The sequence below is a fragment of the Accipiter gentilis genome, chromosome 32, assembly GCF_929443795.1.
Source record: "Accipiter gentilis chromosome 32, bAccGen1.1, whole genome shotgun sequence".
NCBI lineage: Eukaryota > Metazoa > Chordata > Aves > Accipitriformes > Accipitridae > Astur > Astur gentilis.
In genome coordinates, this window is record NC_064911.1 from 3,408,119 (window position 1) to 3,653,618 (window position 245,500).

Below are 245,500 nucleotides of genomic sequence, written 5' to 3' on the forward strand. Positions count from 1 at the left end.
TCTCGTTATGTCTCGTGACAGTGGAATAAAACTGTTGAAGTAAGTAGTAGCAGATAAGTGTATAAACGTGACAAAAACCACAGAAAATTGCTTTTCACTGCTTATTTCAGGCCAGAGAACACTTAAAAAATATTCTTGCTTTAAACGAGTGCTGGGCAAGACCAGCAGAGGTGATGACTGGACATGCAGTGCTCTCAGATAAGTTTAACAACATGCTATCCTTTACTGTCCTCCACCACCGTATTTAAATATTTTATCTCTTTCCTGCACTCAGGATTATGTATTAGGAAAAGGAAGGAAGGATCTGGAAGATTGTTTTCCTGTGTTCTTGTTAAGCTTCTCTCTCTCAAGCCTGATGCCCATATGGCCTGTTAATAATGCAGCACATAATTTAACACAGTTTGCCTTCAAATAAATCCCAAAGTAAGCATGGTCCTGGATAATGCTCACTTAATATGAAGTGCATGTCTCAAAGGGAACTGACAAGCAAACCAAACTATAAACATCAAAAGATGGAGGAAAAATACAAGCCATCCCAAGTACTTCAGAAGTTCGTATTATTATTATTATTATAATTATTATTATTCTGTTGAGGTTTCATCCTGTCAGCTTAAACAAAAAAAGGATTAGATCTTAATATTCTTCTGCAGTTCCAGTGACTTCCAGTAAGGTGAAAAGTTTTAATCAGAATGATAAAGGGGTTTTTTTAGAAAAAGCTTGTAATTTCATTCTAATACAAACCGGGAGGGTGCTCCAAGGCAACTGGTGAAACATTTAATGACTTGTTAGCATTAAAAAAAAAAAAAAAAAAAAAGGAAAGAAAGAAAAAAGCAAAATGAAAGAGCTAAGGAGTTGGACCAGAATTTTACCTTTGCGTTAGCAAAGCCAGGAGTGAACTAACAAGGTTTTGTAGCAGCGAGTATCACTTTGATATCGATGCAGGGCTTATGGGTTTCAGGTCAGCCGCCGGGGACAGGTACACCTACTTGGTTGATACAGGGGCCACCCAGCAGTGCGATGGCTGCTCTTTGAGTGACGCAGATGGGAGGGAGGCAAGAGGAGCAATTTGGGCAATGCTCATGTTGGACACCGTCCCATATTTACCATGCCTTTGGGCTTTGAGACACAGACATTATTTCTTCTTCTGAAAGCATAAGGAAAGATGATAAGCCAAAGAGTAAACAAGCCATTTAGACTTGAGATAGGCTGTGTCATCTCCACTGTGGCATGACTGTGACTAAGTTGTGCCTTTTCATTAGCAACCACAGCACTTATCCACACAGGCCCTGCTTAAAGAGAACAAAGAGAAAGCAAAGAAAAACGTGAGATTATGGTTTGGCCAGTTCATTTAATTTTACTGCACCTCCCTAAACTGTGTCCTGCAAGGTCAGAAGAGAGGCCTGGGCCAGCAGCTGGTAGAAGCCTGTTAAGACAAATGGAACAATTGGTAGTGTTCATACGGTTATTTTTACTGCAAAGAGCTGGCCTGACCTGGACTGACTGGCAGGACAAGGGCAGCTCTTGTGCAAGGGCGATGTTTCCTCCAGCAGCCTTACATTGCCTGTGCTGCCCGCTCTCACTGCCGGGCACAGCCACCCTTGGGGGACAGCCCTGGCTGAAGTCCACAGGGTTTAGCACACCAAGGCTCTCAAAAGGCTTCTGTTTTTTCAAGGGAGAAAGCAAAAAGTTTTACTAAATGTGAAACACAATTCACCTAATGTGTTTCCAGGGATTATTCACCAACAGTAACACTTTTTATTTGATTTCTGCCCACAGTACCCCAGCTAACATAATGTGTAAGTATGCAGAGGAGACAAAAACAATTATGCAACTTTGTGATATCTAAGCAATAATAATGATAGAGCTCTATTTCTATTACAGTTAGAGAAAAACAAGACCTATTACTCACATAACGTTTAACTTGCTTTCAGTATGGCAGTACAGTTCTTCTGCCTCAAAGCATTAATAAAATGTAACTGCACATGCTGTTGAGAAAGCAGATTTCCATAGCTTTACTAAAATATGTGAAGCTTTCTGTTTATGCAGGAACAGCTAACTGAGAAGTTATTGCAACAATGAAACTAAAAACTCTTCCTAAAGTGCACGTGGTCTGAAAAATAGATAAATAAATATGAGATTGAGAAACACATTATCAGTTTCAGTTACCATTCTAGAGACATCAGGTCTTCCCCCCTCCCCCCCTCAGCCCCAAATTACAGGTGTGAGGAAATTTGCCAGTTTGTTGTTTGGGTTTTTTTTTTTTCCCCTTGAATTGCTCTCTTTATAAAGGGAGTTTGAAAATCACGGAAGCAAAAGAAAGCACATTCCTTCATATGCCTCATCAGAATCTGTCAAGTCTCATTCTGCACTAGTTTGCGTGCCTGAAACCCATAGTGTTGGCATGTGCATGAATTGGAAAGGAGAGGTGAAATGCCCATTAAAAAATGGGGAGTAGCTGGCTACGCGGAAAGCACTGCCGGAAAAGACGACAAACTATTCACTAGTCAATAATTTGATGCTGGTTTTGAAAGAGGAAATCTTCTCCAAGCATGCATTTATAGGATTATTGTCCATAAGATTCGAGAAGAAAATTATCATTTCATGATCTTTGCTATACAGAAGTACATACTTTTGGGAACTGCGCTCCGGGAGTGCCATAGGAGAGATGGAGAGAGCACAGAAGCAATCCTCATAATAGGTCATTTGGTCTACAGGTCTTCATGAGAAAACAGTAAAGGAACTGACTTCTGAAAATCTTCTTAAAAAATTTATATGCAGATACACACACACACATATGTACACCACATCTGTTTACTAAGAAGGTACCTTAAAAGTCAATGGCAGTACTATACAGAACAACTTTGATGTCTTATGAATCCCACAGAAAGGCTTACATCCTAACAAAACAGTCCAGCACAACACCTAACTGCAGATTTCTTGATGAACCATTTGCTGTATTGATTACATGACAAGCTACAAAAACCTACATTAGCTTTCCATAGAAAAGCTTAGATTTTGGCTGGGGATTACTTTGAGAGTTTTTATGTGATGCAGGCAAATCTACTTTAGCTTTGCAAGACTCTAACATTTCCAGGTTCAAGAGAATTTACTGTACAAAAATCCGCTTTTCCCCATACTTTAAGTGTGTGCAATAATATTATAAAGCATAATTCTTCATGATCTACTCAATGCTATCATGCCCCAGTTATAGCAGCTTTTGTAGATTTTAACTTCGTAGTTCTATCGTTGCCAGTGGATATATTTATTTCTGTTTCAAACTTACCTAAAAATAATTCTCTAAGTTTTTATCTTTCAAAGTTTCTTCTAAAAGAAGAAATAGCAACACAGCATCTAGACAGATGACTACAGAAGGAAGTTGCCTATGAGCTCATACGAGGGATTTGCACCCTTAGCGTTTTCATGACTGCTGACTTTTTAAATCTTACTTTGTGACTTTCACAGTTTAGATTTTAATGCAATGAACTGGAAGAACTTTGGGACATGATGCTTTTATACAGAGGCTGAATTTTTTTGCTGGGCACTATCTGCATAGAAGAACAAAAAGATATATTAAAAGTACCTACAAAATCTGTATGTAGTTTTCAAATAGGACTGTATATCACAAAGATTTCCTGAACTGCACCTACACTGGAAAGCAGTTACATCAAGTTTGGATATACACAATGAAACACTTTTGAATTACAAACGACATTTCACACAAGGCAACTACCAGATGCATATTTCTGTTAACTACATATCTATCTAGTAATGACTTACAGTTCAAAATATTTATTTGTTTGTTTGCATCAACATCTGATGGCTGTGAACGGCCCGGCTAGAATAAGTGTCTTTCCTGGAATACATCCACACCTACTCTGAGAGGTTTGGTAGCCCCTCGCCTACCCAGGCAGCTCTACGTGACCATCCCTCGCACTCTGCAGGTGGGCTACAGCTCCATCAGCACGAATCTCTCTAGCGCCGGTTCACTGCATCCCTTGTCCACCCCTCCTCCACCAGCCCCTCTGCTTTCCCCAAAGGCAATAAACATCCTGTCTGTGCAGCCAGCCCATGGCTTGATCCAGAGCCTTTAATACCCGGTTAGGGCTAGGATAGGAATAAGCTGCTCTCACCTGTTTGTCCAGTGCTAAGAGCCCAGGGGAAAGCAAGGAGCTCATCCTCCTTATTACTTTTACATTTCTTGTTTGTATCTTATTTGTGAAATTTCTGCATCATTCAGCATCACTAGGGCATTTGAATGGCTGCCATTTTAGGAAGCGTGTATGAGAGACGTTTTGTCAGTTACCTTTAATTTTCTAAGCCAGATCCCCAAGATTGGTCGGTTGTCAACGATCCTCCTTTCAAATCGTGGGTGTCCTCATGTGCAAACCCTGCGCTTCACTCAGGAAAGCAATGAGAGCGATGCTAGATTTTTTTTTCAGTGCACATGATCTCAGTTTGTAGCAGAGCAGGTTAAATCCTAACACAAGTTCAGCAAAATGGATCCCACCTCTTGCTCTCCTTTTATCTGTTCCAAGCCATCAATTTGTGTGTGAATTATGGGTGGCTTTTGGTTGCCTCCTGTGCATACAGTGTTCTCCTCAAAACACATGTTTCTGCTAGATCTTACGGAGGCTTTGTTAGTGGGCATAAAGATGCTTGTATTACACAGTTTAAAGTGTGTGGGTGTTGCATTGGTAATGGATCGGTTCATTTATGCTTATGGTACATTTAGTTTATGCCTCTAGTGTAGTGTTTCTGAAAGTACCCTTCTCTTCTCACTGCGTGCATTCAAAACAGTGCATTGTTATTTGCAAGTTTTCTGAAGCCCTGTTACATTGATCGTTATGTATTCAAAATAAATAGCACTGTATTTTAATTGGATTGAAGGAGGTTTGGGGGTTTTTTTTGCTTGTCAAGAAGCAAATTTAATATAGATGTTCATTAAAGGCATGAAGCTAGAGCATATTGAGGATGGTGCCAACTGCTTGTTGCAGGTTAAATTGAGGCAAAGGACATGGCAAAAATACAAAAGATTCCCTGACATATGTACACACAGCAAAGATCTGCTGTTTCTCTCAAGCCCTGGCTGGCACACAGTACTGATATGCAGGACTGAGTGATTTTACCACTCCTCACAACTCCAGCCTAAAATTTCCTATTGTTCAGGGCATGCCTCAGTTGCATCACTTATGGTTTTGAACCAGCTAAGAAAAAATTATGGTTGTGGGTTTCTGAAGTTGCTTTCGCCCTGAGACACTAATGATGGGTTATTTGCTCCGCCCTTTTATTTTATTGAGAGGTACATGTGGATTCTCATGCACATTCTTTCTTCATGCTGCACAGCTCTACAAAAATACAAAACCCTAACTCAAAGGAGATTAAATTAAATTTTGGAGATGAGAACTCCCCAAAAAGAAAAGAAAACAAAATCCCTAATCAGCATATTGTGATCATGGAAGACAGTCTAAAGAAATTTAATGCCACGTAATACATATTTAAAAGGCAGCTTTTTACAGCCGTACATTTTTTTCTGTTTGCTTATGCATGGTAACAAGTAGCACTGAGACACAAAATGCATTAGAAGCCACCACACAGCACAGCCACCCGCAGAAGCAGCAAGTTAATTTAGCATCAGCTTCTTGTGGTTATAGACAGAGACACAAATGGCAGATTCTAGTAGTACCAGGCTGATGCAGCTGGTCGTCCTATGTCCTTTCTCTCATCCCATTGAGAAACCACCCTTGTAGCTGCTCTGCTTGGTTGTTGCTCTGAGACATTCCTTAGTCATCTGCACTTTTCCTTCTTTATGCTGAGAAAATAATGGTTATAGGATTTGTCTTCTGCAACAAGCCAACCATTGGAATGTAAACGTAGTTTCTTCCATGACTCAGGGAACTCTTTCAGTTCAAGAGGACCAACCAAGGACTAGGTCGACCAAAGGACATTGGTGAAACAATTCTCCAGTGGCCGACCCAGTCTCACAGCTGCCTGCTTCAGTCAATGAACTCGCAACCTGGGGTTAGTCACACGAGCATCCTGTTCAACTTCAGGAGGGGAGTACGTAAATTGCAGTTGGATCTGTGGACGTGCTTCCTAACAAAGGGTCAGACTAAGCGCAATGATGCTTTCCAGGATTGCACCTAATGTACTTGGCTGCTAACGGTATTCAGTTCATGGGACTGGGCTCACATTAATCTGATGTAACCCTTCCAAAATGCACGCAGTGTGGATATCAACAGCAGCAAATATTTTCAACTGTACATCTGTTCCCACTGGACCACAATACTTGCTGATGTAGACAAAAGCATCAGCATGATAACCCAATCTGTTCAGCCACATTATCCTCCCTCTGAGATTTAGAAACCCTGAACTTCTTCCTACATGGTCGCTTTACTCATGAATCACTAGCACAGACAGAGATGTGAAACAGCCACAGATGTTATGCCACCTTTTTCCTGAAGACCCCAGTGACCACTGGGAAAGCACAGGTACATAGAAACTTTAGCTCCCTCCCAAAAAAGTGAGCAAAGATTTTGAAAACTTGTTTTCATTGATTCGTGGATCTGTTTCCAACACAGAAGTCTCTTGTCTCCACACTGAGCTTTCCTTTCTGTTGCTTGATACACTGTTATGTGTTAAATTCTGGGAGATGTTATAAACATATAGACATATAAAGATGTTAAAAGACAAGAGCATTCCGCTCACAGTAAACAATATTTCCAAAGGAAGTTCAAGCTGTTTCCGAAACGGGGTTTAACAGGGTTGAAGTTCACGCAGTGAACTGTATTGTACTCTGCCTGTGCAGAGCTTTGCCTGCTAGACCATGCTAGAAATTAATTTCAGTCCGTACATTCACTGTTAGTGAGAGCCATAAAAGTCATACTTTTCAAATTTTGAGGACTTCCATCAAATCACTTACTGCTGCCAAATGCACAGAACAACTTAATTAAGGTTAAAAAAAAAAACCATCATAAGCAATCAGGAGCCTATTATTATAAGAAAAAAAACATTATTCCAGTGACCTTACACCCTTCAAGAGAAGATACAAAACTGTTTCTGCAGACAGTTGGAAAAATACCCTTTAATGAGTCACCTTTTGACAGTAAAGAAAGAAACCTGTCTGGATTTCAAGAATTCAGCAAGTTTTTTTAAAAAATGGTTTAGTTTAAGAGAGTTTAAGACTTAGACATGTTACACATACTAGCTTTTAAAGCAACAGAGTGAAACTGAACGAGTAGGCTAGTGGTAAATAAGGTTCTGCAGTACCTCTCCAAGTTCATTTCAAGAAGCCTTGACTTTTCTTGTTACAGATGAATTGCAGCCAGAATACACTGTTAGGGAAAAGGTTGCACCCTGAAAATGTAAAAGGACAATAAAACGAAGCATGCATCATCAGATATTAAATCAGACCTCATCAGGCAAATTTTAGCCTTAGCTCCTAAACCCTTTAAGAACCCCTCAATAAATGTGTTGATGTAAGAGCACAGAAAACATGCATCTTATCAACTATTAGGATCTGAGATAAATCTTTATATTTATCCTTAACTAAAGCAGGAACTGCTTCAGTGTGTGTTGGCTATTCCTCTGTTCTGTAACTCTGTGTTGCAAGAGCGAAATGGTGCAGTGAACTGAGCTCCTAACAGTGCTCTTGTTCCCTGTTTGAGCTCTAATTTTCTTTTCCTTGGGGACTGGATGTATGGATAGCAATAAGGAAAAATCAGTGATTCCTGACAAATCTTCACATTTCAGCTCAAGCCCGATACAATTTTCTGGAGAAGCATGCCAATAGGGGTTGACTGGCTCAAGAACCTGGGAGCCCTCTGGCCTTGAATGGCCCTTCCCATGCTGTAGAGATCAGCGGAGGCTGTGACATCACCCTCATGACCTCAGCATGAAGCAGCAATTCACAGTTTCTGGAGGGCAAATGTCCACATGAGGAAGCCCCTCCTTGATCAGCACTGGGCATTCTCTGAGATGGTATGAAGAGCAGATAACTTACAGAGTCCCACCATTGTGGGATTTCCCCCCTTTTTTTTTTTAAACTTTGTTACATAATTTGCTTTGTCAAATGCCATTTCTCACTATTATCCTTTACAGATAGGTCAAAAAGCAGTAACATTTACTTTTCCACCTTTTGCAGCTGATATGGTTTCCTGGACAAAAAGCAATGGAAATCTTGGTAAAACATGTGAATCAGAGATGAAAATTGTCTTCCTCTTAAAAAAAGAGAGTTGAAGGGGCAACTGAGGCTCCTGCATGGTTCCAGCATAGTGGAAACTCTCTTTATTTCTGCTGATCCAGAGATAACTAGCTAAAGGAGGCCGACTGCATAAATTTCCCCTTTCATGGGGTGTCTCCTCAGAACAGAGTGTCTGCTCCGAAATCTGATGAGATTTGGGAATTTTTCCCTTTGATTCAGTCGGTGTTTTCAAGAAGTCTCTTTCTATTGTTACCCTTCGGGGTTTGGAAGGGACATTGTGTTGATTCTACAAAGTTTATAGAAAATAATGGAAGCTTTGAGTGATCCTTTGTGACTTTCCTCAGTGCAGAGCTTCAGAAAATATTTTGGGAAAACATTCAAAAACAGTAACACTTGTAAATATTTTCCAGTTCACCTCCCTGCTACCTATAGCTGAGGAATCAGGAAAGTTCATTGGATCAAATAAGCTAGGTTGGACTCTTCCTGTACTCAACATCTCAGCAAGGTTAATCAGTTCTCCAGGATGTAATTGAGAGCAGAGTTTAGGATAGTTGAGGCACTATTTAACACTCTGCTATGCAGTCAGTGTTACAGATTTCTTTTGCTCATCCCTGAGTAAAGAACTTACTGTAACAAATCATATTCCTGTTAATTCAATTCCTGAGCATTTGTCCTACAATATTCTTGCTCCTTGTGTACAGAGAAAAAGTTGAAGGATTCCACCATATGGGTATAAAAATATTATCTCAGATGGCTTATTATTTTATAGCATCCTATTTCCCACCGCAATATGAATTGTTACTTGCACACTACCCAAACATTAGCAGCAACTACTTAATATTGACACCTGTCCATTATTGCTGTTCTCTTTTCCCTAAGGAAACGAGGTTCTGCAGTTGCACTGAATATCCATCCATTTGCCTGCCTGACAGTTTCCCCAGACCTCCCAAAACTAGTGCTGGGTCTTGGCCAGTTGCCATGACATTTGACAGAAACATTTAAAACCGAAAACTAACAAGCTTCATGAAAATGAAAGTCAGGCAAAGACAGACCCAAATTACTGTTCCTACTGTGGGAAAGGCAGGCAGAGCTGAGTTGTCCTCCACCCAGCAGCAGCTACCTGGCCAACATGTCCTCATCTGCCCGTTGGCACAGCGGGGTCCCTGCCTAACCTCTGCCTGCACTGTTCCTTGCCCTTTGTGGTGGCATAAGAGTATATGCAGGGAAAAGAGGTTGTTATCACAAGGAAAAGGCCTTAAGGACACAAACCTACAAGAAACTTAGCTACTGGAGCTAGAGGTTTCATCAGTTCTGCAGCTCATGGGACAACCTCTCTCTTATTTCTGTGGTCGCCATGCCTAAAAGCCCCTTTCCTCTGTGAGACCCCAATTTTCTCAGTGCTGTACCAATACAAAGACAGTCTCTCCTTCTTCCTGCCAAAGCTTTAGTCATTCTTATAGCAGTTTGTCTGTCCTGATTGTGTGTCAAAAGAACCAATAGAGACAACTAGTTGCGGAATAAAGATAATATAGAGTGACAGGGGCAATGCATATAAAAAATATGTAATGAAGCCAAACTGTTGGAAGTGTAAAGTCTCGAGTACAATTAGCAACTTTGGATATGTCACTAGATTTATTTTGTATCCTCACTGGATATGTTGCTGATGATACCTTTGGAAGGCCTGATTTCTCAGATATAGTTTCTCAGTGCTGTGAAATAAAATTAAATCTGTGTATGGGGTTCATGCAGCTGCTGAGTGAACTGACCATATGCATGCTCTAAATCTGTTGTAATGTGAAATAGAATAGGTAGCTTTTATCACACTTGGTCTATTTCTGGCTCCAGTAAATGAAAATTAATCTGTCCTGTCACCTTAGCAGGCATGATTTTCCCTTCCTCTCACGGGCACTGAGAGCTTTTGACAACAAAAGTATCTTTTATTTGAGGAAAAGGGGAAGAAGCAAAAGTAAACATAATGCAACGTCTCAAAAATTCAGTTGACCACACAGTTCCAAATTAACCAGGGAGCAGCAAAGCCCTTTGCCCCTGGCCAACCCAAAATCCTCCCCAGAGCCCTGTGAGACACAGGGGAACCAGAAGGACACCCACCCCATGAGTTAGCCTCCACCCAGGTTACATCAGCCCAGCTGGCCCACTCAGGCTCAGCTATAGTGTCAATTTTTCACCTCCCTGAATATAACCACGTTTCCCCTCAAAGTCAGCCTGACGGTGTTTCTGACTCTGGCCCTGCCTGGTCAGGGTTAGCCGGTCCCAAGAGGGACTCCCAGTGCCAGCAAACATCCCTTGCTGGGCTGTGTCGGGCAGGTTTCCCTTGCCAAGGCAACCCACAAGATCAGGGTGACCTGCGTAAGGCAAGTCCCCTCCTGCGTGACTTCTGTGCAGCTGAAGCTGCACAAAATGAGAAGTCAAATAGGCATTAAAAGCCACGCAGGCTCTGGGGAAAGTGCTGGAAACCATGCTTGAAGGACTACAGCAGCTCACTAGTACCTACTGGGTCACTTCATCTGTTCATCATAATAAACACAACCAATTCCAAAGCACAAAGAAAACACAAAACCAAAACAAGCATTGGGTAAGGAAGGTTATGCTTTACATAAATAAAATAAATAAAGGTCGTGAAAGTTGGGTCCCCCACTTTTTTCCATATAGAAGCATGGAAAATAATCTCCAAATCCAATGGTTACAGGGTTTTCAGTTAAACAAGCTAATCTTGTCTCGGTCAAGACAATGACTTCCCTCCAAATTGTTTTGTCATGTTTTGTTTTAATTTTACTACCTCCTTTTTCTGCCCTCTGGGCAGTTCAAGAAATCACATGGGCTGCTGAGAAGGGACTTTCAGTGCTCTGTGCCACTCCATGTCAGCATAAATTTTAGAGGAAAATACGTGCAGGAACAGAACATTCTTCTTTTTTTAACCTAAGGAAGTGTTAAGCCCCTTTTTCCTAACCACAAATCAGGAAAAATAAGAACAACTTTGAGATATCTTTGACCTAATCTCTGCTGAGGAAGAGTGTTGTCTCCATCAAGTCACCATACGGCCACATACCAAAGGACTCTCTTTTTAAGCAAAAAGAAAATTCCGTATTCCTGTTTTTATTTGCAGTTTCTGCCAAAACTATTTGCAGGCTCTTTTCGTGAGTGAAGAGGAAGAACTCTTTCATCTACATGCGGTTAGTTTGACTTAATTGCCTTCAATTCACGCTATCAGCTGCTGCAATTATTTCTCTTCACAGAAACCCTTCGCCGCCTGTCATCAAATTCCCGGCACTGTGTGGCCAAGTACCCACAGCAATATTTACCACCAGTGTCAGTGCCAGAGCCGAGTGTGTTTTCTTCTGAAGGACAGATTAGTATATGGGCTCTGTTTACTTCTGTCACTTTCCTTCCACAGGGCGATACCGCAAGTGAGTCCGACTGGAAAAGAAAGGAAACACCATTCACGGATGTATGGTTTATTTTGAAAGAAATTTGCAGGAAAAAAGACAGCCAGTAAGGAGAGAAAGAAACAGGAGTTCCCACTGCTCAATTTTGGCTGCAAAACGTGTTTTCCTGTTGCAGTTATCCAGTGTGCTATTCTGTGGTATGTTTTCAAATTAACAAGGCGATGTGTTGTGGCAACGTAAATTGAACAGCAAAGATAAGAGCATCCCAGCAAACATTTGGGTAACACAGGTCAGGCAGTAATCGGCCTCGTCCATCTATCTGGCAGTTGACCTGACTGCTGTAGGATTTGAGCACCGCTGCTGTAGTCAGAGACAGAAACCCAGTCCTTCTCCAGAAAGGAAGACCTCTCCATTTCACATCATTTCTGGAGCTCCCATCTTTCTGTGCATCCAAAACTGCATGCTCCTTTTGACTGTTGTTATTTCCCTGTCACCCATCTGCACAGACTTTTTCTTTTCTAGCTCCCTCATGCCTTCGCTACATGTCCCAGATTCATTGCTTACTCCTTACCTCTTTTGGGCAGCCAGTGACTTTGTTTCTGGTTTGAATGTGCTGTTCCTGAGATAATACACCTACCGAACAGAGTTTGTTTGCTTTGAGGCGACACGGTCTCCAGCGCTGATACCATTCCTCAACGCCCGGTCTGAACTAGCGCAGGAATTGCTGGCAGCAGGTCAACCGGCCTCATATGCGTGTCCTCAGCTGCACCTACTGATTTTGTATGTACATGAGGGCCTTGGGGGCTACCAGAAAACTATTCTGCACTAGCTAGTCTCCTTTGAAGGAAGATGAGCTCTAACAAGCATAAAGAAAAATAGGAAACCCAATTTCTTAACTTTTCAAGACATTAACTTACATTTGGACAAAGAAATCACATGATAACGGCCTTTTGCTTTCTTACCTTTTCATCTTTTTTCTTAATCTTTTTTTCTTCTTTTTCTTTCTCTCATCTTTACCTCTCTCTTTTTCTAATCTTTCCACCTCTTTTGTGTTCTTCCCTTGTCTTTGTCTTCCTTGGTCCTGCACATCACCAATGCTCCCTCCAGCCTGGTTCCACTCAGAGCCTGGGGCTGACAGAAGGGCAGAACTGGGGCAGGAGAGTTCAGTGCAGGGCAAGGTTGGCGTGGACAGGTTGTGCCCTACATTGCTTAGCACATAAATGCAACTCATCCTCTTCTTGGACACAAGTGCAAAAGTTTGACGGTTCTTCCTAAACATGGTTCAGTCTGGGGAACGCTGTCTGAAAGGCTACAGCCCGTCTGACCATAAGCAGGTTTCGTATCCTGACTCCATAGAAATCCTCTGCCTTGCAAACACTGCGGTTCTCAGCTGGATTTTGCAGGTTATTCACCACCACCAGTGTTCACTGTTCTGTGCCCCAGCTCCTTGCTTTGCTCCCAGGGACGTGCAGAAGGCTGGCCCGCCTCAGCGGTGAGCAGGCAGGGCTGGTGCTGGCCCAGGCTGAGCGCTTTCCCTGCTCACAAATCCTGGCTGCAGGCAGGGCTGGCAGGTTTCTGGGAAGAGGGCTTTCACCTTTGCAAGCAGGGGTTTGCGGGAGCATACGGTCTGTATCCATAGCACCTTGCTCATCGCAAAAAAGCTACAGGAACTGTAAAATTAATGTATTCTTTCTGTACTCATTATGAGCACTAATGCCTCTGGGCTATTGACTCTTTGTTTTCCTTCATGTTCTCTTTTACACTAGTGGCATTTTATCAGATTGATAATTCAGCTATATAAGAATTCCCTGATATCTGCATTAGTTTTGTCAAATCCCTTATCCACTGCATGAAAACAGACAGGCATTTTGTTGAAACAATAAATCCATTATGTCAGCACAATTAATGCTGTTCACTGACTAAAACATTCTGTTGAGGAACAAAAGTTATTAACCTAATATCCTTATCTAGTTGACAAAAGACCAAATTAGTTCAGAGTCTTTGATGTCATTGTGGTTTACGCCAAGGAAAATCCTTCTTGTCAACATACTATTTTATCATGATTTTGTGGGGGGAGTCAGGACACACGGGCTTTACCAGGGCTCTGCTGAGTGACCCAAGGAAAGTTATTGCAGCTGCTTGTGCCTGTATTTCCCTCTGTCTGTCTGGACCAGGGCTTCTGCAGAGAACCGTTTGTAGTTATGTGCTTGTACCATGATGGTCTGTTCCCTGAGTCAGGGACCATCATTTGTCTGTGTGTTTATTTTTATAACATAAAAGGAATGGAATGGGTTCCCTCTGTGCTCTTGCAGCACCAACAATAAGCTCTTGATTTCTCTTGGCACTTCTTAATGCTATTACAGACCAAATCGCTTTCAAAGTCACTGGTGAACACAAAGGGTTTCGGGGCTCCAAGTTTCTAAATGAGATCAGCTATCCATGCATGCCTCCATATGCCTTAAGGAAATTCCCTCTTTTCTCACATGCATGGTTTTTCCTACAGCCATTGAAAATTGGAGGTTCAAATTTCACATTACTTCTTTGGGGAATTATTTCATTACCTCAGGTTTCACTGAAGCCCTTAACAGTGGGCTACATATTCACAGAGATAGAAAGTTTTACACTGGGGTAGTGTTTTTTTTCCCCCCCTTCTCCTCAGAAGAGGTGAAATACATTATGAGATGAGTTTTTAAATCAGTGAAGTAGTCAGCCCTGCCTCCCTGGAGGCTAAGGTACAGCAGTGGTTTCCCTCAGCAATTCCTGGCACTGGGATGGCTCCTCTGCAGCAGGCCTGGGACTGGAAAGTATAAGAGCAGATGATGCAGATGCAGCCTGTTGTAGAGGACAGCCTCCGTGAGCTCAGGTGGGGCTGGGATACGGATACAGGGCAGGACCACCGCTAACAGCACTGCAGCAATTCCTTTACTACCCATGGATGCGTATAGATCAGGACAGTAGCCCTTCTGGCCACTGCAGCAACCCACATGCAGAAGTTCAATTTTTTTTTCCCACGGGCACAGGGTTTGTGCAACACCTCCAGCACCCCATTTGGCCATGTCGCATAAAGTCAGGGGCTCCTCTGTTCATCCGCTGAGGAAGGTCCTCCTTTAAAGATGCCTATTTTACTTTGTGCCAACAGCACTATACATAAGCATGCAGATTGGCATTGTCCTTTTGCTGAACGGAAAGGCTGTTATAGAAAGGATTCTGGCTGAGATTTATCAAATAAAAGCTCAATCTCTGATTTGCCAGAGAAAACCTTTGCATGTTCCACATTTCCTTTTCTTCAGTGTCCATCTGGAAAGGGCCATGGCAGCACTTCTTTTCCTCACAGTGAGAATAAAGATAACTCTGGAGGGTGAAGATGGGTGTCAACTACTGCGTGCAGTAATCTGAGTTAAAACTAAGCACAGATGTACTTTTAGAAGATGGACATTTCACAGTGGTCATTTGGGAGTGCATTCCAGCTTCCTTATGGACCCTGAAAGTAGCAGGACACCATCAGTCTTTGAAGAACTGTAAGTCCCACAGACCAGACTTTAAACACAGGTCAGGGCACAGGGCCATGTGGGATTCAATCCTAGCTACTTGCTTACTACAAAGCTACACTTGCCTTATCTTTGGGACTAACATCTGGTAGCAGATTTAAGAGGTTCATATTAAAAGAAAAAAAAATATAAAGAATTAAAAGGATGCTTACAATAAACATTCAAGGAAAAGCCTCAAATTATACTTCACCATACTTAAGCCTCCTTCAGACTGCATACCTACATTTCTTTTTCAAGCTCCCAGTAGCTAGGTTTTTCTCCTTACACCGTCTAAAAGGCAACAGTGTAGCTCCACGCAATGCAGATAGAATGATTGTGAATTGTGTGGTTATCAATGGGTTCCTGATTAGCAATTTTTCTTCCATTTATGCCTGCAGTGATTAAGAAATACCCAACTCCTTTCATTTTTTAAGAATTTTTTTTTTTTTTTCTATTCTGCTGGAAAATAATCTGTCTTGGTTCCTCTGTGTTTTGGCCCTCTGCTGTGGTCATGCATTGTTTTAGAGTAGCTTGTGAATCACAGTTGTGAGCTGAATGTCTAATGTACTTAGGCATACACTTACCTTTAAGCTGGCAAGTGTTCCTTGCAAGATCAATAATGCTGTGTTTAAGTACGTGCTTAGAGGCTTTGCTGGACTGAGACCCAAGACTTCAGAATCTACAAAGCTGAATTCCTGGTGGATAAGTGCTGTAATCTTTAGATTTGTTGTAGTTTTAATTTAACAGCCAAGGCTTTCTCATTCATTAGGTAGCTGCTGTCCCCTAAGTATATTGGCTACGACATTTTTATGAGTGATCATCTCAACATTCCCACAGACCTCACCTGTTGTATCAGCTGAGGTAGTCTGCTCTCTCAACTTCAGAGATAGTACAGAAGTTATCAGCAGGATCAAATTATGTGATAGCTATTTTGCTAATTTGGTTAATGAGATGCTTTTCCAGTGTGAGACAGATGTTGCCTATACACACAGGCACAGAGAGAAACCTAGATCTCTGGAAATAGAATTACTGCCTTCGGGAAATGTTCTGCTCAACATACTCGCAGATGCCTGCGGAAAGCCATCCTGTTTTACCTAGCTGAACTGAGATAATTGGCTAGGGATTTTCTATCTCCAATTTTAAACTTTTCTGATATTATCTGGAATGTTTCGATACTTGGTCTCTGAGGTTTTGCTGTGTTTCCTAAGTTATGCTCACTGAAATCAGCTGCAAAATCGTATTAAAACATTGCTTGAAATCATTTCACGGTCAAAGCCAATCCGTCTAATGTACTGTCATAATATTTTAGATAACATCTGCACAGTGGTCCCTTAAAATGAAATAGTCTTAATTGTGTATTTTTCTTCTGTTATGTTTTTCCTTTCATTTGCCCAGTATATTAAATCTGCTGTAAACAAACTATTCATTGTTCCTAAACAGAAAAATTAAGTTAAACTGTCAACACAAAACATTTCCCTTCCAGACACAGAAATACCTCTTGCTTTGTAGCAAATCAAATGTTAGAACATAATACAAAAGTGTGCAAATACTTATGGTCTGGTAGGACAGAACCAAAAGGTGGCAACACCAGGTTGTGCTGCTATTAATGTGTGGTACAGGGAGAAGAAATACAGACTCATTGAATCACAGGAGAAAAGCTGAGGTTGGAAGGGACCTCTGGAGACTGCCTAGTCCATGCCCGTGCTCAGAGCAGGGTTGCACACAGCAGGTTGCCCAGGGCTGTGCCCAGCTGAGTTTTGAGTGTGTCCAGGGATAGAGACTCCACAACCTCTATGGGCAACCAGTTCCAGTGTCAATCACCCTTGAAGTAAAAAAGGATTTTTCCTATTTTCTAAACAGAATACTGTACACTGGAAAAATATTCAGCTGCAGTCTTTCACAGAGGGCATCAGAACTGCCCTCAGGCCACCATCAAATCAGCAAAGTGGTGGCAGTCCCAACTGCAGTGTCACAAAAGGACATCAGGGTAAGAGACACCCAAATTGTAGTGAAGTAAGATGTTGTTGATGGTCTCTTTGACACAGATAAGCACAATCACAGAAACGAGCTATTCCCACGGTATTAGTACATGGCCCTGCCTCAGGTTTCCCCAGGCTTTGGCAGAGCAGTCCTGGCAAATCTCCTGTCGGTACCTTAAGGTGTTCCCACACCAGCTGTCCCTGGCTGCAGGATGGTCACCCAAGAGCAGGTGGCTGTGTGGGCTCTCCCACCGCCACGCAGTGGGACAGGCTCAGGAAACCCTCTTGCTTCTGTAGCTTACACTAAGACAGACGGAGGAAGGGGCTGCGGACAAATACTCCCTGCTGCTTATTCTGTGGTAGTAAATGTGACTACTGACCAAAGGGGTCACAGCTGGTTATTTTTTAAAGCTATTTAGCAAATATGACCAGGGCTTGCCTGTCAACTCCCATGTTTAAAATGCCATCACAGATGAAAGACTACATAGTGCAGTCTCTGTAGGCTACGTGTAAGATAAGAAAGGGAAGAGCACTTGTGGATGGACACAAGTGAAGTAAAAGTTTGGGGTTGATGAGAGATGCTCAGTTGCTTGATATAAATGCATGATGAAAGAAAGGGAAATTACTGACTGATCAATGATGCCACAATGTCAAGTTCCTGAACTGCCTTGCAGCTCCAGCTTTGGTCATCAGCCCCATGCATGCTTCCCTGGAGTTCACAGCAGGCTTAGCCATGTGTCTGGGGCAGACACATCAGGACGGCCCACCACATAGCCCATCACTGGCCTTCATAGGTGTTTTGATGCCTGAGAAGGAAGGTAGAGCAATGACTTTCCCTGGGTCGTTCTACTGCACCTGGTCAGCCAGAGGTCCTAGGTGCTGAGACGTATTTGGACCCCATTATCCTTGGGATGTGGATGGTGACATGTCAAGAATGGAGGGGCACAACCAAGGCACAAGATGTTGCTGCAACTTTGTCGTTGCTAGATGGTATTTTGGAAGCCCATACTTGCATTCAGGAAGGTAGTTATTGCCCTCTGAAGGCTTGTGACTTCCCTACACCCACCAATCAGCGGTTAAACATTTTGGGATGGCGCATCCACCATGCGCCTGACACAGATCTCCACAGACTTCCTCCAAAATTTTGAACTTTGGACTAGGTGACTAGAAAGTGCCAACAAAATCACCTGAGCGTCCACTTTCCAGGGGTTTCCAAACCCAAATTAGCTGTGACGACACAGACCACATAGCACTTGTCCCACCGGTCCTACAGCAGGCGTTACGTGTGGCATGCATCCAGCCCTCTTACTGAAGACACAGGGTGAAGGTCTGGAAGCAGCACTGTGAACACTGCTCCATACAGCCCCTATGAACCTTTCCATCATGACCAGAGCAGCAAGGACTGGGTTTTTTGGCAGCTCTATGCCCTGTCCTCCATCCCCACAGCACACAGTCAGGCCAACCACATCCTGGCTGCCACCAGAGAGGAGCGTGGCCACCATGGGGGCACAGGGATGGACGGGCTGTGTGAGGACACAGATTCCTCTGCAGGGTGGCAAATGTCAGAAGATGAATGAAAAGCCAGGCTTATCTTTTCAACCTCTTCTCTTGCCCTCAGCAGCATTTAATCAAGATAATTTCTGGGCAAGCCCGTCTCCTTTGCTTACATGTCCCAGGGCCCTCCCTGTCCCCTCCCAAACACTGTGGAGTGCCCACGAGCATGGCCTCCACCATCCCTATGAGACCTCACCGACCTCGGGGGGTGGTTTAGTGGGGAAAAACACATCACAAAGCAGCTGCACAGAGGATGGCAAAGGGAAGTTCGGGTGGCAGCTTTCTCCCCATTTCCCAGGGTGAAGGCAGGGGATTTGGGGACTGTGGGTGAGGGAAGATGGATGAGCAGCTCAGGGAGTGAGACAGCCACAGCTACAGAGAAGCAAACATGTTCAGAGCACAACAAAACCATACCCCCAGCAGGGCCAGCATGGCCCCTAAGCATTAGGGACACAAGCAGGGCTGGTGGGGAGGCCCAAGATCTTTTGAGATAGGGCAAGACTGATCTGGAAAGCAGGCAGGGAGGGAAGAGGGCAAACCAGGACAACAGCACCAGCATCACTTGGTGGATCAGCACATCCCAGTGGGGATTAGCACATCACCTAAATGAAGCGGCAGGCATGATGCTCCATCATTGAGAAGAGATGGCTCCAGTCATCCCCCTGTGAGCAGAGCCTGGGGTTGATGTGGGCACCTAAGGTCCATCGATGAGGCCCAGGGACGCAGCAGAGCCAAGAGAGGCCATGGTCCAACTTCAGGGCAGGGCATCCTTTCTGTCCCTCCTCCTCCATAATGCAGGAGGCTTACAGAAAACCTGAAGGTATATTTGGCTTCTCCATTGCCCGAGAAGCACTTCAGAGTCCTGTGTGACCTCTTGGTGTTTCCAGAGCCTCTGTTAGTGCATGCATCCACAGCAAGTCCTGGAGGTCTCAACAGCTGCGTGGCTGAGTCAGTGGTTCAGACCCTCGTGTCCCTGTTCAAGGCCAGAGTGCATGAGGTGTGCTTCTGGAGCAGATCCTCCAGTTTCACTTAATCCAAAAGGGTGCCAGGTCACTGACACCAGAATCTCCCTGCAGTGTGAACCGAGGCAGGGGCAGTGGGGGTGACTGGGATGTTCGTGTGGAAAGCACACTTCAGAGCCAGCTAAAACGCTAATGCAAATGTGCACTGGGGGCTCTGCTCTGCACCTGTTTCTTGGCTGATCTAGCATACCAGCTTTTAAGTGAAACAGGACTTCTGTATGGACCAAAAGCATTGATTAACTGGTCCTCAGAAGAAATTTTTGTTGTGGAATCCATTAGTGTGGTGTAGGGTCTTTTCTTACACATTTTGAAACTCAGAGCTGAATCAAAGTCCAGAGGGGAAAAGGAAAGAAGGAAATGAGGGGTTTTTTTACAACTTGTTCATCCTCATTATTTGAAGGCAGGCTTTTCAAAGTCAAAGGCCTGACATTTGACTATGAAATCTCTTGTCACACACTGCAGCCAGCAGTCACCAATCGTTCTCTTGAAACTTTCATGAATTAAAACTGCAAGACTCATCTTCCTAACTAAATACTCAGTGCAATGCCACAGCACAGGAAAAACAGACAGATGAAACGCTAAAACCCACTAATGTGATGTGATGTGATGAGCCACGCAGAGGTGGGGTATGATGTGCCATAAGCTGCAGGGCTTTGTGCTCAGCATTCAACAGCTCATACATCGGCACCGTTGTGATGGCAAGACTTTTTCTCCTTTATTCCTCTTGCATTAGCAAGCCACAGAGCCGTGGTGCTGCCAGGAGAACTGATGTGGAAGTGCCTCCATTAGCAGGAGAGAGAGATATTCAGAGGGTGCAGAGCTTACTGCCAAATAGGTACATCCACCCCTCTTTAACAAGCAATTATAGGAAACAAATACATCCCAGGTCCCATTTTATCTGAAGGTACAACAAGGCTCCTTCAGAACTTCAGAGTATATCGTGTCACCATGGACTGAGCCGCCTTCATTCAGCAATGCAACTGAGCCATAGCTAGTTCCTATGTGTCCACTGATGTTTCTCTGCAAGAAGGGAAAGTTAAACCTAGGATCAGGAAAGACAAATCTGTGTTACAAGAAATTAGTGATTTCCATAAGTACCAAAGCAGACAAAAGACAGGAATCCCCTACCACACTGAAGAAAAGGCATATCTGTTGGAAATGTAGTCTCATGCAAACTGTAACACATCTGTCTTTGTGTTTTGACTTTAAAGGAGAAAAGCAAGCCTGTTTTCTCTCTGCGTTGAAGAGACTTGCACATCCCAGCCTCCAAAACAGTCCCATGCAGGTGAACACCTTCTCACTTGAACAGGATAAATTTATTTATGCTCTTTGTGAAGAAGTTACAGTGGGAAGAACTTTCCCCAGCCATGAGTAGGCCTGAGCAAATTAAGCTACCAGTGTCATTTGATTTTGATTTACTTCTTTTTAAATCGAGGCTGTCAGGGATACTGAGCCTGCTGACTTTTAATGGTGTTTTCCAGCTCTTGCCAGATGGTGTGACAGCAGTTTTCACAGTGCAATAGGCTAGAGCATCCCCATCGACAGCATCACCACTGCGGCACATGGGAATAGCAGCAACCAAGAAAATGCGAGCATGCCCAGGGGAGCAGCCTGAACTTAGTTTCTGGAGCTCCAGCTGAAAGCAACTAATGCAAAACGTCCTCATCGCCTTAAACTCCATTGCTGCTCCCGGAAGGGTTCTTCTGCTGTCACCAAAATAACAGAGAGCCACCAACAGAAATGGTTTTAATGGGTTTTTACTATCTAGCGCCTGAGCATGAGAGGCATTTACACGTGCATGAGATTGTTTTGTCTGCGTTTCTGTCTCGCCCTTACACTGTGCTGTATTAACAGTCCCTTCAGGCTCAGATTCAATTGAATTTAATTATATTAGCAAAGCGACATTGTCCCTTCACATGACTAACATCAGTAGTTTTCAGAAACACATATCACATACAATGTCTCCAGGATGTTCAATCAATAGCCTGCAAGTAAGGCTGGGTCTAGTTGCTAGGACAGTGATGGAGGAGCTGTAGGAAGAAAATGCTCCATCAAAACCAAACTGTTGTTGTTGTTAACTCCAAACAAGTCCAGTTCTTTATGAAACTGGAGAGAAGCCCTTTCCCAGATGTAAAAGCAACATAGATAGTTACATTTGGGGGTGATCTTTCCTCATTTCTTCCTGATTTCATTGCTTTCAGGACCAGAGAGCAAGAATCCAAGAGAAAGCTTAATTGATACACTATGCTTCCTACAAACAGATCTCTTTTGCCACTGCAGGTGTAACTTCAGTTAATAGTAATAGGGTGAATGTTTGGCAGGTGGTAGGACCAGCCAGATATCAACACTGCACACTGATGCTGCATTATTTTTTTTTACACACTGCTGTGGGGATTACTTGTCTATGTCACAATGCTACTCTAATCTTCCACATGTTTGGGATCAAAGTTTTACTATCCTGCAAGCGTCTTCCTCATTCCCCAGTATCAGTCACTCCAGGGATGGGACGTCTTCATGGACTGACAAAGTACTTGGGATAATAGTTTGCAAAATGTTAATTCCTTTGATTCACACTAAGCACACCCTTCACCTACTGCTGCTGTATATTTTGTACTTCTTTATTAGTGTAGAGCCATAAGGCAGCATTTTAAAGTGTGCATGGTTTTAAAAAGCAGATATAGGTTTAGAAGAAGGGAGCTGTTACCCAGCTGGTACCACAATATGTCATTTGTTTAGAGCCCAGTCATGAAACCAGCCAGGTGAAAGCAGCAGTGTCCCAGTGGATTTTCAACATCAGAACAGGTCTTGCCTGTGCTGCAGACCTCAGCCTAATACAGGGTTAAAACATGCGACTGTGAGAACCAGGTATAACAAGCAGAAAAGTGGACAAGCCCCTCTGGAGCAGGTGAGCCCCCTCGTCTGCACAGACTGGATCTGTATGGGGGGGGGGGGGGGGGGTCTGTGCTGCCATGCCCCACAGCCCTCCCTGCAGATCAGGGCAGCATTCTGCAGGTGCAAGCTATTCAGTCTAAAAATCCTAAATAAAAATGTCCTCCCCTGTAGTAACTATCCCACAACTGAGTAACATTGCACTACATTGTTTCCTGTTTCTTGAAGTTCTCTCTTCATTTCCCAACCGCATTGTCTCATTCCCCCCCGCCTTGATCTTAATTTTCCACACTGATGTTTATGACCTTCCAACCCCTTGCTCTTGCCCCAACATACTAAAACACCTTCTCGGGCCATCTACAAAACAAATGTCGATCACAGCTCACTGCTAGGGGCCTGTCCCTGCATCTCCTTGAAATCAGCTCTTCCAGCTCCCTGAGGAAATGCAGGGAGCTGAGCCCCACAGCTCCAACTTGCCTGTACCACACTGGGCTAAATCTTCCCAGACTCAGCCACTGTTTTCAAAGTACATTTGCTGTACAAATGTGCGGGTTTTATCCCAGCACTCTCAGTTTTATTTTACTGTTAACAACAGCTCTTTCTTTACTTTTTAAAGGGAAGGCAGAGAAAAAAGGGTCATTTAAAAAATCATTTCATTACCAACTGCTCATTTTCTCATGCTTCATGAGGTTTTGAGGGGGCAGAGGATTGGATTTTCTTATCTTTTTAAGTTACTTTTTTTCTTTTTTTTTTTTTTTTTTTTTACTGTCTTTATCTCCTTTTCCTGGAGTATTCCAGTGTATAATTCAACTAATAGCCTGCTATTGCAGTGACCTCAAAGAAAGCTGATACTCTTCGTCTAGTTGAGTCTTTTAGTTTCTTACTGGAGCTTTAAAGGGCCTTTTTTAATGCTGTGTTAGGAACTTGCGGGAGAGGATGGAGTAGATTCTTCTGAACTGCATTTCTACCAAAGCTCGCTTCCACGGCCCTCTGCCTTCTCCAACAGTAGGGGTTTTTTTTCCCAAAACTCTCTAGTATCATGGAGAACTCTTGAAAGCTCTTCACTTGCTACTTTTAAGCACAGTGCTGCAGTTCTGAAAGCAAACTTCAGTGATGGTAGGCTCTCATCTTGACCTGCCGAGCCAGGGCATGCCAGAAAAACTCTCAATACAAATCTGTAAATGGTTTTGGCAAATGGCTGCTGTCTCCCACACAGCCTTGCAGAATCTGCAAAAGCGACAGAGGAGGTGGGCCATATATGTCACTTTCAAGATTTGCAGGTACAAAATCTGTTCCTCCTTTATGCTATATTTGCCTATCATCTAAATCACTGACATGGGCCTCATGACGGTGCTGCCCAGCGGCTCTTTGACACTTTTGCCTGTTAGGAGGTGTTGTCCCCATCCTGTCCCTCCTTCCTAAATTCCCGATGGGATCCTTCTGCCCTTTTGGAGAGTAAGTACAAAATACTAGACAGGATTCGGGCAAAATCTGTCCTCGTTCATCGGGGGAGATGGTACCCACAGATCAGGAGCATCAGTCCCAGCGCCATTAGTGCTCGAACAGCTACAAAGTTACTAAACACTCTAATACCCATTGAGGAATTAATTAAAGGGGTTTAATCTCTGCTGAGAAGAAGTGAATCTGAACCTATCCCTGGAAATTACTTTCTCTAATGGAATGACGTAAAATCCAGCCAGCACCCTGCGCCAGGTCGACGGCCGCCCTTGCAGCTGCGCGGGACGCCTTGCGTAATGCGAGCAACGGGGATGGTGCTCGACTGCCTCCAGAGCACGCCTGCCTGTAGTTTATTTTCTGTTTATTTGTTTTATTACATCGGAAATCCCCGGGTTCCTGCACGACCTAATCCGGGACGGCTGGGAAGCCAGGCGCTGTGCCGTCTGCGGGGGAAGAGTGACCCCCGCTGGCCACGGCGCGGGATGGAGGAGCCCCCCCGCCCGGCCCGGGGCCGCACACTGTGCGGAGGAGGAAGAGGAAGAGGAGGAGGAGGAGGAGGAGGAGGAGGAGGAGGAGGAGAAGAGCCGTGTTGCAGTGTCCTCCTCCGCCCTGTCCCCCCCGCTCCCCGCGGGAAGAGCCGCCGGGCTCACCGCGGGTTTGTGCCTCTGCCCCGGCACCGCCGCTTCGCCCCGCGGGCAGAGCGGCCGGTCCCGGGCCGGCCCCCGGGATTTCGGGCAGCAGAGCGTGCCCGGGAGGTTTACCCTGGGAAAGCACTGGGTGGGCAATTGTTCCTGCGGGAACACCCCTCCGGCCCCCGCTCCTGCCCGCGGAGCTGAGGCGCCCGGCCGCTGCCGCCAGCGAGGCGGCGCTACCGGCGGGGCAGAGGCCCGGGGGTCGGCCGGGGCTCTGGCTCCACGCCGAAGCTGATGTTGGAGCTAACCGCCCCCCCCCCTTCCCCGGCAGTCGGCCCTGGCCACCGGCAACAAACAGGCGAGGCTCACGCTGCGGCCGTCGGGACGCAACCGCACCCGTCGCGGCAGCGAGCGGCCCGCGGGCTCCCCACGGCGGCTGAGCGGCAGCTCCGCCGCTCGCCAGCCGCCCACCGCAAAACGCTGGGTGGGCGCGGCGGAGCCACCCGCGCCCCAACACCGCCGGGGAGGACGCGGCGGGCGTGCCGGACGGCGCGTCGCCTCGGCCGCGCGGGGCGAAGCCTTCAGCTCGCCTGGGGACACCACGCAGGGCCGGCCCCTGCCGTGGACGGAGAGCCTCGAGCCTCACCGAGGTCCCGTGGGGGAAACCCCAGCAGCAAGGACCAGCACTGGGCTGCCCCAACGACGGCGCGGAGCAACGGGCGGTTTCTGTGGGAATTGGGCGGAAAGCTGCTGCAACTACGGCTGCCCGACTAGGTTTACAAGGTAGCGCCGGCAGCTGCTCCCTGGCACTGGCAGTAGCTGACCCAGAACAGCCCGCGCCCGTGCTGCGGGGCTCCCTCAGTCTCCCCGACACTGCGGCCACGACCAAAACGTGCCTGTGTCCACGTGCTACCCCGTGAGTCAGCGTGGGGGAGCCTCGGGGGCCTGAGAAGCAGGAGAGCGTCTGGTGCAAGATGGGACCTAGAGCAGTTCTTGCAGGTGCAGCGAGTCCAAAGGTTTGTCCAGCGCTTTTTTAAAAATACAGAGCTGCCTGTTGGCCCTTGGGCGTGGAAGAGCGCTTGGCTTTTTCCTTACCACACGCTCCAAGCACCCCAGGTGTTGATTCAGAGCCTGCTCCCCTTTCGTAGACAGCGTAGCGTGTACTTAATATTCTATTCACACCTCTCTGCAGCTTTATGAGTCTCAGTTTCTGGCTTTGATCAGGCTCCTGCAACATTAATTAACTTCAGGCCCTCTTGCTCCCTCTTTTTTTCAATATGCTATTTCTAATTATTTCTTATTTCCTTGGGTTACCTATTTCATTTCAAACAACTTTTCCCTAAGAGCAGATTACTTGGCCGTTGTAACGATGTGTGATTGCGTACGGGTCATCAGCTAATTGCATAGAAGTGACACGGGGATCCGGCACACCTCTCTAGCACAGACTACTGGAGCCTGTCCTAGCGCTCAGAAACGGCATCGGTATTCGCCTCTCCAAACTGTGCACAGAATTGCGGGAGAACTGCAGGAGGAAGTTTCCCTCTGTCTTCCTCTGTCTCACGCAGAGACAGTTGGCTTGTGGTAGCGCAGTCTTTTTAAGCCAAAGCAGTGGGAAGGATTTCAGTGCTAGTGCAGTGAAGCGCACAGCGAGCTGGCGTACATGAGCCACTTGTCACCGCTTGTGTGCGTGCTCTTCTGGTGGTGTGCTGCTTTCTGCTAGCTGCCCTGACTCTCTTTCTTCATTTCACTACTTCACTGACTTCCTGAAGGTTTTGGATTAGTCTGGTAGCATTACAAGCTGAAAATAATCCTACCTTAAGTAAGTAGTGAACTTCAACTTGCTGCAAGAGATGCCACTGCTACAGGAACTGCTGCATATACCATGCACCATTTTCATGCTGTTTCCTTTCTGTGCCTTCCATTGTCATCCCCTACAGAGACGCGGAGCTTGGCAAAATTTAACCACTCTAGCAATGCCTGTCAGGCCTGCTGGCAACATATGCAAGATGGTTCATTTCTACTTCCTTTCACTGTTGTACCTTCATACTTTTTATTATCTTTCGGGGATGTAAGAAAGGAAGTCCTGTGGCATCAATGAGACGGATTAATGGCTCTGAGTACCTGAAAGGGCTCGGTCTGGAAATACAAGCTGGCTGTGAGGAATATGACAGAAGTTTCTAAAGTTATGGATTATGTGGAGAAAGTAAGTAGAGACTGACTCTTCACAGTTTCCTCCCATGTAAAAAGTCAGCAGGTGGTAAATAAAACTAGTGGGATCAAAATTCAGAACGAGCAAAAGAAGGTGTACCCAGGCACATCCCTGTCTGGGTACCAGATCTGTGAGATTCCTTGCCAGAGGATATCTGGATGCAAAAAGCTTACCTGGCTTCAAGGGCGCGCCGGACAGCCTGCTGGAGCAGAAGTCACTGGACAGCTACGAAACCCACAGCATGGGATTCAGTTGCCTTTAATGCCATCTGAGCTGCCCCAGGATTACCCACCATACTGCAGCTGCTCCTCCGTAACAGCTTAGCTCACCTGAAACGCCTGTGTCCTCCTGCACCCCCATGCAGATAGACGTCTCGGACCTCTCAGATGTCTGAAGGAAGCGTTACTACAGACTACGTGCGGGCAGCTGAATTGACCTTGGGATCTTCTGAAGTGCCTTGAGATGTTACACCATGAGACAGCACCACATGCCTGTGTTTAGGAGGTGGGAGCGCAGACGTCGAAGTATCACAAAGGTTTGCTCTGTTCTCCTTCCCTAGACATCATGCCTGTGGGTGCTGTTTGAAGCAGGACACTGGGCGCGTCCGTAGGGGAGCCCTGAGGCATACCCTACCCTCCATTGCCCCTTGCAGTCAACCCTTCCCAAGAGATCCCTCCTTCAGCAGAGCTACATTCAGAGTAGGATGCTGACTTCAAACGCCTCCTGGGCTCTGCGAGGAGGGGGGGTAGTACCTTTAACTCTGATGTGCCAAAACAGGGGGTTAAGGGGAGATTGTCTCATTTCAAATATTTTGCTTCAACTGGGAGAAGACAGAGGAGTAGAAAACATTATTTTGCATACCCAAACACAGTTTGGATAAAAGTCCAGTCAGGTTTTTGCAGCAAAGGACCCCAGGATTAGTGGCAAACAGGCACTTCTATTTACTGTGTTTACTAGACCTGGGGCATCCCAGGAAATATATCTACATCTGCACCGAACGCTTCTCACTGGTGGCAAGAGGATCAGGAGAAGGTGACTTACAGCCTCTTCAGTTGTCCCACCCCCACAGTAGATCTGTCCTCCAGCCATTTCCTATGGAAGATTGTCACCAAGCTTTATCTCCTGGGAGTTTGTCTATTTGGTTTCATTGCAGCATTTTCATCTTCTGACACAAAATTCAAGATACATTTCGCAGTTTGCTCCTGACTGGAAAAAACCCAATGAACAAACTGATGCTGATCCTGTGTGACCAGCCATGGAGGGGTGCAGAGGAGGAGTCACAGCATCACAGGATAACGCAGGTGAGAAGGACCCACAGTAAGGTCTCCGGTCCAGCCTCCTGCCCCAAGCAGGGCCAGCTCCAGCATCAGACCAGGCTGCTCAGAGCTTTCTCCAAGTGGGTGCTGAAACCCGCCACGGACAGAGCCAGCACAAGCTGTTCCCCTTCCAGGCACACCCAGGCGTATTGCCCTGAGGCTGTGTGCAGTCAGCATCACCTCTAACATCAGTGTGTGGAGGGGAACAGCCACAGAAACCACGGCTTTATTTTGGAGAATACTTCATTAGTTACAATTATTCCCTAACTCATCATCATCCCTCCCCCTCTTTTTAAATTGATTGGAAACACAGACTTGAAAGGAGAAAGCAAACTCGATACCACAGCTGTACGTAACAGACAAACAAATCCCTGCTGCCCAGGCAGTCTGTGTGACTTTTCTGATCACTTTATTACTCTGCCACAAGAAAGGACTCCTTACTACAGCTAATTACTCCTTCACATTAACAAAAAGGAAGCATCGTCCAGACTAATGGCTAAACAGCCTTCTGTAAGCCTTTCACCGGCACCGGCTTGCTTGCGTGACCTTGCGTGTAATCCTCCGCCTGCCTTCATTTGTCGAGCTTAAAATGGGAGCAATTTACCCAGGCCCTAAGGCTGCTATAAGATTTCATTATTGCAAAAACCTACTCAAGCTCATGCCCACATACAACACAGAGGTACTATATATTAACACGATGTGGCCGAAGGAAAAGAGAAACAGAGGAAGCCATTTTTCAAAGGCTTTCTTTCCCCTCATTTCCCCCCAGAACGAGGCAAAGCCACAGCAAGCTTCCACAATACTGGACTGGATTCATTCAGTAATACTGACGCGCTGACAGTCTTCAATCAACATCCATGACAGGTCTTGTAATTGACAGGATTGAGAAATACAAGTTTAGTGTTCAGCAGAACTACCTCAGCAACTGTTGAGAATAAAATTAAAAGGAAAGCAAGTTACCGAAGACACGGGGAGTGGGAACATGAGCTGTGGGAAGCACTGTTCGCTGTCTCCACGATTATCTGGCCACATTTAAAATAGCCACATGCAGTGAGCGGGGTCATGCTATTCCTGACATGCTATTTGCAGAGACAACAGCCTCAGAAACAAAGCGTTTCCTGTGTTGTCCTGAAGCGGGTGCAAGCAAAGCAGGTCTGGTAGAGAAGAACAAAAAACAACCGACTGGTAAAACGAGAGTTAAGAAAAGTACTTCCCAAACCTCAGTGCTACAGGGTGCCTGTACTCTCCTCATAGAAGACCACTGCTGTTCTACTGCAGGCAAGACCAAAGAGCTGTGCAAGGCTCTTCTCGCAGCTCTGGCAATAACACCTTGTTTTCTAGTAAACCAGTTCCCTAATGTCCACCAGCCCATGTTTTAGGGACAATCTGCCAGAATCCACCCACATAACCCAACTGCGTGTACATCACTAGTCCTAGTTCCCCTAAAGAAAAGTGGTGCGAGTCATGGTCTCACCCGCGGGCCAGGGAAGCTCCTGCCCAGGCTGCACTGAACACCAACCCATGGTGCGCTCCTTACACTTGGACTAAAATTCAGCACCCCAAGGGGAGGGGGTTTGACCAAACAACCAGCCACGGCGAGACTGGAGAGCTCTTCCAATGTAATTGGAATTCTTCCAGAATTTGCTACTTTTTTCCTCTGTCTTTTTAAAATATGCACTTAAGGTTCCTTGTGACCAGCATAGAAGAAAACAGGCATGACTAGTTATGGACGCAATAAGGAAAATGGCAACTCTCACTTCTGCAAAATATGAGCTGAGCCCTACCCGAGGACTCTTTCCTAAGCTACAGCAACTGGTAGGTGAGAATACAAGAACTACTCCATAGCATTACACTTTCCACCTATCACGCCTTCTGTGTAAGGCTTGATATGTGATAAACAAGCCAAATAACATGAATTTTTCATGCAAGGCATGATGTTATTGCAGTAGGACAGACTCTTTTAAGCAGCTTTGTATACAATCTGAAAGCTGAAGTCAGTTGCTGGAAACATTGCAGTAGCTAGTAAAAACTAAATTGTGGAGGAGGCAAATGCGTGAACCCATCGAAAGAAAGGCTGTGATATTTAAAACAGAAGTTCATACTTGTTCACATTTGCTCTCTGCTGAGCAGACAAGCAAGCATGAGCACACTTTGCACTCATGTTTCAGTAGGTGTTGATGCAGTTCCACAGATCTGGGGAACAGTGTTGCTAGTTACAGACTTGAACATGCCATTTTAAAGTCAGCAGTCCCACTAAAGGAAAGCATCATTTTGTGCCAAAGTGCATGTTAAATAGGCACACTGTGGGCAAATAACGTGCCTCTAGCATTTGATCTCCTGTCTGCGTCATTTTCCACCCTCTCACAGGCAAGGCTCCAGGCTTGGACCTTCCCTTGGGAAAATAAATAAATAAAAATGAGGTTTCAGTAGGAGAGAAGGGAGGCCAAAAACCCTGCCCCAACCATTCACATGGGACAGTTTGAAGCTCAACACATCCTGGCCAAAGGAGCAGTTTCTTACCCCAGAGCTGAGACCCCACCAAAAAGCAGAGCCAAGACAGGCTGAACCTGTTCTAAGGGAATATCTGCACACAATACAGGGCACACGCTGCTAAGGGTAGAAAACTTACAATTATGGAGATTCCCTATAGGTTATAAAAGCCAGGAGAGTCATCTCAACAGCTTCATCTACTGTAGCACTTGCTTCCCTCCACTGAGAGAGGCACCTGTCTTGGAGCACACACGTACACATACCACTCTCTTGTTTTTTGGTTGTTTTTTTTTTCCCAGTATTTTATTTCTGACAGGCATTTACAACGTTCCATTCATAGAACTAAAAACATAAAAATAGACCTTCTTTCAGCTTATAAAAGAAATATATAAGAACCTTTGACATAGACATGTCATGACATTATGTACAAGAACAACGGTACCTTCCCAGTACCAGCCTTCTAGAATTTCAGCACTGACTGTATTCTGCTGGGTACAGCACAGGACAGCTAAAACCTCCGCTTCTCCAACACACTGGGACACAACTGACAGGTAGATGATATAAAACAATGATGTGATAATACAAAGGGTATAGAAACCTTTCTAAAGCTTTTACGAAAAGAAATCAGAAGATAGCAAAAAGTTAATAGAGAAAGCTTTCATAAGATCAAGTATAGTGCACCAGAAACCAGAAAGTGGGGGCAAGGGAAGAATGCTAGCTGGGACACAAAGACAGTGATGGATTTTTGGGGGGAATAATTTTTGTTATGTTTTAAAATATAGTCAGAGTGGATTTTATAAAATATAATCCTAAAGCTATTATAAAATTTCAGGTTTTCAAAGTACCTACTAATGTGTCAAACATCAATAGATACCAACAAAAAAAAATTCATATAATCTTCCTTTTTTCCTGTAGGTGAAACTGAAATGGGAAAAGCTATATAAATCTTAAAAAAAAAAAAAAAGTGCTATTTTGTGTTTCGTATTTGGAAGTCTACTTAAAACCCACAAGATTTTAGTCATGTTTTACCCTGTTTTAGATGTTTAAATAAAAGATTTAAAATGTTAAAGAGGTTTGCTTGTGTAGAACTTGTTCATACTCTATTGCAGTGGAAAAGCTTTTATAAAGGAATTAAAATACACTAGTTTCACCCACAGCAGGAAAGTGGATGAGGTCAGTTTTTTGGCCATGAATTCCCTGTCCCCTAAGCCCAAACTCTGCCAGAGAGAGTGGACCAAACGGATCTGTGATGTTGCTACACTGGCTCCAGCGAGGTTACACCAAGGATCAGTTCGGTCCACTGCAATTGTCATGTAATTTTATTTTATTCTTTTTATTATCTAACTAAACTCCAGTCTCAAACATATACAATAATCCTTTTCCTGAAGAAAGTTATACCTAAATAAGTGTTTCCAGTTCATATTTTAATATAAAACCACCATTCCTAACCCTCTGCAAAAAGCTAGCCTTGTATCCTAGACGTGGAGCTACGCTAACGCTGTAAAACTCTTATCCCTTTGTGCCCCTGCATCTCAGGTAAAATACAAAAAAATATTTCTTCAAGTGTTAAATTTGGGTCTCTTTTAAGAGAGTTTGGCATCTTTATAATATTCTGTAAAACTAGAGCTTCCAACATTGACATTAAATTAGACCAGCCACAGACCAAGAGGACTTAACACAACATAAATCCCAAACCTTTCCTCACACATTCCTAAAATACACGTATATTCTCTTATACTTAAAGAGGGAAAAGTAATAAGAATACTGCAACTGTACACATTAAAAAGGCAGTTTCCTCAATATGGAGATGAACCTACGACTGAGATTTTACGGCTATAAAACCCTCTCTTCGTTGTGCTATTGTTTAAGCTAGTTCGCTGCACGTAGGTTAAGACATCCAGGGTGATTTGTTTTCCAGTGATGATATCCTCCCCATACTTAATTTCAGCCCCTGATTATTTTAGAATAAATAAAATAGTGTGAAAGCCCTTGGTAACGTAAGACAGGACCTTAAGCTTATTCTGTTCCAGGTTTTGAGCGTTTTACAGTTGCCTAAAGTGTGGCCGCATGGCTTCGGACCAATTCAGCTGCCGAAATGGTGTGTGCAAGTGTGCAATCTATCAGGATCAGCTCTCCACGGTGCGTGGGGGTGGGAGGGAGGGATGGAGGGCGGGACGGGGAGACCTACGCATCCTACGCATGGGGAAGGGGACCGGTTTAGAGCTCCGTGTTCAGTTTCCTGCTGGGGACAAAGTCTTCACGCCTAACCCAGATGACCTCCTCGCCGTGGCCCTCCACGTCGCCGTTGATGCCGGACAAGGCCGCCTGCTTCTTCAGCTGGGTCATCCTGGAGGCGTGCGTGTCCATGGCCGGGCGCGGGCGGTCCCCCCAGCACGGCTGGCTGCTCGTGATGGAGGCCGCCTGCAGGCGCTCCCGAAGGTCTCGGTCAGCCACAGCACCTCTCATGGCCTCGCAGTACTCATCGTCATCGCTGAGGATGTCCGTTTCCTTGATGTCCTCCTGCTCTTCATACTGAGCAAGGTCAAACTGTTCCTCTACCCAGCGGTCAGTGTCCCCACTGTGCGTGGGCTGCTGGGGCTCTTTTTCAGGGCTGCTCGTGTAGACGGCATCTGAGTCAATGGTAAACCTGTTTCGGGCCAGCCGCCGCCTCCTCCTCCCAAGAGACTTGCTTGGGGCTGACACTGCGCACACACAAAGATAAAACCCCACAGGCTTTTTACACACGGTACAACTCTCTTTAAAAAGCTAGTCTTCCAGGGGCCCTTTATTTAACACCGCTAGGCACAAAGCGGGCAGTCTCCCATGAATGACCTAGTCATTCGGCATCCTCCCTGCGGGCAAGTCACACTTCACTCAGCTCCTCAGCACAGGTCTCTCTCCAGCTGAAAAAGGAGTTTCTGCTACTCAGATCCACAGTTGGGATAATGGCCCACAATTACTGTTCCTCCTAAGCGGTAGGCAGCCAGCCAGCCAGCACAATGCGCATCTGTTCAGCTCAGCTTCTCACACGCAGTGCCCCTGCTGTCAGCACACCGCAAAAACCAACTAGCCTTACACCTCGGTACAGGAAATTGCTTTGTCTCGGGTAAGAGCAACGCTATAGGTTCCCGAGTGGCTACCTTGGTGCTGAAGATGCTGCAATTGTTGCTTATTTATGGGGAAGTAAGTTCCCTGTCCAGGCTCTGCTACTCCCTCCCTACTTGGGGGGGGTGGGGGGGGAAGAAAACCCTCAAACCAGAAAAACTTTGAGAAGTTCCTTACTCAGCATCAGCTGGTCTACTAGCTTTTGCAACTGGCCTCATTAGCAAATTCACATCTTCTGTGTTGGAACATCTTCAGAAGAGGCTTGTGAGGCAAAGCAGGAGACGAATCCTGCAGCTGAAGGACCTGCAGGCATTCCAGTGCTTTACGTGCGCACACACACGTAGCTCCACGGCAAGCAGGTGAACTCCGAGGTTATAGTTTGTCCCCCTCCACTAAACAGCACCTTAGCACTTTCAGTATGCATTTATTAAACTCTCGCTTGGGGATGGGGTTACATTTTAATATCCCTGAGCCTCAAAACATGCATTAAGTACAACAGCTCAGCAGTTGCAAGTTTTAACTGTAGTGAGAGGTCTGGACTCTAAGAGGAGAATTTAATCTCTGCAGAATTCATCATGCAAATGCACCAACGAGCCAAACCGAAAGATGGTTTGGCATCAACAGCAGATTAGCCCCACAGGCCGATTGAGGAAGCACTGTGGTGAAACAGTTGCATTTTGGCTCTCCTTTGACTCTTCTTTCTTACAACTGTAAGTGTCTGAGGCAGATGGCTAGCAACACCCCGAGTGAGAAGCCATGCTGCGAATGTTATTGGTCTGGCCTGCCCATTACAGAAGAGGAACAGAAAGCCTGGTTGTCTACATTGCTGGATCTAATGAGCAGAAAAAAAACCAACAACCAAAACCAAAACAGACCATAACAAAACACGCAGCGGTGCCGTGTACTTTTCAGTTGGAAGCAAATGTTTCTTCCCTCCATCATCTAGTGTTCTGAAAATGAAAACCTGCTTTTCCCTGGGATTTTCTCATTGCTTTTGCCTGAAGTCAACTGAAAAGGAAAATCCATGGTTTAGGACAGGCCATTACAAAAATAATAGTATCAAATGCATGCTTCTCAAAATGTGAGAAGTAGAAGCACATGCCCTTTAGCAATAGAGCTGAAAAGGCTAAAATGGAGGACATACAAAGCTATCTCTTCAAACCAAGCCACTGACTCAGGGGAGCTGATTTTTCTTGTGCCTCTTAGTTTAAAAGTGCTAGGGTTAGCTCAAAATTCTGTACATGCTTTTAAGAAATATGCAGCAGGCTTCTGCTTTGTTCAGCTGAAACCCGTTTCCAGATTAAAGTGCACAGCCAATCAGTATTGACAGGAATCCCATTTCTTCCTTCCATGCCAGAAGGACCGCTCTGAAGCTGAGCCTTGAGTGCAAAGCAAGGTAAATAGAGGCAATTTAAGGCTCTCAAGGAGGTGAAGCATGGAAAACCAGCAGTTTTTACATACACAGGAGAGAATGCTAATCCTAATATACAAGTAACATCGACACCACCACATGTCCTACAACGGTGCTAGGGTTACTGGGATCTTGAAAGTCTGTAGCCCTACAGTACCTGCCCTGTTCATGGCTGGCCTTGCACCTTTTAGAGCACACAATCTTTTTCCACCAAAAGGAACATATTGCTGGGATGAGGGCAAACTTTCAGTTTTAAGAAGCTGTCTTCTGTGTTTATCCCGCAGAATTGAGTGCACTGCCTTCAGAAAGTCCTTCCTGTGTTCTGGTGAACTGAAAAACAGGCAAGAATACAAAAGGCAGCGTTATCTCTTGGGAACTGCTAAAAGCTCACTGTAAAGGAGATGAATAATGACCAGTTCCGTAATTTCAGGCAGTGCAAACTGGCTGGCATGCGCTTCCCCCAGAGAAGACTCAATTTAATACAGTATTTTCAAAGCAAAGGTGAATCTATAATCATTGCAATGGACATCCAAAGAAACAAATACACTGTTCGTTAACAAAATATTTAGCGATTCACCCCTCTTGAGGCTTTCTTTTCCTCCAATATCAACCATGGATTTCTCTTTGTCTGATAAACATCAAGTTGACCTATGGTGGCTAATTAAATCTCAGTTTGTCTCCTGTAAACACATACCAAGCAGAAATCCTGCAACTCTCCACTACCTAGGAGTAGGAATTGGCTTGGTATCAGCTCCGTTAGACCCTCGTGAACTTGTGTACTAAGTTTTTATTTGGACTCTAAAACACATCAGGGCAACCACCACAATGAAGATAGACAAGGATTACTTAAGGAAAGGGCAATGCTGTAAGAGCAGAGGTTGGAACTTGGTGGCATGAAAGGTACCAGCTGAACAAGACACTTGAGCAGCTACCTGACATGAAGATCCAATGCTGGAGTTGGATGTAAATTTGTGAAAGGAAAATTGTAGTAAGGATATTCCCATAAAGGTGCACAGCTGATCAAATATATGCCTTTATTTGAATAGATTTTACAAAATTCTGCCTGCCAGAAGCAAGGTTTTAATACCCTCTCCCCACTTTCCCTACTGGCTATTCCCAGATCGCCTTAAAGGAAAGGGCATAGGCAAGCTGGGATCCAGAGACATAGCTGCCATTGAAAATACAAAAATGCACTTACCTACAGCAAAGGTGAAACGTTCTTTCTGGCCTGCCTTCAGATTCAGATTTAACATGGACAATCTCACATACAGAATTGGTCTCTGCATCTAAAGGGAAAAGCAAGCAGCACTTCATACAACAGTTTCTCATGTTTGACCCCGATTAGGGTATTTATTCCATAATCCTGAAAAAATGGTTTAAGACCATCTGGGACAACAGACAATACACTGCAAATAATATGAACTCATAGCTGAAAGGCAGTGGTGGGCAAATGACTCATGAAACAGACACTTAAACTCCCCAAAAATCTAGTAGTATTTTATATGCACTCACTCAGTCCCATAAAAATATGAAACCTCCCCTCCCCAGCTTTTCAGGTATTCCAGAGTACGGTCACATTTTACAGCTACGTCCTATGTTCTTTCCTCTTTCACTTATGCATTAGAAAGGGAGCAAATTGTTTAAAACTTTGAAATTTTTCTTATAAGCTTCACATGAAGCCACCAGTGACAAGAACAAAAATTTACTAGCTCTGTTGTCTCACAGCTGCAAGATTTCCTTCTAGTCTCTAGAAGAGGAACAGCGCAAACCAGAGTCAACAACAACTTTGTCCTGTTTTTTCAGAACCCTGACTGGCTTCAGAAAAGTACTGACGAGCTGGAGATACACAACTGGAGCTTCTGCCCCTTCATTTCTCTCCAGGGCTATTATGGATGTTGAGGTTGTGGATTCCTTGCTCAGGCCTCAGAAGCTGCATACACATGTACTAACGGTAAATGTTGGTCAGTGAACGCCCCCAGACCAAACATTAAGAACCCTGCCAAACTCATGCAGCGGGAACATTACCTGCACTTGCCAACGCTCGAACCTGCAGTGCTTCTAAAGGTATCATGTGGCGAAAGCGGAACGGATCCCAGTCTTCATAAATTGAAGCTCTATGTGATCCTCCCTGGAAGAATTTCAAAATACTGTTAGGAAATGAGACACCTTGGGATAGTCAGACACAAAAGTCTCCTTTGCTCTGCACTGAGAATGTCCAGCTAGAAACTTGTTGCAATTCCTGTTCTCTCACTACAACATCTTAGTAACCAGCATCACTAACGTGCCTATCTATGAAGGTCTTGCTAAATTCTAGACAAAACCAACCATTAGACCCAATGCCTTCAAAAGTCATTGGAGACCAATGCTGCATTCTCTCCTCCAAGTGCACATACACTCACAAACATGTGTAAGTTTTGCCTTAGACACTCCAAAGTTATTTTGTGGCCAGCTGACTCTAGAAAACAACCACACAAGCACTTCAAATCACACTCTGGTTTATGCCATATGTGGGAATCAAGAAGTTTTCTGTAATACTATAAACTGTGTTCCCTATTGTAGCAAGGCATGTGTTTACTGTCAAGCTTAGCTTTAACTTTTAATCCCAAACTCCAGCAGGATCCCTTGATACATACTGTAGGCACACCAAATTTAGCTAAGAGCAGTCAGCACTTACTCAGTGGCATGCAACAGCCAGAACTGAAGCAAGGGCATTGTGTTTCACTAAGAAAGTTGACAGGCATCAGCTCTCATATTTGATTCATATAGACTAATCAAAGAGTCAAAAACAAGAGAGACATTCAAGTTGACGCCTTGTTTCATGAAGGTCCACTCCACAGCATGGAATGGATGGGGCAGGCCACAGGAATGACTAGTCCAGCAGAGAGCAAGGGATTAACTAAATGAACACTTGCAGAGCACTGCACCCAGGCCAAACAGCAGGCCACTTGGCCTTACTCAAAACCTCAGCTGTGTGGCAGGGAACAAGAATCACGTATGCAAAAGCACACCCTAGCACCACAGCTTTATTGAAAGCAAATCTTGATTATAGCACCAGAAATGCACACAGCATCACCAAAATAGTCCATGCAACTTACAAGTTTCTTCTTCTGTTTCGAACCATCCTTGTATACAAGGACCACAGCAGTTTTGAACACTAGAGGAGAAAGTTAGAAACAAAAGCCACGTAGTCAATAAGGTTGGGAACAGGTGTCCTCTATACCCATAGCACACAGACCTTTCAACTCCTCAGACAGCCCTCACCTGAGTCAGGGAGGGAAGGCAGGAGTAAACCTACCAGCCCTCTTGCTATTCTTCCCCCAAAACCCAAGCTTAACTGCTTTTAGTACACAAAACCAAGTTACTTCATAGTCGCTTGAAACTTAAGAGTTACCAGTTATTGGAACAACTATTCAAGCAGCAACAGTTCTATACAAAAATTTAGAAAACTTTAATCCTTCTGGCTAAGTTCACCTCAAACAAATAAGCAGCATCCAGCTACACGCAGCCAGTCAAGCAGATAAGACCGAGCTTGAACAGAATTTGAACGCCTCCCAGGTGGGACAGCAGTCTATGCCAAATTAAAAAGCGAACACCACCGGCAGGCAGAGGTGTAATCCAACTCCTCTTTTGCCACATAACATCCACATGGAGCTGGAATTTGTTTTTCAAGACTCCAGTTTTCCTTGTGATCTTTCTTCAGGCCTCAAATGTACCCTTTGTTTTAGGATTGAATTGCATGGACATTTAATTTTGGACATTTTATGAAACCAATTTAAAGGTTTTTGGAGTAATTAAGAGTTGCTGCACATTCCTAGCAGCTTTCATGAGGCCCTCAGCTTCACAGTATGACCAGGTGCTTTCCCAGCTTACAGGAAAGCAGTCAATTTTCATATGCTCTTCCAGAGCAAAGCTGAAAGAGTCTTCATTTGTTACCCGTTTGGCAAAAAAATCAAAAGCAAAAATAAAAGTCATTGGCTTCCTAACCAGTATTGCCCTCTGGAAACAACAAGGAAAAAGCCCGTTGCGTATAAAGAAATTTTGGAACAAATAAAGAAAAGCTAGCATGCTCTGCATTACTTGATATAATTCTGAAAGTATGAGAGACAAGTTAGCTAATACAAGTGATCATGTACCTTTCCAAGGGACCGTACTCCAACGCAGTGGAAAGACCTTGAGATCTATGCCAACCGCAGTTTCAATTTGTAGTTTGGCCACTCAAGATAGACTACTCGGAGGGAGACAGACTACTCCAAAGCAACTCACTGGGAGTCCTGGCCTAACTTTTAAGCACTTTTTAAAGCTTAGATATACAAGTAATTTCTGGCAAAAGGCACAAAGGAAAAAGGCAAAACCTCTTCAAGCCCCCAACCCCATCCTACAGCATGGGAAGTAGAGTTACTTGGCATTGATCAGACTACAGAACTGTATCTTTTCAGAGACAAATACCCTTCTATATAGCCCTCAATTCATAGCCTTGGATATGGGTTTAAGAAAAACTCTTGCACTATTACAGCAGTCATCTCCAAATTCTTCACCAGATTTAGATCAATGCAGAACAGAATTTCACCACTGCAGCAAAGAGGCAAATATGGTTTTAGGTTCCAGCCAATTTTGCAGAAGGCAATGCTTAACTACCGTCATCAAATATCTGCCAAGGCACAGTCGACAGTCTTTTAGGCATCTGAAATAAAATTACTAGGATACAAACCAAATGCTGCCAGCTCAGGTTCCTTCTTCCATTTCCCCAGTGAAGCAGGAGGATTCAGCCATATCACTGTATTATGCAAGAGTAAGTCCCCCATCGAAAGGTCTGCAACCTGCCAACACAAACACATGCACAAAGACACAACATGTAATCAGTTCAAGAAAGCTTACTTGAATTTTCAGTTCAAGAAAACTTGCTTGAACTTTATTCTTAAACAAAGAAATGCCCCACAAGCAAACTTTTGGAATATTTAATCAGATGACTGCAAGCATGTGCAAACAGACTGTAACAGTTGGCAACAGATGCATGTAAATCCTTAATTATGAGCATAAATTAGGAGAAGTCAAACTCAGAGTCCAGATCTCGTAACCTGGTGGGAAGTCAGGGCAAAACCCAGATGTCTTCCATGCATTTTTTGCTCCTTTGTCCATCTTTCTCCCTACTAGTTTCTTTCTATTTTGTTTGAACATTTAAGCATAGCTCCCATCACACCCACACAGTTTTGGGGTAAAGTTTAGAGAGTGCATCACGTAAAGCAGTCAAAGCACTTCCTCACCACAGTTGCTGTGGGTCTTGATTTTGCCCAAAGGCTCACCTGTGGAAACCACATTGCTGGAAATGGACTAATAAAAGGAGTTCCTAACAACTGTTGGGAGACGCCTACTAATATTGCAGCAACCAGATCTTTCACTTTGACTTATGGTCTCCCAGAGTGACAAATCAAGGACCATCCCCAGTCTAGGGGCCATGTTATCCCATTCCTCCACCCTCCTCTCAGTGAAGTCTGACTTTTGCTAAAGGATGCTACAGATACCGTCAGCACAACCACCTGAGGTCTCCCCAGTAACAAGAGCAACACTAAGATATGTGTTTACTGTCTCCTCTTTCAGATTAACAGCAAACCATGACTGCTCTCCCCACAGATGTCCTGACATGCTCTCTCCACCGCTGCTTGCCAGCGCCAACCCTAGTCTCTGCCCTCTACCCACCATCTGATCCTCCCTCCCCACCGCTGCTATCCAGCTCTCACACCCAAAGCTTCCTCAACACTACTCAATACCAGACCTCCTTTGCTTTGTAGACCAATGCATCTTATGTTTGTTCTTCATCCTGACTGTTGGCAAAACCCCATTACTTCATACTGTCATGCCTCTCTCCAGCCTTCACCCACATCGCTGTTCCCATTGGCCCTTTAGTGTGTCTACCTCTTCCTTGAGTCCCCGTTGACCTTACTTCATTCCCCCATTACTGCCCACCACTCCTTCACTGCACTGCTGGACTGCAGAACCACGTTTTATTTTTAAATGGAGAGTCCTGGTCTCAGTCTGAAACTTCAAGACACCTTCCACTGGTTTCTAAGTTGGTCAGCCAGGACTGAGCCACACTGGATCTTCACGTATTTGCAGATGTGCCATATGAGACATCTAGACCAAAGCTCTCTCACATAAAGCCCACTAACATACTTCCTACAAGAGAAACAGCAGTTTCTCACACACCACACCTCACATTTTGATCTCTTTAAAGTGATTGAAGACCTAAGTACAGACTTGCCTCAGCATGCCAGTCCACTCAGACTGGTGGGGTGACTATTTATGTGGAATGAGGAGAGCCGAGACATGGACATTGAAATAGTGAACTGCAGGCTGTGATATGATTTTGACCCAAGCACAACACTGATGAATGAATCCACTACTTCTTTACATTGGTCCATGAACCATGGTACACTGAACCATGCATGGAAAAGCAGTTTTTTAATTGGATTGGGATTTATCTGTTTGCACCACGATCCACTTAAATGACACAGCACAAAAGGTAAACATTTGATACAATTTAAACATTCATGCTACAGGCACCAAAATAACAGCCTGATTCTCTTCAATTTGATCATGTTACCTCTTTTTTCTCCCCTGTTTGTTCTGCTATGAGTTGGTCAAACACTGCCCCATATTCTTCATGGATTTTCTGCATTTCATTAATGTGGCTGGCAACCTTGTTCATTGTTTTTATGGCCACTATAAGAAAGACAGAGAGATAGGGGAAGAGACAAAAGGTATTTTTAAGCCTCTGAGAGGAAGGGGGAGGAGGAGGGTTCCAGATCAGAGGTTAAACAGGGAAGGGCAACATAGGTTAGCTCCTTACCATCAAGGTGATAATGTTCTTCACTTTCCACATCAGTCAGAGCAAAGAGCTCCTTCAGCAGGAGAGGGTATTTCAGTATCCGCTGGATGGGTTTGATGAGGTAAGACTCCAGCGTGGATGAGTGCTGCCGTCGGGGATTCTGAGCATCCAGAAATGCCTTGAAAGCAGTGTCTGTCTTGGCTGGAAGATTATAATGAAGCAATTGGATAAATCAAAAATCATAACAGCTGCCCTGACAAAGCGACTTTTCCAGCTTTAAATTCATTTATCCAGAGATATTTTGCAAGGAAATGCAGATTTATCAGGTCCACAGTATTAGATTTATGCACTTCAGGTTTTGAGTTACTGACATTTTGCCACAGATACACTATATATGACTTAACAACAGGCACCCACCTACCATACCAATACTTGCAGTTTTTGATTTCACTATCCACAGTGTTTCTGGCCCTGCAACTATTTTGGAGCAGTATATATCGTTTTAATCATCTGTTTCCTTTAAAAAAAGGCTTAAATTGGATATTTGTAAGAAATCACTACTCATGAGTCTAGCCTGACAGGCTAATATTAATATTGGCGAGTCTGGTTATTGTTACCTCATTAAACCTTAAAATGCAGTACTGAACAACAACAAAAATCAAGAGCTAGTAAGCAGGAAGCAGTAAGCTTATGACATCGCACCGTATTTTGGGAGCAGAGACAAACTGGACACCTGATTGCCATCATCTCTTCTACCTGACTGCTACTGAATTTATAAAAATACCAATGTCTCTGTTGCTCCCTCTATTAGAACATAAATTTGTACAGGGAGGGAAGTATGGAGAATGTGGAGTTTTTAGACATACAAGTTACTTAGTGCAAGAACAATTCCACAAAACTGCTTTTATTAGAGCCATGTCCCCTGCTGAAGTGGGGTTGGTTTTTTGCAGTCACCTGATTTCAATAAAGCAACTTCAGTTTCAAATCCAAAAACCACCTGCACCTCAGCTGAGGTCACCAAATTACACTTTAAATACACTCCCAGGCTTTTGAAGAGATTTATCACCAGAATAGAATTTTAAGTTCTGTTTGTGCCACAATTCAAGCACAAGCATTTCTCATTTATAAATAGAGTCAGCAATGAAAAAGCAAAACAAAACAACCAGATCTACCTAGCCTACCGCCTAACTTAAGGTCCAACATAATGATGCTGAAAGCAAGCATGGATGTGACTAGCAACAAATCATTTATTCATGTATTCCACAGAGCTGCCAAGTATTCTTTGCAGCATGGTAAATAAGAGTTTACAAGCAGAAATTAAAAAAAAAAAATGTGCACAGGAAAACAAAAGCCAAACCAACCAAGAAACAAAAAACCCCAAAACTGTTGATTGTCAGGCATCCAGATGTTCTTTGAAAAAGAAGAGCCCCTCCCTTAACGGCATTGCTCCTACAACTGGAACCATTTGTTTATTTAACATCTTGGCCAAAAATGAATTTCATGAAGCACTGCTAACTCTAAGAGATTAACACTTTCACAGGGGAAAAAGCATCGCTTCAAGGCAAGGAGGCCCATGAGCATTTCTAAGACAGACCACGGTTAATTTATCTCCATCTCAGCAAGCCAAGCTCTACTAGGAATTCATACATGGAAACTTCTCAGGCAAACTGGAACAAAGGTGAGAGGAAAAAGAGAGGAGAGAGAGAGCATGGTGAAGTTAAAATATTTAGACAGCTTCCATAAAACATTCTCCCAGGCTGATCCTTTCCTAGTGGCTGTCAGCATTCAACCACATTGGCTGGAGCTTCAGTGGGATTGCCACTAGCAAGGATTCACGGCACAAACTATAGAAGGATCCAGAGGTCATTACAAGCGTCACTACTCCTGGTTCCAAAGTACACGGTGATCCATTAGCACATGCCACATCACCCATTTATGAAATCGTTCCACTCCCCACATGACTGAAAAGAAACTGAACATGTCAGGGGAGAATGAATTAAGTGTGTGGAGGAAAACTACACGCAAGGTTAACAATCTCTCGTAATGAGCTACTCAGGTATCATTACATCGATGGTGGTCCAAGAACACTCAAGACGGAGAGCTCTCTGCGAGCTTCTCAGGCCAGATGGACTTAACTTCCTTACTGCAAAGACTCCTGGAGAGCAACCAGGCACATGTGTGCCCCCATTTCTCCACCACAACTTGCCCTGCACTGTTTGGGGTGCAGTGGCCACCTCTCATCATCCACAAGGACAACCTGCACCAGTCCAAACGAACATGTCGCTGCGACATCTCTCTCTCTCTGCCTGTCCAGGTCTATTTGTACAGCACATGGCTCTTACCTTTCACCAGTACTTTGGGGACTTTTGTGTGGCTGGCACAGAAGGCACTGTACAGCTTGAACCGGTCAGCGTAGTAAAGAAAGGATCCACCCAAGGAAAATAACACTTTCTAGGATTTAAAAAAAAAAAAAAAAAAAAAAAGGCATTAGGAAAAGCAGCACATGAAAGCCAGTAAGTTATTTTCCCTTCTGCCAAGTCACCTGAAGTTTCCATCTAGCTTTTGGATGACAGGACATTGGATTTTTAGAATGTTTTCACACCATCTAGCAGGAAACAGGCCTAGCCTTGGTGTCTGGATTTAGGATATGCGATTAAAATCATTAGCCAAGTTCCAGTTAGGACTATCTGGAGACATCACTGACAATAGAGGGAAGTAGGTTCACAGCTCCAGAGCTATATTTAAATGCCCGAGCTTAAAACCTTATTGATCTACATACTGACCAGAGGCCACAGAAAGGACTAGATGTATCTGACTTTGTAATGGATCATGTAACGTATGGATAATGTAAGGAGCTGCAAGCAAGACTGTTATGCCTCTGCACAAACACACCAAGGTCTTCACTCTCTTGAAAATGAGTTTGGGTTAAGGGCCAAACACAATCTTTCCCTAAGATGTCTATGCCACAGTCAAGCATTTGCTCCACTACCCACTTAAGAACAAGACAACATGGGGTGGGGTGGGGGAGACAACACACAGGCAGCTTGCCTACAGTCAGCAGAGGGAAGCAAACTGCAGAACTGAAACCCTGAAGCCTTGAAGTCCCATTTTGCACACTGCTTTCAGACTATGCCCATAGGACAGAACTGAACGTGAAGTTGATGTTCTTTTTCTGGAAAGAGGTGGAAGCAGCTGTACTTCTAAGACAGAGTTTTCTCTGTAAGGAGGCTTCTTCCACACTCCTCTCAAGCTCAGAGCACGCAGCGGTCACAGAGGCTTCCGCCACTAAAAAAAGTGTCTCTGTGCTCTCCATTAAGGGCACATTTCCTACAAATGAAAAGCTGTGTTCTAGTTATGCGAGGGCAGTGTTCATGATTGATGCTTATTTTAAGCAAGCACCTGATGGCAAAGCCAAACATGCACAAGACGACAAATTCTTTCAGTAGTTCTTCCAGGGCTCTATGTTAGCTGAAGAGCAATCCCAGTGGAATAATTATTATTATTATTCATCAAGACATCCTGTCCCCTACCAAGCTGAGTGCTCAAAGCAAGAGTAAAATTCACCAAAGACAAAACATTGTATTAGCTACTTGCCATATATCCAGTACATGACTGCATTAGAAATAAAACAAAATTTCTGTTTCCATATCTTCCTATTTTTTTTAAATGAAGTTCATGTATCTTTAGTTTACATTTCTACCTTTGACACACATCTGCAGATAGTTGGAAGTATCTGGCATATAGTTCTGCTATGCATCAAAAGCCCAAAAACAGAATTCAACTTACAGTTCCGATCTGTAGTCCTAGTATGCTTCTGAACTACTATATTAGACTTGTTAGAACAAAGATTTTATGTAACTTTCCATTTCTAGCTTTTCCTGACAGCCCAAGAAAAGAAATCTGGCAGAAGAGCAAGAATAGCATCTAAAAGCTCATGGCGTTACAGATTTTTAGTGCTCTGTATGGCTAAATGTAGTATAAACTACAATTGTAGTGGGATGTTTTTCAAACAGCTCCAGTATTAGCTAAAAATTAATCTCGAGTGTAAGTTGATGTAGGTTTTTACATGAACAGTGACAGTAGTCAGACAAATATGATGAACATGTTAAAGGACTACTCAGAATGTAAGCAATGAGATTACCTTAAATTGCTCAACTTTTTCAAGCTTTTCCAGGTCTGGAACCAGCCTTACTCCATCTTCGAGAGTTTTCAAGAACTCCACCTGGAATGCTACCATTTCAGTCAGATTCCCAAAGAGAACATCCAGCTAATAAGAGAAAAAAGCAAGATGTTGAAAATATTACTTTACAGCTAAATTGCATTTTCTAGAACTTCAGTAATTCTCAGTCCAATTGTATAATTAGTGTGATGTCAGGAAAAAACCTACAGACTATACATTATTGAGCAGTACCTTCATACTCTACTCAATCCATTTTTCTAAAAGAAATGGAATTCAAAATATCTCCATACTCCTTGCTCAGACAAGCAAGTCAAGCTGGGGGGTGGGCAGAGCAGAGGGATGATGCATAAGCTATCTAGCAAAAAGATAAGCAAGAGTTAACGTACCTCATCTGGTGTGAGGAATGTTTCCTTTTGCAGAGGCTTCAGGTATCTCTCCATTAGACAATTTAAGTCCTAAAAATTCAGAAAAAGATTCCCATGCTGGTTCATCAAACCGCCCCCGAATATTTATCGCAGTGGCAAAGATCACCATTTACCTAGTCTATGAATGTATCCCTTTCACACGTAAGACAACATAGTTGGAGTTCACAGAATTTAAGATAGTACAAGAAAACATTTACAGTTTTACTTATAAAATCAATACCAGATCTCATTGAGCAGTGATCCTCTGCACACCAGCTAAGTAATTTCAAAATGATAGCATAAGAATTTGGAAAGTCTACTTATTTCAGAGGTTTAAGTTACTATTCTAGAGGCAGATTGTAGAATTGAATGTAAATTAACTAAGAGATACATGCATGAAACAAATTGAAGTATTAGAAAAGAAACCAACAAAATTTGCCAGAAGGAGGATAAATATTAGTAGACTGAAACAACACGTTGAGACCCCTTACTTTGACATAGGTGCGTTCCGTCTCAAGAAGTTCACAGATAACCTTTCGCAGTTTATCTGCATCTGTGAGCTGTCTCATGGTGGCCAGCTGTGGTCCTGTAAATTCCTGAGGATGAGCACTTGAATCAGAAGGGTTCATTTCATGCAGACTGCGACAGAAAGCAGCGACCTGCTCTGTACTCTTTAAAAAGAGGAAGAGGAAAGACCAGCGGTAATATTTTAAGTAAGAGCTATAGGAATGATGGAGCCGAGAAGCCTTTGCAGTTAAGCAGGTGCAGCTTGGGCACTTTTTAACAGTCAAAGTCCAGAAGTGCACATATCGTTTCATATATCTGTCTATCCTATCTCTCAGTGACAGGGTATAAGGGACAGGGGGGGAAGAGTTGCACAATTCAAGTTAATTGAAGTGCTGTTCAATAACATTCCTCCTTTGAGATAAGCATGAACTTTAATTAAATAGGCTTGTCCAGCACTTGAAATTGAAAAAACAAACAGGCCCAAGAATGGGAACCAAAAATTACTGTGCAAACAAAACACACACCCCAGCCCTCTGCCAGTTCTCTCACCTAGTTTGCAACAGTCCCGTGAATAGCTGTGTCACAGCCAAGAGACAATGCGGAGACAGAAACTGTTTAATCTGTTTTTCAGGGAAGCAGAGCCATCTGGGGAACCAAAGCCTCTCAAGGCTTCAAACGCAAGCTCTTTGGGAAAGTAGCTGTGTATCTGTTCTGTGTCTGGAAACATGCCTCGCAGCATGAATTTCTTCCCCATAAATCAGGTTTTTCGGAGCTGCTACATGTAGCTGGTTTCTTTAATGTTTAATTAGCTGTCTATATATAAAGACAGTTATCCTCTCTTCACCTCCTCATGTTAGATCATTTTCTCGCATCTTCAGTTACACTGAAAAGTTTGGAGCTGGTATAGTCTCTGGTGTCAGCAATGACAGCCCCAGGCTTCTAGGGTTGCCAAAGCAGCAGACCTGTCTCCATCCCAGAAACCTTGAGGCGGCATGGAGGGAAAAGAACTTCTGTATGTGATCACACCTCTCTAACCTTCTGCATATAATCCTGCCATGGTATCTTAATCCAGATTTAGTGACTTCCAAGCACTGCCTCTACAGCCCCCCAGTTCATACTAAAACAACTGACCCAAAACTAGCCTGTTCAAACAGAGAATATGCAAAGAGACAAGAGGAGGCAAGAATAAAGAAAAAAAAAAAGAAAAAAAAAAAAGAAAAAAGCACTTTGCCACCTTGCACTTTGGAGACAGGGCCCTGGCCCCTGGGAGACCACTTAACTCCCACCAGCTGGTAGCAACCACCTCATCGGGAGCCTGCACTACCCCACACCTTCTTGATGACTCAGCGCTAAAAAGTCTCCGTACTTTTTAAGCTGCACAGTCTGCTCACACAGCTATCTTCCCCTCTCAGTGCACCTACAATGCCATGAAGCCCAAGAGGAGCACTAGCCATGCTAGTGACAAGTAAGGGATTTCCTGCCATAATACAGTTACTTTCCTGAAAGGTATCTTATGGCTGTAAATGCTCACCTGAGTGTATCACTGCAAGGCATATCAGTAAAGATGCTTTTTATGCAATGGATCGTTTTCTTCAGACACAAGTGTAAGAAACAAACTGTCTATACAAAAAATGCCTCTTGGACACAGTTTATTAGAGGAAAAATATTTGTTTTCAGTATCTGAGGTTTAACTCCGATAAGTAAGAAAGGAAAAATGTTGTAAGTTCAGGGCACGATGAAGCAGCGAGTTGAACGAGTCCATTTCCAACTAACTCAGCGTCTGGTAATGGCACATGTCAAGTTAAGAGTTAAGATTTCTTAATCAAAGTAGTTCCTTTTATTTCTCAGCAAGGTTCCACCTATACTCACTGTACGCTTAAGTATAAACCATACCCAAACTTTTGGGTTAAGTTTGCACTAGATTTCAACAGGTGTGATCTTGATCCCAACAGCCCCAAATCCACAAAGCACAGTAGGTGAAAGCCTGGCTTTAGGTCAGGCAAAAATCCTGCCCAAGTTACCTGCTCTGCTGGAAAGGGACAAATAGCTGACAATTAATATATGCTAATCTGAGCCTGCAGAGGCTCAGGACATGCAGCGTTTTGCTCAGAAATGTTTAGCTTTGTTAAGACTATTTTGTGAGCAAATTTTTGAGGAAGACATATCCAGTGTCATTTTAAGAGCCAAATGCACAAATTAAAAGTTATTATGTATAAAACACAGTATGGACTCAAATTCCAAAAATAAACCAAGTGTTTTAAGCAGTTCATGCTCAATACCCCACAGACAACTCACCGTCCCATGCATGCACTTGCAATTAAGTTGCAGGGCAAGATGGGTCACCGAGAAAGAGAGAGCGAAAATCCACTTACACTACGAAACACCAGCTAAACACTAGTAAGTAGTTGAAAATTGGATAACTGTCATACATACATGCAGTCTGCCCCAGAAGGAATAGTTACACCCATATGCCAAAAAGGAAGTGTAGAAGACTTTTAAAAGCTTTATCTCCACTTGTGCACACTTAATAAACTGCTCGCTGACTTCAGCCATGCCCAGCTCCAGCCAGCACCAACCAAGCTCTGCCTTGCCACTGCCGTGCCTCACATCTTTTTACATATTTCCCAAGTATCACTCACACAATACTCTTTGGACAGATGAAGAGTCTCAAGCACAATAATGTTCACAAACCTGTTCTCTCGCTTGTTCATTGAACAAACGGTCTTGTTTCATTCCTGAACGTAATCCTGTCTATCTTATATTTACTTTAAAAAAAAATAATCAATTTCTAGACAGAAAGCAGATGCACATTGCACCCAGGGAGGTTCAGAACACAGCTATTTTGCTGAAAACTCTCAAACAGTATTAACAAAAGCCTCTCTGTCCCCATTTTCCTAGAGAAAGTGGATAGAGTAGGGAAGGTCTGGAAGAGAAACAGATCCTTTTATCTCTCAGTACCAGCTCTGTTTACCAGCTACAACAATGATATTGCTGACCAGGATGTCCCTAGGAGAGTCACGGCATCACACTTCAGGCACAATTCTGCAAGCAATCCTGTCTAGCAACCTTAAAATGAGATGGAAGGCTGGCACAACTGGGCTATAAAGCTAAGTTTGCTTTGCAAGTACATTAACCCCTCCTCTGCAGGGGGCTCAGCAGAGGAGCTAAGATCACATCCTTCCCATGCAGGAGGAGCAAGTCCTTAAACTCATCAAGCACATTGATGCTGCCCACAGTGGGGAGTTTTGGCTGCCTACCCTATAGTTTTGAAAGCAGAGTGCCATTTCCTCTTGCACTTACCGTATAAAAGACATACGGGTGCCTGGGCATCAGGCAGATTGTCCCCTGGAATGGAACGCAGCACCTCTGTTTCACCACGGATGGCAAACTCTAAGCAGTATTGATCTCCCAAACAAAACTCAGGCAAATTGCATCCTTTCACGCATTGCCAGGACTGCTAATGACATTGCACAATCACAGAAAGCCTCTACAGGGTATATATGTTACAGCTCAGCCTCGAATTTATAACCTGAAAATTAAAACAGCATGAAAATTCGTTTAACTGCTAATTACTTAGACTAGTCGCGTTGCACAGTAGATCTGCTCACCAAATACAGCATACGGTACAGAGAGTCGCCGGCTCTCCCAGCATTTTCATTCTTGAGCTTACGGTTAACTCTCCAAAGAGCCGACATCGCTGGAAAGGCAGTGTTGCCAGAGCTGTCACTCATTTAGGAAGAAAATCCCAGTTCTCCACATATTCGGCTGATCCAAAAGGCGTTCCCATTCCAGACAGGTACTCTGTGCTGCTTACTTGGCACGCAACACAGAAGACGGCTGCATTTTAATAAGGAAGGGCAGTGACCATATTTCTCCAAACAAAGCCTTTCTGCATGTGTCATTTGCTGCCGGCCTTGTTCACTCACCACATCATCTGGAATTAAGAGCTGGCTACCAGTCGAAGCTGAGAACTCAGCGCTGCTTTTCATAGACTCGTTAAGAGGAAAACTTCAGCAGAGAGGCTGAAATGCAGCAAAGCAGAGGTGAAGGCAGCCCAGGAATATAAATGTCTGTTGCCTGTGGCTGAGCAAGAGCCGATTGGCTACGAACGGCACTGCCAAAGAATATTAAACATCTGAAGGGACAGCGGCACATAATTAAAAAACTTAAAAAAAGCCAGCTACGCTACTGGAAAACCTACCCTTCAAATCCCTGTTTTAATCCTTTGACATCTATTGCAACACGTTGAAGGTTTTGAGACTTAATTCTGGTCTTGAATAATGCTGCAGAGAGAAGACGACCTATTTTCTGTGAAAAAATACCTCTCAGTGGTATAAGCATGTACACACACAGCCCATTACAGCACGCTCCCCCAAGCACAAGTGCTGCAAGGTAATGAGCCTTCATTTCAAGAGGCAGATGTCTTTAATTAGAAACAGGGAGAAACGAGTGTCATGCAGTATTTTAATTGATGACAGTTTTTAAAACACATCCCCAGTTAAGTTCAAAGACCGTTACAGGAAAAAATACACACAAAGACTGATCCTGAGATGCAGCACAACACCCATCTTAGTTTTTTGTAACCTGCAACATTAAGAACTCGCGCATATACTCAGTTCTCAGGGTACCTCCTTTGAACCTCAATTTATTCTACAATATTTAAAAGGCCAAAACAGTAAGGTCAGCACAGAGGCATGTAACCATTTAAGAAACTACTCCGATATGAAATGTTCCCAATATTCTGTTAAACTGGCAAAAGTGGGGCATCATCTAGATTTCATAAACAGCCTGAAACTTGAATTCACATACTAGATGAAAACAAGCTTGACGAGGTGGCAGAGAGCAGGCTTTCCTTTCCCACACTCTTTTCCCTCCCAGCTCTCTCCTCATCTTGGCACCCACACAAAATGGGGAGAGAAAGGAAAGTCATGAGCCCACTCCAGAGCAGAAGCAACCGGGAACACAACTCAGGCCACTGCCAGATGCGTGGCTTAAAGAAAAAGAGCTGTTCCTAGAAAGCGTACCTGCTTGCTACTGTTTATATAGATTTCAACCCAAGAGATACTGTACCTAAGAGGGCTGGTCAACACAAGGGAGGCATCATGAAATTAGATAGGGAGTGAGTTCAGAGAACAACAGCTGTCCCGTACCACTACCCTGCTGATGCCCCAACCCACCTTGGAAACAGGTTTTTAGTATTTTATCAGAATAGTTCTACAGACATCTCATTTTTGCTTAATATTATTACTATGATTCCTTTGACAATAGTGATGGAGAAGTAAACTCCACATTATCAGGTCTTTAGGATATACAGAAGAGAAGATTTTCAGAAAAGGGAAGAATCCTCAGAGCTAATGGTGTACCCTCCAAATCCTTCACCAACAACAGCTTGGAGGCTTTTGCAGATTAAGAAACAAATGCACCACTACGAAGGAAACGCACACCCACATGCACACATGCTGGGCTGGGGGAAGGGAAAGAGTCAGCTGGGCAGGAGGAGGCACAGAAGGAAAGACACATTCCAGTGCCTCCTGTGTTATACATCCACCTATCACCTACAAGATAAAGTTAAAGGCAAGTCAGAAGGGACCCAAGCCCAGCTTTTGGTAGGATTTCACACAGCTTACCTTCATAAAAAAGGTACCCAGCCTGTGCTATAAGAGCAGATGAAGGAAAGCTGCAGCGCCGTGTTCCTCTCCTTTTTCCATGAATTATTAACTCTCCCCTGGGACTGCTTTGCTGGCTGGTTTCCTCAGAAAGGCTCGGAGCTCTCCTCTTCTGCAGCGCTCTGCCAGCATCAGCAGACCACCAGCACCACAGCACGGAGCGGTGGTGTTTGCAGGATTAAGCCCTGCCTCAGGATCGTGCTATCGCAAGGCAAAAGACAACCCAAACACTATTTTCGTATCTTCAGCTGCTAATGCTGCGTCTGCACTGAAAGAAGAGGAACTCTGTGTTTAGCTGGGACGCTCCAGCATAGTTAAAATGCTGCCCAGCGATGAACGGATAAGAGTGCTCCTGCCCTACTTTTGCCAAGAAGGGCAGAAAGTAAAGAAAGTCTCCCCTGAACTCCACCGTCTGAGGGAGACTGGAAGCTGTGGCAGTAATGGCGATACAGGGGAACATGCCCCTCCTGGTGGAACAAGGGCAGAGTTTTTCCACTTCCCACGTACAAAAATAACCTGTGTAAAACAGTGCTGAGGACATCAGCTTAATCTTCTGCGCCATAATCCTCAGAGCATGGAAAGGTGTGGCAGTGCATGGACAGGGAAACACCTTTGCTTTTTTCCTCACCGTACTAGCCGGGTGGTGACTTTCCATGGAAAAACATGCATTGCAGACTCCTACTCCACACACAGATGAGCTTTCCCAAGCACGCAGAAAAGCACAGGGATTAGGAAAACCCTCCCATTGACCGAGCTTTTTTTCCTCCCCTCTAGAACGTCCTGGAATTCTTGTTAGGCATTGCAGAATTCTTTGGGGGTTTCTATAGCTTTTGTTAGAGAGGAACCACAAAGAAAGCCCGCCTAGTACAGAGTTCTTTTATGCGAACAGGGACAGCGGCATCCACGAGTTTACCAAATTGAGCACATTGTATATATACTATATGTACATGTGTTCTCCTTTTTTTTTATGGAAGACCATTTCAAGAAGTTTGTCCCAGAACAAACAGAATGCAAAGTAAAATGCCTCACTCCCCTCTATATCACACAAACAAAACAAGGCATATTTCTGAATTTTAAAAGAAAACATGTACTGATGTCAACATTTCATTTACAGAAGGACAGATGTTCCTCTCATTGGAAACCGAGGCTTGTTAGAGTTACAAGTTACTCTTCCAATATACAAATATTAAGCATTAGAGCTGCTAATGCACATTTCTCAGTTTAACTAAATCTGCTGAGCCACAGGGCTAATCATGTAATCCTTACGCCTTGCTTCAGGCAATTACAGCTCTGAAGATCCAGGAGGCAAAATGGAACCCTACAGCCTGTCGCACAGTTCCGAAATAGAAAGCTACAGAAAACACAGCAAGAGCATTTATTCCCCAAGCAGCTATGTGTTATGCTCAGTGCTCTTCCACAGCTTCAGTGTTTAACAGAAGAGATTCTTTTCAGAGCATCTGAAAAATCCCACATATTTACAGTTAAAAATCCCAAAGTATCAACAAACTATTCCACTTACAGAAGAAGAAACTCTTTGTACTTACAAGAAGAAGTTTCATAATAAAACCTTGAGACAAACTGTACAAGTAATCACCTTCTCTGCATGCAAGCTCTGCATATATTTCACGCAAAGGAATGTTTTCTCTTATCTGACTTCCACTCTCTGGCTATCAAAGACAAAACTACAGGCCAGCATGACATAAGAGATCAGGAAACAAGAGACCAAGGTCTTTTCCTTCCTTTCACTACAATGACGAGTAGAATAGCACAGGGACCAACTCAGGGCTCACTATAACACATTTTAGTTACAAGAGCTGAGAAAAAACACACCTATACACAAGCACAAACTGAGTGAGATCTGATTCTCGTTAGATCATTAATTCTGTAGAAAAATAGCTATAAACTCTCACCATCACCCATGCAACAAATACCTAAAGCAATCAGTGTCTTTAAAATAATCTCACCTGATTCTGCCTCAAAAGCCACAAATCATCACACCTAAGGTTGTGTAAAGCTCCCCAGCACCAGCGCAGGTGCAAACTACCAACCACTGTGAAACCCATCCCTTAATAGATGGCAATTAGCAATCCATTTGCACAACCTCTTAGCTATAATTGGAGAGTTTTGCTTCAATTCAAGGTAGATTGGCTACAATTAGTTTGCATTTAAAAATTAACATGTGCACTATGCTATTGATTTAAGGAAATACTGTTTAACTTACATTCCTGTTATACCTAGAAATCAAGAAAGAATAAGAAATCGTAAAAATCCACCTGATCTTTTGGTTTAGCTGACCTGCTCTGTTGAAGGATATGATAAACCAGCCCATTCAAAAACCATGTAGGAATAGTATCACAAGATAATTGACGATGTGAACCAACCCTGGAAAAAGGGCACTAGTCTTGTGTAAGAGGTAGTGATGTGCCATAATCAAAGCTGTAATTTGTTACATTCAATATCATCTGTAAACACCTTAAAAGTAAGATTAACATTTTCCCAGGAAAGATGCTCTAATTGTGTGCAGCTGTGAAGCAAGCACATCAGCTGTGACCGTACTGCGCTTTCGCTCCTTGTCACGTGAAAATGAAACTTTCTCACCTTGCTCATCTTATCGGCCTCATCAGATGACTCCAAGTCTTGCACTTCTGCCTCCTCTGGAGCTGTCTCAACAGAGCTGTCCGGGTCGCCACAAAGAGAGTGCCCTGCTGAAATTGAGATGTGTGTGAAAACACAACCATAATTTCCAAAAATTCAAAAAGCTGGGCACAACAGACATGGAGTTCCCATGGAGAGCCAGGCCCCATCCTGCACACAAGTACATGCCAACAAGACATTATGCCAGAGGCACTCAATGACCTCAAAGGACTACCTCGGTTTACAGCAGGGGCCAGGTTTAACTACAGGTGTAAAAATAAACAGGTTATGGCCAGACACACTATTTAGTTGGAAACTACAAAAGCCAATTCAGAGATAAGGCTAAAATGCCACATTGAAATTCTTACGTTTAGTATTAATTTCTTGACTGCTGAGCAATTGCCTACCTTTATACTTCAGTGGTTTTAAATGGAAACTGCAGTATGTGAACAGGCAGGCCACACCAAGAAGCAAGTCTTGGTCAGCCCTTCCTCCAAGCTAAGTCAAACGTGATGATTTTACATTGCTTGCAGTTTTGGCCTAGCACACCCACTACTGAGCTTCCACATTGATTTTTAAGGAAACAAACCCAGTTTCAGCAGCTTTTAGGAGTCTATTACATTAACTGAAAACTAAATTTCACTTCCATCGGTACGTGGCAACAACTATGCACCCCTATGCCTGAGCACTCTTCTTAAGAGTATGTTGTTGATACAGCTAATAACTCCTTTGTGACTTCTTGTAAGTAAATGATGAATCACCTGCAAGCGACAAAAGAAAGAAGAGAACTAATCCCAGCCTGAGAGCTCTGTGTACAATGTTTTTGGGGACCTCATTCTCTGACTCTAATAGCTGTAAGAAGCAGTATTACTACACCTTAGCCAGTCTTCACAGAAAAACAGATATCATATACATTCAACTCCTAGCTATGGCAAATTATAAAGACCAGTGATGGACTGAACTCTGCCAGGAATCTCCTGCATGCCTCAATTGACCTTCAAGCCAGCATAAAGAGATAACATTAGAGCAGCTGAGTTCAGACACTAATTCTTTTTACCTCTCCCCTCTCCTCCCCTCAATCCCATAAGGAAGAGTTTTTTCTGTGGTGCCGCTTCTGGAGCTGGATGGAGAAGGGTGGTTTCTCAGTATGCCTGCCTGCCTGCATCCTGCCACACAAATAGGACAGTGAATGTCCCACCAGGGATTATACCTTTTATTCCATTACCTTTAGTCTTCAGGCAATGCAGAAAAGCCTAATCAAAGTTCAACGAATGCAGCAACGCAGAAAATCCCTGATTTTTAAAACCCAGGACTCAACAGACTATATTAACATATTTTTTGGTTGTATTGTTAGCATGTAGCATTTAAACATTTTGGTGGAAAACTGACACTTTTCTGGACCAGAATAGAATTTTTTTTAAACCAGCGTTGGGTTTTTTGTTTGCTAGCCCTACAAATAGAAGCTGCCCAACAGCACACTATCATGTTGTCAGCAGCCAGTGGTCCAGCAGCCATCCCCTCCTATTCGCTACTAGGTTGAAACATAGATGTTTTACAAAGGTTAACAGTCATTTAGCACATCAGGTGCAGCACCATGTCTGTGTTGGTCCCAGGCTGACTCTCAGGTTACTTGCTATTTTTCAATTAGACGTTTCAATTTACGTAAGTCACATATATTTGCTATAAGGAGCATTTGGCTAGATAGCAATGCTGTGAGTAAAAAGGCCATAGTGATGATAGCACACATCTGTTATACTGATATGTTTCAGCTAAACACTGTGTGATTTGGCCAAAAAGGCTGTAATAGCATGGATGGTCTTTTTAATTCAGATAAAATGGCAAGCTGCTTTAAAATAAAGAGATTTTGAAATAACAAATCCTGATTACACACATCTAGTATACTTGTTTATATTTATACTGGAACGAAATATATTTCAGGATATAGAAATGATAGTTTCTAAGAAATATGTTTCCTAAATGAGTAAGACAAATTATGCTGCCCCTTTGCTGCAACTGAAAAGCCACTGCTCTTCTTTGAAGGAATTTTTTGTTAATGCACAATGTTGGTTCGCAAGCACATCCTAGGTAAGGTTCTCTACATCAAGACTGAGGGCAGAGATCCAGGTCTGGGTTCCTCAGTACCCAACTTAGAGCTGCTGTTCTTGCAAGCTTTCAGCCGTCATGGCCAAAAACAATCTGCACAACTGTACAAGATTTCCACTTTGTTGAGTCCAGAAATAATTTGGAAAAAAATGGAATTCAGAAGTCCGGAAGTAAATTCAGAACATATTCTGCATACTGGGATGGAGCTAAATTGGACATCAAATGAAACTAAAAGGACATAAAAGGTAGTTCATAGCTGAGCTTCTGGAAGACTTGCCTCTCTTCTGAAAAGATAGGGTTTACCTTTTAAAAAGACGTGCCTGTAGGGGTTGTGTGGCAACACAAAATCTATTTGAAGAAGAGTTTTTTCTGTAAGAAGTTAGGTTTTCTGAGCTTTGCCTAGATTTTATCAACTTGGACTATCAGCTTTCTGGTCTCTCTATTAATGTGTGAAAAGATTCTTAAAACCCTTAAGCCATCCATTAAAAAATAAAGAGAAAAAATGTGCTATGTGTCATAATTTGTTTGGGGCAAACTGTTTTCTTTTCACTGCAATTAATTTCCCATTATAAGCTGTGTGAAATACATCTTACAGCCGTTTCTCACCCCAAGCCAAGGCAAATAATGTTTGTTTGGGGGTTTTGGTTTTTGCTTTTAAGCTACCACTTTTTCTTTTCCTGTATATTAAAACACCACTTAATCTGTTTCCTGCAGTATAAACACTTTTACCCAGTAGACAGCAATCTTTCACTTATGCCTTAATGAGCAGTCACACAGTACATGTGCTCAGGGTATTTCTAATGTCTTAAGCTGTCAAAGCCAATGTCGACTTTAGCAGGTTTATCTGCTGGTTGTTAAATGCAGGCAATCAGTTCAATAATGCTGCACATTCTTGCCTTTTAATACCTTCCAGTTACTGTCCCATTTCTGTCAGGTTCATTACATCATTTTGTTTTTGCCCTGTAAATCTTTATTTAGCTCTGCAAGGAGCTCTGAGGACGATGTGCTCATTTCCTTCTGCAGCACCTGAATGCTGCCCAACCACTACCATTTACTAGGGCTGATAACACGTGGGCTTCATTTGACATTAAGGAATTAGAAAGGGAAATCCAAAAAGCAGCAGGAAAAGGGGGTCAAATCCATGTGGCCACCAGCACAGATGGAGGTCAAATGAGTTCCCAAGTTGCCCCAGCAGTGTAATATCCGTGACATTATGAGTAATGCCCATTAAATAACTCCTCCTTATGGCTAGAACTAACAAAACAAAAGGAAGTCTTCTGTCACTGAAGCAAAGGTGCTGGGGCTTAAAGGCCTGGAGCATCACGTAAAGCTTAAGCACCATGCCAACACTTGGCTAAAATTTTCCATGGCTGCTGCTTCCAATTTGCAGGGTTGCTGTCGCTCAGGATTTTAATGAGACTTCCATGATATTTGGTACTACTCTTAAACCCCACTTCTTGGTGCCAGATTATTTGTTTTTTTAATGCAGTGGAAATAAATATTCCTAGCCAAGCTCTGTCAGCTGTGGTGCAAAGCTCAGAAGTACGCATCCTACTAACACAAAAAGCAGCATACATATCAGAAAAACCTGCATCTCGATGCCTTATTTCTGAGTATGTGGAATAGGCAATACTGAATTTAGCCCTCTCAGTGGCAGCAACAGGGAAGTGCTGGCAAGGGCAGCCATCTGCCAGCATGTTACGTGCTGTGGGTCAGAAGCAACAGCGGGCTCGGATGGTTGAAAGCTTTGGTTTGTAACTTTAAGGAGCCTTAGTCTCCTAAGCAGGTTGTTTTACACATCTCAGTGCCCCACACAACACCTCGCTGTACGACTGAGGCAGAGCTCTGGGACTGCTGCAGCCAGCCAGCAATTAAGTGTCAGGGACCAGGAAGCTCACCCCGGTGTCCTTCCCTGCCCGCCTGCCACCGCTCCCTCTCTGCAAAAGGTGCATCGTACTCCTCTGTACTTCTTTCACCAATGAAACTCGGCGATCCTGGAAGTCAAATACAGTGATTGCTTAATGACTTTCAGTGGGAAATAAGGATTGACCCCCATCTGAGCTGAAACTGTGGAAGAAATATGGACCAGGCAGAATGCGACTACCCCAGCTGAATCCCAGCCAAGACACTCTGGTGTCTGTGCTCCTGCGAGAAGTGCTGCAAAGGTTCCAGCAGCCAAGTGCTTTCAGCAGCTCATGTTTGACTGTGGTCTTAAAAGAAAAGGGTATCACTTGGGCAGTTCAACAGCAACTTTCTTAAACAGAAAGTGTCATTTCTAAATGCTGCTGGGGAACGGCCCCATTATGACAATGGAATACCTTTCAAAAGAGAACCTGTCATAAATGGAACAATTTTAATACAAATTGTTAGGGAACCATCTCTCAGATTAAATTTTTATTTGAGACCAAATTTCATCTATAAATCCACAATAAAAAAGTTAAGCATGCATTTTTTTCTTTTTTACAAAATTCTGGTTAGCTTTGAAACACTGAAACATAAAAGAAGAAAACATCATTTTTGCACTGGGGTATTCTGTCCCATTGGGAAAACCCACAGAGTTGATAACATCTCCAAAGACCTGTAAAGCCCAGCTACAACTACCACAGGTCCAGTCAGAGAACAGTACAGGAACAAACTGTGGAGTTCTGCCTTTCCTGGAGAGTTACAGAACAAGACCCATAATTCGCTTTCCCTTTTGACAGAACTCTGTTGCTTCCTTTCCAGTTCAACTAGGTAATAAATTGTGCAAACACAGAGAAATTTATGCTGAACATCATTCAGTTCATTCACTCTTCTTGGGAAAAATGCAGATTCAGTGTAACCTTCCCTGTACCAACCATACCACAGTCACTTTTCACGCTCCCCAGGTCAGCAGCCTAGTCAAACACCTGTAATACGCTTGAGTAGCCCCTTTGGAATAAACAGGAGTCTTCGTAGCCTTAAAAATGAAGCATGTGCTCAGGGACCTTGTAAACCAGGGACATTGAGAAGAGAAAAAATAGCCTTTTCTTCTGCAAGTAGCATGCTGTAGCCTCGGGCTGGCGGAGCCGGCAGGGGGAGCGGCAACACAGCGAGAATATTAAGATGAGAAAGGCCAAGAGCAGGTATGCTCACTGCAGCTACAACAGGAAGGGTCAGAAACCCAAAGCCGCAATGCAAAAGCTAACGTGTTAATAGCCACGCTGCTTATTTCAACTGCAGCTCAGGCAGTCTTTAGAAAAGCAAGGAATGAGACCTCTGAATGCAATTCTGACTGAAGCAACATCCTTAAGCTTTGGCTTTTAAGCTCTTAGAAAATAGATCTTGTGAACAACAGTTCTGCATGTCTCTAATTATATGCAGGACCCTCAGATTGCTGCTGCAGTAAATGCCCCAGGACTTGTTATATCAAGTACTGAATGGTTACAATATTTTTTAACGTGCTACAAAAGGTATAAAATTAGTTGTCTGCCTCAGGAAAATAACCCTGAAGAAATTAAGGTTACTGTTAGTCTCAGCTTCTTCTGAAATCCAAATTACTTAGCCTAAGGGGACTGTGACAGGACAAAGATGGAATGAAAAATAGTGGCCATTCTTATAGTGCAATGAAAGTTTGTTTTAGTTTTATAGCATAGTCTTTAGAGTGTGTGTTAACTTCAGCCTCTGGTTCTCCTGTTTTCTGAATAACAAAATAATAGACTCCTAAAAAATAGCTAGCTGCTTCATATCTAGAAGATTAATATACCCATTCAAATCAGGGTTTACTTCCTTTTTTATCATTTATACCTTCTGCACGGTGATTTATATAGCTCACAGTTATCCCTGCAGAGTTATCCCTCATGCTAGAGGTCTCCAAAATACAGGAGCATGCAAAGCATAAACCTCAGAAACTCTACCCCAGAGTGAAAAAAGGTAGTGAATTGTGGGGAGACCACAAACAAATATGGATACTACTCCCATTCCCAAATCCCCTTCTAATAAAAAATACCTTATTTATGATTTGGGGGAGATGCAATTCTGTGTTTACAGCTTTCAGCCTCTCATTCCCTGGATTGCGTGGAGCAGAATGAGGAGAAAAACACACTCCTCATGGGGACAGGAGACAGCTCTCACTGATCCTTTTAGGCAATAAGGAAAACATGCTGTGTGGCTCCAGACAGAATGAGAGCTAGTCCTCCTCAACCAGATTTATGCAGACTGCATTAGTAGGAGAGAAGACTGAAAGCCAGGAAAAACAATAATAGATGAAAGGAACAAAACTTGTGGCTCTGCAAGCCTGATGCAGTGCTAATTCCTAGGGGAAAGTATGTATCATACCCAAGATGAGATTCTTTACATCAATTAGAGATATAAAATCCAAGGTCACTTCAAGAATAACCTTTTAAGTAAACACAATGAAGTAACTGCTGCCACAGAGCTGATTTGCAGCTCTAGCTCCAACCTCAGTATATACAAGGTACTTCTAGACAATAAAACAGCTGTAAGAGATGTCGTATTTAAACAGGAGCTCTGGCAGTCACTTCAGGGAGGTCAAATCCCAGAAACACAGCCCCGCTTTGCTCCTGGAAGACCCCCACTGAGTAATAAAGCATTAGGAAAGCTTCCTTAAAAAAAAAGGTAACACAGCAGCTTTCTGTTGAAAACACACCATATGATTTGCCTCACACAAGATATCTACCCTTTGCTGCCTTCACAGCCAATGAAGAATTGCTAGTGAAGAAGATAATGATAGGACATCAGCATGATCGGTCAACCAAACCCTGAATTTCTAGAGGATGGATGTGCATACGGGTGATTTATACCTGCTGGCATTCTGGCCCAGCAGTGTTTCACCCCCCTGCTGAAAGGGGGGGCTACACTAGTTCAGGACTGAAGAAAAGATCTGCATGCTCTAAATAAAGCATGCAACAGAAATCACTGAGCTGATTTGTCTAGCCAGCCAAACTGCCAGTAATCAACGAGGACACAAATAAATGGGTCAGTGGTATTTCATACTTGACTGCTCTCTACAAGAAGCTGTGGAGCCAAGACCAAAAAATCTAAGACACAGCCACAATGTCCCAAATAAAAGCATGTACTCCTTTTTAAAATTTCACATGGATCTCAATTTATGTAATGAATCCCTGAAAAAGCACAGGGCCAGAAGAAGAAAGGCTTAAGTAAAACATTGTGTTCTAGAAACACCTAAATAGCGAGAAATTGATGGGCAAGATCAAAACACGTGCCCCCCAATCGCTCACTTGGGTGCAGATCCTTGATTTTACTCCCACCTCAGGCTAAGTCATCCCAAATTAGAGCATCGGCATTGTTTAGCTTTAAACACCATCTTAACGTTGTTCCTCAGAGGCATATTTCATATGGCAACTAGAGGCACTTTCACAAGCTGCCAGAGACGCCTGCATATCTGCTGATGTGCTAATGTGTTGCTTCTGTTGGTTAAAGAAGTATTCTTCCCCCTTTGAGGAGGAATGAGGGCAATTCCCACCTCAACGTTTGCTGTGTTTTGAAGGAAAGCAAATGTCAAGAGAGCTCTAGCTTCTGTGCCGCCTGTCACCTGAAAGAGAGTGAAGGAGCTGACTACAGCACACCAAAAGTGAAGGGCAGCTGTACCGAGAGAAATCTGAAGGGAAAAGGAAGCCCCGAAGCTGAGGCCAAGTCCTAGGGAGCTATTTAAGAAGGAGGTACTCTGGCCCACCAGACAGTTCAAATGCTCGCTGCAGAACATGGAAAAACAAGCAGCCGTTCCACACCACTGCGATCACCACAAAAACCCAGCCTGGGAGAAGCTTTCAAAGGAGGACATGACTCCAGTTGAGAGCAGCACAAAGGAAGTCGTGTCTACAAAGCAGCAGAGGCGGGAGGTCTGATTTTGCCATGACACGTCCATCAGCCAAATCCTATGTCTTCATTTCACATGGGGCACGCAAGGTTATTACTGGACAATGTTAAAAGGCAAATGCTAGGCTCTTCAGACACATTTGGCAAACCACGCACTATCTCACCCTCAGCAAGGAAAAGGACCCCTCGAAGTGCCTCAAAATAATGATGGAGAGAACTGACAGTGGCAGAGAAACTGCTTGTTGAGACGAGCTGTTGAGACCCTGTGTTACGAAATGTGACTGCTCTCCCCTAGAAATCACTACATTGTGTAAATACAAAAGTCCCAGTTCCCAATTCTTTGCACCCAGGGCAGACACTCACTTCAGCGAAAAGTGAAAAGGGTACAAGGACTCAGCACTCGGCGTGTCGGTGAAAAAGCACAGGCAAGGACAAAAGGATGGGGCCCTGTGAAGAGCTGTTGTTAAGTAGGAAATGGGGGCATCTTGTGGCCAGCTATAAAAATGTTCAAGATGAGCTCAATTTTTCAGCACAAAAGCCTAACTGGGAAAAGTTCAATGCAAATTAAAAGGGGAAAATGTACTTCTGAAAATGTTTAATTTTAACTGCCTTTGGGGGTTTATCCCACATCTTACATGAGGTTGCTTTTATCAGTCCCCTCAGAGGTATTTGCAATAAGCTGGTTTAAAGCTTTCTTGTTCATGCTATTCCACTTGCTATGAGTATCACACTCCCCAAAGTCAGACTAGGGGTCAGCTTCTCCTTTCCCCACTACATGTTTCCATCACCTGAACAATGGCATTTTTGCTAGATCACTTTCAGTAAATATTTTAGGCAAAACCAGAGCAGCATCCAGAAACGTTGAAAGGCAGGCTGTACCTCCCTGACCCTTTGCAGGCAGACGTGAGTCAGCTTGGTCCTGAGCCCAAGCAAACTATCTTTCACTGTGGCTCATTTGCTCCAGCTCAGCATTATGCTAATGCACTCAACACTGCTCCTGGGTTAGCTCCAGTTTGCACCCAGACTCATCCCAGAAACCCCTACACCGAGTGATTGCAGCAGACAGACACGTCCTGGGAGAAGGCTGACTTTAACATCGGCGAAGTTCATTAACAGCCCTGCTCCTACTCCAGCTTTTTACTCCAAATGCCCAGAACAAAACCATTTCATAGTTGTCAAAACAATTATTTTTACTTTTCTGAAACCTTTATTTTGGGGAGAAAACAAAGTATTTTGACATATTCAGACACCATTTACTTTTGACTGAAAATCAAAATTTACCTCAGCTCAGAATAGTTTTGATTATGTAGAAACTACTTCTTTTTGGCCATTCTATTATTTTTTCCTTTATTTTAAATTATTCCAAGAAACTAAAGCAAGCAGGTACGTCCAGTATCCTCTTCTGTTTCCAAGTATAGGGGGGCAAGTAAGACTTGACTAAGCAGGCAAGTTAAGAGGAGACACGGTGCTGGAGCTTTCCTGCTATCCCAGTGCAATTTCCAACACTGTTGTCTTACAGAGGTAATGGCTAGCAACCGCCAAGGAGACAGTCCTGCTCTTCTGCAGCTATTTCTCTTATCCCAGCATGGGTGGCTGTCCTCAGCTGGTTCAGGAAGCTGAACTAGTGGCAAACAATTCACATTTGCTAGGGATTCTCTGAACAGGGCAGCGTAGTGGGCAGGAATGCCCCTTCCACCACAGTGTGCTGTGGGACCAGCTACATACGTTTAGCTGTAATGTCAATCGCTACCTTAGGGTGTTTTGAACTGTCCTTGTGAGTTATTTATGTGTCTCATCAAACACACAGTGCTCCTGTGCTCCTGGCTAATCCCAGAGAGGATGATGCTTATCCCCTCTTCCTTCCCTGCCATACGTATATCCTGTGGGCAAATCCAGAGGTAAAGGCACCTCCTGAGCCGCCCAGAAGGGAGCAATTAGTTCTGCGACTTGCTGTAGGCACAGCTAGATGATGTGACATGCATTTGGCAATGACACACGTTTCACAGCCTAACCACGTACACAGTCATCTTTCATTGCTACCGCAGATTATACCTTACAGCTGCCAGAGCTCCCACATATTATCTGACCAGCACAATCAGACTGTAATTCCTCACTTCCACCATGGAAGTTACATGCAGGGATCAATGGCATTACACCAGCACATTGTAGGCATGAATCTTCCTCCTGGTAATTTCTGCACTGAACCCAATACCTTGGTTGCTCCCAGCAAATGCCAGTGTGCTGTCACTCAAGTCAGATGGGTTTTCCAAGCGACGTGGTGGTGACTGCATTAGTTTCTGCCCTTCCTCTATCTCAGGATAGGTGCGCACAGTAAGACACAGCGAAGGCTGAACAAGGGCATCTTTCAGCAAAGCTGAGTCCAGATCCTCAGCAGCTTTCTTGTTAATCTCCACAATTTCATCGCCAGCTTTCAGGCCTGCAACACAGAAAGGAACGGGTAAGACTTGCACAGTAACATTTCTGTTACCCACAGACATCAAGGACCTCAGATGGGTCTTTATGAAGTTACAGGCAGTTTTATGTCTAGACATAATGTAAACATTTATGACTGCAAATTATATTGAAATTTGATGGACTTTTGCTAGATCTGTTGTCAGGCTGGTACTCCAGTACCATCCTTAGAGCACGGTGCCCAGGAAGTCCCTCACAACGTACCAGCAACGAGATATCCCCTTTTTCTTCATGTCACTCTGCAAGGGAACAGCTGCTGTACAGCAAGCCACCCTACGCAACACATTGGTTGTAAACAAATACATACTGAAGGACAGAGTCAGACTTCTGAGGCATGGCACACAGGACGGGGAAAGGATGGAGTAGCTGGGCTGCCTTGATTCTTGCTTTTAACTTTCCATATAAGTGAAGGCTTTTATTTGAAGTGGTCACCTACCCATACACCTAGGAGGAGAAAAAAACATTTCCCACTCAGCTCAGGTGTATGGTGTAGGACTTCAGATAACCTCCTCTCTGGCCCGGTCTGAATCACGTCCTAGCACACAGATCTTCAAAAGGCAAATTTTAGTGCTTGGTAAGTTAGTCATGTTTTTTTTCCAATCTGATTTCAGGAGTTATTTATAGTACCAGCGCCCGAGGGAAAAGGGGATCTGCAGAGAGGAAACAGCTGACTTCCACTCACTTCAGGGGCAACACAGCGATGCTGACAGATGACGTGCAGCCCTCCGAGGTGCTGCAGGAGACCTGACCTTCCCCTCAGCTAGCCGGGCCCACTCTCTGACTAACAACAGCAAGCTGGGCCAGGGTTTAATCCCAAATAACCTTTAGGGTCAGGCAGGCAGCAGCGCACCAGGGCATGCTGGTGCTGACAGCCCTGATCATCAGAGCTGCTCCTGCCGCCGCAGCTTTTGCATCCACTTGAGGGTGACGCTGGCAGTCCCCCACAGACATCTCCCCAGGAGCCAGCCCTCTGGGCATGGCCGGTGGGAACACATACTCTGCAATGGCCACCGGCCCTCCAATGGGACTGTTGTGGCATCCCTCTCTCCGTCCTGGCATTTACAGGGATGAAAGCTGAAATTTACAGGTCGAAAGGGCTGCTCTGTGGGGATGACCTGCCCTCATGCCATGCAGTCCTCTGGCTGGGCAATCATGCGAAGGACGAGTCTTGCCACCCTTAAAGCCCAGATGAAAGGCCTCACTCAATGAGCCTGAGCTGCGAGCAGAGCTCAGCTGCATCCTCCAGGGAACAGATTACCTACCCGCATTCAAGAAAGAAACATGGAAGGGAGGAGGCTAAAGAGCTTCAGTCTTCTTAAGGAAAACTGAGATCTTTCTAAATGCATGTAATTGTGCCCAGAAACTCTACTGTGGTGTGCAGTTTCAGAGAGAATAAAATGAACTAGATAGAATAGCTACAAAGTAAATGGACCATAAAATCATATTTGAAACAAGGACAAAACAAGGCAAGTCAAGCATTTCTCATTATTTCATTTATTTTACTTAGTGATGCCATCTTATAATAGTAGCACATTAATATGCCTGCAACCATAAACATCATATCTGGGGCTTCATCTACTCTTTGTAATCCTTGTCTTGAATCATTTGGAATAAAGCATCATGTCTATCTCAGTACAATCAAGCACCTCAAATTCCAACAATGGTCTAGCTAACACAGACCAACAGAAAAAATAAATCATAACAATTATCAGGAGAAAATAAAATTTAAGTTTTCTAATTGGAGAAAAGATTGAAAATGAAATACTGTATCTCATCTGGTTAAACTTACTGTAGGAAGTGCAATCATGCAAACATGCATGTAAATAATAGGAGGAAGAGCAAGTTTTCCTCCCTGCTTCTGCTAACTCTGAGTATCTTGTCACAATATCCTGCCAAATACTGTTCATACAGAAGTGGCTTTTTATATCAATTATGAAGAGCAACATATCACTGAAAGCATGTTTTAGCGTTTCAGCCCCACAGGAGGCAGTCTGTGTTCATGCATTCATTTAAATTGTTCAAACATTAACTAAAAGCAAAATAAGGAAGCCCTGCTAAAACCCCTCCACCCTCCTTGTCACATTCTCTTTGCTCCCCACAGGAAACCCACATGGTTTTATTTCCCTGTGGCAGGCTGGCAGAAAGCCGCCCCCAGCCCACGTTCAGGGCTTCTGGCAGAATACATCCTGTCAGCCAGGGAATCGTATGGGGCTGAGGTGGGTGAGGAGGGACAGGCAAGAGAAAGATGACCTTTTCAAGCTTAATAGACATACGCAGCAGCCTCCAGAACCACCTACGTGGTTTCTTAAGTTAGAGTTAGAGGCTACCACTGAGCGAAACCCCAGGCTCCCAGCAGCCAGAACCGTTCCCCTGCACGCTGCTTCTTCCTTCCCAGTTTCTGTCTGTGCAGTCCTGTCCCTCTACTGTGCCACTTCTGCCACTCAGTTCACTGCAACACAAGCCAACTCGATTTGCTAGCCGGTCAGAAAACCAGCCACGCATTTCTGCCACGGCAGTCTTCTATCAAGACAGTGAGCTGAATTGGCTTAGCAGAGTGCCAGGGTCAGCACAAGGCAAAGGGCTGGCACAGTTTAGGGGAGACCAGCCCCCATTGCTTTTGGCAACAGCTAACTTGTTGAATAAGGTCTGCAAGACCATATAACCACTTGCTAAGAAAACTCTGAAGGTGTTTTTGAGGACTCTGCATACATTGATGATAGAACCATAGAATTGTTTAGGTTGGAAAAGACCTTTAAGATCATCGAGTCCAACTGTCAACCCAACACCACCATGCCCACTAAACCATGTCCTGAAGTGCCACATCTATGCGTTTTCTGAACACCTCCAGGGACAGTGACTGGATTATGAAGAGATGAGAGTCTTCTCACTCTTCATGCTCCCCATGTTATACTTTAAAATCTGTTTAGGTTTCAGATGCCCATCTCCCTGACCAGCCCATCCTGTAACTGCATGAGCAGCAGCGCCAGCACATTGGAAAGGGCAATGAATGGGAAAAGCAGTAAGGGCATGGCAGTGTCAGTGTTGACCTCAGCTTGGGTAAGCTGCAGTTAAACCGTATCCTGCTCTGCCCTGGGATAAGCCTGGCAGCCTAGTTATCTTTGCCAGTTTCTGGTCCAAGTGCTGTCATGCTTCCTGCAACGGCTGGAAGCAAAACTAGAGGCAGTCAGCCCAGCCACAGAGAGCACTATGATGATTTCTAGTGTACCTGTTTATCTTGCAGTGACTGACCTGAGAGGGCCCCTCCTCGTCTTTCTAGCTGCAAGGGACATACTGACCCTGCTACATATCTAGCAACTCAAAATTAAAAGAGGTTGACTATATAGCATAGCTGATCCCAAGAGCAGAACAGACATGTATTCAGTACCTCAGGTTCCTCCCAAAAGACCACAATCTCTTTTGGACTGGGACCCTCGTTTGGTGTGTTCGTAAAGCTCCCACCCCCACAAGTACATGGTCTATACCAGGATTAAACAAACAATAACAAAAGCACGTTACAAAGTCTTTTACCTTTCTTGAAAGCTAGGCCTGTCTCTTTGACGCTATTCACATACAACCGACGAATCCCTTCTTCTTCCACGGAAGACAGAGAGAAACCTAGGGAGATACCCAGTGAGAAAGTTAGAAAAAGCCAACCACTTCCAGCATGTCCTAACAACTGCACACACTACAGGTAACGCTGTGCTGTCCCTGCAGTGAGCAGTCAGGAATTTCTCCCTTCTCCTTTCCCCACAAACCCTCACAAACGTAAAGGGAAAGTTAAAAAATGAAAGTGGCTTTAACAAAAAACGGAAGTGAATTTCTGAGTTTATAAAGAAATCATCTACAGCTTTATTTGAGGATACCAGAGCTGCAAAACATTGGAACAGACTTGCAATTCTCTTGCCACAAAAGGTCACTTCAAGAAGTTTTGCTGTTTGCAGACAAAAGCTGCACAGAGCTGTGGTTTGTGACCCAAACCAACAAAAGCCAAGAAAAGGAGAGCTATGGCTGACATGCCATCCTGAACTCAGAAAAGGCATAACAGCTCCTGCTAAAGCAGAATGCCAACTTCTGCTTTTTGAAATTCCTGGACTGGACAAGTTTGTAAAAATGTCACTTTCCCTTTTCCTCTTTCTTTTCTCAGCTGCTCCTGGCACAACCTGTTATTTGCCAAGTCTCAGCTCAGTGCACATTTCCTAGCTGTGTTAGAGACCCACATAACAGCCTTATAATGGAAGTACTGACACAGCCTTAATTTAAACAGTGCAAATGGTACCATTATGTTTGGTTTTGGTGATTTTCTTGCCATTTGTGTTTGACACTGTGCAAGATAACAATGTGTAAAGGAAATACAATGTGGTTAGTTAAATATGGTTTGTTTATTTACTGTTGAGAGATATCTAAAGCAGAACATTTGCCTTTCTGAAACTTCATTACTCCCTAAATGGGTGTAGGCAACCATTTGCTCTCTTTTTCTGACTAGAAAAACATTTACAAACCTCTGGGGGGAGACACTTGTTTGACATGGAATCAGCCACCAGCCAAGAGGAAGCAGATGTGCTGGGAGCCTATTCTGATTCTAGGACTCCCTTCAAGTTGATGCTTATGGATGAGAAGTTATTTTTTCATCCATGATTTTTAAAAAAAAAAAGAAAGGAGGGGGAAGAATGCAGCAGTCTAGAAGCGAGGAGCATATGGCCCTTCCTGACTTACTGAGCTACTTGGAATCTGTATGCGAGCTCCTCAGCCTGAATAAAATGAAATTTGTGAAGCTCACTCAACACCCCAACTTTTGCAGAGAGGAAAAACTCTCGACTAAACAGAAGAGCAGCTGTAAAATATAGTAGTTATTGGCTGTCATCGCCACAAAGCCTACCTGGAAAACCATTAACCAGAAGCACAGTGGAGCATGCCCAAGACTCCAGTTTGAGTCAGCACAAATTATCAGTTACTAATACCATCACCCTTTTGCAACTGAAACGCTGTTTTGCAGCCAACTATCATAAGGTCAAAACAAGGCTGAGCTGCAACTCAGTTTCTCAAAGTGGCTAACTGTGAAGAGATTAGCATGCCCAAGCAGTCCCAAGCTCCCATTCTCCTCCATGAGAAGACCTCTGCCTCCTCCAATCTGTCAGGGCTAAGTGCATGTGTAGCTGCTTTTTAATTCATCTTTCAGTCAACTCCGCCCCCCCCCCCCCCCCCCCCTTAAATCCTGAGCAGTAATTACTGGCAGAATGGGTGTAAGGAGCAATTTACACATGTTGTCATCACATGTTGTCATCAGCTTTAAGAAATGAGAGATGGGCAACTAGCAACAGCCTTGAAATGGTCATCTCACAAAGACACCTAACACCTCTATGGACAGGGTATGTGACCATACCCCAACCATAGATAAACTGGTTTATTTCCGCAGTTGTGGTAGTGGTTGGATCTTGTAAACAATCTTTAGTAGTGTGCCTGTCCCACCGCAGTGCCAGTGCCAGTGCTTTCACTGCCATGCAATAAAGCAGAGCAGGGAACTCATCCAGATGAGAAATACCTCAGTCAAGTGTGTGTGTGTGTGTATATGTATGTGTAGTTTGTATATACACATGTATAGTATGAATGTACAGTTTCCATCTTGCTGAATTCTGCAGGTGCTCCACATGAACACGTGTACTAGCATTGCATGAGAGGAATGGCAGGAGTGGGTGGAAGTGACAGCGATTGCATAAGCTGGCATCACTGCCAAAAAGATTATTATCAAACTGTGCATGGACTCTGAAACACAGGTGCGAAGAGATGGGTGGTGACCCAGACAGACCCTTTTCATCACTGCAAAGTTTTGATGACAGGAGAATAAAAGTTTGCATCTATGAGAGCACATGGCCTCACCAAACCAGCACAATACCTGAACAAATCCGCCTCCAGAAAATTACCTCAGCCCCCTGAGGTAGGCAGTTGCTAACAAAAATGCCAGTATGTTCCCGGTACACACAGCAGCTGCAAACAATAGGTTCTTACTGCTGGTGTGCCCTGATTCCTGCCCACACAACCTTTGCAAAGAGGCTGGTACCAGTGAAAGAGGCAAGAACATATCTGCCCAAGCATCAGCAACAGCTTCACATTGACAAATGTAACGCTGGCAAGGTCCATCAGACTGGCCAGACACTTCAGGAGTGCCTCTTACCACAGGCATGCTGGTGGGAGTAGAAACACTACAAAATGTTCCCAGGTGAGCTTTCCCTGAAACACTCTGCTCTGTCCTCTTTACATCGCTTGAACTCATGGTATGCTCAGGCATGATGGCGAAGCTGCTCCAAAGGCCTGCTAACACCTGAAGGAGCACCTCTGCCCACTCCCTGGCACCAGGATCTCTTAGCTGGCCCAAAACAGCTTGTAAAGCCAGCAGACAGCTATTAACTTATTTTATTATCTTTCTGCCAGGCTAGTGAGCTGAACTGGCCTGTCTTAATTGCACCCTTAGTGAAAGCATTTCACCTCCCTGCCTTTGATACCATGTCTGTTAAATGGAGATAACAGCACTAAGTCTACATTGTCAGGATTAATGAATAGCTGCTTGTGAAGTATCTTGAAAATTCAAGGTGATTTACAAGTAGTAGTATTATTATTGCTATAGCTGGAATACTAGCAACCGCAACAGGTGATGTCACTAATGATTTTCATAATCTCATCCATTTTCAAAATGAAGACTTTTCTAGTTCTGCTGGAGGAATCAAGGCACAGGCAATTTGGACATATGTTTTTAAAATGGGCAAGAAGTATGAGAAGGCTTGAATAAAGCTGCACAGAAAAAACAAGTAATCATCAGAATAAAAAGTCCCTTAGCGCCCTAGACATCGGTTGCAGCACTGGCTTCTGACCCTGTTCCCAGCACGTGCTGAAGTGCTTGTGAGCGGCTGAGCCCCAAGTGCTGCCCAGCTGACTGAGAACTAATTTCAAAAGCAGCCTTGCTCACACAAAGACTTTTGCAGGTGCTTAGATGCTTGGAGACTGTGAGGTCACTTTATTGATTTAGGTTCTTTTCAAAACAAAACTAGTAGCAAGAACCCTTAAGCAACCCTGTTAAAAAGAACCTATGCTGAAACTTTAAAGCTCTGATCTTCATGTTGCCATAGCTTGCGAATGTGCTGTATCTTTCTCTCTGGATTGTAAAAGTACGTATTGGCAATGCTAATCCTGTAAAGAGATTAAAATAACTAAAACCTCAAATGTACCTAACATCCAGGATGGGAAAGGATCTCGGGAAGAACCCTAGCCTTCCCCAGCACCAAGACAGGACCAACACTTCACCTCTGCTCCCACACACACGTATTTCAGCACACACTTGTCACTGTATGAACACATAGTACTGTTCCTATGAGACACATACAGACTACAGAAATTCTGCTGCCATTCAAAGTCAAAGTAAGTTTTCCCATTTTCTTTCAATGAGAGCAAAGTCAGCTTTTTTGGGGTGCATTTAGCATTCACTCCCTGCAGGGTTGGAGCCACTGAACAGACACATCCCATGTCTCACACAGCTGAGCTCATTTCATAGGACATGACAGTGCATTTCATGGTCTTTCCCATCTATTGCTTAAGAAAAGAGAAGAAAAAGAAATAAACAGGAAATGCGACGATACCCATAACTCCTGCAGTGCTTTCAGGCACAGCATAATTATTGAACCTAGGGCTGTCGCTGTGCTGGTTAATATTTCTTTCTTAGGCCTTCAATATTCAAACTGCAGTCAGTACCACTACTTTGTAGCAGAGCTCAATATTCAAATGGCCTGCAGCCGTATAGTAAGCAGTCTGGGGATTCAGAATTATTCTAGTCAATAAAACAGAATATTTAGATAAACAGTAAAACGATGCAAATTGGCTTCCTGCAGGGTAGGTTGCACAAATAACTTTAAAATACACTACAGAACTGTAATTGCCAGACCAAAGGGCAAACTCACCAGGCTGGAGGTCTGTAACTTGAAATACTTGAAAGCTAAGAAATATGACCACCCCCACGTGAAGATTAAGGATTTTGCTGAAATTACACAGGGAGGACTTCCCCTGCTTTATGTTTTATGCACAGATCTGTATATGTCAGATTCTGGCTCCAGAAGTCCATGGGGCATCCTCGAGGGCTGGGCGTGCACTGAGGCCAGGCTCCCCCAGCCTCAGGAACGTCAAGGCGAGACAGGCACCCACTTTGCGTGCCCCTGGCAGGTGGGGAAAGGGGCCAAGCAGCCTCTCCTGGGACGGCTGCCCGGCCGCAGACCTTAAGATGCCTCCCACCCACAGCGATGCTCCTGGCTGCATCCCTACCATCATGCTTGGTGGAAGGAGTGAGGAGGTGGAAAGCCTTCCAGCCTGCTAGCAGCGGCAAGCCACAGCCGCAGCCCTCTCCCAAGCCTCACTGCAGGGCCCCAGTGAACGCTGCGATGCAGGCGTTCATCTAAGATGTGACAACTGGCAAAGGATGCTGTTTTCCACCGGCGCTCAGTTGCACAGCCTCTGTAGGTGGTGTTTTGAGAAACTACAAGAACAAGAAAACATTTGTCCTTTCTGCCACTGTAGTTCTCATCAAAGAGCTGCACGTCCTACAGCTTGAGCACCAGGAAAAACAGTGTTCAGTGCACTACAAATAAAACTGTCCTGCTTTGGGGCAGGGGAGTGAGCCTTCTGTGGATGGAACAGGAATCAGATGTGTTTTTCTTATTGTGTTCCAACAGGCTTTTCAGGTATATCAATGAATAGCAAGCAAGAACCTGCTCACACTAGAACTGACTTAATAGAAAAATAAAAACAATTCCAGGAGAAACTCACCATAAATGTCAGAGGATGCATCAGACTTCTCTATTTGAATGTGCTGTGTAATTTTCTGACAGATTTCTATTTCTTTGTACAGCTGAATAGAAAAAAAATCACAAAAATGTGTTACTGTGGGAGGACACATCAATTGTAATAATTTTGAACAGATTTTTTTTTTTTTTAATTACAGGTGGAAGAAATAGATTGTGGTCATTATTTATCAGTTTTTCTCCACATGTGTGAGATGTATTAGTAGTGTCACTAAGCTTCACTGTCAGAACACAGTTAAAGAGGAAGAAGCAGTGTTTTACTACCACCATCATAAAAGCAAGGGTACATCTATTTCACTCGGTCAATACCATTTTGAGTGCACAAGAAACAGAGCTTCTATTCCTGTTTTCATATTTTATGGGTAGTCATCATTTAACGTTTTTATATTATTTGGTTAAGACATTGCAGGAATTCAATTATTTGATAGCATTAAAATCACAAAGAGGGATTTTTGTTTCTTAAATACATTTCTTAATTGTTAGAAGACTATCAGATTTGATATGCAGCATTTTCTTAGCATGAAATTTCACCTTTAACACATTTATGTTTCCAAGTCTTTGAAATGGTCATTAACATCCTTCCTGGGACACCAGCACAAATTCACACCTAGGTAATAACCCAGAAGCCTACACACACAGGTGCAATCCACTCTGCCTTTCAGGAGCCAAGCAACCCCTCAGCAGGGCTACACACCTCCACCACGGCTCACGCATTTTGCGCTTTTAAATCACTTACTATCTCCTGTCTTGTGTGGCTCGCTATTGTACCTGGGTCCTGCCCCGAGCTCTGAACAAGGGAGCTTGTACTGGGGCCTGTTATCCCACCCAAGGCAGGGAAATCCCGCTTTTCCAGACAAAGTCAGATATTTAGAGGCTCTGAGCTGACATCTTTGGGAGTCAGCCCTGACTTATTCCTTGTTAGACAGCCTTTACAGACCAGAAACCTCTGGCTCAGCGCAGGTTTGAAGCTGGTTTTTTCATAGCATAGGCTAGCACTTAAGTAACAAACCATCCTTTCGTCTTTGGAAAAAATCATACCCGCAGGTGAGTGAGAGCCCACAGGTAAATATTAATTTTGTTTATATGCTGGTATGAGTGTGTGAAAAAGCAATTCACAGTAATTAACATTTTGAAACTAAGTGACATCAGTGTTTGGACACAAGTATTTAAATAATTTCTTTAAAAAAGAAGAGTAACTCATTAGTAAAGGGTTTCCTTAAAAATATAATTTTCTCTCCTGCTTATATCAGCACTTACACATCTGTTTAACTGCAAATATTAGGTATTACAGAACAGTTATACACCCATTTAAATGGTTGTATATAGTAAAATAAAATCTAAAATTAAATGAGGATGCCATGTTAGCAATATTTTTAAAATGCAGTTTTCAAATATAGGAATGTGTTGTTCAGAACCTGAAAAAGACCGAATGACATTTACAAAAATCTCAGCTAGATTTCAGCAAGGGTTTTTAAAAAGAGGAGAAGGGAAAAAAAGGAGCAAAAATAGCACTATTTTCAGAACAAAATTTGTGTCTGATCCCGGCAGTCATCTAAACTGAGCGTGCAGGACCAGAACCAAGGAGGACGGCCAACAAGCTCTCGCAGGGATACAGGAGCCACTTGCTGCCTTGTATCCCAAAGCGCCGTTTTCAGGCAAGAGCCTCTATTGAACAGGAGGCAAATAACTGGGATGCACAGACTGCAGCTGAGCTGCCCAGAGCAGAGAGCCAGTCCAACAGCAGCCCGGAGGTGCTGCTTGCATTTCTGGGCCCCGTGGACCCGCCGACCCAACACCAAAGGCAGGCAGCATATTTGGGCTATGGCGGCTCTCGCCCTGAAGCTGCCGGCCTCGCAGGCACCCTGCACTCGTGGGGGAAACCCCCTCTGACCTGGCGTCTGCACTGGGAGGTTTGATAGCAATATATTCCAGGAGCATCCCGGGGGAGTTGTTAGGCACTGGGCAGTGCCTGGGGACGGGATTTCTTCCTGACAGCAACAGCATTGCCCCTTCGAGGTGCTCCAATCCCGCATAGTGTTTCTCATAGCAGCTGTGGGATGATAATATTTTGGGGGTTTTTTCCCCTCAAGATTTTCTCTTCCTTGCCCTTTTTTCCTCCACCACTTTTGGTCTTGTCCCAGCACCCTTTCCCAAGGCTACCTTTTCCAGCAGCCCCAATGCCTTCACCCCAGCCTCATCCTACCTGCAAGATTTTTGTGGAGGCCTCTGGTCCCCTGCTTCCACCTAAAAGTGCCATGCTATCCAAAGTAAAAAGCCTGGCACATCAAGCTTCAGCCAAAACACTCCAACACTTAGTTTATAATAAAAGGTCCTTAAAGTATAACTGCCTGGTATAGCACCTAATGTTAAATACTCTTCCCTGAGCCCTTAATAACTTTTTTAACACATAATAAACTGAGCTCGTGAATTTTTGAAAGACTAGGTCAGTGTACAAAGCATCACCATTAATGTTTTGGAGAGGAACGGAATATGGATATTTAATCTCCATTTCTTATGTAAATATGCCTGATATGTTCTGCAAGAGAAAGGAGTATCATCCTAAGAAATTACTTTTCTGCATTAATGTATGTCTGTAAAAGCATTTTAGTAGATGGAAGATAGCTCTAGCAAGGTGACATCAACATTAGACAATATTACAAACAGCTATTCAGGAAAGTACAAAAATAGAGGCATTAGTTTTATCATACTGCACCAGAATCATTTAATTAAACACTTAAATAACTCAACTTTTCTCATGAAACAAGCGCGCACACACACACACACAAGCAAACACACAAATGTGTGTTTTAATGTTACTACATTAGATATAACCCTGTGGCACCTATCTATATTATAAACTTTCAGCATGTACACAGTCCCACTGACTGTAGAGGTTTGGTTTAATTTCATTTTTCGAGAATAAACAATAACTGATGACTATGTCAATCCTACATCCTCTCAACATAAGACATGTCACCAAAGTCCTTCCAGGCAATGAAAGCTAAGAATCTGTCTTCTCTGAGTTTTAAATTTCCCAACTATATTTCACTTCCCAGTCTTAGTAGTCCACTGGCACTTTCTCACTCTTTTTTTTTGTTGTGTTGACAGTGTTAATGGCAAATCCTAGAACTTCTTTACTAAATGAACAAAAGCATCCATAGCTGGCAAAGTTTTACTTTTTATAAATAAAACAGCCACCAATGAAAAGGACTTTAAAAAGCTTTACAGTGTGCATGTGTAAAATCACAGAGTTAAAGCATGACACTAATTCTGTTTGGTCTTTTTTTTTAATCTCTTATTTCAAAATTCCTTTGAAGTCTGCTTTTGAGATGAATGATATGAAAACATCCAACTGAAGCAATTAGGAAAGTATATTCTCACACGTAACTCCAGAGCTTTTTAACCTCAACGTTTACCTTCCCATTTAGGAAAACAAAATCAACAAACAACAAAAAAAGACCCCAACTACTTGTGCATTTCTCCCTCTTAAAAAACCAGGCAAAGTGATCTGAACAAGAAATACTCAGGCCTCAACACCATGTCTTTAAAACCACCATGGACAACATGAACAACAGAAAAAGGGAACCTTGAGAGAATGTATGTTACAGCGACTTTCACGCATTACCTGTGGCTGTTCCTCCTCTCTCTCTTCCACACAGAAACATGCATGCACAAACACAAGCTAACAAGATGAAATGTTTGGAGAGATTACTTTACTGTAGGCCAATTTGCTATGGTCTGCAAAGCACTATAATTGCAAGTTAAAAAGCAGAACTCTGCATATTACAAATGTCAGATAAACACTAATTAATAGTGTCCTACCAAGTGTCATTTAATTTTGCTCAGTAGGTAACATTACCAGTTCATAGATATCCTCTTCGGGCTTTGGTACATAAAATTGGATCTGGTTTTCTATCAGGAATTTCAGACGCACGTAGTGAGCTGAGTGATCCAGCTGGTGTGTCTGCAAGAAATGAAGAAAAGGCTTTAGAAGAGAAAAGCAGTGGCTCACATCAACTGTACTTAGAGAACGGCCTGACACTTGTAGGAAGAAAAATGCCCTAGCACCGTCTTTCACAAGAGGCCCATGATCTCCTAACCTGAACAAGAACCTGAACCTCCTCCTCTTCCCAAGGAATAAGCGTTCATTTAACCACTGACCAGGATGTCAAGGGCAGTGCTAGTACTCTAAGCAGGTTCTGCTTATCTGGCAGTTCTGCTCCCTCCCATGCTATTGCAGAAATAAGCAAACACTATTACAGCAGAAGACTCAGAGCATACCTTTGTATACAAAGGGCATTTAAAATTGCAGGGAGGAAAAGAAATGTTCTGCTAACAGAGAAAAATATAACAGGAAAGTTTTTTCTATTTGTTTTGGGGTTCTTAGCATCTTCATAATTTAGAGAGTAAGTATGATGCAGTAAATTTCAAGCAAGGTCAATATAAAAAAAAAAAAAAAAAAGAAAAAGTATGTCCTCTATATTCAAAACCGCTCAGGATACACTGCCTTTTTAAGGCTAAAAGAAGCCAAGAGATGCATACTGGACTACATCCCAGTGGAAACAGGTCACACCATTTTAATGAATTAGTTATAATTAGCTGAGGATACAGCATTTGGTCTGGGAGATGTTAACGACCTTTTCTCAGCACGATTAATAAGCTTGATTTAAGCAGAGGTTAATGCAGTGTGTAATCAAAACACATTAGAATTATGATAAACACAAAGGATGTCATTCAGAAGTTACTTTCAAAGTTCGTAAACTGTTGACTAAAGCTAATGAAAAGCCCCAAAGTGATTCACAAATACAGGAGGTAAATTCTCCTCACTGTCACTTTTGAAATCCTATTATTATATGCTTTTATCCATTGGCCTTTTCATTTTATATGAGCAAATTACTGAAGTTTCCTAGGTTGTACTAAAAACAATGGCTCATCTGAAAATTCATGCAAGAATGTCATTATTGCTTATTTATTATGCTTTTTAAAGCCTCGCTTATCCAGTTCAAGCCAAGACAATGATACACCAGGGCTCAGCTGACTGATCACACAGCACAGATGATGAGTAATGTACACCGAGTGACCTGTGGAAAAGATCACACGTTGACCTAGCAAACCCTTCAGCAAACACTCAGAGAACAGTGAACGTTTTTGAGTCTAGATTACCCCATGAATAAAAAAGAGCTACCAATAAGAAGGAAATCTATTGCTGCACTCTAGGTAGTGCTACATTCAAATACGTCCAATTCAAAGATCAAATTATCCTTATATGAAATTGAGTATCTGAAATGGAATAACCCCTGTAATCTGGACAAACACCTAGATAATTAAATAAAGAATTTGAAATCTATCAAGGGCCAAAATAAAAAGAGCTTAATGCAGGAGATCCTTGCCCTCTTCCCTTTTTTTTCTTTTTTTGATAAGCATTGTGCACACTTTGCTCATTGTTTACTGACCTTTTCCACTAGTTTTCTCTCTTACACGCACACAAGGACAAACACCCCAGAAATTAAAGGGAAGAAGAATTGGCTTTAATGGTGCAGAAATGATAAAGGGGAGTCCTAGATTAGTTTCTGGTCAGATTAGTTTACTGCCCCTAGACACAAACTGTAGAGTGCCTTGCACACCCATTAAACAAAAACTTACAGAGGAGACATAAACCTACAGACTGCACACCCCACGTCCAGAGGGAGAAGTCTGTGATAAGTCTCTCCGAAGGTCCATTAAATGCTTGATCCGTTTACAGCAAAGCCAGTGGGGAAAAAATTCTTTGTGGCAAAACCATACGAGCAGAAAAAGGAGCCAGGCAACCCAGCAGCTTCCTCCTGCCACCACGGTGTACCTTCTCCCGGTCTCCTGTGCCGAAGCTCCCATACACACGCTGCATTTCATGCAGCGTCAGGCCATGCTAGTCAGCCAGGCCTATGCTGACAAGCTACACGTCATCGACTAAAGCCCAGGATTGAGAGAGCCCCCGTCTGCAGCCGGGTATTCGTGTCGCTTCCAACGGCGACTCCGAAGGCCCTCCCCTTGCAGCGGAGACCTGAAGGGATGCTTTCCAGCCTGCCCCAGGCCACCAGAACTCACAACCTGTTGTAGAGGGATGCGCATTTATCCAGGCAGGCGACGGCTTGATCTGCCGTCCCGGTGGTCAACGACAGGGCTTCTGGCTGCTTTGATATGGGCACTGCATCGGGCATGGAGGCGACTGCCCATGCCTCCAATTTCACACCTGTCTTTGCAGGGAGATTTGCTTACGAGAAAATCCTGCGTGCTGGCCATTTTAGAGAGCGGGTGGGAGCCAAACACAAGATGACCAATGCTGCGCTGAAGCCCCGAACTGCGCCTGAGCACAGCATCGTCTAAAGAGGTCACTGGATAAAACTCACATACATTCTGAGCCACTCATTTCTTCTATCAGCCGGGGTGGGTGCCATTCATGCACTACATTGCAATTCCATGAAAGTCAGGCAGTGAGACTCATCTCCATTAAAGCTGTGATGGTGCAGCACATGAGCCACCCCATTTAGTTAATTAACATTTGTATAGCTGCAGCAAGGCTTTGTCTACCTTAAAATTTCACATTAGTTAAACTGTTTCAAATAGGGGCACGCTTCTCTACTGAAGTGAAAGGAAAAGGTCCTCTTAAAGTGGGCATAGCCAGCCTGCCCTAAAAGCCATACCACTAACACACTTTTTTTGTTGCTGGTCTAGCTGCATCCATATGCAGGAAGGTGGGAACTGAAACAGGGCAGCTTTAATGATATTAATATCCTTTCGAGACCACCCAAAACACCTTTTAGCAGTCCAAATAAGGTTCTTGGTTTATTTATTTCTCTCCTAATAACTCTGGCTATGTCTGGACTAAATTAAGCAGCTAACCCAATTTAAAGCACAACCCGACAGCTTAACTGACGTGCTCGTGAAGAAGAATTTACAGCCTGGGGTGTGATCCGATTCAACAGGCTACGCGTGGTGTAGCGGGTTGGCACACAACCCAAACTATTCATCCGTTTCGGCTCCTTTCTAGTTAAAGCAAGGGGCAGGCATATTCTTTCAGCTTGGTGGGGGAAGACCTTCATTAGCACTGAAATGACAGCATCACGGAAATATACTAGCCATCCCACTGTATTACTCTGGCTTCACACTTCTGTGGCCGAAGCTTTTTCAGTAGGAAAACACCAGCTCAAAATCAAAGTAAGCCCGTAGAGCATCAGGCTTAAGTAAATTCTCAGAGACGGTGAGCACAGACCCAGGGACCTAGGGGAAATCTGCTTCTTGGCCCTCACACAGGTCTATCTGAAAAAATGCAAATCATGAGAAAACAGAACCTTTTCACTTCTCGCTTTTTATCCAGTTCAGTCAAAAGACTAAATGCCATGTAGTTTTCTATGCTTGATTTTTGGTGTTACTCTCTCCATACTGGCTATGTCTAAATCCATATACAGCATGTGTGTTTCTACTCAATTTTAAGACATACCATTATGCAAATGTTAGTAATACATATACACACATTCACACTCATCAGTATTATCCAATGGGAAACAATTTAATGCACACGCGCTGACTTTCCTGCCTTCCAAGTGCTGTTATTAGTTAAATCTTAGGAGAAATCTTCGAGAAACCACTTTAAAATATGCTTTAAACTCTCCTCCCACCAATCTTGAATCATAAAAGTGTCACAAAGCAGCCTCCAAAACCTAACTAAACAAAGCAGCAATGTTAGTATAAGAACACATTTTCTACAATGACTTGAGTGCACTTAATGTTCTCCAACAGAATAATCAAGCTCAGTTTAATAGCACAGATAGATTTAACCACATCTACAAACATGAAGAGGTTTATATGAAATGTAGATCTTGAAATGTTTACTATACCAGAACTTGACTGGTTCTCAGATGGCAGATGGCAAACTGATGTGAAATGATGTGGATCAGATATTAAAGGGGAAAAAATGAGCTGAATGCAAGAGACAGAAGAAAGAGATTGATTATTAAATGCTACAGAAAGGAAGACATCCATCAGTGTTTTCCAGACTGAAAACTGTTACAGAAAAGAAAGAAATAGATAACATCTCCTCAAAAAACAAACACTCACCCACCTCCCCTTCTCCTGATACACCACCACCCACAACAATCAAACACATAGTGAGAGACCAGATTCTCAGCAGGTACCTACTGAAACCAGTGGAGCTATATCAATTTACTCCACCTAAGGATTTGGCCCACTGAGTTAATCACTCTTATCCAAAGGAAAATATAAATCCTAAAAATAAATCATTACTAATAATGTGTCATCCAGCTTCCCTATTATGTCTCTCTCCAAAAATGTCATCTTTTCCTGAATACAATGAAGAGCTTTCATAAGCTGCAGCACTCTTTAATAGTGCACCTGGCAGAGAGATGAGCACACTGTATAATTACTGCAAACAAATGCCTTTCTCTTACCTTCCCTCTCTGGAAGCACATGCAACATGTTCTAAAAGTTCCCAAAGTTAAGCTCTTAATAGTAATAAATGTTTTCTTTTATTTTACTGTTGTTGTTGTACAAAAGAGGTCTCACTTTCCAGAACAGCATGTGACATGAGTTGGGTCTAGCTTGCAGTCAGCCCATTAGCAGAAAACATACATTATGGAGCTGCCAGAACTGAAAGCTTGTATTTAATTTGTCAAAGCCTTCAACTTCTCTGCTGCGATGTAACTCTTTTTAATGGCCAAATGTCTCTGATACTTCATCTTGCAAAGAAATCCAGGTGGTTTTTCCTCCAGCCCCGCCCCCCCCCCCCCCCCCGAAATGTAGATAAAAGCTTTCCTCGCTCTTCTCTCCTGCCACCTACACGAGTCAAGCCTGACTCCGCAATGCAGACAACAAACACAGGCACCTTCTCCTACTCCTGGTGCTGCTGTTTTCTCCGTGCCCTCCTCCCCCACGCCAGCCGGAGGGGAGGAAGCAGCAGGGGGAAGGAAGGAGAAACGGTACCTGGAAACAGGACAACCTGGCACCTGGGAAAGGGTGAGATCACCCCGCTTGCTTGGCAGAGGAGGGACCGGGCCACGGGAGGGCTTGGCAGAGGTGGGGGAACCAGGCTGGTCGGGCGAGGACGGGGCAACTGCACTACCATGCTGTGGGGTGTCCAGCGAAAGGAAGCGGGCTGGGGGCCGGGATGTTGGGGGGCAGATGGGGAGAGGAGAAGGGTCCCGCACACAGCTTGGTCTCCGGTGGAGGGGGAGTGGTTGGGTGGGTACATGAGAGGTGGCAGCAGAGGCAGAGGCAGGGTGTGAGGGCACTTCTGAGGCTCATGCACAGTGGCCAGAGTGGAAAAAGCAAAAACTAGTCTGCCTTCCGCTCCCTATATCCATGCCAAGTTTAGCTCCAGCGCTAGGACTTTTATTTGTGTGGTGCTAGCGTGAAAATTTCAGTGTAATTCATGTTTTTCATCTAACATACAACTGATTCCCCAGCACACCGCAGTCTGAGCACTGGCATACGAGAAAGTCACTATGAGGTTCAACTGAAAGGGCTCAGGGTTGTAGACACTTCACCCCGCTCCAGGGCACACTCACAGCCTTTACCTTGCAAATCATTTCCAGCACATCTCGTGTGGTGTCCCCAGGACGGATGACTGTCAGAGCAGGCTGGTTGTTCGGCAGGCAGAACCAAGATGGCGTAAAATACTCGTGAACCCAAATATCACAGTCAGGATTGTGCTGATGGACACTGCTCAGTGCCACTTCTTTTTCTCTCTAAATAGACAAAACCCATTATGACTCTACCAGCCAACTATGATCTCCTTCTTCATCAATAACAAGTGTAAGGAACATTATATGCTGTATCAAAAAGCCCTCTTCTAGAGAAGACATTTTATTCATAAGCCTAGATTGAAGGCTTGTCTGGACAGGAAACTGCAGTTTTACCTGAGCAGTATAAAGTGTGCCTTCCCACGCCACCCACACAGCTACACTGGTGCAACGCGCCTTTCCTGGGATTTCACCCTATGGCTATTGGGAATGCTAGGAATACAACAAAAAATAATAGTGATAAAAAGAGATTTAAAATCAAAACTTAAATGCACAGTGTTTCTGGGTAAACCAATCCAAATCCAACAAAAATGTTGTAGATGCTACAGTTCCTATACCCAGAAATGGCAAAATAGCAAGTCTTAGCATTTATTTTGAATTTACTGTCTTTTATACACCCAAGTTGTGCTCCAAGCTATAAATCCCCAGGAAGTGGGAGCTGCAGAATCTCTATTTGCTGCAAGTGGGCTCATGCAGCTAAACCCATATTCAACTACATGAAGAATGTGCCTGTCTTAATGCTGTTTTATAGCTGACTTTCTCTGGGGAAAGAGAAAGCAGTTGTCACTGTGCCTGCAAACGCTGAAGTTCACAGAAGTGCATGAGAACAAAACAGAGAAAGCCCTGCACTTCACAGTTGTGCCAACCCTAAATTATGAAAACCCCATATGGCAGCCACAAGAAGCCATTTTTCAGAACCAGCGGCATCCGGGTCCTCCTCTGAGCAAGCATTTCCCTGGTGTGCAGTGCTAACTCCCCTCTGGGTCTGGCACCTCCAGCTGCGCTTAGGATGCCAAACACAGTGAGCCCTTGTGACCATGGGCAACCAGCTCAAACCCTCCCGGAGCGGCTACAAGCCCTACAGTGTGCACAGAGAGTCCTCTCCTTTCCCGGGGGCTCTGCGTCCCCTCTCATGTCCCAGAGTCAATGCTGCATTTAGGCTGAATGCAAATGGTGGGGAAGGAGGCAGCTGGAGAGCTGGTGTTTTACCTTGCCATCCGGGACCGTATCGTCAAAGATTCCCTCGAGAGATTTCTTTACTGAATCAACTCCTTCACCAAACACCTGGGGAACAATAGAGCAACTCTGCTTTAAAAGATGAAGGTGCCTCCACGCTGTCTGCAGCACACGCTAAGGGGAGAACAGTGTATCTAACATCTAGCATAGAAATCGAACTGAAAAATAAAAACATTCATCTCAAAACACAGAAAAGGAAAATATCAGCTTGTTAAAAGGGAAGGGGGGGGTGAAGGACAAACTGGTGATGGGGCACCATGCTGAAAGATTAGAGGCTTAGTGGTCTGTCGCTGACTTTCTTGGTGGAGCTGGACAAATTTTATCTCCTTTTGTGCTCAGTTTCCTCACCTGTAAAGTGGGGGAAATGAACACTTCTCCACCTCTTCTAAGGCTGAGAAATCAGAAGCAGCACTCTGCTTCTGGCTGGTTTTGCACTAAACCAGCTTACAAAACGTACTTAGCAAACATTCAAGTACCACAAGTCAGTGTAACCCTTCTCTAATGAAATAAGAGCTGGTAACCCAGCGCAAGCCAGAGAGCCAAAATCAACAGGACTCCGTGCAGGAGGAACGACACAATGGGAATATTTACAGGATCCACCCCAAATCAGCACAGGACTGCATGACACAGGCAAACAGGGTTGTTACTGCAGCAGAAGCTTATAATTAAAACTGAAAAGTTAAGTTTTATAGCTCCACATCAGCACAGCTTTATGTGGGATAACAGCTGGGTTTGGCTGTTAACTATTCTGTACGTAAAATGAAGCAGGGACCATGCAGGATGAGAGAAGGTCACTGACCTTTACGGATTTACAGTTTACTGCTTCAACTTGGCAATACTTTGCATGCTACTACACACGAGCAGGGGAAATGTGTTCAGGCACTACATTTAGACATTCTGCTACTTTGTCAAAACTACTTTTTCTTTGACTCTCTCCAGTATGACTTTTCTTTAACCTGGAACAAAATCCCTTTTCACGCCTGTGCTTATTGAGGAGTGAGGGGGGTGGGGGTGCAGGGAGGAAGCGTGAAGAATGCATTTATCCCCACAGAAAATAAAAAAAGGGTGAGTTCAGGAAAAAAAACAGGTCTGAAGACACAGCATGGGCAGGATCCTAGCTCAGGACAAGGGATTGCACTTGATTTGGGGAAAATAAGTACAAAGCAACAGGGATGCCATAGCACCAGCACAAAGAATTGGGAATGCACTCACAGAGTCATCTGCTGCTTCCCAGCAAAACCCTGAGCTTTTACTCAGCCACTAAATATTAGGTGAACTTTTAATGTCTCGCTAAAAACAAGCTAAATGATTTTGCAGCATTCATCCTCTGTTAAACAAAACAAACACCCACTGCTGCTTTAACAGAAGGAAGAAGAAATCACAGGGCACAGAACAACATGTGTCCCAAGCCCTTCTCCCTCCAAAAAGTGAAAGAAGAGAAAGAAAAGAAAAGCCTACACTTCCTGCAATTAGATGAGGTATAGCTCTCAAAAAACTGAAAGCTATAATTAGGGATGTTCGGAAAGAATAACATGGAAGCACCTTCCTACCACACTGAAACACGTTTTCTAGAGAAAGATCTGGGCAGTGACTGGACGGAAATGTTTCAGCTTTTGCTTTTTTAAAAATCTGAAGCAAAACAGGGACCGTCTCTACTAAATGCAAAGCTTTCGCTACTTCAGGAAGTTTTCCCCAAACTCAGCTACATGTAAAGTATGCTACAAAGTCATAATTTTAATTTAAAGAAACAAACAAGTCTGCACTTTTTTTTTCCTTCTAAAGTTGTATCTGCTTTACACTGCCGCTTTGTTACTCCTGAGTTTAGGGAAAGTACCTCCAGCAAAAGCAGAAGCAGCAGAAATGCAACAACAGTAGAAATGCAACCAGTTCAGCTAAAGAAGTGCGAACTCCAAACCTTGTTTGATAGGAGCTGCTGTATACTTATCTGTAATTACAGTCACTGATTTTTTAAGAGGATGTGGAATGAGATGACTATACGCTGTGAAAGATTAAACAGGTAAGGTTAAAGCTGGATGTGTAAGTGCTTGATGCAAGTGACTCGTTGCATGAGCTGCATTCGGCATGCTAAGAAATAAGCCTTGAAAATAACAATATCACAAACTTTCACACACTTACCTGATTAATGCTTGGCCTCCCTTGCTTTTTCTTCGAGGTAGTATCCAGCCCCCAAAGAGAAGAAAACCTGCTTCTCCGTTTACTGGCAGATCTGGACATGGCCTGCGTCCTTCTCCTCACTCCGGACTCCCCTGTGCGAGCTGCCACCTGTCAATGACACATGGTTTTAAAATCAAAGGTCGCAGCATCCCACCACACCGTGGCTTACATAATCTAACAAACAGTGGAATCTGGTTTGAAAAAAAAGGCAAATCCTATGACAACAATGTATACTCACAACAGGGACAATGGTGATGCTGCCAGGCTACTTCCTTCTCACTGCAGTTCAACTCACTTCTTCCAATGTCAAATATCAAAAATTAAAATGGACAGTACCACCCTCCCATTTTTTGGCATTTAATCTGAGATATTTTGAAGCAGCCTAATCATCACAGAGCAAAGCCTCAGCACCAGTGAAGGGTTTGGGGTTTTTTTCTTTCTTTTTTTTTTTTTTTCTATCAAGGTTTCAAAGCTGGACACATGAAACCGGAGATTTCCCAACTTATCTGTTGCTTCCGAAAAGCCCTGTCTTTCTCTTTGGTCTTTCCTGTGGAAGCACTCTGGGCATCCTGGAACTGACTAATAACTGCTACAAGGCCAGATAAAGGCTTGCAAATAGGTCAAGGTATTTAAAACCTGCACTTCCTTAAAGATAGCAACATTTGAAGGACTGAACAAAACACAGGAAGAAAAAAAGCTGAAATGATCCTTTCGACTGGAGCAGTGTTAACTGCTTGGGTACTTAAAAAATGCCTGTGGCAACCCCTTTGGAGCAAAAAGATATTTGCCTTTACCGAAACCAAATATCTGGGGAGTGTTTCTCAAGTTTCTGGTAGAAATTAGTGTGACATTAGTCAGAGGTGAAGTGTTTAGGCCAAAGTTTAAGCAGATTTCCCATGTGGAGGTGGCCTCAGGAGAGCAAGCTCCTCTCCCGTGAAAAAGGGAGCGGTAGGAGATGGCAGGTATGAACGGGAGCGCAAGGCAAAGCTAGACAGACAGAGAGACAGACCAACCCACCCTGCCGACTTGGCTGTATGCTTCCTGGAACACCTTTGTACTGGATTCCCACGGCCGAAACTAGCAAAATGTGACTGTCGTTTGGCAAGCCTAGCGGGAACACCCGAATCTCTGAGTGATGCCCCAAGCTACAGAGCTGAGAAACTGGTTGTTTGGGTGCAGCAGATACAAAAACACATATAAAGACAGGACAAACAGAAGGCTGGCTTGTGTAGCAAGGGAACTGTCGCTATACTAGTAATTGTGTTCTCCTTGGGAAATGTGGAGAAATCAAGGAAAACGAGAACTTAAACACTACTACAAGCGTCTCCATTTCCAGAACCTGGACTTCTGAGACATTTCTTAACTGTATCTGGGACGTTTGTGCAGAGGCACCTGGGAGACCTAGCACATCCTCTGACTAATGTACTGAGGAACATCTTCAGCAGAGCTAGGGATGCCACGCTATCACCATGCAGCACCCAGCTCGAGTCTGAGACTCACTGCACCATCTCCATGCTATTGAGGGCAAAGGAGGACACGAGAGCTTGCTTAAAGGAGAAGAAAGCACGTGTCTTTTCCAAAACAACATACTCAAAACATTTTTTTTTCACTTGGCTCTCAAGAGACACCAGCATGAAGAGGCAGACTGTTTTTCAGGCTAATGCTCAGTGCTTTGCTAGATGCAAAAAAATAAGCATAAATGCAAATTACAGCCCGCCACTTAAAAAAAATATAAATCCACCAGCAATTATCAGGATGATGACGCTAATCTTTTCATATATAAAAGAATAAAAACGCCCCGGACTGAATTACAGCTATAGATTCAATTGAAGGGTACAGCTGACATCTACAAGACAACAGTGGAGCTCAGCTATTTTTGTGAAGCTCCAGGAGTCCAAACCAAAACTACAGGAACTTGATTTAAATTCATTAAAAAAACACCACTTTGCAATACATTTCCCTGTATTTTTAAGAGCTGGGTTGTTACATTACTTAAACAACCATTTTAAACATTATTTGCCACACCATAAGTAGCAGAGAAGAACATTTCCCCTCCCTTGTGGAGCATCAGGTGTTGATCACTGCAGACCGGATATTAGACTAATTGGTCAGTAGTTTCATCCATATGGTAGAAAGCAAGCCATGCCTGAGAAGGTCTAAGCCGACACTTGCTGAGGGCCTCGGAAAGACTCCCACTGACTTCACAGGACTTTTGGATCAAGCTCATGTACATGGACATTAGAGGTGAGCCTGCTCTTGTAACAGGAAGATCTGTTTATAGAAAGCATGTTTATAGTACAGATCTGGAAATTAAAAATCACATGGTTACGAGAAACATAGTTCTTCCATAAGGCCATGGCTTGCAAGCATCTGCTTTTTCATCTATATCCAGGACACACACCCCTTTCAGGAAGCAGAATATTTTGCACACTAAGGTAAGGGCTCACCTCCGAGGGACAGACTGCTGTTTGTCGACATGATCTCTGCATTGGACATGTGAAGCGATTTGCAGGTTGGCAAAGATGACCCCTGGCCTCTGTTCAAACTTACCAGTGCATGAAACGATGAGACTGAAAAGATTCCAAGACGACCCATCGCAACTTTTGTCGGACGGCTGGCAAAAGCAAGCAGTCTTTTAGGGTTTGGGAGCTCCCCTCCTTGGAGACTAGCCAAGTAACAGCGGTACCGAAATAGGTCCATCTGGAACTGTTCAAGATTTTGTTCCCAAACGAAGATCTGTGTACATCAAAGATTGAGGAGCAAGATGTACAAGAAGAGAAGGGGAGAGGAGGAAGGACAGAGGTAAATACCTTGAAAAAATTCTACTGTTCCCAGTAACATACCTTTTTCACCAATGCTGATCTCACTCAAGAAACCTTGATCCCCCTTCTTTCCCACTCTCCCCTCCCCTCCCAACCCCAAAAAGGATACAAATAATAAAAAAGTTTTCATTAGATGGAAAACAATGTTTTTATGTTCATGGCATGTCTTCTCCAGGGATAACTGCTCCTTTGATACAATGCTATTAATAGGATTAAAATCTCATTTTTAATTTTCTTTGTATTCCAGATTCTCTTCTAAGTAGTCCCTTAAGAGGCTTCTTTCATGCATCAAGGACATGTGAGAAACAAGACCACCAAACCCCACCAAATTACACATACAGAGAGCCCCAAATCAGCAACCGCAGCAGCAGCATTGCTGTAAGCATCAACGGAGCTCGCCATACTTGAAAAAGTGTAGTACTCTGGGGATAATTAATCTTATCAGCAGAAGAGCACTATAATCAGCCTATGTAAGGACTTATTTAAATAATTCAAATTGCTGATAGGAAACAGTTTCAAAGCATTTAGAAAAACTGTTACATAAAGAGAGAGACTGCTCTGCCCTCTCACTGTGATTGACAGCCTTTGAGTGGAGCCCTTTCAAGAGAAGCAAGCATCTCCCCCCTCTTTCCCCCCTTCTCACAGGCTTCCAGGGGGTACAAAATCTCTTTAGCTTAATGCATTAGGGCCCGGCTGCTCCCTATGGTTTGCAGTACAGGCGCGTTTGGCAGGCATGGTAAAAGAGCTACAAACTAGTGAAGCAAGAGCCATATGTTAGTTTCCTAAAATAAGGTGCTGCTACGGCAGCGGGAGAGACATCTGGCTCTAGGCTCTCTGCTTCTGAAACACAACTATGTTGTCCACTTGAAGTCAGAAGGAGCGGTCCGGAGGGGCAGGCAGGGCTGCAGCCATGAGGTCAAGGCAAGCCCTTATAACAAGCAGAAACTGGAGGTGGCTTCTTCATCCCATCTGCCAGAAGATGAACCAGCCTCTTCCACACTTAAGACAACAGCTACAGCAGCATTTGTCAGTCTATGACCAGCTCTTCCCCTAAGGCATCCTGCTGCCATGGCCTGGTAGCCTCTTCACTCCCCTAAAACACTGATTCAACCTCCGAGCAGCTAGCCAAATCCCTTGCATGCAGGCCAGAAGACAGCCCATGCTGTATCTTAGTGCACATTGTTTGGAAAAATGGTGCAACTAGGACAGCCAGCACAGCTCTCCTGCCAACACATGTCCTGCCTGCTCTGGGGAGCTCTGCCAGTGCACACACATGGCACAGTGGGAGCAGACAGAGGTACCACTACTTGAAGAAAGCCTTAAATATTTGCTAGGGGCTTATTTCACATAACCAAGCTTCACATAAGCAATTACCTGATCCAATATGGTCTTCTTCTTCTTGGAGTCCGTTACTGAGGACAGCTGCATTTCACCCATTTTCTTCATCTTCTCATCCATATCAATCTTCTGCTCCAGCTTTTTTATCTCTGTTTTCAGGAGCTTGACGGTGTCCTCTTTGTGATGCTGCCTTGCCACTGCGGTTGCACAAGCTGAATGGATTGCCGTGATCCAGTTCTCCAGTTCGGTCTGGCTAGAGGTCTGAAGAGAGGGAAAGAGGGGAAAAGAAGTCAGGACCCTCTTTAAAATTGATTGGAGATTAACAAATGCAATTCCAAGGAGTTTCCTGTCCCTTTGATCTTAAGATTCAAAGCCTTAAATCCACTTACGAGAGAAGTAATAAAAACCCCATCATTCTTAAGCAGGCCATTTTTAACTCAGCACTAGGCATTCAGGACTTGGAATTACACCTATATCTGTGCTTTGCAGCTGTACAGCATTTCCCAGCAAGGTCTCAGGAATTACCTTCCTTGTTCAATGCAGTGCTGCCATAATTTGTAGCTCAACATTTAGCGATGTTTTCTAAACTCCCAGTTCCTTAAGGCAGGGAACGTACCAGCCTCTGTGCTCTTCACAGCATGGAGAGCTTTTTTGGCATGCAACAGTTAGTAATAAATTAATGGCATAAAACCTGACCATGATATCTATGAGTACCTTTGTTATGATGCACAGACAGACAAGCTTTCCACTTCTGAAGGTCCCAAAGCACTCTGAAGACAACCCCGTTATCATTAAAGGCAGGCTCATCAGAATTTTTACAGCTCTAGTACTGTCCCTTCCCAAGCTTCTGTATGACAGTTTGGGAAAAGGGAACACCTCCCCTCCCCGGAATTGTTCAAGGCCAGGTTAGATGAGGTTTTGAGCAACAGGTATCCCTGCCCATGGCAGGGGAGTTGGAATTAGATGATCTTTAAGGTCCCTTTCAACCCAAACCATTCTATGAGATTCTATAATTCTATGAGATACTAGGCTGGGGCATGAGACACCAGCATATTTTGCCAGAAGAGCACTATTCTGATTAGAGGCTTTTGACACAGAAAGAAGAATATTTCAAAGCATTCCTTTTCCAGACTTTCAAAATAAAAAGTAAATCTTCTTAGCCTTCTTACTAAGCTTCACCCCTTTTTTACAGTAGGTTGCAAACCAAAATTTACAGCCAACTCAGCATTGCAGTGGACTTTCTCTGAGTGTCAGCCTTTAGCAGTAATCACACTGGTATTTGGCTCATTGCTGAAAAAGTAGCAAGGTGCCAAACCACCTTGTTCTAATTAAACTTTCTGATGATACCTGATCTATTAATAGACAGCACAGTACAACTTTTCCAGTTGCTAGCATAGATAAAGAAGGTCATCCTCACTGTTCTCCTGGTGGTCACAACTAACAGCAAAGGACATGGCTTACTGAAGCCAAGGAGAGATTCCCACAGAAGCCTGACTCTGGAAATCACATATGCATAGGCTGGACTTCAGGCTGATGCTCCCAAAACTTCTGTGGTACTGAAGCAGGTGAAACTCACATGTCCCAGAATGACATCACTTTCCTTAGCTCAGGTTAGAAGTCCTAAGCAGAAGATAGGGTGTACACTGGAAAGACAAATCTCTTACTCCCAATTTTCTTGTCTTCAGTTGGCACTGTACAATGTATATTGCTTAAATTGGTCAAGCTCCCTGCCCAGGTAATAGTATTAACAAGCTCTCATTCATAGATAGGGGCTTACAGTGTCTTATCACCACTGCTAAAGACATGTTGAGCCCCCCCTTGCTGAGGAATTTCTGCTGAAAATACAGAAATTATTTGCAGAATGGGAGACACTTTGCCTACAGTCAGGTGGTGAAACCTAGTCCCCAGTAGATAAGAGAGTAGCACTGGACTTATAATGAGATGGTCTGTTTTGTTAATTCCTAGCAATATCTTAACAGAGGTCATATTTTTATCTTATTTAATTTTAAAATGTTATCTGTATACCATTAGATTCAGTTTTCTTTTTAGTCTCCTGGGGAGAAGGAGGGAAAAAAACAATCTGGAATGGATTTTAGGAGCTGAAGACTCTTCTGGTAGATGAGTAGGCAAGGGGAATCACTCCTCAATGGAAGGGAACACATAAACAAGCTGCAAACATCTGATACATAAGTATGTGGTGTCACATGTTGCTCTGAGCTCCTGGAAAATGCATGTGACATATGCAAGTAATGGATTTGTGTAGGCACAATAAGAACTGACTGAGCAAGGAACCATCATGTAGGAGGTATGTGATGTCTCTAGGTGCAATGCAGTGGGAAGGCTTGTTACAAGATGTCCAATATCTGTACGCATTACAGAGCAACCCTATTTGTCCCTACATACACAGTCTCCATGGGACAGAAATAGCCTTGTGCAGGTTGGTGGTTTCTTCTCATCAAAACAGCTACTACAGCACTGTGTTATGTGTGGACGGACATGTATGACATGAGCAGTTAGGTAACACTGCTCAACAGCCATACACGTGCGTTGGCTGTTCTGAGTGCAGCAGAGCAAGCCCTACAGCACAGTCACTCACACATTACTTCCACCACTGCAGCTGGTCTCCTTCCCTTCTCCCCAAACCCATCCCTTCTTTCTCTTCTGCTTCGCTAGCGATGCATGGGGTTCTATGGCAGAAGGGACACATCAAGGAAAAATTTCTGCAAGGCAATATAAATGATTGTTTTTCATTTGAAAAGGCTCATTTTTGCTTTTTCCCACAAAGTTACATGAAAATCTACCCATGGCATAATGACACGGGCTTTTAATGAATAAGGCACTGTGATGCCATAAAATAAATGTACTGAATGTGACCTTTTGAGCATTTAGCATCCACTGGCATTAATTTTATAAGAATGAAGGTTTTTCCTTAGAAAACTGCATGGAAAATATTTTTGCAGCTTATATCAGTAGATCAAGAGGAGGTGGTGCTCCACAACCTTTCAAGCACACACTGAGACCATAAGTGGAACACCAACCTAAAAATCACTTAGGGAAGCAGCAGGTCCCAAAATACAGAAATCTTTTTCAGTGAAACACATCAACTAATGTATGGTCTTTGATATAATTACCGGATTTTTTTCAGACATACTCTGTGAAATTCAGACATTTCTATTTTCTGATTGAAAAAACTGAACATGCACTTTCAGTCTCCTCTTGGGCAACAGCAAGATGCTGACTAAGGTCTGTATGAACAAGGGGCAACTGGATTCTGCAGTGCCATTGGGAAAGCACCTGGAGGTCCAAGTATCCCCTTGCCCTTCAAACTCCTCTTGGTCTTGTAAACTCCTTGAGCCTCTCCGCAAGGTCCCATCTTTGATACGTCTCTTAGGAGACGCAGATAGTGTCACAGCATATTTAATGCACTGTTGTATGTCCTGTATGGTAACTGCCCTGGTCTGTGTGTTATAAGCATGCTGTCAAACCATGCAAAATTCACAGTTTTAACAGGGAAGTAAGAATATTTCTTAAGTCTTACTTTGTTCCAACCATCTACACAAAGAGGGTCCGGTCAGTCAATAAAAACAGCAGATCTGACAGTGACTCACATGTGGTAGTGTGTCTCTTGAGTGGCATTTACCAAATATATCGTGTCCTTCCTCTAGTGCTGCCAGAGGAAAATCCCAAACCTATTGGAGGCAGCAGGATTTTTCCACTGATTTCAACCAGAGCTAAGATTTCCTCCTTGGCTGGAGACAGAAAAGGAAAACAAATTTGTAAAATCCTTGAGCCAGACCAACCTGAAAGAGGAAAGCATCCCCAAGGGAGTTGCTGAGACAGAAGACAAAGTCCTTCTTGGGATGTTCAGGCACTGCTTGCACTATGCTGTTTTCTACCCAGACAGCGTGCTTTGGGATGCTGTTGTGGTCAATGCCAGATCTGCCATCAGTCTCATAAAAAAACAACGTGCATCCTAAAAGAGACAATCATGTATTAGCAAGCAACACATTTAAACGTAATGTCCGTCCTGCATCTATTCAGCACTAATTTTTGGGACTATAAATCATCTGTAAAATTGTCACAGGGATGAGGAAGGATGGAAGGATTTGCCAGGGCCTGTTCAGGTTTTTAGCCCCACAGTGGAGAGCACCAGCAATGGCCCAGTTTTTAGCCTGACCAGGTGGTGGTTTCCACCCCATGGGAGCACACCATGAGCTGTATGGTACATCAAGCCGTGCCCCAGCAGGCCATTTTGTTCACCCTAGGATTGCTAAAACAGAGCCACAGACATGAGCCTAGAAAGTCATGGGCAGTAAAATACAGCCCCAGATGAGAAATATCATCATAAGTCCCAAAGTGGGGGTCCTCCACAGCCACCCAGTCCCACCAAGGGGACCAAAAGGAAGATGTAGACGTGAGATAGCATCTCCCCTGGCAGTGCCGGACAGCTGGGAGCCGGCCGTGGAGCAGACAGGCCCCCAGGCAAACCTTCATGGCCCTGCCTCAGCCTCCTGCAGCTGCTACAGTCCCTGCAAGGCAAAGATCAAGCAATTTAATTACTGAATGCAGATGAGTAACTGGAAGAAAAAATGGACTGGAATGAGCTGTGCTTACTGAAAGACTGATGTACCAAAAAAACCCAACAAACAAACAAAAAGCATAAACCAAATCTTTATTCCACTGTAACATTTCAGCTCTGACTCACGGCAATATGGCCAAAACCAAAAACGCATTTTCGCTGGGGACAACAAACAACCTGCTTGGTTTTACAAAATAATCTTTACAGTTCTCTGGGGCGGGGGAGGTATAGCAAGCCTGCGATTTGGGAGACTGCCAAAAAAGGGTCTCCTTCTCTCCCTCCCACCTTCCCACATTATCTACAGTTGTTTTAAACTAAAACTGGCACATTGTTTCTCTGCCACTGGAAACAGCCCTCTCGGTGCAAAGGGATGCCCTGTTACCCAGCCCCTCAGAAAACTATTTGCAGCCAAACAATAGCAGCTGTTAACTTCAAAGCCTCGTTTAAACACTAACATTATTAAGGCACAGCAATCTAAGGAGCAAACACTCCACTTGAGTCAAAGCACTTCAAAATAACATTGCCTCCGTGCTCATCCTTCCCCTTTTTCCTCCCAGATGGCCCTTTGTTTGCCTCACAGCAAGACCTTCCTGCCGCAGGACCCCCCTCCCAGGAGATTAGGGCTCCCCGCTGCCCCTGAGCCCTCCCTCTCTCCTCTTTCATTTCCCCAGTCTCTCTAACCACCCCAAGGAAGAGCTGGCACCTTACTTTGCTGTTGGTTTTAAAATAGTCCTGCCAATTTAAAAAAAGAAAAAAGAAAAGGTGCTCTAAAAAAAGCACTCTGTGGGGAGGACAGGGCCTTAACCATACAGATCTTTTTGGTAATCGCACCTACAGCAGGAGACATGGCTCTGCCTCCCCTGGCTCACAGACAAGGCCCATCGTGGTGGAGGAGAGCGATGCCAGTCCCAAAACCCTGCAAGCATTGCTTCCCGTTTTACTGCTGATGCAACCGCATGAAGATTAGATGTCGCTTTAGGAGGCCGGCTCCCAAGTTTCGCTGCTCCGTTAACATTTATGTGCATTTATAAGCACTCAGACCCCGAACGGGGCTGGAGCTTGCTCCCAGGGGGAACTGCAAAAATCCAAAGAGAAAAGGGTATGTGGCCCAAGCAGCCGAGGAGGCTGGCAGAGCAGCCAGGTGCCGAGGGCTGCCCACCGCAGGATGGCTGACGCAGCCAGAGCCAACATCTCCCAAGTCACAAGCCAGCCTCGATGACCAAACCACGGCTTCCTGTCCATACCGTGAATGTGTTGCAACTCGATGGGTGTTTATACTCGTGAAGCACATCTCGGAGAAGGATGGGCCAGTAGCACTAAGCACAAGAGTTACAAGACAAATGCACACAAAGACAGAGCCCCTGTTTTGATGCAGGCCAGTGTCGTCACTAGCAAACTCCCACTGTGATGTGCCTGCGGCTGCACACAGGTATTTAGTTTGTCAGCAAGCCATAGACATGCTTCTTAAAGGAAACACCCAGTGCTCAGAGAAGCCACCCTAGGTGGTGCCAGCAGGACTCGAAGTAGGGTGTGACCCCACTTCAGTGCAGCACAGTCATGTGTCTTGGACTACACACATGCCATAATGTAAGCACATCAACAACCATCGAATAACACCCCCCCCCCGAAAAACATCAGGACCGCTTCCTCATGCTTGATGTTAATTACACTGAATTTCACAGCAGCTTTTGTTAAGAGTCTAGGCTATTGGTTTCTTCATCTGCAGCAACATACAACCCACAGGACACCGCAGACACCCATCTGGATAAACCCTTGTACACTTGCTCTGTACCTTTCAAGGAAACCCAGTAGTGCTTCCATTTCCTGCGCGCGGCCGACTCCACTTTCTTGTTCTTTTTGTGCACCAGGAAGTTTTTCACTGCCAGAGCGCCGGCTTTCCGTACCGTGCCCTGGGCAGCCGTCAGGAGGATGTCAGACTGCCCCGGGGAGCTGAGGGTGCCGCTGCTCTGCTCGTCGCTGAGGGCAGACCCGGCCTCCTCCAGGTTCTCGCTGTTGGTGGTGCTCATCTCCAGCTCCCGGCGGAAGTTCTCATAGACCCCCTGGCGAAGCCCATCGCCCGTCGAGCTGCTGCCGCTGTCGCTGCCGATGAAAGCCCGACTGGCTGTCGGGGAGTAACTTGAGTTGGTAGCATTGGAGCGTCTAGAAAGGAGGTCTGTGTCGGTGGCTGCTCCCTCGATCCCACTGTCGGTGAACTCGCTCCCCTCACCTGCGTTGACGTCCTAGTTGCAAGAGAGACACAGCATGAGATGAAGAGCCTGGCCAAGGCTGGCCTTCTGGAGACACTGACAGAACCCAAAATGCCCAAGTGGCACCACATCTCTTCACAACCCCATTTCGTCTGGCACTGGAAATCCCTCATCTCTTTTTCTTCTGAAGATGAACAACTGGAAGAAAAGGTAGGGTAGGCAGAACTTCCAGCATAGTTTAGGAAAGATCGGTCACACGCGCACACACACAACTTCAGGTGGTGCTTCTACAGCCCTAGTATTTTGGAATATAAGATGCAGCATCATCTGTTTACATTAAGCTAAGTTAACAGTGCTAAAGGTTTTGCAAAAGGAGAACATATGGTAGCAAAAACTGGCAGTGTCAAGAAAAGCAGCAATCAACCTACGCATTTTAAAAAGAAAACATTGATATTGTACATTCACACCTACAGCTGAAGATACATTTTAGACATCCCAAGATTGTAATTTGCAAATTATATAACTAAAAAGGTACTTTTTTTTCTCCTGAGAAGTTAACGTATTTGAGATTATTTCTGTTTTGTGTCACTTCTACATCACAAACCCTAATGATGGGCCAGAATCCCATGCTGATAGACCCTGCCAAAATAGTGCAACAACAGAAGACCCTTCCTGGTCCCCACCAACTTGCAGTTGAAAGCTCAGAAGAGACAAGAATATGGCCAGCTTGAGCAAGACGAGAAAGAACATGACCGAATTCAGGTTTCAAAGTCTTAGTGGCTCAGCTTGCCCCCTGCAACAAGGTTAGTGCCCAAAGGGGGCTAACCACTACAATCTCAGCACTCAAAGGCATCTGTGGCAGTTTTGGAAGGAGGACAAATAAAGGCTAAGACCTGTAAGTGGAGAGAAGTATCTTATGTTAGATACTCGAGAGAAGAGGGAGCCAGGGAAGACGATGCAAAGAGGTGAGAAATATGGCCAAAACAACAGGAATTTCAGCCTCTACCTCTCCTGCAAGAGCAGCTGGTGCTTGATTTACAAGTTTTTTAAAAAATGAGGAGACTCTGAAAAAAAGGTGGCAGAATGCAGTGTTTATTTTGGGAGAAAACAAGCTTCTAGGTGTTGGTTAAAGCACAAGTTTTCTATGCATCCAAGAGCAGCTCTGCGGAAACTGAGAAACCCTCCACCGAGCTCTGTTTGAAACCTTCCTCCGGTGGAGCAAGAGCTGGATGAGGAAACCTTAGGGGGAGGGGACGGGTGTTGCTGAATTCGACTAACTTTTAAGGCATTAATTTGTAACGGATGGGCTCGTTCTTTATAAAAGCTACCTCTCGAGGGAGACTTGGGAGTCCAGTTGGAAGAACAAGCACTTCCTTCCCCATGCAATAAGCACAGTTACCCTAGTCAGTTTGGTTGTTTAATGCAATACATAGTGATAGACAAGCTGTTCTGGACAGGACAATATTCCTCTACTCCCATCGCATGTGAATGAGCTGAGCAGGGCTTCCTGTAAGTGCAGTCATCAACCCATACAGAGCAGTTTTCACAACCATGTGTTTTTTTCTGCTGTTCCAATCCACTTGGTTTTTGCAAGCCAATTATCTTCCCATCTCTTGCAGCACAAGGAGGGATATCTGGAGAGGAGAACTGGTGCTGCTCAGAAACCGGTGTTTACAAAACACTGCCGCAAGCAAGTTTTTGCATTCCATCATGAAAAGCTGGATGGTGCAACTTCTGATGACAGTGCTCCATCTGAGACCCCATGCATCAGGGACCCAGGATTGGCACGGCCGCTTGACACTCACACTCCTGAGGCACTGCCTCTCTGCCAACATAAGCTACATTGGCATAAAACCAGAGCACCAAAGAACTGAACTGGATCCCCCGTGTTCACTGGAATAGTTATTCCTATACGATGACTGGGGTTTGCATTTGTCTTCTAGGGCCTTCTTCCTCCATAATTTTTTTAAAGGGAAGAAGCGTGTCACTCGTAGAGCATAAACAAATCTGCATTCTGCAATGAACATGGTGGCAACAGAAATTATTTGAGATTTTGAGATCTTTATTTTAGGTTAATGACTTAATAAATATACAATCTGTCTCAGAATTATTTTAGCCATGCAATATAAAAAGTGTAGATTCAATTCCAAAATTTTAGCCGATGTAACTTTTAGGAAGCATATCTCATGCTTTAACTAGAACTAGGCAGTTTAAAAAAATAAAGAGCTACTAAAACAGACCACCAACTTGAGGGAGATCGGATTTGTAGTTTTGCCAGCCAGTGTATGCATAAAACTTTCTTGGTGCTTTTTAGCAGATGGGAGTATTTTTTCAAAAACAGAAGTGCACCTAGAGATGTTCAAGCACAGCGCTGCAGTGCAGGCTCTGAAGGTTCCTTGTGCCCAGTGTGACACAGCCTTCTTCTTGTGTAACCTCGGTGAGACACAGCATTAATGGCCTCAGTTTCCCTGTCTGTAAATGGGGATTATACTCACTAACTGATAACATGGGCATAACAGCTTATTATTTATAAAAAAATTCAAGGATGGAAAACTCAGGAGTGAATGTTATATATGCTCATGAGCTTAAATAGTAACATTTTGCAAATTTCTTTATAATCTTTACCACAATGCAAGTGATAGGCTGGATGGGTCAAAAGATCTTTTCAGCATAATGCTGCAGCCCTGTCCCTAATCTCCCTCTGCTCCCTGCACTCCTTCTTCCTCTCTTAAACATCCTGTATCAAAGACTTCTTGCCAACTGATGCAAGGCCTTTGGTAGGAGGAGGGTCTGAGCATACAAAAGTCAGAACTGTTCAAAACCTACAGCCTGCTAATATTGTTCAAGCTCATGGATTATGAAATGTGGCATTGAGTGAGCTTAGCACTTTCGGAAGTCTGTTGTATGAGAAGATCAGTCTCGGGGTTAGTAGGGTTAAGAGCATTCATTGCACAGGTCTCTGACTTCTGAGCTCCTGCTGCAATGTCAGCTCGTTCTCATCGGAGGGTATCAAAAGCTCTCAAGAAGCAGCCGGCATCTGCTCTGGCTGTCTCACAGTGCTATAATCCACACACTAAAGGGCATTCAATTGAGAGTTCAGCAGAAAGTACAGAGGTTTAGTATAGTGCTTCTGTAGAAATGTGCCAAGGCCGAAGCGGTAACACTCCCAAGCCAAGCAACAAACCATAGCAGGGTTTGATGAACACATCACTGGGGGCACAGAAATACTCCTGTAAATTTTCAAACGAGGATGCTGAAACTTAAACATCCCAGGTCACACTGTGAGCAGCATGGCTGTTCGCTGATGAGATCAATGTGGATACACAGGCCCCTAGCTTTGGTGTCCAGCTTCAAAGTACCTGCTGACATGGCCACCACAGGCTACTGCCCAAAAGCAAAGCAAACATTGTGTAACCCTGATGAGAGCTATTTAAAAATTACTCACGTTTCCTGCTCATGTTCTCAAAGAGCCCCACAGGCAACAGCAAGGTCTCTCTCTTCCGAGGTAGACTTATTACCATCCCAGGTCCATGACGGGATATGCCACAGAGGCTTGCTAATGAAACAGGCATTTCACTCCTCAGCAGAAGGAGTTCCCAACCAAAGACTCTTGAGGCCAAGAGTGAACTGCAGACACGGCTCAGCCTTTACCCCTCTGACTCCTGCCCAGCATCCCTGCAGCTCTCCACCGGGATGCTGATGGCAGGCACATCAGGGGAGCTGGGAGACAGCTGAAGACTGCAGAATGCATGTTTCTGAAGCCCACAGTTTTGGACATTATACAGACATTATAACAAATCACCAGCACATCACTCTGGACTTGTAATTGCTATCATCTAGGGGCTCTGTTTTATTTCACTGGTTAAAACCCCCAGAAGTTTCTTTCAGCTCTGTGTAAGATTCAGGACACTGCACCGGATATTTTGCACCTCACCAGAGATCTTGTGGCTTGTATTTTAAGGCTGGCAAACAGCTGCCTCCACACAGAGGAATATTTTTGCCCGGAGAGACAATCCCAGGAACCAAATGCAAGACTGGAACTAAAATCTGTGCTGTCCCACTTAGCCTTCCCACTGGTGTTTACCTAGCTTTGGGCCTGGGAGGACAAGAGGGCAAAGCAAGAGGGAGGTGGAAATCATTAAATTGGTCACACCAAGTAGAAAGCATGTAGCAAAGAAAAGAAAGCGTATTTCCTCCAAGACAGAGAGATGGGGGAAGTCGTGGGAATAGCAGTTCTTGGCATTTTGCAAACACAACAGGTCTTAGTCCATAGAGACAACAAATTGAATAAAGAGGGGGCTTTGTCCCTTCAATTTAAGATTGCTTTGTGGAAAAGGGAGAAAGTTGCCTAAAGACCACTGGCTGAAGAAGGGAACTAAACAGGCTCCAGAGACTGTGCTGCACTGTGTGCCTTGATGGGGAGGTGGTAAGTAGTAGCACAGCTTCCACCAGGATCTGGGATCCCTGCTGCTGCTGAAGATGCCGGAGGAGCGGCACCATTTCTTACACTGGCAGTGCTACCGTATCGGTTGTAAATGCCTGGGGTTTATGAAAGGAAGTTCAGTAGACAGTAATGGAGGGAAAGAGGAGGGAAAGGTGGAATGTCCGATGCCAGAGAGATATGCCACAGAATGAGAAACCAGAGACGGACTGAATAGTGCCATTGTTACTGACAAGAACGCAGCGAGGCCCAGCAAGCAGGCCACGTGCCAGGACGGCTATAACAGCCCTAATAGCATTCAAGTGTAATGAAGTGGAATTATCACAGCCCCATCAAATGCAGAGAACAATTTAACTGATGAACCAATTGGGTAAAATATTAGTGAAAGTATTAGCAACCCACTTAAATGCATGTTTTTTCCTCACGTGAACACTGGCTTTCATGCGAAGCAAGCCAGTGGGGAATAAAGCTGTAATGCAGGCTACATCAAGCTAATGTACTTGGTGCTGTAGCTTTTGCATACTCAAATGATACTCATACCTCTATATGTCCCCTACAGCCACATTTGTTAAAAAATTCTTGCTAGATTTAGGAGATATACAGAAAAAACCCTTTTGCTTCAGAAAAAAGGTCTACCTTCAGCTAGCAAAAATACAGCAAAAAGTTTTGGGGCAGGTTCAGAGTGTCTTGAACATATTTGGTACTGGCCTCTGCTAGCAAAAGACCACTGGATGGGATAAGCCTTGCCCAACTCTCCAGCTCATGACTGAACACATTCAGAGCACTTGCAATAACGACGCACTTACCAAACTTCCCACCAACAGCCCTATTGAAATGGCATGGTGAATCAATTGTTTCTGCTTGACTGACAGCAGTGATTCATGGGCACTTTAGACACATGGGATTGATTTAGTAGGAAAACTCTTACTTCCCTAAGATAAACAGTCCCTTATGTGGTTAATACTTCTTTCTAAATCAACCATTAGATTAAAAGTACTCGTTAGTAAAAGGCAACCAAGTGGGGTTTTTTCTTGTAAGGGGCTCCCTCCAAGAGAATGCATATCCTCTGTTCCCCGTCCTGTTTAGCAACAGAGCAATAAGGTGTTCACATTCAGCAACAGCCTGAAATTGCACATAACCTGTCTGGTTGCTAGTTAGGCAAGCACCACAGAATACATTTAAAATACGTGGGTAAGCAGCCTGATGGTTTGCATGCTTTTATGTGCCTGGTGTCTCTTTGAAGCTCCTATGTTGAAACAGGTTGGCCTGATAAATTTTTCCTCTCTTTTCAGTACTAACTTTTGCCATCATTTGATGGTCAAGGTGGTCTGTTAAGGTATGACTTGCTCCAAATCAAAATAAAAACCTTTCTCCAGAGTAACGTGAACACCTGGTAATGAATGCATTAGAAGACGTATCTGTCTGAAAAAGAGTCAAAACATTCCAAGAAGCAAAGATAAATCATAAATTGCAGCTGAAACCTGAGTGGGAGAAATGGTTTTAAAGCTGCAGTGAAGAAACACAAAAGAAACTCCATAGCTCGTTCTGTCTGGGAGGAATACAGTCCTGAAGACTGTTAACAATCATACTGAATCGTGTCCACATAACTCACTGTAAAGTCAGAGGGATTATAATAATGACATGAAGGAGATCTGCTACCGCAGCAAGGAACAAAGCCCCTCAACCAGATGCTGGGACTCGATATGAAAGAAGGTTTTAAAGATACCTACAGGCCTGTGTACAACAGGACAGTATTATACGTGAAGGAGCAAGGATGCACCAGATTGACAGCAGGCTTTGGAGAACTAAACTGACAGCCACAAATCAACACAGGCCAACTGCAGTTTTCTGTTGGATTGTTTGGGTCTTGTTTACACCTCCTAGGAGGGTTCCCAAGTTGAGTGAGGTACAGTTACAAGCCAACTGCAATTTGTATGTGGATACCAGACTGAGATGCTGGGTTTGTTACCTCTGGGATTTCAAAGAGATCAGATACTGGTATGTACAAGCAGCATTGGTTCCTACTTCTGTGCACTCACTGTACTGGTGCAACAGTTCTTCAGATGTCTGAAAGAATCAAAATTTTTTTAAAAAAACCAACAAACCCTTATATGTGTTATTAAAGCTGCTCAGAGTGGTTTAATAAGCAAGCAGGTTTTGGCCAAGGTTCTCTGAAATCAAATTTATTCCCAACAAAAAAGGTACTAGCCCAGACCTCTAGATATTTCTCTTAGCACTAAGCTTCACTCTCATTATGAAAGGATGAATCACAGTCACAGGTTTCTGGGCAATAATCCCTGGGAAAGTCTTAAGGCATGGATTTCAATGGATTTTGGTTCCAGGATTCCTTTGTGAACTTGTCTTGGTGAATGCTGTACAGTGTAATTTGGCACCTTGGAAAACCAGACAAGGTACTGGGTGCCAGGCATCCAGAAGATACTCAAATATGGGAAGGAGATGTGCGTCCACTTTGCTCCTGTGGGTCAGGCAGTTAGCAAACACCAATGTATCAAGCATCCATCAACCCCATTGCCTTTGCAGGCAACTCTGCCTGATATATATGGCTGTTACCTCAGTATTACACTTGGCTCCTTTGCTCCATGTTAAGCTATCACGTTAGCTTGGTGCCTCTAACACAGGGGTTGGGAACATTTTGGTTCACTGATTCCCCAGACATTTTCCAGCTAATACATGGGCCCTTCCAAAAAAGATCTTCTCTGTAGACCACCATGCTTCCCCAAGGAGCCTGGTTTTCTTACCTGACTCGGATGCCTTAAAGGCAAATTATGGACCCACAGGGGCTCCTGCAGCAGTCAGGAAAGTACAACCCTGGACGACTTGCCAGCTGTGAGATAGAAAATGTTGAAAATGAAACTGTCCCCCATAAAGCTGCAGGGACAGCTTTACCCTTCTCTCCAAGGTACTGTGCAGAGCTCTTCATTGATTCAGGACAGTTGTGGCATCAGTTTCTGATCTGTTCATGTTCAGAAAGTTAGTTTTTGCTTCCCTCAGAGCTAAAGTATTGGGTAAAGGGAAGGGGAAGGATTTTTTGATTTTGCTTTTTAATAACATGAGAGAAATCCAAGCCTCTGAGAGAACACACAAAGGAAACAGCATGAAGCACTACTATGGGATCGGAGCACACCAGCTCTTCCCTGGCTTTAGCGCTGACTTTTAAGGGGTGCTAAAGTATATAATAACATGAATGAGAATCAATCCATAATCCAGCAAAGACTCTTGCAGTGTGGTCCCTGCACACGGCTTCCAACACCTGTGCAGATCTGGGGTGGACGCCCGCTTTCCATCCTCAGCAGTGGGAGGAAGTCTCAGTTGTTAAGCTCTGCAGTGTTTAATCCCTCTGTTCCCAAATGATATGCTGAGGACCCCCCAAAACTTACATCCCAATAGACCACCCAGCTGAAGAAAGTTTCTAGAGGGATTGAGCTAACTATAAACTAACACTAGCAGCGTAACTGTGCTTGAGTTAAACAAATGGCAACATGCCTAACCAAAATTCTTGAAGTAAAATACAGGGTTAGGTTACTTTTTGTTCGCCTGGTGCCAAGAAGAGGCAATTCTTCCTGAGAAATATAACAGAGCAGGTAGAAGTGAGGAAGGGGGAAAGCTGCTAGAACAGCAGCTCGAAATCAAAACATATCATCTAGGAGGTGTTCACCTGAACAACCACCTAACTTAAGGGAGCAGGGAAATGTCTGCCATCTGGGATGATGACTAGTCACAGGATCACATGCTGAAGCTCTCTGAAAAGAAATATTTCAATAGAGCACTTCACTGGAAAGGATCACTACTGCAAATTGCATCCATCTAAGTAAGCACAGCCCAGCAAACAAGCAGCTGGGGCAACCTGTGTGTGATTTTTAAGTGGAAAGTACTTGAAACTAAAAACATGCAGTGTATATAGCTTTACAGAGAATACAATTATTGCCAATGGTACAAGCACTTCAGATGTATAAATGACAAAGTCCTACTGTTTAAAGAAAACATGCCTGAATGGAGCTAGATCAGATATCAGGACTGCTGATTTGCTTAACATTGGCTTCAGACCAAACGCGAAGGAAGAAAAACAAATTAAGATCTTCAAAAGAGTATCAAAATATTTGCCAGGGAAGACCAAAACACTCATTTTCACATACTCCTTTCCCTGACAATATCGGGGCAGAGCTGCGTGCTCTGAAGGGATTGACTGCTATTTGCTTTAAAATATCCTGAATAGGCAATACCTGATCTAATCTCATCCATCTGGGAAGGGCAGCCTGGTGACAGAGCAGGGAAGACCTCTGAGTTTGGGTCTGAAGCCCTCCATTCAAGCTTTCCTCCAGGCTCATGCTGAATCCGCTTCTAGTTAGCCAGGCTATAAACAGCTCATTTGATATAGCCATTAAATGGGTCTGGTCATTCAGACCCACTGAGAGCAGCCACACCAGCAGCCAGCACAGCCCAAGATACGGATTCACAAACAGTTTACACTGGTGCAAGCTTGGGCTGCCACCAAAACGAGTGGTTACCCCTTCCCCCCCAAGCCCATTTCCACCCCTTCCTTTAACTTGGAGCCCTGTGGCTAGTAGCTGAAAACAGAGATGTTTGGTTTTAATAAGGTTGTTTGCCTGGAGGCTCAGCAAAGTGACCGGCTGACCAGTGCTCTTTGGTGGGATTTAGCCCCTTGAATCACCCAAGCCAAAACATCTGACCTCCAGTTTTTGGAGATTCGAAGCACAGCTCAGGCTATATCTGAGACCTTGGGAACAACCTCCATCTGAAAGGCTCTATGGAACGGCATGAACAGGGGCTCGAATCAGTGAGATGCACACTACTGCTGAAAACCAGTAACATCTTACTTTTAGGCATTCACTGAACTATGTGTGATTAATTATAATTTAGACTTTGTCTTTACTTCTTTCCTCGATTCCATCTGGATTCAAACAACTAAGATTAAAGGTCTGGGTCAATCTGATTAAGAATCATACTTAGATTGAAAATAGCTATGTTTTCCAGACTACAGACTGAGATGTACAGAATTACTTTAATAGGAGCAGAGCTTCAGCTGCTGAAGATACTCTGACTGGAAAATCGATGACCAAGGAGGGCTATAAGAGCACACTGTAAGGTCACAAGTGTTATGCAGAGACTGAACAGGATGCAGTTGAAGCCAGAAGCATAAAATTATTTCAGAAAAGAGAATTCACAGGGGCAGGTCAACCCGACAGTCTTGGATATGTTCCTTACTCAGGAACACTCAAATCGCTAATCTTCTGGCATCAGGAAGAATGCCCTAAAGGAAAGTTCACCCCGTACTATCCCAGATTCTTTCTTTCCTTTCCTGAGTGCTTGATATTTGGGGAACAAGGATGGTGCCTTCATGTGACTGACCCAGTGTGGTCCTTTTACATTTTGAGTTTATATCCTCTATGCCACAAAACCATTTGTGAAAAAGTTTTACACAACTTAAAAACAAGTATCAGCTCTCTGGAGTTTAGCCATCCTACAGAGCATAATGAAACACTATAACCTGTTATAAAATTCCCTGAGATGGTAAAAAAATAATATAAACTGGAAAGATATTCTAATTTTAGACTGGTTTCTCTGTACATCCTGTTCTAATTCCCACAAAAACCTTGGTTTCATCTCCTGCATATTCTGCAAAATTTTTTTATATAGGATTTTTTTTTTTTTAAGGCTTGAGATCCCAAATTCCTTCAGGCTACCTACAGATGCCTAAAAATAGTAATAAACTTGAAAATCAGACAAAAGGGGATTTCACGTGCCAAGGACATACTCTGGGGCTGGCGATGAAGGCAGCGCGGTTTCCAAGTCAGGCAGGCAGGAAGTTTGTTCACTCTCCCCCTGCTCAGTTTCAAAACAAACACTGGACTGGACACAGTAAAAAAACTTTACTTTCCCTGCAGACTTGAGGGACATCTTCTTGCTGCTCCTTCTCAAAAGTTATGTAAAAAACCTGGACTGCACCATTGTAATGCTAACACTGGAATTGAGTTTTCTGCAGGAAATCACAAATCGGGCCGTAAAGCTCAGAGAGCAATGAGCCACCCTTCTCGCATGTGAGTGGTTGACCATGTAGAAATGCTTTGGCCACTGTGTCTCCTTGGATTTTAATGCACACAGGAGTCATGCCATGCTCTAAATACTGCTTGTAAAACACCATCACTCCCCTAGAAAAGACGGTCCACCCATAGCTTCACACCTACTAGGAACTACACCTAACGTCTCCCCCACAAAGCAAATACCAGCACTGGAAGCCCATGGAGGTCTCTGGCTTTGATGGCCACTGCCATCATGACCTCGACCATCACAAAAACCAGAAGGGGAGGAGAAAGACCTGCAGGGCCAGAGCCAGCATCAGGCAGAGCTCGCTCATGGCAATCTGCAGCGGACAACCATGAACAGACACGCTGCTGGCACCATGGCCTGGCAAGAGGATTTTGCCACGTGACTAGAACTTCTTCTGTACGTGCTGGACGTCTTCACCTGACTGCCCTTGTAGTGGAGTTTGAAATGTCAAAACACATTCCTGCCCTACGTGAGGCTCTATCCCCCGTTTGATGGTCTAAAGAAAAGAGCAGTCAGAAATTATCCACAGAGGTAGAACACGGAATAAAGAGGTGGCACAATGGGCTTGGAAGTGGCACAAAACCCTGCCTCAAGGTTTCCATTCCCTAATTCCCCTCCTGAAACTTCAATTAGGGCTCATAGCAGCAGGGAAGCATGGGGTTACATTTGTCTCTGAACATCCACCAGGGAGAGGAGGAGGGAGTCTCCTGCAGGCAGGTGTTTAGCCATTTCACAAAATCTGGATCCCAACAAGCAGGTTGTAGGATACTGGGGATCTCACAACCCACAGTCAGAACAAGCTGTATCCGTCCGGATCTTGTCTCCCTTCAAGCAAAAATGGGTGAAAATGTCAGCCAATTAAGCTTTTTCCACCTACATCATCAGCACCAAAAGCCAAACATGATCCCAGCAGAGTTCTCTGGGAAGTCTCGCTTCAGCAGATCTGAACCCTTAATGTTAAAATGTTACGAAAAACAGAACTGCTGCGTGGGTGCCCCAAAGCCACCCTGTGAATATTAATCACTTGTGCACATTGAATGTAATTGTCTCTCCAGTATTAAAAAGCTCTCCTTCTCAATTAGCGGAAAGCAACTCCCACAGTTCAATTTAAGGTTTAAATTTGGAAGGGAGGGGGTTTTGGGGTTTTTTTTTTCTTTAATGTAAACCACATACTTGTAAAGAACCCATAGATAGGGCATTATAACAGAACAGGTACAGCTGTGATTCTGGCACCTCCTTTCTGTGACACATTCAAGGATGCATTTTTCCAGTAGCAGTGATCAGCACATCACAAAAATTACAGCTACTGACAATTTCTAATAAATTTAGCCCATACAGAAAATATGATGATGTACATGCGTGGAGTTGAACATGCACGTAACAGCGGATGGATTCAGGAATCAAACACAAGGGCACAAGCCCATTGCTGTGGTCTCAGACTTACCCTGCACTTGGTGTCTTCTGCTTTCAGGAACTTCTTTAGGAACTAGACTAGTCAAAAGATACTTACAAGTGACCATCAAGACCTTCCAGTACTTCTAGCACTAGGGCAGGTCAGACTAAAAAACCATGCAAATATCCCAGCTACAACTTTCCAAAAACTGAAAAAAAACCAATGGCAAATACAAACCCAAATTCTTGTGAGGATGGGCAACGGTGATCTGGGCAGAAACCTCCCTCCTAGCTATGAGGCTCAGTTAGGTGACTTTGAACAAAGGAGCTACCCTGTTAAATAACAAAGGTGCATTGGCCTGGAGGCCAACAGGGAAAACTGCGTCCAACACCATATTACACTTGGCCCTGCGTCACCTTTGTGTCATGCCCCTGTGGCCCTAAGACATAACTATTACTTTGTGGGATTGGGATGGGGGGAGGCAGTTCAAAAGGCTGGAAAAAACATGAAAGTTTTGCCTCAGTCCACTAAATTGTTTTTACAGCATGAAATGTTTTACAGCATGAGGACACACACGGCAGGCTCTGGGGCAATGCTCAAGGTGGTAATGAAGAGTGGGAAGGCCACTGAGAAAGTGTTGAAAGACTGAGAAGGGGAGAGAGAAACAAAATTTCCCAAACTCTGCCTAACTACCAGCTGGCACAGACCAACACAGTGCCAAGGAGCACATTAACAGCAAAGCAGTTAAGGCCATCAGCTCTACCCCTCAGCTTCCACCACCTCAGGTAGGGTAACCATCATGCTGTACTTCACAGCAGGCGTGTCGAGCAAAGATGAGCAAAGTGCTGAGATACTGTCAGACTGGGGACCTGGTACAGAGAGAGGTTGGTAGCTTCTGTCCTCTCATCCCACCTAATCAGGTTCACCAAGGAACTAGTCCTTTTACTTTGTGTGCAAATTTGGACTTCCTTTTCACTCTATCTATCAAACACATAATGATACTCATTTCCCTAAGCCTGCTAAAGGTAGGCTTGGGCTAACATGACTTCATTGCTGGCAAGTATCTTACTGTATGCTGCTAGGATTAAAGACTTGGAAGGAATTTTGACCTTTCCAAAGCTTTAATTTTGGTGAATTTATATGTGGTAATAATCACTGCTGAGACTCCTTATAGCCTCCGTCTCCAAGCTCAGGAGATACATCTAGTGAAACCAGCCCCACAAAGTGGTTTCCCTGGATATGGCTAAGGCGTCACAAAATGCTACGCAAATTTGTGACTTTCACAAAGTGCCTTAGAGGAATCTTCTTAATTCCAAGATAGGTACCAAGAAGAAAAACAAATACTTTGCTGTTCACCAGCGACACTGTTCTCTCTTAAATACACTTGAAAGAGGGCTAGAGGCAGCAGTGGCACCTAACAATCTCCATGAAAGCTGTTACGTTCAAGGCTGCCAAATAACATCCTTTTTTTTTGCTTGTTGTTGTTCTCTTGCTTTTTATCCTGCACTGTCTTGATGGAGCACCAAAGCGTTTTTGCGCTCACACCGTAAAAATACCTTCGAAAATAAAGAGCTGATTTTGAAGTACAAAGCTGCTGTTGTGGGACTCTGCAGCATCTGTTTTAGCATGTCATTTTTATATTTAGAAGCAACGTATCTCCAAAGATCAAGCACAGCCGGTAAGTCACTCAGCAACCCCTTCCCATCAGCTCTCACAAGTCAGCGCCAGCCGACAGGGGGGCACACGCTCCTCTCGCCCTCCAACAGCCCTCTGCACCTCTGCAGTCCCACACCTCCTCTGCGGCATGCCGCAACCTGCCTGACTTACGCTGCCCAGCCTGGTATCTCTAATGCTGGTGTCCTGCCAACAGCTCAGCTCAGCAGCAGGACGTGAGCCTGCCGGCCTCCGACCTTGATGCAACGTGCTGCTTTTTTCTTTTTCTGGGTCACATGGCGCAGCGTGTGTACGCTGCATGGCATATGTAGGAGAAACCACGCAATGAAATCAGGGGAGCTGCTGAAGCGTGTGATCTGGTGCACAGCTCTGACCTGCACCGTCAGGCTGTGCTGTGTCCCTCGGCCGTGTTTCTGAGCTGGTGCCCACAGCCAGAAAATAGTGCGTGTAAAAAACGCCACAGCCAGCATCTTCCATTAGGCAGCTAGACCACTGCTCTTAGAAGGTCCAGGAAGCCAGACAAATGAACTTAAAATGAGTGCAGTATGTACACAATGTATATGCCACACGGGGCTTGTACAGGTGAGCAGATTTGTAGCACCTTTTTCCCCTGCTCTATGAGTAGTCTGCCACTTAACTGTAAGCAGAATTGCTGTTTGCAGTGCAAGCCAGTGCTGTGTAACTCAATCAGGCAGAACACAGCCAAGAAAGGCAGAGCAAAACTTAATAAAGACCCAACAGCAGCAGTCAAAGCAAAGGTCACCAGGACTGGTGTTTGGAGCACAGGAGGGGCACCAGATAGAAAAGCTCATCTTGGCTCTGTGCTGTCTGGGAATGTTGAAAGGAATGATGTCCTCCTTGGCTAGGAGAAGCAGCATCTTCTCTACATGTCTACATCCTCCATCATTTTTCAGTTTACAGTGGGTGAGTGCCACAACTTGCAGGGCTAGCAGTCTCCTGCACGGGGACAGCACTGTTTCTGCGTAATGTTTTGCACAGATGTGAACCTCGGCTAATTAGAAGAGTAAAATTTCAGTCCAGCGAGTGTTTACAGTGGAGGGGACATGAAACACTCGCAGGTTTCTTCTTTGCTTCCAGCCACAAAGGCCGAGTAGTGCTTGCATGTGTGCAGGCAGGGGAGGGCAATGGGGCAGGGAGGGCAGAGAGGGGAGACACAACCAGCATGTATGAGCTCCCCGAGTGGAGTGATCGGTTTTGGCAGCTACCCTGGAAAAAAAGGCACCGTCAGCACTGCGAAACACGCAGGAAACTCTTTAGCCGGCAAATGCAGATTTATCTTTTCCAGAAGCAGTTAAGAGTGGAAAAGGCCCAAACAGAGTTGCAGATAAGAAAGGGAGCAGAGATGGGATCAAGCCAGCTCCAGAGATCAGTTAGTTCAGCTCTCTCCTGGGTACAGCCCTCTTCTTGGAAAGGGGGTGTTGAAGGAAAACAGAGCCTGGAAGAACCTGGAATACCTTTATCTACAGACACAGCTTCGCAAATGCCACATGCTTCCATTTTACACAGAAGAAAGCTGCCTTACCTGAGTAGTTTTCGCCCTTCTGCCTTGCATGCTGTTACTATGGCTAATTTGTGGGTTGGTGGCCCCTTCAGAAAGGCAGTGGGATTTCCTACAAGGCAGCGTATTGTAATTATTGTAGGAAGGCGCATCCTCAGCAGTAACCGATGCCAACTTATGGCTCCCAATATCCGGGATGTCGGACACTAAATTCCGGCAGTACCCTCCAAAGGCATTTCTTGGGCCTCCATTGACTGTAGCACTTGGAGTTTTGGGGGAATACAAGTCACTCATAGAGTTGGAGCGCTGGCAGGCGACCAGTGGCTGGGGGCTGCCACTGGCCTCTGTCACCCGGGTGGTCTCGGTATCCTTCTCCTCGGCCAAGCCTAAGATTTCCTCATTGCTTGTTAAATGCTCCTGGCTGAGGTCGGAAAGCGAAAACTCCAAGCTGTCTTCGCGCCAGATGTCAGCCGATTTGGAGCGCTTCTTCTTAAAGCTGGCCGTCTCCATGAAGTTTGTCCCGTTGGCTGTGTACCGATGTGACCTCCCGTCGCCCTCCGCCAAGAACGGCGGCTCGTCCCCATACAGCCTGCTCTCCTCCGAGTCGGGCATGCTCTGGACGGAGGCGGCAGTGAGGACGGTGCTGCTGTCCACGCTGGGGGTGACGGAGGAGTCAGTGTGGTAGGAAACAGGCCGCAGGCCCATGTCCACGCGGTCCACCCAGATGGGGCTTCCAAAGTCCTCTAGGTTGGCCTCCTGGGCAAAGGGCTCCAGGCCGTTCTCCGCCAGGGACTGGGGGATGCTGGGGGTGCTGCTGGAGCGGGTGCTCACTTCTGAGTTACGGTGGATAATTTTTCCGGAAGAAGCATGCCGCGTCCGGCGAGAGGCTTTATTGGAGAGGCGAAGCGAGCGGGAAGTGTGCTTGCGGCCCAGGCTGGTGTGCTTGTCTCCGTAGAAGGCGTGCTCCACGCTCTGGCTCTCCGCGTTTCCCATGGCGTCACAGTCTGCAAGGGGAGAGAGCGGGGACTGTTAAAGGTGGCAACCACACACGCAGGTAAGAAGACACACGGACGCCCCAGTACACCCAAAAGAGCTTTTTGTTTTTAACGAACCTGTCCCAAAACCCACACCACAGCTTCCACAGGGTCTTGCAGGACATGCTTTAACAGTGGCAACTAATACCACAGAATTAATTAAGAGAGACAGCGATCATACCAGCAATCTTATAAATGCAACTCAGTTAAATCAGTACGTAGGAAAAAGCCTGACGATAGCCATGCTGGTGCAAATGAAGAGTGCAGAAGAGGGAAGGACTGAACCTTGAAGCTTGGTGTGAAGTGGAGCCAGTTTACCACCAAAGTGCACTGGCAATCTCAGCTCTGCACATGTTCACTTGACTCTTAGCATTAGCTAACAACCCTACAAACTCAAAAAATCAACAGCTATTGTTTATCTGCATGTAACAAGATGCCAAAAAGTAGATGGATATACACCTTTATCTGAGATTTCACTTTCTCTTTGCTAGGAACTGTGGACTGAATCACCAAATAGCAAAGTACAAATTCAACTGTTCAGCAGCGAGTTAATGATAGGTTTGATTTCTGGAACAAAAAAACAGTGCAACATTAAGCAGGTACAGAAAGCCCCACACAAGAAAGCCATATTATGAAAAATAAATTAGCATGAGTGACTCAGACTATACAAAAATAACCTTTCCTTCCTACTCACTCTAAAGCAGATAGCTAGATCTAAGTGCTTTGATCTAGCAAAGGGAAAACTGAGCTGGAACGCAGGGGATGGGTTTCTGTCCCCACCTCTGTACCTAGCCTCCTGCATTATTCAGTTGCACACATCCCACTGTGAAACAGGTTTCCCATTCAGAAGATGGGAGTGATGATCTGGATTCAACCTTGGAAAACACTCTGAGGTCTGTGATCTCACTCAACAAATGTCAGAAATATTTTATCAGTAGTATTGGCTCCTTCTGGCCAAAGAGCAAGAAGAAGAACAAGAAAAGTAAATGTTGAAGTACATGGCCATTCCCTGAATTACATGCAAGACAATTCTATCTAGATAAATAATCCATAAATCTTGAACAAAAATTCCAAGTCAAAACTTCCTCATTTTGAGGTATTTCTATTAGTCTTGGTTAGAAAAAAAAAAAAAAAAAAAGCTGCCCTGACAGTAAAATAATCTGGAGTTTTTCATTTCTTGGGGCAATTTCCTCTCCTTTAACAGGATGCACCAATGGGTATTGAGCCAGATGCTGGCAGAATGAATGGGATTCTGTATTTTCCCTTGCTATTTAAATACACGCTATCGCTGCTGCACAGAACTGAATTAGACCTACATAAATTACATAGAAAGAGAGGAATCGATTATGCTAAACACAGGCACAGCACTTCAGCCATGGGCTGCCCTGGGTACATATGGGAGAACTGAACTTCTGCAGTGATACTTCTGACCGCAGTCAGAGGACTGCACTTCTCTACTCTTCTTACCCAGCTAAGTAGGTCCTGTCTGAGACTAAAAATCTGTTCAGTGCTGGCACAACAGGCACCTCCATAAATATCTGGGCATCTGTGTATCTAAAACAAATATAATCGCATGTGAAGACTATACCAGGAAATACCCTACGTCTACTAAACTAATGGCTGAACTCCCATTGACTGTCATGAGACTGTCATGCATCGTTTAGAAAAATATATGCACTGAAGAGAGGGCAGATTTTAAACTAAAAAATATGACAGCATTAAAAATCCCTAGACAGGGTTTATTATCCCTTAAAAGCTACAGCCCTTTGATATGGACTGGACTGAAAAACAAACATCAGCTAGCTTTTGCTTCTAAAGCATTTTAAAGCACAAAATCTGCATTTTGTCTTCCACGCTGATGTCTAAAACCAGACCTCAACACTCCCCATCTTGCAAAAGAAACCCTCTCAGGGTAATGCTTTTAGCTGCTTTGATTCTGAGATTCTTTCTAACCACACTTTCTTTTGACAGGATTTCCACCAGCTGCAAAGCCCATCAGAGCATGCAGCCATTTATCCCCAGTCTCCAGCCATACAGCCATCACTTTGGTACCTATCTAAGGAGAAAGAGTAGTTTTAAAAGTCCTCTTGAAACCCTGAATGATGAAGAATGGCTCTTTACCTTCAGAAACAGAGCTGCCGAAGGGCAGGAGCGTCCCCCGCACACCACACAGCAAGGCACACCTGCTGATGAAAAAGCTGGGCAGCGTGGCTACGGAAAGCAGCCCTGCGCCACCACCTCAACGTAGTCTCTGTGCACACCGGGCAAAATTTCACCCAGCAAAAAAGTAAGAGAACCACAAGTGACTTGGCGAGGAAAGGAGCAGCAGCTCAGGCTGCACTCCGTGAGGAAATACCGCTGCTAGAAACACCCCCATGGAAGGAGGAAAGTCTTTTCTCTGCAGACGGCAGCAGGAAAGTTTACTGAGTGATTTCACACAATGAGAAGTATCTGCTAGATACTGGCAAGAAGTGTCAGACTTCTAAGTAAAGAGCTGTCCCTTTTCAATTCCGTGGATTGGCGCTTCAGGTGAGAACGCATTTGCAAATCCCGCAGACGGCTATCTATCCTGCGATTAGCCCATACCTCACTCCTGCACCCAGGAAGAGGCCTTACCCTAATCCCACTGATTTCCCCGGCATTCCTTTGCAGGTTTACATGAGTGCTGCGTGGTGGGTGCAAGAGGGCTGCAGGCAGACACGGTGCAGCTGATCCAGCTGCAGTGATGCAAGACAGTGCCATCCCCATGGTTTGTCACTGTCCCCCAGCAGAGGCCATCTCCCCTGGGAGATGCAGGGCACAACGGGCTGAGCCTGCCTCAGGCGGGGACAGTCAACCCTGCCGGGTCAAGCTGAGGGTGACCATTTGTGGGGTGTCCGAGACCCATGGCTCCCCCTGGAAGGGACCCCCATCCTACCTTCTCACCCCTGTTTTTGCCTCCTCTCTGCATTCCTGGCTGAGCATTTCCACCAGTTACCCTGAACCAATTCAGGTGCTCATGCAGCCAAGTCCACTAAACCAGCAGAAAATAAATCCAGAAAAAAGAGACGACTTTATTAGTTTATTTTTGCTGAGATAGTGAGGTGAACTGGCACGTGCCAAAGGCAGCACAAGGGTGCCTGTCTGGGGACACAGTGGGGCTAGGATGGGGGCGGCCTGAGGGCGATGTGGGAGCCAGGGAAAAGGGGACAGCGAGTGGCACCTCCCCCATTTTTTGGCAGCAGTGAGCTGTTAGGTCAGCTCAGGCAGATGTGGAAAGGCAGCCCTGAAACACGTGAATTCGCACTGAAGCAGATGCCGGTGCCCTCAGCTAGTAGGAGCAGGCACTGGGCAGGGGAGGGAAGCCCCAACCTCCCCCTCCCAGGGGTAGCAGCAGACACCCTGGGGCAGAAATGTCTTAAACTGCTCCAGCTACGACTGCCAGATGCTGCCTGTCTACAGCTTAACTGAATTTAGCACACTCAGTGAAAAAAATCTGTATCAAATTAAGAAAATGAGTAATGTTAGTGGGAGTTGCACGCAAATGCTGGTAGGACAAAGGCTCCCCTTGTTAGCTCACCCGCTGAATCCAAAGGTGACCATTAAAGACCTATCAAGGTACCACCAGGATACAACGTAAATCAAGTGTGACACATCTGGATGCTTTAAACAGGTCTGTCGCGCTCAACCAAGGATTGCGACGTGTCAGAAATCTGTTCTGAATTATTCTCTGAAGGTAGCAGAGATTAGTGCACACAGACCATGCACTGCAAGCAGAACTAGTTGGAAATTTTTCAGCAGAAAACGTTGATTCATCAAAACCCAAACTTTTCGTGGGAATAGACCGCTTTTGATGAAAGGCTCCTCCACTCCAAGAGGGAGAGATTTGAAAACCAATGCAGGGAGACAGGCACGTCTCCTGGAAGAGGCACCAGCTCAGTGACTCAGTTGCTTGCCAAAGACGCGGAAGATCAAGATTCATATCTGCAGCCCAAGTCAGGCAAACGAGGGGTGGCAACTTGTTCCTCCACATCCTCAAGAGGTGACCTGACCATTGAGCTATCAGCTGCTCTGGGAAAGGGCTCTCTCTCCCAGAAGATCTGCTCCTTTCTGGTTCAGAGCAGGGAAAATGTCAAAATTGTGGAAGTCTTCAAGAAGCCCGGAAAGTCACCTTTTAGCCAGCTTACACATCAATAGACAGTACAGGGCTTTGAGTTGTGGGGGTTTTTTGACTCAAAACTTAAGATCGATATCAACATTAGGATATCAGCAGGGAGAACACAAATTCCGCAGGAAAACTTTGGAAAAAACAGTGTTCCCTACATCAGCTACCCTAGACAAGCAGACTGAACTCTAGCTGAACTGCTGAGTTTTTGCTGGATGAGTCTTATATTAAATGGTTCCACAAAAAGGCAATCACATTCTGGATGATTGCTGATGACGGCCCCCTCAAAGAATGCAATTTTTTTTGAAAAGTCATTTTCCTTTCTCTTCCTTTACCCCGATATTAAATATTTCTTAAAATAATTACAAAACCAAAATTACTCATCACAATTAAACCTAAGTTACTAACTCACAAACTTGCAAAAAGTTGGGCTGTTAGATTCCAGAAGAAAATCTGAAATATATTAACTTTCCAACAAAATTTGAAGCACCTCACAAGACAACAGATTGCAAATTTAAAATTAGATTCTAGTGGGAGGCCCTGGTGACAAATCTGTATTTTTCTCCTGGAGCAGAGCTTGAAGGCTGTTAGAACCAGAACAATTATTAAATCCACAGTGAGCAATGAGCCTACAGAAATACACTTTTGCTAAAATCTGCCAGCCAACAACAAAGATTTTTACTGAACTCACAAAACCACACAGAAAAATGTACAAGACTAATAACCAAGTGTGAACATACACATTTTATTGTAATTAAAATGTGCTTTTTGGAAAGGGCAAGAGAGAGGCTGAAATTCCACAGTAAGTCTTTGAGTTTCTTGGAAACTCCAGCAGCATATTTAATTGTTTTCAAATCAAAACCTTTTAACCAGCTATTTCTTTTTTGTAAGCCACTCTCGCATATGTTAAAGCATGGGATGGACTCCAAAAAGGCCCTGCAGGCAATTCAAATAAAAGGAGGAGAGAGGGAGGAAGGGATGTCATCAGTAGCTGCTTGATAGCCATTCAAATTCCTTTGTATTGCTAAACGGGTGTGGCCATAAACCGCATGCAGCTTATCCATTTTTTTCCCCTCCCATGAACCATTATACAACATAGCAAACTCCTAAAGAAAAATATACGGACACACATGTACCTTCCGAGGCAGTACTGGTATCCAGCGCAACCTTCCCCAAGAGAGCTGTGGCATTTAGAGGTATAGAATTGCAAATGATACCAAAATGAACAGTTAAGTGGGACTGCAGAAGCTGTCAGCACCTGCCACTCAGCGACTCCATTACTCTCGTGTCAGAGTCTATGACTATATGCCAAAAACCTGGGGAGAAAGAGGGGAGAAAAAAAAAGAATCAGACAAAGGGTTAGCAGGAACAGCTATACAGGAGGACGTCTTCTGCCAGGTCCTGTTATCATCACTTACCTACGAAACACTGTGCAATACAGCATGCGAATGCTGTGCTTAAATTTGAATGATGAAATGTGATGATGGCAGAATAAATGAAAAACCCAGTCAAGCACCGCCAGCCCAAACTACAGAACGTGAAGAGTTCCTCTTCTCACCACTATGTACAATAAAAATCCCCACGGACATTAACGTGCCCCTGCTGAGGACGGTCTGTCTCAGGTAGGGCTAGAAAACCTCAGGTCCAAAACCACGCCTGTGTCCGAAGACAACAGCCAAGAAAGGCATCTTCCAATAAACCAGGGTTTAATTTCTGGCAGCAAGGGGGGACCCAACTGCCCAGGGAACAGGCCCGAAAATGGAAGACCTCAGAGAGTTCTCTGCGCAGACTGTCTAATTTACAAAAAGGGCAGTTTTCCAAGCAGGGATTTCATTGATATTTTTCAAGGGCAAATCAGACATGTAGGGCAGAGCATTTACATACATTTTTGTGCACAGTGAAAGGATCATCAGGTTAATTGCATTCACTAAGGTGAAGATACAGGAGACCAGTCTGTGCTTATTTAGACCTAAGACAAGTCATTAGAATAGTCCTCAAGTTACAAACATGCATGCACTCATGTGGGTACCAAATTCCAGCCCTTTCTCAGCCTGATACCACTGGCGAGCTCCCTTGCAAGTATACCAGCTCAAGGTCCAGTCCTGTGAGACACCAAGAACCACCAACTCACCGGAGGGCTGGGTACGCTGCCCAAGCCAGCTCTCAAGTCACCCAACTCCCACTTCTCCCGGCCAAACACCAGCAGTGAAACTGCATGCATGCAGAGTTTTGAGAATTATAAACTTTTCCAAAAGTCTCAAGGAACAAAAACCTTGGAAGAGATTAATGATGCCCTTCATGTTATTAGAGCTGCTTGGTGGGGAAATTGTGATCCTCACTCTTGGCTGGATTCTCAAAAGAGATGAGAGTCACCGGCTCCTTTCTACATTAAAAACATTCTCATTTTCTTTCTCTTCCTTCATGTTCCCCTCTCCGGTCCCCACCTCCCCCTCTTCCCCCAAGCTGTTGGTTGAGATCTGAAAAGCAGTTCATGAATTGCTCAGGAGCTAGCAGAAATTAATAAAATGAAGCTCATTTATATTGAAATGGACTCATTACCATGCCAGCTGCCAATAATTTGCAAGACGAGAATCTTGCTGACAAACAAGGTCCTACAGGCATGAGACTTCCCACCTGCATCCACCACACAGTGAGCAGTCCTGCGATGCACCTTCCTCACCTCCAAAGAAAAAGGAATTGTGACCATCTTTTCTCAGATTCGCCTGCTGCTGCCCCAGAAAACTTGTCCAAAAGAAGAAAAAAAACAGATGCAGCTGAGCATTTTATCAATTTTTCCATCCTGAAGCAGCTTTTGAGGAATTTGTAACTGAGAAAAATCTGCTCCGGGCTGAAGAGAACTCTGGTCACTTCTGTGAGAAACCAACTACAACACCGCCCGCTCTACACACTGCCTGTGCTTCGCCAACAAAAATCATTCTCTTCTTGCACACATTTGTTAAAAGCGTGGGAAGATCCAAAGTGGATGTTTACAACTGGATACTACATTATCCGAATCCTCACTACACTCCAGTATGTTTGAAGGGCTGGCAATATCCTTTGCCACAGATGAGTACTGTGCATGCACAGCTCCTCCAAAAGAGAAGGATTTATCATTACCCATGGATTCTTTCCTGAAAAGTTTTGTTCCTATTAACTTTTACAAATTGGAGAGTCTTTCCCAAATGACACCAAGTCATACTTTTCAAGAAGAACATCAGTTTTTCATATTTCTCTTTGTCTGCTATGAATATGCGCTGGAACGGTCCTCACCCCCACGCTTCCCAGTTCACCCCAACAGCCCAGGCTCTGCTGCAGCAGAAATTCTGGAGGTCTGCAGCGCTGAAGCAGCCTCAGACAAGGACTTCCCTCCGCCAAGGTCTTGGCAAAAGGGCATGCCTGTGCTCCTCCATCAGGAGGAAAGGCAGAAGCAAACATGAGCACAGCCCTATGGCCTGCTTCCCAGCACAGAGCACTTCCCTGCACAGGACGGATTTGCTCCTGTGGACACGTGCTCTGTCAGTGGAGCCTAACCGACGGGGAAGCTGACCATGTGCTCAGACCACCAGTAACTCACCAGTAACTGTTCTCAGGGCAGATGGATATTTGTACACACTCACACATGGAACAGTTCACCTCCTTAAAAAAGAAACATCAAATAAAGATTTTCAAACTTGTATGCTCAAGACAAAATATTCAGTCTTAAAGCTGACTCCTGCAAACATGTATGCACATATATATACATCTATGATGCACGGATGCATGCATGTATGCCAATGTCTACGTATGTCAATGCAACTCCTCTTGTTCTTTGAAGGTTTGGAAGTAGCACAGCTGTATTTATTTCATAGCCACAAAACAGCGCCTTGAAAAATCAGGCCAAGGAGTTCCCACAGGGCTCATCACACAGCAACTTAAGTCAATCCAAACTGAGGAAGCTCACAGCAAACCACCATGAATGGATTAAATGAATGCATAGTAGGGAAGCAGAATACATTAAAGGAGCACCTTGTTATTCATCACATCTGCTACCTGTGATTCTAGGTACAGCAAAGAGAGGTTTGACTTTCACATGCTGGGAGCAGTTTGCAATGCCAAGAGATTAGCAAAAAAAGCAGCACACCTGTTTTCTTTTTGCTTGCAGACACTTGACGTGAACATTAATGGATGAAAAACACAGAAGCTGTAGTTTTCTAAAAGCCTCCTTTTCAAAGCAGAACCCTTCCTTTCCAGCAGGAAAAAATTAGTATGCAAGTATATCCTCTTGTCCAATGGACATGAAAAGTTGGCTAGAAGGACAAAAGCTCTCCTTCAATTCTATTTTTACTTTTTGATTTCGTGATGCATTGTTTTTGTCAGATTCCAAATGCAACTTCAGATGTGAGTTCAGTTGGTCATTAAGCAAATCTTCATCCAGCTTTGAGAAGCCCTTGGTAATTCTACCATAAACCATCAGGATAAATATACATCGACAGCAAGCAGTAGTCATTTCATACAGAAACTATTTAATATTAATCAGTGGCTCTGGGCTGTATTCCCCACCCACGATCCCAGTTCCACGCCACTATAACTCCAGTGTTCGATCCTGTCTCCTGAAATGGAGAATCAGGCCCTTTATTTATAACTGGAGGCCACATTTTGTTAGCCTTTATTACCTCTAGTTAATATGAATTGCTGCCGAAATCAATCTATCAAATCACCTACCCTGAGAAGAAGGTAAATGCTCTAGTATGCTCCAGGGTCCTGCTGTCCTGACAACTCTGGCTCTCACCATTCCATAGCCCTGGGCTGTCCTCCACAACATGAAACACTGCAACTCACAGGAGATGGATAGGTAGGTGGGTGGATGGATGGATGGATGGATGGCAGGACAGAGGCTGCTCTATGCCCAGATCTTTGTCTGAGAGGGCTTTCTGTGACAGGGCTGGGTGCACGCATGGGTTCAGAAATGTAATTCAGAAATGCTCCAATCTTCCCCATTCTCAATGAAACGACAAACGATACTGAGATCAGAGACCTGCTCTAGCAGATTACAGAAGCTGGTTGACTTTTAAACCAGTGAAAATAAATGACAAACATGCTCCTTTTTGTGTTTTCTTTCTACAACATACAAAATGTCATAGAAACCTTTTGTTTGTGAGAAAAATTAATTTTAAACCAACCACAGCTTATACTACCCGACAAAGAGAATGGCTGCTCCTGAAACTGGAGTCTGACAACAGTGACCATCCAGACAAGGGTGGGAGGATGATCCGTGCATCCGCAAGAGCTGGCCAACAGAGCTGGAGTTGCAAAACCTCTTTGCAGCTTTCTCACTAACACACAACCTTTGTGTCTGTCATGGTTAGAAGAACAATGCTGGGTGAACGCTCCAGATGAAGAGGAGGGGAAAGAAAAATAAACCCACGTTCTTTTTGTGGAGAAGTCATAAAGGAAAGATGTGGGAAGCCTTGTTCCTCTAGCTGTAGCACCACACCTATGAGAATTTCTAAGGGAGGGAAGAAAAGGCAAAAAGAGAGGGAGGGAGGAAGGTCTGTCATGAGACCTAAAACCTCCCTATAGCCAACAGTCAACCATCCCCAAATCACAGCTAAAGAAAACAAAACCGAAGCATGGCACTGTCAAAGCACTGTGGGGCCTTGGTAATAAATTAATGGAAGAGAAGAGCAGGTATCCCAAGGGAAAGCCCCCTCTTCAGGGTTTCTATATTTATACGAGGGGATGTGAGTAATTGACATGGTTCTGGGTTTGTTTGTTTTTTAATCATTTTTACAAGTATCTGAACATGTTTTAAGTCTTCCTCCTTCCATTCCCTTTTATTTTTAATGGTGGGAAAATCCCCCTTTCTTCCCTAGGGGAAATCTGCAAGGTATTACACGTTTACAGAAGAGGACAAAGCAGGGGAAGGATTCTAATTTCAGATCATCAGACATAAGCAAATCTATGGGAAGCTACGAGGGCAACTCCCTGGAGCCTGTGGGGCAGACGAACAGCAGTTTGCGTGCTGCATCCTGGGAAGCAGAGGGGTTTTATAACCCACTCTGGGCAGCTGCAGCCAGCACTAAGCCACAAGGGAGCTGCAGGGAAGAAGGAGCCCACTTGGCCTCCATGGAGGACAAGAATGAGAAAGGTAGCTACAAGGATTGCGTGTGCATTTATGTGTTACTTAAAAAAAGAAAAAGAATACCCAAAATGCGGCTGAAATAAAAATAAGGTGCAGTTTGTTTATTTACCTTTAGGTTATACTTTATTGTTATTACTCTTTGCTTGAAAAAGACTTTCTCCTTGTGCCAAATGAGCAGAGAGCTGATGATACACAATGAGGATGGGACATGCCAAACGCATTAAAAAAACTTTATTTAGAAGTAACAAGAAAATGTTCAGACCAGGAGACAGAGCCTGGAACAGATCCATCAGAACATTCACTGCATAGTCGAGGATGGGCAGGAGGGAGAAGCGGGGCAGGACACAGGAGACCACGCATGCACAGAACAACCGCTCAGCACCATGGTCTCTGGCAATAAAAATTGAAACCCTTGGCTTGAGTGACCAGGGAGCCACTGAGGCAGGATGTGAAGTATTAAAATGTTGCAGAAAAAATTTAAAGCTGATAATTGGCGGGGGGGAGGGAGGGGGGTGGAATTGGAGAGGAAGCATTCAGTGTATTTCCTCATTTAAGCACAGAGGTAAGTAATCTGATTTTCAAGCAATGCCAAAGACCTCACACAGATCATTAAGATGGTGCCTGAGATATGAAGACAAGTATCTAATTTTAGATACCCCGACTTAAGTACTGGGGAGGGATTCCAGAGGTCTACAGAAAAATGGGTGGCAAATTAAACACAGGCAAATGCACGATCAGAGTAGCTTTCACATTTTGGTCATACTCTCTCTGACGGAGAATGAGGTACCTCACTGAGGTACAAAAGAATTATAAGGTATGCTATATAATTAGTAGAAAGGATGTAAAACTAACAACTTCCATGTTGAGGCCTCAAGGGAGCCATAATAAGGAAAAGTATTGAAGCAGAGGATGTCCTTTTAAGTTTATAGCATGCCTTGCAAAAGTTTTGGTACCAGTACCAATCTCTGTGAGCTCCTACTTTTAAATCAGTACCTCGCAAGATTCAGCCTTCACCAGGACTGGTGTGCTGGGCTAGGACAGCAGCTGCAGCACTGCAGAGCAGGGCTCAATTCCTCCCTGGCAGCCTGTCTCCTGTGCACCCTGGGGAGACTCCCCATAGCTCCTCTTCCTCTCTGTGAAGCATGAATAAAGCGCTCTCATCAACTGCAGAAAGACCCCAGATGGCCGTATCCCCAATTTAAAAGGGCACTGGGTGACTCCAAAGAGGAACCCCACATTTAGCCAGCAGGAAGCACACGTTAAACATCCCACGCTGCATGAAAATAAGAAAGCTTCTTGCCTGATATGTCGGCGATGCCATGGCCAGGTTGTTCTGGTGGGACAGGGCTGGGTGGAGATGCTTGAGACAGCAGTTCTCCCAGGCCAAAAAATAGGACTACCAACAGGACTACCAGCCTCAGCCTGCACTGAGCGCTCCCGCCGGGGCTGCCGGAGAGGACGGGAGAAACAAAAAGGAGCCCCAGGTGAAGAGGCAGCCCTGCTTCACAAAACCCGACCCTGGGAATTGCAACTACTGTTTATTCAGAGCCTGGGAGGAGAGGCAAGCAAGCATATGACCAAATGACTGCTGTTTTCACGTAGTGTGATGATATCGACTGCAACAGAGCAGGTTTCTCAGCCTGGCATTACCATAGTATTAGCCCTCACCATTTCTCCAGCACGCAGAAAAAAGGAAAACATTCATGCAAAACTCAGCTGGTCTGTACCAGCTTGGCACTGTCAAAGTTAAATTAAGCATTCAGATTTTATCTTGCACGTCCCGACAGAACCCGATCACTCAAACACCGTCACAGAGATGTATCCGCACCGCAGCTAAGTTTATCTGGGTTTACCGGTTTTAGTCACAACTCGTACATTACATCTCCTGACACAGCTCCTGCTGATAGCTCTTCCCCATGGGAGGAACACACAACACCAAAGACCGCACGTTGGGTGTTGCTTCTTTAATTAAGAGGGGGCAGAACCCATGAGAGATGGTAATCCTGGGGGAAGACGCCCTCGGGGCTCAGAGGGTGAGCCTCCACCCTGGGAAGAAGGGGGCAGGGAGCACACAGCCCTGCCACGGAGTGGGGAAAAGGACCAATCAGCAAACGTTTTTTGAGAGGAAAAGCCAAAACTACCAAAAGTCAGGCTAAGGTAGCTTTGTGATGGAGAGCTGAAACCCGTCAGCTCTGAGCGTGGCCTCAAAATAAAATGAATGCTTTGCCGTCATTTTCAGTAAAGGCACGGGGGAGCAAGGCATGTGAATCACCACGTCTGAGGTATCTGAGGAGCAAAATTCAAAGAGTTTAAAATGTGCCAGTCAGCAGGCATTTTGAATCTGCATCCCCAAACTATGAGAGAAGTGGGGCAAGAAACCACAGGGATATAGACAAATTTTTTTATATTAAAACCTGCGGATCAGGATCCTGCCTGGGACTGGAGAACAAGAGATCCCAGCAATGACATACCCATCCGTCTGGCCTCAACAGCGCGCAAGGCTGGAGAGCACATCTGAGAGATGGAACAGGGAACGACAAGGGAAGAAATGGGAAATTCAATAAAATGCAATACAGATTGTGGCACGCTACTCTGATTGCTTTCTCCAACAAGATGACCCATTCTCCAGGGGAGGAAAGGGCAGAAGTTATCTTTCCAGGAAACTACTATTTAAGCTGAAGATGACGAAAACTGGCATAAGAATTATGATATACATAAGAAACTTTGCAAAGAGGTTGTGCTGAAAGGAGAATTATCTGGCTCAAGGGACCAGGTTTTTTAATGCTTTCAGTGATGAAACACAAAGAAAAAAAATGTACCAGTGACTTGTGCTGATGACACAAAGCTAGAAAAAGTCACAATACAGAAGAGACCTTTTGTCTTATATTGATTCCAGAGGACCATAAGCTTCTGTCATAAAAATGACAAAAAAGCAAATGTAATCAAAAGACACACCAAGCAAGACTTGCCCAGCAGAAACAGGAGTGAATGCTGCCACAGAAGATATTGACCTCATCTGGAATAACATGCGCAATCCTTATCATCCCTGGCAAAGGTTAATACAGGCCAGACTACCTTGAAGAAAAGCAAGGCAGACACACTGAAGCAAAGAGCTTCACTCTGAGAGGTGAAAACAACAGGACTGTCTCATGTGGCAAAAGGACATGATTTATGTTCACGGGCAGAAAAGGGTAGGTTAAAAAAATCATAAATTCAAATAGCTGTATTCATAGTAATTTCATCCTGACAAAACAAGCAAGGCAAGGTTAAAATAGACTGTGCCTTCCTCCCACTCCCTCTCCCCTTTGCAAATGGCCTCAAGTCAGGCAGCGGTCTCTGGTACTCAGCTCGAGCAGCGAGACCTGCCTAAAAACAGCCAGCCCCCAGTGTGTGCGTGGGATCTCTAGGACAAGAGAGATGCACAGCAGGCAGGTCCCCACCATCCCAGTGTGACTGGTGCTGGCCCCAGGAGCTGCAGGAGCAAGGCAGGGTGATCTCTCTCTCAGATGCATTTCAGAGGACAAGGATTGAAGACTATACAAGTTTTGCACAATAATTTCTGTTAGATTAAACTTTGCCTCTAGAATAACAAAACTGTTGTCAAATGGGACACAAGCACGTAGCAAACAGGCAGCTTTCTGCACCGAGCAACCCCAGTGGATCCAGCTGGCTCGTTCAGATGATTACTGCCCTGGATTTCATGAACTGACCAACCTTGGTGGGATCCATGGACCGCAGTCGCATCAAGGGACAGAGGTCGTCCTCTCAAAAGATGTGAAACTCAAGCTGTTCCTGAGCAATATGAAAAAAGTAACATATTGATTCTGCTGGACTAATCCTCCATAGTTTGGCAGGCACAATATTTGGTTCAAGTTTTCCTCTGACTTTGCAAACTATGGTCAATAAAGGTAAAATGTTGCTCCTGGCACACATAAACTACCTGTAATTAGTGCAAAGCCAGCACTGCCAGATGACCAGCTGTGGGTCTTGTACCTTTGAGCTCCTGACACCCTACAGAGCAGACTGCCAAAAAGAGCTTTAATTTTCTTCTTCTTTTGAAAACGACTCAAAAACTGTCACCAGAGTAGGAGCAAGGAGATGTGTTCCAAATCCTAGGTGGGAATTTTCCAGCACCAGGCTCTCACTTTCTCTTAGTGCTTCAATATTTAAATATTATATAAAAAGCATAAGCAACTAATTACGAGACAAACTGAGGACAACTGTTCCAGGAACATCCGATAATGTAGTAACTCAAGAAAGCCTCTTGCAAAGGTGCCTCCCACAGGAGAAGTGAAAAATGGAGACTTTAGGCTCATCAGACAGAGGACTTTCATTTGAACCTCCCTGGTTTTGGAGGAGTGACATACTCTTGGATATAGGATGGTAAGCAGCATGTGGGTGCATGCACAAGCACAGCAGTGAGGATCGGGAAGCCACTCTTTCTCTATTTTATTAGTCTATCTGGAAAATTAAGTTTTCAGTTGAAAATACTGAGTCAAATCCATGGTTGTAGCAATCACTCAGAGCCTTGGATCCTGCCGCGCGTCTGCCTAATCCCGCTTGGGATCTCCAACGACACAGTATCACTTGACTGTGGCCCTCCACAGCTTATAACCAGCTCCAGAGTTTCTTAGCTGTCCCAAACTCACAAACCACATTTCAGTGAATAAACCATTCACCAGAAAAGAAAAATTGATTGCCTAGCCAGAAGTGAAACATTACTGGAAAGTCACCCGGTAGAGCTATTTATTAGAGAGAGCGCTACAGATGCCGCCTGACTGAAGCACAACCAGAGCGTTGGTGGAAAACTGCTTACTGTCAGGTCTGGTTCAATGCCTTTTTTATAAAAGAAGGTCACTAATAAAATGTTCTGCCTTAATATTTATAGGAAGAATATTTTCCTTACCTGTAGCAGTTACTGTGGGATATAGACACATAAATGAAACATTATATGGTGCTAAAGTATTATGTGGGGTTTTTTTAGGAATTCTAAAGTATGCATTAGAAATGCAAACTTCTCACAAAACAATAGCTGTACCTCTTCAAAAATGCTGGGTTGGTGAAATATCAGCCACCCCATCAAACAAAGACACAGTAAATCTACACAGCACTTGATATTTTCAGCAGTAGTAAGTGTCATTCCATCATTTCAATGCTTCATGTTGGTATGTGGCCCAAAATAGTCCTAAAAGAAAATAACCAGTTTCCTCTTTAAATTTAAAGCGTGGTAGATGATTTTAGTAGCTGAGAAAGCTCCTGATATTTTCTGTGGCATCATTCCCAGCCCAAATGAAAATAAAAATTGCACTAAATGTACACACGGTATATTTGTGGACACACTGACCATATTCACCTATGTCCACATTACAAGTCAATTATTCAGCCCACCTGAGCTCACAACAGTTCCTGAATTCACATGAATGGCATCTGTCTGACAAATGGAATGATCTCCAAGCTGCAGGAAAGACCACACTTTCCCAATAATTTGCCAGCACTGTTTTTGTCCATATGCACACAGCCTCCCACTGTCTTACCGGATAAAGTAATTTTTACTGAAACAGGTGTTAAAAATAATATCAGGGAAACGGAATTTCAGTCCTCTTGAAAGCCACATTTCCTCCCTTCTGTGCCAAAGTCACCAGGAGATGTGACTCTCCTGTGCCTTCCACTCCACCAGCAGCCACAGCCTCACCATATCTCCACACTGATCCTACAGACCTAGGACAGAAGGAGTAACTTATTTGTTGCAGCAAGTGGATATACCTCAAAGACAAAGAAAAGACTACTGCCATTTTGAAGAGGAATTTTAAAGGCAAGCCCTTTAAAGAGGGGCCAAAAGAGAGAAGCAAAGGACACCTTTACAACTGAGATAAACAAAGGCTCCTTGATTTTGCAGTGCTGCACCAGCCTTTGCACCTCTTTTTGGAAGACTATTCTTTGTGCTGGTTCAGAGGTCTTTACCGTTGAAGTTTTCAGATTGCTAGTACAAAGTCTGCCCTACAGATGCTCTGGCAACCTCTGGATGTTTTGCCATCAGAGACAGTCTTCCCATCTTAAAAGATCACTTTATCACTCAGCATTGATGGGCTGCACATCCCTTCAAGTCACCCAAGAGTAAAATCAAAACATTTCAAATGCAATTCCCTCCTCCACTTGTTTACTTGTTTTTCTCCATCACTTTTCAGAGTCGACACACCTACATGAAGAGATGAGGAGGGGAAAAAAAAGCCAGTATTTTGCACTTTATCATTTACAGTTTTCAACCAACTCCTACAAGATCTTTCTCAAAAAGTTACCCCCTGTACATTAAAGGAGGAAAGACAGCTCTGTGCAGTGCAGGAATCTAAGCACAGTCTCAAAATTGAGGCCAGATCTATGTTACAAACATTTGTCAGCACAGCTATGTCAGCCACAAATGGGAAGGAGCATGACCTCTGATTATGCCTGCAGAGGCCACTGCATTACAGTTATAGGAGCAAAACTGTGACATGACTTACAGTAACACTTTTTTTCCCCAAAGAAAAACAAGCTTAGAATAAGCTCTTCCAGCAAAAGCACTGTTTTGCAGGCATAAGTGTCAGCCGCATGAAGGCTTTGTACCACTGCAAGGAGGCTGTGCTGGTGCAGCACACCAGCGATGTGCCATTAACATGTATCTGGCCTTGCTGCACCCCAGTCCTGCACCTGCCCTTGGCGATGTGATGCCTTTCTTCATTCTTCCACCAGCCCTGCTGCTCTCAGCTTGCTAGGAGGGGAAAGTCATTCTTTTCTCCATTGGTCCCTGTCGCGCAAAACCTGGGCTGCTCCGAGCAGCCTCAGGTCGTTGCAACACACAGCAACACAAATGCTCTCCTTTTGGCGATACTGCAGCCAATTGCTTCTCATCTGTGAGGCTGCCAGCTTCTGGCTGCGCCAAGGGTGGGCAGAAACCTCAGGTCTGTCAGGGGAAGAAAAAGCGTCTCCCTCCACAGTGCTGACACCATCCTTTTCTTCAAAAGGAAGCTGTCAAGCTTATGCATATCAGTCTCACTCAGAACAAGCCGCCACACGAGCGATCCAGCAAGCCTCCCGCCTGCAGAAATAACAGCTCTCTTAAACACCTTGCCCAAAAGCCTTAGTGAAATCAGTGGAAAATTAATTCAATGGGCTTTGGATCAGGCCCCTGAAGAAGTGATGAGGTTTGGAGAGTCGCACACAAAACCAAAAACCTTAGCCCAGCTTCCGCCGTTTCCGAATTGCAATGGGAAATTCTTTGCCTCATGCATGTAACTTTCACACCAAAAAGGAAAAGGCAAAAGGGAGCAAAGAACAGAAGGGAAAAACCTCAGAGAAACAAGATGCTATTTCTCTGGCTTTTCTAAAAACCATTTCCTCAGCAGCCATTTTTAGCGCCCTTTTCTTTGGCCCACTGTCCCCTCACCAGCTGGGCTGTGCATGAGCCTAGTCTAAAGCTGGCTCCACTCCCTCCTCTCTCAGGGGCTGTCTTACCAGGGTTTGGCTGTGAGGAAGGCTCCTTCTTCTCCTCCTCCTCCTCTTCTCCCTGCTCTGGCCCAGGAGATCCAACAGCCCCAGTGACGGGGAGGAGAAGGAGGAAGGAAAGGCAGTGGCAGGCAGTGCTGCCACTCTCCCCAGCTGCTGGCTCCCAGCATCACCCCAGGTTGCAGTCCCAGGGCAGCACATCTCACTTTCCCATTTGGAAAAAAAAAAGTGTCCTTCAAAGGAAACTCACAGTAAGCATTTTGAAAACACCCTTAACATCTTTTTTTTAAAAAAAAAAAAAAAAACAAACCTGAAATTCTCACAGCAGCTACTTTCAGGCAGGGTACCCAAAAAGCAACCAAACACTCTTGCTCCTCTGCAAAAAGTGCTCAGTGCTTTAAACTTTTGAGAGCCAAACAAAGACAGCACAGGCCGGAGAAAAATCATCCCTCCTTTCAGGATCTCACAGACTGTAGCATCCAATATACCATCCTACTGGTGACATCTGTAAGGTTGCAATTAGTTACCAGCATTTCTGTAGCCTTATATAGTGTAGCAAACAGTAAATCCATTAACTGTGACATTTTTGTGGGATTTCTGTTGGTTCGTTTGTTCCGGAGGCTTATATTTATAGAAGATACAGAAACCTGACAGGCTGCCTTTGTTTGCAGTGTTTCAGACAGATTCACCAACTTTCAGGGTTCATTTCAGGTTTAATTATTAGATTAATAATCATGTACACTGGCAGTAAATCTCTTTTAAAGATAATAAAAACATTTGAAGAGTAATTTAATGTTAAAAACAAGAGTGACACTCTTTCACACATCACCCAAAATCCCACTGCACCAATTAATATGCGGGATATTGTTTAGCCTGACCACTTATCAGCACAGCAGGTTGCAAGGGAAAAATAATTTAAACCAGCCGTGTCTGCAACGGTTTTGAAATGAAACAAACTACTACGGCGATGGCTGGAAACGTGGTTTGAGGCCAGTTTCTACAACCTCCATTTGCTGTGAGCTCTGCTTTACCCTGAAAAGTCCGAGTGATTCACCGGACAGAGGAACAGGGGGAAGAAGGTGGCTTTTGGCACAGACGTCATTCTTTGGGATGGGGTGATGGGGTGGGGAAAGGGACCCATGCACCATCAGCCTGGCAATTTAGGGGTCAACAGCAAGCACCGTGGTGAGAGGGCAGTGCAGACCCCTGGAACGGGGACAGTGACAGGCACCGGCACTGGTCATGGGTACCAGCACTGTGTGTGCGCCACAGGCAGAGGAAAAGAGGCAAACTGCCCCTCAACCACCTCACCCCTCTCCATCTCAAAATAGAGTCCATGCAGCAGCCCCTGCAGGAGAGGGCTGCGAACAAAAGAAGCCAGACACGAGGTTTGGCATGTCTTATCTACGCCCAGCTGTGGGAAAGGAGGGAGGCACTCAATTATCACTTTTCACACAGGTTTTAACATGCCTGAACATATTCTCTGCCTCTTAAAAAAAACAAAAAACAAACCAAAAAAACCAAACCAAAAAAAAAAAACCAACCAAAAAAAACCCCAACATGAAAAGGAACGTATAATCGCTTTTGCAGGGTACCTTTCTGCTCCAGCTTGCAGAGTCTGCCCCGCCATGTACTTTTCCCAGCACAACATGACATGCAAAACATTTTACACAATGGGCACCTTGAACTTTTCAAGGGAAACAACTTCCCCTAGCCCCACCGGCAAATTAGGCAGAGGCTTTTGCTGACAGCTCCCATACCGACAAGGAAAAACGCCCTGGTGAAATCTGAATATGGTTGTGAAATTAAAAAAAAGTGTTTGTTTACACAGGAGATGCAGGAAGGTCCAGCCAAACATGCATCCAAGTGCATTCTAGGCTGCTGAGTTCAGGCTTTCAGTCAAACAACTCTTGCAGCACGTGGAGGAAGCACACACATGAAGTGCTGCATTTTTAGCATGTACTGAAATGCCAAGAAAACCTACCTGGATGGCTCTAACCAATACTGCAACATGGAGGTGTGTACGTTGGCAGGGAAGAATCTTCACAAGAACAGTTTAGCTGTGGGCAGGCAGAAAGCCATGACAACTCTCTGCCAAGTAATACAAGTGCATCTCCCAGAGCCATTCATGAAAGCTGGTGCTTAATTTGAGGCACGAAGCATTGAGAAAAACCCAGATCATGAGGCAGCTAACATGATCCGGAATATCAGAATGGGAGAGGAAAGGAAAGGGATTGCAGTTAATCTTACTAATGAGCAAAAAGACTGGGAACACTCAAGGAAGGTTTTGTGTGGGGACTTATACGCGCTCACAGGAGCTCAGCAAGGTTAATAACCTGCTTTTCATACAATGCCACACATAAATATGCAATTTTAGGGCACAGAGCCAACTTTGTAAGTTTATGCTCAATAGTTTCATTTTGATCTTCTCCTTAAAGCCTGGCTTCCAACTGCGTTTTGAAAAGGAAACGAGTCCTATACTTGTCTTAACAAGTGGACAACACCTGCTCTAGCGCTTTGGTTTTACTGTATTGTTTGGGTTTTGTTTTTTAAAGCCCAACCTAACAGGCTTAGGGAAAAAAAGGCCCATAACTAGTTTCAGGAATAAGAGAGAAAAAGACTTTATTCATTCACTCCTTTGTTTTCAGGAAGCTTATCCTGACATTTCCCTGACATCATGAAAAATGCAGAAAGTACAAACACAGGCAGAATGGTGCTTCAAAAGGAAAAGGTACAGCCCTGCTTTGGCTCCCAGTTTCTTCTGACCCAGCCTATATTCTGGGATATTTCTGTATCATCAAGAGACTTTTTTACTGGAACTTTTAACAAGCAGGGAAAACACAGCAGCATCCCGCTTGCCAAGTGTAACTTGTTTATGCAAGATTTCCAGAATCCATCTTCTTTTCCCCCACTGAAATCTGATGTCCACTCACAAGGAAGATATTTAAATGTTATAATATGAGACCTGAGCAAAGCTCAGCACTGCTGTAATGGAAGTTGGCTCCCACCAGACTCAAGGGATGTTTTTATATGAACAGTCACATGACTGAAGTTAAGTACTGTCCCACAGTGCTACACCAAGGTCATTATTTCAGATATCACCCTGACGAGTAACTTTATTAAAAGAAACAAGATTAAAAAAATATGCAGAATTCCAGACAGAATTAGCCCATAATTCAAGTGAGCAGCTTGAAGCACAGATCAATGCGAAGCAAGGATTGCTAGCACGCCTATCGGCAATGAAGCCATCCCTGGGCTAGCATCTTTTCCAGCGAACTTTCAGATGAAGATTAATGGAGACATGAGGACAGCTCGCAGTTTAACCTGTCGGCCAGTGACTTCGGACTAAATTGAATTATGAATTGTTGAACCCATAAGAATGCTACTTAGATGTTTTCTTGCAGTGTACATCACTTAAGATGCTATCCATCAAAACGAAACAGAAAAGAATTTTTTGTTTGCTATGGGTGATTTTGCCCAATTAATTCATTAATGGAGTTTGAGGTAAATATTCAGAAGAATGCCACATGGTGTGAACAGATAAATAAGATGTCCCACTGGACATATTTTCTAACTTAGCCTGTATTTACGGGAAGCATTAAATAACAAAACTGAACAACAGTGAACACCATTCTTAGTACTAAAATAAAATTAAAAACCAAAAATGTTGTTAATTTTGTTGATTACTTTGCTGTCCCAAGTGTAACAGGTGGATAAATTCTTACAGAAAGGATATAATTCACAAGGAACATTCTTGCACTACCTGGAGGTATGCAAGCGACAATCTGAAACACTAAAGCCAGCCTAGCCCATGGCACAGGAGTGGTATCTCAAGCCCGTGTGTTCAAATGCCGTCGCAGCCTGTCTGGTGGCTTTTGAGCTGTGGTCTTTGCAGTGGCCCACGGGAATCCAGGGGACCAGGAGAGCATGGCCACAGCTGCTACAGCATGCAGCATGCTGCCCACTGACTTCTTCTAAGGGATTCACACCTCTGCTAGAACGGTTTTTTGGGATGTACTGACCAAAAGATGTTGAAAGCCACTGCCCGAAAGTACAGGCTATGCACACTAGAATGGGTGTGAATTTGCATATAGAGAAGAATAAATCAGGATAAATCACATTCAATTTCATGACAGGCTAACTATAAATTTTAATTTAGCTGATGTGATGCCAAACATGACATCCTCGACTAGATTGACTATGAAGTTGTGATTGATGTTGCACAAACTAACTTGAAGCTTCAGCGTCAGGCTTAAATACATTAATATATTGTTAGTTAGACCACCCTTAAGTAAAATCTCAAAATTCTACCAATGTTTCCCAAAGCCATTTAGATAAAGAAACACTGATGCAACAGCCATCTATCTTTTCCAAGCAGATTACAGTGCCTTTCATGAAATAAGCCAGGAAGCAATTCTACATGCCAAGTCAGTAAACAGAAGTAGATTTAGAATTAGAAGAGTAGTAATTCCAATTTTAATTGGGGAAAAAAGGCAGAAATAATTAAAAACTAATAATCATTATGGAAACCCAGCTGAAACATTTGTTGATTTTAAATTTAAATGGTCTTGCATTGGACTAACAAAGAGTTGTATTTAGAATATTTTCAACGCTCTCTTACTTAAAAAAGCACTTAAATTTACTGCATTTTTAATTAAAAGAATAACCTACAGGACTTGGAAGAAAAACCTGGTACAGCTTTATGGATTACTCTGTTGCAAAGAAAAAAAACGTGATAGTGTTAGCTCCATCAAGAACGTCTAAAACACCTTCATCACGTCATTCAAATGAAGTTCAAAATACTACAAATATAAAATTTTACTAGTATGGAATTTAGATAATGCAGTATTTTCTCCTTTCTCCTCCCTCTTACATTTTGTGATTTCATTGCATTGTCTTAATCTTTTCACCTATTAGCAAGGGATCATAAACAGCAACAGGAGGGCTGGTTAGGGTGCGGCAACTAAAACCATCCCCATGGGTGTACCCAAGTGTACTGCTCTGATTTTAACTCGGACATACAGGCTGAGCCATATGGCTTAATGCTGTATTTCACCATCGCTGCTGCAGGGGAGGTAACTTCCAATAGAGGACTGGTATGGACGGCTGCGGGCACTCAGTGACTCAGAGCCCAGTTTAATTTAGTATTACAGAAGACAACACCCTTAGCTATCTTTTGTCCTGTGCTTTCAGGACCGAGTGCTCCACGCATGGCTGTTGCACCAGCCGGATCCTGTGGCCCTGTGGCTACTCCGGCGCACACCCCAAACTCTTCTCAGCTAGTGGGAGCTTTAGAGGCATGAAGAAACCAAACTCTGGTCCCCATGCAACCTTTTTGGCAACAAAACCAAGAAAAGTCAGTTCTACTGCGATTTGGTAGAGAGACAGATGCAGTGATAAAAATGTACAGATGACCTGCTGCTGCAGCTGAATCCTCTTTGCACAGGAAAATTAACTCCACTGGTGTTCTTGGTACCACCAAAACCGACCATGCTGAAGGAGGCAAGGGAAACCTCACCAAAAGCAAGGAAACACTCATCTGGGGAGCCTACGGACCTCCAGGCATTTCCAGAGGGACACAGCACTGACTCAGCCCTCTGAGCATCCTCATGACTTCTGGAGTTGGCTGCCCAACTCCAATGGCACAGTCCAATGTGCATATGCATCCCTGACGACAACCCAAAGAAAATGGCTATCTGCACTGGTCTGTGAGAAGCTGGAAGTATAAATGGTCATTTAGTCAAAAAAACCCACTCAATTTCTATACGAAATCTTGATAACCTGGCCCAGGCACGTGATCTGTATGCCTCACGCTCTTAGGGATCAAGCTCTTCACATACATTTATGTTTAATCCTTTGAGCACTATTACAATGTCATAATGAAAATAAAAGCTTTCAAGCGTAGCTTCTGAGATAATCATGTTCAGACAGAAACAATCAGAAAGCCCAAGTCCTCAAATCCACAGTTTACAGTGAAACAGCTAATGCTAACAGGTAGCATTTCAAATCACATTCTATACTACTGAATAAATTTGACAACACTATACAATGTTGTCCTATCGGGTAGACCTGTTTTCTGTTATTAGCCTGATGAAATAACCTGCAGTACTTACACTGGGCATGTTCATGTTACTGTTTTTTCTTCACACTTACCACCATTGCTTATTTTCACATATTCAACAAGATTTTAGGTGAACAGTCATATCAGCTGCATGGGCGATGTTTTTCAAAGAAGGGCACGTGCCTTTAGAGCTGAGGCCCCTTTTTTTCTAAATTTTTAAATTCTAGAGGATTCTGTTCAATTGCAAGCCAAGAATTTTGGCATGCAGCACCCAGGCTTTCTGACAGGTTTATTAATTTATTCAGTTGTGAAGCTTAAGCAAGGCTGTATCTTATAGCGAAGGTACTAGATTAGGGCTCCACTCTCAAACTTAATTCCACAGATTCACAAGCAAGTATCTTAAATCTCCTTTTACAGATAGAGAAATTGCTTTCCTATATCACTGAAATAAAGTCAGAATAAATCCATTTATATAGGTGAGGTGCTCAAGCAGGTGACGTGGTGGTGACAAATCTCTCTAGTTGGACAGAGGGGACTGTGCTCAACACTGCATAATTTCATCAGAGCAACAAAAACACAACGTCCTCAAGCAGGTGACGTGGTGGTGACAAATCTCTCTAGTTGGACAGAGGGGACTGGACTGTGCTCAACACCGCATAATTTCATCAGAGCATCAAAAACACAACGTCACTTTGCTTCACATAAAAGGCCTCTCTAAAATGAAGTGAAAGGAATCGTATGCACCTCCTTAAGAGACAACCAGAATTAGTCTTATATACAGACTTGTAGGACTCTCTCAGTTACTTTAAGATAATACTGCAATAAATTGTAGGTCAGGCATGGTGGAATATGAATCCCTGGCCTCCAGCATTCATCTATTAGGTTTAAAAAGAGAGGTCAGAAGAAGATAATCCTCTTATTGCTTTATCAGTTTTACTAGTAGAGACTCTAAATGTGAAATTTGGTCCAGCTTTAGCAATAAAAAAATTATTTTCATTTGCCAACATCCCAAACCTCTGCCTCCCAAGAGCTGCGGCTGGGAGCCTCACTGAGCTCCAGGAGCACCCGCAGCATCATGGAGGCAGCGGTGGGGAGGATCCAGCCTTGAGCACCCGCCCGCTTGACCCAGCCAACTCTCCCAGCTTTTGAAAGCCCTTTGAGTGGGGAGCTGAGAAAGCAGGCGAGCGGAGAGGCTGGACAGGACTCTGCACATATATATTCCTTTCTGAGACCTCCAGAGAATTTTGCTAAAAAACTCACAGCAATAAGTTTGGGTACCTTCTGTTGCGAAGAGGATAGCGAAAAAGCAAGCACCATCAGGAATGCGTGAAGTTGCTGTCTCTCCCTTCTGTACCAAATTCTGAGTAACGTTAAGATGTGACTAACACCTTTCTTCAGATTGCAGCAAGGCAAAAAATTTTATTGCCATTTGGAGAATGAATCAGTAGCTCTGGGAGGAACAAAACCTTCTAAAAGCTTTTCTCTTCCCTTATTCAAATATACATTTTTTTAAAAAAGAATTTGGTAAAAGTTTAACTCTAAATACCTGTTGAAAAGGCTTTAATCCTTAATTCCTTTTCATCAGTATTATATGGTGCCAAAACCTGTCCTCTGTTCTCTCTCTGAACAATCTAGGACCAAAGTGTGTTACAGAAAAGTCAGTGGAAGCAACAGGTGGGCAGAGGTTTTGAAAATCTGATGCCACTCCCTTACGTGACTTATTTTGGGTTTCAGTGAGGAAAAAAGTGCATTAAACTTTAAAGGGATTCCTGTACAGAAATAGCTCTCCACAGCTGGCTGGTCTCATTAAGTTTAAAGTGAGATGCACACTCTGATGAGCAGGTTCGAGATTGCTCTTATAAAGCTGGCTATCTGCAGCCTGCCTGTAATCTTGTCTAAATTACAGGCATAAGAATGGCCAGCTGTGCTTCTCCTAAACCTGCTGTGTGGAGGAAAATCCCAGTCAGATGAGGGGTATCCAGTCATCTCAGGCAACACGGGCTGGGGAACCATTTCAAAGACACGATGGTCAACTCGCAGGCTTGTGATAAGCACCACAAATTTGGAGCTGGTTCTGGTGGCAAGCAGGATCTAGCCCCCTGATCCCGGGAAGGCCTGGAGCTCAGAGTAGGACCCCATACCACTTCAAGGGTGCATGTATTTACAGGGGCTGGCAGGCAGGTCTACGACCTGGAAATGAGGTCAGCTGAATCCAAAACCAACTCCAAAGGCAATTCCTCAGACTTCTTGTTCCTCTTGTAGACAACAGCTCTAGGCTAAAACAACTTAGGGTAAAATGCACTGGAAATGTGGAAACTATATTCAATAAACATCAGAAAAACTTTGTAAATGTTCCTTAATCCACAAAATCTATGTGTGAGGAGCCATCTTCCTTTACAGAGGCACTGAGGCACCAAGCAACCATGCCCAAACTGTGGGCAAGTCGCCAGCGGCAGGAACCGTTCTCCTACTCCAACCACCAGACTACACTCCCTGCTAGAGGCAGTCCCCTTTCATCTCTTCAGAAAATCAACACTGAAACCAACTTAAACGTAAACCTTTTGCTGAAGGAAAGGAATCCAGCAAAGCCCCAAATGCAGATCAGGAACCTGAAGGTTTACTTGCATAACCTCACTCAGTACATTTAAGTTAGTGTTATGTGCTTGTCTCATGAGGACAAGGCTCTAGCTCCCCAAAAAACACTACAGCTGAAAAGTGACTCCCCAACCCTTGAGCTAACAACAGCCTCCACTGGCACCTCCAGATGGAAAGCCAGTCTCCGACGAGTAAGATGCCATCCCTGGATAGCAACTTCACAGCTCTTTGGTATTCTACATCAACCACTTACTACAATGTTCTCAGCCTTTTATTATCATGCCATCTCTATAGCTCTGTGTACTTCAGTATATAGGATGTTATTTTTTCTCTTAATAGATTTATTTGCAGTTTTGCCTGCCTGACCACCCACTGTCTGGGAGCTGTGGTTTTACTGGGCTCCTTCAATTAACCTTCAAAGACGTCAACCTTTTTTCCCCTGCACATTTATACTCGGCACCAAACAAACGTTTGTTAGAGCACTTCACTGTTTACTTTCACAAGACACATTTCTCTGATGTTCTACATTGCTGAATTATGCAAAAATAGCATACTCCACTAACATACTTCCTATACGTTTTACAAGTTGTTATTATCTATGTTTTATACACACAAGGGGCATGTTCTCTTGAAACGTTTTTCTTCTGAGACACCATCCACCCCAATCACCTTCCGAGAAGTGATCATGGTCCCTGCTGTATTTATACCACAGTTGTATCTGAAAGTTCCAGTGTGGACTGAAACCAGTGCTCCCAGCTGCTTTACAGTCACACAAGGATACGTGATCCTTGGTCCAGGAGCTCACACAAAGCTGTAGCTGTTTTCTGTATCGCTGTAGACTCGGGCTTGTCAATTATTTCATTGCCATTTATTTGGTGTTGGCAGGGAAAGCTATGCAACAGTCCAGTCCCAGCTCCCCTTTCACATGGCACTTAATACTTTGGGGGAACCAGCCCACACCATTTGACAATGGAGACCAGGCTATCAGCAGGCATAAAGTGGCTCAGCCTCCTGTTTTCCAGGAGGACTAACCAATGGACACCTGATGAGACTCCAGCCCCTGCAGCATGGGCCAGTATGCCCGATGCAGAGAGACCAACACGTAATTCTAGCCCTCTTGCCTCCAGCCCCATCCCATCCCAAATCCTTGCCCTTCCCCACAGTCTGTTCACGGCCAGCTTCTCCCTGCCTCCTTACCAAACACCTTTCCCTGGAAAAGAAGATCCCAGCAAGGACAGCTCTGAGGTCCTTGGAAACTTGAGGTTTCTTCATTACCTGTGAAGCCCCATGAGCCCAAATGTGGCTGCAGGTAGACCTTCCCCACAAAGCCTCTATTTCCAAATAATCCTGCCCCCTTCTCCCAAAGATGCACCCTCAGACCTGCAGACATTTTTACCCTCAAAGCCATGGTCCCAAAAAAGCCTCAGTTTCTTTCGTTTTGCTTGCCCAGAAGCATGATTCAAAAGCTGACTATGGTAGGTACCGCGGTTTTCTTATGCTCCCAGACAGTCATGTTCTGCTTCTTCCCCACATTACTCAACGTTGTTTCGAAATACAGACTCCAGCTGTTTGAGTACCTATGCAGATGTGCAAATTTGCCCTCCTCTGGCCTCAACCACCTGCTGCAAAAAGGCTGGAGGCCACATTTCAGCAAAGAGGCACTGGCTGTCCCCTGGCCAGGGGGGACAGCCCGTGCTGCCAGCTGCTGCAGCAAGGAAAGACAAGGGGCTCCCAGAGACACTGCAAATGGGCCCAAAGTCTTCATGGAGCTCTGGATATTTATACAGTTTTACCAAGTCCAGGCAGCCCAAAACAACTGACTGCATTTACTTCCTCCTCAAAAATCTTCTGTTCCTTTTAATTTCCCTTTAAAAAAAACCCACATAAATTCCAAACTTGAAGGTATGCTCAGGTACCCATGTCAAGCATAAAGACCTGTTTTAAACAGTAAGCAGAAGCTGAAATGTCATGTATTCATTCATATGCCTCCAGCAATGACAGCTTGAAGGAACATATCAAATAGCATGACTTTCCGAATTTTTAAAAAACAGGCTGGTAAATTACAGTGATTTATCATTCCACAACAAAGTACACACACAAAAAATTGCTTCCCAGAAAAAGATTACCAAGAAATCATCCAAATGTTACTAAAGTATTAAGATTAATTTGCTTAAAAAAATAAAAGCAGTGAGGAAATTACTCCTGCTGGCTTTTTTTGTCATAAGTTCCATCTTGCAACTTCTAACTGAATTGACTTCTGTATTCTGCCTCGAGTCTTACACCAAGGCTATGTGCATTTCTGGTGCCTGGTGCTGCCTATGCTCACACCTCTTACAGCAGCGCCTCACTAACTCCACTCTGGGATGCCATAAAAGTCAACAAAAATGCAACTTTCCTCCCACTTAAGGAAAAAAAAATAAAAAGGCATTTTCATTGTTGCAGTTGTGCAATGGGAAAAAAAAAAAGGGGGGGGGGGTCCTTTGTTACTGTTAAAAAAAGCATATTAGTCATTTTTAACCGAAACAACCTTTGGCATGTATTACACATCACTTACAGTGAAAGGCATCAGATGCTTGGCAAAGGTTTTCAGTAACCACTTTAATTCACTGCATAAACCTGTAGCGATCACTTAATAATACCTCCCCCAGGAAACCTGGGAGTATTTAACGCTTCAAATCCCATGGCACTTCATCTGCAAGCTTCTTCCAGCAACCCCTGGGCTGCAGCCATGCCACATTGTGCCGCAGCATCCTTCCAGCTGCAGAGGGGCCTCATACATGTGGGTCCCCCTCACCAAGCGAGGTGGAAAGCAACTCACAAAGGCAGGTGAGCAGCCTCCCTGCAGCCAAGGAGCAGCAGACAACCTCTGGTTTGGGTCTTCCAAGTTTTGCTAGCGTTCATGCAAAACCTGGGCACGGGCAAGGACGTGCCTGATCCCTTTGGAGATAAGACTTCAGCGTCGAGACGCAGCTTTCCCATGACTGGGATAACCCAAAAATCGTCGCCTTAGACACTTGCCACGGGCACCGAGCTGGCGAGCCGCAATTAAATGGCTGCATTTTTTAAAACTCAGACTGATCACTTGTGTTCACTAATTTCAGGTTGGGAAGTTTATACCACACAGTTAATGCCCTTTGACACACTGAATTTGGGGGGTTTGGCAATATTTAGCATAATCACATGCAGGCTGTTAAAATCATTTTAGCTTCTTGCAGCTAGGCCCATCAGTTAACGTGCAAGAAATGTGCCTATCAAGCAGTGCCGTTCAAGTGAATTTTGTTTTCTGGTAACTATTACATACTCCTTCTCCTGCACATCCCAGACCTTGACCAAAAGACGCCCTGTCCCCACCAGGATTTGGTGCCATTTCCTGCCCGGGCACAGGGAGGTGGCTGCACCCAGCAGCCTCCCACCTCCCTTCCCGGAGGTGGCCTTGCGCAATGGGGAGTCTTTGTCTCCATTTCAACGTCTAAGGGCCTGGAGCACACTCTGAATATACCTTCCCCACCCAGGTTAATGCAAATTAATAACAAAGCAATTTTCAGCTGGGAAGCAGACAGCAGAAGGCTTATTTGTCTTCCCTCTGACTTGAGGATTAGAGGGACTTGGCTGCAGGACCGCACAGTGCTGTTTGCTCACCTGGGAAAGTCACGTCATCAGGTTTTCAGAGTTTGCTACAGCAGTTTCTAATATGATCTGTGAAGCCCCCTCTTACCAAAAGCCCAACTGCTGCTAGGGTATTTTCAGCAGCCACACAGCAATGTAGTGTATGGAAGGAGAGACCGGCACTAGCGGCTCTGTCCATCCTCACAAAATGGCGGAGGCAGGTATTAATGCAAAATCCACACGCTTTCTTTTTTTTCCTCCCACCTCTGCTATTTTATAGGCTTCCAAGCACCACTTTCCGGCTTCCAACAAAGTGCTACAGACAAGGCCTGGCAACTCCCCTGATTTATCCATCTGCAGCTATGACTCGCTGCTGCCCTACGCTGCCTACTTCAGAGAGCCTTATCTTCAGAGAGGTCACCCTCAGCACCCAGGACAACTGCCTTGATAGCTCCAGCACTATGGGAGACATTTCCCTCGGCACACAGGAGGCTTTGGCTCTATGGAGCAAGAGGCCAGTGTAGCAGAACCAACCCACCTCTACCAAGCAGCTGCTGTGGTCCTAAGCCCCTGCCTGTCCTGCCAGCAGCTGTGCAGCCCCCTATGGCTGTCCCTATAAGCTGAAATGCATCTGGGCAACCATACTAGTGCTGCAAGTATTGATAGAGAGAAAAAAAAGGAAAAAAAAAAAGACTGTTTCATAAAGACAATGCTATTCAAGTGCTGTTTCTGTGCTTATTATTCAATATAAAATCCCCCAAACAAGTGAAGCGTTTTCTTGCACTAGTCATATGAAACAAAGCCCACCAGTTCCAAATTGTTTGCAAGAGAAAACAGAAATGCAGAGCAACTTGCACAAGAAAAAATGTTTCTGCCTCTTCAGAAACAAACACAACCATTCCCACCAGCAGCAGCATCTCTATCCCCTTCCGTCTGCAGAAAAGCACACCTACCATGACTTTCACACATTCCTATGTCCACAAGTAATCCATATGCCTGATCTTTGGACAGATGCAAACCGTTCTTGAAATGTCCCTATCTGCAAACACTCATGCCATTACAGTGGCGTGCACATATATGCAAGGTGATTTGCAGCCAGGCCCAAGTCAGCTTACAGAGGTACTGCTCATTAGCTGTAACTCAGATACACCTATGGCAATGCAAGGTAATGCAATTTATCTTATACCACTCCTGGTGAAGTTGCACCATGGCACATTTGCTGTGCTGCTCCTAAGAGCATGCACACAGTTCCTGAAGCCCAGCTAACGCTTGGCAATTTGTTAAACTCCATTAACATCACTGTGAGTTTGAGTTCTTAATTACCCCATAATCTAGACCAACTCTAGACAATAATAGAAAAACAAGAGCTTAAACCACTGCTGGTCTCCCACGAGCTAACCTCCAATCCACCACCTCAGACCTCGCTGCTGGGAAGACCACCAAAGGCAGAGAAGGAGAGCAGGAACTGCTGTGGGCGCTGGCAGCAGTGAGACCACCGAGCCTCCTGTCTGGGCTGCGTTTGAACCAAGGCAAGGGCTGGGCGCAGAGACCCTTCACAGGACTGCAGCTACACGGGACCCCTGAGCCTGCATGCGCCCAGATGCACACACTGCCTAACGGGCACCCCGCTACACCGCTGGCCACTGCTGGGATCATTTATTTGCTTTGCTTTACGAAGGCTTTTTAAGCTACCTGAGAACATTGCATTCCAACTCTTATTGAAAGCGTAATTGGAAGTCTCAAGAAGCAATTACATTAAAAGCACTCTGCAGTGAATCAACTAACTACCCGTTTGCCCACAAGCCTCTCGCACCAGCCGCAGCACCCGCCGATGGGGCTGTACTTTCAGGGCGCGTGCACAGAGCTAAGCACAGAGGAAGGCTTCATGCACGGGAACAACACGACAGCTTCCCCCTGGAAGGAAGAGGGGTTTGTTAGCTATCACAAACACTCCCCCTTCCTCAAGTCCTTTGACACCATCCCACTGGGAAAGCAAACCAGCAGCACACAGCAAGCCTGCTGAGCCAGGGAAAAAAGATGTTCATGTTTGTTTACAATTAAATTAAAATTTGAGATGTCGCAACTAATAAAGAGAAAAACTACATTCTGGTTCTAGAAACCCCTAAATCTTCTGTGACCTATGCCTTGTGAGGCACAATAAAAATAAAAATATCTACATGATAACTTCCCTTTTTTTCCCCTGCTTCTGCACTGTTAGCAGCGCAGCTGGGCTAATCCCATTTCTACTGCTCTGTATTCTGACCTCCTTAAACAACCCCATGCTAGGATGTTAAAACACTCTAATCTATAAATAATGTATTCCCCTCATCCAGCAATGGATTACTGGGCCATAAAACTCACTGGAACACACCACACAGTCACCAGTTTAACAAAATAATACTGAGAAAGACCATCAGTAGAGAGTCGTCCTCTTTCTTGCCAAATTCTTTTAAATATTTGACACCACCATTACTTTTGCTTTGGATTTTTCTTTTTTAATAAATTGTTTAGGACCCGGTATTTTATTTTAGTGACCTCTTTTTTCCACCCACCAAAGACCCTTTATTTTTTTTGTGCTATTAATCCTCACAGCATGGCAAAAGACCAGCACCGGCTAACTAATCAGAGCCAAAGTGAAGGGGGAGGCAATAAAGGGCTCGCTGCTGCCATACACCACTAGGCCTCGACACACACGGTGAGGCCATGATTTAGACCCAAGCCAATCTGTTGCCCCAAGTGGGAAGCTCCCATTTCTGCCCCCAATCCTCCTGCTCCAGCTTCTGGCAGGAGGTTGCCCAGGCATTCACTGGACCCTGTGCTGGGCCAGTCCAGATCACTGATCCTGCAGGAGACTATCCAGATTTTCCTCAGGGTTCATTTTCAAACAGACATTACCTACAACTCAAGCCATAATGTGTAACTTCATTTAAAGGTAAATGAGTCTGCTCCGAAGACCGATATCTAATAGGCTTGCTCCCACTGCTGCAGTGGTGCAAAACCAATGCCTCTCCTCGCTGCCGATGTCAGCAGGAATCCTGCCACTGATTTCCCAGAGCAAAAGCATAAAGCTCAAGCAAACATTTAAATGATGCAAATTCGCAGTTTGGCAGATTTTTTTCCAACAGGCATTCTGGAAAAATAAAGTGTTTCTGCCTCAAAACAAGTTGGAAACCTCTTAAAAACAGAAGTGTACCCTTTAAAGAGCAAATTCCCCTAGGAAGCGTAACCAGGCACACCACACTCCGGCACTTGATTCCTTAGCTCCATTGGTCGTGATTAACACAGCAATTTTCCACACATTTTCCATAATGCGCAGATCACTTTTAACTCTGAAAGGATTGGGGAAAAACAAGCAACCCACCAACACCCACAAAACCTACTTCCTCCGTTCCACTGCACTAATCACATGTGAAAATTTAAATCACTCCCGCAATATGAAAATGCCGTCGAAGGAATTAATAGTCACCTTGACAATGGGTTGGTTTCTGGTACATTAAATGACACGATTAAAGCACTAACATTTCCAACAGCTACAGCGTGGCTTAATGCCCCCAAAAAAGTACGCATTATACTTCGCCTCTGCACGGGACGATTAATCATGGCTGATGGGTTGCAGCGCAGCTCTGAATCAGGCCTGAACCCTGCCCGTCGGAAAGCAAGCCCATGCCCCTCAGGAAGGAGAAGCCATATCCGACATTTCTACAGCAGCCTTGAAGACAGTGGGCCGGGATGCCAAGCTGGGAGAGGATGGTGAGCCGGCCCCTCGGCAGCAGCCAGCTGCTGGGGGAAGAGCAGGGCTGGGAGACAACTCTGCCCGCTTGGTTATTAGCCCTAATGCTTAGTCACAGTAATTGCAGGGCCAGGGCTCTGTACTCACATTTCCTGTCACCAACCCAAGAATTAGGCAATTTAGATTGAAAGATAGTAACCGGTATATAAAATAACTTGGTAAGCGATCGCAGAAGTAACTAGGAGAAAAATGAGCAACCCGATATGGAAAAGCTTCCCCCAGCCCCTGCTTCTGCAGCGTTATCAGATGTTCGGCAAGTGCGAGACCCCACCAAACCCAGCCTTCCCACCCTTACTGAAAAGCACAGCAGCATTGCCCTTCACAACATTTCAGCTTTCCCCACCTCGCAGAAACACCTAACAGAGCTCAATTCAAGTTGAAACCTTTCACGGGGCTCATTTTCAACAATTAAAGAACATGGCAACCTGTAATTACTGAAAATAAAGCCAGACAGCTGGAGAAGGGAAGCATCTTTAATAAGTAACTTGATACTACATTTTCTCTCTTGGGGAATTTAGCTATTAAGTCCCCAGCTCCCATTCACTCAGTTTGAACTCTGGGTGTCTGCAATGAACCCGGTGTACTTCTGCTACCTGCGAGCAGCGCAAACCCTGGAAAAGCAAACAACACTTGACGACCTGATTAAATGTGACTCAGAGAAAGCAAGACCCCCATCCACACTGGGGAATGACAAAAGTTAGGAGAAGAAAGCCTTATAGGGCTTCCTGGACACACGGCATCTTAGACAACACAACAACGCTATACCCCACAAACATATTTTCCCAGCTTTAACTGAGCTTCAGCTGCTCTCATTCCCCCAGGCCAGCACGTAAAACACAAGCAAAAGTTAATGTCATTTGTAAAGTAGCTTACCGCTCATCATTAACAGCACAAACATCTTTGCCTGGTGTATTTCCCAAGCCCCAGCTGCCTGTAACAGAGAGGAGGAAGCGCCAGCGTTTCATTCCCCTTCTGCTTCAGAGTGGGTGTAACTCGTTAAGTTTCATGCTAAGATGAGATGGGTCAATTGGGTGTGTTTGAAGGTTTGGGGTTTTGCCATGTTTCCCTCCCTCCCTCCTTCCCTCCCTCCCTCCCTCTCCTGATTAATTCCTCCCGTCGCAGGCTTCAAACGAGCTGCCACTCAGCCCCACTGGCTCCCAAAATCTGAATTCCTAAGGACACCCCTCCGGGCTGACTTTAACTCACCAGCCTGGCGCGCTACAAGAGGAGCCAGAAACTAAAAGAGCCAGTCAACCTACAGAGGTGACTTGCGTATCAGCTACACATGAACCAGCCACGTGGTCCCCTTCCTCACGCTGCTAAACTGCATCGTCCTTGGCATTTCATTGTATTTTCAGGGAGCAATTCACCAGCAAGACATAAAAGAAGAAACTTCTGACCTACTCTGCGCATTTTGCCACTGCCCTCAACTCCCTTACGTCTCAGAGGACTTCTCCCCAGGTACGCATCTGACGGTGCTTCTGTAGAGGACGCATGTTCAAAACACACAGGCAATTGCCTCCCACTAAGCTGTCCACAGGTGCAGAAGCGATGGCGAGATCAAGAACCACAGAGATTTAAAAATTAATCATGGATCTGGTTGTACTTAATTCACTGCTTCCACATAACTGTCTCTGGATTAGGATTTGAGCAGCATCATCTTCAAGACCAAGGTTGGTTAATGGTTGCTATAAATAAGAAATACCAATACAAAACCCAAACCATCTGTGTTTATCCCCCAACTTCCCCCACCTTGACTCTGCACTGTTTATACGGGAGAAGAAAAACAGGTATCAGACTATGCAGGGAATGCAGTAGACAACAGAAGAAATATTTTTTACACACAGAAAACAAATTAATTAACAAATTAACATTTACAACTCTGTGTGATGCTTCAAAAACAGAGTATTAAGCAATAACCATATCCTTGCAGTTTTGCCCTCTGCAACCCAGCAATGACCACAAATTGGAAAAAGGATGGAAACATTAGGAAACAAAAAAAAAAAAAAGGCAAAAGGTATGTGCAGAAGCCCAGTTCGCCCACAGGTTTATACACACTTCTGTGCGACTGCAGTGATTGAATAGCTGTAGTGAGGCTATGTGGCTCCACATACCCGGGTGCTACGGATGGTGGAGGAGAGCATGGGAGGAGATGAGTCTATTTTGGGCCAGCCAGAGACAAGACAGTTGGAGAAGTGATTTGATGCAGCACAATCATTCTTACATACCCCATTATCAGAAACAGGCACGCAAGCCAAGCTTCCTGGTACAGCAGTTAGTTTTAGCCCACTTCAAACAGCAGGTTTGGTTTAACTTTACATCTGAGTACTTGCAGCGTCAGATGTTTCCGATTTATCTGCCCACGCTTAGAAAACACCAGGTCCCCCCCATGACCACAGGCATTCCTGATAAGCACCGGAGTCCTCCACCTCGACAACAGAAAAGGGCTGAAGGCAGGATGGGATCAGAAGTACCGTTTGGACTAGAAAGCACTGAAACAATCGATCCTTAGCATTACAGTTAATTTAAACACCAAATGAGCAAAGCCAACAGCTCCTATTTGCGGGCCAGGCAAGAGAAACAAACGGGAAAAAGCCCAGGGGAGCTGACCGCCTGCCTCCTCCAGAAGTTTTCGCACTGGTAACTAGCAAATCCCGGAGCAGGCAAGCAGGTTTGGCAAGCCGCGAGTGACTCAGAAGGCGGGGGGCGGGGGGGGAGGGCGGGTGCTGCTGCTACCTGCTTTGGGGTTCACTCGGGCACGGCCAGCACTCGCCATCTTCAGCCCATTCGAACAGCCCGACAGGCAAAGCTGCGTTCAGAGCTCCGATGCCACCCACCCTTAATCGCTCCCATCAAAACAGCTTCTCCTTAACACGGAAACCGATGTGTACGTATACACAGGCGTGCATGCACGCAAGCTCACATAGATACAAAGCAATTACGTTCCAGTCCTAAAGGAGGAACATATATGCTTACTACAACAGATCACAAGTGATTGTCTGAAGCATTTTTCAGCTTAAGAGGACTAAAGGAGGCACACCCTTTTGCTGCCAGCATCAGGTCGATTTGCATTCTGTCACAGCAGTTTGGGGCATCTTTTCCTGCTGGTTTGCTGCTACCTATAGCAAATCCTTGGCATGGCCAGGACTCCCAGGAAAACATGAAGTATGTGTGCCCCCCTCCCTGTAAGAGCTGCTTTCAGAAAGCTTCAGACAACCAAGTCATAAGTCAGCAAGTTCCCAAGTCGGTCTGCCTACCAGTGGATTTTAAATCAGTGTAGACGGATGAAAGAAAAGCAGTGATTTCCCCCTCCTGTCGTGACCCATAGCGCCAGAATAAGAAACAGCAAGTAAAAAATAGCAGGACTGACATATGGAGAGAGAGATGCACGGAAGAATTACAGGTGCCATCACGTAGCTAAGATCTGGGTTTTTTCCAGATACAGCACTTGATTCGCTCAATCTGGTTGTGGCTGCAATTCTCAGGGGGGACTGGAGGAAGAGGCAAGGGAAGCCTTCTCCCCAGCCACGTACCAGCCAACCTGCCCTCCTCCAAAGCTTTGCTGAGAAACGAGGCGATGGGCCTTCAGGGAAGCCTGGCTGGGGCAAGCGAGCCGCCAGGGTCCGGGCTGCAGGGAGCAGGTGGCCCCGGCCGCTCGGGGAAGGTGTGGAGCGGCCGGCTGACAACAGCCTCGCCGAGAGCCCTCCCGGGCAGTGCTGTGGCTTGTCAGCTCACGCCTGCCCGCTGCGGGAGAACAGGCATTTCCAGGCCCCGGCCCCGTCACCCCAGCTCGGCTGATGCATTTGGATACACACCTTTTGATGTGGGCTTCTCTGAAGGCATGCGAGCCAACTTATATAAATCTTAATGCTCTCCTGCGCTAAGCGATTAGCGAAGACCTACTGAAACCTGTTTTAAGAGAACCTAGCATATTCTGCCCAAAACGGGCTGGAGACAACCAGGCCAGCCACTGAGCTGGATGACTGGAGGGGCCATTGCCTCCAGGAGCTTGAAGAAATGGTCATCAGCTAACCCCTGTGGCTGAATGAGGGCACGCATTTACCCTCCCCTTCTCAGTTGAGTAAAGATAACACCACTGGGAAAATCCCCTTTTTCTTCCAGCGTCAGCAGGACAAATCCCAGCAACCCTCCAGGGAGTCCACAGGCTCTCCCAAATATCCAGCTGAGACACAGAGAGCCCACCACAGAGCCCAAAGGAGAAAGGTCCCCCCAGCGTAGCACAGTCCACTGCAGTACAGCACCTTCCCAGTGGTGAAAGGAAGGGAGAGGAACTCCCATCAGACACAAGCCAAGTCTGTATCCTGCATGAAGGTGTATTTATCAACCCTAATTAACATCCCCGTCTTCTCACACCCTGGCACACCTGCTAATTAGCACACATGAGTTAATATCATTTTAACAATGAATTATCACTTTGGGCAGAAAAATGGGAGTCACTTCAGTACAGTGACTCACCCCGAGCACAGCAGCAAGGTAAGATACAAAGAGCATCGGCCGCTGCTTGCACAGGGCTACGCAGACCATATCTCTTTAACTATGGCTTACTTTACAAAGGCAAGGTGCTTCAAAAATTCATGATTGTATCTGTCTTATTTTCCACCTGCACAAACAGGTGGCCTTGGAGAAGCGTCCTGTCTCCATCCTCCAGACAACCAGAGCCACTCAGGTCTTTCTTCACGTCATTATAGCCATAGTGGAGTTTCTAATGGTCCCAGCCACTGTGATTATCGCCTGCTTCTGTCAAGCATGTTTCAGGACATGACCCAGGACCCATCAGGCACTTATCTGCCAGGAATGACCCCAGGGGAACATGAAGGTGCTGATGCCAACACCAGTTTTGGTGCTACTCCAAACATCCCGTAACCACAGACCAATCTGTCAGCACAGGCAGGTACCCCAGCACATGTTACTGCAACATTACACCCCTTTTTCACATAACACTGTAAACTGCAGCCCTACAAATGTGGCCTGGGCTTCAGAGTTCAAGCCAGCTCTTGCACATCACTGTGGATGATGTGACCAAGCCATGCACTGGCTTTCACCCTGGTAACCCCCCTCTCCTGGGAGCAACACCCATGCTTGTGCCTGTGCAGCCTCATGCATCTGGCAGGAGGGGCTGTGACCGAGACTACTGCTAAAGCAAAGGGTTGTCTCTGTATAGGTGGGGACAAGACATCTTATATTCAATAATAAACTGAGGAAGAAAGTCAACTTAGCCTGCATTTTTTAATTTTTTTTTTAAAGCATCAGCTTTCAAACTGGATCTCTGTGATGTAGAAGCTCACAAGAGGGCACTGGTGGAAAACCATCACATCACCATCAGAATCATTTCTACCTCCTCAAATTGACATTTAGCACTACCTGCCTTCACTTTGTCCAATAAAAACCTGCAAACCAGCCCTTGACAATTAAAGAACATTAACACCATGAAAAATTATACTAGATTGAACGTATCCATAGTCCCTGTTATCAGAAAGATTTTCTCAGCCTCATGTTTCTATTTGGGATTAGGAAGGGAGCTGTGAAAGGCAAGTATTGTTCAGCCACAAATAGTTCCCCTTCAGCCTCTACAAAAGTAAAGTAATGAACTACAGGGTGGTTTTTTTCCCTTTGGAGAGGTCAGCAGATATATCAGCTCATGGGAAAACTGATTCCCATTGTTACACTGCAAGGGTAGTTGAAAAAGGTTTCTAATGAGCTACAGGGAGTGGATGCTGGCAATGAGCCAGCACCCTTCCCTGCAAAACCAAGACAAATGACAAGAGGCATGAACTACCTCTGGAGCAAGTACAAGTTAAAATTTAAGGTTTGCATTTCATCGCGCTGCTTGTGGCTGGCAGCTCTCACACCAACTTTGCAGTGTGTACGCCGGCACTTTGCTCACAGACACTTGCCATGCATAACTTCACAAGCAAAGGTAGGGCTCCCTCTCTCTTTACTGGGACCCTCCAGGTACGTGCAGGTAAAATACACACCTCTGTGTATACAGCATTAGTATCTATAGAAGAGGCTTGCTTCTAGTCATCTAGCCTCAAGAAAATACCTGCAATGGTGAAGCTCTTCTGGACACAGACGCAAGCACACACGCACAGATGTACCCGAAGTCACCATGAGCTTCTGCACCTCCTCAGCACTGGGATGGTTTTATAGGGTGCCCAACACCGTCTGGCTGCACATGGTGGCTCCAACCCAGCTGCCTCCGAGCAGGGAAGCGGGTACCACTGCAACACCCCGCATTGCACAAGCCTTGCAGGAGCACCCGCGAGCCCGTTCGGTCCTTACCGCAACCACCACATGGTGCAATGATGAGCCAGAGTTTAACAAAACAGGGACTGTTCCCTTTTTTGATGGGAAGGCTCGAGGAGGAACATTTTATTCAAGACCTCTAATCTAAACACCTCCTCTCATTTCTTTGAAAGAAATAGGCGGTAGCTGCTGTCATTTTCATGCCGTACACTGACACACTTCCACCACATCCCTGCCAATAGTTTTAATTTTGTTGGAAAAAATCAGCTCAAAATGAGAGTGACAAGCTGTATGCTGGTGATGATGCTGTCAAGTGACGGATAACGTAGGTTTACATTAGTTGTCAAAATTTTTCAACACTAAAAATAAGTATCACAGGCTTTTGGATTCACTGCGTTGAAGTATTAAACATACAGGTTATTCATAGCTTCAAAAGAGCTCAAAGCCAGGTAAAACCAGCAAGGTGTGACGTACAGCAAAGGTCTCTGAGCATTATTTATTTTGAGAAGAAAAAACAACACTCCTGCCATTCCTTGCCTGCCCCAGCCCAACAAGAAAGGGCCCAGAGCCGCAAGGCTGGGTAATTCTGGGAAAGCCCAGAAAAAGCAAGGAGGTTGCTTCAGGGCTGACACTTCCATTCAAGGGATGACTTCTCCCCAAGCAGTGACCCGCTGATGGACACCGGCCAGGCAGCAGGCTGCCAAAGGAGACATTGTTTTTAGGGGTAAGATGGCACAGGAGGTGGCGGGGAAAGACAGACCACTTACAAACCAAATCCAGCTTGCTTATTCCCTCTAAGTCACTGAGATGACTAGCACAGGCAGAGTTGTCCCTATATTAGGCCAATATTTATAGCAGAAAGAAAATGAAGCATCATAAGGAATTACTAATTAGATGTTATCATAATACTGTGCAGAAGTGTGGAGCAGCACTCCAATGTACTTTATAAATAATTAGCAAATTAACTTTCACAATACCCCTGTGAGGCATGTATTATCCCCATCTTCTGCACAGCCAAGCGGAGAGTGAGTGATCTGCTCATGGCCACAGTCCTTGAGCAGAGGTGGGATTACAACAGATGCCCTGGTCCCCTGTCACTAACACCTGATCCAGGCATGGCCCAATCACCCACAGTGAAAACCTGACTCAAAACATGCTCATATTAAGTTAGCCGGAGCACCTGACCTGCCATCTATGTTTTTATGCCAATGGTGAGAGGACAGAAGATATCTGTCCCAGCATAAAGCCTAAGAGTACCGAAAAAAGCACACTGGCACAGTTGGCTTAAACATACTGAAGTCCATGCTGCTGCCTTAAGGAGAGACCTCACCCTACAGCCACAAGCTCCCCTCTCAACACATGTACCGGTGCTCATGGCAGGCCAGTGGCTTGCTGGTTCAGGGGACAGCTTGAGGTGAAAACTGGCCCTGCTGGAAAAAAAAAAGGCAGAGTTTGGGCAGAGAGGGGTTCCCTGCCCTCGCCAAGCGCATGGCTGCCTGGGCACAGGGATGGGACATCAAAGAGGAAGAGGGAACTGGGAGCCCACTGGTTACATCTCCCATGCCATCAGACTGTGAGCCACACTGCTCCTCTCTCCTAGACCTCTGCTCCAGCCACCAAACAGGCGCTCCTCAGTCCTCGGTTATCACCCCAGCCCTGCGCATCTCCATGTACTGGCCTGCATTTTCCAATTCCTTGCCACTAGGATGAAATGCACTCGCAGCCATGAACTTGGGGGCTGAATTCAGGGCTGACTGAGCAGCTGGCCCAAACAGGCACGACTCCTTTAACTCTAGGGATAAATTCCAGCTTACGCCAGCGTGAGACCAAGACTCAGCCTCTTCCCTTGCTCTCAGAAGGAGTGCGGCTGACAACACACCAAAGCCCGAAGTTTATTCAATGGCTCAGTCTCCCCCTGCTCTTCCCAGAGGAGGCATCTTCTCACAGCTCATGGAGAAACTGCTTCACAGGCACAGAGGCCGGGCAGCAGAGACTGAACCAGCCAAAGACAGACCTCACCATCCCCATCCATCCCTCCCACCCTGCCCGCAGAGACTGCAGCCCATGGATCTGCCATCCTTCCCCCAGTGCCAGAGGTGCACCACTGGAAGGGACAGTGCTGTACTTTCAGTGTACAGTACTTTCCACTCTCTCCAGCGCTCACCTGCCCGTTGGGTGGAGAAAGGCTGACTGCAAGCATGTGCAGGTGAGTCCCCATGGGCTCCTAATGTGTTGGAGGCAGGAACTGGGGGGGTGAAGTCCCTCCACCCCTAGCAGAACCAAAGGAAAAGACTCTGAGCGACTGCCCCTTTCCAGACTTGGCAAATTGAGCATGCAGCTTCAAGCACGGACTATAAATATCTGCTAACTCCACTGGCACAACAGAAAGCATCCTTCCAGTAATTCTTCCGTCTGTGCTGCACTTCCCTGTGCATTCAACTCTCACCTTTCACTGGAGCAAGCAGGCTAGCACAAGTGCCCTTGCTCCCTCCCTCCCACACTGAGCTTTGTATTGAAGGAGAAGACTACAGCAGCATCAATACCATCTGCACACATACCCTCCTGTCACTGACACTTCCACCCTCATGGTGCAGGGGTGACTGACACATCCAAAGCCATGTCACTTTCTCAACAGCTCACTATTCTCAAGCAGTGGGAATAGGCAAGTCAGGGAAGGCAACAATCCAGCCAACAGGACGGGCAGGAGAACAAACAGTTACGGAGGCAGAGGCACGCACTCTGCTTCTTCAAACTCTCCATGAAAGCATGCAGCGAAATCAAGGATGCTCTTGCACAACTGCGTGCACAGCCCAAAGTGGGCTTTGGGAATGTGACTGGCCCAGAAAGCTCCTGCTGCAAGCCCTCACACCACCTTCCCACCACCAGCTATGCTGCAGACCAGACCACTGGGCAGATCCAGGATAAAGGCACAGTTTCCCATCGGCTGGTCCTCCCCATTAAGTACTCCAAGACCCTCAGAGAAAGAAACAGTACAGAAACATAAACTGCTGCTGTTACTGTCTGCTGGATGCATGTTAAGAAAGTAGGCAGACCTGCATCTATTTTAGACATGCTGCATAAAAATAAAAGATGCTGGTTGACTGTGCGTGTTCTCGTTTTTAGAAAACAAGCTCCAATTTATTTCTTCTCTTTTTTTTGCAAATCTTTACAGCCAGACAGTAAACACATTTCCTCAATGTCACCTCAATGAAAAGAAGCCCCAACTTGGTTTCAATCTCCCCGGACCAGTGCACAACACAGGAATCACACCATTCAGTTAATACCTCTCTCCTGGGGGCCCCCGACCTGACAGCCCTCACTTGCAACCTGACCAAGCCCTCTGACATGAGCAGAGATCTTGACTTCAGGTTCTGCCCAGAGGGCTACCACCACTGACTTTCACAGGATGACTCAAGGTTATAAACACTGTAACTGGCAGGCAGGGCTGGCACAACTGGATTTGCCATTGCCCAGAGGTCTCAGAGAGATGTAAGGAGATATGGCCCTCTGGTTTATGTCTTAGTGTTTTCCCTTTTTCTCCTTTTCCATTAACTTGTTCTAGCTACTTTAGAGGTCTTTTTCCCTTTTAAAAACCCACATCAAGTTATTCCACCGAAAGACAAACACAATTTTTTCAGAAAATACGTGCTATTTTTCTACTTTTCCTATTTATACTCCCCTCACCCACTGCCAGGACACAACAGCTCATATAACTATATTACTGTCTACTTGTTTGCCAGTACTGTGCTCCTCATAATGAACAAATCTTTAATTTCAAGGCATAGTTTGTGTCCATCTACAGTCTCTGTCAAGCATCCACACTGGTGGCGCCCATGTCAAGTCTGGGTATGCCATATTACAGTGGTCATGAAGTGTGAATCACTGACAGTTTTGTCTGGATATAGAGAGATCTTCACCACAAAGATGCTGGAAGTGAAAAGTGAAGTAGGACCATGTTTTCCAGAGAGGTTGTGCAGGCTCCATCCTTGGAGGTTTTCAAGACCTGCCTGGAAAAGAGCCCTGAGCAGTTGAGTGTGGTCCCAGAGCTGGCCCTGCTTTGGGCAGGGGGTTGGAGGGCCTCCACATGTCCCTTCCCACCCCAAAGACTCATTGACCCCAGTCTCAGGGGCACCTTCCCAAACAATCATCAAACAAATGCCCAGGACCACGCCTGGCAGACAGGGCAAAACTCCACATCAAGGGGAGATGAGCCTTTCATCAGCATTGGGTCCACCCAGCTATGCTGCCTTGAAGCTTCCTCACAGCTTGTGGAAGGGTTTGATCCAGCCAAACCATGCCTATGACCATGACAGCTAGATCCTCCTCCTTCCACACGAGCTACCAAACATGCTTACCAACTTAGCTCTAGGGCCAGCCACAGCACCCCCAACCCATTTCAGTCCAACAGAGCTGAGGACACACTTAAGCAAACAGGTCCCTGCTCAACTGGATGACAGCAAGTGCCAAAATAGCGCGAGCACTCACAAAAACACTTTCACCAGCAAACCTGAAAGCCACTGACTTCCAACAGAGTTCTGTAGTACTACTTGGTGGCAGCAGGATGGCAACCTCCTGTTGAGTCCCTAGCAGTCTGCAAAGCACACGTCTGTCTACACGCTCGTTCCCAACCCACAGCAGAGCAAATTGGGGGATTTCTGTACATAGCTTGGAAGCCAAGAGCAAAGCATGGAAGAGGCATGCTAAGATAGGATAGTATTGAGAAATGCCACTGGTGCATTTTGCTTTGAAAAGCATCAAAATTACAGGAAATTGTTCAGACTCCCTTTATTAACAAAACAAGAAACTGAGAATCATGATCAGGAAACACTGTTTAAAAGTTGGCTCTTTCTCACAGTTAGCAGGCAAGGTAAGGAGGTGCAGAACAAGAGCAGGAGAAAAGCATAAGCAACTGGAAGTGTCTTCTCCGAATCGCAGTCTGAAGTCTTTGGCTTTCTTTTGATACCAGTAAATTTAAAAGAAAATAAAGAGTCTCCAAATCTTGTTCCAAACTACTATTTGGAAGAAGGCCACAGACAAAGCAGGCAAAGAATATATGGTTTGTGATACTCAAACAACGGCACTGCTCCTGCAAGCCCACTCTTGAGCATTTGCAAACCAGTGGCAACACTGACTGACAATACATACATCGGTATACATTCATGGTGCTAGATGCTCACCTTTGGAAGACCCGCATTATGATCTGACCTGAGCCTGCAGCTTCTAACACCACTGCCACGTGGCCTTGCCTTTATAGTTGCACAAATGTGTTTTTGAATGCTCAGAGATGCATCATTTCTCTCAGAGATCCCTAAGACTAAGAGTTCATATACAGATTAACTGCTTAAGCAAGCTCAAGGGCAGAGACCTGGTCTGTTTTACTGACAAAAGCCTCGTACTCTGAAAATCATAATTGTTCTAGAACTGCTGATTAATTTTCCTCATTTGCACTCTTTTTCCCCTCTTTTAAAGTCCTGCTGTATTGGCTTTGTGTGGCAAGGGTTTGGTAGTGGCGGGGGGGTTAAAGGGGTGGCTTCTGTGAGAAGCTGCTGGAAGCTTCCCCTATGTCAAAAGAGCCAATACCAGCCGGCTCTAAGACGGACCTGCTGCTGTCCAAGGCCAAGTCCATCAGCGATGGTGGTAATGCCTCTGGGATAACAGATTTAAGAAAGAAAAAAAGTTGCTGGGATAGACAGAAACAGCAGCTGTAGAGGAGTGAGAACATGTAAGAGAAACAATGCTGCAGACCCCCAGGTCAGTGAAGAAGGAGGGGGAGGAGGTGCTCCAGGCGCCGGAGCGAAGATTCCCCTGCAGCGCGTGGGGAAGACCCTGGTGAGGCAGCCTGTCCCCCTGCAGCCCAGGGAGGTCCACGGTGGAGCAGATCTCCACCTGCAGCCCGTGGAGGACCCCACACCGGAGCAGGTGGGTTCCTGAAGGAGGCTGTGACCCCGTGGGAAGCCCACGCTGGAGCAGGCTCCTGGCAGGACTTGTGGCCCTGTGGAAAGAGGAGCCCACGCTGGAGCAGGTTTTCTGGCAGGACTTGTGACCCCATGGGGAACCCACACTAGAGCAGTGCGCTCCCGAAGGACTGCACACTGTGGAAAGGACCCATGCTGGAGCAGTTCATGGAGAACTGCAGCCCGTGGGAAGGACCCACGTTGGAGAAGTCCGTGGAGGACTGTCTCCCGTGGGAGGGACCCCACGCTGGAGCAGGGGAAGAGTGTGATGAGTCCTGCCCCTGAGGAGGATGAAGCCGCAGAAATAACGTGTGATGAACTGACTGTAAACCCCATTCCTCATCCCCCTGCACCGCTGCGGGGTAGGTAGAGAATCCGGGAGTGAAGTTGTACCCAGGAAGAAGGGAGGGGTGGAGGGGAGGTGTTTTGAGATTTGTTTTTATTTCTCATTACCCTACTCTGGTTGATTCGTAATAAATTGAGTTAATTTTCCCCAAGTTGAGTCTGTTTTGCCGGTGATGGTAATTGGTGAGTGATCTCTCCTGTCCTTATCTCAACCCACGAGCACTTTGTTATATTTTCTCTCCCCTGTCCAGTTGAGGAGGGGGAGTGATAGAACAGCTTTGGTGGGCACCTGGCATTCAGCCAGGGTCAAACCACCGCACCTGCATGTTCCTTTTATTTCTTATGAGGCTTTTCAGTATTTGTCTGTTACTTGAATGTTAAAGCCTCATTTGTGATTAAACACAACATTTGAGAGGCGGACTCCAATGCTGCCTGCTGTCACTGTTCCAAATGTAAGAAGCTCTGGGACATATCAGCGTATCAGGGCAGATCCTTCTCTGCATAAGTCTGTGTGACCAAAGTTATTTCTCTCCTATTCTATTCCCACCCCCAAAAATGTGATTAATACACACTGGGATAGCTGCATGGTATGAATAGTATTGCGTATGTATTAAAGTGGCAATAAATAGAGCAAAGGCAGGGACAACATAGAAATACATTGCAGAGAAATAAAATAGTTCATTTTCATCAGCTGCATTAATTACACAAAAGCAGTAATCGGAGATTGTATGCTTAAATATGTCAAGAATGCTGCACTCAGTAACTTGAAGAAATTACTTTTATAGCTTGTCCCACTTCCCCCACTGTAGCCACACTCAGCAGATCAGGAAACTCTTCAAACTTAAATGACCATGTTGCACATTTAGAGGTTCTGCAAAAACCAGCTGAGCTATGTGGAGGCCAGCTGAGGTCAGGCCAGATGAAGTTGAGGCAGAACAGAGGGTGTGAGCATCAACCTTCTCACCCATTTAAATGACAGTCGGCTACAGAAAAAGGGAGCCTCCTACATCAGCCATGGATGAAAGTCGTGGGGAGACCCCTGCAAAAGCAGAATAAAAAGCACCGAAGGCCTCAGGTCTCCTGCACTCTTCACATTAGTTGATCCTGCAGCACAAGTGATCCAGAGCCTCTCCAGGGAGATGCTTCCTCTTTTTCACTCTCCACTGCACTCCCAGCATGGATCTCTGGCTAGTCCTTAAAGCAGGTATCTCCTGTGATATCATCTTGCAGAACACAAGTGAAGAAGCTCTAAAATCCACAGCAAAAAAGCACAAGCCCATAGCTGGCAAGGAGGGGTTAATCAAGGATGTCCATCTATCACTGGGCTTTGGAGTGAAGGATCCTAATAACACAGATTGCTGAGGCCATGGGAGTGTTAAACAGGTTCCAAGACACCTCCTTTCTCCTCAAACCTCCTCAAAAATGACACAGCCAAATGATGCAGAAGGGCAGAGACCAAAGAGCAGGAAGCCCCAGCTGTACGTGCCCTAGAAGAGGGAAAAGGAGGCGCGGAACTCCAAGTGGTTGCATATTTATGCAGTAACAACACTTGAGAAATTATTTACTGCAGGCAGCATACAGATGCACAGTTCAGAAGCGCAATGCACTACAGCATTCAGAAAGACACCTGTATCAGAAGCAGGGTGCTGCAAGCAGAGGATACGAGTGCTGCAGAACAAGTAGCAGCCCCTTACAACCAGAAGCTCTCTCCACGGCAGCTCAGTGCCTGAGACCTCCAGGCAATACCAGGAGAATCAAGAAGGACTGGTCCAAAGTACATTGCAGAGAGGTCAAAGCTTTGCAATATGTTTCACTGAACTGTTTCCCTCTCTTCAATCAGCCTTCAGCAGAGTCCAAAAGCACTGGGAAGTGGCTGGCTTCTCAGCACTAGGATAAATTGTCCCAATGCACTGGCAAGGACAGATTGCAGACAGTGGTAGAAAGCACCGGGCTGCAAGACTTTTCCCCTCTATGTCAAAGCTTCCAAGGGACATTGCTTTTTCCCCTCTATGTCAAAGCTTCCAAGGGACATAGCTGATGAACTAAGGAAAAAGTGGCACTGCACAAGAGGAAATCCTGTTGAAGTTGTGCTCCATGGGCTGCCCATGACCTCCACTTCTCCTTTTTGCTCTCATTAAGCAAGGTGCAAGCAGAGCCTTTCAGGCAGCCTCGGAAACTGTCCGTCATTCCTCAGCAAAAGACTTAGCCATGGGATTGATTTTAGACTCATTAAAAACACCCTTGATTTTAACCAGAGTTCTGGTACCTACTTAAAGCTGATCATCATGCTTAAAGGTTTTTCTGCCTAGGAGTGAATGGTGACACGTCTTTACTCAAACAGGCACCGAAAGAGAGGAGGGATGTGCGCTGTTGGCCAACAGCACCCCCAGGCAGCAACCTGCCCCCCATCCCTGCCCCTCCTCGCCCCACTTAAACTACTCCACATCAGGGCTGCCACGTCCTGCCTACACATTTCCACCTCCAGCCACCCACCAGCCCTCTTCTAGCGCCCTGGCTCACAAAACACAGCTGGTCAAAAAACCACATTCTTATTTTCTGGCTATTTTGGCTTCCTGAACTTGCTTGTTGTGGAAGGAGGAAAGCACCAGTACCAGTGCAAGGAGGGGAGCAGGAACACATGGCCCTGATTAAAAAGATAGCTCAAGCTCAGAGCCATGCCTCCGCCACTTGGCAATGAAGTATAGAAGGGAAACGGGGCCAGCTTATGGCTAACCAGGTGAACAATACACAGCTTATATACTGGATCAGTACCTTGGTCTGATTCACAACCACGCTGGCAATGCAGCTGTGTGACAGGGCAGGATGCCCCAAGCTGGAAGTGCCGAAGATTTGCTCTTACAAAACCCAAGCCATACACAAGCATGAAAATGTCGCACGTGATATTCCCCTTTCCACACACACACACAAAAAAAAGGAATTAACTTTTGGTTTTGCTGTGAAATGAGCAACAGCATTAAGAGCAGCAGCTCCTTTGACATTAGTCAATATTTGATATGGTGGAATGAGAGTGAAAGGAAGAGAGAATGAAAAGGAGACCTTTTACATTTTTCTCTTTTATTTTTTTTTAAGATGCACTGTCAGTCTATATCCTCAATAAATGTCTGTGCATCTCTTTATAATGTAAATGTCAGCCTTGCAGTGGATTGGAACCTCGGGATTACTGCACTGGCAGAATTAACGTATTAGACATAAAAACCGTAACATTTCATTATCCATTGTAAACTGCATGTGCTTTCACTCTAGGGAAACTGGAAATATCACCCAATTTCACTATCATTTTCTGTTAACAGACTGTTCTGCCACGTATTCGCACACCAGCATATTCAGTTTGATGATATATCAGTCTTCTAGTTTCATTTTTCTTTCTCTACAATGCTGACATTTTTTTAAATCAATTTTTTGTTCTGTTTTTGTCTCTGTGAAGGTACCACACTACAAAACCACTCAGTTGAAAAAAAACTTACCCTGGAACAAAAAAGATGGATCATATTTGTCAAGCTGAAAACACACCAAAAGGAACCTGACCTGACGTCTGAAATAACGGTAGAAGGCAACATGGAGGTAAGAAAACCTCGAACACAACAGGCAAGACTTTGACTCATTTATAGGCACGCTAGGGTCTAGGGTCAATACTGAGGCACTAGAGAACAGAATCTGTTCCCTTCTGCGACTTAAACTCCCTGTATTTTTCCTTCCCACTATTAGGCTGGCTGCAAATTCAAAGATTTGCATAAGCCACAGATTTTGTCTGTCTCTTTGAAAGGTCAAAAATTAGAAGCGGCACAAGCAAACACACATGACAAATAGGCCAGCTGGCAGCAATTTGGAGTGACCACATGGAGGAAGTGTGGAGAAGAATAAGGGCAGGAGAGGAGCCTTTAAAAGCCTGGGTCATACATATATTGCAAGTTACAGGGTGCCTCAGGGGAATTTTTTTATTTAATCAGTTTTGTATCTTTGCAAAGATTAGTGACCAATGATCCAGATTTAGTGCTGTCATGTTTCTGTAAACATTTCTGAACATACTTTCTTTGATAAAACATGCAGCTGCTGACACGATTTTTCATATAAACATTTCACTATGTATTACATTGTGTATTTCTAAGAAGCCTTAACATTTTTATTTCTAAGAGACCACTCATTCTCCTCTGCAGGCTATAGAGCATTGCCCTAGGACAGAGAAAGGAAGGGACAAGTTAGCAGAGCAGAAGGAGGGTGGGCAGGAGCTGCAAACAGATACAACAATAAAAGTCTTTACCAAAACCACAGTGGTCATTACTCACATGAGGGCGTTACAGAAGTAAGTAGGAAGGTAGGGAAACATTTGTTGTCCCACGTAGCTTCTGGAAAGAAAGAGAAAGATTAACAGGTCAACTTCAAACATCAAGCCAGATGCACACAGCTGGTGTTAATCTGCATGACCCTCATTATCTGCAACAGACCTCTGCCAAACTATGGCAGCCAAAAAGCTGGCCAGGTTTTTATCACTAACATCACCTCAACCTATTAATGCACGGGGGAAAATAACTCAAATCTAAATTGCTTCTCACTATTTGTTACTGTTTATATCTTGCCAGAGCCACAAAACCCAATTAAGTTGGTTTCCCTTTGGTTTGCAGTCAGTCAGCTCCAGGCACTCAGGGCTGAAGTATCTGGGGCTGCTAGTCCTGCAGGGAACATTTACTTGTTTAAAAGCAACTCTTTCCACTGGACTTGGGTTTAGCTAATTGTACCATTTCTATTGATCTTGAGTTTTATAAAAAGCTTGGCTCCTGATTGCATGCTGTCAGCAAAATTACTCTTGGGGCCAAATTGGTTTAGTCTGGATCTCACAAACCAATAAATGGGAAGCACTGACGTAGGTTTAAGGTAGTAAAACAGAATGCATTTAAAAAATAAATCTCTACAACGCCTGTCCAACTGAAGTAGTAAAAGGTCACTTATCCCCAGCAAATATCATCACCACACGCTGTTCAGAGATTGGAAATGTGAGTCGATTGACAACTCCCTGAGCACCATCCAACTGAGATTTTCTACAGCCCATCTTCCTGACCAATCATCTTCACATCACCTCAGAACACCGGTTTGTGGGAGGGAGAGCTTGCTGATGGCTCATCATTTAAAATGGTTGTTTTCCCACAACAAGAAAATGGGAAGAGGAGAGCTTCCCATTGCCATTCGACCCACCACAACGCACTGAGTCCTTTCAAAACCCTCCCAGACTCCAAGTGCTGTAGATGATGTAACATCATCAGACACCTGCCAAATAAATAAGCAAGCTCCTACATGCCTCCCTCCAAACCTGCAAAGCAATTTCCATCCCAGTACGGGAACTTGTACCGGGCTTTAATACTCTTTTCACTATATCCCCTTCCACAAAGAAAATCTGTGCCCGCTGCTACAGGAACACGCTTAATCCCCGTAAGCAGATGTCAGCCTCCAAAGCTGAGAAAATGACTTTGTCTTTAGGATCAGGGAATTTAAAATGCAAGAAGTTGAAATGCCCTGATGAATTTGGTAACTTAAACCCCAAGAGGAAGCACCTGCTTTCTGAATAGCCACCCAATTAAAAGCCTGCCGCTGTTTTATGCATCCATAATTCAACATGAACGATCTTTTACTAGTTGACAATATATCAGCTACGGTCAAAGAGCAATGTAGCTGAAAAGAGAGGGGGGAGCTGCCAAGAGCAAATGGCCCAAATCCCACAGCATTGTCCCATGCAGTAGCTCTCAGACAAAAACTTCTGAGCTGGGGTTGCTACGCAAGGATCCACCAAACTCTGCACAAGCTCCAACAACAACCCTGGAAGGACACCAGTTCACCCCAGAGGTAGATTTGGGGCCCAGATCCACATCTCAGATGCATAGCTACACCTCCCGTCTCCCAGCAACCCAGTCACAGAAATAAAAGCATCTCCCTTCACTATACAGCAGGTAAAGTAAGGATTCAGTATGCTGCAGGTAAGATAAGGCATCTTCCCATTTATTCACACCAGCAGGCAGGGATGGGGAGGGGAAAACCAAAACAAAAAACAGAAAAAGGGGATTTTCATCAAAAAGTAAACAAAAACAAAAGCCAAGAACACATGGGAATGATCAGCTTCCCAGCAGGATTAGCAACCGCAACAACAAAAAGCAAGAAACTTTAGCAATTCCCTTTGCCGAACTAGAAATAAAGCAGGCAGGCTTCTCATTGCAGCCTGCTTGCCACCATGCCACCCAGGGAGAAGGAGGCAAGGCTGGAGCAGAGGCTGGAGCAGGACCCTCATCAGGCATTAGGCAGCAGCTTCAAATATTCAACCCAGGTCCTGATCCACCTTCACGCCAGCTAAGAGAGGCTCCCACCAGTTGCTGGGCCAGGACAAAGTCACTCGGCCATTTACCAAAAAGTGTTGTTTACCTTGTGTTGGTTGTCGCTTTCTCTCAGCACAGACGGGTTTTCAAGAAAGAAATGCTTTCCCTGTAAACAGGCAGAAACTCAGCTAAAAATAGGGTCCCCACACACCTCGTGGAGCAAGGATTTGGCGGGAGAGGGACTGTGTCTATAAGGAGTTCAGGCAGGACCAGCAGTAGATCAGCAACCTTTCTGGAAAATTTCATCTGCACTACCACATGTGCACGAAGGATATCAGCTTGGAAGTCTTAAAACACACTAGCATGAATCCTAATGATGGGCAGAACTGTCACTCTGCTACGATTAAAATCGGCATCGATACCCAGGGCTGGGCTGGATGCTTCCCCCCTTTCCCACTGCCTCAGGAGAGGTGCAGAAAGCCCCAGAGAGAGCCTGCACGGGCCTTGGTGCAGTGCTCAGGCCGGCGGCAGCTTCGGAGAGCTGCCATCGCCATGTGCTCCCTGCAGACTGACTGGCTCTTCAAGCATGCTCACGCCAAACACCAGCTGCTCTCATGGAGCACATGTGCCAAAATCCTTCTCCCGCCCCACAAAAGCCAGCCCCTGCCCTACCACAGAAGGCTGCCCCAAAAGCAGCTCCCTCTGACATGAGGCATTTCCCTCCCTCGCCTTGGCTAGGGGCTGAAGAGCACACACGGACCATGAGCCAGACTGAGCCCAACCAGACTTTTATCCATCCAGGCCAGCAAGTCCCCAGGAGAAGCAGACCCCAGGTTTCCCAAACTAGAGAGCAACAGCAACAAAAGCCTGCCCCTCTTCCTCATCCTCGAGTCCCTCTTGCAACAAAACCAGGATTGGAGGTAGCCCTCACATCGCTACCAGCCATGCTGAAAACAAACGTGCTGTGGGAGAGGTGGAAGGCATCCTGTAATCAAACACTGCATCGAAACGCTCACGTGTAAAGAGGACAAGTTAAGATTAGGCAGACAACCTCAGTTCTGGCATCTTCTCAGTTTAGCTTGCTTACAACTGTAGCTTCAATAATATGTATTTAACATAGAGGTTGGGATGCGCACGGTTTTTAACATGTCTTTTGAAAGGTCCACAGAAAACCAAATGAAATTTTTTTTTTTTTTTATTTAAATTTTTCCATGTAAATTAACCAAAGTTTGGCTAGAATATCTACAGTTTCCTTACCTTTGTATTTTGTGGAAGAAAAATCTGTGATACCTGACTACACCAAGGTCAGCACACTCCTGTTCTCTCCACTCAGAACTCCCCTCAGTCGGAGCTCCAGCCTTCTTAGGGATCCATTTTGTCTTATCTGCAAAGGCCTTTTCTTCTCTTTCACTATTCTAGAAGCTCATAGTGAAACCCAAACATCCCAAACAACTACTGTAAATCCCCAGTCTTTTTTTCTGATTTAAGAATGGCTGCAACAGTATAGTATCATCATACAGTACTTATCCTTGAAAACATGTAACTCCAATTCAACAATCCTATTACACATGCTCCTAGCATTTGTACAGAAGAGATTTAGCTCTTAGCTTTCCATTGCTTTATCTCTTTCCGTGTTTGCCAGTACAGAAATTATCTCGGACTATAGACAGGTCATGTCCAAATGCTTCTCCTATCTTCCTGCAAATCTGGAAAAAAACCCCAACCGTCACGTAGCTTGCACTACCCCGTCAAGCTTCCTAGCTCAGCTTTTAATAGCCACCCCTCTGAAGTGCAGTGGAAAGAGCCGGTTATGCTATCTCCCTAGCATCCCGTCTCTAAGCGATGGTATCAAAAAGACAACTTGTGCAATCAAAGGGTCTGTTCCATCCTCTCCCGAGGAGCACAGGGCAGAGGGAACCTGTGTCACGCTCATAAGGACTGGAGTCACTTCAGAAGTGACGGCAGTACAAGTCTAACAAGCTAAAGGGCAAAGAGCCTGTCTAGACCAGAGCAGTCAGAAGGGGAGCTCCCAAGAGCACAGACGGCAAAAGAACAAAATGAGGGGAAAACAAGAAACACGGACACGTGCACGGATGGAAAAAAACACCTTCTATATTTCAGTGACTTGCCCTAAAGCCTAGGGCTGGGCTGTTAGGGTAAAACCACACCAGCATACCACGCTGCTGGCAGGGGGAAATCACCCTGTCCTGCTCTCTTCTGGCTCTGATACCCCCAACCTGCACATACACCTTACCTCACAGCCATTGCCAGCTGCCCATGGACCTTCCCGTGCCCAACACTATTCATGCCAACTCACTGCTTTTGTCAGCAAACTGAGCCACCATGGAGCTGTCTCCATGTCTCAGCAACACACCCACCTCTTGCATAAAAAAAATTTAGAGCTAAAACACTTCTGTTTCATTTATTCCAAATGCACTGTTCCTACAGGCCTATCCTCCATGATAAGCGTAGACATTTCTTGAATCATCATCTCCTACATCTAATACTGAAACCCTGTTTTAATGCTGTTTTGCCATTCACCTGCCAGGGATATTCTCTCTCTTTCACTGCGGTACCCGCTTCTGTGCTCTTGCCCAAGACCTGTCTCTTACCTCATCCCATTTTTTCCTCCTATCACGCCTCCAACACATTCTTGACAACGCATAGTTTAGTCACCATTAGCAAGTCTAAACCCCGGCTATGCAGCATTTGCCAGCAAGACAGCTCTATCTCCGTGAGAACATCAGCCCAGCTTTTTAAATACACAGCTCTCAGCAGGTCTGACGCTGCAGCCCAGGGACAACCCACGGAGCAGGCAGCGCTCTCGAGAAACTTGCCCATTATGTAAAAGTATTAATGTAACAGTGGCACTTACAGATGCTTTTGACTCATCTTGCAGCAGCTCCACTCGGGGAGCGCTAACTGGAACATATAATGAGAGGAAAGGAAGGATTAAGACAAATGGGATCTGCAAGGTGGTTTTGTCTGCACTGATCACCCCACCAACTAAATATTGACATTAATACTAAAACTGAAGGGCAGGAGATGTCACTCAGAGTACATTTTCACTATTGGTTCAAACCAAGACCATGAAAGGGACAGCACGACCCAGGGCTGCACATTCCCACTGGTTCCTTCACACCACCCGAGCATGGCTGCACCCACATGTCAGTCAAATCAAGCTGCCCAAAACCACATCTGACAAAACCAGGTCATTTTTCAGCCATGCAGCCTGGGAGCGCTGGTACTGACACAAGCAAGACAGTAGGAACATGGGACCCAGCAAAGGAAGAGGTGAGATAATACCATCCCCTTCAACAGCAACTCAGTCCTGGAGCACTAAAAAAAATAAAAAAAAATAAAAAAAAAATAATCACCCAGATGTTCAAGAAAGTAATTTTTTTTTTTTTTCTGAAAAGTCAGCCAAGAGAAACAGGGAGCAGGCTGCAGTCAGCCCCAGCCATGCTGCCTCAACACCACCAACACTGCTCAGAACAGTTTCTTCTGTGTTTTTCCCAACCAGCCTCTAAGGCAGATTGCTGGTTTGGCTTCAGCACCTGTGGGGAACATCTGATCTTGTCCTGCGAACACAGCATCCCACCCCACAATGAGGCATTTCCATTAACCAAGCCAGAGTTTCACTAATGACATTGCCCTACCAAAAATAAAAATTAAAAAAAAAAAGCAAAAAAAAGCTACAAGGTGCCTAGGAAAAATCCCAGCCTATTCTGCTGAGCTGCATCTTCTCTCTACCCTTGGAGCATCGTGAACTCCTTTAATCATGCTGTTTTGCTCTGCCCCTGCAGCTGGACCCCGAGGTATGCCTTTTGCAGCCCCTCACCCCTGACCCACTGCTTCCGACATCTGTTTCTCATCCTCTTCCTCTCCCCCTCTCTCTTATCTGGCACATTCCCACCAGCCTACAAACCCAGCCTTTGTCTTCTGCTCCGAGCAGCACTGATCCCCATGCCCTCTCCCCACCCCTGCTCCCCCCTGTCACCAGGGGCTATTAACTGAACTGTGGTATTCAAACACTGTAAAGTTTAGGACCATATAAAAGTTGGCGGGGGTGGGAACAGCCATAGCGCATATGCTGAGCGGTTTTCTTTAAAACACAGCTTATACCTGAATCTAGACACCAGCAATTGCAGATACAATTCCTTCTGCCCTCACCTGGCTGCTGGCCACCTGCCACCACTATGTCCGCTTTCCTCATGCCCTCCTCTACACCTCCCAAGGGTACCAGCTCTTCGCCGTCTGCTTCACCTATCGCCCAGCGCACCCCACGCTGCCTGCCTTCCTCATGGCTCCCACCAGCCATCACCCATCCCGACATCATTCCTCCAGCAGCCATATGCATGCACGGCCCCAACTCCAAGAGGGCCTCTGGGCAGTACTGCAGCACAGGCACTGGGCAACAAGACAGCGACGGCAGCAGCCATAAACCCTTTTGCCGGATTCCTGCCTTGTTACCATGTCGAAACGGCAGCTCCTCCAGCCAGCTCTGGTGTTACTGCAGGCACGCCATGCATGCCAAACTGAGTATGCGTTTCCAGAACAGAAGTGACGTGGTGCCAGAGGAGCTCACCCAGGGGCACAGCAGACTGTCATCAAACAAGGCCCTGGTGAAAGAAGCCAAACATCTGAAAAGATATGCCGTGACTTGAACTGAAGCATCGCAAGCCTCGGGAAGAAAGTACATGATGTGCCGTGATAGCTGTCATGCAGAAGACCAGAGTGGATCGAGGTCTTCACCTTTGGTGTTCTGTTCTGCAAGCGATTCTCCAGAGCAAGAGCAGCCCTTGCAGAAATGCCTCCTGGCTGAACAAGCTCATCTATGCTCGCAGCAACATGGACTCGCTTTCACAGGTACCTCTGGAAGATCCCCTCTCAAAGGACATTCCCAAGGATTCCTGGACAAAGAGCCGCAGGGGCAGATGATCATCACCAGGTGTAGATGATCACCACCCTTGTTCTATCCTCAAGTTTCTACAAATCTATGTATCAAATAGATCAGAGGGCAACCTTCCCTCTGCTTGCATTTCCAGCTTTGCCTTCAAATCAGCCTCTGCAATGTTACTGCTTCTCCTTCCTTACTGCTCTTTTTGTGTCCTGGTCCTGTCCAAGGCTCTGGCCTTCTATTACGCTGTTTGCTATATTGCCAATATTATTTTCTCTGTGCCCACCCAGTCTTTCTCTTCCTTCAAACTCACTCTTTGCATCAGTTTCTCCAAAGACACCATCTTCCAGTTCATGTTATTGCTTTCTTTATGATAGGGCTGCAAGATCTGAGTTTTTATAGGAATGAGCACATCCATTCCAGACCAATGTCACAAATAAATCCTCTCAGAACAGGTGCAACAGCATCAAACAAGGTGGCAATATACATGATGTTCCTGCACCAGATCACTGTTTATACACATACACACACATAAAAATACTTGTAAATGCTTTCTGAGAGCAAGGTGGGACCAGAGATTCTACGATTCTGTCATTTTTTTGCAAGGAAAATAATAAAGACTAGGACTGGAAACAGCACTGCTCACTTGACAGCAGACAGCAGAGGTCTTCTTCCCAGCTCCACCATAGGGCCACAGTGTGACCTTTGCTGTGACATTTCACTTCTCAAAAAAATCACAATTCATTCCCACTAATTCAAATATGACATCAAAGGTCTTCTTTTGCAGTGCACCTAGTAATCTACCAATGAAAAACTGTGATGTAAATAAGTAGATAATTGCTACTATGCTTAAAACTGAGGAACATCACTACAGTATAACATATTATTATTATATCACCTGAAAAAACTTGTAAATATAAAGCAACAGTGAAAGCCCTCACTGCTGAAAAAAATATTTCATACTTTTCCCTTTCTTCAGTCCTCTTTGATAGGGTAAGGAGGGCTGACTTATGTGAATACGCTATCTGAATTAGGTGGTTTTGACAGCCATTTCAGCAGCCTCTTGGAGAGACTGGAGCTGGCCATGACTAGCGCACAAACCGGAGACGGGCACGTCGGCTGGAGGCTGAGCCCCTCGGCCCTGTCCCAGCATGCAGCCACAGGCAGCGGGAGCAGAAAGGCCGACTGTGGCTACCGGGTCCACCAGCATCACGGCAGTACCGAGCGCCACAGCTGCCTCTTCGGTGCTGGGAAGACAAAGGTGTCTTCAAGAAACTGACCTGGCAAACAAAATTCAGGAATCCCTCTTGGCACTGGCTGAGGTGTAGTTAAGGACAATGAGCTCTGAAGTTTGCTTTCGCGGAGAAAGCAAATTTTACCATGGTAGACAATTGCGGACTCTGTCTTGTTTCAGGCCTGAAGGTATCTGTGCCTTCCACCGGCATTTTCCAAAGGGACAATTTTGCCCCTAGAAAGTAGACAGCTCTTCAGTTAGTACCACTAAGAGAGCGATGATGTTTAGTTTGGTAATGTGACTGTCAGTGGGATTTTGAAATGTCACTCCCACACCTAGCAGATGCAGTTGGCTCATTCCTCATTTTAGAAAAATGTACTGAAGTTCCTTTTGTAATTGATGCAAAATATTTCACAAGGCTGGAGTTTTATTTTGGAGAAAAAAAACACCCAACCAACCTCTCATTGCCTTTCAACTGAAAGGCATTCTAATTAATTCTCTTGAACATATTTAAACTGTTTCTATCCTTTTTAAGGATGCTTTTGCAGGGACAAGCTATCTCCTTAAGTAAAACACATATGGCAAAGAGCTAAACTAAAAATGCCCAAAACCAACACAAAAGAGCGAGCTGATGTTTCAGGAAGGTGGATACTCCACCCGTCATCATTCTTGGCCCTGACTTTGCCAAAACATACATCTGTGAATAACTCTGGAAGGGTGACCCAGACAAATGTTTGTATAACAGGAGCTTGAAAATGTAACTTGTGTTTAAACAAGCATGTAAGACAAATCACAACTGGAATGACAGTATAAAAAACAAGTGAGAGGAGACACCAAAAACCTGTGGGAGAAAGACGACATGAGTTCCAGTCAGTTTTGGTACCTTATCTTACAAGTGAGCTCACCTAATAATTTGAATACCAAAACTAATCTATTAGATGAGCTGATTTGTTGGGGGTTTTTAGTATCAGTTTTCAATCCATATTAAAATTGTCCCTCAAACATCACAAACCCACCTCCATTCCTCACATCCTCTCTACCCCTCCAAACTTTTTCCTCCTCTTTGGACAAATGCACCTAAAAGAAGAGGAAACCCTAAAAACCAGCCCCAGATTTACTGTATCTTCAATCCAGGATATATAGAAATATGGATGTGGAAAGAAAAATTATTCCTGAGTTAACACTTCACTCAGAAATAAATCTTTGATTTTTATCCTGTGGCAACTAAATCTCCTCTCCCTGCAAGTCCTGACATTGAACTTCATGGAAATGGGACTAGGCTGCTAGGAAAACTGCCGTGACATTTTCTAAGGGCCCACATCTATACACCCATATGCTAGTCTTTAACTTCATCAGCTAAACATATTGGATTTGTTTCTTAAGATTGGAACATTATTTACCCTCTGTTCCATCATGCAAAGTTTAAAAGTGAACTCAATTGGTTTTGCTCTTCGTCCTAAAACTAAGGCAATGATCACTTTATCATCAGCTTGTTCTTAAAACTCATCACAGTTCTCTAAATTGCTCTTCTGTTTTCACAGCGGGGTTTGGTTGAATTTTCTTCTTTGAGAAACTGGCTATATATACAACTATATCAGCCGATGAAACAGTCACCAACATTTGGTAAAGAAAGGAAGACAAGCATATCCTGTACCAAATTCTGTGCAGTTGTTATCCTCCATTACACAAACACTTGGCAGGCTTCCATTATAAAATTTATGCACTAAAATTAGCTCTCACAATTGCAATCAATTGCAACAATCAAGCGTAAGTAATTAAAATAAAAAGTGAGCATGAAAAGCAATGTTACGGCACTGCAGTAGTTCCTCTATTTATTTATAATTATGTCCAATACACTCTTTCTATCCATCGTTCATAAGGCTGCAAGCACACAACCCATAAGCAGAGTCATTTCTCAACAAGAAGCTTCTTTCTGCGATGCCCCAGAACATTTCCTTGTCGTTTCATTTTTGACACTCTCTCCCCATCTTGGGGAAGGAGGCTGGAAAGGGACCCTACAAACTCCCCAGTGCAGAAGATGCCCTCCTCCATCTCCTCACACCCCAGCTTTATCCAGCACCTCTTGGGCTGCTTCACGTACGCATGTACACACACCCTTTTCCTTGCCCCTGTTTCTGCAGACAAGTGACCTGGGCACCGCTGCCCTCTCCATCCTTCCTCACTCAGGACCCGTCTGTGCGGTGCTAAGGGAGGGGATGGTGCAGCTCCACAGGACCCCCTCAGGGACCACCCGACCCTGGCTATATAGATTCTTGCCAGGGCTGAATCCCACCTCCGGCACTGGCTGTCAGGTAGCAGAGCACAGGGGCTTTCCAGGAGGGACAGGGAGGGATGGGTCCTTGGCCTGGTTTCAGCTGGGATAGAGTTAATTTTCTTCTTGGTAACTGGTACATTGTGGTTTGGATTTAGTGTGAGAATAATGTTGATAACACGCTGATGCTTTAGTTGTTGCTAAGTAGCGCTTATCCTAAGTCAAGGATTTTTCAGTTTCCATGCTCTGCCAGCAAGCAGGTGTACAAGAAGCTGGGAGAGAGCACGGCCAGGACAGCTGACCCAAACCAGCCAAAGGGATATTCCATACCATAGGATGTCATGCACAGTATATAAACTGGGGAGAGTTGGCTGGGAGGGGCCAATCACTGCTCGGGCATCGGTCAGCGGGTGGTGAGCAATTGCATTGTGTATCACTTGTCTTTTCTTGGGCTTGGGGTACTTTTTTTAATTGTATTCCATTTCATTACAATTATTATTGTATTTTATTATAGTGTTATATTTTATTTTACTTTAGTTATTAATTCATTCTTATCTCGTCTTTTAATTCCCCTCCCCATCCCACTGGGAGGGGGGAGTGAGCAAGTGGCTGCATGGTGCCTAGTTGCTGGCTGGGCTTAAACCATGACAGTCCCCAAAACAGCACCTGGGCTGCCTGTCACCGTAACCACTTGCAGAGCAAGTGTGCACTTCGAAAACATGAGCCTTATTTTCTTGCTACAGTGTGGGGAGGGATTAAGGGTTAAAAGCCATTTTACCAGCCAACAGCAAAGCATCAGGAATGCTACTCAAAAAGATTTTCATGACCATGAATAACTTTAAGACAACTATACAGTCACTTGGTCGATATGCGGGGGTTTTTTTATCACCCTCTTTGACGCAGATGGCATATACTGTGTACGATATGGTGCCAGAGCAGAACTCAAAGGCAGCTTTGTACAGATTTTTCCCTCTTGAAACAACAACTCATGAAACAGTAATAAATGTTACATTGTTTGGAACGAAAAGCAGATACTGTGTATAAACTTCTGGAAACTAAAACACATATGGCAAGAATACGCCAGAGAATATAGAATACTCTAGAGAATGCAAATAATAAAAAAATCCTTTCTATGTAATTCAGTGTAAATATTGCATCTGATTGTCTCTCTCTCCCACACACATACAAGCAAATCAATGTCTGGCACCCCATTTTAATGTCAGGAGTACTCCATCCTCTATGCTAACAATCCACATAACTTCTGACCCCTGAGAACCTATGACCTTGCATGTCATCACACATTCAAACTGAATTACCTGCCACTGTTTTAATTCACTTTGGGGTTTTGGGTTGTGTTTTTTTTAAACAGGTCACAGCTGTACTATAAAGGAATATACACAGATAAATAAGCATATGGTATTAAAGGAACATTTTTAGTTTTGCAAAAAGAATAAGAAAAGCTTGCATGGTACAGCTTGATCAAATCAGAGGCATAGCCCTTAGGTACTACACATTTGTCTCCCTTTCTCAGCTCCTAACAGCAGATGCTCTTCTGACCCAGACCTATCACACTGAAGAGAAAAATGAGCATAAACTCATCATTCTTTGTATCATCTAAAAGCTATTTACAGTGGCCAACATGAAACAAATTAAGGCGATTTGGACACAACAGAGAGCCCACCAACGCAAGTTTAAGGTTTTTTCCATGGACATCACTTGGCTTTGGCCCAAGCCTGTAATGTCATTTCTCACTGACATCCTTTTGCACCATGAAATTCATGTTCACAATTCACATCAGATAAAGCCAAAGAGGCCTCTCAGCAAAATGTCCAGAGAACCAGCTGACTCTTCGGCAAAGTCTACCACAAAAAAGGCATATGGGCATGATCAAAAACGGATTTAGTATAATGCTGGTTCATATGACACTAAATAGAAGCTGGTATCTAGCACATCTTGCCCTTATTTTATATTTTCATTGAACACACCTGTTGTTCTCACTCAAGATGAGGGCTAAGCTATTTAAACAGCCAAGTTACTTTGCGAGCTATTTCCCTTAACATACAAGCAAGCCCAGGCAAGAGAAACCATTCCTCCAAAACACGGCTGCTTCCCAGAGATAGTGCAGTGCAAAATTTGTAGAGTAAATATGTTCTGTGACTTCACGGAGAGCCTCGCACTTGGCATTTCAGTACAGTATATTCCATGATTGCTTCTCCTGCAAAATTGCACATTGCAATGGGTTCCACCATCAAACTCTCATCGGTTTGGCTTTTTTGCTCACAGACTGAGCTGCACCTGCAGGTTCAAGTTGCTGCACTCCTCCACGCCTCCAGGCAAACCAGAAGGTGACTGTCAAAAATGATACTGGAAAACAAGAGCTACAAAAAATATTTTTATATGAAAAGTCTTCCAGTTGAGGGATGAAAGTTTCTTTTCAAAGGAGAAGAGAAATCCCAAAAGACCCATCCATCCAGTGGCCATTTACCCGGGAGGATCAGCCGTGTCTTGGGAAGAAGAACAGGAACCTGAACTGAGGCTCCCACTTTCCAGCCGAGCCCCCTGATCACTGCCAAGGCAATGCTCATCACTCCAGTCCAGAGCAGCTTCTTTACTCTCTCTCTCTGATTCAAATCCAGTTTTAAACCCAAGCATAGTGAGAGCATTTCTGATTTCTTGAAGCTTTATAGGAAAGCATTTACATTTTCAATGTAACTGCAATTAAAAGTTATGCATAAAACATAGGGGTGATGTCAAGTTATTTAAAATTCCTCATTTTGAGTTTGCATTTAGGAGAAAAAACATATAGGGAAAGATTTTTAAAAAAATATACAAGTTGTAAGGGATAATTTTAAATATAGCAAAAAAGGAGATGGCTAGAGGAAAGGATTTGGAGGAGAACTGAAGCTGATAGTCAGAAAAGGGGAATATAACAACACACCAGAATACCCTCCAAAAGCAATGAAAAGATAATCATTGCAAAAATCACTGCCACAGCAGAAGATAATCAGCAGCTGAACACATCTCTATAAATTCTCATGCTCCTGCAGTGCTATGGAAATGCAATGCTACCCCAAATACTGGAATCTTCTTAGAGTGGAGAGACAAGGAAAAGAAAATGGCCACACTTCCAGAAGCATCTTAAAATATTTCCTGTGTCGAGTAGCACAAAAAAAACAAATAGTAGCAGAGACTTATGTCACGTTCACAGCAGGGAAAGATCTCATTAATTGGCCATCCCACTCCTCAGTCTAGGAAGCGTGCTGCCAAGCTGCTCCAGGTACCAGGGGCAAAACGTCCAAGAGCAGCTACTTAAGTAGATAACTTCAAACCTGGCATGGCCAGCCCAGGCACTACACATGTTTCAAGATCAGGCACCCACTGAGCAGATGACTGTTCAGATAACAAGTTGTAAATAAAATCACACACATGGATACACAGAAGAAATACTTTGGCTTCAAAGGCATTTTTCTTCAGCACGTAAACATTGCAGGAATTTCTCTCATGTCTCAAATAGCATTACACTGTGCACAAAGTCAAGTCCACTCATGGCACAGTTTATTTCTGTCCAACTATCAGAAACAAAACAACAGCCTTTAACCGCTCAGAGAGACTGCAGTACAACATCCTGAGGTTCAGAGATGCTCTGCAACAACGGGAGAAACTATTTTTGGAAATCTATCTGGTTGCTAGGGCAAATTCTTGTAACGATACACACCATCCACCAAGCAGAATCTGGTTTGCAAGTCAGGAGAGGAGGAAAAATGAAGATGAGAGATGACTAACCAGGGTAATGTGAGAAACCAAATGAAATGCCATGCTATACAGAAATATGGTTACGACTTCCATCAAGACTCAACTGAACTCCTACGTGAAATACACCTGGTTGTTTTGAGCCAACAGAGCCTGGATCACAGGCTTGAAAGAAATTTTGAAAGGTTGTACAAGGCATCCTGCTGCCTCCAAGGCAGGATTAACTATATCTAAACAGTACCTTATGCAGGGCATACCACTACTGAATCATAAGCATTTGTTCATACAGCCCTCTTGTATCAATATTATTTGTCTTTTACACAAGGGAGTAAATGAGGCAGACAGAAATAAAGCAGTTTGCCCTCAATTGCACACTAAGTCTCATGCAAAATTAGGAAATCATTCCGGATGTTCAAAACCCCACAAATAACTCATGAATCAGTTTTCTAGGAGCTGTATGCATGGATATCTTCTCATTTTCAAAATTACTGGAGCCTCAATTCACTTCAACCTGTTACCCATCTGGACAGTCTTACGTATTTTGTAAAAGACCATGACAGTTTTTCTATCCAAATTCCAAGCTTTCAACTCAAAAATGTCTTTTGAAAGTTAACAGGGCAAAGATGGTAAAGAAAGGACAAAGTGAGGAGGGAGGGATTATAAACTATTTTCCATTTTCTCCACGAACAGCGAAGAATGGAAGCTGCATGCTAATGTTCAAAAACACCAGCTTTGGATGACGCAAACTGGAAAAGGTTGTATAATTTATACCTTTACCACCATATCTTCTGGTCAGCTTTGCGCTGAACTCAACTGAAATTATAAGAAAGTGTGCAGATCAAGTTTAGGAAACCACCATACTCTTCTCAGTAGCTGAGCACTTTGTGTGTCAGAGGAAAGCTTCTGTAATTAAAACAGTATCTCCTTTACAACTGAGAACAGAGAATATTTAGTTAGACTTTAAACTGTTGAGGAAAGGCTTATATAATAATCTCACTTAGGCCTCACAGTCAAATGAACAGTGCCTACCAAGACTTAATCGAACTTACGCATAACTTGCTGGTAACAGAAAGTACTCTCAACACAACCTGGCATTAAAACTGAATTAGTATGCTCTTTTCCTCCATTTTGACTTCTGAAATAAAAAGGTTCAAATCAATGAAAAATTTCAACACTGCAGAGACCACGAACTAAGTAGAGCCACCAGATTTAAAGGTTACTGCTGTAATCTGCAGGAGTGATACTAAGAGCAGAATGACCACCAAGACTGAAGCAGAAACCTCTGCCACAGGTGATGGATGGACATCCAGCGGGGCAGACACCTCCGCCACAGTCCTGGGCAGATTTCACAGGCCTCTGGTCAGCAGGGGTTGCACCTCTCTTCGCCAGAATAACCACAAACCAGGCAACGCACAAGACACCAATTCGTTCTTCTGTGCCAACACAGTGCACCCCCGGCCCCCTGCCTTTACGAAAGAGCAGTTTTCAGATGAAGGTCCATCTGACTCATTTACCTTTGGGCTGCAGATTCCTCACAAACATGTGTGTGACACAGGGATGCCCCGCAAGGGTTGTTCCTGCCCATAGGGTGGCACAGCCCCAGCAGAAGGTATAGACACAGGGCTCCAAGGGACAGGCCAGCACACCAAACCAGGCAGCAAGCCCTCCCCGTTTCTACTGAACATGCAGAGCTTCAATGCCACTCAGAGCTGAAACACCTGCCCTCCTTTTGCTCCTCTGCTCAGGAAACAAATCAACTCTTACTTGATGAAGCGTTTGGGCAAGTGAAGATAAGGACATGGCTGAACTATTCAGAGCTCAAACTACAGCTGCCTTCAAACCCTTATCAACCATAACACCAAACACAAGGTTTTGTACTCTTCCAGCTGCCTCCCGAAAACCTCTTCAAATGGGACTGCTTTGCATGTGGGATTTCCATAGCCAGTCACAAAAACCTGGCAATTCTCCATATCCACAGTGCATTCTGCTGTGTGAGCTCCAGCTGAGTGACTTGCACTACTTGGAGGCAAAGCACAAGCAAGAGTAAGGCACTCCTGAGTTTCCGCAGTGATCCAAAGATGCTACTCAGGCCCTGTAAGGACCATACTGTGCACATGGGTACACACATGCAGCCATTTAAGAAATGGTTGTGTTCACTTTAGGTACTGTTAAAGAGGCTAATGCTTCTAAGTAACTCAATTTTGAAAAATGGGGCTTAAATACCATTGAAACCTAAGATCATAAAGAGAAAAACACATGTGCATATGCTCCTAAGAAACCAAACAGCTTTTCAAAACAGGATTTTTCTGACATGCTCCTAAAGAAAGCTTTTTTACATAAACCATCGTCAACTGAAAAGCAATACTAAGACTTCAACAAATTTGCCAGTAAATACTCCCATCCTACACAGGTAAAAACATTGGCACAAAAGTAATCTAATAACTTCCTAAGCTGATAAAATGCCATTATAAATTACAATATGTATGCACATGTGATATTTGTATCTGAACATATACATGTAACACAATGTACGGGTTTTTTTAAACAACTTCAGGAGAGCGTGTGGTCATACAATGACCTACCTGTACAGAAAAGACTAAAGGGAAAGATAATCTCTATTCCAAGTGAAATCCACCACAGTCAGGAGACCCATCCTATTGACAAAGACCAGACAGGGAATGAGGAGACCAAGCTTTTATTTCATGCAGCACTGTTTCCTTCTGGGCAGCCCCATTACAACTCCCCAAGCCTCTGCCACTCCTTCAGTCACTGTCTTACAGGCAGGCTGACAGCTTATTTATGGAAAGGGCTTATCTTTGCTATGAGTGTGAGCTTTTACCTGCATTAAGGTCCTCATCTCCATCCAAAGGGCCCTGCAGACAGAGAAGCTGGCTTCTCTTCTCTGCTTCCCGCTGAAAGGAATACAGGTTGATAAATATTGGGAGGGAATCTGCCTGTAGCTTTACTAGACTACATAAATGGTTAAAATATTCCTAGAGCAGCAGGAAGCTTGTGGGGAGGACACAAAATGCACAGCTGCACAAACGTAAGATTAGGGAAGGAGGACGGAAGGTACCAGGAGGTCTGAAATATTTTCAGTGAGATACATACACAGGCTCACCCAGTCTCCTGACAAGTACTCTGATTTTAAAAGGTGCTTTAATCTGCCTTAGACCTATATAAACAAAGATCATAGAAACAATTGTATATAGCAGCCTGGGAAAGAGGAATACTGGTATCATCTTTCACTTTGTAGCTTTATGTTGGAGAGGAGGGAGGAGAAGGAAAGAGGGAAGTAAAGTAACCACAGCATCACGGCTTGACATGAACAGGCCTGTTTCCTTCGTTACTTTGGGTCATCAGGATAATTAAATCCTTTATAATAGCCACCGATCCGCGTCAGACAGCGCGTATAACTGTGAGCCAACTTCTCTAAGTTGCACAAAAGAGCTGCTATGTATTGCAAAATCACCTCTGCGCCTTGCTCAGCGCTTTCGGGACAGATTCTGGCGCCGCTACTTCAGCAGCGCCATACCATGCTGACCGGCCAGACAGACGGACAGCCTCAGCCCACACCGGCCACAGAGCCCCACACACGGAGGTCCGGTGCCATTTGGGGAGCAAGGTGGTACCCCAGTGTCTGAGATACAGCCTGTCCCGTGCTGTCCAGGGGACCCTGCAGTTCGACCACAGCTTGGATGCCACATGCGTTTTTTGGAAGAGCTGTGGAGTTGATGGAAAGGTCAGTCTGAGCCGCTGCACTTCTGTTTCCACCCCTCCTCCCCCAACTGCAGAGTTTCTAAATTAATCTGGGTCTTTAGGCTTGTCGGCTTTTATTGCCGTTTAATAAAGAAAAGCCCAGCTTTCACGCTACAAACTACAGGGCTGAAATCCCAAGACAAGTTTAGTAAGTGCTTTTTGCAATTTGCCTTTGCCCTTATTCATCCAAGTGTACTCCCTCAAGTGTCTCCTAAAAATCTAAGATAGGAAATGCGCTTAGTTTCTTCCTTATTTTCCCCTCCCTGCAATGTTTTAATCAAAACGTGCAAGCCAGCTACATCCAGCAGACACGGGGCGGATAGGAACAGCACTGCTTTGTGCAGATTGTGCTTGACAAGTCACATCAGCAGGCTGCAGCCTGAACCAATACCCCCCTCCCTCCCCAAATCCTGACCTCTGCTACTTGGAGGTCTCTGACTTGAGGATGCCAGAGGGCAAGAAATCCTGCTTCTGTGCAACAAGACATTGTTAAAGGGAAAATTCCTCGGGTTTGGGGGTTTTTTTCCTAAATCCTTGACAAGGAGATCTGTGTGTGTATGGCCCACAGCAGAATAATCCTACGTCTATCAAAATGAAACATGAATTTACTGACCAGCTCTCACGTGCTGCAGGGACCAAGCCAAAGCCTAGACATTTGCACTGGCTGTCTCATGACAATATAACACCTTTTCTATTTTAGCTTCACTTAAGTACAGGAGAGAAAAAAAAATAGTAAAAATGTGTCTAACTAATAACTGGAAACTTTCTGTTAAACTAATCAGAGTGCTACACTTGGGTAGGGGCGTGTTACAGCTTCCTAGGATGCGGTAACCAACCAAACATAACCCACCATCGGCTCCTGGCAGGATCAGCTGCTCGGCTGCAACAGCACGCATCTGTTAGCGCTGGCAATTTACAACTGGAAAGTATTAGGGAGGGCTGATTAATTGCTACAATATGAAATTTCCATGCCTTCATTTTACATTAGCAGCTTCGCAGTTAGCAAAAACACAAGGGAAAACCAGAAAAGGGGGGGAATGGAGCGGGAGGAGAAAGCAGCCCCTCTCAGACACGTCCAGGGCCAGAAGCATCCTCAGAGGATGCTCCCTTTTCAGCAGGGCTTCAGCTTTCATCAGAAACAAACGAGGCCTCCATGCTTTCAGGCTGCACAGAAAACTCCACAGAGGGAGCTGACACAGCAATGTCCTTCAGAGCCCCCAGACCCCCTCTCTGCTACTGGGGTAGGCTGGCAGGGCTTGTGCCCCAGGGGCACACAGAACTGCAGAGAGACCACAACAGCCATAAGATGGACGGAGGTAACACCATCCATCCTCCTTCTCACCTCCCTCCTCTTCTTCCCCCCGAAAAAGGAGGGGTGAGGGTTACACAGCAAATCCAAGGCTGCAAACCTCTTGCTTTGCACCCCCTCCCTACCCAGCCCCTGGCACCTCATGTAGGGACCAGCCACCTTAAAAAGTGGAGACCATCAAGAGCCACCTTCGCCTTCCTGGAGTGCAGGAGCAGGCCCAAGCATAGGCACCTGAACGGGCATGGGGAAATGGAACCAGTGACAGCCATAGGAAAATCACAAATCCTCTGCCAGAGGGCAAGCTCACCACTGGCCCAAGGCACAGGGACACACTGCATGGAGATGCCAGTGTCACAGGCTTCCCGCTGAGATGCTCCGGTCCAACCCGTCAGCACAGGGGCAATTTGCACCCACTGCTGAAGTGGGAAGCAGGAAGCCACCACATCTTGCTCCCCAGACGGAGCAAAGCAAGATGACGGCTTTGTTGTCACCTCCCCTGCATCCCTTTCTCTCCCCTCCACATACAGGCAGCGGGCTTATTTCCAACATGCTTTACGATACAAACTCAGATGAACAAAAGAACAAAAATTTTCGCCCCCTCCCTCCGAAGGAGAGAGGAAAATTCAGAGTTCAGTCTGCCACTCCGCTGCTAGCTGGCACCGCCGCTGCCAGTGCCACGTGGGTCGCCGAGTGCCGGGTAATTTCACACGCCATATGTGCGGCAATTGGGAAGCGCCGAGAGCAGAGAGCTGGAGGAGCAGCCACTGCCTGCAAATCAGCGGTGTTATGGGGAGGGAGAAGCAGCAAAACAACATCCATAAGTAATCTGTCACATGCAGTCTTTCCAAGGTGACATAATGCCCCTGGACACGCTCCCAGTCCAACACGAAAGGCATGTGGACACAGGGCATGCTTTGGCATCACCTGCCTGCATGTGCAGTGCTGCTGGCGGTGATAAACCCAGAATGCAGCATCCACCACCACGCAGCCCACAGGCAGGGGCTTGGGGGGCCATCATCCCACATGGTGACAGGCAAGGTCTGGGCAGCAGACCCAAGGGCACCGCACACATGGCTGGTTGCGTGCCATGCACCCAGCTGAACCCGGCGGCTCTGCCTCGTCCCCCAAGCCTACAGCCATACCCCTGGGATCTCTGCCTCTGGCCGGGAAACCCATTGGCACGTTTACAGGATTGCCACTGAAAGGGACCTGCACCAGGCAGGAGAGCAGGGTGCAGGCAGAACAGCCCTCGACAGGGGTCGGTGATGCACACACCAGGTGCAAGAGATGAGCATCCTCTTGCCTGGGAGGAGAAACCGCCTCCCTACAAGGAGCTCCACCAGTGGAAATACAGCGTTGCCAAGCTTCAGGCATCAAAACCTTGATGTCTACTTCACACCTGGGGTTTTCCAAGGCAGGTTTTTTGTTTGTTTTAACAGCTGCTGGGTCCACGTGACAAATTTTATGCAAGCAAGATTTAAATCCTCATAATTAAAGAGGCACAGAAATGGGGTGGGTGAGGGCGGGGGGCGGGGGACAACGACACACAACACGACAACACAACAGACACCCACACACTTAAGCTGTAAAAACTTAACAGATGAAACAGCACAGAAGTTCTTGTCCCCTAAGTAGCAAAGCTTTATTTTTTTCTTTCTTGAAAGCAACTCAGTCACTGAAGAAAGAAAAAAAAATAATGAAGTTTTAAAAACATGGTCTGACACAACATTTGTACTCACCTTGGCAAGATCTCTTATTTTTCAAAGGTCTAACAGCTTCTGGGTGAATATAGCAGCTCCAGAAAGAGAGAGTTTGACAGTACTATCTGCAGAGAGATACCCTGAAAGCAGAGGGTCTGAGTTTTTCTCTGTGTAGACCCATTAACAGATATCAGCGTCACGGTTCCTCCAGTTGGCTTCTCCTTAGCAGAAGGGTCTGGAGATGAGTTGCTGGACGGCTCTGGGACAAACACAAGAAGCCTCTCTAGGGAGCTGGGCTCCAGCAATCGGGCGTGCAGGGCTGATGCACCAAATGGCTGCACCCCGGGTTGAGCGTCGCCGTCAGGTACCAGCACACTCCCCTGCGCGAAGAGCAAACACAGAGCTGACAAGTGCAGCCTTCAGCTACGGTGTGGCGCTTTGCTTGTGTTTTATGTAACCATTTATGACTGTTATTCAATTATGAAGGAGAGCTTACCATGGAAACTGCAAGGAGGTATTTTGTTTAAGATACAGAGCACACTTTTTAAGTAAGAGCTGTTAATCTCTAATATACAAACATCTTAACTGCATTCAAGGTTTTACATTTAGATGTGTTTCACAGAAGATGGCCAGTCCTACTTGGAGACTATGCACCGCATGGCACACTTTAAAACAAAGAATTTTTAAGGATCCACTCCTTTATGCGGCCATTACAGGGTTTGGCGGGAAATGCCATTTTCCACTGAGGCTCCACAGGACAGTAGCGGCTTAGCAGGCTGCCAGTCTACATCAGCCCCCCAAACTGCTAAGCCTCAGGGACCGGTCCCAATCATGTACAGCCCACAGTTAGTTGGTAAGTGACCTAGTAATCCAATTAGGCAGCAACACAGGCTGTCTAAAGAAATAAAACAAAAGGAAATGGGGAAGGGAAAAGTAACAGGAAAGAAATTGTGCCTAAAGCAAAGCGTATCCTCATTACTCCCCTAATCCGCAGCTGCAAGCAGGAGCTTAGCTGGGTGCCCAGCGCCTGGGAGAGGGGGAGAACAACCTACGGAAAGCCCAGCTCACATTCCAGCCTGGAAACCCCCCGTCACTAAACACAAGAGCCGCTCGCTGGGTGTATGGAAGACCAGGCAGCAAAGAGACAGTCCTCTCTAGCCAGCCTAGTCAGTAAAGCTTGGTGTGATTTCTCCAACCTGTTCTAGCTATTTAAGGCACATCTCTGGCTTTTGTAGCACTGCATTCAGCCATTGCCAGGTACTCCAAGCGCGTTATCCAGAAAACCACATGGCTGCAAAAGGACAGGGGAGGGACACGAAGATGACGCCTTCTGAACATAGCTGGGTGGCAGAGGCTGCTCCCATGAGTGCTCCCTTGAGGTGCCCACCCCCGGCTGCCCAATCCACCAGGTGCCCAATGGCAAAGAGTATCCCGTGCTTTCCAGGGGATGCCCCACATCTAGTACAAACATGAACAAGTACAAGAGAAACCACCCATTCAGCTTTAAAGGTCAGAACCCCTGGGAAGAAAAGGGAAACGCAATTTTGCAAGGCACTGTGAAAAACACTACAACTGCAAAAAGGGGCTTTCTGTTTAAAAAAAATGTTTAACTGATGGTGGTTTTCACACACCTAAGAAATGAGCACAGCCAAAGTTTTAAAAAGATGTTTTAAGCAACTTCCTAGCTGAGTTCTGGCTTCCGCTGGGCTGTGAGATAATTATAAACTCAAACACAGGGCAAGAGATCTCAGCTGCCAATGGATTTGTTTGTGGGTGTGAAAGCTCAAAGCACAAAAACTATCACATCAGCTTCCATGCTGGAGGCCCAAACAGCAGCATTATCTGGGGTTTTGGAAAACAACAAAATGAAAGAAAAAGTGCCTTGCAAATGCCATTGCTTAATTATAAATTAGCATTTTTTAATAGGAAAGTAAACATAAGGCTTGTTTTATATGATGATAACTATCAGCATGTCAGGTTTTTTTATGGTTTCTCCATTATCATAACAAAAGCGTGCTGAGCATCTTGGTTGAACTGCAGGAGTTAAAAATGCATAACATCCTGACTATTTAGAGACAATTTTGCAAACAAGAAGTGACGAGGATACACTTCTATGACTGATTTATTTTATTAATAACTTTAACAGCACCTTAAGTCTGCAGAGAGATCCAGTTATTTTATCAAGACGGACCTGCAATCCAAGATCAAAGTTTGAAAGCAAGATAGGTTAAGGAGCTGGGCAACCATCCCTAGCTCAGTAAAATCCTTCTGAAAATTACCATAAAGGACTTGCTTTTGGACTGTATTCTGTGACACGACACTGCACGGCATCATCTGGCAATGAAGCGATGCCTCTTGGTAGCCGTCCACCAAGCTACCAAAACCTTGGCTGAGCATGGCCAGGCCCTGTTTTGAGACAGAGCAGATCCTGCACTGGTCCAGCTCCTACGCCAGGGGCTCTTCTGGGCCAGAGAAGACCCAGGGGCAGCCGAATTGCCCTCCCTGGCTGAGGCCAGACAAGGAGCAGCTGAAGCCCATGGCTGCCCAGACAGGTTCTTCCACCCCAACAGTGCCCCAGCATGGGGTACAGCCCTCAGGGGCTCCACTGAGCCCCAGCACAAGGGGTTGCCCAGCAATAGCAGAGGCAGCGCCAGCCTCCCACACAGCAGGGAGCTCGGGCCCCACAGGGCAGCCCCAAAATGTACTCCCCCATGTCCCTCGCTGTGGGCAGCCGCAGGCAGGGAGGGACAAAGAGCTTGGGACCTGAGGAAGCAAATCTCAAACACTGTGGCTTCGCCCAAGCCACCAGGCAGCGTTCATACCATCGGCTACACAGGTCTAGGGAGTAAGCAATTTTGCAGCGAACAAAATATTTTTCTACCCTCTCCACGGACAATTAGCAATGCAAGCTTGAAACTTCAAAAACTGACTCTTAATTAATGAAGTCAGCACTTAATGACTCCAATCACATTTTCACTGATTTCTGAAAATTGGATTCTCCACTACACTTGCTGTGTTTAAATTAGTTTCTTACCTCATTTGCAGTAATTATACTTTGACAAACCAAATTAAAATACAGTTGCAATTTCTAAAACCCTACTTAAAAATAGTGGGGATTTGAGAACAAAAAATTTCTTAAGCCTCCCGCCATCCACATTTTTCACCCTCCCTTCAAGGCACAGGAATGCAGAAGGTTAAAAGACAAGGGAGATACAAGGGACAGTATTTTGTTAAAATGCCATAGAAACAGTATTTTAGTAGTAGGAAGTAGTGGTTTAGTTCTGTGACAGAAACCTACTGTCTTATCCCCCCGTATCACAGAAATTAGCTTCTCCTTTTATTCTAAAAACCAACAAAAGTTACTCTTCCGAGGCTCACCATCACCAGTACCGCAGAGGACTTCAGCAATGAGGGGATTCAGATGCGCATTTATCAATCAGGAGGGAACACATTTCTCACTTAGAACTAATAGCTCTCTGTATCTAACCTGCATGCTGAGACCCCAGTATCTAGACCTACCATCAAAACATGCCTATGGGATAAGCATGGCTTCTGCGGAATGCAGTGCACCCATTTGGGGATGCCTCCTCTTTATGAGGGAATTATTTTCAAGTTCCTGTTCGTAATTAGTATTAGAAATGGAAAAGGACAGGAGAGTAGGCAGTATATGTCAAGAAACTAAGCGACCAATGGAAAGAATGCATAAAAACATAGTATTTTAGGGAAAGCCTCTACATGTATTTATTTCATATGATACAGACAGCCATGATTTCTCCAAAGAGGATGCCCCTCCATACATTTTTCTCCCAAAAGAGGAAGGAAAGACCACTAACAGCCCCTAATCCCTTTTGCCAATCTCAAAACTAAAACATCCAAAGCACATACCCTTACATTGCAGCAGCCTGACAATAGCCACGGGAGTTGTCAAGTATCCACAGTAACTATGGCAAAGCCAAGGTGCCCATGCCAGCACTGCGGGCAGCATCGCAGTCCAGGCAATACAGTCACAGGAGTGTGTCTCAGCACCTGAACAAATTAATCCTAATTCCTGCAGGACCACAGCTGTTTCGGGAGCCAGCTACCTGGCACTGTATCTCTGTCCTGGTTTCAGCTGGAATAGAGTTAATTGTCTTCCTAGTAGCTGGTACAGTGCTGTGTTTTGAGTTCAGTATGAGAAGAATGTTGATAACACACTGATGTTTTCAGTTGTTGCTAAGTAGTGTTTAGACTATAGTCAAGGATGTTTCAGCTTCTCATGCCCAGCCAGTAAGAAAGCTGGAGGGGCACAAGAAGTTGGCACAGGACAGAGCCAGACCACCTGACCCAAACTGGCCAACGGTGTATTCCATACCATGGGACATCACATCTAGTATAGGAACTGGGAAGTGGGGGCGGGGAATCACCGCTCAGGGACTGGCAGGGTGTGGGTCGGTGGGGTGGTGAGCAATTGCCCTGCGCATCATTTGTACATTCCAATCCTTTTTTTATTGTTGTTGTCATTTTATTAGTGTTCTCTTTATCATTATTAGTTTCTTCTTTTCTGTTCTATTAAACTGTTCTTATCTCAACCCACGAGTTTTACTTCTTTTCCCGATTTTCTCCCCCGTCCCGCTGCGGGGGGGGGGAGGGGGGGTGAGCAGCTGCGTGGTGCTTAGTTGCTGGCTGGGGTCGAACCATGACAATCTCAAAGGACAGGCAGGCATTACACTGGCTGGGAGGTTAGTACCCTGAGCAACTAAGCCAGCCCCTAAGTTAGCTGATGGTAAATTAAAAAAAGGTTTCAGGTTTCTGAGGGATCACAACTGCCCCAAAGGAGCAATAGCAACAAGCCTGAGCAGCCTGGACCGATGGGCATGCCATTCTCTAGTTCCTTATGCCAAAGTGGTAAGACATTGCAAGCCCCCATACCAGCTCACTACAACTACAGAGGAATACAAGGCAAACCATCTGCACGTGTTCAAGGTGTATAGTGTTAATTCAAAAGGCAAGAGGATACAGATTTACAGGGTCCCATTTTCACTTCAGTATGGGGATATAATATGCCGCTGTCACAGCTACTTCTTACAATAGTACCTTTTCATTATGTTTGTTTCTGCTTTATTTTTATTCTCATCTTTCGCAGATACCCATTACTCAGCAGTGGTTGTTGGATTTTATGTTCACATATGGTTTAAAGAGGTGGCTGTTTAATGTTCCCTATATGTAAATAACTACATGCTGTTTCAGTCCCTGCTGTGCAAGTGAAGGAACGATTGGATTATAAATCCCAAATTCAGAAATATGTCAAGTTGGTTTTCATCTACAAATCTATTAGAGCTTACCCTGGGTTACATTTTCTATCTTCCCTTTTACCCATGAATTCCCACTGCTTTTAATGAGCACATAAAGCAACCAGCAACAGGCAAGAGTAGCCCAAAAAGCAGGACTCCAGGGCAGCAGCCAGTAGCCCGGGTGCAGCCTTCTCATAGGCATCCCTCCGCCTGGAGGCAGGGCTTTTGCCACTGCGGGTGCAAAGCCAAGCCCGACAGGGCAACACCAAGGGGGCCCATGTGCTGAGGATGCCTGGGGAACCCCCACAGCACAGCAAAGAGCAGGAAGCCTGGGGAAAGGCCACGCATGCCAGTGCCCCACGTGAGCAGGAACCACCGCACAGTGAGCTGGCTTCACCACCAGCAAAAAGCAACCACGGGACAACACACACAAAGAGCAGTACAGCACAGCATGGTAAGAGACAGGAGGGGCAAACACCTGCATTTTAAATAATTCTGCTTTTACTCTATTTGCGGCATAACCCTAGTGCTGCTACTAGAAACGAACACACGTTTTTCAGTGTAATTTATCATCTTTTTAATATGGCTGACAGTATTCATTTCAAACCAAAGCTCCCACGCCAAGCACATTAAAGTCATTTTTATTTCTCAAAAGTGAATGCCATGAGAGCCAGAAGCAACATTAACATAACCACTAACATTTCCAGCTTGTTCGGTATCAGAAACCAGCACACAGAATAATCTTTTGAACTTTCCAAGGTGGAGAAACGCTCTTTAAGTAAATAAAGAAGAAATAAATAATTTGCTGTTCAGCCGGTCTGCCTTCCTTGCTGAGCCACGACAGACCGCAGGAAACACTCCTGCTCCCTGCCACCCCCAGTCCTGATACTCCCAGGCCTTTCAGTACAAAGGAAGAAAGGCAGAAAGCTCATGCCAGCTATCGAGCAAGCATCTTTTAGCTGCAGGTAAATGGGCAACAGACCTCTCATTGCAAGCACCCCCAGAGAGCCCAAGCTGCAAGGCACAAAGTCCTTGCCTGACAAAAAACTGGGCCTGTACTGCAGAAGATGGAAAGCCTTCATAAACTATGATGTACCACTGAAAGCAAGCAGGAAACATGGCAGGCAGCAGTGGCAGCATTTGATTTCCTTCCAATACAGAGAGATTTTGTTAGATTAAAACTCCCGTCTCATCTTAGGATGAAGCTGAGCACACAACTGGCTGCCATGCATAGGCATGGGGCAGTGAGCAGTGGTCACTGCCAATTCAATATGGCAGCAAAATTACCCGAGTGTACCGGTACCACCACAAACAAGTGCAAGCACTGCCCATGCAACCGCCTGCCTCAGGTAGGTGGGCATAGAAATTAATCGCTGGTGGCAAACAAACAAGCAAAACCAGGAAAAGCCTCAGAAGGCAGAAATTAAGACACTGATCAAGAAGCCAGGAAGGAAGGAGGAAAAAAAAATATCTTTGGCCTGTGGAAGCAGGCAGTACATAGCTTGAAACTCTGTGTTAATTCAATTTATACAAATGTAGTCCAAGCTATCAAGTTTCGGCATAGTCTTTCTGTAGTTAGGAGACATTGGTATGACTGCAAGAGCTACAGGATTCAAAGGATGCTCCAAATCAACACTGCAGTACAAGGATGGGAGGAACCCTAAAGCTGTTCAGGTTTGCCTTCTTCCATGCCCATCCCACCCCCACACTCTCAGTATACCAATGAGGAACCCTTGCCCACGTCCAGTCCCAGTAACTGATTTCTGCTGACCTAAAGTCATCCTGCAGCTCTAACAACAGATGATGGATCTCATTTCCTACCCTAGCAGCCTCTGTTGTGTGGCATTGCTCTGCATATTAATGATCCTTAATGACACTTAAAAGCATCTGCAAAGTCTCAAGTATGGATTTTGCCACTTAGTCCGAAGCCATAAAGAGCCGACAATGGTAAAGTATGTTTAATGATCAAAACCAAGAAAGGAAATCATTCATTAACCCATCCTCTTAGTCTTGTGTAAAGGGGCATTAAGATCATTTTTCTCCTGGACCAGTGGTAGCGGGTAAGGTGATAAGTAATGTTAGCCTGAAAGGGCTCTTTTAAAAATAAATATGTATTTTTCAAGTTGGCAGGGAATAAGCCTATTCAGTGGAAGCAGGGAAAAAAAAAATGGTCAAGTGAGTGTAGGAAAAAAGAGCTGCTCACTTGCCCATGACATTGTCAGCTTCGGACAGTGATGGAAGATTAGTTTTTAGGAATATAAATCACCTCCAGTCAGGGCTCCTGGAACTCAGTGCTTTCTGTGACTGCTGAAGAGGCACTGTCAGCTGATCCTTAATTCTCAAGTTTGGGATGATGATTAGGGTGGGATAAGGCTGAAAAGAAGGGTTAATTAAACTAAGAAGCAAATAGGCAAGAGCATTTAGAAATTGATTAGACAATGAAAGTAAATGACTTGGCAAAACAACCTTGATTTCACTGCCAGAGTTATAAAAACATTGAAGAGATAGAGTGCTGTTTTAATGATTGATATTTTCACTGTATGTTCCTGCAGAAATTATAAGTACTGGGACATTTATTGGGGTAAATGAAATCACAACCAAGCCACCTCCTTTTCTACTCTGTGAAAGGAGAAAAAGCTGCCAAGGATCTCTTCATGCAGAAACCAAAGAACCACCAAGGACTTAGGAAAATGATGATGTTGCCAAAATAAGGCTCAGAAAAATATATTCATCAAGCTCATGTGGCATTTGTTGTTTCCTTGCTTGGAAGAACAGTGCATCAACGTTCAGGTACGTGACCAAAACCAGAAACCCACCTTCCCTCCGCATTTCTGCTCTATAGCTACACTCTGCATTTCCCACTCTCCCGTGCAGCTCTATTTCTGTTCATGTAGGAAGTCACATGGCCAAGGGAAGGCCCAGAGCCTTGGGGAAAAAGAATATATATGTAAAACATAGATCATGCCTATATTACTCATCCGACGGTTATTTAATGCTTTTTTGTAATATACCGGTAAAGAAAAGATAATTCAGTCCAATTTCTTAACACTAAAGTCTTTAATCATCATGTTCATGAGGTCAGAACTAGAACTGGCACAAATTTCTTACCACCACCATAAATCCCAACATTGTAATGCTGAAATATTCCAGTCACCAGAGCAGCGATGTTGCAGACTGCCCTGCATTTTTAACCTCAATTGTACATAATTGTTAATCGCTGACCCATTCTCCGGCAGCCCTCGGCGGGAGCGGGTTGCTAAGCGACCCATTTTTGCTCCAGATACTTTTTAAAGCTAGTTTAGAAATGGCCAAAAGTCAACAAAGTGGGTATTGAGACCATTGTGGACAGATTCGAGGTGGATGTGCAAGTGTAGGAAGCGAGACTAACCCACACCTCTATCAAAAGCGTAATAATATTCAGCGCCCCTTTGCTACATATGAAAACCCCTTAAAGAAGCCTTGCTGCAGCCTCAACACAGCTCTTAACACCTCCTGACCTGCAACATTAATTGCCTTCTGCTTCTGAACAAACTCCCGTGCAATTGCCAGCACGAGAAGATAAAGATGAGGAGCCAGACCCTCGCCCTGCTGGGGAGTTGCACCCACGTCTGGGAGGTGCAAGGGCTGCAACCCAGCATGGATGAGAGCAGACACCCTGCTGTGCCCACCTACCAGCCCCACTGGGGTGGTGAGCCCAAACATCCGCAGCTCAAACAGAGCCCACGGGTGACAGGTGACATCCTCCAGACCAGCGTTTGCAGGCACCCGAAGGACCGCGCTGAACAAGAACAGCCTTCAGAAACACACACGGGGTTTTATTAGGGAAAACCATGCTGTTCTTTAATTATATTCCCATTAGCTTTCACTCTCCCAGCCAGGAGAGCAGGGACCTTCTATAGATCAATGATTAGAAATAATCAGGTAGAATTAATCAAGTAGAGGGTAGAAATCACCCGGCCTGTGTTTCTGAGTCTGTGTTGCCCCGCAGGCTTTTCCCTTCCCAGCTCCCCCATCAGCAAGTACACTGGCCCACACACCCTGCCAGCACCCAATTGTGGGCCTGACGAGCAGGGCATCATGCAGCCAAATTATTTCTGCTGCTCCCTTCAGCAGGCTGGGGCTCTCGCACCCACGAGGCTGCCGCGCTCCTTGGGATGTGTCGGGAGAGATCTCGTGACTCCAGGACTTTTCTCTTTCTGGCAAACTAGGTTGGGTGGGACATGGATGGCACAGGGAGGACTGTGAATGCTGCCCCATCTCTATTTTTTCCTCCCTTTTTCTTTTTTGAAAAAACACCCTGAAAAAGAGGAACAACACTTACTGTTTTATGTCGTCTCAGAGAAACACATTCTTCTCATCTTGGTATTTTACTCATGTATCACCATCTCATTAACAACCACTATGGTATGTCATTATTAGTTAAAGACACTTGATTTTTGTCCTATAGAAACCAGTGGTTAAAATGTTACAGATTTAAATAGAAGCAAGACTGAGCAACTGCATTAATTGTCAAGAAGGAACTGGAAAAGTTGCAGGATTCAGGAGGAACATGCAGACAGGAAAGCTCTGAAGTTCTGTTTTTTCTTTTTGGTTTTTTTTAAATATAATCTACTAGTGTAGTTTATAGTAGTAAATATAGTTACTAGTGTAACTACTGTAAATTAGACCTTTATGATCAGGTTCACAATGCAGTGGAGCAATTCAGTAAGAGAGGCTGTGGCTATATGCCAGTGGATACTCAAGTAGCTGAACGTGTCTTGTTTTCTTGTTTTCAGAATAGGCTGTGTATCAGTTCAATATATTTATGCAAATATGCCTTTTTTTTTTTCTTTAAACCTTGAAGAAAACTTTAAGAGCAGCCTAGCCCAACAAGTACTGGGGTAAATACACACAAAAACAGTAAAGGTTTCCAGTTTGTGCTTCTCTTTACTACCAGGAATCTTCTTTTCATTAGAAGTAGCCTGGGCTGAAATAGCAAGGTTTTAGGAGTAACAGAGATGGGTTAAAGAACAACGTAAGCTGTATTTTGTAAAGAAGGAGATAAACATTTGGGCAACCAGATGATTGCCAGGGACAACATATGCAAAAAAAAGCAGAGGTATGAGGATCAAGACGTCAGAGTAATAAAACAGAAAGCGACCCTGAGCAGAGCACCCACCCAATGGAGCTGGTGGGCATCGCCTGGTGAGGCTCTGGCCAGACACACAACAGGGCAGTGGGACAGAAAAGGGGTTCCCCATTGCTGAGTCTTCCCCCTGACAAGTGTCCCCCCTCCTGCTGGGTGGGCCAGAGCAGTGGGGAGACTGATGGGGAAGTCCTGTGACTTGGCCCCATCTTCACCACAGGTGGATTTTCACCCACCTGAGCACCAGCTGAAGCCTACAGGCATGGATGTGTAGTACATGAGTCTACACCACCACATTCACCCATACGCTCAGCAAACACTCGGCATTTGTTTCATTTAGCCTCTGTTCTATAACCTTGTGAAAGAAATGCTATGAAATTATTAGCTTAGAAAATAAATGATTAAGCATGAAGAAGTCATACAAAACCAGGAGGCCCCATAAGTAATTTGACCACTTCTGTTTAGACTATTTTTTGATAGTTCATTACAACAGACTTAAAACCTTAACCCAGCTTGCTTTCGCTGCTGCTCTCAGGGTCCAAGCAAGTTGTTTATCGCGCTTGGTGATACTAGAATACTAGAATGAGTTATGCAGCATAAAGCTTTGTCACTGCCTTGTCAGTCACTCCAAGCAACATGATACCATCACCTCCAGCTGACCCCTGGAAGTTTAAGTATTGTTTCATGAAAAAATACTGAAGCTTGTTGATGGCAATCTGCCCTCCAGACAGACAGACCTTGCGCAACACCCGACCTGCATCCAAAGCCAAGGCATCACCCAGCAGGACTGCTAACTGGAGATAAAGACCCACAGCACATGGGAAGGTGACGAGCCAGAAACACAAAACCAGGGAGTTTGGGAAGGCTGCTGGGATTAAACAATAATGTTTCCACTGGTTCTGCAGAGGAAGAGCTAGAGATGACCCAGAGTAAGAAACTTTGCCAAATAAAACTGCTAGGAGTTGGATTGCTCGTTGCTCACTTTTGCAAGCAAAGCTTCTAGGAAAAGAAAACAACCCCTTTCAGTCCTAGGAGTGCCTGGAGTACAAAACCTGGACTCAGCTCTACCCTGCCTGTCCCTGAGAATGAAAAGGACTAGGCAGGGAGACCAGAAGGCCGGTGCAATATGTGTGTGCATACAGGCATCAAACAGGCACTGCTGCTCGGGAGCCAGGAGACAGACAGCAGAAGTGATTTTAGGCCCACTGGCCTCTGCAGAAAGGTAACAAAAGAAAGACGGAGCTGTACAGTGCTCCAAAATGCAGAGCACTTCTTGGAGGAAGACAGCTATTCGAGTAGCCACCTGATAAATGTTGCAGTTGTTAAATGATTGATGTCCACAGGCATCAACCAAGCGGCATCAAGCCAAAAGCAGAGGTGACTGCTAAGATCACTGGAAGTTTTGCCTGTACAGAGACCTGGGGACCAAGCCTAAAAGTTTCAGCAAACTCCACGATCCCAAAAGAAAGAAGAAAAAATAAAAAAAGCACAAAGAGAAACAACCAGAGCTGATCTGCACAGTGCTCTACTCCATTGGACAGGAAGCAAATCTGACCGCATAAAATATGCATTTGGAACCAAATTCCTTCTTCATCAGATCTATTAAAACCAACCATCAAGGGGACCCTTGACCTACTCGACATGAGCAAGCACCAGGCGATTGAGTCTGCCAGGGGGGTTGAGGCACCAGAGGAGGCAGGCAGGAGGACCCACAAAAGAGAAAATAAACAGAAGTGCACAAGACCACTTCTATAGCATGGTAGAGACGGAGATGCATGCTCCTCCAGGTGTCTTGGGCCAGTCAAAGCCCACGCTGTGACAAGAGATAACAACTCCTCCTTCCATCTGCACCCCGTGTGCCAGATCCTGCCTTCTGTAGTCCTGGACGCTCCTGCACCCACACAACTCAGGGTGCACAGGTAGAAATGAACCCTTTGTGAAAATCAACCCTACCAAGAGTGGTTTCAAGCAGACTGGCTCCCTGAACATCTCACCACATGGTCACTAGCATTTTCCTTGTCCACTCCCTTGTGCCAGCCTCCCCAGGATGCCAGGGGATGGAAATCCTCCTCCTTTTCCTCCCACCCCATGTCACAGGGATGTACATGGGGCAGAACAGGGCAGAGCTGGCGCAGCCACTCCTGTGCTGAATCCCTTCTGGTAAAGCAGCCTCACGTCAGCAGAGCACCATTAATCCATCACCCTTCAGCTCTAAAATTCATACAAATTATTTTATTCATAATTAATTAAGGTCTCTAAATGTGGAAATTAAATTACCATTTAGAGTGTAAAAGGAGATAGCACAGAAAAACCTAGATAGCAGCAACTGCTCTCTCCTCCGCGTGAATCAGGAAGACATGTGGGTGGGGGCTATCTGGCAGTAGCTTTAGGTCATAACACAGATTTCAGCATCTTTGAAAAGCTGCTCAGGCCCAGTCACAAGAGACTTTTATGTCTGAGGTGCCAAATTAATCCCAAAACATGGGTGCCCCTCAATACTGCTCCTAATAATCCCCTGGACTTGAATTAGGAGCACATTTGCAAGACAGCTAAAAATCCAGTGTTTATCACTTGGTTCCTCTGCTAGAAAACAAGCTATTTGAAGAACAAAAGAGCTGCTCCTCGTCATATGTATTTAGACTCACCTTTCCATTCAAATCAGGCTGCAGCAAAAGAGAGAACGTACAGGGGAACAGATGGCCCTGCACTGAACACAAGGCATAATTCACTTGAGGGGCTGAGAGTCAGGGAGGGAGATGGGATGAGCAAGCTGCAGATCAACACCACCATTGAATTCAGCCTTGTATTTACAGCAGGGCTCTGCTGTAAATACTGTAACATATACTACACCATGAACATTTTCTCATTAACTCAGAAGGGGAAGATTCTGGAAAGTTTTTTTTCTTCTTGTTGCAATGGCAAAGCAGCACCTGAATAAGTGATGGGGATGATGATGACAGTTTCAAAGGCAAATTCCTCTCATCCCCGATCGCCCACCGATGCAGTTAGTATTACAATCCATTACGAGAATAAAAGGATCTTTTCTCCTTATATTCAGCTACTGGTTTGCCCAGTTGCAAAGGGATATTTAGGCTGAGATGATGGCAGGAAGATGGTCTGTATACAGTTACTCAAAGAGACCAGAAAACAGATGTGTCCCCGAGACATTAGCATGCTCAGCCAGGCAGCCAGATTGCAGAAAGGGTAATAGTCATGTCAAAATTAAGCAAAAAAGAAAAGGTTAATATATGTGACCTTTCCGATTCTGCGCAGCCAAAAATAACAATGCACAAACTACAGGAAAGTTTTAGGGCTAGATTTACCCCCTACACCCTCACATCTTGCTGAAGTCAGCGGGGGCTGGGCTGATGCCTGTGTTAACAGTATGCACAACTTTTCCTTACAGAGGCAACACGGGGAAGCTCCTCGCAGTACCCCACAGGAGTCTTTCAGGATTACTTCTTCACTTGGCAAGACAAAAACCACCAAGCCAACTAACAGCATGGGCATGTTTGTTGCTGAAAAAGCAGGCTCTGAAAAGATTGAGAATGTGGATAGCAGGAACAAGAAGAACTGCTCCGTCTGGTCTCTATTCCTTGTGTGCCCATCTCCATGAACCCGCTGTCTTTGTGAATCCAACCAACTGGTAAGTCCCCTTCTGCCACTGACGCATGAAGGATGCGAAACCTCAATTAAGGATCCACGTCTTGCAGGGTGTCGTAATTCATGCCTTTAGCTCTGTAGGACCCTGGGTCAATTCCTGATGGGAAGCTGCTCCATAAACACAGTTCAGAGGCTAGCGTTTCCAAAATGCCTACAGTCACACATGCAGAGGTATGTAATTGAGCGCCAAAAGAAATGCAACTGTTGCGGAATAGCCAGTTTTTAAATCCCACAGTTTGTTTCTTGCAACATATCCATTAGATGCAATGAAAACATAGCTACTTTTTCCATTTCAGTTCAGGCTATTCCAGATCACATTTGATGGTTTAAGTCCTACAGAAGCCAAGGCATGTGCTTGGCTTTACACATTTATGCATGGTCTATATTTACACACCACGAGCATAAAGAGTTTAAGCAGATGCCCAAATCTCAGCATGACTGCAGTTGGTATTTCAGTGCCATACCCAAAGGAGCTTATCTCTGTGTCTCCAATATGACATGGCTCCAGCGAGCTTGCTGACCACAGTGGAGCTGAATGAAGCTCTTGGTTTTTGGTTGGAACGAACTCCGTAATTTTATACAAGAGGTGGCGCAAATTAATGTCAGCAAAAAGATGCTATACAATAAGGAGACAAGTGTGAAAAGTGAACAACTGAGGCATACCTCGAAAAGTGTACCACCTATAAAGGTCACTGCAACACTGAAGAAAGTGAAAAGCCCCCCCAAAGGCAGCCCTATTATTTGTAGACATACCTCCTCTTGAATACTCCAAGAGTTGCAGCCACATCCCAGGTGCCCACATTGCACAAAAACTGACCCCAGCCCCTGTCTCCAGAGAGCCACTCCAGGCAAGTGCTGGCCCTGTCCCCTAGCCACGCAGGCAGATCCCCACCACAGCAGGGCCAGGGCATGCCTCCCTCCCAAGCAACTGTCTTGCAAGGACTGCCTCAGCTCCTTCCTTAGCCTCTTCCTCAGCCAGAGACACCAAACCAGCCTGCTTGCTGGGTATCTGCCCGCTCCCAGGAGGCAGCGGGGAAGAAGTGAGATGTTTCCACGCTCCCTTGTCAACACAGCTCTTTCTGCAAAGCACTGTTTTGTGAAGCCTGGTTTAAATCAGACCCCACTCCTGCAAAACACATCCTCACCTCCCATTCCCAGTGCGCAAACCTAACAACCTAACAGGACTCCTTACAAACATGGTCACACATGGATATGCCATATGGTCCTCAGACCTGCCATGGCACAGCATAAGCCTTTGAGATGTGCAAGTAGTAAGTGACAGGCAGAACACCCAGATTTTGTTTGCATGTTTGTCATTTCATTTAATACCAGATAATCCCAACCACGCGGACTACCATTTGCTCAGGAGACCCACTGAGCTCCCTGTTTGGTCCAAACACAGCAATAGTGCTGCCATCCTAATTTCTGCCCCAAGCCTTGGGTCAGGTCCTCCAGAAGAAAGGGAGGTGCAGCAGAGCCACCTGCCTTCCAACTCAGAAAGCCAAAATTCAAGACAGTCCACCATTCACAAGCAGCACATACACAAACTGCCCAAGCACAGTAGACAGGGAAAAAGCAATTTTGTCATCAGTACTGCTTTTTGGTAGTGACAGGACCTGAAGCAGCAAAAACACCTTCTACAAACCACCCTCACGAAACCAAGGGCGCATAACACTTTGTAAATACCACTCTTCGGCTGGGGATCAAGTGCTTTTCTTCCTAATGAGCCTTTCCAAACCAGAGCAGACAATGACCACAAAACAATTACAAAGAATAATATTGGAAATTGCCAATTAGGTATAGTATATGAAAAAAAACTTCAAAGAAAAAAAAGAAATTCAACAAAGACACTACTTATTTTTACACAGCTACAGACAGTACTTATTTAAGGGAAAACATTTTGCCGGAAAACATGTTGGTTTTATTTATACAATTCTGACTTCACACACAAACAAATCCAAGCTATGGAAAATGCTGTACCTAGGCTTTTAAAACAGCAAGAGCTGAGCCAGAGAAGAATATGCTACAGTAATTAATGTTTCTTTGCAATCTAAAAGGTATTTACCATTTGGTTTTGCCCATGGGAAATAAACGCTGTTGCAAAGTGATATAAAACACTGTTCCAGAGTAAAATCTGCCTCTGCCCTGCCCTCATTACTCCTTGGAAAAAATCTGTGTGTGCACATGAGTATAAGGAAGTGGGTAACCTCATAAAGGCAGAGATGTTGCCTCTTCTCCCCTTTCTGGGTTGAGTACCACTCCTCTCCAGGAGCACCCATGAGGGGCCACACTGCCCCTTGCCCCCCATGGGAGTACTGCCTGCCACCCTTCATGCCAAGGCACCCAGGGCGGAGGCTGAGGGCAGCAGCAATGCTGTGGCCAGTCCAGTCCATGCCGCCTGTCACAGAGGTACCCGGGGCTGCCTTGGATGGCTTTCAGACACCCGGCATGGCTCCGTTTCCATTCCCATGGGGACCGGCAGCAAAGCCAACACAGCTGCTTGTGGTGTGGCAGTGGGCAACCAAGACACACCAACACACCAGGAAAAAAACGATCGGAAATCACTGTTACCTCCTGTGCAGAAAACTATCTTCATGTATAAAAACTTTTTATTTCAGCTCCATTTCTATATAGTTGAAGCATCCCAAACTGCCTGAGGTTATCAGCACAAACATCAAACGTACAGAGCCGTATTAAACACGTCAGCAGCTGGCCCAGTCAGATCTCTAAAAGCAGCGCCAGTGCTGGCAGAGTAAGTTGCTAACCCGACTACAAGCACCAGGATCTGAGGGAATTGGATGCAAAGGAAAAAGAGAAATGAGATAGATAGATATATGGATAGTTAAGAAGAAAGCTCACCAGGCAATTAAAAAGAAAAGAAGAATATAAAACTTCTTCACATAATTAGAGAAATCATCATCCAGCCTATTTCATTCCATTAATTTTTTAGCAGTGCTACCCACTCAAGTCAAATATCAGATAGAGAATTTATACTTTAAGACTTCTGAAGCGAACCTTCTTCCATAAAAAGGAGAACTGACCCAGCAGCAATTAATTCGCAGTGGAGAAAGAAAGGGATTCCCTCTCGCACAGCAAATTCAGTGGCAAAACTCTATAAATATTGCAAAGCAGTTTCAGCAGTACAGCTGATTTGAAAGGAGATCAGAAGCCAAGGCTTAAAACAAGCCACTGAAGTAAAATACTTTTGCAGTGAAGTGTTCAGAGGTAGTGTTTGGAGGGGTTTACATTTTTATTCTTTCTTCTCCCCAGTTTGTGACACAGTTATATTAAAAGCTTGATCTAAACCCCAACGGGGAAAACACCAATAGAGGCCCTGTTTAAGCAGCAGAAGGAGATTTTTGGACCACTCCATCAGGTGGCAGTCCCAGCCACAGAGCCAGGCTGCTTCCCCAGGGAAGAAGCCGAAAGCTTCTTCTGTAAGTGAGGTGCTCACACGAGTACTCCTTGCTTTAAGACTTAGGGGTTAGTACTGATCTCCTTGCCCATAGAGCAGGAATTTAACAGTTAGAAGGACAACCTTCTGTCTGGCCCAACAAAGATTTGACATGAAGCACAACCCAAATTCCTCCAGCATCTAAATAATTTCTAAAGGGAATTCCCACAGCCAAGGAAGGGAAAGCAAGAGCAATTCCATAAAGCCACAAGAGAGATGCAAAACAGAGCAACAACAACCCATCAAAGATATGTCCTGCTATTTCTACACAAACTACTTTTATAAGGAAAAAGGAAAAAAAGCAAACTGCTTCCAAAATATTCTTTGGAGGTTACATAAGGGAAGTTTCAAAAAAAAAAAAACCAAAACAAAAAAACTATAAATTCTTTGCTAAAAGGAAACATCCTGAATGAAGGTCCTAGGAAGAAAAAAAATAATAAACTCATTACACAGTTGCATACCATTTACTTAAGACCACTGTGATGACTGCACACAAGCAGTCTTCAGGCAGGGTTTCCCCTGAACTTCCGAGTGTTCAACTCTTCTGCTCTTAACAACGAATAAAATAAATAAGTAAAATTGAATACTGTATGCATGAGTAACTCCTGACTTAAAATATTTATGAAAGACTATTATCATTACCCCTGACATAGGTCATCTGCAGTGCAAAAACATTCAGATCCACAGCACAAGCAGAAAGGACTAGTAAGAATGAGCATCAGAAATGTCCTTTGCTACCTGGATCACCCATAACTGCTGGTAGGTCTCAAAGCTACCAGGCATCAAAGAAGGGTTCAAATAGTCACAACAGTTTGGTTTGATGGCAAGGTTTCAGAGAGAAGCCTGCTCCCAAATGTTACCTTGTATTAAAGCATTCACACAAGTTAGATCAGCACAATTAAAACAAGCCAGAACAATCCTATTACAGCTAGGCTGGCTAGTTTCTCACACAGGCAAGCTTAAATTCATACTTAATTAGCTATTTTAAGAAAGCTCAGTAGTCTCTAAGACCAGCTTTCCAGAACTGAAGGGACCACCACCTGCATTTTCAAAAGACAGCAGGGGAAAAAAAAATAAAAAACATTTCCTTCTGTAGAAAAGGACCCACCAAGACTGCAGGACACCTGACTCTCGTCTGCACCAAACCCCCTCGACAGCCATGGGGCCATGCAAACCCCCATCAGCTGCAGGCAAGGCAAGAAGCTGCCTTTAGTCTCCCATGCCCTTGCTGGGGCTGGCTGCAACACCTAGATAGGCAGCCACATTCCAAGTACCACTAGAAGTTTCACTCACCATGGCAGATAACAAAAGTACCCAGTATAAGCAGCTGACTGCCTTATTCTTATTTTACAGTATAACAGTGATCTTGCAGCCCCTGTCAGTGTCATTACCTAGTACCACAAGCAGTGAAACTGAACCATGGGGCAGCGGCATCTTGTGATCCTCACAACCTCATGCTTAGACTTTGATTTATTTCATTTATTAGTGTTTTCTTTATGGGACAGGGGCTATTTTACGTAAAATACTTAAGCACACTGGGCCTTCGGGTCACTAGCCCAACACCACTTTAACACAAATAAATACTGAGAGTATGCCAGGTTATACTCACCTCCAAAAAAAACAACTAAAGAGGCTACTTGAACAAAAGTAGCAGCAGGTTTCCTTTAGGCATCTGGAGTGGAAGCAGGTATTACAACCCAAGTACAAAGAGAGTCGTAAGTGGCAGCAGGACTCTGATAACAAGAAAAGGAGATTAAACAGACCCAAACATCAGAACAAACCTTTGAGGAATCTGAAGGGAGAAACCCAGGGTCTGACAATCACTTTCACATCATTGCAGCTTTAGCTGTATAGATGAACAGATAGGTATCAGCGTTTAAATTATCTTGAGGATTTCTCCAAGTTTTATCTTATTCTGTGAAAAGAAGTTACACAAAATGACTCTACTTTGCTGTTTCCTCTGCAACAAAGGCTACAGGTACTTCAGTCTCCTCTGCCAATGCTGCACGTTTTCAGCCCCTGAAATTTAGAATGTTTTTAAATTAAATGAGAATGGGAAATTCAACATTTTAATCTCAGCTAGGAGAAGCAGTATTTCAAATACAAAAAACATTGGCACAGGTTAACAAAAGACAAATTGATTCAATCTCTTCAAAAGCTTAGTAGGGTAGAAATTATCTTCTTCCACCAAGCACTACCAAAGCAATATTAAAGGAAAGCATCCACTGACGAGTGACACTGCTATATCTAAGCTGAAAGACAAGATTTAAGCCTAGATTAAGTTTTCCTGGCAAGCCAGAGGAACTCCATCAATATCAACTGTCCTATGCACTTACGTGAAGCCAGGACTTGTTTTATGGTGCTGCACAACATGACCTCAGTTTTGAGCTTGTATTAGCTAGGAACAGTGTGTCCCACTGAAGCATTAAAGTCTATGGACTCAGCCAAATCTTCCATCTCAATATGCCACCAAGTCAAACCAGGAACAATTATCATCCTGGTCTTGTAATATGCAATAGCACATGCAAGAAATATGCTCCACTTGATGTGGCAGACAGATCAGATCCTGGCACTTCTTAATTCCTTCAGAAATGCAGTCACCTTTAATGTCTCAAGAAAGAGGCCATTCCAGCAACATTTAGCTATCAGCACTTGGTGAGAGAAAAGAAAAAAGTATCAATTTTCTTCAACAGGTATCTAAAGACTGGGATGGAAGGGAACATGCACCAAGAATCCCTGGAAGGAAAGCAATTAGCAGATGGCGTACAGTGTGGAGGGAAGAGAGCACCTCCTGCAAATACAAGATTGGAAATGGCATAGTAGTGAATTACAGCAAAAACATCCCTCTCTCAACAAAACCTGTCCTCTATGTGTTGGTGGTTTCTTCTTACAGTGTCAGCCACTGCAACTGGCAAGCAGCAGGTCCAGGTACCCCACAGCCTTCCCAAAGCCCAGAGTGCATGGTACTGCACCCATGCTCCAGGGACATCCCTGGGCATCCCCCACCCTTAAGCCACAGGATGGGAGGGTGAGAAGCAAGTGACGTTTCTCAACACATGTTATCTTCAAATTTCACACTGGTTAAAATTCATCAGGCAAGCATTTAGTGGCCAGATACTGCTACGGATCAGAGATTCCTTTACTTGCCAGAGTCAACTGCAGGAAAGAAGAAAACAACACCACACACACAGAGACAATTGCCTATCCTTTCCCATATTTCTGGCCTCTTCCTATTTTGTGTGGCTTGTGACACCACCAAGCAAAGGGAAAGCCCAAAGCATCCTGCAAACAGAAGAAGAAAAGCTGGTCTCTCACAGGGTAAGAGAAGGAGGTATAGTACCTGCCCCTGAAGTACAAACAGGTTCAGACACCTCTTAGAAAGATAAAGAGCATTTCACATACAATTCCTCCCACCATCTCAAGGAGGCTTTAAAATACTCGGGGGAAGGAAGGAAGGAATGATGTGCTGAGAGAAGACTGTACATTTGCATCAGACACTTTGATGGTATAAACAATTCTGTGTACTCACATTTATTAAAAGAGACAATTATGACTACCATGCATGAGTGAAAACAAACAGGCCTCACCAAACACAGCACACAACATGGGCGGTGGCAGAGCACTTGGGACTCCAGAGCTCCCGGGTGAGGGAAAGTCTTCTACAGCTTCACACATGCACCGCTCTAATGCTGTCAGGTCTGTGACCATGGCAAATGGAGGAGGAGGAGGAAAGGAGAGGGAAATGGGAAACTGGCATACAGAAAGATGGTAAAATACCTGCCTCTGATATTATTCAGGTTAAGAGTGCACTTCAATAAATACCCAGGTAACATGAAGTGAAGACTCAGTGCACAGACATACTAGAGACCAAAAAAAAAGTTTTTTCTTATTTTCTGTAAAACTTGAGACTCAGTCATCACCTTGGGACAACTTGTTCTTTCTATCCACAACGAGGAGAAATCCAGAGTTGCCAGCCCAAGCCGGGCGAAGACACTTCTAACTTCTCTTGGGGAGGCAAGCTTATGTATTTTCATAATCACTTCAGAAACAAAGGTCATCTTAACACCTGAAAACCTGACTAACAATACATTTAAAGCTAACACTAAGGCAATGGTGATTAAATTATTCCTTTTCACAAAGACCAAAGCAGGCCTAGAAACAAAAGAAGTCAGGCACAGATTTTCTCCCCATCTCAGAAACACACATATGCCCACATTGCAACCTGCTGGTGCTGGCCAATTTCCTTCATGCAGTTCAGCCTTATCAATCTTACTCTTCTGTTGTTTGTCGCTTGCTGTAATTGTACTATTAAGGTATCAGTCTTCTCTCACTAACTCCTACAGACTATACCCAGTCCTCTCTTACTGCAGATTCAGCTCCAAGCAATTTCTGGCACGGCTCGCTATAGGAAGCAGTTTCACCACTGAGGTACACTGACAGCCAAGACCAAGAAAATAGTTTAGTGACATGAAAAGAGATGCTTAGCTTAGCAGATCAGCTAACAAGCACACTGGTGCTGGAAAAGCCATATGCAGATTTCAGGCAGGGCAACACTCATGGGTAACTTTCAAAACGCTTGACAACGCATATTGTTTCCTTGGAAACCCTTCAAAAAGTACAAAAACTAAAGCAATTTCCAGCTTCAGCTTGAAAAAAGGTGTATATTCTTTTAAGGACAGCTACCAGCCACCTCTCTCTTTAGAGACTTCTGTCCATCACAGACGTGATGTTGAATCCTCATAATTTCCATCATTTTTGCCCCTCTTTCCAACACAGGGCATGCTCTCAGCACCTTCAGTAGGTACCATCCTTGCAGCTGAAAACCATGTCTGTGTAGAAATAAGGTCACATAATACAGATGTCTTCAGAAGATCCCCACCCAGCAACAACACTGCAAGACTCCCCATGGTTGCAGCTGGATGCTGCAATACCCCTCCAAATGAGCTTCTCTCATTCAAGAGCGGAACTGAAACCCAGCAGGAGGCTTCCCCGCCCCAAAACCTAAAGATTATCAGTGGTCCAGAGGAAAGCCGGATAAATGGGTCCTCCTCTGTGCATGCATGCAGGGTGTGCTGGTGCAGAGGAGGCATGAAGCAAGAAATCTGCACATTCCTTCTATCAACAAGGATTTGGGCAGATCTAAGAGAGCAACATTTACTACTATCGGTCATGAGTGAAAGCCCCTGAAGATGTGTTGGACTCTGTTGACATAAACAAGCCTGCTCTTGGCCTACAGGCTGCATAGCTCAGAGACCACGCATCCCTCTGACCTTCCACCCCACACCCAGCTCTGCCTGCACCAGCAGCCCCAGTTCACCATCTTTTTTATCTGGCTGATTGGCAGAGTCAGGAAATCTCATTCTAGAGCAGGTCTGTACACTTCCTTGAGTGGCCTCCTTCCCCCTCACACACACCTGACGATCCACCTGGACCAGTGCTGTTACCCCACCTGGTGTTACATGGGTAGCCTGCTTCGCATTGCTGGCCACAGCTCCCCAGCGTCAAACGGAAGCCTCAGGAGCACCCCCGGGGCTGCTGCTTTTGCTGGCTGTCATGGACCATGGCACTTGGGCTGTGCAAGTCGCTGAGCAGGATCCCCAGCCCGAGATGCTTGCATTACACTGCTGCTCACTCCCTCTAGCACCTGCCGAGAGACACCATGCATGAGCTCTTCCCTCTCCTGCCCATCAAAAGAAGGAATAAGTTACCTCCCAGCAAACTGAGATTCAGTTGTTCACTGACTCCAGAGACCTCAAGCATCTGCAGCAGGCAATTCTCCTGAGGCATTTCATGTGCTGCCATTCCCAATCTTGCCACATGATGACTCCCATTAGGGTGTCCCCACCTCCTCCACAGACCTCGGTTAGGGTTTCAGCTGGCGTGGATCCTGAGGGCTCTCTCCACCAGCAGCAAAACTGCTCTCACTCCTGCTGCCAACCCTTAAGCATGCCAACAGGGCACAGCTCAAATTGTTCTGGAAAAACGGTCTTTTCTGTTTCTGGTACAGAGTTTCATCGATACCCTTTTGGTGTTTTTTTTCCTCCCACCCCAGGATGGAGTAAACAGGTCAGGCAAGACCCAAGCCCAAGGACAACCTCCCACAATTCCAGGACAAGGTGGGGAACAAAGCAAACTGAAGCATAATTTTTCTTCCTCTCCTCCCATATTTCAAGATGATTCTGGTAGTCTGCAGAAAAATTATGAATTTCCTTCTACAGCCACACCACGCTGAAAGTTTTGGTTTTGAGCACAGGATTCAGTCATCTTTGCTGCTACTGCCTCTCCTGCTCCCACTGCAGGACAAAAGGAGGCAACAGGCAAAGGGCTTACAAAAAAAGTCATTAAACTTGTAAAACTACTCCATTTGAATGGAACAATCCTAGGCAAAGAGAGAGTAAATATTACCCCAGCAAGCCCGTATTTCATGTCTGAACTCCACACAAACAGAAGGCCACATCAAGAAAATAAACTACAGGGGCCAGGGCCAGAAACAGCCACAGAAGCTCAGCAACAAGTAATCAAGCACACAAGCTCACCTAGCTGGTGTTTCAGGTGTCCAGCAAGAGGAAGAGCACTTGCAGAGGACTTGCTTTTCCTTCCAGCAGCAGTCTGTGCTTGTCCTGACACACCTGCCCTACACAGATCTGTGCAAAACCAGCAAAGACAGGAGAAGCCCTCCAGCACTTTGGGACCCCACTCGCAGCAGCCACAGTCATGTCCATCTGCCCGAGGAGGCTTGTGGGACTTGACCAACAGTTTAGTTCTCTTTAAAAGTGTCAGTAAAACCAGAGAGCACCAGGGCTCAGATGCAGAATAAGCGCCTGCGTGGGGTATGGGCTAAGGGAAGAAGACCTCTCCTCGCCACAAAAATGCAGACAGCTTATCTATCATACCCTGGGGGGTCCCTTCTGAGGGCTGTTTTTAATTCTTTTCCAGGAAGGGAAAGGAGGGGGGAGTGCCTTTTGGTACTCTTAGTTAAGAGAGGGGGGAAAAAAAAAAACCAACCCACAACAAGGAAACCTACTGTCTGTTGGCCAAACCTACAAGCACTTTTTCACCCCCCGTCGTTTTGTCACATTCTCCAGATGCCTCCTCACTGTCCCCTAGCCTCTTTCACCCCCTGGACAAGGCCATAGGTGGAGGACATCAGGGCAGATCCCACCCCACAACAGGGAGAAAAGGTGAGGGAAGGGGATGACGTGTGGGATCCTTCAGTTAAGTCAAGTATTTGGCTTCACAGCTGCATCCAAACATCAAACATGTAGGTTTTTCTGCTTTAAGTCAAGGGTGCCCATACTCACAGCTTTTGTTTTAACAAGGTCTGCTTTGTTAAAAACACAGTGCGTTTTCTAATTTAACACAGACAGAAACCAAGCTACAGCAAGAGATTTTTTTTGTCATTTCAGAAGACCTTATTTATATATTATACATCCAGAACTTCCAAGAAGCTCACCTACCACATACACGTACCCCAGCTGCCACTAATTGCACTTGCTTAGGGCCATTTTTACCAGAGGGCTTCCATAGCAGCTTTCCCATGTTTCTTTGCTGGATTTTGTTCCCTGTCCTTCAGTCCCTCCACTTTTCCACAGCTGGCAGGGGCCAGGAACACCTGCATACAAGACAGAGTGACTGTCTGCCAGCAGACAAACAAATACAGAAAAGATACTGAGTTTCCTCAGTAAACCACTGATCTTTGTCTGAAGTCTTAACAAGTCGTAAGCATTTTGCAAATTTTTTTCATACCCAGCTTCTTCCTTCCTACAAGCTTGGAGCACCCTGTTTGGAGACTTGTCCCACACCTCCCTGTCGAAGGATGTCCGTTTGTAGGGGCCAGGCAGACAGCTGAAGCCCAGCTCTTTTTTTGAGCATTGCTATGGGAAAACTGAGCAAGCAAAATCTACAGCCATCAGACCTCAATGCCATCTACAGAGCCAGCAGCGCATTAACCACAGATGGCCCAAGGAAGCTGAAGTGAGTAATGTAATTAGTGAACCACTAAGTACCTCCACAGTCACATGCTTCAATGACTGTCTTCAGAAAGCTGTGAATGGCCCACTGCAGCTATGCCCAAGCTTTTAACATCAAAATTAATTCATCCTTGACCTGAGGTACACAAAAAAAACCCCACCCACACCATGGATTTGGTCATCAACTAAAACTACTGGTCAATACCATCCAAGCCTTTCCTTGACCCATCACAAGCCTCACACACCACATACACCCAATACAGGTGATATATATGATGACAACACTGCCAAATTTTGAGTTCACACTATCGAGAGAGAAATGCATGCAGTCATCACAAAAAACTGGGTGCAGACCATCAGAAATCAAGTGAGAGAGGAGAATCAGCATTTGGGTACCTCTAAATTGAAGGACGCAGTCTCTGATGCCCTGAAATATGCTCACAAGGACATGAAATCCCTTACGCCGGAGAATCTTTGTGGATGCTCCGGCGTAAGGGATTTCATGTCAATGCCACCACAAGCTGCTATGCAGACATTTAACTCAAGCACCACTGCTCACACAACTAGTTGAAACATAAAAGCCCAAGGCAGCAGTGACGTAAACCTTCGCTCGTATTTTAACCATAATTTTTTCCCCATTCTTAAACTGTGGTTGCACTGGAGATGGATAGCAGTGGCCAGGTGGCACCTGACCAATGGTCCAGCTAGGTGAGCTCCACAGCCATGCCAGTCAGGGCCACCTTTGGGACCCACAGCACCCAAAGATCTCACGGCCACTGCCACTCACAGGAAGGCCAAAATAACACATTGCTTGGCTCCCTCTGGAAAAAGCTGCTCAGCACAAAAAGGCTGCTGCTGGCCTGTGAAATCTCCAAATTGCACAGTGCTGGAAGCTGGGAGAGCACTTCAGAGAAGTGTCAGTAGCATCTGCCCTGGTCTTATACCCATCCCAAGGAGAGAAGGGTCTGGCAGTATTTAGCAGCTTTCCACAGACATATTTCACTGAAGAAAAAAAATCAAATACAATGGTGAGGGCGTATTCACAAGACCCCACAGGAAGAGGAGGCTGCACAAAGAACCACCTTGTTCATCCGGTTTGAGCTTACCTTCAACTCATGCTTCAGCAGGTACCTCCAGACACTCACAAGTGACCAAAGAAAAAGTGTTTTATCATTCTCACAAGCTTCTTAAGCCTTCCTGTGATGCAAAAAGAACATTTCCCTGAAATCATATTTTGCCAACAGACAACGTCTGCATGAAGAAGAAAAGTAAAAATTTCAGACCAATTCAAAGTTGAAAGCTAAACAGTTTTAATATGGGAAACAAGGACGAAACGTGAAACGACAACAAATAATTCTCTAAAGTAAACCAATGCACACGCCCCCTCTCACACCCCCACATGAGCAAGCCCCAGACACAACACTTTCAGAGAGGACACATGCCTTGTGTCTATGCACATTAGGATGGTTCTGGTGGAACAATTACAATTAATCCATTACTTAATCTCCTAATCACTTCTGAGCAAGCAGCACTCCCGGACATTTGTTAATGACACATTCATTTTCATACCATCCTACTCATGAAAATTTAACCAATAAAACAAATTTAAAAATGCCCAGGTAACACCAGTTACCTCATTCAAAGCTACAAGCAAGAAAGATTCACAGCTGAGGCCTCATCCGCAGCAGCAACTGTCCATCACCGGTGCAGGCACCAAGAGCTCCCCCACACCGGGGGTCTCATCACTGAGCTGCCCCTGCTGCCGCAGCAGCCGCCCTCCGTTTCCAGCTGCTCAGGCTGGGTTTTAAGTGGCTTGTGGTCCATGAGCTGCATCAGTAACTGGATACACAGAGTCCCGCAGCGATTCGCCTCTTACTCAATATATTCCACCTAACATATATATTGCAGATTTAAACATGCAGTGAACGAGTTTAACCACCCCATGGGACGCGATAACTAGGTGTTACCAGGAAAGTCTAAGAGCAGACAAGAGTAAGAATAGAAATTTAGGCAGTCTTTGTGACACTTCAGTTCTGCGTCTCACTTGGTAGGTTTAGGAAAGACCTCTAACACCAGCTTTTATTTGGTTTATTACCAGAGGAAAGAGAATATTCCAGCATGGGAGCCCTGAAGCTAAAATTAAAAAAAACTATAATTTGGGTTCAGTAGCAGTTGGTACAATTCAGATCGCAGCCACAATAAGAAGTCTCCAACATTATCAACTGTCAACAATTATTACTGGCTAGGCACACAGAACAGCTTTGTTCTGAACTGGAAGCCACAACTGCAAGCAGCAGTAATTGCTACCAAAGGCAAAACACACCAAAAAACCCCAGCTTTTCCATGCAAAATACTCTCCAAAGGGGAATATAGGAATGGACACAAAAGTCTTATCATCTCCACTAACACCTTTAAAAAAAAACAAAGAAAAAAATCCAAGACTGTATACCCAGCAAAGGAAGGGGCTAGCAAGGAAAAGGGATCCCAAAAAGACACTTGTTAACTATTCTCAGCTGAACGCACATTTAACGAAACACTCTGTTCATTAGTTATTGAACTTTCATTAGCAGTTTAAGGGAAAGCTACACATGGAAGAGATGAAATGCAATCAATTTCTCCTGAAATTGCATACATTTCCACACTAATCCTCAGCAAGTTCATCCCAACCGATATTAAAAACCAAATCAATTAATACTAATTGCTCACCTTATTTTCACAGAGGGATCTTCACACTTCAGCAAGCCTCAAAGAAAAAAGAAAAAAAAAAGAAAAAAGGCTATTTGTACAAAAGCAATTTACTCGTCTGGTCTTTTTATATCCATTTAGCTATGTAGTTAATTATTTTGGCAGGTAATTCTGCCAGCTCAAGTTTCCTTCCTCACAACTACCTTTTTGCAAACTGAGAGCACGAAGCAATCACATTTTTATAACCCCACAGCCTACAGCAACAGAATAAACAAAGTTTTCTGAGTCATGGGGTGAAATCCCGAACCCACTGACTTCATTAGCAGATCTGCCATTAAGTTAATACAACTGGTGCGACTTTCCCAGGAGACAATGATAACCAAGTGAGGAAATGTATTTTACGAGCAAACGTAGCAGGATTTACATTTAATTTTTCTTAAACGCAATACATACATTTTTGACATGTGCCATACAGAGAGCACAGAGTAAACAGAAGCTACATTTGTCCTCCTCTGCTGTAGGAGTGCAACAGGTTTTCCCACCATCACATGCTGAGTCTTCAGAAGAGGCTTTCCCTTTCTGCACTCCATATAACCACACTATACTTCAACACCACCACCCCATTAACAGGTCTTGAAAATTTTGTACACAGGTCCATTAATGTCTACAAGCAAAACAAGACAAATAGCTTTAAAAAAATTAGACAATGTGGACAGTCTTTCTTCTTTCTACAGAAAATGGCCAAATGGCTTGCCAAAATGGTAAGTAACTTGAAACTGCCAAAATGGCTTGCCAAAATGGTAAGTAACTTGGAACTGCATGGCCCCAATCAATCGATGCCTCCCTAAAACACCTTGCGCCCCTTGCCCCAGGAACAAATGGGTGTCAGTACCAGTCAGGCTCTGGGAAGGCTTTCCTTCCCAGGGGCTAAACAACAAGCACAACATCTGCCTAGCCTTGACTGCTCCTGGGGTTTCCTCCTGCCTCCGAAATCACCGCAGCTAGCTCATGTCTCACCTGTCCCAGCTCCCACAGACACAGGGGATGCACAACAACATAAGACAGAGCCAGGCTGAAAGCCTTTGGTTCACCTGGAAGGAGATAGCTCAGGCACCAGAGGCAGTAACAGTGGCACAGATCCTTTTGGGGCTCTTTTGCTTCAGCTGTGTCTGAGCAGCCAAGAAGTGACTTAAGCAGAACTAGTAACAAGGTGGGGATGCAACAGCCTCAACTCAAAATGTTTCTCACATCATCCAGTTTCTGCACTTTCTGCATTGTTTTGCATTTTTTCTCCCTCACTTGGTCTTGGCTAATACTGCAGGGAAGCCAAGTCTCTTTAGGGAAGATGCTTAATCTTTTTTTGCTCCCAAGTTGGAACAAGTTAAGTATCACTAGCTGTCAATGCTGCTTCATCACCATAACAGCTCTCCATCTCCCAGCACAGCAGGTATCAGACCCTCTGGATCAAAAGCCACTGTTATCTCTTAAAAGCATGATGATAAAAGAACATGATAGTAAGTGGAAAAATTAACTGAAGCCAGTTCTCTGCATTTTTTTTTTACTGTGGTTCTCAGGTTCACCTGTCACACAGCCAGTGGAGAACAGTTTTAAAAGTGCCTCTGCAATCGTGTCGCACAGGCACCTACCCAAACTCTAGGAAAGGTCCATGATGAAGAAACAAGCTACAAATGGAGGCCTCCTGCAAGTTATGTAGATGCAGATAGAAATGCAGATAGGGCTTGAATTAAGGCTTTCATAAAAGTTTCAAACAGCACAAAAACTCTGCAGGAACTCGTTGGGTGGTTAGGAAGCAGTAGTCTTAAGGTTTTAAGACTTGCTTTCGATAAGCAAACTGAGCCGAGGAGCTGATGCAACTGAACAGAGCACTGCTGGAGCACTGGCTGGGATGCAGAGGGAAATACCTTTTGCCCAAGGCTTCAATGGGGACTAACAGCAGCAAGTCACAGGGAAAGTGCCGACAGAGAGGAGAGCAGCAGGAACAAGCAGTAGGGCACAGCACAGAGAGCCTGGCCCGGTTGCGAGGCCATTCATCATGAAGGAATGACTGGCAGCAGGACAGTAAGCTTTCAAAACTCAGGGGGTTTCCACGGCCCAGGAGATCAAAGCAGTGCTGGAGCGGGAGGAGGTGGCAAACAGGAGAGAGGGCCTGTTTTGAGATCAGGATGGCAAGAGCTGAAGTTGGACAGAAAGCACTCAAGAAGCCTGCCTGGTGTTAATGAGGAAACCCACATCTTCAAACCATGCCAAGAGATAAAGGCAGGCATAGGATTTGCTTTAGAAGAAGCAAAAAGAACTAACTGTGATGAACTAGAGTAAGAGATAACTCAAAACAACAAAAACCGCCTGCTGCTACAATAATGGATGGATCTGACTGACAAGCAGTAACTGGATCCAAGCAGGAATTGCCCTGGCTTGCTGAAAGCCTGGTGCCTGACTGAGCACTGCTTATCAGGGAGGGTGGAAAGCCAGACGGAGGGCTAATGTGATGACAAATAGGCCAGGTTACTGCACACACACACAAAAGGAGGGGGTAATCAAAATGCAAAGTGAAACTTTCATAACATCACTGGTTTTCTCCATGCTTTCTTCTGCAAGTAAGACAGACAAGATATAGACAATCAAGGTATTCATGTTCTTGTAGAGTAGCACTGGTATACAAGAAAATCGCAAACAAAGTATTAGGCCACAGCTTTCTGGCATGAGGTTTTAAATCTCTAGATAGAAGATGTTTTGAGTGAGAGACAAGAAATGTTTTCCAACTTTAGCCTAGAGATACGCAGTTGCTCTATAAAGGTAGTTCCTGAGAGTATTTTTTACAACAAAGGGAGAGGAAACTCCAGTCATCTGAGAGTGCTATTGTCAGCCAGTCTGAGATGAAAAGGCAGAGCACTGACTGATAACGATGCAGGATGAGATGGCTCTCATGCTAAGGAAAAATACTTCTTTCCTTAGGTAGTTGGTTTGGCTTGCAGTTCTCCAGAGGTGGCTGTGGAGCATGTATGGCTTTACATGGGGAAAGCAGAACTGTTCCTCTTTGAAAAGTCATTTTGGAAAGAAAATTAGCAGAAAGGACTTCTTCCAGAAGGGAAGCACTGCTGCAGCTCCTCCACCCTCCCCAGCGAGAGGCACATCTGCCCCCACCAGTGCAAGGGGTTTGTATGAGCCCTCACATGAGCCCACAGCAGCAGAAATGGCAACGGCAGAGAGGGAACTTGACAGCTCATGGCTCCTAAACATCTCCAACAGGTCTCTTCACACCAATACAGACTGTTGCCACCCCTGAGCAGCTGCTCCTGGCACCACTGAGCCAAGCCCTGACCTTCTGGTGCAGCCACTCACCCCCCATGAGCCCTGCCTCTTCACAGGGGCATCACATTTGGCCCAAAGGACCCTGGTATCTTCCCATGCCATGCCAGGTAAGGGGCACATTGCAGGTAATGCACAGTCAAATCCAACGCTGGAGGTTGCCTCAAACCTTCTGCAGTCAACTTTGCCTTCACAAAACACCGTCCAACAGAGCAATCAAGTTACTGCACAACACAGACCCACTTTGCATTGACATCTTTGCCATCATTCCGCAAAGGGAAGGACAGTCCTGCCCTCCAGTAAATCATACAATTAGGCAAAGTAAACGAGTTGTCAATAAACCCTTGATTGTTCAATAAGATGTTGCTAATGGGAAGGCAAATGTACACTGCCAGAATCTATGACATGATAGCGATAATTTTCAAGTTATGCTTGATGTTTCTGTGATGAAGTTATTTTCAGTTGCTTTTAATCTTCTTCAGAAAAGTCAGTCTTTGAATCCAAAACAAACAAAAAAAAAAAAAAAAGTCGTGATTGTTCTGAGCTCAGATGCATGCATTTAATCAGTTCAGGTGTTTAAATTATTTATCCACAAGGAGGAAAACTGTACTAATCTTAGGAACAGAGCATATGAAGGGGAAAAACAATTAGACATAAAGACATGCTGAATAATGTGACGCAGTAAAGAATCCTCTCATGCACAGGATAACTGTGACCAAGGGTGTTCCAAGTATTTGTTATTGCAGCCTGGGCTACAAAACTCAAAATACAGAGATTTGCTACTACTGGAAGACATGTTTCCCAACTGTAAGACAAAACAATTGTTTTCAACAAGCACAAAGCCCCAGTCAAAAGTTGATACTTACCTAGTTTAGAAGAGCAGAACTTTTAAAATGTTTTTTCAAAAACAAAAACAGTGTCTGGGAGAAAAACAGAGTACTTCATGAACTATTCTTCCATAATTGTGACATCCAATGCTCTGGACCAGACTGTCCCTCCTCATCACTTGCCTTTCTTCTTTGATCTTAACCTTCTCCTCCTCCATCTCGCTTTTCAAAGCCAAGTGTCTACCCTAGCTGCAAGGGAGACCTCCGAGGTGGAAGATACACAGGGTGGGAGCAACACTCCAACCCACTGCAGCCTTGTTACATCACTCCCCCAGCAATGGTTACCATAGAAGCAGCTGGTCAGGCGCTACAAATTTAGGTCCCCAGGTGGATCAAAGGACTCTGGTGACGCACCAGGACACCTGGTTAAGAATACAAGACCTTCCCACCACCCTTACTGACTGCTCTTTCAAGAGAAGAAATTCTTAAAATAAGTCTGCTTTAATGTTAATGGATTAGACATCTTGTTCCAACTCTCAAATGCCTGGTCCCTCAGAAGACTTGGCTTTATCCACTGAAATTAATGGAGGTCAAGAAAGAGCTGTAGGTATACTGTGCACTGGAGAAAAGTAAAACTAGGTGTCCTGCTGCCAAGATGGATGCATTTACACAATGCTGAACCCCAGCAGTGGTACCTTCACTTAGAAAGACTTAGACAATTAAGTTGATAGCATGGCACGCACTGGCACTTTCTGAGCATGCAGGAAAATAAACAAGCAGTTCTTATTCCAGCAAAGAATCTGGCTCTTCTCCCAGCTTGTTACCAGCTTTCTCTGCCTCACAACCCAGCATGCAACATCGCCTGCCATGGAGGTGGATTACAGCTACTGAGCAACAGCCTGCTCCTATGCGAACACGCTAAAATCCATTCTTGGTCTGTGCTGTATCACTAAGAGACTACAGAGAAAACAAAACCCCTACCTTTTCTCAAAGAGGCTCAGAGAGAAGTTCAAGGTATTTCAACTCACTTCAAGCCATTGCCAGCTGCTGTTTCGATCATTTTGTTTCTATAATCTGGGCAGCACACCAAAGATCACAAGGTTTGGGTTTAAGTTTCATTTAAAAACCATCTCGTAGGAGAAGAATCATTCCTCCATTTTATTAAACAAAAACCAGAGGCTGCTGACAATGCTATTATAGGCGGCAACATCAATGGAACATTACACATATATATATACATAAAATATATAAAAAGAAAAACATTGAGCTGGAAGGTTACTAACAAAAATAGAAAGGAAGACCCCTGAGACATTGTCTTCGTAATTCCTTTTTACACAAACCAACACTTAATGTCTCCTGGCTGAGATTCCCCAGATAACCTGCAAACCATTTTATAGCACCATTGCTCAAACCAATCTGAGTATCCAGTAGGGTAATTTATAATGGAATGACATGCCTATTATTGACAAAACTCTTCACAGAGCAAGGAGAAAACCTACAACACAGATACATCAACTTTTTTTGAAAGTAACATTGGCTCAAATGGAATTATAATAGGAAAGTGACCTGTTTTGACGCAAAGGTCCTTGGCATTACTGCCCAGAGGAGAAGCATCTGTGAAACACTGCAAGAGGGACCCAGTTTCACAAGGAGCAGCAGCCAAATGAAAGGGGAAAGAGAAGGAAATAAAAAAAAATAATAATAATATCAGACCAGCCTCCGGCACCACGGCCTGCCCAACTGCCCCCAGGTACAGAGGAAACTGAGTCCCTTTCCTTCTTAGGATCAATTCTCCAGCCATGAGAATCCTTCATTTGATGTTTGCTGTCAGCTGACATCAGCCTTTTTACTCAGTTTTGCCAGATTGCACTTTTGTCATTAGTTCTGGTTAGAGATACAGATGAGATGGCACTTCCTTTTTTTTTTCTTTTTTTTTTTCTCCTGAAGTGCCTTACACTGTAACTGTAAGGATAATTACTTTGGGGGCTGAAATTTCCCATTCCTGTTCTCATTGCAGAGGTACATATCTGATGATGATCTGCTTGGTCATTTAAGGTTTTTAAACAAGTTCTCAGATAAGCACAGCTGCATTTTTAACAGTAGCTAAAATTACAGAATTTAAGAAAGGAAAATTTGATGTGATGTTTCATGCTTTAGTTAACAGTCTTCCAAGACACAAAGCTCCAGTTGCTCTGGAAACTGTAACTTGGACACAACCATGTAGATACATCAGTCCCCTGGCTATAAATGAAAACACTTTAGCAACGCTGCACATTTGTGTGACAAACATTTTTAAAAACAAGCATTGCATCCTGATCTTCAGAAGGCACAGTTCTGATGTGGAGGGCACATCCCGCAGCCCTCCACACAGAGCACAGTTCTCTGTCTGCATTTCCTTTAAGCCTCAAGAGAAATGACTGAGCAAGAGCCAGGAGAGCATGTGGACCTACCATCAAGACAATGACCCTCCAGATAAGGGAGAGATGGGAAACACAGGTAGTTATTTGAGGGATATGCCAGAGAATCAAAGCAGGGCTGTTTCTTCACGTGCTTGCATGATGCCTATCACACTGCAGGCACAGTTGGAAGCAAACACTGGTACCAAAAGGAGGACTTAGAAGACAAATGAACATGGTGGACAGGCCGGGAGCTGGTACACAGAGCCCTCAGCCACTGGCCCAGGAGAAGGCAGCAGGAAGCCTGGACCTGGGAATGGAGCAAGATGACAGCCATCGGGAGAAGGAAAGCAGAGGGGGATGCTCAAAGCAGAGGGGGATGCTCAAGAGCAGAGTAGGAGGAATGAATGTGGGGGGGTTCACAGAGGACTGGACACAGCACAACACCAGAAGCCAGATACATTTTATTTTTTTTTAAAAGGGGGAAATATTACATACGTAAACGACAGCCTGAGTGCTTGTTGCTGTGGAAACCATAACTTTGAATTCAGTGGCTAAAACCTAGCATTGCTATTTATACTGTGCTCTTCGCTACAGCACAAGAACTTCATCTGAGAAACGGAGAGCTCTGGTACCAGACAAACGTGTTTTTTCGCCCCGTTACACACAGTGATCCTTTCAAACGATGCCTCACAAGGTTTTTCCGATGTTCCTGGCCACTGAATGACTACACAGCGTAATCACCTCTGATAGAAAAAAAAAAAAATAAACCACTGTCTTTCCTCTTCCAAGCAAGACCAGATGAATCACTGGACAGACATCGGGTAGGATTCACTGAATTCTACTTCAGTCAAGAGCAACCAGAGAAGCCAAAAAGGCCATTTAAAACAGCAGCCTGTCTTGTTTCCCTTAAGGCAAATTAGAGTCACCACTGCATGAGATTATGGAGGGCCAGATCCCAAAGTCAGTTATCATTAAAGGTGACAAGCATTTTTTTAAGGACTCCAGAATATTGTCTTTAATATACTGCAAAGCATAACCAGATCATTAATGCAAGAATAACAATAACAAAAAGGCTAAAGATTAAAGTCCTGTCAGGAGAATCACTTTAAAAAAATTCATTTTTTAGTTGCTTTGCTGTTCAAGAAGGAAACGGCTTTTGCATCCATGGGAAACGTGATTCTGGGGCAAGCAAGTGTTCCCACAGCCTAAGTGGGAGCAGGACTAATTTGCCTGTAACCAACGCAGAGGTAAGCCAAGTCCCCACAAGTATGTCACATTCCTCTTCCAACTCTACCATTCCAGAGCCCAGAAGGCAAGAAGCAGTCCCGTTCCCCAGCCACTCCTAAATCATGTTTTACCTCAAGTAGTATGGAGGTGCTAGCATAGCACATTCATTGCCACTACCAAATATACACAAAAACTACCACAGGGGTGATGATCAGGTTTTAAGACACCTCCTAGGACTTCTGCACACAGCAGTCCCCAAATCAAAGAGCTCGTGGCATACAAGGGCAATCAAAGCAAATGCCGAGAGAGAAAACCACAGCACTTTCCAAGGTCACTCGCACCTTCAAAATCCCATAGGACTGTCCCATCCACGTGGGCTCATCAGGAAGCAGCAAGGACAACCGTTAGATGCAATCCAATAAGCAGTACTCTGCCTGAAGAAGGCAGCTTTTGCCAGGGGAAGGGCAGCCGGGGATTGCGCAGGGACAGGAGCAAGGACTCGGCAGAGGGGCTCCAACAGCTGTTGAAGCAGGAGGGGTGGAAGGACGTTGTTCTCCGCAGGATCGGGCCCTTACTAAGGGCCCTAGCTGAGGTGAAGGACATCTCATTTGCCCTTGTTCAATAATTTATATCACAGCATTGAAGTGTCATTGAAATTGACAGAAGCGTTTTAATAATACAGGAAGGGGAAAAGATGCTCTAATCACAGATTAGGCACCCAAGTAATCACTCCATAGAGCTCAGCCTCCCCTAATTTATTCCAATACATTTTTTAATCAGAATTTCATACATAGCAAAATGACTAACAAGTCACGAGTACTACCTATGTCCTAGCTCCAGCCAGCTTTCACTAGCCCAGAGCGCTCTGGCTGCCACGAAGAGGGAGAAGTGGGATGAAGGACCGAGGAGGAACAGAGTCAATTTCTCCCAGCGCTTCCCAATCCAAAGTGCTAGTACTGAGCTGCGCGCTGGAATTACGCACCCGTTCCTGCAACTCTACTGAAGACCGCATTTGTGCCAGCGCTTCCCGTCAAGCCTAGGGCTGCGTGCATCAGTCAGGAGTCCCCAACTTCGGCAAGGGCAGCGCGGGCAGGCTCTGCCCTCCCTGCCTTCAGCAGCGACCCGCAGGCGGGGACACATCACCCTGACCTGCTACACGCTCGTTAAGCCTACGGTCCCTAAGTGACACCCCGGCTGTGCCCCGCACCGTGGCCGGTACGGCTCCCCCGCAGCAGCAGCAGCATCACCCGGCGGGGAAGGGACCCGGTGGCCGCCGCCGCCCCCCCCCCCCCGCTCCGGGCCAGCACCGGGCAGCGCCGGCTGCTGGGGCTCTCCGGGGGAGGTGAGGGGGGGAGCCGACGGCCCCCGCACGGCCCCCGCGCAGCCCTGCCGGGGGGAGCGGCGGTGCTGACATTTTAGGCGCAGGAGCGGCGCTCCCGGAGGCCGGCTGCCGCAGGACCGGCTCCGGAGCCGCGCGGCGGCGGGGCCGGACCCCGGCGAAGACCCGGGCATCCCGGCGGGGCCACGCCGGGCGCCGCCGCACCGGCGGGGGGAGCGGCGGCGGCCGCCGTTGGCCCACACTGCGAACAATAAAGCGGGCCCCGGCGGGCCGGGCGCCCACCCGCCCGCAGCGGAGAAGCGCGGCCGCGCCCCCCACACACACCCCGCCCAGGCCACCCCCCCGGTGCGGGCGGCGGCGGCGGCGGCGGCGACAGCGGCGGAGAGGCTGCGAGACGGGCCGCGGCGCCGCGCAACGCCCCCGGCGCGGGGCGCTCCGCCAGGGCGCACCGGCGTGAGGCGGGATGCCGTGCGCGGGCGACGGGGACGCGATCCGCCGGCCACTCACCTGCCGCGGCTGGGCTCGGCAACCGGGGGTCGCCGCCGCCAACCCGCCCAGGGAGCTGCTCGCCGTCGTCGCCGTCGTCGCCGCCGCCGCCGGGCGCCCGCGGCCGCCGCCGCCGCTCAGAGCGCGCCGCCACCAATAGGCGCCGCTGCCATATTGTTACTGCCGGCGCTGCGAGGGGCGGCGCCGGCGGCCGCCTTGGAAACCGGTGGCCATTGGCTGCTCGATGAGTCAATCCGGGCCGGGAGAGCCAATAGGCGGCGGCGGCGGCGAACAGCGGGGCGTTCGGAGTTGGAATGTTGTGTGACAATGGCCCACGCGGCTTCCAGGAGGGAGGGGAGGGGCCGCTCCCCGGGGGGCGGCGGGGGCGGGCGGCGCCGCGTGCGGACCACCCCCCACGCACCCCTCCGCACCGCGGATCCCGCAACAAAAGCGGCCAATGGGGTGTGCGGGCCGCCCGCCGCGCGGGGGAGCCCGGCCAATCCGCGGGCGGGCGGGCGGGCGACGGGCGAAGTTGGCGCGCGCGGCGGCGGCGGCGAGTGGGATTGGCTGCGGGCAGGGAGAGCTCGACTTCGAGGTCGAACCGAGTTGTGAGGCGATTCGGAATCGTCCTCTCACGGGTCCCGACCCCCCTCCGCCATGTCTCCGGCCGCAGCGACCCGTTCGGGGAAGAAGGTTCCAGACCACTGCGAGGGGGTCGGGGGCCGTGAGAGGAAGGCGTCTGGCTGCCACAGGAGTCAGTTGGACTTCGAGGGGGTCGGGAGCCATGAGAGGAAGGTGCTTGGGCACTGCATGGCCACACCTTCCTCTCATGGCTCCTCACCCCCTCGAACTCCCCTGGAGCAGTGCTGAGCTTTCCTCGTCTCTCTCTCCTTCATGTTCGCCACCAGACAGGGAGCCATTGCCCGGCACACGTCGGTGGTACCAGATCTTTCACCCGGGCCTTGTCCATGCTTGCTTCCCTCGCTACGGGCACCATCCTGCACCATGTTCCTTCTCTGCCGTTTACCAGAGACCCCCAAGTGCCAACGGCTATCTACGTGGCTCAGAGATGCAAACAAGGAGCGATGGCTTTTCCTGTGTGCTAGCCTGCTCCTGTGCTATTTCTGCGGCTAAAGATTTTGAGGGAATTCAAGCCAGTGCTTTAGCTGTGCATCACACACGCAGGCTCCATTCGATGGGACACAGGGAAGCCAGAGAGCACCTTGTCACAAGCATTGCCCTGGCTGCCAAAGTGTTGGGTTTTTTTTTTTTAAGTAATGACTCAGCTCAAATCTGGATAAGTACATTTTTAAATGCATTAATAAAAAAAGATGAGCTGTGTCTTAACTGAAAGTGTTTTACAAAACCTGCCAAACTACACAAGCTGATTTTTAAACACAAAAAGGTGGAAGCACCTCATCAACTTTGAAAGTCAAGATAGGGAAATCAATTGTCATTGTTAATGCTTGGACGTGTATTGAATAAAGAATATTTATTTTCAAATACTATGTATTTGTTCTACCTTTAAAAATCTCAACTATCTACTCGCTAATCACTATTTTGTTTGCAAATCAAATCCAAATATAAAAGATCAGTTTTCTTCATCAAACCACTGATCAATTAATGGCAGGTTTTAAATGGCATTACCACAAAAAGCACTTTAGTCAAAGCATTTAATCAGCAAGATTAAATGCAGGTCCTTTCCTGACATTGATTTTTAGGTAAAATTCCCCACTGATTCAGCCAGGAGGCCTTATGAAAATTTGATACTGTGCTACAGCCCCAGATTAGGAAAGTTCAGCTAGTCAAGTGGCCACTCAGAATAATACAAACCCAAGCTACCCCAGGTGTGCAGTTTGTTTTATAGCTCACCATCAGTAGTGTAACTTAGAATCAGATCTTCAAGATGTCCATCAGCTATAAGCAAATGTATCTCATAAGACTATGGGTTGCACGTCAAAATCTCCATGTGCCCAGGAGCCATCCCCGCCCCGTGTAGGGCTGCTGCACCTCCTACAACATCCCAGACCAGGAGGACAGCCCTGGCCCTCAGCCACCTCAGCCCTTCAGTCACAACTAGGACCACAAAGGGAAGTCATGCTTGACCAACCTGATAATCTTCTACAAAGAAAAGTCTGGCCTCTTAGATGAGAGGAGAGCTAGTGGGTATTTTCTACCATGACTTCAGTGTGGCTTTTGACACACTTTCCCATAGGATATTCATAGACAAGATGATGAAGTATGGGCTGGATGAGCAGAGAAGTGGAGTGAAAATTGGCTGAACAGCTGGGCACAGAGGTAAAAAGTCTAGTTGGAGGCCAGTAACTAACAGCGTACCCCAGGTGTCAATACTGGGTCCAGTCTTGTTCAACATCCTCATTAATGATCTGAATGATGGGGCAGAGTGTGCCCTCAGCAAGTTTGCTGATGACACAAAGCTGGCAAGAGTGAACACAAAACAGAGAGTCGTGCTGCCATCCAGAGGGACCTAGACAGGCTGGAGAAATGGGCTGACAGGAACTTCATGATGTTCAGCAAGGAGAAGCACAAACTGTTGCACCTGGGGAAGAACAACCTCATGCACCAATACATGCTGGGAGCCACCCAGCTGGAAAGCGGCTTGGCAGAAAAGGACCTTGTGCCCTTACAACAAAAGTGGCAGATGGTACCCTGGGCTACATTAGACAAAGTATTGCCAGCAGATCGAGGGAGGTGATCCTTCCCCTCTACTCAGCGCTGGTGAGGCCCCACCTGGAGTGCCGTCTCCAGTTCTGGGCTCCCCAGTACAAGAGAGACATGGCCACGCTGCAGAGAGCCCAGTGAAGGGACACGAAGATGGTGAAGGGACTGGAGCATCTGTCCTGTGAGGAAAGGCTGGGAGAGCTGGGACTGTTCAGCCTGGAGAAGAGAAGGCTCAGGGGGATCTCATCCATGTCTATAAATACCCAAAGGGAGGGTGCAAAGAGGACGCAGCCAGGCTCTTTTCAGTGGCGCCCCGTGACAGGACCAGAGGCAATGGGCACGCACTGAAGCACAGGAGGTTCCCACTGAACATCAGGAAACACTTTTTCACTGTGACGGTGACCGAGCACTGGCACAAGTTGCCAAGAGAGACTGTGGAGTGCCCCACTGTCCTGGTTTCAGCTGGAATAGAGTTGTCTTCCTAGTAGCTGGTACGGTGCTATGTTTTGAGTTCAGTATGAGAAGAATGTTGATAGAACTGATGTTTTCAGTTGTTGCTAAGTAGTGTTTAGTCTAAACTCAAGGATTTTTCATCTTCTCATGCCCAGCCAGCAGGAAAGCTGGAGGGGCACAAGAAGTTGGCACAGGACACAGCCAGGGCAGCTGACCCAAACTGGCCAACGGGTTGTTGGCCATACCATATGACATCATGCCCAGTATATAAACTGGGGGGAGTTGGGGCGGGGGATCGCCGCTTGGGGACTAGCTGGCACCTGACCCAAACTGGCCAACGGTGTATTCCATACCATGGGACGTCCCATCTAGTATAGGAACTGGGAAGTGGGGGCGGGGAATCGCCATTCGGGGACTAGCTGGCTGTCGGTCGGTGGGTGGTGAGCAATTGCCCTGCGCATCATTTGTACATTCCAATTCTTTTATTATTACTGTTGTCATTTTATTAGTGTTATCTTTATCGTTATTAGTTTCTTCTTTTCTGTTCTATTAAACTGTTCTTATCTCAACCCACGAGTTTTACTTCTTTTCCCAATTTTCTCCCCATCCCACTGGGTGGGGGGGAGTGAGTGAGCGGCTGCGTGGTGCTTAGTTGCTGGCTGGGGTTAAACCACGACACACACCTTGGATATATTCAAAAGGCATCTGGGCAACTGGCTCTGGGTGGCCCTACTTGAGCAAGGGGTTGGACCAGATGCCCTCCAGAGTTCCCTTCCAACATCAGCCATTCTGTGATTCTGTGGCCAAATCCTACTTACCCTGGCCTCCCTCCCCTCCTGCAATTATATGCACCTCTTCCACTTTGGGCTCTTCATGTCTGATGCATGCCTTATTTGCACCTTTGGCCACAAGTGCAACCTGGCCACTGAGCAGGTGCAAGTCACTGGCTCAGCCAAGTGGGACCAGGCAATGCTGCTTTGTCATCACATGCCAGCTAAGTCTGGTTATCTGCTGTCCCACCAGGCAGGTGTGCCTGGCACAGTACTGCTTTATTTCTGTATATCCTGCAGCCCAGGATCAACTTCTTCCGTGTTGCAGGCAGCTCCACACAGCCCAAGGAAAATCTGTCCCCTTGGTTAGTAGGCTATGCTTGGCTCCTCAGCCAATGTTTAGGCATACCTGATACACATTCCTTTATAACAATGACTTGTGAGTCTTTAAGGTCTCACAGCCTGGCTATTAGTTGTATGGTTAGTAAGATTTGTAATTCTGATATGATTTGCCATTTTGGAAAACTTCTAGTGAAAGGGAAGGGAAAAGACATAGTAAAAAAAAAAAAAAAGATGGAGAACATCATTTCAATTCTCAACCAAGGTGAAGCTGCCAAAGACAGCAGAAGATCCTCCATGCAGCATAGCTGCTTTGCCCAAGCAGCGGTTGAGGAAGGCTGTATCACTTCCAAGGTTTGGCCAATACCATCCAGCAGCAGACTGCTTTGATGATGAGCTGTCCTCACAGAGCAAAAACAGGACAAGGAGCCAAACACTCCTACTTCATGTTATTCTGCAAAGAAAAACAGAGCGGAGAGTTGAGGTATTTTAGGGAGGGCTGAGGAAGGCAATATGGTGGAGACGATCTTCTTTATTACATGGAGCACCAGTGGCATCAGTGGGACTGTAAATCACAGGAAAGTGAAATCGGAAGGGACCTCTGGGAGCCTCTAGAACAATCTCCTGCTCAAAGCAAGACTAATTTCAGTCAGAGAGGTTGTGCATGGACTTGCCTCATCAAGGTTTGAATCTCTTCAAGGCTGGAGGTTTCACAGCTTCTGGGCAGCCTGTGCTCCTGGCACACCATGAGCTCTAGCCCCTAACTCTGTGTCTTCCACCGGACACTCTCCAGTCTGCCAGTCTCCCTCTGGTACAGGGGCCTTCATATGTGTCCAAAAGAGAAATCCTGCAGCTGTCAGCATGGTTTGAGACAAACACAAGGCAATAAATCAGGCAATCATCCAGCAGGTCCTGTTGCACCCTGTATCCTCCATTTCTCAGCCTATGGCTCCTGCAGAGCACCGTACAGCAGAGTATCGTATAGCCCCCAGGCTTCTCTCACACCCAGTATCTACTCTGTCCTATAGGTCCTCTGCAGTATCTGGAGAAGAATAGTAAAGAAGAGCTAACGGTGAAGAAAGGCCGGGACGTTTTCTAGCAGCTTGTAAAGCAAAACGGTAGCAAGACACATCCAGTGGTCTACGAGAGTCCGACGCCAGAGACGTGCTGCTGCCTCCCGCCGCCACAGTGCGCGACACTGGCAGGGCCCTGCTTAAACACTGGTGTGATTTTCAGCAGCTGCCCCAGAACAAGGGGAAAATGAAAGGGTCAGGGGTATTGACCTGTAGGTGACGTCTACCATCAGACCCAATCAAGGAATATTTCTGTTCCCATGGAAAACTCCAGGTGTCTAAGGGAGGAGGGGGCTGCCACTCATCCAGACCGCCTCTTGCATCCCGTTCACCGCTCTGCTCTACAGACACCCATGTCAGCACTGGCAGGTAAAAAGGAGGCCAGAGGCTGAAGCCCCTGCAGGGACTGCTTTTCTCTGCCATGGTGCAGGCTCAGGTGCACTTCAAACAACAGTTAGGAAAACTGTCACCCCCTCCTCAGTGCAGCTGCCCCCCTTCCCAGCTGCAGCCCCACACACACCAGACATGGCTCCCACAGTCGGGCACATGTGGGCAGGTGGCTGCGTCTCAGCAGACCTGACCACGCAACTGGGTCTTATGCCAGCTAATATAGGCATATTTTTAAGTAATCCCACTTCATTAGCTACTTTTCCAGCACCTCAGCATATAATGAGTGAAATCCATTAGTCATCTGACAGTTCTAGTTGTTCTTCATGTCAAGTCCTATCTCTTCATTTATATATCCAGACTGTTATGGCAAGCTGGTGTGCTAGTTGTACCCCTCCACCTACTCAGTACTAATTTCAGAGTTGTTATTTTTGGCTTGCAGTGATTGTGTGCATAAAAAGTTCAGTCTCCTCCAAAAAAATTTTAAAAGGAAGCAGAACGCGGGACTGAGCAAAAAAACTGCCCTTGCTAAATACCATTTGCTCACCATCAGCAAACCTTATTTTCAGGTAATGTAGCAGAAGTAAAGCATCTTCCTATGAAGATTCTATCTGAGTTTATGAATGATTGAGTTGCAAAAAAAAAAGTCATTTTTGACAGGGGCATACAGGAGTAGCTCACTCAGAAAAAAACAACTTGGCAATTCACAATGAACAGAGTATAACTTACTGCAAGGCTGGTAATTCCATGACTGAAAACATGAAATAGCATTTGCTTATCAAAAAATTTGTATGGATGAGGAAAGCTCAAAAGCAAAGTTCTATCTCTATGCTAGACATTCCTTGTCCATGTATAAAATTAATTATCTGTAAATAAAGCATTTTTCTCTTTGTAATGCATGTTTTGATATTTCTCCTCTACAGAAAAGAATGCTCTTATTCCTGAGCAATGCACTCATATACCTGAGAGACAGGAATGGCAGAGGACATTTCAAGCTGAAAAATTGAAAAAGGGGTTAAAAAATCAGGGAAATTGTTCTTTGAAAAATAGTTGGACTGTTACCAGTACATCCTGATGTGCTGCTGCATGCATGTAAGCTGAAATTTTATGTCCTACACACAGTTAGCAGAAGGATTGCTTACCACCGAAGTCCTAACCAGGCCGTCAAAACTGGATTCAATTAGGACTTGTTCTGTACTGGCGAACTTCATGCCTTCTACTTATTTTCCTGTCAGCTTTGCCTGTAGCTTAAAAAAGATATTCACCACAACCCAGAAGTTGTTGCCTTCTTTTTTCTTTGAAAACAGGAACAACAATGTAATAATGGAGGTTTCTTTCTGGCTTTTAAGTATATGTTACTCAGACTGGTTCCAAGACCCTGAACTCCATACATAGAAAGTAACTATACCTGCTTAGTATCTCTTTTAGCAGGGACAGTCTGCTTCCATGAGTGCAAAATCTCTATCTATTACCCCTTATAGTCCCTTGAAGAAGCTCTCCCAGGCCTTTGCATGCTTCAAAAATAATAATGCCTTCCCTTTTTTTTCAGCCAGTATTTGTCTGAATAATGTTCAGGCTGCAGCAAAGCTAATAGTAGGATCACAACCTCGCACATCTAGGATTATGTAAAAGAGGAGATGCATTTGATGAATTATTGCCCACCTTAGCCTTTCTTTTTGAAAAATGCTGTTATCTGTGTTCACTGCCCGTCGCAAGTGAAGTGATACGTAAAATCAGAGTACTTTTTGGATAATGGCAAAGTCTGAGCTTTCCTGGGGGTATGATTGCTCATGTCATAAGGACACACATGGGGAGGGCAATAGCCCTTGCTTCCAATCCCCATTTTGTTGTCAGTTTATAGGATTAAAGGGTTTCTTTCAATGTCATTGCTAATTTCATAGAAACATAGAATGATTTGGGTTGGAAAGGACCTTAAAGATCATCTAGTTCCAACCCCTCTGCCATGGGTAGGGACACCTTCCATTCGACTAGGTTGCTCAAAGCCCCATCCAACCTGGCCTTGAACACTCCCAGGAACGGGGCATCCACAGCCTCTCTGGGCAACCTGTTCCAGTGCCTCACCACACACATAGTGAAGAATTTCTTCTTTACATCTAATCTAAATCTACCCTTTTTCACTTTAAAGCCACTACTCCTTGTCCTATCACTACAAGCCCTTGTAAAAAGTGCCTCTCCAGCTTTCTTGTAGGCTCTCTTTATGTACTGGAAGGCTGCTATAAGGTCTCCCTGCAGCCTTCGCTTCTCCAGGCTGAACAACCCTGAGTTTCTCAGCCTGTCTTCATAGGAGAGGTGTTCCAGCCCTTTGATCATCTTTGTGGCCCTCTGCTGGACCAACAGGTCCATGTCCTTCTTATGTTGGGGGTCCCAGAGCTGAACACAGGACTGCAGGGCGGGGTCTCACCACAGCAGAGTAGAGTAGAGGGGCAGGATCACCTCCCTTGACCTGCTGGTCACACTTCTTTTGATGCAGCCCAGGATACAGTTGGCCTTTTGGGCTGCAAACACACATTGCTGGGTCATGTTGAGCTTCTCATCAACCAACACCCCCAAGTCCCTCTCTGCAGAGCCACTCTCAATCACCCAGCTGTGTATTTGTGCTTGGGATTACCCCGACCCATATGCAGGACCTTACAGTTGGCCTTGTTGAACTTCATGAGGTTCACATGGGCCCACCTCTCAAGTCTGTCAAGGTCCCTCTAGATGGCAGCCCTTCCCTCCAGCGTGTCAACTGCACCACACAGCTTGGTGTCATTGGCAAACTTACTGAGGATGCACTCAATCCCACCATCCACGTCACCAACAAAGCTGTTAAACAGCATCAGACCCAATACCGACCCCTGAGGAACGCCACTCATCACTGTTCTTCACTCAGACATCGAGCTGTTGACCACAACTCTTTGAGTGTGACCATCCAGCCAATTCCTTATCCAACAAGCGGTCCATCCATCAAATCCATGTCTCTCCAATTAAGGGACAAGGATGTCATGTAGGACAGTGTCAAATGTTTTGCACAAATCCAGGTAGATCATATCACTTACTCTTCCTTTATCCACCAATATTGTAACCCTGTCATAGAAGGCCACCAAATTTGTCAGGCACGATTTGCCCTTAGTGAAGCCATGTTGGCTGTCACAAATCACCTCCTTATTTTCCATGTGCCTTAGCATAGTTTCCAGGAGGATCTTCTCCATGATCTTGCCTGGAATAGAGGTGAGACTGACTGGCCTGTAGTTCCCCAGGTCTTCCTTTTTTTCTTTTTTAAAAATGGGGGTTATGTTTCCCCTTTTCCAGTCAGTGAGAACTTCACCAGACCGCCACGACTTCTCAAATATGATGGATAGTGGCTTAGTCACTTCATCTGCCAGTTCCCTCAGGACCCGAGGATGCATTTCATCAGGTCCCATGGACCTGTGTACCTTTAGGTTCCTTAGATGGTCTCGAGCCTGATCTTCTCCTACAGTGGGAGGTTCTTCACTCTCGCAGTCCCTGCCCTTGCCTTCTGCATCTTGGGCAGTGTGGCTGGAGCACTTGCTGGTGAAGACTGAGGCAAAAAAAGGTCATTGAGGACCTCAGCCTTCTCCATGTCCCAGGTAATTAGGTCTCCCATTTCCTTCTGGAGAGGGCCCACATTTTACCTAGTCTTCGTCTAATCACCAAAGTACCTATAGAAGCTTTTATTGTTGACCTTGACATCCCTGGCCAGATTTAATTCTATCAGGGCTTTAGCTTTCCTAACATGTTCCCTGGCTGCCCAGACAATTTCTCCGTATTCCTCCCAGGCTACCCGTCCTTGTTTCCATGCTCTGTAGGCTTCCTTTTTGTGTTTGAGTTGTCCAGGAGCTCCTTGTTCATCTGTGCAGGCCTCCTGGCATTTTCTGACTTCCTCTTTGTTGGGATGCCTTGCTCCTGAGCTTGAAGGAGGTGATCCTTGAATATTAACCAGCTTTCTTGGGCCCCTCTTCCCTCCAGGGCTGTATCCCATGGTACTTTACCAAGCAGATCCCTGAAGAGGCCAAAGTCTGCTCTCCTGAAGTCCAGGGTAGAGCTTGCTGTGCACCCTCCTCGTGGCCCCAGGGATCTTGAACTCCACCATTTCATGGTCACTGCAGCCAAGTCTGCCCTTGAGCTTCACATTCTGCACCAGCCCCTCCTTGGTGGTGAGAACAAGGTCCAGCATAGCACCTCTCCTCATTGACTCCTCTATCACTTGGAGAAGGGATTTATCATCAACACATTCCAGGAAACTCCTGGATTGCTTATGCCCTGCTGTGTTGTTCCTCCAACAGATATCGGGCTGGTTGCAGTCCCCCATGAGGGCCAGGGCTTGTGAACACGAGGCTGCTCCTACCTGTCTATAGAGGGCCTCATCCGCTCGGTCTTCCTGGTTGGGTGGCCTGTAGCAGACCCCCATTATAACGTCACCTGTCCCTGCCCTTTCTTTAATCCTGACCCATAAGCTCTCAGTCAGCTCCTCATCCATCCCCAGGCAGAGCTCCATGCACTCCAGCTGGTCACTGACATAGAGACAACACCCCCTCCTCGTCTGCCCTGCCTGTCCTTCCTAAACAACCTGTACCCCTCCATTCCAACAGTCCATTCATAGGAGCCATCCCACCATGTCTCCACAATGCCAATAAGATCATAGCCCTGTAGGCATGTGCACGTCTCTAACTCCTTGTGTTTATTCCCCATGCTACATGCATTTGCATAAGGGCATTTAAGTTGGGCCCCCGATGAAGCTGACTTACTGGCTGGAGGGGCTGGAATTCCTTTGTGCTGCTCTTCAGGTGCTCTCCTGCTGACCTGTGATCCCTCTGCAGGCTCTGGGCATCTATTGCTGGCACTGGCATCAAACTGGTAATAGTGGGATGGATTGAGGTTCCCCTCCCCCAGCAACTTCAGTTGAAAGCCCTCTTCACCAGCTTGGCAAGCCTATGACCTTCCCTTTCTCTGACAAATGGACCCCATCAGCCCCAGTAGATCACATTTCAGCTGATCACTGACATCACTTTATGGGTAAAGAAGGCATTACTGAAAAGCCTATATGGGGGGGGTGGGGGTGGGAAGGACCATCATTGAAAATATTTGTCTCTTGTTGGATTAGCCTAACCCACACATGTAAACCTAAGCAAAATCTGTGTTATTGCATTAGCCTTTTACTACTGGAAACCTCGCCTCAGCCCTGATGTAGGTCACAGACAGAAAATCATTCACTGTCCTTAACTAAATCCCAAAGGGGACATTTGTCCTTGTGACCACCTCACTAAAAAGCCAGCAGGCTTTGGTCTGGCTTTTGCCTTTGTGAAAGGAACCACAAGGAACCCACGAAGGTCAGCAGAAGAGAGGACAGTGATGGCATGCTTTGTGGCAGCATTTTCTTCTTCTACCCTTCCGTCTGCAAACACACAAACACAGAAGTGTGGGATAAACCAGCAAGAAACTGGTGTGTTGAGTGTGCGAGTGATGATTTCATAAGGAGCACCAGCATTGTATGAAACCTCAAGGATGCACTTTAAGAGGATAGAAATAACCAAAATTTTGAAAACTAGATGCAAGGGGAGTGCTTACATGAAAGATACCCCTTATAAATGGCAGAACAAGAAAGACAGCCTACCAGACATACAGTGGGCTTTGCCATCAGAAGACACAGGCTGAGAACACAGATTTCTGTGGCACCTCTAGGCAGGTTATCCAATCTTCTTTCTTCTCTTGGGATGCAGCTTGATGCTACATCTAAGCCACCCTTGACAGCAAACGACGATGCAAAAGGGCAGTGTTGGTCCTGCTCCCTCACTGCTTGCCTTGCACAATCTGACCGTGCAATGTACAAGCTCAGTCACCCAAAAATTAACTCTTCAAAACCAAGACATCAGCTTTCTCTTGGTCTAGCTCCCTGAGCAGGCTGGAAGGGTGGACAGGTAGGTGCTGGTAGAAGCAAAAAGGAAAGGAGAACCTTCCTTTAGCAGATAGCTATTAACTATAATGTAAAGAGTACAGCAAGTAGTACCATGAACCATGGTGTCGGTGCAGCAAAGGGAGATGGTGGAGGCAGGACTGGGTGAGCAAAGTAGACAGGAGCCAGAATACACTCAAGGTGCCATTACCATTGAGAAAAGCATAGCCCACGAATCAGGTGTTTGCAGGGACAGGCACTTTGGTTTGGTGTTGGGTAGTTGTTGGGTTTTTTCACTGGATCCATTGATACTGTTGAGAAAGAGAAGCTTTCAGGCACACAAGCCCTTCTGGACTTCTGAAACAGGAACAGCAATCTTCATGTTAAGAACAGATTGGGATGAGTTGTTCTGGGTTTAACTGAATTATGTTAATCAGCTGGACAATTTGAGAACCAGTTTAGTCAGTACTTGTGAAGTGCTCACAAGGGCGAGGTGATAGGAGAGGTAGGTAACACTGCTTGTGGGATACTGAGGTGCTAGAAGGAGCGGACCATCTGCAATATATCTTAAAAGTTAGTACCTTCTTTATAGCTGAGACATCTTTTTAGCCACTAAGGTCATTAATTCCAGGTTCACCTTTTGAAAGTGTTTTGTTCCTCTGAGTGTCTGTTTTACGCAAAATGCCCCCCACCCCCATTTTCAATTTGGGCCATCTTTCTCTGTGGGCTGTTTATAGGAGTTAATTCTGGTGACTAGTGGTTCCCTGGTTCCCCCATGTTATTTCTTCAAGGGCAGGGGTGCAGTGAGTGGCGTGGACATCCTTCTGGTGCGTGCGTGTGCGTACTGCGCCCCTGACTGCTTTGGTGGTTGTGGATGTGCGATGGCAAGTTTTGCAGCCAGTGCTGTGCAGTAATCCCTCTTACAGGGAGGCCTAGGGAAGAGCTCAGCTGAGTAATTCAGGAGAGGCACTGATGTTCTGCAGGATGACGTCTAAGAAATACCTGTATGAATAATAAGAATGGATTTTAAAAAGTCATTTTATCTCGAAAATGGTATTACTCAGCTTGTAAGTATGTGGGCTCCTGCAGAAGTAGTCTTCAGTGCTTCTGACGGCTTGCTCTGCAGCATCACCTGGTGGTAGCAGCAGGGGAAAATTACCCCTTCAGCACCTTCAATTTCTGCATCCTCCATTACTCCATTACATCCTCTTCATAACCTTCCTACCTCTTTTTCTTCTCCCCACCACTCCTTCTTCTCCTCTAGGTAAGTCATTCCTCCTGCAGTGGCTGGAATCACAGGAAAAACTCGAGGAGTACTCGGTTCAGGTGACTCTGCAAGATGGCTGGTCCCGCAATTGGCATTGTGTGAAACTTGCCCCTGGGCAGAGGCTCAGCAGGGGCCAAGGTATCATTGAACCCTCTGGAGAGTTGCGTAGGATTTATGCAGCCCACAAGTTTCACACGGTCCTCAGTGGAGGCCATACATCACACTGGAGAGCAGATACAGTACATGAAACTTAAATGAACGTTGGCTCATGCTACGGGGCTGAATGTCCCCTTACAGCCTGAGCGGCGGACGGATAAGGCATCTCACCCTTGCTCCCCGGTACAAGGAGGGGGCAGTTGCTGCAGGCCTGCTGCTCCCACGCCAGCTGAGCGTGGTGAGGGGCAAGCAAGCAGCAACTGCCCACGCAGAGTCAGATGCTGCCGATCAACGCCTTAGTCGGGCACAAACCCCTGTGGGAGAAAGGGCTCAGCTTTATGCTGCCCCCAGAGCATGGGGGGACGGAGACTGAGATTGACCCGGGAGCTGTGTTGCCATCAGACGGCTTTCTTGCAGTAGGTGAGCACCACCACGTTTGTGTTCATCTGGTGAAATTGGACACGGATATCTGCGGGGATGTGGTGGTCCTGGCTTTGGCACGAACCATTACAAGCTTGCCCTGTTACCTGCTGGGGTGGCTTGCCGTGCTGAGGTCTGGACTGCTGCACGCCTGGCCTTGTTACCTTCCCCGGGTGGACTTGGGAAAAGCTGGGCATGCCTCAGCCCTGGCTGTGCAGAGAGATGGTTTCAACCTGTGTGCTCCCCAGCCCGTGTGCCACAGCAGCAGAGTGCTTGCCTGCAGGGAGTGTTCAGCACGACTCTTCATAACTTGTTTTCCTGATTGCTAAAGCTGACTCTGAGCAGCACAGGGATTTGCAGGAACATACTCCCAGAGCAACTCTTATGGACGTAGCTTTGTAGTCCGTTGGACTTGCCTGCTGTCCCGTCTCCTGAAAGGGCTACCCCGGGGAAACATGCTTGCAGCCTGCAGAACGACAGGGGAAAGGGGCAGGCGACCCCACCACTGCTAGTGGGTGAGCAGGCTGCAGCAAGCCCCACCCAAACCTCCAAGCCTTCTGTCCCCAATGATGTTGAATCAGTTTGCCTTTTTGAGGTGAACTTACAGCACAAGCATATTGATGGAAAATTAATCATACTTTACCCCATAATGTGTCAGGACCATGAGACATAGAGAAGCACAAAGCTGCTTATGAAAGGACGGGGAGAGAGTACTCCTGCCTTTCCTGTCTAAATCATTAGCCTGGACCTTCTCTTCTTCAAATATTAATGTTTTCCTGATTACCTGCTCGTTATGAAAAGGTGATCGTGCCTGTGGACTCTCTGAATAATTAATTTAAAATATTAAAGCTAGAGAGAAGTGAACTTTTACTTAACAGTGGGTTAGATCGTGGCCTACCCATGCCATTCTTGCCCCAAGGGAGGAAAGCAATGGGAAGTGTTCACAGCATCCTAGTCCTTCAGAGATAGCAGTACAGAGAGCAAAAACAGTGTTCAGAGTTGCTACAGACCATCTTCTCCCACATGTGTGTAGGTGTGGAGTGGGAAAGGAAGGAAGGAATTGGAGGAAAAGGGGGGCAGGGGAGGATGGCTCAATGAGCTTTCCTCCTTCAATTTATCTAAATTTTTAATCCACTCTTAGCATCATTGCTTCTGTAAGAAGCCACTGATGAGGTCACTGCCTCTCCTCAAAATAAACAAATTAAGCAGACAGTGCAAACCTGTGTCATTCCTACTCCTGCTATCTGTGGTGCCACAAGCAACCCAGGTGTAAAACTCCTTTTTTTTTTCATGGCACTTTGCAAGGCCAACCAAGAACCTGGATTTACTTGCTGCCATTTAAAACACAAATGGTTTGGCAGATCAGCAACCACAAGCTTTGAGTAGTTGGCCCATGCATTTGCACCTGCGGTCCCTTTGGAAGGACATAGTGTTGAAAAGGATTTGAGGTATGGTAACAACACGCTGGAAGGTGAAGGATGAGGTGACAGAAGAGACAATTCCTTGCATATGTGTCCCACCTAAATTGGCAACTCTTGGCCACTGTGGGAAAGCACCAGGTTGGTTCTCTGTTGCTAATTCAGCTTTGAACGTGTGCTGTCAGGAGGAGAGAAGATATTATGGTTTATAGAGCCTTGGAAGAGGATTGCTGTTCTAACCCTGGGGCAGAAGCTTTGACTCGTGTCATGTCCCAGTGGCAGGAGAGCCCACCACAACCACTGCATGGGTGGCTTCAGCCCAAGAAGGAAGGAAGGAAGGTCCCAGAGTCTTCACTGTCACCTCTGGGTAACCTTGTGCTGCTGGATGGAAAAAGAGCAAGGACCAATTCCTAGCTTAGCAGCTGAACAGCACATCGCCTGTGCACAGCTATGGGCTAGCCTGCTCTGTTAGCAGATGTACCTTGGAGGGCCTGATTGAAATCATCTAAAACATTGACCTAATAGTTACTCAGTGCAGGTAAACAAGAATCCAGTGCTTGGATTTACTCCCTGGTCCTCCCATACTCAACAAGTGTAGACATACCTTCCATCTTCTTGAGGAGCTAGGGACAAAAGTGCTACCCTGCAAGGACTCTCACAAGCCACAATATGTGCTGTAAGACTTGGGGGAAAAGGCAGAAAGCAGGTGAAACCAGACTCTGAGTTAGCTTCTCTGGAGATGCGTCCTCCAGGAGAGTTTTAAACAACCCCATAACTTTTGTGAATTCTGGCTTTTTTGAGTTTTCTGCTTGGACTCTAAAGCTCGGAGATGCTTTGATGCAGGCAGTTTGCCAGTGCAGTCTTGGGCAGCTCAGCAGTCCAGAACTGGCCGGGCTGAGAGCGTACCCATCCATCTTGCCCTTGCCTGCTGTGAGGGATGTTAGATCCCGCCCCAGAGGGGACCAGAGGGTGTTAGGTGTTGCTGAATGCTTGTGCCTATTGATTTGTGTTTATTAGGTCCCTTATTTCTATTTACACAAGTGCTTTTGCTGTCCTCCCATAACTCAACACTGTCAGGCTAATGCAAGTAGTAAGTCACTCTACCCTCTGATTCCAGCAAATGGCCTCTCCATGATAGGCATTTGTTTTCTGCCTACACGGACAAACTACAGTCTGCGTCCATGCTGGAAGTGGAGTGAACAAAATGGCTCTGTGCCAAGCGTAGTACATATGACCAGCCATAAAAGAAATGCTTTTGCAGGGTTTGGCTGAGCAAGGGGAGAGGAGGAGGCAAAGACCTCGGAGGCCTCTCATGCAATTCAGCCCCTGCAATGTTAAGTGGGTACCGGTATTGGCCCTGCACACTTTCATTACTAAATCTTGTTATGGGATCAGTTTGTCTGTGTCCTCGGCATTTTGCTTTCATTTTTGAAGCAGGGTGAATTGTTTAGTGGTGTGTATAATCGGGAAATGGTATGTTGGAGGAGCCAGGTGTTGCCTTAATTGGTATTCCTATCTCAAGCATAGAAGGGGGTGTCTGTTACAGAGTTGCTATGTTCCCCACCTCTCTCTGTCCTGGTGAGGTCCTACGTGTTGCTAAATGGCAAGAGATCGCATCCTGCCATTTTTACTGAAGCTGTTGACATTACATTATTGCAGTATTAGAAAACTCACAAAGTATCTCTGTGCCATTCACTTTAAAATCCTTTTTCCCCAGACAGACCACATGAACGTGACAGACTAGTTCCATGTTCTGCGATGGATGGGGTTTTTTCCCCCAAAAGCAAGTCCTTATGTCCCTTGTTTTTCCTGCAGTCTGATGTAAGATGCCTTATAAAGATCTCCTCTGCGTCCCCAGAGGAGTTAGAGCAATCATTTGTATGAACATGAAGGCTTTCCGATCTCTTTTCAGACTAGTCGTTTTCAACTCATGAGACAGATTCTCTCTTCCAGAAATCTATTAGCTATCCTCTCCAGGCATTGTGGGATAAGGAAGGAGATTTTTTTTTTTTTTCACAGTTTATATCGTCATACACCCACAGATTCACCAAGGTTTCCATATTATAAACCTAATTTTAAAAGGGCAAATTTATTTTTGTTGAGCTGATAAGTCTCCATCATTTCTTCCCTTTGCTCCCTCACACCTATCACCCACAAATCTTAATGTTATCAAGTATATCCAACAGACTATTAGGTTTTAGCCAAGTTCTGCTTTTGCTAGATGGTCTGAAGCTGGAATCTATATAAAACAGGATTAGACATGAAGCATGTCAACTGGGTAAAGGGCTATGCTGGGAGGAGGGCAATAATGAGCCTACCACAACAGTTCTTGTTTAATGGAGCAAGGACTGTCTTCTCAAAATGTTCCTTTTAGGTGTTATTTTAATTGAAATGGACTGATCTATGCACCAAGAGGGAATTAAGCATGACTTACAAAACCTTGGCTGGCTCAGCTGGGCTTCAGTTTCTCACAGTCCCTAGATCTGAGTGCCTGGCAGATAGGTGTAGAGGTTCCCCACAGAGGAATTTCTCTGAAGAGATAAGTACTGCCCAGGGCCCGACACCAGCAATTCGCACACTGCTGGTTCAACTGAGCAGAGCCCACCTGAACCCAACACTGCTAAAAATCCAGTGCTCAAAACTGGGATGAGATGGGCTGCAGAAAGTCAGTGGCCATTTCAGAAAAGCTGGTGGCTGGTCTGCTGGTTTATGAGGTGCAGCTGGAATTTCTTCTTTTCTCCCTGGGTTTCCTAAAGAAGGATGAAGATGGTAATACTTACACGAGAGAGGGCAAGGGCAGTCATGTGTATGTATAAAATACCCAATGTGCCTACTTATCTTATTTCTTTTTCTAGCTCCTACAAATTTGCCAGTATTCAGCAAATGAAGAGTAGAAGTACAGCGGAAGGTAGAGTCTGTCAAACGAAACCTGGACCACTAGTGCCATCCAGTGGCTAGCACGCCCTAACACACTTGGCGATTGCTAGTAAGCCCTGAATTGACTGGAACAAACATTAACTCCAAACTCTCCCCCCCCCGCCACGCTGTTTACAGTCATTCACACAGGGGTTTTTTGCATTTGTTCCCATCCGAGCCCAGGCTTATACTGAAAAAAATGTAAGAAACCACATATATGTTGTATCTACCTTGTTTTAAGCACATTTTTCCTTTCCCACCTCTGTTTTCTTTAGAAAGTATCATCTAGAGCTTAGTCTCAGTGAGGCAAATCCCCATAAATGTTGTACCTGCTGCTGAGTCTGTAGCTGACCTTTCTTCATGCACCTGATTCAATAAGCTATCCTGCCCTTTTACAGTGATTACCTACAGCCAAGAGCCATAGGGGAAATATCTTAAAGTGAATTTGGGGTACAGAGCAGAACTGACTGTTTTATTTGTTTCTGCAATGGTGTGTTACACAGTCATACCCTGTCACCCCTACGTAGTTCATGTAGCCCCTATAAAACAGCTAGGCGCAACAGAAACTCTCAGTGTCAGCTGGCAGGAGGCAAGGAGAAAGCCGTAGTTGCAACCGTTTGTACTAGTGATATGAGCCCAGCACCTACTGCTAGCTCCTCCAAAACCCCAATTAGCTAACAGCCACCACAGTCAAATCACAGTCGTCTGCATCGCACTCTGGTCTGCTCCAGTCTGCTCCCACGTCTGCTGAGACAGAGCAGGCAGAGCTGCAGGATCATGAAACCTGGCCAAGACACCTTTGTGCATTCCCTCAAGCATTTCTGTGGGGGGCTTGCAGTGTGCTCCTAGCAGAGCCCTAGAGGACACCATTCCCTGCTCTCAGAGCAAGGGAAAAAAACAGAAAGGTGGTTCAGTGTGGGGAATTCTCCTTCTGCTTTCAGGAAGAAAACATTTCTTTTTTTTTCATGCCCCATAAGGGTGAGGAGTCCTGGCCTGGGCTGCCCAGACAGGCAGGCTGCTGCCAGCTCTCATGGGCACAGAGGAGGAGTTTGGTGTGCAGAGGTTGCTGAGGTGAAACCAATGAGAAAACTCTGTAAAGAAGCAGGGTGGTGGCTTAAAAGAGAGAGGAGCTGAGGCTCCCACAGTCAAATCAAAGCAGGGATGTTATCTGGGGAGTTAAGGGACTTGACTCACTGACAGAGGAGATCCTCCTGTGATGGGAGCTCTTGAGGGCTGAGGCTATGCTCTACCTCAGCTGAAGAGGTAGGCTAAAGGCTCCCCTGCTATCCCCAGGCATACAGCAGGTCCTGGGCATCCAAATAATGTCTTCTGTCCTGGCAACAAACTATCTCAGAGATACTACCTGCAGGCCCTCAGCTACTCAGAGCCAGGTACAACTAGGATATACGACCTGAAAACTCTGCGTGGGTGCTGTTTCCACCACAGAGATCAGTTGTAACCAAGACCACAACAGGGATGTTGATCAGAAACCTGAGGGCACTGTGCACATAGGTGATGCAGCTGACATGGTGTCGTGGTTTAAGCCCAGCCAGCAACTAAGCACCATGCACTCCCCCTCCTCAGCTGGACAGGGGAGAGAAAATATAACAAAAAGCTCACGGGTCGAGATAAGGATAGGGAGAGATCACTCAACCAATTACCATCATGGACAAAACAGACAGGACTTGGGGAAAATTAACTTAATTTATTGCCAATCAAACCAGAGTAGGGTAATGAGAAATAAAACCAAATCCTAAAACACGTTCCCCCCACCCCTCCCTTCTTCCCGGGCACAGCTTCACTCCCGAATTCTCTACCTACCCCCACCAGCAGCACAGGGGGACAGGGAATGGGGGTTACGGTCAGTTCATCACACATTATCTCTGCTGCTTCATCCTCCTCAGGGGCAGGACTCATCACACTCTTTCCCTGCTCCAGCGTGGGTCCCTTCCACAGGCTGCAGTCCTTCAGGGACAGACTGCTCCAGTGTGGGTCCCCCGCAGGGTCACAAGTCCTGCCAGAAAACCTGCTCCAGCGTGGGCTCCTCTTTCCACAGGGCCACAAGTCCTGCCAGGAGCCTGCTCCAGCGTGGGCTTCCCATGGGGTCACAGCTTCCTTTGGGCACCCACCTGCTCTGGTGTGGGGTCCTCCACGGGCTGCAGGTGGAGATCTGCTCCACCATGGACCTCCCTGGGCTGCAGGGGGACAGCCTGCCTCACCAGGGTCTTCCCCACAGACTGCAGGGGAATCTCTGCTCCAGTGCCTGGAGCACCTCCTCCCCCTCCTTCTGCACTGACCTGGGGGTCTGCAGGGCTGTTTCTCTTACGTGTTCTCAATCCTCTCTCCGGCTGCTGTTCTCTGCAGTTTTTTTCCCCCTTCTTAAATATCTTATCACAGAGGTGCTACCACTGTAGCTGATGGGCTTGGCCTTGGACAGCAGTGGGTCCATCTTGGAGCCGGCTGGTATGGGCTCTTTCGACATAGGGGAAGCTTCCAGCAGCTTCTCACAGAAGCCACCGCTGTAGCTCCCCCGCTACCAAAACCTTGCCATGTAAACCCGATACATGTGGTTGTGCACAAACTGCCTCTGCTGCAAATTCCCACAGTGCAGTGGAGCAAACCCACCACAGTGGCAGTGATTGCTCCTCCCGCAGATGGCAGGGTGAACACAAGTGTCCCCACAGTGACCCAGGAATAGTTGCTGCGATTGCTGTTTCTCCAGAATACAGTCATGATTCTCAGGATGTCACGAAAAGCCAACAGCTCCAGGGGAAACTAGGCAGCAGACGGCTTTGCATGCCTCCCAACGGCAGTCGCTTCAAGGTACTTGCCAGCTCAGCTGTGGTAACCCCGGTCGGTGGGTGCCAGGCACTGCCAGAAGGCAGGGCTGCCACAGGGCAATGACCACCCATTGCTGAAATGAGAGAGGGGCCCAGAGAGAATGAAAATTGCACATCCAGAGCTAGTGCCGCAGAAGTGGCCTTCCACGTCCTGAAGCGAATGGGCTGCTGTTGATCATTACACCTCTGCAGGATAGCATGTTCCTACTAGGAGCACCTCTGGTGTGTGCCCAGATCCCAATGCCACGATCAGCACTCACCAGTGGCAGCTGGGACTCACTGTAAAAAAGGCATGAGGATTACTTTGTGGAAGCTGGCTGGCCTGGTTGTTCACCAGAGGGGTGCCAACTGAGGCTGCAATGAACATTCATGGGATTTGGGTCTGGAGACGTGCCTGGCACTCTGTGGCAGGGGTTGCATTGCACCTACCCGTGCTGAGCAGCTCCTTCAGTCCACCCTGAGGAAAGGTTGCCGATGTCCCTCAGACCTCCCAGCATAATTGCATGTGGAGCTGCTCCTCAACCATGTTATGTCAGAGTGATCCCAGATAGAAAATCCCTGCTATTAAAAGTGTGCAAATCAGCCTGGGTCATAGCGCCAGGACTGGATTAGGGAATGACTACGCATGAAGTCAGGAAGCGGTGCTGGTCTCCAGCAGCTGGGTACCATAACCTCGTCTTCCTCCACAGTTGAGGACGGATCAGCATAGCCGAGCAGTTCGCAGGCATGGGACACAGCAGGCCGCCTGCCAGGGACCGTTAGGAGGTTTAA

At 45.3% G+C, this 245,500-nt stretch overlaps 1 protein-coding gene across 10 annotated transcripts; it reads right to left on the reverse strand.

Annotated features, from left to right (window-relative positions):
- Positions 1-30,421: 30,421 nt before the first annotated feature.
- On the reverse strand, positions 30,422-224,251 carry TIAM1 (TIAM Rac1 associated GEF 1). 10 transcript variants are annotated; one of them, XM_049835101.1, is made up of 29 exons: positions 224,116-224,251; positions 186,362-186,702; positions 165,386-165,445; positions 120,000-120,179; positions 113,710-114,689; positions 98,157-98,604; positions 95,586-95,758; positions 91,822-92,046; positions 90,176-90,361; positions 87,587-87,733; positions 85,424-85,498; positions 84,209-84,379; positions 78,499-78,603; positions 74,605-74,686; positions 69,331-69,417; positions 65,543-65,767; positions 55,375-55,481; positions 47,095-47,274; positions 46,586-46,654; positions 46,161-46,286; positions 44,362-44,470; positions 42,041-42,220; positions 41,795-41,913; positions 39,905-40,013; positions 38,292-38,350; positions 37,222-37,324; positions 36,395-36,482; positions 35,354-35,526; positions 30,423-33,382 (listed from the first exon to the last, which is right to left on the reverse strand). In XM_049835101.1, exons 5-29 carry the CDS (start codon positions 114,676-114,678, stop codon positions 32,898-32,900), a joined length of 4,800 nt encoding a protein of 1,599 aa, XP_049691058.1. In that variant the 5' UTR covers positions 114,679-114,689; positions 120,000-120,179; positions 165,386-165,445; positions 186,362-186,702; positions 224,116-224,251; the 3' UTR covers positions 30,423-32,897. The 10 variants fall into 10 exon arrangements, with proteins under 10 accessions (XP_049691065.1, XP_049691058.1, XP_049691059.1 ...); XM_049835102.1 differs by lacking the exon at positions 120,000-120,179; XM_049835103.1 differs by lacking the exons at positions 186,362-186,702; positions 224,116-224,251 and adding an exon at positions 167,505-167,519.
- Positions 224,252-245,500: the final 21,249 nt, after the last annotated feature.

What these genes read in the sequence shown, in the direction of transcription:
- TIAM1 (XM_049835099.1), bottom strand. Translation starts at nt 149,413, where the DNA reads ATGTTTGTGCTGTTAATGATGAGCG. An exon ending in TGTGCTGTTAATGATGAGCG is followed by an intron (nt 114,690 to 149,388) that starts GTAAGCTACTTT and finishes CTCCCCTTGCAG; the next exon opens with ACTGTGACGCCATGGGAAAC. An exon ending in CCCCAAAGTACTGGTGAAAG is followed by an intron (nt 42,221 to 44,361) that starts GTAAGAGCCATG and finishes ATAATCTTCCAG; the next exon opens with CCAAGACAGACACTGCTTTC.